At 40.0% G+C, this 224,421-nt stretch overlaps 3 protein-coding genes, 1 long non-coding RNA gene, 1 other non-coding gene and 1 pseudogene across 13 annotated transcripts; 5 read left to right on the top strand and 1 right to left on the bottom strand.

The window, feature by feature from the left end:
• Positions 1 to 36,078: 36,078 nt before the first annotated feature.
• On the top strand, positions 36,079 to 167,153 carry SMURF2 (SMAD specific E3 ubiquitin protein ligase 2). 3 transcript variants are annotated; one of them, XM_053570813.1, is made up of 20 exons: positions 36,079 to 36,585; positions 69,738 to 69,801; positions 102,013 to 102,051; positions 115,954 to 116,062; positions 120,478 to 120,611; positions 123,740 to 123,805; positions 127,465 to 127,549; positions 131,139 to 131,222; positions 133,798 to 134,000; positions 136,697 to 136,781; positions 145,803 to 145,961; positions 150,183 to 150,378; positions 152,248 to 152,351; positions 153,631 to 153,745; positions 155,470 to 155,648; positions 156,488 to 156,625; positions 160,797 to 160,917; positions 163,997 to 164,198; positions 165,436 to 165,511; positions 166,588 to 167,153. In XM_053570813.1, exons 2-20 carry the CDS (start codon positions 69,795 to 69,797, stop codon positions 166,685 to 166,687), a joined length of 2,202 nt encoding a protein of 733 aa, XP_053426788.1. In that variant the 5' UTR covers positions 36,079 to 36,585; positions 69,738 to 69,794; the 3' UTR covers positions 166,688 to 167,153. The 3 variants fall into 3 exon arrangements, with proteins under 3 accessions (XP_053426788.1, XP_053426787.1, XP_053426789.1); XM_053570812.1 differs by lacking the exon at positions 69,738 to 69,801; XM_053570814.1 differs by lacking the exons at positions 69,738 to 69,801; positions 145,803 to 145,961.
• Positions 82,950 to 83,056, top strand: LOC128571342 (U6 spliceosomal RNA). The gene has a single exon (XR_008375772.1). It is a non-coding gene; the product is annotated as a U6 spliceosomal RNA (small nuclear RNA).
• Positions 167,154 to 174,243: 7,090 nt separating the features above from the next.
• On the bottom strand, positions 174,244 to 214,769 carry CEP95 (centrosomal protein 95). Of its 4 annotated transcripts, none has more exons than XM_053570808.1 (20): positions 214,638 to 214,769; positions 212,320 to 212,448; positions 208,405 to 208,512; positions 201,721 to 201,831; positions 197,140 to 197,245; positions 196,344 to 196,456; positions 193,083 to 193,214; positions 191,528 to 191,721; positions 189,489 to 189,607; positions 189,173 to 189,302; positions 187,678 to 187,828; positions 184,131 to 184,270; positions 182,924 to 183,016; positions 181,118 to 181,247; positions 180,048 to 180,217; positions 179,868 to 179,942; positions 178,568 to 178,720; positions 175,424 to 175,570; positions 175,069 to 175,140; positions 174,244 to 174,588 (listed from the first exon to the last, which is right to left on the bottom strand). In XM_053570808.1, the coding sequence occupies exons 1-20, from the start codon at positions 214,654 to 214,656 to the stop codon at positions 174,412 to 174,414; spliced, it is 2,469 nt and encodes an 822-aa protein (XP_053426783.1). In that variant the 5' UTR covers positions 214,657 to 214,769; the 3' UTR covers positions 174,244 to 174,411. The 4 variants fall into 4 exon arrangements, with proteins under 4 accessions (XP_053426783.1, XP_053426784.1, XP_053426785.1 ...); XM_053570809.1 differs by having other exon boundaries at positions 197,140 to 197,221; XM_053570810.1 differs by lacking the exon at positions 201,721 to 201,831 and having other exon boundaries at positions 214,638 to 214,768.
• LOC128571172 (uncharacterized) lies at positions 196,444 to 201,712 on the top strand. Its single transcript, XR_008375689.1, has 3 exons — positions 196,444 to 196,547; positions 199,087 to 199,163; positions 200,648 to 201,712. It is a non-coding gene; the product is annotated as an uncharacterized LOC128571172 (long non-coding RNA).
• Positions 208,622 to 210,258, top strand: LOC128571170 (chromobox protein homolog 3-like; annotated as a pseudogene).
• Positions 214,770 to 214,870: 101 nt separating the features above from the next.
• DDX5 (DEAD-box helicase 5) lies at positions 214,871 to 222,194 on the top strand. Of its 4 annotated transcripts, none has more exons than XM_053570820.1 (14): positions 214,871 to 214,887; positions 215,556 to 215,734; positions 216,947 to 217,112; positions 217,444 to 217,540; positions 217,628 to 217,761; positions 217,867 to 217,932; positions 218,190 to 218,331; positions 218,580 to 218,740; positions 218,831 to 219,003; positions 219,349 to 219,459; positions 219,602 to 219,663; positions 219,745 to 219,804; positions 221,053 to 221,277; positions 221,487 to 222,194. In XM_053570820.1, exons 2-14 carry the CDS (start codon positions 215,691 to 215,693, stop codon positions 221,888 to 221,890), a joined length of 1,845 nt encoding a protein of 614 aa, XP_053426795.1. In that variant the 5' UTR covers positions 214,871 to 214,887; positions 215,556 to 215,690; the 3' UTR covers positions 221,891 to 222,194. The 4 variants fall into 4 exon arrangements, with proteins under 4 accessions (XP_053426795.1, XP_053426796.1, XP_053426794.1 ...); XM_053570821.1 differs by lacking the exon at positions 214,871 to 214,887 and adding an exon at positions 214,921 to 214,937; XM_053570819.1 differs by lacking the exon at positions 214,871 to 214,887 and adding an exon at positions 214,987 to 215,004.
• The last annotated feature ends 2,227 nt before the right edge of the window (positions 222,195 to 224,421 follow it).

The following is a 224,421-nucleotide window of genomic DNA, read 5'->3' as shown; positions in this document are numbered from 1 at the left end:
GCACTTATCCCATGGGGTGTTGAGGCCCAGACTCTGAGTCCCTCTCTAGGCAGTGGGGTGGTGGCAGCAGCAGGCTGTGCTCTTAGGTGCGGCTTCCACCCAGGCGTGAAGGCCCCAGACCCTGCCCCTTCCTGAGAACTCAACCTCTTGTGCAGCCACATAAAGGTAACCAGTGTCTGGTGGCTTGATAGGACAGACTTGTGGGGGACTTCCTGCCTCTTGATGCATGCTGTTCCCATGAGCTGGGCCTCTGAAGCTGAGAGGACCCTTTTGACTTCCTGAGTGTCTCAACACTCAGCCTCTCACGGTTTGTGGTTAGAGACGCTGGTATGAACATTGTGTGCTATAAAGTGTGCCTTCTGGGTCCCGGAAAGTTAACAGGCAAAGCTTTGTGCAACACACCCCTTGAACCAAACTGACTGAGAGGGTCTGAAAGGCCCTTGACCTTGCTGCTTTTGGCAGAGAATGAGTGAAAGTCTGGATAGGCTGGGAGGAGGAGAGGAACTTCCCTGGTGAGGGGTGGTGACAGCAGGACCCATCTACTGAGCTGCCCCTCACTCCACTCCAGCACCTCAGAGCTCCCTGCAAATATGATCAGAGATTTCTCCAGCACTCGCTGCTACTAAGGGCCAGAATATGTCACTGCATTCTTATATATATTCTTCTCATTTATAGATGGGGAAACTGAGGCTCAGTGAGGATGAGTGACTGCCCCGGGAGCACACAGAGGTAGGACTGGAACTCAGAGTTGGTTGACTCTGAATCCAAGATTTTTCTACTTCACTGGACTGCCTCTCTCAGTGTGACAGCAGGAAAAACTCTTTCTCTTTATTTATTTTTGAGACAGAATCTCACTCTGCCGCCCTCAGTAGAGTACTGTAGCATCATAGCTCACAGCAACCTCAAACTCTTGGGCTCAAGAGATCCTTCTGTCTCAGCCTCCCAAGCAGCTGAGACTACAGGTGCCTGCAACGCCCGGCTATTTTTAGCCACTCTTGGTCAGGCTGGTCTCCGACTCCTGAGCTCAGACAATCTACCTGCCTCAGCCTCCCAGAGTGCTAGTATTACAGGAGTGAGCCAGCACGCCCTGCCTGCTCTCTTCTTAAATTACCTGAATGAGGCCATGTTTGTCAGGTGTCTCTGCTATAGAATTACCGTCCTTCCCCCTCTCCACACTGTCTTCTGCAGAGGGAAGTTGCTTGGTGCAACCTATGCTTAAGGAGTGGGGAGTTTTGATCAACCTTCTTGAGGGTGGCTCACCTACAGAAAATATTTGGAATACTACATGGAGAATGGTTTTTTGTCCCCATTTATTTGTTCAATCATTTATTTATTTATTTTGAGACAGAGTCTCACTATGTCACCTTCGGTAGAGTACTGTGACATCACAGCTCACAGCAACCTCAAACTCTTGGGCTTAAGCGATTTTCTTGCCTCAGTAGCTGGGACTACAGGCGCTTGCCACCTGGCTCTTATTAGAGAGGGGTCTTGCTCTGGCTCAGGCTGGTTTCGAACTCATGAGCTCAAGCAATCCACCCACGTATAAGTGCTGGGATTACAAGCGTGAGCCAGTGAGCCCCTATGCCTAGCCAGTTCAATCATTTATTTTTAAGAGTGTATACTACTGATGTTTTTAAATATACTCATTATGTCTTCAAGTGAAGTACCTTTACATTGAAATGAATGGCTTCAATTGTTAAACTAAAAATTTTAAAGTACCATAAAGCACCAAAGAGTGTCTGCAAAGTCCAGAGATACAGAGAAGGTGAGGGATTTCCAGATTAATAATTAGATCCATTGGCATTTTGCCTGAGGAGGAGTTAAGAGGCTGAATTAAAGCAAACGTCAGACGGGAGTCTGTCCTGGTTGCCTGACTTTGCCAGCCCCGAGCAAGTCTCTCACTGCCTGGGAATGGAGTTTGTGGCTCCTGCCCTTTCCGGCCTTCCCGGTAGCCACAGCCCCTCTCTGGGTCACCGTCTTGTTCCCTGATCTGCTCCTCTAAGGATATTGATCCTCAGGTGGGAGTTAAAGCCTCTGGTCTCCTCCCAGGGATCTAAGCAGACCCAGTCAATGAGAATCTCTATAATAAGTGTGCCTTCCAGAAACATCCAACCTGACCCTTGGTGGAACTGTGAAAAGGGGATCTCCAGCAAGTCAGTCAGGCCTGAGCATGTGTCCCAATTCTGGGAATAGGCTGATTTTCCTGGAGGCTGTCCTGTTTAAAGCTCTAAGTCCTGCATCCTGGACAAACCCCTTAGTCCTAGACTAACTAGAATGGCCGGTGACTCTCCCAGAGAGAATGATTGCTTTACCTTCATCTCCAGGTTCTAGAAAGGAAAACGTGAGGTTGGGGCAAGATGAGGAGAAATTGCAAGGATGTGGGGAGCTCAAGATACCCGAGAGGTGGTGCCTCCCCACTTTCCCACCATCCTACAGAAAGGGGGGCTCTAATATAAGAGGCATCAGTTTCTGTTGAGTATGAGGCAGGGCTGAGGTACTGAGCTGGTTCTCATTCATGAGAATGTTCAGCTGAGCCCCAAGGAAGAAGGGCTGTGGCTGGGGCCCCAGAGGGCTCTACAGCTGTGCCCACCTGCAGGCCGTTTCCTAAGACGGCTTCGTTTCTTCCACTAAGGAAAACCCCTTCATTTGTTCTTCCACTAAGGAAGACCCCTTAGTTTGTTGGTTTACAGAAAACGCAAGAAAGGGTAGGTGTGTCCAGATGAAAAGATGCTCACTGTCACCTGCTTAAACACACAAAGTAGGCTGCAGAATGTTTTGCACCATATGAGCTCTTTTCTGTAAATAAATGAGAAGCAGCACATTGGCATGACACCTCCTACCTATTATCAAAGACAAGCTTAGAGATGCTTGCTTTGGTTTTCAGAGAGGAAGGAAAAAAATGCCGCAGCTTTTATTATCATAATTTTAATGCTCATAATAATACTCCAAGCTTTGAGCTGCTCACGACACTTCACCACAAACAGAAGGCCCAGTGCTTATCTGGAGATCGCCGTGGTTACACAGAGTGTCGGGAGAGTTTTCTAGCTTTTTCCCCTGCTTTTCTGGAAACTTGAATTGGTGCCTTTGCGGAATTTCATGCTGAGCACTGTGTTTGTGGGTTTTCGTTGTTTTCCATTCCAAGTTTCCTGGTCTGGGTTTTATGACATTGGTGCCCTTTGGCCAATAAGCAGAGTCCAGATTTTAAAGCCCACCAAGGTAGAGCTACTGGGGAGTGTCTGCAGGAATTGTTTTTCTGTCTTTGGGCTGCAAAAGAAGACTTAGAGCACAGCCTCTGGGGTCTGGTGTTGGACCACCTCAGTAAAGCTAGGAGACTCCCTCGGAGAAGCCTGAGCTCCAAGACCCAGGGCTTGGTCAGACCACCAAGTTTGCTTCTTTTTCCACTTTTGGGGGAGACACAGAAAACCCCCTTTTAGGGGGTTTCCTAAGAGCCCCTAGGCAATGGCCTTCTTGACTATCTGCTTCTATCTCAAACAAAGAAGACAAGATTGGTGGGCGGCGCCTGTGGCTCAGTGGGTAGGGCGCCAGCCCCATATACCAAGGGTGGCGGGTTCAAACCCGGCCTTGGCCAAACTGCAACAACAACAACAACAACAACAACAACAAAAATAGCCGGTTGTTGTGGTGGGCACCTATAGTCCCAGCTACTCGGGAGTCTGAGGCGAGAGAATCACCTAAGCCCAGAAGTTGGAGGTTGCTATGAGCCACGGCACTCTACTGAGGGCAATAAAAACTGAGACTCTGTCTCAAAAAAAACAAAAAAAAGACAAGATTGGTAAAATGACTTGCTATGAGGCTACTTCCTTTGATGGTTTCTGCAGGGCCTCCGACACAGGTCCATGGGTGTCCCTTCCTCTTCTCCCCTTCAGCCTCCAGTCACCCAGTCTGGGAACCCCAGAAGAGGAAGCACCTGTTCACCCTGACTTAAGGACAGGCTGTAGATTCCCCGCCATACATCATGAGTCACCACGGGACCATGAAGCAGATTGTATTCATCTCCCAGGAATGGACCCTTGGAAGGCTCCACAATGACTGGCCTCAAGTATTCTGTCTCAGGCACGGGGCATTTTCCCCTATTCCACGTCTGCAGTCACTTCCTCTCTGGACACATCCTGTTTCTGGGAGCAGGCGGAGTGCCAGGCTGATCGCAGCCTGTGAGCAGACGGGCGGAGACATCCTTCCTCTTATTTCTAGTACCTAATCCCATCTTCCTTCCCAGTTAGAGATATCAATCAGCATCTCCATTTTTCCCAGGTCCCCGCACGCCAGGAAGGGACAGTATAGAAGGAACATGTTTCTATTGGCCACTCCGACTTACTGGAGGTACTTAGAAACCACCACTGATTTGTCAGCATCTCCTCAGGCACAGGTAATCAGGAAAGGATCTAGAGCAAGGATCCATTCATTCGTTCACTCAATAAATATTTACTGAGTGCCTACTATGTGCCAAACCCTGTTCTAGGTGCTGGGCTACCATGGTAAACAAAACATAGAGATCAATGTCCTCAGAGCAATTACGTTGTGCTGGGAGGGACTGCTGATAAACAAGATAAAAGATATAAAACATTATAGTACGTAAGACAGTGATAACTGCTAAGCAGAGAAAACAAAGCTGGGAAAGCAAATATCAAGTGTCGGGTATGAGGGAAGCATGAAATGTTAAACAACGTGGCCAGGGACGTCCTTGATGGGGAAGGGAGTTTTGAGTAAAGACCTGGGGAAGGTGAAGGCATGAGGCGCCAGTTAGCTGGGGCAAGAGCTTTCTAGACAGAGGGAAGAGCAAGGGCGAAAGGCCTGAGGTTGGGAGCTCGCCAGGCTGGAATGGAGAGAGGAGGGGCAAGTGGGAGCCAACGTCAGGGAGGTGAAAAGGAGCAGTGTCTTGCCACAATTTGGGAGTCTTGGTGTGGACTTGGTTTTCAAAGTCCTGTGATACCGAAAGCTGCTGGAGGGGTTTATGAAAAAATTAAAAAATAAAAATTAAAAAAAATAATAGAGAAGTGATTTGTGTTTTAACAGGATCTCTTGAGAAGCTGTCCTGAGAATATACTCAAGAGGGTGAGAGCAAACTGTGGGAGCTGGGAGACCTCTTAGGAGGAGACTGTGATAGCCTCAGGGAGAGAGAATGGTGGCTTGGACGGGTGGTGGCAGGGAGTGGCGAGCAATGATTTCAGAAAAATTTTTTTTTTTTTTTGCTGAGACAGACTCTCTGTCACCCTGGGGAGAGTGCTGTGGCATCATCATAGCTCACAGCAACCTCAAACTCAAGCAACTGGGCTCAAGCAATCCTCTTGACTCAGCCTCCCGAGTAGCTGTTGCCCCAGCTAGTTTTTTCTATTTTTAGTAAAGATGGGGGTCTGGCTCTTGCTCAGGCTGGTCTCGAACTCCTGAGCTCAAGCAATCCACCTGTCTTGGCCTCACAGAGTGCTAGGATTACAGGTGTGAGCTACCCCACCTGGCCAATTTCAGAAAATTCTGATGGTAGAGATCACAGGATCTGCCAATAAACCAGAGGTGGGGTGTGGCAAAATACAAGGAGACAAACGTAACACTAACATTTTCAGCTCAAGTAAATGGAGGAAGGGAGTTCCTGTTAGTAACATCGGGAAGCCTGATAGGAGGAACTGGCCCAAGGCAGACTATCAGAAGCTTTTGGTTACAGAAAGCTTGAGATAAGCCTTTTAGATATCCACGTGGTATTGCCAAGTAGGCTTTGGAGACACAGGTCTGTAGTTCAGGGGAGAGGTCTTGGCTCAATGTACAAACGTATGGATCTGGAGTCATGCCTTTAGTGCTGGTACTGGTCAGCTGGGATTTTATTTAAAACTGGTGAACAGTTTTAAAATGTAATCTTAGAAAAATTTCTAGTACACGTTCCTTTAAAGATGTAAGTCAGATTATCTTATTTCTCTACTTTAATCCTTTAAATTATTTCCCTTTTCACTCAGGTGAAAAAGCACAGTCAGAGGAAAGTTTTGTAGTGTCTATGGAAGCAAAACCTAAACCTAATAATTGTACCCCTGCATGTCTACTCAAATGTACACTCATGGGTTCCAAAAATCACAAACGAGAATGCTCACAGCAGCATTATTTGAAATAGCCCTCAAACTGGAAACAATCCAAATGTTGATCAGTGGTAGAATGGATAAATAAATTGTGGTATATTTACACAGTACCTTACTAGATGGTGATGAAAAAAAAACATGGCTATACACAGTAACGGGGGCAACTCTCGCCTAATACCAAAGGGTAATACTGGAATATTCCATTTGCATAAAGTTCAAAACAGGCAAAATTAATTCAGAGTAATGGAAGTTGAAATGGTGGTTATCCTTGGGCGGGCAGACGATAATAACAGAGGAGCTGGGGAGGTCTCAGGGCAGCTGGTGATGCTCTACCGCAGGGTCTGCATAGTGGTTTAGCTGGGTGGATCCAGGTGGTAAAGATTCACTGGGTTGTACATTCATGATTTGTGTACTTTTCTCTACATGCGTCACATTTCCATGAAAAGCTTACACAGAGTCTTGTCTAAAAGGCTATGCATGTGAATGCCTCTCCCCCTCCCCAAACCTGTGTTTGGCTGCACCCCAGCTGCTCACCCCACTCTTACAACCCTCTTCTCATTGCTGTCCTCCAACATACCAGAGTTAGTAGCTCTTCCTTCTAGGATCTTGGGTTTTCAGCTCCAGCTCCAGCTTCTACACGCAGGTCCACACAACCTGCTTCCCCACCTAATTCAAGTTTCTGCGGGGACTTCTCTTCTCATTCCTTTACCTTTCCTTTTTCTTTTCATTTTCCTTTAAAAAAATTTATTAATAGGCCAGGTGCAATGGCTCACACCTGTAATCCTAGCACTTTGGGAGGGTTAGGCAGGAGGATCACTCAAGGCCAGAATTTCAAGACCGGCCTAAACCAGAGCAAGACCTTGTCTCTACTAAAAATAGAAAAATTTGCTCTCTCCCCTCTCTCCCCTCTCTCTCTGTCTCGCTCGGTCTCCGTCTCTCCCCCACCCCTTTCCTCTCTCTCTCTTTTCTCCCCTCTCTCTCTCTTCTTTTCTCTCCTCCTTGTTGCTGCTCTGCAGCATCCCTCCCTCGCCAATAAAAACCTTTCATGCAAAAAAAAAAATAAATAAAAATAGAAAAATTAGCTGGGTATGATTGGCTCAGCCTGTAGGCCCAACCACTTGGGAGGCTGAGGCAAGAGGACGGCTTGGGCCCGGAGTTTCAGGTCACAGTGAGCAATGATGATGCCACTGCACTCTAGTCCAGGAGACAGTGCAAGAGCTTGTCTCCAAAACAAACAAAAAGCCTCCTAAAATTATAAACAACCAAATTTATTACTTAAGGTTCTAAAGGCTGGGAAGTCCAAGATCAAGGCACTCACTGATTTGGTGTCTGGTGAGGGGTTATTCTCCGCTTGGCAGATAGCGCCTTCTTGCTGAATTCTCACATTGTAGAAAGCCCCTTCTTCATTTTTCCTAAGCATTTATCATCGTTTTGCATATCCCAGGTTTATTTGTTCATTTATTTACTGCCTAGCTCTGTTACTAGAATCTAAGCTTCCAGAGAATAGATACTTTGCTTTTTGTTCACCGTCGTATGCCAGTGACTGACTCAGGCCTGGTACAAGTGATTACTAAATAATTCCTAGATGAATGAATGAAATATAGCAGTAAATAAGAAAGATATGGTTCTTTTTTTTTTTTTTGTAGAGACAGAGTTTCACTTTATTGCCCCTCGGTAGAGTGCCGTGGCGTCACATGGCTCACAGCAACCTCCAACTCCTGGGCTTAGGCGATTCTCCTGCCTCAGCCTCCCGAGCAGCTGGGATTACAGGCACCTGCCACAACACCTGGCTATCTTTTTGTTGTTGTTGTTGCAGTTTGGCCGGAGCTGGGTTTGAACTTGCCACCCTTGGCATATGGGGCTGGCGCCCTACTCACTGAGCCACAGGCGCCGCCCCAGATATGGTTCTTTCTCTCATGAGGAAAAGGATGCTTAGGTCTTTATTTATTTATTTATTTTTTTTTTGTAGAGACAGAGTCTCACTGTACCGCCCTCAGGTAGAGTGCCGTGGCGTCACACGGCTCACAGCAACCTCTAACTCCTGGGCTTCCGCGATTCTCTTGCCTCAGCCTCCCGAGCAGCTGGGACTACAGGCGCCCGCCACAACGCCCAGCTACTTTTTTTTTTTTTTTTTTTTTTTGTTGTTGCAGTTTGACCGGGGCTGGGTTTGAACCCACCACCCTCGGCATGTGGGGCCGGCGCCCTACTCGCTGAGCCACAGGCGCCGCCCGATGCTTAGGTCTTTAAATAGAGTATAAGTACTTGAGATGGCTCTGAGGTTAGAGTTACATTTCCCTGCATTTTCATAGGGTCTAGGACAGGGACTGACTTGTGGCATGCATTTCAATAAAAAAAGATTGTGATTGTCAAAGCTATACGTCTGGGCTTAGAAATTCATTTTCTCAAAGAAATAATGAAAATATTGGTTAAGTCAGTGATTTTCAACCAGTGTGCTGTGACAAACAGATGAAAGGTGCACCACGAACAGTTTCTTTCTTTTTGAGACAGAGCCTCAAGCTGTTGCCCTGGGTAGAGTGCCGTGGCATCACAGCTCACAGCAACCTCCAACTCCTGAGCATAAGCCATTCTCTTGCCTCTGCCTCTCAAGTAGCTGGGACCACAGGTGCCCACCACAACACCCAGCTATTTTTTGGTTATAGTTGTCATTGTTGTTTGGCAGGCCCAGGCTGGATTCGAACCTGCCAGCTCTGGTGTATGTGGCTGGTGCCTTAGCCGCTTGAGCTATAGGCACCAAGCCACACAATGAACATTTTTAAAGAGCATTAATTAAATTATTTTTGAAAGACATTCAAAGCACAGTAAGTATATATATATATTTTGGGACAGAGTCACACTATGTTGCCTTTGGTAGAGTGCATGGTATTATAGCTCACAGCAACCTCAAAATCTTGGGCTTAAGCGATTCTCTTGCCTCAGCCTCCCAAGTAGCTGGGACTACAGGCGCCCACCACAATGCCTGACTATTTTTTGTTGCAGTTGTCATTGTTATTTAGCTGGCCTAGGTCGGGTTTGAACTTGCCAGCCCCAATGTATGTGGCTGGCGCCGTAACCAGCCAAGCCTACACTTGTATTTTTGATCAATGTAATTTCAATGTGCTGCAGAAGTTTAACTATAGGTTCAAGTGTGCAGGGAGATCAAAAAGGTTGAAAATCACTGTATTAAATGAATGAGTATTTTTAGCCACATTTGATTTCCCACCCATAGAAAACAGACTGAATCCAAGCCTACCACCAAGTTATATGAAAAACAGTTCATTAGTGTGTTCCTCCTGAGGAGATCTATCTACTAACACTATCAATTTTTTGGAAATCACTAAAATTTACATTTCTAAACCTTGGCAAGACTGTTGTATTCTGAGCAGCAACTCTGGGCATTGGAGTTCCTGATGTATGGAGGCTGGCCGGGTCTTGATTCGTTGGAGCAAGACAGGGCAGTGAGGAACACTAGGTGAGAGCTTAAGACAGGGCTGCAGGCTCCGTGCCTGTAGCTCAAGCGGCTAGGAGGCCAGCCACATACACCGGAGCTGGTGGGTTCGAATCCAGCCCAGGACTGCCAAACAACAATGACAACTACAACCAAAAAATAGCCGGGTGTTGTGGCGGGCACCTGTAGTCCCAGCTACTTGGAGGCTGAGGCAAGAGAATCGCTTAAGCCCAAGAGTTTGAGGTTGCTGTGAGCTGTAACACTACGTACAGCACTCTACCCAGGGTGACAGCTTGAGATCCTGTCTCCAAAAAAAAAAAAAAAAGACAGGGCTTCAGGAGGAGGGCTTCCTGGGGAGGAACAGGGTTACTAGGTGGGGGACTAAGGAGGACATGTCGGACATGTCACTAACTCCAGGAGGAGTAGCTGCCCAAGAAAGTGCCTGGGCTGGTGTTTTGGCTGGGAGTCTCACACACATTCATGTCTAGACAGTTGGTGACCCCTGCTCTGTTTGACAGGGACGTGAGCATTTGGACACCTGTAGCTCCTGGTAATACACCTGATGCTCGGTTTCTGGATGCCTGATGGGGTCACAGGTTTAAAGGGTTACTTGACCGGTAATAACCCTCCTCCTATCTGTTGAGTCTTTTATCCCCCCAGCTCATATACATTCTCAAAGGTAATTACCTCTCCCTCAGCTCCTCTTGGAAGCTAGAGATGTTGAACACAGTGCCCCTTGTTCCAAAGGGGAAAAAAGAGGCAGAAGCACGTCTCAGTGTCTTGGCCCAAGGGCATACACAGTGAGTCAGCGCTGTCTCCCAGGAGAGGAGTCTGGAGTCCTGTCCACAAGTGACCTGTTTTACTTTAATCACCACCCCACCCAGCCCTTCTGGTTGCTTCCTTCACAGTCCTGTGGTGTCTGTTACCACCCCTCCATCAGCTTGCTCCCTCCTGAAAACATGCTGGGATTTTCCAACCATGACATCTCTCTCTTCCTTTTTCCTTTTTGTCCTTGTTGGTTTTTATTTCTTTACTATCATTTTTGTAAAGTTGCTTGAGATAGAGGAAAAAGCACATATAGATAAAATGCCATTATCAGGGTGGCGCCTGTGGCTCAAGGAGTGGGGCGCCAGTCCCATATGCCGGAGGTGGCAGGTTCAAACCCAGCTCTGGCCAAAAACCACACACACATACACAAAAATAAATAAATAAAAAAAATTAAAAAAAATAAAATGCCATTATCAAAAAGCGAAAGTTTGCAAACTATGCTGATACTATGTACAGAAAATTTATAGAAAATTTAGAGAGAAAGAAGGTGGGGGGGGAATCTCTCATCCCACATCCCAATAATAATCACTATCATCCTTCTGGTATTTTGCTCATGTGACTCTTCTCTGCGCATTTTTTCAGAATGTGGTCATACGCTTGGTTTGCATAAGGTTTATGTCTTTCCTTTTTCAGTCTCTATTTTCATCAGAAGTATTTCCCCCATGCTGTGACATAATCTTTTTAATCATTGCTTTAAACGTTAGATAATATTCCATCCGGGAGATTTATAAGAATAAGCTTTAACTAGACTCCCACTGTCTCTGCTATCAAATTTTTAAAGTGTTACTGGTATGGATTCATAAATGTAGTGTGGAAAGGGAATGGAACAGGGTGCCTATGCCTAGTATGTTTTGTTAGTTTTTAAAAGGAATCCATTATTTACAATTTGCCAGAGAGTGGGATTTAATATATGATAAGGATGGCATAAATTAATGAGAAACTATAGATAATTTTAAAAATAGTCTGAGAACAGGCCAGGTGCAGTGGCTCACACCTGTAATCCTAGCACTCTGGGAGGCTGAGGTGGGTTGATTGCTTGAGCTCAGGAGTTTGAGACCAGCCTGAGCAAGAGCAAGACCCCATCTCTAAAATTAGCCAGGCATAGTGGCAGGCTTCTGAGTCCCAGCTACTTGGGAGGCTGAGGCAAGAGGATCACTTAAGTCTAAGAGTTTGAGGTTCTGGGAGCTATAATACCATGACATTCTACTGAGAGTGACAAAGTGAGACTGTCTCAAACAAACAAACATACTATGAGAACAACTGAGTCTCCATTTGGGGGAAGAAAACTTGGATCCATATCTTTCACTGGGATAAACTCCAAATGTACCAAATATTTAGATGTTAAAAAAAAAACGACAACTGTAAAAATGCTGAAAAATCCATTGGAGAATTTTTTATTATTTCATAAATGGAAAGTTTATCCAAGTATAAAAGCTAAGTCCAGGATCTATAAAGTAAAAAATGGATAAATATGATTTTATAAAAATCTAGTTTCTTCATGGTAGTAACTATTATAAGTGAAGTCTAAAGGCAGATTGGAAATAGTACTTTCTATTTTGAATACAGAAAGGGCCAATTTCTCCATTATATAAAGAGTTCCTGCAAATTGGTAAGAAAACAAGCCAATAACCTAATGGAAAATGGGCAATGACTATATACAGATAATTCACACAAAAGGAAACACAAACCCATTTTTTTTTTTGAGACAGAATCTCACTACATAGCCCTTGGTAGAGTGCTATGGCATCACAGCTCACAACAACCTCAAACTCTTGGGCTCAAGAGATTCTCCTGCCTCTGCCTCTCAAGTAGCTGGAACTGCAGGCACCTGCCACAAGGCCCGATTATTTTTTTGTTATTTGGCTGGCCCAGGCCGGGTTCAAACCCACCAGCCTAGGTGTATGTGGCCAGTGTCATAACCACTGTGCTACAGGTGCTGAGCCCACAAACCTATTCTTAATCATATAAAAGAAGTTCACCTTCTTTCATAGTAAGAGAAATATAGTTTAAAACCACCAGATAATACCCATCTTTAGATTTCAGATCGGCAAAAATTAAATAGGCAGGTTAGCTTGGTGGTTAAGAGCCCAGGGTCTGATTTAGGGGATCTGGGCTGGAATCCCAGCTCCACTCCCTATTAGGTAAGTTATTAATCTCTATGGAGGCCAAATTAATGGGTAATATCTACCCAAATGAAAAGTGTATTATAGGTACTTTTAATTCAATTTATCATATGCAGCGATGTACCTATTAAGGGTATTTGTTACATTGTTGAGTGCATAGCAAAAGATTGGAAACAAACTAAGAAGGGCATGGTTAAGTAAGTTACGATGTGTCTTAACAATATGCAGGAGCTGGCAGAGCACAGACATGGAAGGTGAAGCAAAGAATACTGCCCCTAAGCAGGAGGCTGGGATAGGGTTGGGGAGGATGACTTTTCCCTATATACTTCCTCATACTTTTTTTTTTTTTATTTTGTGAGTGAAATTTATTGCCTATTCATGGGACAGTAAATGATGGGTACAGTTTTACAATTCAAAATAGAAGCTTCCCGCTGTGGAAATGGTCTTTGGAAAGACACCCTCCACTCCTTTTGAATGGCTCTTTGAGGTTAGATAGATGTAAGACAAGTGGTACCCCATGCTCTAGGGGAAGTTGTCAGGCCACCCACCCATACATATGCGTTGGAGGGGGTGCGAAAACTTGGAGGCTTATCAATTTTCTCTTTGGAAGAGCCCACTCGGGAAAAACAAAAGACAAAAAAGTGTCCCCAGAGTCATTTCGGTTATTAAGAAGATGGGTCCTTATTTTTGTACCTTTTTCTGGAAAAGCAGGGAAAAATTAGTGATGCTTCCATAATACCATGTTTAGAAACATCCTACCAGGTGCATTCCCACACTGTATATTATTTACTTGAGTCTGATTCTGAGAGATAGGATTATAGAATTAAAAAGTATGGACACTTTATGTATGATTTTGTCAAAGGGTTGCATCACAGCTATGCATTTCCAGTCATAAAAGACAATGCGTTCCTCTGCATGAAAACCTGTACACAAATGTTCACAGCAGTATTATTCATGGCAGCCAAAAAGTGGAAACATTCCAAATGTCCATCAACTGATGAATGGACAAACACAAATACGGGCTATCCACGGGCAGGAATGTTATTTAACAATAAACAGAGTTGAAGTACTGATGCATGTGACAACAGGAATGACCCTTGAAACATGCTAAGTGAGAGTAGTCAGGCACAGACGTCTACACATTGTATGATTCCATTTTTATGAAATGTCCAGAATAAGCAAATCTATAGAGAAAGAAAGTGGATGAGTGGTTGTTTACAGCTTGGGGTGGAGAGTAACTGCCAAGAGATGTGGATGTGCTTTCTGGGCTGATGAGACTATCCTAAAATTAGATAGTTGTACAACTATGAACATACTAAAAACCACTGACAGAATTATACACTTTACAAGGATGAATTAGCTGGCACAGTGGCTCATGCTGGTAACCCTAGCCCTCTGAGAGGCTGAGGCCAGTGGATTGCTTGAGCTCAGGAGTTTGAGACCAGCCTGAGCAAGATTCAAGACTCTGTCTCTACTAAATATAAAAAAATGAGGCTCGGCGCCTATAGCACAGTGATTATAGTGCCAGCCACATACACCGAGGCTGGTGGGTTTGAGCCTGGCCCAGGCCTGCTAAACAACAATGACAACTGCAACAAAAAATAGCTGGGTGTTGTGGTGGGTGCCTGTTGTCCCAGTTACTTGGGAGGCTGAGGCAAGAGAATCGCTTAAGCCCAAGAGTTTGAGGTTGCTGTGAGCTGTGATACCACAGCACTCTACTGAGGGCAACATAATATAATTTATTATATTATTATAATATAATAAATAGATAGATAGACAAATAAATAAATATAAATAAAAATCTAGCTAAACATTGTGTCTTGGCGTCTGTGGTCCCAGCTACTCTGGAGGCTGAGGCAAGAGGATCATTTGAGCCTAAGAATTTGAGGTTGCTGTGAGTTGTGATGCCATGACACTCTACCCAGGGCAACAGAGTGAAACTCTGAAAGAAAGGAAATAATTTGTATCCTGTGTATTTACAGGATAAAATATGATACAGCTACTAAATTGTGTTCAAATAATATTAATGTTATGGAAAGTCTTGTGTGAAGTGAAAAATATGGATATATAACTGAGTTTACAATATATCCCAACTTGATTTAAATTCATTTTTTTACATTTAAGCGTAAAAAGCACAGCTGGATGAGAATCATAATATTGAAAGTGGTTATATCTGAGTATTTAAAATTTCTTCCTTGTACATTTCTTATTTTCCATTTTTTTTCTTTTGAGACAGAGTCTCAAGCTGCCACCCTGGGTAGAGTGATATGGGATCATAGCTCACAGCAACCTCCAACTCTGGCTCAAGATCCTCTTGCTTCAGTTTTTCTATTTTTTTTTTGGCAGTTTTGGATGGGGTCGGGCTTGAACCTGCCACTCCCGGTATATGGGTCTGGCGCCCTACTCCTTGAGCTACAGGTGCCACCCTGGTTTTTCTACTTTTTAATTTTTATTTATTTATTTATTTTTTTTTTTTTGAGACAGAGCCTCAAGGTGTTGCCCTGGGTGGAGTGTTATGGCGTCACAGCTCACAGCAACCTCCAACTCCTGGGTTTAAGTGATTCTCTTGCCTCCCATGTAGCTGGGACTACAGGTGCCCACCAAAACGCCCGGCTATTTTTTGGTTGTAGTTGTCATTGTTGTTTGGCAGGCCCAGGCTGGATTTGAACCTGCCAGCTCTGGTGTATGTGGCTGGCACCTTAGCTTCTTTTTTTTTTTTTGTAGAGACAGAGTCTCACTTTATGCCCCTTGGTAGAGTGCCGTGGCATCACACAGCTCACAGCAACCTCCAACTCCTGGGCTTAAGCGATTCTCTTGCCTCAGCCTCCCAAGTAGCTGGGACTACAGGTGCCCGCCACAGCACCCGGCTATTTTTTTGTTGCAGTTTGGCCGGGGCTGGGTTTGAACCCGCCACCCTCGGCATATGGGGCCGGCGCCCTACTCACTGAGCCACAGGCGCCTCCCGCACCTTAGCTTCTTGAGCTATAGGCACCGAGCCAGTTTTTCTATTTTTAGTAGAGATGGATGTGTGTGTGTGTGTCTCACTTTTGCTCAGGCTGGTCTAGAACGTGTGAACTCAAGCAATCCACCTACCTCGGCCTCCCAGAGTTCTAGGATTATAGGCATGAGCCACCTCTCCTGGCCCTATTTTCCAAATTGTCTACATTGAACATTTATTATTTCTATAATTAAAAATTGGCTGTAGTTCAGATAATTTTCTTTCTAATTTTCAAATTCAAACTCTGCTTTTTTTCTTAAGATGGAGTCTCACTTTGTCACCCTTGGTAGAGTGCCATGGCATCACAGCTAACAGCAACCGCAAACTCTTGGGCTCAAGTGATTCTCTTGCCTCAGCCTCCCAAGTAGCTGGGACTACAGGTGACCGCCACAGAGCCCAGCTATTTTTAAAGACAGCGTTTTGCTATAGCTCAGGCTGGTCTCAAACTGGTGATCCACCTGCCTTGGTCTCCGAGAGTGCTAGGATTACAGGAGTAAGCCACCGTGCCCGCTGGGGTCTTCCAATTTTTGAGTGCTCAACTCTCCTGAATGAGGGTGGCCCAGCCCTGGATTTCTCTCCAGAACAACAGGGGATTCGTTCCCTCCCAGGCAAGAAGTGCAGGCCACTGCCCTCCATCTCCCACCCAAGCTGAATGTGCATTTGAGTTACCTGAGCATCTTTTTTGTTGTTTTTTAAAAATATTTTTTTTCCTTAGGGCAGTTTTAGGTTCACAGCAAATTCGAGCAGCAGGTACAGGGACTTCCATATCTTTCCTGCCCCACCACCGGCACAGCATCCCCACCATCAACACCCCCCTCTAGTGTGACACGTTTATTCCTATTGATGAACCAACATTGATACCTCATTATCACCCAAAGTTCAGATTTGCATTCAGGTTCACCCTTGGTGTTGTACATTCTGTGGGCTTGGACAGATGTACAATGGCATGTGTCATATATATAGTGTCATTCTATAGTGTCATACAGAGTAGTCTCCTTTGATTCTGTGGGTCTGAGCTGGGGCCTGAGATCTAGCACTTTTCTAATGTGCTTCCCCTGAAGTCTGTGCTGTGATTCTGCCCCATTCTTCCAGGAGCAGGTTCAAGGTTAGCGTATCTTCTAACTCAAGTCCTGTCTCAATGTAATTCCAATCCCAGCCCCACCAGACTGGTTCCGGCTCCTCCCTGCAGAACCTTTTGGAACAAGTTTCATTCAGCTGAACTTGATAGCTTATTGGCTACTAAGGCAGCTGTTAGGTTCTCTGAAATTTTCTTTCTCAAATTCTCCAAACGTTCCTCATGGAATCAGCATTCGGATTCCTCTGCCCCCTGTCCCTTTCACAGTCTAGCACCCTAAACTGAAAGCATTGCTGGTAGTGTGTGCTGTCGGACCATTAGTGGCAGGACACCATCCTTCGTCCTCAGTGGAATTCCACTGTGATTTCAGATATGAGCCCACAAAACTCGAATGACTCATACTGAGCCCATTGTCCAACTAAAGGCCTGAAGTCGTTTGCATAAGGGCCATGGTTGACTCACATCTCCCTTCTTACTTGTGCAGTCAATTCTTTGGATCCAGAAACCCAGGGACCTGGGTTAAGCCCCAGTTTTCCTGATAGTGAGGAAATTGGGCTTGGGGCTGTTCCTGATAGTGAGGGAGGTGCTGTGGCCACGGGAAGGGGGCGGTGTTGAGTTAAGGAACCCCTTCACCATTTGGATCAATATGAAAGTGTAATTGGTACTTGCAAATTACACCTTTATCTCGCTTCATTTAGGAATCCTGCTGCTGACAATCAGACATTTCGTGCTCTCTCTCTTCCTTCCCTCTTCCTTCCTCCTTCCCTCTCTCTCTCTTTCTTTTTGAGACAGAGTCTTGGTCTGTCAACCAGGGTAGAGTGTCCTGGCATCAGCCCAACTCACAGCAACCTCAAACTCTCCGGCTCAAGTGATTTCCTGCCTCGGCCTCCACGCACCACTGCTCCCTCGATAATTTTTTCTATTTTTAGTAGAGACGGGGACTTCGCTTTGCTCAGACTGGTTTCAAACTCGGTGTCAAGCAATCCTCCCACTTCGGCCTCCTAGGGTGCTAGGATTACAGGCGGGAGCCACCATGCCCATCGACAATCAAACATTTCTGAGGAAAGACTCCACAGCAGTTGATGATAATGCAGAAGTTTTTATGTTTAGTTTTTTTTTTTTTTTTGGTAGAGACAGAGTCTCACTTTATGGCCCTCGGTAGAGTGCCGTGGCCTCACACAGCTCACAGCAACCTCCAACTCCTGGGCTTAAGCGATTCTCTTGCCTCAGCCTCCCGAGTAGCTGGGACTACAGGCGCCCGCCACAACGCCCGGCTATTTTTTGGTTGCAGTTCGGCTGGGGCTGGGTTTGAACCCGCCACCCTCGGTATATGGGGCCAGCACCTTACCGACTGAGCCACAGGCGCCGCCCTATGTTTAGTTTTTTTAGGTGAGTCTTCTAAGCAACCATTCTTCTTCCTCTGTCCATTTATCCAACATGGGGTGAAATAGTATGTATTAGCAATATAATTCTAATATGTGTAAGCTCTTTGTGGAAAACTCAGAAAACATTAAAGAGGAAAATGAAAATGCCTTATGATGCCATCATCTAGGGCAACCACTGTTGACATTTGGTATATTTCTTTTATTTTTTATTTGTATATTTTATCTTGCAATAACCCAGCGTTTTTATTTATTTATTTAGAGACAGAGTCTCACTTTGTCGCCCTTGGTAGAGTGCTGTGGTGTCACAGCTCACAGCAACCTCCAGCTCTTGGGCTTAGGTGATTCTCCTGCCTCAGCCTCCCGAGTAGCTGGGACCACAGGCGCAATGCCCGGCTATTTTTTTGTTGCAGTTTGGCTGGGGCCAGGTTTGAACCTGCCACCCTTGGTATATGGGTCCGGCGCCTTAGCTGCTGAGCCACAGGTGTCACCCTAAAACCCAGTGTTTTAACTGTGTTAAATAGATGTTCATTGTAGAAAAAAGTAAAAAATACAAATAGAAATCCCTGTGGTCCCGGTGTCTTGAAAGAACTTCTAGTTACTTTTTGATGTGACTCCTTGAAGGTGCTTACGTCTGCATATATACTATATTTTTCTGATATGAAATGAATATTAAAAAAATAAATGAATGTATATGGTCATACTACATTATAAAGGTTTTTTCACTTGACAGCACTTGGAAGCATTTTTCCTATGTCAAGAAATATAAATATTTAATATTTTTGTATCCTATATGATATATATTTATACATTAATTGAATAAATATATTTTTACAGTATTATTTTAATGGCTACATGTATTCTACAGTATGAATGTACCATTATCTATTTAATCCTCTATGGTTCAATATTAAGATAATTTGTTTCTTGCTGGAATACAAACTTTATACTCAAAACAGAATCTCCCGCTTGGTCACATTTTCTTAACTTCTGTTGCTAATAATTGCTATTTGAGGGTGGCGCCTGTGGCTCAAAGGAGTAGAGTGCCAGCCCCATATACTGGAGGTAGCGGGTTCAAACCTGGCCCTGGCCAAAAACTGCAAATAAATAAATAAATAAATAAATAAAAGGAAAAGAAGAAAAAAAAGAAAAAGAAAATAGTGACTAATTCTCACGTAAATTGGATTTAATTTTGACCAAAGTACATTACCTAAACATTAATTTTTAATTCCACTTGTTAATATGTTGTTTAGGATATTGCATCCTCATTTATAAGTGACATGTTTGTAATTTCCCCTTTATAATAATATATTTTCTCCAATTTTGATATCAGGTGTACCTAGATCAAGTAGAATGATTTTGAAGTATTTCTTCTTTTTCTATTGTCTATAAGATTTGGCACGATCTGTTTTTTGAAATTATCTTTTACTTTTATTTATAAATATTAGTTGTCTATTTTTTGAGACTTCAAAAAAAAGAAGTTAACTGATGACTCCATACTGAATCTCAGAGTCAAAGCATTCTATAATAGATATACTCATATTTGACAATGTGAATGTTACTTTCTTTGCATTATTATTATTGCTTAATATTTCAATGTAGCAATTGTCTGATTCCTTTTCTGAATGTATTTATTTTCGTTCGTTCTTTATGGGTTTTTTGTTTCTAGTCCTTATTTTAAACATTGTTATTGTTATTAAAATTTAAGCCTTTTAAATTTTGTGAAGGCAAATAATGGAAACCTAATAAACACATGTATATGTAAAAATAAAAAAAATTGCTATTTGAGGTGGCGCCTGTAGCTCAAGCGGCTAAGGCACCAGCCACATACACTAGAGCTGGTGGGTTTGAATCCAGCCTAGGCCTGCCAAACAATGACAACTACACCAAAAAATAGCTGGGCATTGTGACAGGCGCCTGTAGTCCCAGCTACTTGGGAGGCTGAGGCAAGAGAATCGCTTAAGCCCAGGAGTTGGAGGTTGCTGTGACCTGTGACACCACGGCACTCTACCTAGGGTGACAGCTTGAGGCTCTGTCTCCAAAAAAAAAGTTGCTATTTGATAATGCCTAACTTAATGCTCTTAACATTTTTAAAATTTAACTTTACTTTAAAATTCAACTTTATATACATTTCAATATATTAATATAGTTTACCCATTTGGTGTTTTTAAAGGTAACATGATATTCTATAAATTGAATATATTATAGATTGCTTAGCTATAATCGTATAGTCTCAAACCGTACATTAGAAATTGTTATTGTTGGCTGGATGCAGCAGCTCATGCCTGTAATCCTAGCACTCTCGGAGGCAGAGGCAGGTAGACTGCTTGAGCTCAGAAGTTCAAGACCAGCCTGAGCAAAAGCAAGAGCAAGACCGCATCTCTACTAAAAATAGAAAACCAGCTGGACACAGTGGCTCATACCTATGCTCCCAGCTACTTGGGAGACTGAGGCAAGAGGACTGCTCGAGCCCAGGAGTTTGAGATTGCTGTAAGTTATGATGCCACAGGATCTTCTCAAGGTTACAGAGTGAGACTGTGTTTCTAAATAAATAAAGAAAGAAATAAAATAAAAAAGAAGTTGCTATTGTCAACAAGAAAATTCACAATGAGCGTTAAATAATGCAGCAGATAGCTCCATTTTATTTTCTATATTTTTACCTCTTATGTATTTTTTACATTCATATTCATGAATGTTTTCTATATCATGCTTCTCCCCTGGAAGAAACTGAGATGATGGAAGCCAACAGTGCACCTCATTCCAGGCTACTCTGCTGGGGGCGCTCACAGCTTGCTCAGCATCCTCTCAGGTCTCCTGAACAGCTCCACAGGAGACCATCCCCTCCGTAGTCTTGACTGGCTGAATTGCTTTTCATGGCTTCAGTTCTATAGAAAACGATTTCAGAGAACGTTTAGTAAACTTGCTTGGTGTATTTTCACATTGTGAGGATTTACTCTGTAAGAATATTATTTCACCTGTATTTAGAGAGAGTTGCTTGTTTTGGCAATCCTTTTTCATGAGAATTCACATGAGCTCAATTCCATTTTCAGAAATGCTAATGGGCCAAGCTTCATGCTGTGTAAGTTCATACCTAAAGACTGTACATTTCTGAATGGGTTCATATGATGAAATACACCTTGGGCTCACTTAGAAATGAACTCCAGAATGTTTTAAATGCCTACATATAATTATAGGTTTATACTGTAAATGATAGCAGTGCATGAGTTCAGATGAATTCAGAAAAAAATGATATACGGTAGAACCTCCACAGGTGACCACCTCCCTACATTGACCATCTCCTTCAGTTGACCTCCATTTCATAGACCAGACATATACCACATGTATGGGTCACTACAGCAGGCCTAGTTCCTTAAGTTGACCACCTTGGTATATGGACCAGTTGGTTGCAGTTCCTTGGGTGGTCAACCTACAGAGGTTCTACTGTATCGATCTTTTCAGATGGATTAGACTACAATGTTTTAAGAATTTTGTATGTTAGTGAGGGGAACCCCCTTTGGTCCCTATAAAGAGATGATAGGTCATTCTGAAGGATATTGTCAAAGGCAGCATCTTGAAAATTAAGAACATTCCATTCATTTCAAGTTTGACAGGTGTGGTGTAATATATATTCATTGAATGAATATATAGCTTGTATCTACTTTACCAGCACAGTAGAAAATATGGCTCTGGTCTTTTGATTACCATGTGGTATATGTGTTGGGAGGGGGACAAAAATAGGCTGCTGGAATTTTGCCTTGGGTTTAAATGTTTGGTTTTCAGATGCGCTGCTCGTGAGGCCTTATCCCAGCCTCAGTCTATTGACTATGGTGTTATTTTCTAACTCTGTACACAATCCACGTCTTACTTCTTGGGCTCATCTGCCAGCTCTGATTAAAAGTATTTATCCTTGAGGCGTCTAAGAGATATTGGCCATGACTTAGACTAACCTATTGAACACACTTTAAGCTGAAAACAAAGGATTCGAACACTTTAATTATGTTACATCAGTCTTTCTGTGGAATGAGAAAAGAAAAATCCTTTTTCAGTTTGGTTTCTATTCAAAAGTAATTTTTCCTAGATCTGAGCTAGGCCTCAAGAGGCTGACATATTTCTGTTCTCCTTCTTGGCACCCTGCCCAGCCTCCATGCGGGTGAGTTCTTTCTAGCCTGCTGGGGGATGTGGAGCAAAGTCAAATAATCCCACCTGCCACCTTTGGCCAGCCAGTGCTCAGTTGACCTGCCAGCTGACCAAAGATGCATGAGCAAGTCCAGCTGAGGCAAGAAGCCTGGCCTAAATTGCTGACCCATGTAATTATGAGCTAAGTAAATTATTGTGGTTTTACTTACTGCATTATGGGCTTGTTTGTTATGAGCAAACTGGTTCAATCTTACTTCTTGATTTTAAGGTAAACTTTGGAGCTATTCTATTCTTCCCTAACATTCTGAGTTTCCCCGCTGTAGTACGTTAGTGAGGGCTTGGGCATGGTAGTCACAGATCTGGGGCTGAATCCAGGCCCTTCCACTTATTAGCTTTGTGATCTTGAGCAAGTCCCTTTCTCCACTCTAAACTTTATTTTTTCACTTGTGAATCATGGAAAATAATACACGGGTCATTACAAAAGTTATGAGATGCACAATAATCAAGAAATGTAAAATGTGTGCAGATGGAAACTAACAAAACCCTCCCAGCAACACCAATAAGCTAAGCAAGTTTAAATACGCGCAGGTGAATCAGAAAGGATGCTGTTGGGCGGCGCCTGTGGCTCAGTGAGTAGGGCGCCGGCCCCATATGCCGAAGGTGGTGGGTTCAAACCCAGCCCCAGCCAAACTGCAACAACAACAACAACAAAAAAAATAGCTGGGCGTTGTGGCAGGCGCCTGTAGTCCCAGCTGCTTGGGAGGCTGAGGCAAGAGAATTGCGTAAGCCTAAGAGTTGGAGGTTGCTGTGAGCTGTGACGCCATAGCACTCTACTGGAGGGCGGTACAGTAAGACTCTATCTCTACCAAAAAAAAAAAAGAAAGGATGCTGTTGACACAGTGTTTTTTGGAAGTGAAATAATGGACCATAACATAGTCTGTTTCAAAACTTTCGTAGTGACCTACATATCACTTGTGGTTGCTTATCCATAACGTTTGTGGCCCCCTCACTTTCTTCCTAACAGAGCCGGATTTCATTTAAGTATCCAAATATCTACACCCACGCCCATGGATCCTCTCCGTCCTCTACACCAGGCGTCCTCAAACTGCGGCCCGCGGGCCACATGAGGCGGTGTGCATTGTATTTGTTCTTGTTTTGTTTTTTACTTCAAAATAAGGTATGGGCAGTGTGCATAGGAATTTGTTCATAGTTTGTTTTTTTTAAACTGTAGTCCGGCCCTCCAATGGTCTGAGGGACAGTGAATTGGCCCCCTGTTTAAAAAGTTTGAGGACACCTGCTCTACACAGCAAACACCAGGAGGTGAGTCCTGATTAGTCCCAATTCATCTTAGAAATTCCATTCTCTGGGCGGTGCCTGTGGCTCAAAGGAGTAGGGCACCAGCCCCATATGTCAGAGGTGGTGGGTTCAAACCCAGCCCTGGCCAAAAACTGCAAAAAAAAAAAAAGAAAAGAAAAGAAATTCCATTCTCTTTTCCAGTAGTTCAAGACTGAGCATGTGGTCAGATTCTGACCATTGGGACATGAAAGGAAACCTGCCGGTGTGGAGGAGCTTCTATGGAAGGTTTTCTTTGCTCCTAAGACAGAGGAAGAGATGGCCTTTTTCTTCTTCTGAAGATTGTTTGGTCTGGATGTGAGGCTTGGAACTGTCACCAGCAGTTTGTGGTCATGACGGGAGTCATTTCAGGACAAAGCCAAAGCCTTGAGAAAGGCAGGGACATGAGGTGGAAAGAAGCTGTGTGCTTGAGCAAATCACTAAACCACCGAAACTCCAACCAGGGAATCATCCCTATTCTTAAAACTAGTTGTTATGTAAGATAATAAGTCTTCTTTATTACTTAAGCCTCTTCAGATCAAGGTTTCTGTTCCTTGCTAAGCAAAACATCCAATATGATATTAATGTATCCCTTGGCATAGCATCTAGCACATAGTAAGCCCTCAATAAACATTAGCTTCTCTTATGATTGATTATACTGGTTTCTTTCCTTCAACTGGTAAATAGTTTCAGATGTCACAGATCTTGGAAAAGTACTTTCCTGGCTCCTCCTGCCCAGGTTAGGTACTTTTCTCTTTACTCACAGCTCTAGTTCTAGAGCAGGGCTTGGCACTACAGCCAGTGAGCCAAATCTATCCCATTGTCTGCTTTTGTAAATAAAGTTTTATTAGAACACAGTCACACTCATTCATCTACGGCTGTGTTTGCATTACAATGCCCTCATTGAGTAGTTGCTGTGAAGCCCTCTTGGTCTACAGGCCTAAAGTTTTTATTATGTGACCCTTTATAGAAAAGGTTTGCCAGCCCCTGTTCTGGAGTGAATTCTTCATCCCCTCAATGAAGATTCACACAGGTGACCTAGTTAACAATGCAGATCGCAGCTTCTACCCCAGTGATTTTGCTTTATCAGATGTATTAGTTAGAACTTTGGGGCAAATGACTGAAAACCTGACCCATACTAGGCGACAGCTTTAGGAATGACTAGATCCACGGCCTCTTATGAGATAATCAAGATCGGATTTCAGTCTCTCCATCTCATGGTCCTTCTTCTGTATTGACTCCAGTCTCAGACAGTGTCTGCCACTGAGGGTCACAGTATGGCCCACCAGTGCCTGCCCTTCTCAGTCCAGGGCCAGGGGGAAAGCATTAAGATCTTTGTCTCACACATTTTCAGTAAAGCTGGAGCAGCACTGTGATTGATGACCTCAGCAATGAAAATGCTCTCTAGAAAGCAATGGATAATTCCCTTGTTGGCTTTTTATACTTTATTTTGGTTATCTGTCTTCTTCTTATATATGCCCTAAGAACAGTGCTCAACACTAGTATAGTCCTAGTAAATATCATTTTTTTTTGTGTGTGTGGTTTTTGGCTGGGGCTAGGTTTCAACCTGCCACCTCCAGCATATGGGACCGGCGCCCCACTCCTTGAGCCACAGGCGCCGCCCAGTAAATATCATTTTGAATGAGTAAATGTGTATTTATTTAACAATTGGGAATGGGAATATTCCTCACATATATTTTTGTTTTCTGCTTTTAACAAATTTGTTTATGTTATGAACATTCTTTTATGTAACTAAATAAATGAAGTATAAAAGCCTGTACGGAAAGAATACATGTCAAATTCATGACGATCGCTCCCTTTAGTGGGGAGAGAGAAAGGGAATAGAATTTTCTTCTTCTTCCTTTTTTTTTTTTTTTGAGAGACTTTTACTATGTCACCCGTGGTAGAGTGCTGTAGCATCACAGCCCACAGCAACCTGAAACTCATGGGCTTAAGCGATTCCCTTGCCTCAGCCTCCCAAGTAGCTGGGACCACAGGCACCTGCCACAATGCCCAGCTGTTTTTTGTTGTTGTTGTTGCAGTTGTCATTGTTGTTCATTTGGCCCAGGCTGTATGTGGCCAGGGCCCCACCCACTGAGCTGCGAGCGCTGCCTCGCCTTCTTCCTTTTTTTTAATATAAAAATATCTGAGGCTGGGCTCTGTGGCTCACGCCTGTAATCCTAGCACTTTGGAGGCCAAGGCAGGTGGATTGCCTGAGCTCACAGGTTTGAGACCAGCCTGAGCCAGAGCAAGATCTCATCTCTAAAAAATAGTCATGGGCAGCACCTGTGGCTCAGTGGGTAGGGCGCCAGCTGCTTATACCGAGGGTGGTGGGTTCAAACCCAGCCCTGGTCAAACTGCAACACAAAAAAATAGCCAGGTGTTGTGGCTGGCGCCTGTAGTCCCAGCTATTAAGGAGGCTGAGGCAAGAGAATCGCCTAAGCCCAGGAGTTGGAGGTTGCTATGAGCTGTGATGCTAAGCTGTGATGCCACAGCACTCTACTGAGGGTGATAAAGTGAGACTCTGTCTGTAAAAAATAAATAAATAAAATAAAATAATAAAAAATAGCCAGGCGTTGTGGCAGGTGCCTGTAGTCCCAGCTACTTGGACTTGGGAGGCTGAGGCAAGAGAATCACTTAAGCCCAAGAGTTTGAGGTTGCTGTGAGCTGTGATACAACAGTACTCTATGGACAACAACACAAGACTCTGTCTTAAAAAAAAAAAAAAAATCTGAAGAAAAGATGAAGTCTTTGGGAACATGATTTTCAGTGACTGTGCAATAATTTACCATAAGAATATACTATATATTTTAAAACCAATCTCCTTTTGTACATTTAATATGCTTTTCTTTGTTCTTGTAAATAGTGTTAGGATGAATATCCTTATATATGTATTTAACTTACCTCTCATTATTTCTTTAGATTCCTAAGAATAGGATTACAAGGTATAACATGTAGGTTTTTTGTTTTTTTTTTTTAAGGCAGGATCCTACAATATTGTCCAGCTTGGCCTGAAACTCCTGGGCTCAAATACTCCTCCTACCTGAGCCTTCTGAGTAGCATTCCATGGATCCAACTGATATTTATTTGTAAATTTTTGATATTTATTTGTAAATGTCTTTCTGGTAAGGTTAAAAGCACTTCAATGGGTAGGTAAAACCTATAATAACAAGTCTTTAGAAAGAAATGGCCACTGAGAGTCTTATATCAAAAACAATTATTTAGAAATTCTAGTCCCATGATGTTTATGCATCTCCGTAGGTAAAGGACTCTTCTTGCTCCATAAATATTTCCAAAGTTATTGTATCAGCTTTCCAAGAAAATGGGGGTAATCATACATTCTTCTCTGTCATCATCTGTAAAATACAAAATGACATTGCTTTATGGTGATCTTCAACCATTGCATCTGCTCTTAATGAATAGCAGGAGGAGTGTGCTTCTTACTTAACTCCTGATGTTTCCTTATATGAGGAAGGATATCAGTTAATGGAATATTCCTGGCCTCTCACCCCCCTTTAATGCACTCAGGCCCTAGAATTTCGATCTGGTGTTTTGGGGGTGCTACCTTAAAGACCATAATAATGAAGAGGATACATTCCAATGCATTCCAATAATTGACTTTATTGGCGGAGTCTGTGATGATCAGTAGTATACACACTACAGGGAGCATATGACTGTTAAGAAGTCAGAAAATAGCCTAATTTTCTTCATCTGGAGCAGTGGTTCTCAACCTTCCTAATGCTGCAACCCTTGAATACAGTCCAAAGGGGTCGTGACCCACAGGTTGAGAACCGCTGATCTAGAGCAAGGGTGTTCAACTTGTGGCCCATGGGCCACATGCTGATTTTGTGAGGACTTTTTTTTGCTTATCTGAGGTGTTGAATGTCATGAAAAGTGTGTACAGACCTCTTTAGTGTGTGTTTAATGTGTGGCCCAAGGCAACTCTTATTCTTCCAATGTGCAGCAGAGGAAAAAAAAAGGTTGGATGCTCCTAATAGGGAGGTGAACGTGGTAGATGACTTTAGGTAGTTCCCCCATTTAATAATCTATAATTAATTAAAATCCCAAATCTCTAAGTAATTTGTTAACACTATGACTCCTAACCCCTGGGCTGTGGACCAGTACTGTCAGGAACTGGGCTGCTCAGCAGGATGGGAGCAGCAGGTGAGTGAGGGAAGCTTCATCTGTATTTACAGCCATTCCCCATTACCAGCAGCATTAGATTTTCATAGGTCTGTGGACCCTACCGTAAACTGCAAATGTGAGGGATCCAGGTTGTGTGCTCCTTATGAGAATATACTGGCTGATGATCTGAGGTAAATGTAAGGTGCTTGAATCATCTGGAAACCATCTGTGGAAAAACTGCCTTCCATGAAACCAGTCCCCGGCCCCCAGAAGGTTGAGGACCACCGTGTTAACAGATACATTCATACTAAAATAGAATTTATTTATTTATTTTTTACATAGAATTTATTTATCAAGTAGTCAATTGTGTGATCTAAAAGACTCATATTAGGATACTTTCGCCTTGTGATAGGGCAGACAGATCAGAAAGCAGGTGCCTGCTTAGTGTCTGAAGGTGAGAGGGGAAACTGACCCGGATAGAATAATGGGAACCTGAAAGATGAGAGCCTTGAATCCTTTGGCACAGGAGGAGCAGAGAAGGAGGAAATGAGGGTGAGGAGGTAGGCAGGGGCCTGACAATGCCAGAAATGCCATGAAAACTCTTTGGACTGGATCCTAAAGGCGATGAGCAGCCACTGAAGGATTTTAAGCAAAGGTTTGACATCGACCCATGGGCTTACGAGTCACGTTGATCTCATTCTGGCCCATATTCTCTGCATTACCCATAAAGACTGCATCGTACAAATATTTCCACATCTCCTCCCATCCCGCCCTCAGAGAATCGTGTTGTTGCTACTACAGATTGCATTTTGAAGGTGGTTGGATGTGACTTTTTCTGAGGCTATTCATGTTGTTCCGTTGTCCAGAGTAGTTGCAGTCGGGTGATGCCCCGCTCCCTCTCCCCCGGGGCCAAGGCTGCTACCTCATCCTGAAAAGATGTGTTGCTTCATGCTATCAGCTTACAGCAAAACATGCACAGATAACTTTTCAAACATTTAATTGTAATACTTCCATGCTTAAATCACCAAATTGGCCTTGGAAAATATGCAATCTCTTCAAATTACATTCTCTTTTAACTCAGAATTCACAATATAACAGTTTAGTTTGTATATTTAAGACATTGGAACACGGGTGCATAAAAATGGCCTACATTTACATGATTTTCTATTTTTTTTTTAAAAAAGTACAGTATTGTAAATGCAACAAATAATGAAAATCAGCCATGCAATGTGCCTCATTACCTGTATTATATGTGATAAGGTTTGAAAGGGACTTACAGGTTGTTTCCCAGGACTCCCAGGACAAAGTATCACAAATTGGGTGGCTTAAAACAACAGAGATGTATTCTCTCATAGTTCTTAAGGCTAGAAAACCAAAATCAAGATGTTGGCAGGGGCCATGCTCCCTCCAAGCCTTTTCGTGGCTTCTGGTGGTAGCTGGTGTGCGTTGGTTAGTCTCTGGCTTGCAGCTGAACCATGCCAACCTCTGCCTCTTGTCATCAGGGGACATTCTTCCTGTGCCTCTTTGTCTTCACATGGATATTTTCTCCTCTTAAAAGGATACCAGTCATAGTGAATTAGCACCTGCTCTCAAGGCCTCACCTTAACTTGATCACATCTGCAAAGACCCTATTTCCAAATAAGGTTACATTCGAACTACCCGGGGTTAGGACTTCAACATATCTTTTTGAGGGATACAATTCAATCCGTCACAGCAGTCAAAGCCCACCTGTCTTCTGGGCACACGAATGTGCTGTACCAGATCTGTCTAGTTTTAAGACTTAGGCACAGGGCACGACGATCAATTTAAAGATTTAAGGCAAAACCAGGTGGCTGTGGTGGGGGCTGAAAGAGGATCTTGACTCAGATCTTTCTGCTCTCACCAGGGTGAACTGACCTAACCAGAGTAGTTGGCTAGAGTGTTGGGCATGTAAGGTAAAGCCCAAAGAGTGGTGCAGGCAAAGTGTGATGCTGGGCAGAGCACAGAGCCCACTGTGGGTGGAGGGGATGCAGCAGGTGGCAAATATTCTGGGGGTACATGGGTGGATGGCCATTACCTCTAGGTCACCACTGTCCAACAGACATAAAGTACAAGTCACATTTGTAGTTTCAAATTTTCTAGTAGCCATACTGAAAAAAGCAGAAAGAAATGGGTGACATTCACTTTAATACTGTATTTTAATCCAATACAAGTATATCCAAAGTATTATCATTTCAACATGTCACCAATATGAAAATAATAATAGGATATTTTGCTTTTTGCCCCATCCCAAGCCTTTGGAATCCAATGTGTATTTTACACGTGGAGCATATCACTAGCCATATTTCAAGGGCACAATAGCCATATGTATTAGATTGTTCTTCAGGGGTCCTCAAACTTTTTAAACAGGGGGCCAGTTCACTGTCCCTCAGATCGTTGGAGGGCTGGACTATAGTTTTAAAAAAATATGAACAAATTCCTATGCACACTGCACATATCTTACTTTGAAGTAAAAAAACAAAACGGGAACAAATACAATCACACTGCCGCATGTGGCCTGCGGGCCGTAGTTTGAAGATCCCTGCATCTAGATTCTCCAAGTGTGGCCCCTGGTGGTAGGATCCAAGCTACAGGCTGGATTGCAGGTGAGACTCTCATTCTGGGGAAGACAAACATGGGTAGGAGCAAGACAGACAGTTAAGTGTTTGGAGAAGAGCTCAGCACGGGCCTGAAGAGGAAAAGGTGGCTACAGATGGAGACAAAGCGATTGTAAGGAATAGCCCACTAAACTTGCTTAAGTCAGGGGCAGGGCAGTTATGCCACAGTGAGAGCCCTCGGAAGTGAAGTTTGAGTACACGTGGGCCAGGGGAATTGCCAGGGAAACTGTCAACCACTCTCTTTGTCTCCCTCCTTAGAGTTAGGAAGCAAAGGTTTGACATTGACCTCAGTTTCCCTCTGTCTGCTTTGTCAGTCTCTTTCTATAGACTCATTTCCTCTTTTATGCATCTACTTGGAAGGACCTCACTCACTGTGGCCCTTAAGCTGGCTTCTGCAGCTACTAACTCTGTGACCTCTTGACTTAGCTCCCCGTGTCTAGCTCAGTGTCCCTATCACATGTTCCAAGGAGAGAAAATCTGATTGACATTTTGGTCAGCCATCCTCCTTCGGCTCAATCAGGTAAGGCCAAGTTCACCTGGTACAAACATGGCTACCCCGGCTCATCCCTGATGGAAGGCAGTGGTTCTCCAAGAGAGTTCTCTGCACCAGCAGCATTAGAAGCGCACATTCATGGGCCCCATCCCAACCTGCTGAATTGGTATGTCTGGGGATGGAGCCCAGGACACTGTATCAGAGCTATAGGTGCAGGGAGATATCTCCAGAAGGGGATGGGGTGTTGTAGAGGCTACTATTTACTACACCAAGACAGAGTACAAAAGGCAAGCGGCATGGAGGAGCCTGGCTCTGTGGAGACACAGGTACACAGGTAGGGGATGTGACCCCAGCTTCCATCACTGGGAACCAGAGCTGCTGAAATGAGCCAGAGAAGGGGTCGTAGAGAACTGTTCGGAATGTGACTTAATCCTAAACTCTGAGAGGCAAGGTGGGTAGATCACCTGAGCTTAGGGGTTTGAGACTAGCCTGAGCAAGAGTGAGACTGAGTCTTTACTAAAAATAGAAAAACTAGACAGGTGTGATGGCAGGCACCTGTAGTCCCAGCTACTCAGGAGGCTGAGGCAGGAGGACAGCTTCAGCCTAAGAGTTTGAGATTGTTGTGAGCTATGATGACACCATAGCACTCTACCTGGGATGATAAAAAAAAAAAAAAAAAAAAAATCCTAAACCCTGTCAGGACAGGGCTACCCATGAGGGGTTTTAGTGAATCTAACTTGAGGAGCTAAAACAGGCAGATGCAGAGGAGGGAAAGAGTGGAGATGGGGATGGTCTGGTTGACAACAGCCAGAATGTGGGGGTGGGGGTGCTGCTCATGGCTGCTTTATCAGTTAAATGAAGTTAAATTCATGATATCTTAAAAAGAAAAGGAAGGTGACTTTTAAGCAGTAAGCATCCAGGTTTGCTTTTTCCATGCCACATAAACTATATTAGATTTGAAATTTACACTACAAAAATAGCTTTGTGGGAATACCATTATTAGCATAACCTTACCTCAGACAGATTTTTCTATGCACAAAATATATTAATGGCTGGAGCAGAAGAAAAATACCAACCACAGATGGTAAGCATTTTCTTGCAAAGTCACATCAAATTTAACATTAGCCCTGGAAAACAGAAAAATGTTTTAAACAAAAGGTCTGAAATATTCTTATAACCATGCGTAAATTTTCACAGATGGTCCAGGATACCATCATAAAAAGTATAACTACTTTAAGTGATTAGTAAAATATATTAATGGAAAAGTTTAAAACTTTTCGCTCAAAAAAATTCTGTTTTACTCATTGCACTGCCATTACAGCATTTTCATGGGAAGATGCTATTAAACGGCGTTTATGGAAAAAGACTGATTTTATTGGTATGAAATAGGTGGTGTTACCTATACTTGAGACAGATGATTTGATAAAATGCATACAATTCTCCTGAGAGCAAATTAGAAGTCATGAGGGAATAAAAAGGCTTTGAAAAGAGTTTCTGCAATTCCCATACCCAGCAAAGACATCTACACTACAGGCACAATTTACATTACAAGTAGATTTCTATTTTAGGAGGAAAGCAAAGGGTCAATTCCTTAAGAATTGTTATTGCTCTTTTTTTCCCCTCAAAAATATATCTAAAAGTGTTGCTATGATGAAGCAGTTTGATGCCTCTGATGCTGACATTTAATGTAATGAAAGTTTAGCTTTCCTTAATGCTGTAATTTAAGATAGCACAGTCAAGTGTGATTCCCTAATGAACAGCATCACCTGGGAACTAGATAGAAATACAAATACTAGAGTCCCACCCTAGACTGACTCCATCTGAAACTCTTGGGGTGGGACACAGCAATCTGTGTTTAACTAGATTTCTGGGCAATTCTGATAGAGACTGACTGATGCTTGAGAAGCACTTGGTTAGCAATTCCTAAATTTGGCTGTGGGTCCGAGTCTCCTGTGGAGCTTTTAGAAATACCACTCAGCCTGAACACAGCAAATTCTGATACAGTAGGTCTGGGATGGGACTAGGAATCAGTGTTTTCAACTGCAGGTGACCTAGGTTTGGGAGCTATTGATGAAGGAAGCCATTGGTTAAAAAGCATGATTAATTAAATTCAACCTAAATTAATGAGTCTTTCTCCCTCCCTCTGTCCCTTCTTTCTTTCCAAAAATTCTCTTTTACTAGACTGACCGTTATTTCTTTTTTCCATCTTAGTATCTTCAAGGCTTAGTATAGTGCCCGATATACATATAAATCAAGAAATGTTGGCTGAATGAACAATAAATATTGGCTGAATGGTCAAATCTCATTGTAGTATTTCGATGTGTATGTAGAGAATGGCCAATGCTATTTTCCTTTCCTCAAGGAGTTTTATACATGGACATATAATTGATATTATATAAGACTGCCAACCTTCAGTTAATTTTCTTCTTTGTCCTTCCCAAGTTCTGACTATCAATTTGCTAGTTTGCTGCATCTTTTCACTATAATGTACAGTTTAAAAAAATCCCCAGGGCGGGGTGGGGTGGGGCAGTGGGGAGGAACATACAAACTTTTTTTTTTTTTTTTAAGGATTCTGGCTCAATGAACTCTGTAGTCTAGGACTGGACTAGTTGAAGCCACTCAGCTGAGATATGCATTCAGAATAACTTGCCTATGACTTCTCTTCTTTTTTAATTTGTTGCTTATTTTATTTATTTATTTTGAGACAGAATCCCACTTTGTTGCCCTTGGTAGAGTGCCATGGTGTTATAGCTGACAGCAACCTCAAAACCTTGAGCTCAAGTGATTCTCTTGCCTCAGCCTCCCATGTAGCTGGGACTACAGGTGCCTGCCACAGTGCCCACCTATTTTTAGAGATGAGGTCTCGTTCTGGCTCAGGCTGGTCTCCAACTTGTGAACTCAGGTGATCCACCCACTTTGGCCTCCCAGCGCCTAGCCTTATTTTACTTCATTTTAAACCTAGAGTTAATTTTATTTTTACTAGATGTTTACACTCAATGTTAAATAACATTTAACATGGTAAAGAAAATATGCATCAATATATTCAGCTTTAAAAAAGGTCTTGCTAGTATAGTGAATGGTTTTAAAGTATCTTTCGTTTTTTTTTTTTTTTATTGTTGGGGATTCATTGAGGGTACAAAGAGCGAGGTTACACTGATTGCATTTGTTAGGTAAAGTCCCCATTATAATTGTGTCCCAGCCCCAAAAGCTGTGTCACATACTGTAACACCCCCACCCCTGTTTTATTTTTCCTTTTTTTTCCTGTGCTCCTGTGCAGAACGGATGAATCTTTGTTTTAAACAGTAGAGTTTAAACTCATACACAGGCAAGTCTAAACAGAGTCCTTCTCTGCATATTATGCCTGTATACATTTTTCTGTGCTGTCACTTACATTTTGACTTCACAACAGGCAGTCTCTCCCAGGCTCATTATGTTCTGAAATCCTAATTTCTATTACCTAATACAAGCCTACCAATTATGTTAGTTGGTACTTAGGAACAAAGTGTGTACCATAAGAATAAGGCGGGCGATGCCTGTAGCTCAAAGGAGTAGGGTGCTGGCCCAATATACTGGAGGTGGTGGGTTCAAATCCAGCCCCAGCCAAAAACTGCAAAAAAAAAAAAAAAAGAATAATGCAAAAGTGTACATATAGTTTGCTAAGTTTTTTTTGTCACTGTCCAGTCCTTTAAATTGTGATCAACCTTATTATTCAAATTTGATTCATGTATCTTCAGATTTTCTGTAGATACAAAGAAGCATTTCTTTTTATCGTTTGTTTGTTGAGACAGAGTCTCACTTTGTCTCCCTCGGTAGAGTGCTGTCTCGTCATAGCTCACAGCAACCTCCAACTTTCAGGCTTAAGTGATTCTCTTGCCTCGGCCTCCCAAGTAGCTGGGAATACAGGTGTCCACCACAATGCTGGCTATTTTTGTTGTTGTTTAGCAGGCCAAGTCCGAGATCAAACCCACCAGGCTCAGTGTATGTGGCCCGTGCCCTAACCACTGAGCTAGGGGCGCAGAGCCTGCCTGCTTATTTTTAGAGACGGGGGTCTCGCTCTTGTTCAGGCTGGTCTCCAACCTGAGAGCTCAGGGCAATCCCTGCACCTCAGCCTCCCAGAGTGCTAGGATTACAGGCGTGAACCACTGTGCCCCGCCCAAAGAAGCATTTCTACAAGACGTCATCTATTGCTTTGCACATAATAGGCCCTCAATATTTTTAAATGAATTTCTAGCACTGTCCCTGGTATTTTAAGTCTGACTTTTAGAACTTCTTTATATAATTGCAGAGCTATATCACACTGATGAAATGCTCTTGAAAGTAACTTTTTCTGGAGAATGAAGTGACTTCACTGATGTTTTAAAAGCAACTATTGATACTGAATTAGGATTAAAATACATTAGGCTTCGTTAAACATTTAAAATTGCACGGTATAACAGCCTTAAGCAAAATTAATAAAGCACACAAAAATCCATCATTCTGTTAGTTTACAATGTGCTACTTTTGCATATACACACACACTTTTATTCTGCTTTTCAACTTTGCATTATACATAAGCTTCCATCTTCATGACTGCCACTTAAATAGCTTGCACAAAAAACCCTGAGGTTGATGTATTATAATTCACTATTAGGCTGTTCTCTAATCCCCTTTTGTTATTAACCAAACTTTGCAAAGAACATCTTTTGCACTTATTTGTCAAGAATAAATTCCTATCAGCGCAATCACGGGGTCAAGGGGTGGGTTACACTTATACATTTTTTCATTTTCTATTTCTCCTCCCGAAATCATGAAATTACAGTACTGTATGAAAAGCTTTTCATACATTGCTCTCCAAGGCTTATCTTGGTAATCCTTTAAAATGTTAGTTATCATCTCCCTGTCCTTGAGCTATGGCTGAAAAGAGAGACCGAGCAGGTAGGTAACCTGATCTCCTTCACCAGGTGAGTCCTGGATGGAGGTAGCAACTACAATACCAGCAGCAAAGCACTCCAGGGGATTTGCTGGAACCATCTGTGTGGGAATACGGTCTGTTCCCTCGCCCCAAAGACGCTGAACTCCCAGAGGGCAGCGGGCTCGGTTCTAACCTTGCTCGCCACTGCCTCTCAGAGCGCCCCGCACGCACTGGGTGTCTAATAAATGCAGTCTGTCCTGCATGGGCAAAAGCTTTCCCTTGAATGGGCAGAACACTAAGCCTTCCAGGTGCCGCGCCGCCCCCGCCCCAAGTTCCGGGTGGGACCCCAGGTGCCTCGCACACCTTGCCGGACCGCGGCCGCCCAAGCCGAGCCCGGCCTCAGTCCCCGCGCCCCGGGCACCCAGCGCGCGCCCGTAGGCCCCGCCCCGGGCCGCCGGCCCCGCCTCCCGCCTCCTCCCCGCCCCCCGGAGCAGACGAGTGGCAGCAGCGGCCCCAGGACCCGGGTCCCTCAGACAAGAGGGCGGGTGGAGGAGGAAGCGGCTGATCCCGAGTCCCGCTCCGGCGCCGCCGAGCACCGCCCGCCTCAGCCGACCAGCCCCGTCGGCTCCCGGGCCTCACCGAGCCGAGAGGAGGGAAAGGCCGCGGCGGCTGCGAGGAAGCGTCGGGGGCGCGGGAGGAGGCGGCGCGACCGGCCGCGGCTGCTGCTTTGTTGTGCGGCCCGGGCCGAGGAAAGAGAAGTGGGAGGAGGGGGGAGCTCGGCGTCCCGCTCCCTCCGCGGCTCATGGCGACGACGCTCGGCACATCCGGGACCCTCCGGCCGTGGCGGCCGAGGCGCCGGCTGCTCGGGCCCCAGCCCCGGCCGCTGTGGTGACTCTGCCGCGCCTCGCGGTCGCCCCCGCCCCGCCCGCCGGCCCGCCGCCCCGCCGCCGCCGCCGCCGCCGCCCCCGCCGCCCCCGCTGCCGGGGACATGTCTAACCCCGGAGGCCGGAGGAACGGGCCCGTCAAGCTGCGTCTGACAGGTGAGGGGGGCCGGGCGGGGCCGGGCCGGGCAGCCGCGGGTGGGCGAGTGGGCGGGGGGTGCCTGTGGCCTTGGGAAGGGCCGGGGTCGCGACCAATAGTGAGGTGGGGTCGGGCGCGTGGGAAGGCCTAGTTCAGGGACAGCAATCGGAAAACCACTCTCTGTGATTTGGAAATTCTTTTAAATAAAGCCAAAGGTAACTCGGGGGTCTGTTGTGGAGGGGAGGAGTATACCGGTTCGAATCGCAGGAGGATTTAAGGTCTGAAAGTCTTGGCGGAGGAGCCCGACTCTCTCTCCGGGCCTCGGAGAGCAGCCTTTGGGCTGCTGCCCAGGTGGGATAGTGGAGGGGATAGGAGCTCGCGTGGCGAGGATTATTGAATCCGGTTGCTGACTGCGCGCAGTAAACACTCCTTAAAGATGGAGCGCTTAACGGGAGGGTGTGTATGTGTGTGTTCCCGGGTTGTTAACTTGTACACCCACTTATGCCCGCGTGCAAAAACCCTTACTCTGCTGCCGGCCACAGCAGCCAGTGCCACACACTTTAAAAGCACGTCTTTGGGAGGAAAGGAGACTGAGGTTGACTTTTTCCGGTGTGTCTGCCTGATCCGACGACTCAGGCTCATTGTACGCTGTGTTTTGGAAGTGTTTGATTGTAGGGTAGCATGTTTTGGGTTGTTCCTTGTAGGCCGCGGAACTTATGTCCTTGCTTCTAAACTCCTGACCTGCTTTAAACACACATTTTTTTTTTTTTTTTGGTACATTTCTAAGTATGTGCTCATACAAACTTTCAAGCGAACTTTCTCTCACTCTCCCCACCCTCCTCCTTCCCTTTTCTAAATGGAAAAGAATGTCCGGAGGGGTTGCCAGATAGAAGACTACTTACTAAGTGTTTATGATTCCAGGTGCACGAAATCTTTAACGTTACAGGTACGTTTTGCTTACAGTGCCATTTTTGGTATTCTTATATAGATATGTCGCTCCAATTTTAGGAAAACTTAGATTTGGTTTGAGAAGCGTTTTTGAAATCGGTGTCATCAGGCTAGTTTCACCATTTACCATTAATAAATTGTCCACGTTTATATTAGGATGAGTGGTGAGAAAGTTGATTTTCCTTACAGGGTTTGTGTGTATGTGTGCACGTGTCCTAACCAACTGTAGTGATGTTGGACTTTGAGATTTATATGGACTAATTTTGTAGTTGAGTGTTTGTGTGTCATACCCCAGTCCCTTGGTTGAACTGAGTAGAAACTTACAGTGAATTTGGTATGTGAGAATTTAGCTGAATATATATTGGCTGCAAGTTTAAAAATGTATTACTTTCACGGCAGTTTTGCTTTCCCTGGGAAAAATCGCAAAGAATCATTAACTGAGTGGTTCTTAATGGAAAACCTGTATTGGGGGATGCTCGTCTTTCCTCTTCCCCCAATTCGGTATCTTATTTTGGGGGGAGTCAGTGGAAAATTTTATAAGGGATCCCTTATTTGTTGCTGGTCCTGTCTGGAGTCTGCTCCCTATCAGTGATCTCGGGAAGAACCTGTGATCCCAGGTGTGTAAAATGCACCAGAAATGGGCTGTTTACTTCCCTAGGCTACATACATACAGAGAAAATGAGGGAGAAAACAGGGATTCTGATTTTCTATAGATAAGATGAGTTTTGAGGTTTTTAGTATGACTCAATAGATTTTAAAGTGTTTGTCTGTGGTTTCCTTACTGCATATGATACTTTATAAGAGTTTGTAAGTAAAATTTGATAGACAAGATTACATTTGTATTTTTAGGGGGAGAGGGAACATTGAACTAAATTTATAGTTATTTTGTTTTTGATTTTTTTCTGAGGAATTTTAAGTACTCTGTATCCCTGAATTGTAAAAAGTTTGAGATATTCTCAATTTTTAAAAACCATTGGGAATTTGTCTCTGAATAGTTTTCTCTTAAAATTTGACAAATATTAAAAACGCTATCCTCTCTCCTTTTGTTACATATGGTAGAATCTCTTCTGTTTTGCCAGGAAAGTTAACATATATTTTTTTCATTTTTGTTCATCATTTACAAATTAGATGGTATAGGTTTTAACAAATAGATCTCAAGAGCTGGATTCAATTAGCAGCTTTTTAGGACATAAACATTAAAGGGTTAGATGGAAAAGATTGTTTTGACTGACTGGATAAATGACAGGACTCTGTTTGATGTGCGTCCAGGAATTGGTCTGGAGCTGGTGCCCAACTTCTCAGTCCATCTTGAAAAGCCAAATAAAATATTTAACCTAGGCCTCATTTTGTTTTAAAAAAAAGTTGATTCTTTGTTAAGACCTTAAGAAATGTTTGGCATACCTTTAGACTAAGTGTTTAACAGTTCATTTAGATCCGGATTCCCTAATAGAGGAAAAATCACTGGGGAAAAAAAGAAGGACCTATCCCACAGTGATGTTTTATTTGGTTTACAATACGCTTGGGCTGTAAGATTGTTTTAAAATTGTTGTTCTTTTCTTTGTTTAAGTTAATACCATATTAGTATTTTAAATTTATGGGAGTACCTTTGATTCTAAGGTCCTTTATGAACTATAGTTATTCAGTTATATCCTTAATGTAGAATTGCCCCTTTACTGAAAAGTGTAAACAGTTCTTGCATGGTGACACACACACACACATTCACTGAAGGAGAGGAAATATTTGAGCCATGAAATCTCTGCCCATAACAGATATTTGACTTTTCCACCTATTATTCCTAAAACCACAATTCAGTGAACTCTGGTACTTGCTAATGCTAAGAAGGCAGGGCTAATTTTATTCCAAAATTGAGATTCCTCCTGCCATTGATGGTTAAACTCTGAATTGGTCCATTAAGTTACTTCTGTTGTTCTTTATGACACATTAACACTTGATCATTAAAATGGGTTGTATGGGCTCGGCACCTGTGGCTCAAGCTGCTAAGGTGCCAGCCACATACACCTGAGTTGGTGGGTTCGAATCCAGCCTGGGCCACCAAACAACAATGATGGCTGCAACCAAAAAATAGCCGGGCGTTGTGGCAGGCGCCTGTAGTCCCAGCTACTTGGGAAGCAGAGGCAGGAGGATTGCTTGAGCCCAGGAGTTGGAGGTTGCTGTGAGCTGTGATGCTACAGGCACTCTACCCAGGGCGACAGCTTGAGGCTCTGTCTCAAAAAAAAAAAAAAAAAAAAAAAAAGGGTTGTATGGTAATGCTATTAACTTCAATGAATATTTCCAGAGCAAATTAATTATAAAGTATATAATTTGCACAGCATTATACTTACATTACTATGTGGTGTAGGCATTTTTCACAGTGGCTTGGATGAAAAATATATTTGGTTATAGTTAAAACTTTGGAGTAATTGTTTATACTAGTATTGTTTTTTCCAAAGACTGGAAAAAGCAGTTTAGTGTAATTTTTTTTTTTTTTTTTGTAGAGACAGTGTCTCACTGTACCGCCCTTGGTAGAGTGCCGTGGCGTCACACGGCTCACAGCAACCTCTAACTCTTGTGCTCACGCGATTCTCTTGCCTCAGCCTCCCGAGTAGCTGGGACTACAGGCGCCCGCCACAACGCCCGGCTATTTTTTTGTTGCAGTTTTGGCCGGGGCTGGGCTTGAACCCGCCACCCTCGGCATATGGGGCCGGTGCCCTACCCGCTGAGCCACAGGCGCCACCCAGTTTAGTGTAATTTTTAATATTAAAAAATTTTAGGTATGGAGAAATAAGACTACTTGTCTAGAACATTTATTTCAGACTTTTTTGTAAATTTAATGTTTTTGTATTTAACATACTCCATGTTATTAATTTACAAAACACTTAGGTGGTTAACTTTGTCTATAATGTAAGGAAATTTAACTTAAAAAATCTCACATTGGGCTGGCAAGGTGGCTCTTGGCTGTAACATTGCTTCAGGAGGTTGAGGTGGGAGGATTGCTTGAGGCCAAGAGTTGTAGACCAGCCTGTAAAACATATCTGGATCATGTTTTAACAAAAAAAAAAAGAAAGAAAAAAGCAAAAGAAAAATTAGCACATGCCTGTAGTCTCAAGTACTCAGGAGGCTGAGGTGGGAGGATTGCTTGAGGCCAAGAGTTGGAGGTTATAGTTTGCAGCACTTCAGCTGGGGCAACAGCTTTAAAACTGTTTAGCAGAAAACTAAATTCATTTTAGAAATGTTAGTATCTTGATAATGTTTCACTGCATATTTTATTGGTTCAAGGCTTAAAAAGTTGCAACCTGATTATATCCTACAGATTTCTAAGTATGAATGTGACTGTACACTGCAATGACTTTTTCTAGGGCTGTTGGAGATTTGAATGTCTCTAATTCGTTTTATTTTCTTGGTTTCTGAGGAGGGAGCCAATGTGGTTTAGCTCCTTCCTTTTGCCTTAAATTTTCTCTTCTAGTCTAGGACAGGCTGTAGAATATACCCAGGAGCTTGATGTAGTGTGGTTTTCATGGTGAGTAAAATGTGTGTGTGTTTTTTTTTTTTTTTTTTTTGTAGAGACAGAGTCTCACTTTATGGCCCTCTGTAGAGTGCCGTGGCCTCACACAGCTCACAGCAACCTCCAACTCCTGGGCTTAAGCAATTCTCTTGCCTCAGCCTCCCGAGCAGCTGGGACTACAGGCGCCCGCCACAACGCCCGGCTATTTTTTGGTTGCAGTTTGGCCGGGGCCGGGTTTGAACCCACCACCCTCGGTATATGGGGCCGGCGCCATACCGACTGAGCCACAGGCGCTGCCCAATGTGTGTGTGTTTTAATCATAGTTTCTACTTTTTTCTTACTGGTTGAGCTATTACTATCACAACATACTAGCATCTCATTTATCTAGCATATAATTTAGCATATTTCGCATATAACTAAATTTTCAAGGTAAATGAAGGGGCACACTTAAGCACATAAGATTTTTATTTTAGTTGGTTTTAGATAAGTCTTTTTTTTTTTTTTTTTGTGGTTTTTTTTTGGCTGGGGCTGTGTTTGAACCCACCACCTCCAGCATATGGGACCAGTGCCCTACTCCTTGAGCCACAGGCGCTGCCCGGTTTTAGATAAGTCTTAAAGATGTAGTATGTTCTTCTCTTTTCAAATAAATTGTTGCGGTGGTGTACTATGCAGTGCGAAGATATTTTTATGGCCTGTAGAGAGAAACTTTTTGAGTCTGGCTAAGTGGTAATAGGTTGCTTAACTTTGTTCTTACTGGTTTTTCTCTTTGTCCTCACTTTTGTTTACTATTACTTTCTCTAAGAATGCTGGACTTTTGAAATATACTGTTGTAATCAATGCTGTGTCTATAAGACTGACATGTATTGAATGCTCATTGAGCGCCAAACACTGTGTCGAGTTTACATCTGTTATCACTTTTAGTTCTCACAGTAGCTCTGTGAGGTGGGACAAACTGAAGCTTGGAAGGATTAAGTACATACCCAAGTTGTCTGTATAGAAAGCCTGTTACAAACTTATTTTTTATTTATTTATTTTTTTATTTACTTTTTTTTTTTATTGTTGGGGATTCATTGAGGGTACAATAAGCCAGGTTACACTGATTGCAATTGTTAGATAAAGTCCCTCTTGCAATCATGTCTTGCCTGTTACAAACTTATTAGAATTTTTTTTTTTTTTTTTTTTGTTTTTGGCCAGGGCTGGGTTTGAACCCGCCACCTCTGGCATATGGGACCGGCGCCCTACTCCTTGAGCCACAGGCACCACCCAGAATTTTTATGATGAAATAAAATAAATATATTCCATTCATTTGGAATTACCCTTGTGCCTAGCAAACCTTGCTCATCTTTTTGAGACTCACCTCAAGGATTACCCTTACCCCTAGAACTTTCCCTGACCCATTTAGCCTCTCCTTTGTGAATGTTTTTTTTTTTTTTTTTTTGTAGCGTCAGAGTCTCACTTTATCACCCTTGGTGGAGTGCTGTGGCATCACACAGCTCACAGCAACCTCCAACTCCTGGGCTTAGGCGATTCTCTTGCCTCAGCCTCCCGAGTAGCTGGGACTATAGGCGTCCTTTGTGAATGTTAAAAGGCTCTTCTAGTATCAGACCTAACTTAATGATAAGCATTTATTATTTATATGTTTTAAGCTCCATGAAGGCAGGTTCTTTGTGTCACCATGGATTGAGACCTTTTTGGCATTTTATTGAATGTTGGAAAGATATAAGTAGTTCTGTGTTCTTTTTAAAAATGTTCTTCAGGAACTAGGGCTGTAGTATATATGTTTTCTTTATGGTTAATGCACTGGGTTTGAGTGGCAGAAGGTGAGGCTATACACAGGACCAACCTAGTTAGGACGTTGTTATAGTTTGCCAGGATTTTTTTTTTTAAGATGGTAGAAATCATTGAAAGATTTTAAGTTTTGATATACTTATTTGCTCTTCAGAAACAATCTGGGAACAATATGGAGGATAAACTGGAATGGAGCTGTAAAGACTGGTTTAGGATAACCGGTTAAGAGGATTCATAACCATTGCTCAGATTTTTTTCTTGCTTTACATTTATTTCCAAACCTTGGGGTAAATAACTTTTTTAAAGAGACAGGGTCTTACTCTATCACCTAGGCTGGAGTTCAGTGGCTCAGTTGTAGCTCACTGTAACCTCAAATTCCTGGGCTCAGGATCCTCCTGCCTCAGCTTCCTGAGTAGCAGGGTACTATGAGCATGTGCCACTATGGCTGGCTGAGTTTTTATTTTTCATTTTTTGTAGAGATGGGGTGTCTTGCTAGGTTGCACAGTCTTGATTTAAAAAAGCAAAAGGAATATTTTCTTTTTTGTGTCTTTTGAGACAAAGTCTCACTATGTCACCCTTAGTAGAGTGCCATGGCGTTACAGCTAACAGCAACCTCAATCTCTTGGGCTTAAGCGATTCTCTTGCCTCAGCGTCCCAAGTAGCAGAGACTACAGGCACCCAGCACAATGCCTGGCTATTTTTTTGTTGTAGTTGTCATTGTTGTTTAGCAGGCCTGGGCAGGGTTTGAACCCGCCAGCCCTGGTGTATGTGACCAGCACCCTAGCCACTGAGCTATGGGTGCTGTGCCTTAAAGGAATATTTTCTTTTCTTTTTTTGGCTGGGGCCGGGTTTGAATCCACCACCTCCAGTATATGGGGCCTGCGTCCTACTGCTTTGAGCCACAGACGCTGCCCGGAATATTTTCTTAAGATGTTCCCATAGAAGTGTTACTGAGTTCAAATCTGTGGATCTTTTTAAGTTTTTTTTTTTTTTTTTGAGGCAGAGTCTCAAGCTGTTGCCCTGTTGTGGCGACATAGCTCACGCAGCCTCCAACTCTTGGGCTCAAGTGAGCATCTTGTCTCAGTTTTTCTAATTTTAGTAGAGACAGGGTCTAGATTTTGCTCAGGCTGGTCTGGAACTCCTGAGCCAGGCAATCCACCTGACTCAGCCTCCTAGAATGCTAGGATTACAGGCGTGAGCCACCGCGACTGGCCTCTTTTTAAGGTTTTTGATGGATTTTTTCCCCTTAAATGTGCCTAGTTACAGCAGCAGAAGATGAATTTCTCTTCATCTACTGATGGTGGGAAGAATAGTATCCCTTCTTATTCTATTACATGCATTGGCTCTTGTTTTTTCAGTTCTTTTCTAATTTCATGGAATATACTGGTACTATTTAAACATTCACTTGTGAAGTTGAATATTTTCTTGTCTGTTGACTAATTACATTTCCTTTTGTTGACTTGTTTGGCCTTGTCCTAGTTATCTTTTAGGACTTTAGTTTTTTTTTTTTATTAATTTGTTTGTTTTGAGACAGAGTCTTGCTCTGTTGCCAGGGACAGTGTACCATGGCTTCAGCCTACAGCAATCTCAGACTCCTGGACTCAAGCTGTCCTCTCGCCTAAGCCCCCAGTAGCTGGGAGTAAGGGTGTAGCAAGGAGTAGCCTTGACACCTGGCTAATTTTTCTAATTTTAGTAGTGATAGGGTCTTACTTTGCTCCGGCTTGTCTTGAACTGCCTAGCTCAAGTGATCCTCCCACCCAGAGTGCTAGGATTTCAGGCATAGCCATGTTGGCCAGCTCAGTGTTTTTCTTGTTGATCTGCCTGATAACTTAAAAATATATTAATCTGTTGTTATATTTGCTACAAACATTTCCATCGTCTATTATTTGTCTTTTAATTTGGATCATTTGGGACATGCAGAAATACGTTATTTTGGGAATCAAATCTGTCCAACTTTTCATTGGTTATTCCTATTACTTGTATACTTAGGCCTTTTTCTTCAAGAAGCTTGGCAAATAAGTACCTTTTATTTTAGTGTTTTCTAAAAAAATGGTTTAACAAACTACTTCCTCCAAATTGCTATTTAGTTCTCTCATTATTATTTATTGACCAATTCTTCTTTTCCAGAGTGATGTGATAATCTTTTCGGTTATGTTAAATTAGGTACAAAGATCAGATCCCTCTCTTTGTTCATTGTCATACTGTTTTTCATAATTGTTGCTTTATAATTTAGTTTAATATTTTCATTGGACCCACAACTTTTTTGCTATTTATTTTTTCTTCCACATAAACATTAAACTTGTTAATCTTTGAAAGTAATTTCATTGGTATACTATTAAAATTGGATTTTTTAGGAAAAGGAGATATTTAAGTATAGTTTTCTTACCTAGGACTATGCTATCTATATTTTTACATTTATTTAAGGTTTGGCCCATATTTCTCAGTATAGTTTTATAATTTTCTTCTTGAGTTTTAATTAGTTGCAGCTAGTTTATATTTGTGGCATTTACATTGTGTTTTCTCATTTTAGTTATTGTATTTTGGAATGCAGTTATGTATTTTTTTTGCTTAATTAGAACACTAACCCTGTTAATATTTTGTTTGATGCTGGTTTTCTCGGTTTCAGTCAGTATCTGGTGATTTTTACAGTTGATTATCAAGATTTACAATTTTTCTTAACTTTTAGATTTTCCCACTAATGTACAAATAGTTGAACAAAGTAAGGATTATTATTGTAGAATGGCTTCTGAAGGCACTGATTCTTTTGTAACAAAACACATTTGATACTGTATTAAGAAACATCAAAACATATCAAGAGTTTGGTGGTTTTGTTTTGTTTTACATTAAAAATTGGCATAAAGCTTAAATTTAAAAATAAGTCTTTTTTTTTTTTTTTTTTGTAGAGACAGAGTCTCACTATACTGCCCTCGGGTAGAGTGCCGTGGCGTCACACGGCTCACAGCAACCTCTAACTCTTGGGCTTATGGGATTCTCTTGCCTCAGCCTCCCGAGCAGCTGGGACTACAGGCGCCCGCCACAACGCCTGGCTATTTTTTGTTGTAGTTTGGCCAGGGCTGGGTTTGAACCCGCCACCCTCGGCATATGGAGCCGGTGCCCTACTCACTGAGCCACAGGCGCCGCCCCAGGTGTGGTGGCTCATGCCTGTAATCCCAGCATTTGGGAGTCTGAGGTGGGTGGATTGCTTGAGTTCACAGGTTCAAGACCAGAGTGAGTAAGAGCAAAACCTTGTTTCTAAAAAATAGCTGGGCATTGTGGCGGGCACATGTAGTCCCAGCTACTTGGGAAGCTGAGGCAAGAGAATTGCTGGAGCCCAAGAGTTTGAGGTTGCTGTGAGCTAAGACAGGCGCCCCCGACACTCTGTGGAGGGCAACAAAGTGAAACTCTGTCTTAAAAAAAAAAAAAAAAAAAAAGTCTTGATGTTTCATTTTTAGGTAGGAATTGCTGTATATATTCACCAGGGCATTTCTTTCCTAAAGGTTTCCTCATGGCTCCTCATAGCCAGTTGTCTTCTCCCATTCCCAGAACTTGTCAACCAGTGATCTGCTTTCTGTGGCTATAATTTTGTCTTTTGTAGAATTTTGTGTAAATGAAATCATATAATCAGTAGTCTTCTGTGTCAGGCTTCTTTTGTTTAGCATGATGCTTTTGAGTTCTATCCATGTTAGGTATCCTGTACTTTTTATTCTTGAGGAATATTGCAGTGCATACCAATTTGTTCACAAATACCCACATTTGTTTTTAGTTTCTGGCTATTATGAATAAAGCTACTATGAACATTTGAGTACATGGCTCTTTGTAAACATGTTTTTCTTTTCTTTGAGTAAATGAGTGGAATTGTTGGGTTATATTGCAAGTGTGTGTTTTAACTTTTGAAATGTCTGCTAAACTTTTAAAAAGTTGTAGTTTTATACTTCCACTAGTAATGTAGAGTTCCATTTGCTCCCTGTCCTAGCCAGCACTTGATAGTCTTTCATTTTAGCCACTCTAATTGGTATGTACAGATATTTAATTGTACTTTAATTTCCACTTCCTTCACGGGCTTATTTGTTGTTGTTCACGTAGTCTTTGAGTGTCTGTTCAAATCTTTTACTCATAGTTTTAAAATTGGATTGTTTTCTTGAGTTTTGAGAATTCTTAATGTATTCTGGATACAATTTCTTTATCAGATATATGTCTTACAAATACTTTCTCCTATCCTGTAGCTTTTTCCTTCCTAATGATGTCTCCAAGAAGAAATTCTGAGGGTTGATTAGGCCAGTTTATCAGTTTTTTCTTTTGGCTCTTATTTAAGAAATCTTTTTCTGACTACGTGGTTCTAAAGATTTTTCTCCTGTGTTTCATCTGCCTACTTATAATTCTAACTCTTATATTTAAGTCTGTGATCCTTTTCAAGCTAATCCTTTAGTATTATGTGAGAAGTAAGAGTAGAGGCCTCCTGCCCCCACAGTAGGTATTAAAATTTCCCAGCACTATCTGTTGAAAATACTTCATCTTTTGCCAGTAGATGGCGATATTTCTGCACTGGTAAATGTCAAGAATGAGCAAAGGCCTGCAAAACTGAAGCCCGGAAGACTAGAACTGAAGAATTAGAAACTGTGAAAGGTCCAGATGTGAAAGCTACAAATGAAAATTCATGCTTTAGGGCAGCGCCTGTGGTTCTGAGTGAGTAGGGCGCTGGCCCCATATACCAAGGGTGGCGGGTTTGAACCTGGACCTGGTCAAACTGCAAAAAAAAAAAAAAAAAAAAGAAAATAGCCAGGCGCGTGGTGGGCGCCTGTAGTCCCAGCTACTCGGGTGGCTGAGAAAAGAGAATCGCCTAAGCCCAAGAGCTGGAGGTTGCTGTGAGCTGTGATGCAATGGCACTCTACCGAGGCGACAAAATGAGACTCTGTCTCCCAAAAAGGATTTTTTTTTTTTTTTTTTTTTGAGACAGAGCCTTAAGCCGTTGCCCTGGGTAGGGTACCGTAGCATCACAGCTCATAACAACCTCCAGCTCTGGGCTTAAGAGATTCTCTTGCCTCAGCCTCCCATGTAGCTGGGACTACAGGCGCCCAGCACAACACCTGGCCATTTAAAAAAAGGATTTCTTATACTACACAATCAACCAGCCAATCAGCAGCTAATTTTTAAATAGCCTTCTATGTGCAAAGATTTGGGTGACCTAGGAGTTGTGAGAAATTAAAAAAAAAAAAAAAGAAAATCCATGCTTTAGTACAAGGTACAAGATTTCTTTCTTTCTTTGTTTTTTTTTTTTTTTTTTTTGTAGAGACAGAGTCATACTTTTTCTCCCTCGGTAGAGTGCTTTGGTGTCACTCAGCTCACAGCAACCTCTAACACCTGTTCTTAGGCAATTCTCTTGCCTTAGCCTCCCAAGTAGCTGGGACTACAGGTGTCTGCCACAACGCCCGGCTATTTTTTTTTTTTTTTTTGTAGAGACAGGGTCTCACTTTATGGCCCTCAGTAGAGTGCTGTGGCCTCACACAGCTCACAGCAACCTCCAACTCCTGGGCTTAAGTGATTCTCTTGCCTCAGCCTCCCGAGTAGCTGGGACTACAGGCGCCCGCCACAACGCCCGGCTATTTCGGCTATTTTTTTGTTGTTGCAGTTTGGCTGGGGCTGGGTTTGAACCCGCCACCCTCGGTATATGGTGCCGGTGCCCTACCCACTGAGCCACAGGTGCCGCCCTAGTACAAGATTTCTTATGTAAATGCTTTAAATGCTGCATGTGGTAGGAGCAGATACAAAAGTTCTTTTTACTTGTTAGTGTTGCCTATATTAATTAGTTCTGTTGTTACTTTTGTATAATTGTGTCATCAGGCTTTAAATTTATTGATTGGCTAGATTATTCAAAATCATATTAATCCAACAATATAAATAAGATTAATAGAGCTTTTTTCTTTTCTTTTTCTTTTTTTTTTTTTTTTTTGTAGAGACAGAGTCTCACTTTATGGCCCTCGGTAGAGTGCCGTGGCCTCACACAGCTCACAGCAACCTCCAACTCCTGGGCTTAAGCGATTCTCTTGCCTCAGCCTCCCAAGTAGCTGGGACTACAGGCGCCTGCCACAATGCCCAGCTATTTAATAGAGCTTTTCTACAATTGGACTTTGGGAATTTTGTAAAGAGGAATGGAAAAAGTCTTTTAAATTTAAGAAGAGTGAAGTGGCATTTGATACATTCAAAATAGCACCTCAAACAATTGGATACATAGTATATCTTTAGTAAATATTTGTGAATTAAAGAATAATGAAATTAGGTGGGGCTCAGTGGCTCCTGTCTGTAATCCTAGCTTTTTGGGAGGCCAAAGTGGTTGGATGGCCTGAGCTCAGGAGTAGAGACCAGCCTGAGCAAGAGTGAGACCCTGTCTGTAAATTGAATATTGGTGGGCTCGCATAGTGGTGGTGGCTGTGTAGTGGCAGCGTGGCCATGACGTCAGCGTTCACAAAGGTCAGAGACATCTTCTCTGTGGCAGGCCTGCCTTCACCAAGCTCTGGGAGCTGACCATGCAGCTGTATCCTGTGGCCGACTCTTCCAATGCTGGATACATGAGCCTGGATGGGCACATGGACACAGAGGTTGAACGCATGGACTCAGTCACAGACATGGACCCTCTCCAGGACAGGGACAGATAGATGTTAGTTTCTCTTTGTGCCTAGCTCAGCATGGAGTAGGTGTTAACAAATGATTGTTGAATGAAAACAAAAATTGAGTAATGGTTCTCATGCCTAATTCTGTATTCTTAAAGTGGAGCCCCCAAACTGTGTAAACTCCAAGCTTCAAAAAATCTGAATGTGCCCCAGGATATATAATAGCATCAGATTAAAGTTGTTCAAGAACTGTGTCGTCTTTTAAGCATGGGGAACTGAACAAACATGTTTGTTTCTGCTGTGTTCCAAAACCCCTTTCAAGGAAAGTAAAGGGATAAAAACAGCATACATCTACAAGAGCAGAAAGGAGACGACAACTAAGCGATTTCAGAAAATTTCAGGAAGATGGAAGGGGGTTGGAGTAGTTTATCAGAGAAAATAGAATATAAATAATCTGCATTGTATATGTACATATAAAGGGGGATACCATGTCCTTGCAGGATTCCAGCCTGTTCTATTACAGATCTTTAGAAAGACTCAGGGATTGAAGGGACCAGTTATCTCTGTGGCACAGGTGAGATATGAGGTTTAATATTTGTTCTGTATACACTTCACTCTGGTCTGGCAGCTGACTGTTCTTCTCTCACTCTCACAAAAAGGTAAAGATTTATCTTGTGGAGAAGGTTAACCAAACTGGCTCCAGGCCCAGGGATACATGCTACTGTAGAAGGTGATGGTGAAATGCCCATCTGAAAATGGGGGAACTGGCTACATCTTAAATGGTGAAACTTGAAGCCCCCTTGCACTGTTAAGACCCAAGAACACTAGCAACCAGTTATGTTTTTTCCTCTTTATAAAGAAATCTTTTCTGTAAAAAAAATTGGATGGTTCCAAAGAAAACATTTATAAATACTGATACATGGAGTCTCCCAATGAAACAGCCAGGTCACCCTGCTAGACGTTCTACAGTGAAAGCAATCAGTTACCCCCCAGTGGGAGAGAGGAGGGACTTGCCACTTACTTGTTATACTTTTCATTATTTTCATATTAAAAATTAGAAATGGCACTGACTTCTTAACAGAATACCAGAAGGGAGAATATAGTGGAGCATGCTCTCAAGTTCTGAGGAAAGATGTGAAGGCAAAATAAAGGCATTTGGGAGCATGCCAGATATCCAAAAATTATATTCAGTCATCTTTTCTTAGGAAGCTACTGAAGGAATATGCTCATCAAAATGAGGGGGCATACTGTGAAAGAGGAATACTAAGGTGATTGTTTTCTTATATAGAAAGGGAAAGGCAGAGAATAGCAAAGGGAAATCCTGGGATAAACAACCTAATGGGAAACCAGTCCAGAGGAGACTCTGAAATCCTGTGCAGTCTGTGTATCTTTGCTTGGGGGAGTCTCTTGTTTACAAATGACCCAAACCGAAACTTGTGAAAATGCAGTACCAGCAATTAACATTGTAAGATTTTTAGTGTTTTTGACAATTTTTGTAAGTGAGAAAAACCACATGCTTTTTTTTTTTTTTTTTGAGACAGTCTAAGTATGTCACCTTGGTAGAGTGCCTTGCTGCCTTTGGCATAACAGTTCACAGCAACCTCCAACTTTTGGGTTGAAGAGATCCTCTTGCCTCAGCCTCTCAAGTAGCTGGGGCTACAAGTGCTCACTACAATGCCTGGATATTATTTGTTGCAGTTGTCATTGTGTGTGTGTGTTTTTTTTTTTTTTTTTTTAAGCTGGCCCGGGCTGGATTTGAACCCGCCAGTCTTGGTATATGTGGCTGGTGCTGTAACCACTGTGCTGTGAGCATCGAGCCAAAACCTTATGCTTTTAAATTTTTGAATTTAAAAGTCTTTTATTAGGCTGGGCGTAGTGGCTTATGCCTTTAATCCAGCACTTTGGAAGGCCAAGGTGGGTGGATCACCTGAGCTTACGAGACCAGCCTAAGCTAGAGCAAGACCTCATCTCTAAAAATAGCCAGGCGTAGTGGTGGGTACCTGTAGTCCCAGCTCCTTGGGAGGCTAAGAGAAGAGAATTGCTTGAGCCCGAGAGTTAGACGTTTCTGTCAGCTATGACGCCCCAACACTCTACTGGGGACCACAAAGTGAGACTCTGTCTCAAGAAAAAAAAAAGTGGCTTGGCATCTATAGCTCAGCTGCTAGGGCACTGGTCACATACACTGGGGCTGTCAGGGGCCTGCCAAACCACAATGACAGCTACAACAAAAAAAATAGCCAGAGTTGTGGTGGGCACCTGTAGCCCCAGCTACTTCGGAGCATGAGGCAAGAGAATCGCTTAAGCCCAAGAGTTAGAGGTTGCTGTAAGCTGTGATGCCATGGCACTCTACCGAGGGTGACATAGACACTGTTTCAAAAAAAGTCTTTTATTAGTGAAGTTTATTACTTGTACTGTTAGGCACTTTTTTCATTTTCTCTGCTTTGTCAATTACCTTATAACTTTATTGTTAAATTTTTTGCTTATAGAAACACTGATGTTTTAGTGCTGGCTGAGATCCAGCTAACCTTAACCTGAGAGATGTAGACCTTTAAGAAGTCTGTCAATTGGCAATTATGAGGAATCCTGTGGGTTGTATATAAAATTGGATATGTAAACACTTTTTCCCCCGATCATAGGGTCATAGGGTCCAACTTTTTTCTTTCTTTTTTTTTTTTTTTTTGAGACAGACTTTCACTTTGTCTCCCTCAGTAGAGTGCTATGACATCACAGCTCACAGCAACTGCAAACTCTTAGACTTAAGTGATTCTCTTGCCTCAGCCTCTCAAGTAGCTGGGACTATAGGCGCCTGCCACAACACCTGGCTATTTTTTGTTGTTGTTGTTGCAGTTGTCCTTGTTGTTTAGCAGGCCCAGGAGGGTTTGAATCTGGCTGCCTTGGTGTATGTGGCCTGCACCCTAACCACTGCTCTATGGGTGCCAAGCCAAGTCCAACTTTTTCATAGCACAGAGAAGTTAAGTGACTTATTCATCAGTGGTTTCCTGACATTTTTGATGTGCATTCTACAGTTACCCTGTTTTCAGGGTCCTGAATTAGTGTAGTTTTGGTTAGGTGATCACTTAAAAATTTTTTTAACTGGCCAGGCATGGTTTCTCACACCTGTAATTCTAGCACTCTGGGAGGCCAAGGTGGGTGAATTGCCTGAGCTCACCAGTTCGAGACCAGCCTCAGCCAGAGGGAGACCTTATCTCTAAAAATAGCCTGGTGTGTGGCAGGTGCCTGTGGTTCTACCTACTTGAGAGGCTGAGGTAAGAGAATCGCTTAAGCCCAAGAGTTTGAGGTTGCTGTGAGCTGTGACAGCATAGTACTCTCTACCGAGGGGGACAAAGTGAGACTGTGTCTCAAAACAAAAATTTTTTAACAGTATATATAATAATTAAGATGAATCTAATAACTGATAGGAGTTTCTCTTTAGTGTGATATGCTGTGACATCTTTTAAAAAAATTCAGATTAATATGAGGGGACAAATGATTAGGTTACAGTGTTTGCATTTGTTAGGTGACGTTCCGGTTGTAGTTGTGTCCTGCATCCAGAAGATGTTCGATATACTTTACATTGTGCCCATTAGGTGGGAACCACACCCATGCCCCTTCTACCTCCTCCTTACTCTCCTCCCCTCCTCCCCCAGCTTGAATTGAGTTGTTCTCTTGTGTGGGCCTGTATTAGTTTGTCTACTGGCTTCATATTAGTATTGAGTACATTGGTCTATAACATCTTCTTTTTAAAAAGTTCTTTTAGTAGGGCAGCACCTGTGGCTCAAAGGAGTAGGGCGCCGGCCCCATATACTGGAGGTGGCGTGTTCAAACCCAGCCCCAGCCAAAAACTGCAAAAAAAAAAAGTTCTTTCAGTAAAGATGGGGTCTTTGTTATTCAGGCTGAAGAGCAGTGGTGCAAATCATAGATCACTGTAGCCTTGAACTCTTGGGCTCAAGTGATCCTCCTATCTCAGTCTCCTGAGTATCTGGGAGTATAGGAATGCACCACTACACCTGGCTAATTTATTTATTTGCTAATTTATTTTTTTTAAGAGATGAGGTCTTGCTCTGTTGCCCAAGATGGTCTCAAACTCCTGGCTGAACCACTGCACCCAGCAAAGCATCTTAAAATGTAAAAAATAAGTGACTAACCTAAAATAGACATTTTTTTCCTTTTTTTTTTTTTAAATAGACATTTCATGTAGTCCTTAGCATTCTGGAAAATAGGATTTTTACTCTTTTCTGTCTGTGAAGAAAAAAGTTCTAGGAAAATTCTCTTTTTTTTTTTTTTTTTTTTGAGACAGAGTCTCATTATGTCGCCCTCTGTAGACTGCTGTGGTGTCACAGCTCACAGCAACCTCTAACTCTTGGGCTTAAGCGATTCTCTTGCGTCAGCCTCCCAAGTAGCTGGGTCTACAGGTGCCTGCCACCACGCCTGGCTATTTTTTTGTTGTAGTTGTCATTGTTGTAGGCAGGCCCCAGGTTAGGTTCAAACCCGCCAACCCTGATGTATGTGGCCATTGCCATAACCACTGAGCAACAGGTGCTGAGCCTCTAGACAAATTCTTTTTTTTTTTATTGTTGGGGATTCATTGAGGGTACAATAAGCCAGTTAGACAAATTCTTAAAGTATTAAAGTCTTCATCTGTCTCTCACATTTTTGTATTGTTTTTAGAGGAAGGAGTGTTTAGGGACAACTTTGAGGTTTTGTATTGAAATTTTTTTCTAAAATGTAAATCCCCTTTTCTGTTAGTAATAACCTTATTGACCATTTCAGGATCTTCCAATCTTTGTAGTTTGAATATCAGTTTGAATGCATTTTAGTATTGAACCCTTAGCAATGTAGGTAATTTGATTGAATACCCATTATGTGCTCTCAAGCTTTTAGTTAATTTTGGAGATAAAGCTTACGGACTATACCTTTCTTTAAGGGCTTAATATGTCCCTTGAGCTTAATGATTTATCTTTCCCTGTTTTACTAGATTGGAACCTACTCAAGAGCAGAGATTTATCTGATATAATGTCTATCAAGCATATAAGAGAATTCAAAGCATTATTTAATAAGGAAACCTGAGTTTGAATCTATCAGGATAGATTCCAAAAGTTGAAATGATTGTCAGTTTTGCTTTGAAGAAAGTTTCTCAAAGATGCGCTCTTCTTCATAATGTTGTGTTTGTTTTTAAGTTAGAGGGTAGTCCCTCTTGCATTCGAACCTCCTTCAAAACTCCTTACCCCATGTGATGTTTTTCACTTGTATTGTCATTAGATGTCCAGAAAAAAGATGTCAAAAATTTTTTAAAAAAAAAAGAAAGCAAAGAAAAATTGAAACCAAACAAGTCAACAACAACAACAAACAGAGCAAGTACTGTGTGAACATGTGGAAGTCCATGCCCTAATAGAGTTGCAATTTTTTATTCTTCTATAGAAAAAAAAAAAGATTGTCAGTTTTGTAACTTAGAAAACAAAACAAAACACCTGATTATAGGTGCCTTATGCCTATAATCTTAGCACTTTGCAAGGCCAAGGCAGGCGACTTAAGGCCAGGAGTTGAAGACCAGCCTGAACAAGAGTGAGATCCCTATCTCTACAAAAAAACAGAAAAATTAGCTGGGTATGGTGGTAGTGTGCCTGTAGTCCCAGCTACTAGAGAGGCTCAGGCAAGAAAATTGCTTGAGCCCAAGAGTTTGAGGTTGCAGTGAACTATGATGATGCCATAGCACTCTAGCCTGGGCAACAGAGTGAGAATCTGTCTCAAAAAAAAAAAACAAACAACTGATTACAAAACAGTATTATATACATTTTAGACATTTTGAAAATTACCATAAAGTGCTAGAAAAATAAACTATTACCTGGTGATTACCTTGTATTTTGGAATATATTATAACATTTTCTTTGTTTTTAAGTCTGTGGCCTAGGAATGTGCTTTAATAGGAAAATTACTTTCTTTTAAGTTTAAAAATATGTTTATATTGTTACACAGTCAAGGAATTTTTTTGAAGTTTTAAATTCTACACAATGAGGGGGAAAGATCAGAGATGCCTTGGAGTAGTGTTATTCAGCCCCCTCTGTGTAATCAGTTATCAGTTTTCCTACTTTGTAAGTTGCCATCTGCTTCAGTAGAGGATACTTGTGATTTTTGCCTGCCTATCCATTCCTTTTTCTTTTAACTTTATCTTACTTTTTCTTTTGGGAACTTCTGCCCCACTCCCAGTCTAGGTAATTCCAGTGGTCTATGCTCAATCCCTTAGATTCAAACTGTTCTAATCTTCAAGTGGAGAGAGAGAACAAAATCAAAAGATACAAAATTCTAAGTGTGGGGAGGGGAAGAAAAGGAACTCTTGAGGTCAAATTGTGACTTGAATGATAGGGTAAGGAATCTGTACTTTACTTTTTGGTTTTTTATTGGTGGGGAGGAGACAGAGTCTCACTCTGTTTTCCAGGTAGAGTCCTGTGGTGTCAGCGTAGCTCACAGGAACCTCAAACTCCTGGGCTCAAGTGATCCTCCTGCTTCAGCCTCTCAAGTAGCTGGGACTGTAGGCTCCCACCACAACACCCAGCTAATTTTTCTATTTTTAGTAGAGACAGGTTCTGGATCTTGCTCAGGCTGCTCTTAGATTCCTGCGCTCAAGTGATCCTCCCACCTCAGCCTCCCAGAGTGCTAGGATTACAGGTGTGAGCCACCACACATAGCCAGGAATCTATATTTTATACGGTAGGAAGTCAGGAGTTAGTATCTAACATTTCCAAGCATGGGAGGAACCTGAATTATAGTTGATTGACCATTCTTCCCAGTCCAATTAATTGTCAACCCCTACCATTTCTCCTTTGAAATCTGTTAGCCCATCTCTTCTTTTTCCATTTTTACTCATTCTTCTACCATAATTCAGTCTTTTTGACATCAGACTGAGATTGTTGCCATAGTTAACAAACATATGGTTTCTTTGTTTGGAGGCTTTTCTTCTGTACTCCACTATGGGCATCACTATCAGATTATTTTGCTTTATTTATTTATTTTTTGAGACAGAGTCTCACTTTGTTGCCCTCAGTAGAGTGTGGTGGGGTCACAGCTCACAGCATCCTCCAACTCCTGGACTCCAGTGATCCTCTTGCCTCAGTTTTTTTCTATTTTTGTAGTAGAGATGGGGTCTCACTCTGGCTCAGGCTGGTCTTGAAACTGTGAGCTCAGGCAATCCACCTGCCTTGGCCTCGTAGGATTATAGGCGTGAGCCACCGCACCTGCCCTGATCAGATTATTTTGCTTGGATCATCACTGCTTGGAAACCTTTAATAGCAGCTCCCTATTGTTTTAGGGTTTCTATTTGCCATTGTAGTTTTAGCTGGCCCAGGCCGGGTTTGAACCCTCCAGCCTAGGCCGTGCCCTACCCACTGAGCTACGGGTGGCACCTGTTGGCAGGATCTGATCCAGGTGCCTTAGACTGTCTTTCAAGCTATTCCAATCATTAACCCCAATCTATCTTTTTCATTTTTTATGAGACAGTATTACTATGTTGCCCTCGGTAGAGTACTGTGGTGTCATAGCTCACAGCAACCTCAAACTCTTGGGCTTAAACGATTCTCTTATCTCAGCCTCTCAAGTAGCTGGGACAACAGGCGCCCACCACAACGCCCAGCAGTTTTTTTGTCGCAGTTGTCGTTTCACAGGCCACGGCCAGGTTTGAATCCGCCTGCTGCCTTGCTGTGTGTGGCCGGCGCCCTAACCACTGAGCTATGGGCGTCAAGCCTCCAATCTACCTTTTAAGCCCTATCTTTTTTCTTTAATTTAACCTAGTTTCTAGCAAACTTGGAATATTTCTATTCATCCTCTCATATATCTATCTTTTTGCATCTTTTAAATTAATTTTGTTTTTTTGTTTTTATGACAGTCCTTTAAGGAAGATGTATGTTTCTTTCTTACTCCTGAGTTATCCTTTTTCTAGTCTCTACCTAATAGTTAAAAGTCATACCCATCCTCAGGGTTCCATTAAAATTATATCTTCCTGGGCGGCGCCTGTGGCTCAGTCGGTAAGGCGCCGGCCCCATATACCGAGGGTGGCGGTTTCAAACCCAGCCCCGGCTGAACTGCAACCAAAAAATAGCCGGGCGTTGTGGCGGGTGCCTGTAGTCCCAGCTACTTGGGAGGCTGAGGCAAGAGAATCGCTTAAGCCCAGGAGTTGGAGGTTGCTGTGAGCTGTGTGAGGCCACGGCACTCTACCCGAGGGCCATAAAGTGAGACTGTGTCTCTACAAAAAAAAAAAAAAAAAAATTATATCTTCCTGTACAGCTTCTTAAAATAATTTAGAAGCTAATTTGAGCTCTTCCCGCTGAAATCTTAGAACTCTTTGCTTTTACTTATGGCACTTGTCATGTAAGTTAAAATGTCTATCATTTTAACTGCCTTCCTGGATGAGAATAGCTTAGTTATACATGTGGTGTTTATTTTACACACACACAGTGCCTTCATATCCTTGTGTGCTTGAAGATATTTGTTCTGTGAATTGAGTTTTCTTATTTTGAACTACTTTTTGTGTTGATAAAGCATATTTTGATAATTAAGTTTAACTCTGTTTAGCAACGATATGTAACTGCTTTGTTTTATCATGACTTCCTAACTAGACTCTAAAATACCGAAGAGCAGGAAATATGTAATGTGTATAGTTTCACAATTCCTCTACAATGTATACATAATATTTTTAGTTTTTTATAATAATACTGACATGTTCCTATCTAGCATTAAATATTTGGACTTACAACTTTCCCAATACCCTCTATAATTTTAGAATCTGTTTCTCAGAATCCTAAAAACATCCATATTTGTACAAAAAAGAAATAAGCAGAGATATGTAATTTCTATAGCTTTCAATTAGGTTATAAGAAAACAGGTTCAAGTAGTCTTTTTTTGGTACAAGCACAGTATGATTTCTTCTTTCTTTCTTTTTTTCTTTTTTAGACAGACTCACTTTTTCACCCTCAGTAGAGTGCTGTGGTGTCATAGCTCACAGCAACCTCAAACTCTTGGGCTCAAGAGATCCTCCTGCTTTAGCCTCACTAGTAACTGGGACTACAGGCACCTGCCTCAGCGCCTGGCTGTTTTTAGAGATGGGGTCTCACTCTTGCTCAGGCTGATCTTGAACTCCTGAGCTCAAGCCATCCATCCACCTCAGCCTCCCAAAGTGCTAGGATTATAGGTGTGAGCCACTATACCCAGCCCTGATGCCCTTTTCTATTAATGTGATTTTAATTCTTCTCTGTTTAAATAGGCAAAGCTAATCTACTTGAAATAGTTGTTTTAAGAAAGTATTCTATGATATATCTTTTTCTTTTCGTTTTTGAAATCTGAATTTGATAGGATAGTTGTAGTTTTATCACATGTCTTGTCATAATGTGTCCTTTGTAATTGTCACTTAGTATAGTTAATATGTAGTACATCATCCTTCATTTTTTTGGTGCAGTATGTTGTTTTAGAATTACATTTTTATACAAACAGCAGTTGAGTTTTATCGAGTATTCTTGTATGTAGTGTCTTTGTTTTTGCTTAGTAATTATTTTTCTGAAAGTGAAGGAAAAATCAGTACTTTCTGTATGGTAGTATCTTGCTAATCATCTTGGATTTTTTTTTTTTTGGACACAGACTGTCAAGCTATTGCCCTGGGTAGAGTGCTATGGTATCACAGCTCACAGCAACCTCAAACTCTTGGTCTTAAGTGATTCTCTTGGTGCCTCAGCCTTCCAAGTAGCTGGGACTATAGATGCCTGCCACAATGCCTGGCTATTTTTTGGTTGGAGTTGTCATTGTTTAGCTGGCGTGGGTTGGGCTTGAACCTGCCAGTCTCTGTGTATGTGGCTAGCACCCTATTCACTGAGCTACGGGCGCTGAGCCCATCTTGGATTATTTGAATATATAAATAAAAACATAAGGACCTGTGACAAAAATATGCTTGTCTGGTTTTATAACAGATTATAATATGGAATACAGTGGCAAATATAATGTGCTTTTGAAGTGAAATTGGACAATTTGTGTTCAATTCAGAGTCTTTAACACTAGGAGGCAAACAACAAAAGAAACAATGTGATTAAAAATAAATAATATTGGCTCTTAATCATTACTTAAAAATTTTTCATATTAATATGAAGGGACAAATAATTAGGTTACATTGTTTGCATCTGTTAGTTAAGGTCCCTGTTGTAGTTGTGTCTTGCACCTGGGAGGTGTGCTGTATACCCTCACGTTGTGTCCATTAGGTAGAAGCACACAAATTCCTCTCCCTCCTCCCCCAACTTGAATTGAGTTGTACTTCTATGTGGGGGCCTGTGTTAGTTTGTCTGTTGGCTTCATATTAATTAGTATTGAGTACATTGGATGCTTGCTTTTTCATTCTTGTGATACTTTACTAAGAAGAATGTGTTTCAACTCCATCCAGGTTAATACAAAAGATATAAAGTCTCCAATCTTTTTTTATGGCTGAAATTATTTCATGTTATACATATATAATAGCTTATTAATCCATTTATGGGTTGATGGGGGCTTCTTTATTTTTTAAAACTGCAAATATATTTTTCTATTGTGTGATACAAATTTTTGAAATCTAAATTATTAAAAAAATGAGAAAATAATTGTTCTAATTTTTATTGCTTTTTAATGACACAAGTATTATGAATCTATGCTCTCTGTAAAAATTTCAAACAGTATGGGTATATATATAGAGAGAGAAAGAGAGAGAGAGCGCGCAAAATGTATAGACAGGTTCCTCTTACTACGTCATTTTATTTTCTTCCCTAGAAGTGGTCAGTGTTGATTGTTGAGTGTGTAAATTTTCTAGATTTGTTCTATGCTTTTGACTGATAGACACTCGTATAGTGTTTTGTTCTTAATAAAACAAGGGAGTAGAATAATACTGTACTAAGTGTTCTGTGATTTGTCTTGAAATTATTCTTTTTTAACCATAATATAGAGAGTATGAAATATTGTGTAGCAATTAAAAATAGATGACTCTTATCTTCTGTTGGTGAATATTTAGATTGTCTCTATTGCTGTTAAAAATAGTGACCCAGTAAACACTCATGTGTGAGTATCCTTTGGTTAATGTTTAAGTAGTTCTGTAAAATGCATTCCTAGGATTGAAATTGCTGAGTCACAGAGTAATTCTATTTTGAATATTGTAAGATACTGCGAAGTTGCCCTTCCCAAAGATTGTATAGTGCAGTCAGTCCTCACATAATGCCATCAATAGGTTCCTGGAAACTGGGACTTTATGCAAAAGGATATATAATGAAACCAGTTTATCACAGGCTAATTGATATAAATAAGAGTTAAGTTGATATAACAAGAGTTAAGTTCCTATGACATATTTTTGGTAACAAAAACATCATCAAACTTATAAATAAAGACCCAGAACTCTTATTAAACATTGAAACAGGTGTAAGCTATACATACATTAAGAAAGATAAATAAAAACAAGGTAATGATTAACCCAGCTTTTGGTGAACCAGTGAGTGATGGGTGGTCCTGGTGGTAGTAGGCTAAGTCAAGAAATAGATGTTTGCAAAGCAAAAAGTACCTCCTACAACCATGTATAAACGAATGAATAAATATGTTGTGCTTGCTGAGTGCTTTCATACTGCATCATTCATTATTGTGTATTTGTACGATTATCACAAAGTTTATGAATTTTTATTTGACAATCATTGGTATTCTCTCATTCATTCATCTTCTAACTCACTTACTTCAGGGTCTCAGGTGGCAGGAGCCTTTTCTAGTAGCTCAGGGCATAAGGGAACCAGCCCTGGCCAGGATGCCATCTTATCCCAGGGCACGCTCACTACACCTACATCACTCAGACTGGGACCACTTAGACACATCAGTTCTCCTAACGTGTACATTTTTGAGATGTGTGAGGAAACCTGAGCACCCAGAGAATACCCATGCAGATGTGGGGGGAACACGCAAACTCCACCCAGAAAGTGGGACCAGCTGGGAATAGATTTTTTTCTCTCATAGATGTTATAACAAAACATTTTTTCATGGACCTGGTGTGTTAATTTACATTCATGGCCATGCATACAAAAAATGCCTGTTTCTTTGTAACCTGGAAAATTCTGAGTTTTAACAGATCTTTTTGCTTTTTGCCAATTTGGTGAGTTAACAATGTTACCATGATGTTTGATTTCTTTTATTAACATGGCGATCATAGTTTTAATTTTTTAAAAAATTAAAAAAAAATCATAGCTGTGTACATTAATGTACTGGTTTTACATATAATTTGAAATACTTTCATCAATCTGGTTAACATAGCCTTCACTGCATTTTCTTAGTTATTGTGTTAAGATATTTATATTATACCCTTAGTAGATTTAACATGTTCCCTTGTAAAACGCACTGTAGGTGTGGTCCCACCAATTACTCCTCCTTCCACCTAACCTCCTCCCTCCCCTCTCCTCCCTCCCCTCTTTCTTCTTCATCTTGGGCTTATAGCTTTCATATGGAAGTGTGGGTGTTTATAAATTAGTTTCATAATAGGGATGAGTATATTGGATACTTTTCCTTTCATTCTTGAGATACTTTGCTAAGAAGAATATGTTCCAGCTCCATCCATGTAAACATGAAAGAGGTAAAGTTTCCATCTTTTTTAAGGCTGCATAATATTCTATGATGTACATATACCACTTATTAATCCATTCATGGGTCGATGGGCACTTGGGCTTCTTCCATGACTTAGCATTTATGAATTGGGCTACAATAAACATTCTGGTGCAGATATCTTTGTTATAAAGTGATTTTTGGTCCTCTGGATATATACCTAATAGAGGAATTGAAGGATCAAATGGCAGGTCTATTTTTAGATCCCTGAGTGATCTCCAGACATCTTTCCAAAAGGAATGTATTAGTTTGCATTCCCACCAGCAGTGCAGAAGTGTTCCCTTTTCTCCACATCCACGTTAACATCTATGGTTTTGGGATTTTGTGATGTGGGCTAATCTTACTGGAGTTAGATGATATCTCAAAGTGGTTTTGATTTGCATTTCTCTGATGATAAGGATGATGAGCATTTTTTCATGTGTCTGTAGGCCGTGCGCCTGTCTTCTTCAGAGAAGTTTCTCTTCAAGTCCCTTCCCCACACTGAGATGGGAACACTTGTTCTATTCTTGCTAAGACGTTTGAGTTCTCTGTGGATTCTGATTATTAAACCTTTGTCAGAGACATAATCTGCAGATAACTTCTCCCATTCTGAGGGCTTGCTTTACTTACTGTGTTCTTGGCTGTGCCAGAAGCTTTTTAGTTTGACAAGTAATGCATTTTTGGTGTTGCTTCAGTTGCCCAGGGGGTCCTACTCATAAAATATTCTCCCAGGCTGATTTCTTCAAGTGTTTTCCCTGCACTTTCCTCTAGTATTTTTATAATATTATGTTATAAGTTTAAATCTTTAATCCAGTGAAGAATCTATCTTATTTAACGGTGAAAGGTGTGGGTCCAGTTTCACTCTTCTACAGGTCACCAGTCAGTTCACCCAGCACCATTTGTTAAACAGGGATTCTTTCCGCCTCTGAATGTTTTTAATTGGCTTATCAAAGATCAAATGACAGTAAGTAGCTGGGTTCATCTCTTGGTTCTCTATTCTGTTCCATACATCTTCTACCTCTCTGTTTTTGTGCCAGTACAATGCTGTTTTGATCACTATCGATTTATAGTATAATCTGAGGTCTGGCAGTGAGATTCCTCCTGCTTTGTTTTTTTTTTTTTTTTTTTTTGTAGAGACAGAGTCTCACTGTACCGCCCTCGGGTAGAGTGCCGTGGCGTCACACCGCTCACAGCAACCTCTAACTCTTGGGCTTACGCGATTCTCTTGCCTCAGCCTCCCGAGCAGCTGGGACTACAGGCACCCGCCACAACGCCCGGCTATTTTTTTGTTGCAGTTTGGCCGGGGCTGGGTTTGAACCCGCCACCCTCGGCATATGGGGCCGGCGCCCTACTCACTGAGCCACAGGCGCCGCCCCTGCTTTGTTTTTATTTCTGAGTAATGTCTTGGCTATTTGAGGTTTTTTTCTGATTCCATATAAAATAAAGTATTTTTTTTTTTGAGGTCTTTAAAGTATGACAGTGGTATTTTAATAGGGACTTCATTAAAATTGTATATTGCTCTGGGTATTATGGACATTTTAACAGTGTTGATTCTTCCTAGCTATAAGCATGTTATGTTTTTCCATTTGTTAACATCTTCAGCTATTTCTTTTCTTAAAGTTTAATAGTTCTCTTTATAGAGATCTTTCACATCCTTTGTTAGGTAAACTCCCAAATATTTCATCTTTGGCACTACTGTGAACGGAATAGAGTCCTTGACTGTTTTTTCAGCTTGACTATTGTTGGTATATATAAAGGCTACAGATTTGTGAATATTGATTTTGTAACCTGAGACGTTGTTGTATTCCTTGATCCCTTTTAAGAATTTTGTAGTTGAATTCCTGGGGTTTTCCAGATATATAATCATATCATCTGGGAAGAGTGAAAGTTTGATCTCTTCTGACCCTATATGGATACACATGATTGCCTTTTCTTGCCTGATTGTGATGGCTAAAACTTTCATTACAATGTTAAAGAGTAGTGGAACCTTGCCTGTTCCTGATCTGAGTGGAAATGATTTCAGTTTAGCTCCATTCAATACAATATTGGCTGTGGGTTTGCTGTAGATGGCCTATATCAGTTTAAGAAATGTCCCTTCTATACTTGTTTTCTTAATTGTTCTGATCATGAAAGGATGCTGGATATTATCAAAAGCTTTTTCTGCATAAATTGAGAGAATCATATGGTCTTTGTTTTTTATTTTGTTTATGTGATGAATTATATTTATAGATTTATGTATATTGAACCAGCCTTGAAACCCTAGGATAAAACCCACTTGGTCATGGTGAATAATTTGTTTGATGTGTTGCTGGATTCTGTTTGCTAGGATCTTACTGAATATTTTTGCATCAATATTCACTAGAGATATTGGTCTAATTTTCTTGTTGGGTCTTTGGGGATCAAGGTGATGTTTCATAGAATGTTTTGGGTAGTATTCCTTCTTTTTTTGTATAATTTGGAAAAGGTTAAGTAATATAGGTACTAGTTCCTCTTTAAAGTTTTGGTAGAATTCTGATATGAAGCCATCTAGTCTCAGACTTTTCTTTTTGGGGAGACTTTGGATAGTTGATGCTATTTCAGAGCTTGATATAGGCCTGTTCAACATTTCTACTTCATTTAGGCTAAGTCTAGGAAGATGGCATGCTTCCAAGTATTGGTCTGTTTCCTTCAGATTTTCATATTTCTGAGAATAAAGTTTCTTATAATATTAAGGGGTTTTTTGAATTTCTGAGAAGTCTGTTGTTATTTCATCTTTGTCATTTCTGATTGATGAAATTAGAGATTTTACTCTTTCATTCCTGGTTAGGTTAGCCAAAGGTTTACTATTTTATTGACCTTTTCAAAAAACCAACTTTTTGATTTATTGATCTGTTGTATAATGCTTTTGTTTTCAATTTCATTTAATTCCGCTCTTATTTTGGTTATTTCTTTTCTTCTGCCGTGTTTGGGATTGGAATGTTCTTCCTTTTCCAGTTGCTTGAGATGTCCCATTAAGTTGTTAACTTCCTCTCTTCCTATTTTCTTGAGGAAGGCTTGCATTGCTATAAATTTCCCTCCCAGAGGTTCTGGTAATTTGCGTGTTCACTATCATTTTGTTCCAAAAATTTGGTAGTTTTCTTCTTAATCTTATCTATGACCCAGCTATCGTTCAGCATAAAGTTATTTAGTTTCTATGTTTTTGTATGAGTATGCAGATTCCTGTTGTTACTGAGTTCAACTTTTATTCCATGATGGTCTGAGAAGATACAAGGAATAATTTCTGTTCTTTTAATTTGCTGAGGTTAGACTAGTGACCTAAGGATGTGATCAATTTTGTAGGATGTTCCATGGGCTAATAAGAAGAATGTGTATTCAGTTTTGTTAGGATGGAATGTTCCGTAGATGTCTGTTAAATCCAATTGTTGATGGTTAAGTTTAAGTCTAAAATTCCTTTCCTTAGTTTCTTATTGGAGGATCTATCCAAGACTGCCAAAGGGTGTTAAACTCTTCGACTGTTACGGTGCTGGAGGAAATCAAGTTGCTTATGTCAGTTAGAGTCTCTCTTACAAATTGAGGCGCATTCTGGTTGTGTGCATAAATGTTAATGATTGAAATATCATCATGTTGAGTGTTACCCTTAACAAATATGAAGTGACCATCCTTATCTTTCCTTACTTTTGTTGGTTTAAAGCAGGGGTCCTCAAACTATGGCCGCGGGCCACATCAGGCGGTGTGATGGTATTTGTTCCGGTTTTGCTTTTTAACTTCAAAATAAGATAAGTGCAGTGTGCATAGGAATTTGTTCATAGTTTTTTTTTTTAAACTATAGTCCGGCCCTCCAACAGTCTGAGGGACAGTGAACTGGCCCCCTGTTTAAAAAGTTTGAGGACCCCTGGTTTAGAGCCTATCGTATCTGTGAATAAAATTGCAACACCTGCTTTTTTCTGATTGCCATTATTGTCTGAATTATAGATGACCATCCCTTCACCCTGAGTCTATATTTATCTTTTAAGGTAAGATGAGATTCTTGTATACAGCATATATCAGCCTGAGTGTTCATCAGCCAACCTGTGCCTCTTTAGAGAACAATTTAAGCCATTCACATTAATTGAGAATATTGATAAGCCTGGTAGTATTTTGAGTTCGACTTTTTTGAAAGTCCAGTGACACTTTTAATCCTTTTGCCACTGTAGAAATTGGAATTTGATTAAAAGTTTCTGAGTGAGTTTACTTTGGTGGTAGATGATTGTGCTTGTCATGGAGGATAGGACTGAGAATATCCTGGAGAGCTGGTTTATTTATGGCAAATTTCTTCAACATGTGAATGTCACTAACGTAATTTCTCCATCGTAAATGAAACTCAGTTTAGCTGGATACAGGATCCTGGGTTGAAAGTTATTTTGTTTTAGGAGGTTAAAGGTTGATGACCACCCTCTTCTAGCTTGAAAAGTTTCAGTAGAGAGATCTGTAGTCATTCTAATATTCTTTCCCTTGTAGGTTATGGTTTTCTTACATCTGGCTGCTTTCAGAATTTTCTCCTTCATATTAACTTTGGCAAAGTTAATTATAATGTGTCTGGGAGATGCTTTATTTGGGTTGAGTCGTGCTGGGGTTCTGAAACTGTCTGCTCTCTGAATTTCAGAATCTCTTGCCTTGTTTGGGAAGTTCTCCATAATTAGCTCTTGGAGTAGAGCATCTGGGCCTTTCAAAGCAACTTCATCACTTTTAGGAATTCCTATAAGGCAAATATTAGTTTTCTTTCAATTGTCCCAGAGGTCTCTGAGAGAATGATCTGTTTTTGCTCTCCACTTCTCTTCCTCTTTGAGTGTTCGAGAGTGTTCAGAAGCTTTGTCTTCAATGTCAGAAATCCTTTCTTCTGCCTATTCCATTCTGTTACTGAGGGCTTTGAGGGAGATCTTTGAGGGCTGTAAGTTCTTGCCTCAATGTGTCAAAATATTTGGTGATTTTGACACTGAATTAATTGAATTCTTGAGATAACTTTTGAACTGCTCCTTGAATTTCTGATTCCACCTTTACCTCCATTCTTATTAATCTTATTTGCAATCCAAATTGTGAATTCGATTTCTGACATCTCAGCCATTTATTTATGAATGGGATCTTCTGGTGTGTCCACCTTGTCGTTCCTTGGGGGAGCTGATCTACTCTGATTATTCATGTTGCCAGAGTTTTTCCACTGATTCTGCCCCATGATGATTTTTCACCATTTGGCTAGATGAGCAGATAAGGTGAAATTGGATTGGGGTCTCCTGGAGTAGTGATTGACCAAGCCCTTTGCCCAAGAGCTGGGACTGGTGACCGTAGGTTTTCCCCTACAGTTTTGCAAAGAATCCATACAGTACTACAGCCTGAGACACCGGGGACCTGCTTGGTGTGTTGGGGTTAACTGCCTCTGTCTTGTTTTCAGCTGGTCTCTGTTCAATTCTAGTGAATCAGTAACTCTGGGTTGAAGCCTCAGCTATTGTTTGTTTCCTTGGGATCACAGCTTGCCTCAGCAGGGGCGATGTGTACTCTTCAATCTTCTCTCTTGGCTCAGCTCCAAACCATCAGCTTATTTGCTAAACTTCTGTCCTTTAACTCTCCTTCTGGATGGGAGCCTCTGTGTAAAGCTGGCTCCAGTCAGCCATCTTGCCTACTCCCCCGTATTTTTAATTTTAATTGCCATCTGTACTGTGAATTCCATGTTTGTATTGTTTTAACCATTTTTATAGTCCATTTGATTCCCCCCACCCAAATTGTAGAAGCTCTTTATATATTCTGGATATTTATCCTTTGCTATACTCTATATTTATTTTGTCTTTGTCATTTTTCTTTTAACTTTTTTTATGGTATCTTTAGCCATATGGAATTTTTTAAGTAATTAATTATGATGGAATTCAAATTTAATATTGGATAAAGATCATATATGACTTTGTAGAGTTAGCATTATAATTATTCTAGATTTTAACTTCCAAGTAAAGCTTGATAAATTGATTATAGTTTCGTTTACTTGCCATTACTTTGACACTGATTTTAAAAAAAGTCATTCTTCTAAGTGAAACAGGCTTCCTTTTTTTCCTAATTCTATTTTTTTGAGGCTGAGTCTCACTCTGTTGCCCAGGCTAGAGTGCCATGGCATTGGCTTAGCTCACAGTAACCTCAGACTCCTGGACTTAAGTGATCCTCCTGCCTCAGCCTCTCAAGTAGCTGGGACTACAGACCCCCGCCACAATGCCTGGAATATTTTTCTATTTTTAGTAGAGACTGTGTCTTGCTCAGGCTGGTCTTGAACTCCTGAGCTCAGGCAATTCTCCTGCTTCAGAATGCTGAGATTACAGGCATGAACTACTATGCCTAGCCTGTTCCCAATTTTAAATTATAAAGACAGTTATTACATAGTGGGATTATATGAGGGAATATTGAAATAATGGCAGTTTTTAAAGGGCAGTAGCTTCTATCTGTATAGATTTTTTATTTACTTAATTTTTTGAGACAGAGTCTTACTTTGTCACCCTTGGTAGAGTGCTGTGGCGTCATAGCTCACAACAACCTTAAACTCTTGGGCTGAAGTGATCCTGTTGCTTCAGCCTCCCCAGTAGCTGGGACTACAGATGCCCACCACAATACCCAGCTATTTTTAGAGACAGGGTCTTACTCTTGCTCAGGCTAGTCTCAAACTCCTGATCTTAGGCAATCCACCCGCCTTGTTTTCCTAGGATTCTTGGATTAGACGTGTCAGCCACTGCACTGGGCTATGTGTAGTTTTTTTAAAGTAAATTTTCCAACCGTGTTGATTTCATATAGAACTGATACTTTTTTTTTGAGACAGAGTCTCTTACTATGTTGCCCTGAGTAGAGTGCAGTGCATCACAGCTCACAGCAACCTCCAACTCTTGAGCTTAAGTGACTCTCTTGCCTCAGCCTCCCAAGTAGCTGGGACTACAGTTGCCTGCCACAATGCCTGGCTATTTCTTTGTGGTGGCTGTTTCGCTGGCTTGGGCTGGGTTCGAAATCACCACCCTTGGTGTATGTGGCTGGCACCTTAAGCACTGTGCTATGGCTGCTGAGCCAGAACTGGTACTTGAAAGCTTAGAAAACCTTGTATCACCTTGAGCTGAAGGCTCTTTTCTGATATTTGAATGAGCACATAGTTAGGCTACTTAAACAAGAGATTCTGAGCATATACAAATAGAATTTAGATAGAGTATCTCTTTAATAATTTTGGGCATATTTTCTTTGACGTCACTCTGGAAAGAATTATGTCCTAAATAAGTGATTAATAATAAACAATAATAAGTTTAATTAATAAACTTTCCTGTAATGTTTAATCCCTCTTGAAATGATTAAAACTAAAAATGAGGATAGGCACCTGCAGTGGTTAGGGCGCCGGCTTCATGCTGTAGGGCTGGTGGGTTTGAACCCGGCCTGGGCCTGCTAAACTAGCCAGGCATTGTGGCAGATGCCTGTAGTTCCAGCTACTAGGGAGGCTGAGGCAAGAGAATCGCTTGAGCCCAAGAGTTTGAGGTTGCTATGATCTATGACACCACGGCACTCTACCAAGGGTGATAAACTGAGATTCTGTCTCAATTAAAAAAAAAAAAAAACTAAACTAAAATGAAAATATGTTAAGTACAGTTGACCCTTGAACAATGTATTTGAATTGCACTAGTCCACTTAGAAGTGGATTTTCATTCACCCCGCCACCCTGAGACAGCAAGACCAATTTCTCCTCTCCTCTCCTCCTCAGCCACCTATTCAGCATGAAGATGAGGATGAAGACATTTATGATGATCCACTCCACTTAATGAATAGTAAATATATTTTCTCTTATGATTTTCTTAATATTTTCTCTAGCTTACTTCATTTTAAGAATATTGTATACAATACGTATAACATACAAAATGGTGTTACTCAACTCTTTATCTTATCGGTAACGCTTCCAGTCAACAGTAAGCTATCGGTAGTTAAGTTTTTGGGGAGTCAGAAGTTACATGCAGATTTTCTACACTAGAGGGGTCAGTGCCTGTCACCCCCATATTGTTCAAGGTCAACTGTAATTACCACATTAACAGAATAAAATAGAGAAAGCGTAAGTTTGTCATGGTTGAAGCAGGAACAAATTTTAACACCTAAGTTTAAAGAATGCTTAGCAAATTAAGCTTAGAAGAAACCTCCCTTCTTAACTTGAAAATGTATTATCAATTAAAATCTTACAAGCAGAATCCCATTTAATGATCAGTTAGTATAGAAGCATTTGCTTTAAGAGCAGAAAGTTCAGTGTTTCTGCTTGTATTCATCATTGTACTGGAAGTCTTAGGCAGTACTTAAATAAGGCAAGAAAATACATATGTAAGGATTAAAAGGGAAGAAATAAAATTCAAAATGACATAACCTAGGGTTAAGGACAATATACTAGTGTGATGACCACATTTGAAAAAGACCAAAAGAGGCTGGGCGCGGTGGATTATACCTATAATCCTAGCACTCTGGGAGGCTGAGGCGGGTAGATTGCTTGAGTTCACACATTTGAGAGCAGCCTAAGTGAAAGCAAGACACCCATCTCTACTAAAAATAGAAAAACTGAGGGAAAGAGGCTCACTTGAGACCAAGAATTGGAGGTTGCTGTGAGCTATGATGTCATGACATTCTACCCAAGGCGACAGCTTGAGACTCTGTCCAAAAAAAAAAAAAAAAAAGACCATGGCTACATGTCCGACGCTCAGTGGTTAGGGTGCCAGCCATGTACACCAGGGCTGGTAGGTTCGAACCCACCTCGGCCTGCTAAACAAACAACAACAAAAATATAGCCAGCCATCGTGATGGGCGCCTGTAGTCCCAGCTACTAGGGAGACTGAGGCAAGAGAATTGCTTGAGCCCAAGAGTTGGAGGTTGCCGTGAGCTATGACGTTATAGTACTCTACAGAGGGTGACAAAGTGAAGCTCTGTCTCAAAAAAAAGACCATAAGAAACCAACAAGGTAGTTATCTTGATCTAATTTTTTTTGAGACAAGGTTTGCCTATGTTGCCCAGACTGGAGTGCAGTGGCTATTCACAGGCCTGATTATAATGCACTGTTACTCTTGGCTCCCAGCCTCAAGCATCCTCCTGCCTTAGCCTCCTTAAGTAGCTGGGACTATAGTCATGTGCCACCACTCTTGGTTTTGATCTAGTTTTTAATTTAAATGTGATAAATATATTTCTGCTACTGTATTTGGCATTTTGAAATTTTTATTTTAATAAGCCGTCAAAGTAGTTGGCCTGATTTTGGGAATAAAGCGCCTGTGAGAGTCTGTGTCTAGGAGGGTGGTCATTTTTAGTGTCAGACAAAGTTGCAATAATTTGTAGTTACCTTATTTATTTATTTAGAGACACAGTCTCAAGCTGTCACCTTGAGTAGAGTGCCATGGCATCACAGCTCACAGCAACCTCAAATTCTTGGGCTTAAGTGATTCTCTTGCCTCAGCCTCCCGAGTAGTTGGGACTACAGGCACCCGCCACAATGCCTGGCTATTTTTTTGTTATTGTTGCCGTTGTCATTGTTGTTTTACCTGGCCCGAGTCATGTTTGAACCCACCAGCCTCAGTGTATGTGACCAGTGCCCTACCCACTAAGTTACGAGCATCACCCAATTTCTGGTTACTTCAGAATGTCATTGCATTTCCTCGTCAAGAAAACCTTTACATTCTAGTATTTAGCAGTAATTGGTTGACTGACAGTTATTTCTCAGTTTATTCAGAGAGAAATTATCCAAATTGCCTGTAGATATTCATTCATTCATTCTGCTGCCTGCTTTGTTAAAATTAGGCCCTGCATGTGGTATTGGGGCCATAAGGATGGCTTTATAGGTAAATGAATTAGATATTTTCTGCCCTTCTGGAGATCAGTTGATAGCCGTTGTGATAAAAATTGTGTAAACGCTGTTTCAGTGGTATAATAGATAATGCTTCATTGGTATATTATGTTGTGTGCTATAAAAGGAATGTTTATCAAATATATTATGGGGGAATAGTGAAGTAATTGGGCCTATTTGGGGACTTTTTTGTTCCATCAGTCAGTCTATTAATGCACCAATGTTTGCTCATATGTGAGTATTAATTATAGAGGCTTTGTAGTTTGTTTCAGTTCTGTTAGGCTAGGTTCCCACTCCCTCCCCCAGCTTTTCCTTTTCTGGGTTTTCCTAGCTGCCATTTTCTGATACTTTTATATGAATTTAGGCATCTCTGTTTTCTTAGCTTCAGAAAAAAACTTCTGATATTTTTATTGGGATTTTGTTAAATTCATGAATTACCGTAGGGATAATGTTTGCATGATGCAAAGTGAGACATTTTAATCAAAATCTGAGGGATTGGCCAGGCGTGGTGGCTCACGCCTGTAATCCTAGCACTCTGGGAGGCCGAGGCGTGTGGATTGCTTAAGATCACAAGTTCCAGACCAGCCTGAGCAAAAGCGAGACCCCGTCTCTACTAAAAATAGAAAAAACTGAGGCAAAAGGATCATGTGAGCCTAAGTTGGAGGTTGTTGTGAGCTGTGATGCCCCGGCACTCTACCCAGGGTGAAAGCTTGAGACTCTGAGGGATTTAATTTGTTGCTCACATTTCATTGTGATTTGAGTGTTTGTAATATTTCTATTTTATATAACTTTCTGATTTTGGGGGGTAGGGCCTGATATACATATAAATCATAGAAATTGATTATATAGGTGCTTAATATTCCATTGTCAGGACATATGTATATAAAATATGTCAGAACACATGCCATTTAAAAAATGACATTTGTATACTCTTTTACCTATGTCCACACCTTTGTTTTATTTGTAATTCTAGAATTAAATATAATAAATGTTCAGTTATTGTGCTGAATTTGTCTCAGTTATTTCTTACTTGGATGAAACTCAAGGAAGTGCACTCCTCAAGAAGAGTTCTTGCACATGCACAACTGTTTTTCAGTAGTCTGGATACTTGAAGGATTGCTTTGCCAGATGTAAAACCTTTGGCTTGCACTTACTTTCTTTGACTTTCTTGAAAACACTTCTTAATGGTTGCCTTGTTTTTTGTGGTATTCTTGAAGTTTGATACCAACCTCTTTTCTTATGAGTAGTTTGATCTTCTTGCCTGGAGGTACTCGTGGTGCTGATTGTCTTTAAAGTTTAGTTTTGCGAGGGCGGTGCCTGTGGCTCAGTTGGTAAGGCGCCGACCCCATATACCGAGGGTGGCGGGTTCAAACCCGGCCCCGGCTGAACTGCAACCAAAAAATAGTTGGGCGTTGTGGCGGGCGCCTGTAGTCCCAGCTACTCAGGAGGCTGAGGCAAGAGAATTGCTTAAGCCCAGGAGTTGGAGGTTGCTGTGAGCTGTATGATGCCATGGCACTCTACCAAGGGCCATAAAATGAAACTGTCTCTACAAAAAAAAAAAAGTTTAGTTTTGCTAGCATATGTCTCTGTTTATTGTTTTGAGTCTCTTTTCCCAGGTACACAAAGAACCTCTTTTTTTTTCCCCAGAAAGTTTTCTTGGATTGTAGTTATAAATATTAGTTCTTTATTTTTCTTTTTCAGAGATTCCCCATTATATGTATATTGGCCTTCTATGCCTTTCTTTGATTTTAACCGCTTTTTCCTTTAATGCTTTCTACTTTTTCTTATTTTCATTCTCTTCGTTGTCTTCCTGTTTTTCTTCAGTGACTCTTACTAGATTTCATTTGATTCTCTTCTCCATGGATATGTTGTAATATATTTTTCATTTGTAGAGTGGTTTTCAGTGTCTTTTCTGAGTTTGATTAATTATTGTTGCCCCTTTCCTCCTCTTCCTAATTTTCTGAGTTTGATCAATTATTGTTGCCCCTTTCCTCTTCTTCCTAATTTTTTTTTTTCCTTTGAGACAGTCTCACTCTTGTCACCCTGGATAGAGTACAGTGGCATCAAAGCTCATAGCAACCTCAAACTCTTAGGCTTAAGCGACCCTCTTGCTTCCGCTTCCCATGTAGCTGGGACTATAGGTGCCAGCCACAACATCTGGCTATTTTGAGAGACAGGGTCTCACTCTTCTTAAGGCTGGTTTCTAACTCTTAAGCTGAGATGATCCACCTGCCATGTCCTCCCGAAGTGCTAGGATTACAGGTTTGAACCACTGCGCCCAGGCCTCTTTATAATTTTTTTTCTCCTATCTTCCTCTCCCTTTTCCCTTGTCTTTCTGTTCTTAGCTTTTTTGCATCTCCAAACAGATTTTTCCCCAATTGTGCTTGTGTTTTGGGAGCACAGTTTTTTGTTAGCCTCAGTGTTTATTTGCATTTTATGTTTTTACGGTAGCCTTGTATGGAGAGTATAAAACTCTTCACAGTCTTCTTTTGGCAAATTTCTTGGGTAGTTGCTTGTGTTTCTTAAGTTACCTCAAAATAAAGTTTAGTGTCGATAGTTGTTTGGTGTTGTAAGCATATTATTGAAGCCAGAATTTTACTAATATTCTTGCCTCTAATTAATTAATTGGAGTTCTTTACTGAAGTTATTCATATCATGTGAACAACAAACCAATGGAGGTCATTGAATCCTAGAATTTAAACTAGCAACATAGTGAATAGATATGTTGCATGGTAAATAAATGGTAAGGAGGTATCCCTATTTGCCAAGTTTTAAGAAATTTATTTAAATAATTTCACTTAAAGTAATGCTATGAAGTAGGTGAGTACAAAGACCTGCATTATTATAATATCATCAGAAAACACTGATCTCAGAGACAAAAGTAATTTGTCCAAGAACTCAAAGTTAAGTAAGTGTGAATCTGAACCCCAGATGTGTTTTACTTCTATCTCTGGGCTCTGTATTACACTGTCATCTTAGATTGTTTAGGGAACAGTTTTTGTTTCTTTTTCTTTTTTCCCCCCTCAGTGGTTACTTTTTATGTCATTTTTCCTGGGCTTAAAAAAAGGGTATATGGCTGAGTGCCTGTAGCTCAAGTGGTTAAGGTGCTAGTCACATACACCAGAGCTGGCGGGTTCAGATCCAGGCCGGGCCTGCCAAACAACAATGACAACTACAACAACAACAACAACAAAAAAAAATGGCTGGGCATTGTAGCGGGCGCCTATAGTCCCAGCTACTTGGGAGGCTGAGGCAAGAGAATAGCTTAAGCCCAAGAGTTGGAGGTAGCTGTGATGCCATGGCACTCTACCCAGTGGGACAGCTTGAGGCTCTATCTCAAAAAAAAAAAAAGTGTATGAAGCATTTCTAACTTCCTATAGGACCAGGTTTTAGGTCAGACAAGCTGAGTGTGTCTTTTGAATTAAGAATGTGCTCTCGGGCGGTGCCTGTGGCTCAGTGGGTAGGGAGCTGTCCCCATATACCAAGGGTGGGTTCAAACCCAGCCCCTGCCAAAACTGCAACAAAAAAATAGCTGGGCTTTGTGGCAGGCATCTGTAGTCCCAGCTACTTGGGAGGCTGAGGCAAGAGAATCGCCTGAGCCCAGGACTTGGAGGTTGCTGTGAGCTATGTGACGCCACAGCACTCTACCAAGAGCAATGAAGTGAGATTCTGTCTCTACAAAAAAAAAAAAAAAAAAAAAAAAAGAATGTGCTCTCCTCTGCCAATGTCTCTTTCGCACAGCTGTTGGAGATGCACTTGGTTTAATCAGTGTACAGTCCCTAGGAGGGTTGATGTTAGGAGTATGTTGGGGTATGATCAGTTATAATTTTTTTGTTGTTGTTGAGACAGTTTCACTTTATTGCCCTTGGTAGAGTGCCGTGGTGTCACACAGCTCACAACAACCTCCAACTCCTGGGCTCAGAAGATTCTCTTGCCTCAGCCTCCCGAGTAGCTGGGACTACAGGCACCCACCGCAACACCCGGCTATTTTTTTGTTGCAATTTGGCCGGGGCTGGGTTTGAAACCGCCACCCTCGGTATATGGGGCTGACGCCTACCTACCGAGCTACAGACACTGCCCAATTAGTTATAATATTAACCATGTGGTGTGGATTATAAAGGACACTTTAGCCAGTATAGCTTCAGACATCTCAGCTAATGGAGAAATCTGTAATTAATGTATCAATAGTGGTTGAAAATCACTGGTCTAATCTGTAATTTCCTTATGTAGAGTGGCAATAATATTATTAATCCAGAGTAAATTCTCATTAAATTATGAGCTAATCCATATAAAGTGTTTAGCCCAGTGCCTGGAAAGCAGTATGACTGTTGGTTAGTTATTCTGCAAATACTATTTACATCCAATAAAGAGAGTGTGAAAGTGAAGGACAGAAGTAGAATTTAGGGTCTTGTCAAGTTTTTTTGGTTTTTGTTTGAGAGGGGATGATTAAGTGTATTTTGTGTTTGAAAATAGTATATTTTAGGAGCTGGGCTGGTTTTCAAAGACCAGTCAAGATGTGTTCTTCAACTGTCAAAAGTTAGTTAATTCCCCTCTCTGGGCACTGAACTTTGTCTTATCAAGTACTCTTTTTGTCTTTTTTTTTTTTTTGGAGACAGAGTCTCACTTTGTTGCCCTCCGAGTGCTATGGTGTCAGAGCTCACAGCAACCTCAAACTCTTGGGCTTAAGTGATTCTCTTGCCTCAGCCTTCCAAGTAGCTGGGATTACAGGTGCCTGCTACAATGCCTGGCTTTTTTTTTGTAGTTGTTATTGTTGTTTGGCAGGCCCAGGTTGGGTTTGAACCCACCAACCCTGGTGCATGTGGCCGGCACTCTAACTGCTGAACTATAGGCGCCAAGCCTTTTTGTCTTCTTTCAGAATTTAAATATCCACAAGTATCTCTCATCTTAAAAAGTCCTTTCTTAGCCCATTTCCTTTAACTTCTCCATTTCTTTTCAGGTCTGACTTTTACAAAAGAATAGTCTACTTTCATTTCTATCTGTGTTGTCATCTTTCATTTATGCACAAATTCAGTCTTTGCCCAGTACTCTTACAAAGCTAGTATTGGTGAGGATACTGGTGCGCTAATTGATAAAACTAACAGAGCCTTTTTTTCTGTCTTACCTTTTTTGACCTCACTACTTTATTTGACTAACAGTTGCTTTTTCAGGGACACTCTGACTCTTAATAGTTCAGTGCTGGTGAAAGTGGGGCCTCCAGGGATGTGTTTTAAGTTCTCCCCAATCACACAAAGGAAAGCCCTTAGCTGGAACTTTCAAAGAACTTGAAAAGCAACTTGTTCTTATCCTTATCAGTTCAGCTAATGAGAGGCAAACTCTGGGTAGTTCTTTTAATTTTCTAAGGACAGCTTGAAAAACTTATTTGTACTAAATTTGTTTCAACTCTGGGTGACTATCATTTATTTTCTTTCCACCCATAGTTGTTCTAGAGCCTTCAAATATAAATTTTTAGGTTTGACGGTATTAACAGTTCTTCTGCCTTACTGCTTACGCCTGATCTGTTGCACCAGTTTGGGTATGGTGGCACAAACTAATTTCTTGTGTTTGGCAGATTAGTTTTCTGCACACTTGCAGAGTAACGGGGTCCTTTTCTTTTGTGGCATTTAATTTGAGTAGGATTGTATCTTTTTAGTAATTTCCAATCGGCTGTAGGCATGAAGACTTAGGAAGCCTTTTATAAAAAACAAACCCAAACCTAGGATTTTTCTAATCATTTAATCTGTATTAACATTATATAGTTCACCAGCTAGGGACATAGGTAGATGTTTTTTTCTCTCTGGTCACATGAAGTGACCAGTCTATCATTCATTGTGCTCTGGTAAAACTACACTGTTCACTGAGGGCAGGTTTACTGTTTGTTAATCTTAATGTTGTGAGAGAATTTCTGAGCTCAAACTACATATAACTGAAATACAAGTAATTTCATGTCTCTTAGCTTGATACTTGTTTAAAATATTAAATATCTTCTTCCAGGTACTTGTTATTTCCTTTTCTGATTCCCAGGTCAGTCTTCTAAACCTAACATTTAGGGTTATTGTCTTTTTTTCCTTTTATTGAGACAGAGCTGACCCTGTCACTAGGACTAGAATATCATGGCGTCATAGCTCACAGCAACCTCAAATTCTTGGGCTCAGGTGATCCTCTTGACTCAGTCTCTCAAGAAGCTGGGACTATAGGCACCTGCCACAATGCCCAGCTAACTTTTATGTTTTTAGTAGAGATGGGGTCTCACTTTTACTCAAACTCTTGAGCTGAAGCAGTCCACCTGCCTCAGCCCCACAAAGTGCAAGGGTTACAGGTGTGATCCACCACACCCTGCTAGGGTTATTGTCTTTACGAGTTTTTCCTACATCTTCTCTTAGGCCTAAGCCTTTTCTTTCTCTATCAGCAAGCAAGATCTCAGAGTAAGAAGTATTTTTCTGTCTACAAAAAAAAAAAAAAAAAAAAGAAGTATTTTTCTTGCAGTCAGGTTACTAAATTTGTTTTTTACAGACTCCAGGTCAAAATTCTTCTCTCAAGGTAGTCTTCCTTGGTGACTATTTTAGGCTCTTAGCATAGGTCGTTTCTGAATAGGTTTTCTTTGGTTCTGGAACACTAGTTTACATGTTTATTAATGTGATTGATTCTCCTGGCCTGAGTTGCTGAACAACCACGTAGTTGCCCATTTTCTGGTGTGGGGGTAAGGTTGCAAGATTTAAGTTTTGAGCAGAGTTAAAGAGCGATATACAAAGTGGACAATAAATGGGTTTCATAAGAAGAAAGATAGCTGACAGATATTGAAGGTTGCTTAGAAAAAAGTAACAAGAATTACATAGCATGTGGGACACATCCAGTGAGGGGACAGGTAAGCATTATGTTGGTGAAGGTGCCACACATGCAAACAGGAAGGGTCTGTCCTAGCAAGTTAAGCAATGGGCTTCTGGCATGAACAGTGCTGTTAGATTCTTAGTTATGGAATGGAGGATAGCCTGGTGTTAGCTTAAGAGGTGCTGGGAGTCTAAGGATTACTTCTATTGATTGCCCTGAGAGCTTGAACAAATTAGTAGCCTTTTCCATTAAGTTTCTGAAGGAATAATACAGGAATATTACCAAGGACTAATAAGTCTTTGTTCTAATAAAGCCCCAACAGAGGGCATGGTGGTACCTACCTGTAGTCCAGCTACTCAGGAGGATGGCTTGAGGCCAGGAGTTCAAGGCTATAGTGATCACAGCCCTCCAGCCTGGGTGATAGAGCCAGTCTCTTTCTCAACTCCCCCACCCCCCGCCACACAAAACTCAATAGAGAGGTTTATCCTTCATAATCTTTTTTGATTTAAGTGGATGTTCGTGTAACTGAGGTGGGGTTTTATAAGGATCAATGTGAACTTCTAGAGTTGGATCAGCACCATGTATTGTGCTTGTCAGTTGAATCTTTAGCTGAAGAATCTGGCAGACCCTGCTAAGAGTACAGGTATCTGATCTAACCGTGGGTTAGGAGAGGCCAGTATACGGAGGAAAGCAATGGTGCTTAGGGCTGCTGTAATTTGGTTTTGTGCATACTTTTTTCTCTGGGATCTCTAAATGTATGCCATTTATAGAGCATTTAATTTGACAATGGTATTTACAGAACAAGCCTGAATTTAGTAATTTTTTTTTTTTTTTTTTTTTTTTTTTGAGACAGAGTCTCACTTTGTCACCCTTGGTACAGTGCCGTGGTGTCATAGCTCACAGCAACCTCAAACTCCTGGGTTTAAGTGATTCTCTTGCCTCAGACTCCAGAGTAGCTGGGACTACAGGTGTCTGCCACAACACCTAGCTATTTTTAGAGACGAGGTCTCACGCTGGCTCAGGTTGGTCTCAAATCACCTCAGCCTCCTATGTGCTGGGATTACAGGCATGAGCCACCACACCGGGCAACTTAGTAAATTATTAATAGCTAGAGCAGAATCACACTGTAGGAAGATGTCTTCCTTTTCTGATGGTCTGATTGAAATTGGTGAAAATTGTGAGACTGGGAAGATTATAAGTATTTGGCTGTTGTTCTGTTGATACTGTGAGGAAGAGTGGGAAGGAATTTGAAGTGGAAATAGGAGGCCCTGTATCCATTAGGAATTTGTATGCCTGTCCTTCAATAGAAAATTAACTTCATTTTGTCTAATAAGAGAAAATATAGTAAGGTGCTATTGATGTTCAGCAAGTATGTCATTACTGTGTCTCTAACTTGGCTTCTTGGACTCCTTTTCAGTTTTAAAGGGATCGTCACTTTTCTGGTGCCTGAACTATATGAATTCAGCATTCCCCTAGGACATTTTTTTCCCCTATCAGCTGTGGGAGGGAATGTTAGACTTTGAGTAAGGTGAGGGGATGTGTTTTTAAAAATTTGTTTAGAGTTACTTGAAAATATTCTGTTGTAATTCATCTAAATAATCTATTTGCCAATCCACTGACATTCTTCTCACTAATCTGGCTATTTGTGTTTTTAATTCATTAAAGAGGCCTTAAAGGCCAGGTCTGCCATTAGGTCTATACAGAAATATTGCCCCAAAGTTTCTAAGATCTTCTGATAATGAATGATTTTTCTTGCAATTTTGGTCCACCTCATTTGGTAAGAAAGCCTTCTGGGGTGGCCTGAAACACACAATAAACTTTATTCTGATTAGTAAGTTTGAGATGTTCTGGCGGGCCTAGGAGTATAGATAGGTGTTTAAAAGATTCTAAACTTCTCAGAAAACCTTTGCTTCTCAGTGGGCTTGGGGATTCTTCCTGGGAACAGAGTTTAAAAACAACAAAGTGACTTTCTTGTAAGTGTCAGGGCAAATCCTTAATGGGGAAACTTGTGGGATTGTATGCCCAAGACTGCGCAGGTGCTTAGCAAAAAGAGAGGGGATATCTAAGGCAGGAAGATATTACGGAACCCCAGGATGATAAAGAAATTATGAGAGCATTGTGAGGTCTTCATTTGAAGGGTCAGAAGATCAGGATTCTATGGAAGGTATGGGATAAAGACTGAGCTTCAAGGTGGGAAGTCAGGGACAGAGAAAGATCTTCCTTTTTAGCTTTTGCCAGGGAAGTTAATTCTGAGTTATTGAGGCATTAGGTGTCTTAGTGTACCAGTTTAAGAAGGTAGACAATTGCTTTGGGGATTTTACCTCCTATGATTCTAGGGCAGTGTGAGGGTATAAACTCTTGTTGAAATTGCATGTTCCCCAAAGTGGCTACTGCAATTATAAACTATCCTTGGTATAATTATGCTGTAGTATTGGACAAGTATATGAATTTGGGCTATAATGAAGAACATATAAGACTCACGGATCCTGGCAGGACTTGATTCTTTGACTTGTCAGATCTATAACAAGTATTAAAAAGGAGATTTCCTTTACGATTTGTTAGACAAATGTACACGTTGAGTACCTAGGCAGTTGGAGATTTCCTTTACGATTTGTTAGACAAATGTACACGTTGAGTACCTAGGCAGTTGGAGATTTCCTTTACGATTTGTTAGACAAATGTACACGTTGAGTACCTAGGCAGTTGAGATAGATTCTGCAGGCCTTGAACGTGATCCAAACTTTTAGTTTTCTGAATTATCTCTTAGACAAGACATAGGTGGACTAACAGACGTACATAGAATAGATCTGCTCTTTTTGCGTCCCTCAAGGAAGAGACCACATTTCCTCTCCATGTCTACCCATAAGAAATCAAATGGCTGTGAGCCAGAATAAACAGAAACTTGTGAAGCAAAACAAACTCAGAGATGAAGTCAGCTGAATTGCCATCAGAAGGTACCCCAAAGTTGTCCAAATCCGGGTTCAATACATTCTCAAGTTTTGGTGATCTGTTGCTTTACTTGGCAACTCAATCATATGATCTTTGTGGGATCTCTAAAATTGTTAAAGTATGAAGACTGAGAAAGAGCAAAGTTTGTGTACCTAAGTGAAAAAACTTTATTGCCATGCAGGGAACCTGATCTAGCACAAAATCTAAGCAAGCTGTCAAGGCTCGAGAAATAGGGTAGGTCTTTTAAAGCCAAAAAATCATGAATTTTCCTTGTTTCGTATTAGAAAAGCCACATCTTTGGGTGTTCCTGATTGACTGGTGTTATCTGGGTTTGTTGGTTGGTAAGCACCAGATAATAGTGTTCTAATTATCTGTTGATGTTCAACAAACTATCTCCTAACTTAGGTGTAGAGCTTGGCAGATCAGTTTGTCTCTTCTCTGCTCATTGTCAGTTGGGGTAGTTCAAAGGCTGGAGTCTATTATTACCTGAAGATTTATTCACTAATATTTCTGGCAGTTGAGCTGGATGGAACCTTAATTGGGATTCTGAGCTGAAATACCTACAAGTGGCTTCTCTATGTGGCCTGGGTCAGTTCCCAGTGTGAGTACCCAGAGAGAGCAAGCCAGGCATAAATTGTTTGTTTCTGTTTTGTTTTTTAATGTTCTAATCTTGGAAATCATGCAGCATCATTTCTACCACGTTCAGTTTATCAGACCAGTTATAAAGATTTGCATGGTTTCAAGGAGAGGGGAAATATACTTCCCCTTTTCATGGGGGAGTGACAGGGCTTGGAAACATGGAAGAATGGTGGAAGTATGGAGGAATTGAAATATTGCTGTGGCCATTTTTAGAAAATACAATCTGAAAAAAAATCTGTTACTAATTTCTTAAAGGGAAAACTATTTTAAATCATTCTTAATAGAAAATAATAAGGAATGATGTTGCTGTCTACCCTCAGAATTTTATGAAATAAAATGTATACTTTTATACTAAGACGAAAACGTTGAATGACTTTTTTTTTTTTTTTTTTTTTTTTGAGACAGAGTTTCACTCTGTCACCCTTGGTAGAGTGCTGTGCTGTCACAGCTCACAGCCACCTCCAACTCTTGGGCTTAAGTGGTCTTTTGCCTAAGTGTCCCAAGTAGCTGGGACTACAGGCGCCCACCACAACGTCCAGCAATTATTTTGTTGCAGTTGTCATTGTTGCTTAGCTGGCTCAGGCTGGGTTCGCCAGCCTCAGTGTATGTGGCCAGTGCCCTACTCACTGAGTTACAGGTGCTGAGCTTTAACTCTGTTTTTTAATTATATCAATGTTACGTAACTTAAAATAACTTGTGCTCACCTTGGCAGCACATATACTAAAATTGGAACAGTACAGCGAAGATTAGTATGGCCCCTGCACAAGGATGACATGCAAATTCGTGAAGCGTTCTGTATTTTTCTTTTATATTACCCTGGATGGAGTTGAAACACATTTTCTTCATGAAGTATCACAAGAATGGAAAACCAAGTATCCAGTGTACTCAATACTGATATGAAGCCAGTAGATGATCTCCACATGCTCACATAAGAGAAAAACTCAGTTCAAGTTGGGGGAAGGAGAAAGAGGGAAGGGAATTGGTGTGCACCCACTTAGTGGGAACAATGTAGGGGTGTATGGCATACCTTTTGGGTGTGGGACACAACGAAAGAGGGTCTCTACCTAACAAATGCAAGCATTGTAACAACAGTTGTTTGTACCCTCACATTAATCTGAAATAATAAAACTTGTTTTCATAAAAGAATACTTTATTAAAAATAAAACATCAAGTGAGACTGTCTCAAAAAAAAAAAAAAAAAAGAAACATTTCTTGGGATTTTTCCAAATATATAGAAAGGTTTATGAACTAAAAACATTGAAACAGTAAGGCTTTTCATCATTTTTTACAGATTTTATTATAGTGTCTATCATATTTCAGTCACTATGATAGATGCTTTTTAGGATACAGAGACCTAATAACCTTTTGAAATAAAAATCCTCAATAATCTGCCCTGTAGGATAAATGATCTGAGTGTTACAACTTATATAAAAGTGCTTGTGTTTCTGTATTTTTTCAGTGGTTCAGGGAGCTTTCAGAGAATGAGTTTCTCAACCTTTGTCCAGAAATAGTGGACTTCACGTGTAGGTTTGAGTGGAGAGTGTTTCTTTTCTTTCTTTTTTTTTTTTTGAAATGACTCTTCATAGAAACTAATTTGATGTCAGCTTTAATCTAGATTTTTTTTTTTTTTTTTTGAGGGGAATACATGTGTGTTGTTCATGTAGTAGTCAATGTTATTCCTTAGTGTGTTTTTTTCTTTTCTCTCTTTTTTAAAGAGACAGAGTCTCACTTCCTTGTCCTCGGTAGAGTGCTGTGTCGTCATAGCTCATAGCAACCTCCAGCTCTTGGGTTTAGGCGATTCTCTTGTCTCAGCTTCCCAAGTAGCTTGGGACTACGGGCACCCACCACAACGCCCAGCTATTTTTTGTTGCTGTTTGGCTGGGGCTGGGTTGAACCCACTACCCTCCGTATATGGGGCTGGTGCCCTACACACTGAGCCACAGGCGCCATCCGTCTTTTTCTGGTTAATTAAATCTAGAGGTAGATTTTGTCTATTTTGTAGATTTAAATTTATCTGTTTTATTTTCAGATCATTTTCAGGTAAGTTTTTAAAAGTCTTTATGTAAAAACATCAAGATGAATATGTGAAATAACCTTTAAGTAAAAGTTCTACAGTATATTTGAAAAACAGGGATATGTTATATCTTTAATGATGTTCTTAACCTAGAATGATTTGAAAGTGTGGATGAGCTTTTGAGTTTCTGTAAACGCTGTAAATTGTGTGTATATAAGTACATAGTTTTCATCAAATTTTCAAAGGGGCTCTTTACTATCATCTCATTACTCCCCCACCACTAACTTAAGAACTGTTACTTTAAAATCCTGATTCCCAAAGTATTTTGTGCAGACCATCAGCCTCCCCATCACCTGTGAACTTGGTCCTCAGGGCCCACTGTAGACCTACCCAATTAGGGACTCTGGATGTAGGGTCCAACAGTGTGTTTTAACAAGCCCCGTAAAAGGAGATGAATACTAAAGTTTGAGAACCATGACTTTAAGGGGATGGATATAATCTAGTAAATAGTAATTCTGCATATGGAGGCCTATAATCTACACTAATGTTAATTTGCTGGTGGTGTTATAGAATAGAGATCTCTGTTGAATACAATAGTATGTGTTATGAATGTGTTCATATTTTCTTACCTGTATAGCAGTTTTTCTTTTTTTTATTTTTGTTGATATTTAGGATTAGGCCTAACATTTGAAAACATTTTAACTTGTATTTGTTAATGATTTTTGGGTTTAACATATTTGTACTTCTGGTTATGTGTGCTTTTTTGGCCTGTGACAGTGCTTTGGAAAGGATTGTGGATTGAGGCTCTGTGCCTATAGCTCAGCGGCTGGGACGCCAGCCACATACACCGGAGCTGGTGGGTTGGAATCCAGCCCGGGTCTGCCAAACAACGACAGCTATAACCAAAAAATAGCTGGGCGTTGTGTGTGGCAGGCGCCTGTAGTCCCAGCTATTTGGGAGGCTGAGGGAAGTGAATCGCTTAGGCCCAAAAGTTGGGAGGTTGCTGTGAGCTATGATGCTACAGCACTCTACCAAGGGCGACACAGTGAGACTGTTTAAAAAAAAAAAAGTGTAGATTGATTACCTTTGTCTTAATGCAGGTATTTTCAGTTGTAACAGGAAAACAAGTCACTTAAGCAAAAGGAGATTATTGAGGACAAATAGGCTTTAGGAAGGACAGGATCCAGGAACTAGAAAGCCTCAGGAACTGAGACTGCTGTTCCAAAAACCTCTCTTGAGCCATCTAGAACCATCCTGTTTCTAAGTGTTTGTGCTTCTTTCTCTGTAGGCTTCTAATTCTCTGTTCTAGTTTCCTAAGGCAGAAAATCTGACTATTTCATACTGGAGTTGGTAGCTGCTCATTATCTAATCAGCTGTGATCAGTGGAGTCAGGATCACGTACTATAAATACGGACACAATCACTTATCTTCTATGGCTTATCGCTCATGCTCTAGCTATCGATTGATTATATTTTATTGAGATAGTACAATTTATAGCATTTTGATATCCTTTCAAGGTTAAAGTAGGACTCTGTAGGATTATCTGATTTGCCTCTTAGTTAATAGTGAGTTTTGATTGTATCTTTTCTTTTCCTTCCAATAACTTTCTCTGAAAAAAGCCATTGCAAATTAGTTAGTTTATATTGTAATTGTATCATTGATACAGTGTTGTTTAGTAGAACCAGATGATTATAGAATTTTGGTTATTTTTGTATATAGTTAGATGGGCTATGGAAACGTGTCTTCAAATTATCAATTGCACACGCTGAGATAGTCTCTGTTTACCTTGAGCTTTTTTCTATCTACACGTTATAGATTTATAAAAGGATATTGGTAGGTTTCAGATGCTTTATTTTACAAACATACTGAGTGTTTTGGGGATATTATGTGCAAATTGGTATGGATAGATTTTTTGGCACTTTCATTGTCAGTAATGTTTCTTCTGCTACTGCTGATAAGGGTTTGGCATTATGCCTTTCATTTAAACTTTACATAGCAAGTTGAAATGGGCATTTGAATAGAACTTGGAAAAGGATGATGTAAATGGCAATATGCCATTATAGAAAGAATCTAGGAAATGTGCTGTGTATTCCTTTGCAATGGAAATTTTGCTAGGGAGTACTTAACTTCTGGTTTATAATAAGAGGAAGGAGCGGTGGAAAAAGGAAGCCTTTTGTTTACTGTAAAACAATGCATTGAATTAGACATAGGGATGTTAAAACAGAAGTCTAAACATGATAAATCTAGGCAGGTTCCATTGGAATGGTAAGTTATGTTGTGAGTCTATCTTGAGTCTACTTCTGAAGCCTCAGAATTTCTAGTATTTTCAGTGTTTATAATTATTGAATATGTACACTGTGCACTGTTTTCTAGACTCTGAGGATACAGTGGAGATGAAAAATAAGTTGTTGACTTCATGGAGCTTGATGTCCTAGTGGCAGAAGACCTTAGGAGCTAAGCTAAAGAGTTCATTGGCTTGACTGTTTATATTTTGAAAAATAAAGGTCTTTATGGATGTTAAAATTTGGCAATTCCTAGTGCTCCTTGAAGAAATGACTGATTTTAAGGCCGGGGCGGGGAACATATGACATTCTCTAGTGTTAGACCGTATGAAAGTATTCTTCCTCTCTCTTGACAATGGAGATACGAAGAACATAAGAATCAACTGGGTTCTGCCCACGGACCTCAAAGCCCTGGGTGACCAGTATGTGAAGGATGAATTTAGGAGACATAAGGCCGTTGGTTCTGACGAGGCCCAGCATTTCTTGCAGGAATGGGAGATGTATGCAGCAGTGTTATGGCAACAAACTAATGAAAACAGACAAAATCCAACCGAGAAAGCATGTTTTGGCGTCTCCCTCCCAGAAGAAAAACTTAATGACTTTCGTGATGAACAGATTGGACAATTGCAGGAGCTGATGCGGGAAGCTACTAAACCCAATAGGCAATTTAGTATTCCTGAGTCTACAAAACCAAAGTGTTAGTCTCTATCAGAAGAAAGATTAACAAAATGTATAAAATTCAGAACCTCCCCTTTTAAACTGTCTTTGGTTTTTAAAATTTATTATTTGAGCTTTGAGAATACCTGATGTTAATGAAACATCAGGTATTATATTTTTGGATGTTCTGAATGCAGTATATGGTTCAGGGTCACTAGTGACAAGTGAAAAACTCTGACATTATTAGAGTAACAGTACTTGTTGGATGGAGTTTGATTTTGGGACTAAACATGAAAGAAGAACAGCTCTATAATGGACAGACTTCTGGAATTTTACTGAAATTTATTTATATATAAATTTTTAAAGTGCTATTCTTGTTAAAAAAAAAAAAAAGAATCAACTGAAGAGGTTCCTATGGCCAAAGCTGGAACAAATTGAGCAACAAAGAAAAGAGTATGGGATTATAACCCAAAGTAGAACATAAGTATGAGTCCATACCTTACATAAAGGATTAGATAAATGAAAGAGGATAGACAAATTCCCATGCAGAAGAATTCCAAGGAATTTATGTAGATATTCCACCATTAAGGAGGTGGAACACAGCTCTCTAGTTTGTTTTGTTTTTTTTTTTAAGAGGCAGAGTCTCACTTTGTTGCCCTTGGTAGAGTGCTGTGGCATCACAGCTCACAGCAACCTCCAGCTGCTGAGCTTAGGCAATTCTCCTGCCTCAACCTCCTGAGCAGCTGGGACCATAGGCCCCTGCCCACAACACCCAGCCATCTTTTGTTGCAGTTTGGCTGGGGCCAGGCTCGAACCCGCCACCCTTGGTATATGGAGTTGGCACCTACCACTGAGACACAGGCGCCGCTCACAACTCTAGTTTTGAAGTGTGGGCTGTGCAGGGTGACTTCCTTCCAAAGAGTACAGTATGGAAAGGGGGTGGAAAAAGTAACTTTACAGTGGTGAAAACTGAGAAATACTAGTTTAGCCAGGTCACGGTTAGTATCAACAGTGATATGTTGATAGTTTTACCCTTGATATGCTGTTCTGAGAATGGTCTTTGTGGTCTTCCTCCCCAAATCCTATATACACAATCTAATAATGAGAAAGTAGTCAGATCTCATTTGAGGGGCATTTGACAAAATACCTAACCAACAGTATTCCTGAGAACTGTCAAGGTCATGAATAACAAGTCTGAGAAGCAGTAACAAAGTCTGAGAAACTATCACAGCCAAGGGGAGACTTAAGAAACATGACTAAATGTAGTATCCGTATCCTGCATTTGGTAAAAATGAAAGAAATATGAATAAAACATGAACTTTTGTTAAAAATGTGTCAGTATTGGTTTATTAATTGTGATGAGTGTACTGTATTAATATATTAATAGGATAAATGAGTGTGGGGTATATAGGAACACTGTACTATCTTTGCAACTTCTCTGTAAATCTAAAACTATTCTAAAAGTTTTTAATTTATGATTTTCTGTTAACCCAGAAAATATTTCACAAATATGTAGTTATATAGAAATATTTTCTTATTCTAGATTACAATGCTTTTTATCATTGCAGTCTTCTTTCCTGTTTGTGCTAGCGGTCTTAGAATCACCTAAGCCCAGGAGTTGGAGGTTGCTGTGAGCTGTGTGATGCCACAGCACTCTACCGAGGGCGACAAAGTGAGACTCTGTCTCTAAAGAAAAAAAAAAAAAAAAAAAATTACAATCACTCACACTTTCATATGAAGAATAGATCACAACTATGGCCCAAGATGGAGGAGGGAGGAGGGGGAGGTCAGATTGAGGGAGGGTGAATGGTGGGATCACATCTATGGTACATAATGCAAGGCTACATGCAGATCTATTCGTATAGAGTATAAATGTCTTAACACAATAAGTAAACGAGATGAGGTATATATTAACCAGGGTGATGTAAGTGTTCCTAATTCTATATGAAATCAACACAATGTACCCCATAAATGCATTAATGTACACATGATCTGTGTGTTTATGATTTAATAAAAAATAAATAAAATTAAGTAATCAAAAGGAAAAAAGGGAAGCAAGGAGTGAGTTTCATTTATTATTTATCTTTTAGTTTGTTTATCCTTATCTCTTACCGGTCATTTTACTAGGATTTTCATTGATTTGGCATGTATTTGAGTGCATACTATGTTTGAGATACTATATAATAAATTTTTTAGGAGATAAAAAAAATCACAACCTTTGTCTTCAAGAACTTTACAGCTTAATGATACAGAGGGACGGGTAAGACATCACATGAATAACTTTAATACAAGCAAAATGGGAAGGGACTATAAGTAGAATCAAAGTATTGTTGGAGGATCACAGGAAGGGAGAGATCAAAATCAGACTGAAAAAAGGAAAGCCAAAAAAGGCTTCACATGGAGTTGAAGTTTGGGTAAGATTTTGAGGATCAGTGAGTGGAATACTAGAATTTGAGATAGGAGGAATATCATGAATAAAGACAAAGGCAGAAACATCGTGGGTTTATTTGAGGGGACAAGGAGGATGAGCTCGTTTAGGAGTTAATGAGAGAGAAGGCTAGAATCATTGACACTTTTTGAATGAGGGAAGGAGCCTGAATTCAACATCCTTAAACTCATTTACTAGGTGCCAGCTAGGGACGAGCTACAACTTTGACTTGTGGTTTCCTTTTTCATGGATATTAGAAGACAACTCACAAGCTTGTAGGGATTAAGTAAGATACTCTGGCTGAAAGTTTTTTTGTACATTAGATAATACTCTAGATATGTTATTTAAATGTGAACATTGGAAATGGAAATAGGCGATAATGTAACACCTGATATAACCTGGTAACTGCTTTAGATGTGAGGTGATCAGGGAAAGGGAGAGAGAGAGATAAGAAGGACATTTGCTTTCTGGCTGATTAGAAACATGCGGTGCAGTTCATAGACCTAGGGAAGTCAAAAGGAGGAAGAGCACGTTCACTAGGAAAGCTGATGAATTAAATTTTGGGTAAGTATAATTTGAAGTGCTGGCGAGATATCTAAATGGATATGTATGATAGGCAATTGAACTGTGGGCTTGGAGCTTGGGAGAGGAGTAAGGCCAGACGTCCAGATTGGGACTCACTCATTAGCATTTGCTGAAAGCTTGCCAGGTACTGAATGTGGGGGTACTGAATGTGTCCATGAGTTGGGCCTCAGCTACAACTGCCAAGTCCTCCCCCCTCTCCCCCCCCCACGAATGTGCTGCTTGGTTTTAGCTGAAGCTTATTTATTAAAAAAAAAAAACAAAAAACAAAAAAAACTAACTAAAAATTTTCTGAGCCACATACACCAGAGCTGGCAGGTTCAAATCTGGCCTGGGCCTGCCAAACAACAATGACAACTACAACCAAAAATTAGCTGGGCATTGTGGTAGGTGCCTGTAGTCCCATCTACTTGGAAGGCTGAGGCAGGAGAATTGCTTAGCTCAGGAGTTGGAGGTTTCTGTGAGTTGTGATGCCACGCACTCTACCCAGGGTGAAAGCTTGAGGCTCTGTCTCAAAAACAAAAACAAAAAAACCTAAAAATTTTCTTTTCATAGAGGTGGTTGTCTTATGATGTTGTCCAGGATAATTCATTTAAAAAGTACATTGGGGAAAAAAAGTACATTGGTTTGGGGCTAAATGTGGTAACTCATGCCTGTAATCCCAGCATTTTGGGAGACCAAAGCTGGAGGATTGCTTAGGAGTTTGAGACCAGCCTAGGCAATATAGCAAGATCCCATCTCTACAAAGAAATAAAAATAATTAGCTGGGTGTGCTTATAGTTTCAGCTACTTGGGAGGGGATGGTTGTGCTATGGTACTATAGCCTGGGCAGCAGAGTGAGACCCTGTCTCAAAAAACATTTTTTCCACTTGTTTGGGAAATATTTTACCAAAATCTTCATGTTTGTTGAAAAAAAATTTTTTAAAGTAGTTACTTAAAGCTGTTTGTTTATTTTTGTTTATTTTATTTTTTTTGAGACAGAGTTTCACTTTGTCACCCTCTGTAGTCACAGATTACATAAACCTCAGACCCTTGGGCTCAAGCAATTCTCTTGCCTCTGCCTCCTGAGTAGTTGAGACTGCAGGTGCCTGCTACAACGCCCAGCTATTTTTAGAGATGAGGTCTCACTGTGGCTCAGGCTGATCTCAAACTCATGAGCTCAGGCAATCCACCTGCCTCAGCCTCCCAGTCGTAGGATTCTAGGCATGAGCCACTGTGCCCGGACTTTAAAGTTGTTTAATATGAGAGGACTAGGCTTGGTCCCTGTAGCTCAGCGCCTACGGCGCCAGCCACATACACCAGAGCTGGGTGGGTTAAATCCAGTCTGGGCCAGATAAAACAACAATGACAACTACAACCAAAAAAAATAGCTGGGCGTTGTAGCAGGCACCTGCAGTCCCAGTTACTTGGGAGACTGAGGCAAGAGAATTGCTTAAGCCCAAGACTTTGAGGTTGCTGTGAGCTGTGACGCCATGGCATTATATCCAGGGTGACAGCTTGAGACTCTGTCTCAAAAAAAAAATAATAATAAAAATAAAAAAATAAGAGAGGATTAGATAGGTCATTTTTAATCTGTTAACTAAACCAATTTTGGCTTTAGTGAAATGTTTATATGTTGACATTGTTATTTTTTTCTTACTAAGAATATTTACCTTATTGTGTTAGAACCTATATCTTTTAATACATCAACTAACATATTAAGTTAAAAGACCTGCCAGGTACTAAATACATTAAGTTAAACCAAAGTTTAATTAATTAATATGTTAAGTTTGGTAAATTTTTATGTCTGAATCTCAAGTTTCCTCATTTCAAATACGTAAATAATACTACTAGTTACTTCACAGGATAGTTGATATACACTTGCATATAATACATATTTAATAAATGTTATCTGTGATGTCATATTCCTTATTAAGTGAACTGTGGACAATATACTAAGAAAATATTTTTCTGATAATATATTACATAATTTTTTATTGGCTGTAATATTTCACCACTCTATTTGGCAGCGTTTACTTAAATGTTCAATTATTGTTATGCACATAGGATTGTATCCGATATTTTTGTTCATTGCAACATTTTGTGATTGCGCTCTTAAATATGAATCCTTGTGTAGTGCTCTGGTTTTTTTTTTTGAGACAGAGTCTCACTTTGTCACCCTTGGTATAGTGCCGTGGCGTCATAGCTCACAGCAATCTCAAACTTCTGGACTTAAGCGATTCTCTTGCCTCAGCCTCCCAAGTGCTGGGATTATAGGCCTGAGCCACTGCGCCCAGCCCTAGTGCTCCTGTTTTAAGCAGCAATAACTAAAGCACATACATTTAAAAATTATATTGTGTACAAGTTTCTGTAAAACTTAAACTTCTAAACATAAAATGAAAATGAAGTTTAGGTAGAGGCTGTTTTTCAGAGCAGAAAAATCTAAGTTGTCATGAGCCAATGGTTAGAAATAGTGCATATTAGTTGACATTTTTAAAGTGCTGGGCCATCTTGGTGGAATTTATGTAGGAATATTGTTCTGAACTTCAGTTTTATTTTACAGTGATAACATAAGTTCAGAGAAGATGCAGAGAAATCTCTTCTGCTCAAAAATAGTTTATACAACTTTTGAGCCACATAAACAGTATTATAATTTTTTTTTTTTTGAGACAGAGTCTCACTATGTTGCCCTCAGTAGAGGGCCATGGCATCACAGCTCACAGCAACCTCAAACACTTGGGCTTAAGCGATTCTCTTGCCTCAGCAGGCGCCCACCACAACATCCAGCTATTTTTTGTTGTAGTTGTCATTTTTTTTTTTTTTTTTTTTCCAGCTGGCCCTGGCTAGGTTCGAACCTGTCAGCCTTGGTGTGTGTGGCTCGTGCCCTACCCACTGAGTTACGAGTGTCATCAAGACAGAGTCTTACTGTGTCCCCCTTGGTAGAGTGCCAGGGTATCACAGCTCGCAGGAGCCTCAAACTCTTGGGCTCAATGATCCTCTTGCCTAAGCCTCCCAAGTAGCTGGGACGACCAGAGCCTGCCACAACACTTGGCTATTTTTAGAGACGAGGTCTTGCTCTGAACTCAGGCTGTCTCAAACCTGTGAGCTCAGGCAATCCATGCACCTCGGCCTGCCAGAGTGCTAGGATTATTATAATTTTTTAAGTGGGGTGAAAGAAGATGGAGTGTCGGAGTATTTTTTTCTTCCTTTCTCTCAAGCCGTCTCATTCCAGTCCACAGTGTAATTAGAATGCAATGCCAGTCTGAAGGAGGAAGGGAAATTTTTGGCAAGGACATACTAAGCAGTTGGGAGCTTTGTTCAGAGTAAGCATAGACAGCCATTTATTGTGCCTTCAACTCAGTAAGAACAGTGTAGTGTTCTGTTTCTACAGCTGGGATTTACGCTCATATTATTACATGGTGTGTTGCATATGGACAACTTCTCTCAGCCGGAAAAAGAAATTATTGACTTAAATGAAAATGGTAAAATTTACTGCCTTCTACACCTCTGAAAATGATTTTGTCCAGTTGTGGCTTCAAATGAAATATACTAAAAGAATTTTTTTGTGAAATTTAAAAATACATCTTGAGTAAAGGGCATTTATTACATGGAATTTTAATTGTACCTGACCTCTGAGGGCAAAAGATTGTGTCTTTTTTTTTTTTTCTTAGAGACAGAGTCTCATTTTGTTGCCCTTGGTAGAGTGCTCTGGCATCACAGCTCACAGCAACCTCCAACTCTTGGGCTTAGGCAATTTTTCTTCCCTTAGCCTCCCCAGTAGCTGGGACTACAATTGCTCATCACAACACCCGGCTATTTTTTTGTTGCAGTTTAGCCGGGTTTGAACCCACCACCCTTGGTATATCAGACCGGCGCCCTACTCACAGAGCCACAGGCACCGCCCTTATTGTGTCTTATTTATCTTTGTATTTGCAGAATCTGTCATAGTACTTGGCACAAAATGAGTGCTCAGGAAATGTTGAATGAAAGAGTGAATGCTGCTTTGGCACCCATAGCACAGTGGTTACTGCGCCACCTACATATACTGAGAGTGGTGGGATCGAACCTGGCCCGGGCCAGCTAAACAACAACAACTGCAACAAGAAATAGCTGGGCGTTGTGGCGAGTGCCTGTAGTCTCAGCTACTAGGAAAGCTGAGGCAGGAGAATCACTTAAGCCCAAGAGTTTGAGGTTGCTGTGAGCCGTTGACACCACTGCACTCTACTGAGGGCGACATAGTGAGACTCTGTCTCAAAAAAAAAAAAAAAGGAGTGGGGGAAAAGAAAAAAAAAGTGTGGGAAGTGTTCCCTTCTCCTTAAGCATCCTAAGATGGTATACCTGTATCCATGTGAAATACAGAGACATTGTAAGTATACTAACTTGGCTCCTAGCTGACCTTAGCTTATTATGATCATCTTCTTTAATCATTTCAAATTATCCATAGAAGGGGTGAGTAGAATAGCTAGAACTAGCTGGATTTTGAGAATATAGACTCAAGAATGAGAAATATTTTGAAGAAATTTGTGAAGGGTAGAAACATGATCAAAGTAGTACAGTAAAATTAATCTAGAGTAAATCTGCAGGGTATTTGAGACATTGTCCCTAATGGATTCTGTAGCAGTGGTACTGTGGTGATTGAATGTTTAATGTTTCATTTGGAGTTGACATTAATCAGAATTGACACATGACTGCTAAAATCTGTAGTATAGTATAATGTTTTAATACAAAAATTAGTGAAAATTTATTGAATTATATAGTTCAAATATTTGTGCCTTTCTGTATATATTGTTTCAATAGAAAATTTACTAAATACTAAAGATATTGAAATACTCACAGGTGTCTAGAAGAAAAGCTTTCTGTACTCCTTAGCCTTTGTTCTGGCTCTGCGTACCTTATGAGATTTCTGTCCTGCTATTTCCTTCCTCTAATGTAGCCTAGAGTTTCTCAATATTATTTCTACTTATCTCCTCTAGAAACATTTAGAAAACAAAAATGAAACTTCCCCCCCACTGCTACCCCTCCCTAATCCCACGATTCCCAATTTTAGTTCTACTGCAGTTTCTATTACAAAGATAGATTTATTTTTTAATATTAAATTCCCTTACAATACAATATATTATTTCCAGAAGACTTTGATGCACAACTCCTTAGTTGAGAATTTATTATGGTGACCCAATTAGGAGTTTGTCATATTGAGATACATGAATTCTTTGTTTACTGAACTCCTGTAATTGGTACTAAGGACAGAAAGAGCAATGGGTTGTGATTTTGGTACCCAAGGTATATTCCCAAGAAATAAGAACAGTAAAGGTTCCAAGGTGTGAAAATAATTTATTTATGCAGTTCATTTATTTATACACATTCTCAGATCATATTTGACAATTTTCCTTTTAAAAACTACAAGTAAGAGTTTTTGCTTCCAGGTCACATAATAATTTAAACAAAAACTGGTTGGAGCTGCTGAGAGCCAGCATTAAGGATAGCAATCTGACCAATCCTGATGTTTGTTTTAAATCAGTCTTCTAGGACTCTGATGTGTCCTAGTCTCTTGATTACTAAAATTTAATTTCTCTTTATACACTTTGAACCTGATTTTAAAGTTCTTTGCTCTTTTAATTTTTTAGTTGCCCTTTAAAACTTAATGTCATAGTCTGGCACAGTGGGTCATGTCTTAATTCTAGCATCCTATAAGAGAGGCTAAAATGAAAGAATCATTTGAGGTCAGGAGTTCAAGACCAGCCTGAGCAAGAGGGAGACCCCATCTCTACCAAAAGTAGAAAAAATTAGCTGGGTATGGTAGCATGCACCTGTCCTACCTACTCAGGAGACAGGCCAGAGGATCGTGTGAGCCCAGGAGTTTGAGATTACTATGAGCTATACCACTCTACTCTGGGGCAATGGGATGAGACTTTGTTACTAAAAATAAAAATAATAAATAAAACTTAATGTCATACATTACCAACATTTTTTTTTTTTTTTAACTACATGCTACAATGCCTGGCTATTTTTACAGATGGGGTTTCACTCTAGTTCAGGCTGGTTTGGAACTCCCTGAGCTCAGGCGATATGCCCACTTCGGCCTCCCAGAGTGCTGGGATTATGGACATGAGCCACTGAGTCCGGCTGTTGTTACTTTTAAAAGAGAGTTTGCTGACTTGGTGCCCTTAGCTCAGTGGTTAGGGCGCCGGCCACATGCACTGGGGCTGGTGGGTTCGAACCTGGCGGGTTCGAACCTGGCCAGGGCCTGCTAAACAATAATGACGACAACAACAACAACAACAAAAATAGCCAGGCATTGTGGTGGCGCCTGTAGTCCCAGCTACTTGGGAGGCTGAGGCAAGAGAATCGCTTAAGCCCAAGAGTTTGCTGTGAGCTGTGATGCTACAGCACTCTACTGAGGGTGACATAGTGACACTCTGTCTCAAAAAAAAAAGAGTTTTTTTGAATGTGACCTGATTGGCATTTTTTTTCTTTTTCTTGAGACAGAGTCTCAACTATATGGCCCTTGGTGGAGTGCTGTGGCTTCACAGCAACCTCAAATTCTTGGGCTTAAGTGATTCTCTTGCCTCAGCCTCCCAAGTAGCTGGGACTACAAGCGCCTGCCACAATGCCTGGCTATTTTTTTGTTGCAGTTGTTTAGCTGACCTGGGCTGGGTTCGAACCTGCCACCCTTAGTGTATGTGGCATCACAGCTCACAGTAAAACTCTTGGGCTTAAGCAATAAAAAACAGGTATTTATTCTCTTGCCTCAGCCTCCCAAGTAGCTGGGACAACAGCTACTGGCACTGTAACCACTGTGCTATAGGTGCTGAGCCCTGATTGTCACAATTTAAGCCAAGAAAAATAATAAAAATAAGATTTGGTAAGTCAGCGTGATTATATGAGAATCGATAATTTGTTATGTAGTATATAAGAAAAGAGATCTTTTTTTTTTTTTTTTTTTTTTTGGTAGAGACAGAGTTTCACTTTATGGCCCTTGGTAGAGTGCCATGGCATCATACAGCTCACAGCAACCTCCAACTCCTGGGCTTAAGCGATTCTCCTGCCTCAGCCTCCCGAGTAGCTGGGACTACAGGCGCCCGCCACAACGCCCAGCTATTTTTTGGTTGCAGTTCAGCTGGGGCCGGGTTTGAACCCGCCACCCTCGGTATATGGGGCCGGCGCCTTACCGACTGAGCCATAGGCGCCGCCCGAAAAGAGATCCCTTTTTAGTGAAATTATTTTAGATTATTTGGAGTCTATTTCATTTGTTCAACAGGTATTTATTGAGTGCTAACCAAATGCTTTGTATGCTTTGTTTTGGGGATGCAAAGAAATGAGGGAGATATGATTTGTGCTGTATGGAGTATGCCACCTTTGTAGTTAGAAGCAACATTCTGAACTTAATCATAATGAAGTATGGTAAGTGCCTGTGGGCTTCTGTGAAAGTACAAGTAGAGGGAGAGTTGAGAGAAACATGTTCTATTTTGGGACCTAACGGGTTAAGTAAGTGAAGAAGCCTGGAAAGAATCTTTTATGCATGGAGAAAGGTACATGGAGATTGTGGGTGAGAGATGTATATTTGAGAAAATGAAAGTTCAGTATAGCTGGATCTTAGACTTGGGTTTGGAGGGAAGCTGTGGCAACGGGAGGTGAGGTCGGAAAGTAAGCAGGATCCAGGGCTTGAAGAGCATCGAAGCTAAGGTAAGTTTGAGCCTGAAAATCTTTAGAATATTTTAAGGGTGAGAGGAGGGAAAATGAATAGAAGGACTTAGAGTTGTAGAATATCACTTTGGGTCCAGTGTGGAGAACTGAAGGAGAGTGAGGCTTGAGGCAGAGGACCAATGAGGAGGCTTTTGTGATTACTTAGACAGTAGTTGATGATGGCTTGGACTAAGGTGGTGGCACTGGTAATAGAAGTAGACAAATGAGGGCTATTTCAAGGTAAAATTGATTAGAATTGGTAATTTTGCCAGGAGGTAAGGAGAGGGAGGGGTAGTGAAGGTTGCTGACTTAGACAATGGAATAGAAAGCAAGGCTTTTTATAGAAAGAAGATAAACCTGGAATAGGAGCAGATTCGGGGTGATAGGGACAATGGTGATTTTGTTTTGAGGAGTATATTTAATTCAGGAAAGAGCTAAGGGCTGGGTTTTATAGACTTAGCTCTTGTGTCCCCTTGTGGAAAAATGGCTGTTCTTTATTTTTTGAGAGTGCAAGGAAGGGTTTTGTCAACCTGTTAAACTGTGAACTCTCCCAGGAAAAATGTGGGTTATGTCCCCGGAAAAATACACATGCATATAGTAGTTTTTATACAATTCCAAGGTTTATAAAAAAATACGTATCTGTGATCTTTAGGTTGTAGAGTGAAAGAAGAGGACCTTGACAAAAATCCTGAAGAACCTCAATTTTTACGGAATAGCAGGAGGTCTGGCAAAGACTTAGAATTGAGTTTTATGCCCTGTGTAAAACCAGATGAATGTGGTGATACAGAACCAAAAGAAGAGAAGGGTTCTAGAAGAGGGAGTAGTCAATATGACAAATGTCCCTGAGGGCATCAGGTGCTATAAGGAATCTGTTACAGTACAGTGTCCATTGTAAGGAGTCTATTGGATGGATTCAGTAATTAAATCTCTAGCAGTTTAGAGGCAGTGGATTGAGGCATTAATGGAAAGTAGAGAAGTAGAATCAGAAAGTGTAGGCAGTTCTTTGAAGAAGTTTCATTATGAGAGAAAGGAGGTAGATGGTGGTTGGAGGGAAGCTTGGGTAAGACTTGATTTAAAAAAAATCAATTACTACCTCATTAAAATTGAAGATTACAGCTCAGTGCCCATACACAGTGGTTACGGCACCAGCCACATACACCAAGGCTGGTGGGTTCGAGCCCAGCCCAGGCCAGCTAAATAACAATGACAACTGCAACAGGCGGCACCTGTGGCTCAATGGGTAGGGTGTCCGCCCCATGTACTGAGGGTGGCAGATTCAAACCCGGTCCCGGCCGAACTGCAACAAAAAAACAGCCGGGCTTTGTGGCGGGCGCCTGTAGTCCCAGCTACTCGGGAGGCTGAGGCAAGAGAATCGCTTAAGCCCAGGAGCTGGAGGTTGCTGTGAGCTGTAACACATGGCACTGTACCAAGGGAGACATAGTGAGACTCTGTCTCAAAAAAAAAAAAAAAAAATGAAGATTACACTAGTCCAGCAAGTTGGCCCACACCTGTAATCTGGGAGGCCAAGGCAGGAGGAGGATTGCTTGAACTCAGAAGTTCAAGACCAGCCTGTAGTCCCAGCTACTCGGGAGGCTGAGGCAAGAGAATCACTTAAGCCCAGGAGTTGGATGTTGCTGTGAGCTGTGTGATGCCATGGCACTCTACCGAGGGCCATAAAAGTGAGACTCTGTCTCTACAAAAAAAAAAAAAAAAAAAAAAAAAGAAGTTCAAGACCAGCCTGAGACAAGAGCAAGAGCAAGGCCGTGTCTCTACTAGAAATTGAAAAACTGGGCGGCGCCTGTGGCTCAGTGAGTAGGGCGCTGGCCCCATATGCTGAGGGTGGCGGGTTCAAACCCAGCCCCGGCCAAACTGCAACAAAAAGCCGGGTGCTATGGCGGGCACCTGTAGTCCCAGCTACTCGGGAGGCTGAGGCAAGAGAATCGCTTAAGCCCAGGAGCTGGAAGTTGCTGTGAGCTGTGTGATGCCACAGCACTCTACCAAGGGCCATCAAGTGAGACTCTGTCTCTAAAAAAAAAAAAGAAATTGAAAAACTAGCTGGGCATTGTAGTGGGCACCTGTTTCAGCTCCTCGGGAGGCTAAGCAGGAAGATGGCTTAAACCCACGTGGGAGGCTAAGGCAGGAAGATGGCTCAAACCCAGTTGGTATAAGCTAGGCTGGTTCCACGATGCTCTTAACTGGGTAATAGGTCAAGACTCTGCCTAAAAAAAAATTAAAGATTATAATTTGGATTCATGTGTTGCCTATGTATTGATCTTGAGTATTCAATTTATATGACGATAAAAGTTTGAGGAGCGCTTATTCTTTATCATTTGTTCTCAACCTGTGGGTTGGAACCCCTTTGTAACAATGAAAATACATCTTGCATATCAGATCTTTACATTGCGATTCATAACAGTAGCAAAATTACAGTTAGGAAGTAGCAATGAAAATAATTTTATGGTTGTGGGTCACCACAACACGAGGGACTGTATTAAAGGGTCGCGGCATTAGGAGGCATTAGGAAGGTTGAGAACCACTGTTTTAGATTCAGCTTGTGATTTAGTATTAATTATGGTTCTGATTTTATGTTTTTTTTTTTTTTTTGAGGCAGAGTCTCAAGCTGTCAACCTGGGTAGAGTGCCATGACGTCTCTGCTCACAGCAACCTCAAACGCTTGAGCTCAAGTGCTTTTTTTGCCTCAGCCTCCCAAGTAGCTGGGACTACAGGTGCCCGCCACAATGCCTGGCTGTTTTGTTGTTGTAGTTGTTTAGTGGGCTGGGCTGGATTTGAACCCGCCTGCTCTGGTGTATGTGGCTGGTGCCTTAGCCTCTTGAGCTACAGGCGCTGAGCCTGGTTTTATGTTTTTAAAAATAAAACTCCAATATAAGGCCTAAGAGACTCTGACTAAGTCAGTATCTTATGCTTCCTTAATAATTTTATGTATTTACTGATAGTATCTGTCTTCAAAAGGATTTTTATTTGAACTTTTAAGGTGATTAGTTTTTTTTTTTTTTTTTTGAGACAGAGCCTCAAGCTATCGCCCTGGGTAGAGTGCTATAGCATCACAGCTCACAGCAACCTCCAACTCCTGGGCTCAAGAGATTGTCCTGCCTCCGCCACCCAAGTAGCTGGAACTATAGGCGCCTGCCACAACGTCTGGCTATTTTTTGGTTGCAGCTGTCATTGTCGTTTGGCGGGCCCAGGCTGGATTTGAACCCGCCAGCTCAGGTGTATGTGGCTGCACCTTAGCTGCTTGAGCCATAGGTGCCGAGCCGGTGTTGTGTTTTTTTAGACTTATTCCCAGATTTGTTATGTCAGATGAGTTTTTATACACTAAACTTCCAATAATTACAACTTATTGAACAGACTATTTAAACTGTGAGTAGAAGTGGGTAGAAAATAACCAAATATTACATTCATAGATATTTTATAAATAAATGAAGTTTAATTTTAGGACTTTCGTAGCAGTAAAACCCTTTCAAAGTGTGCAATTCATGTTTTTTAGAATACTCATGAGGTTGGGCATTCATCTATATAAGTAATTTAATGAAGGGTAATTCAGAAAATGTCAATTTGTATTTGGGATATCTAGCTTTAATATATTAACTTCTAATTTTTTAAAGATATAGTAGACCTATCTTATCCTTGAGCTGATATAAGGGAAGGTAATTGATCTCCTTTAAAGTTTCTGTGGCATTTAGGTAGGGAACAGAACATTATTTTTAAAAATCTCATCTATATCAGGAAAGCTTTAATTTCTCTTATTTATGATCCTTGTCAATATAAAATTATTTCATCCTTAAAATAGATAAGACACTGGACTTTACATAATCTCCTTAGAACTTATTTCCATTGCCATGGAGTTTCTCTGAGAATAGATCTTGATTTATTAGGAAATCAGATTTATAAACTTTCTTGCCCACAGCTGTTACTGGTGATCATTGCTAAAGTTAACAACCACTGGTTCAGCTGTCTTTTGTTTGCTAGTCTTTAGTGAAAGAATGTGATCATATTTCAGACATTGCTGCAGTTAGCATTTAATTATCTACTGCTGTTTTCTGTGTTTTAAAATGTAACAATGCACTCTTACCATTTTATTTTAATTTTTCCATGTATTTTTTGTTTCCTTTACAGTACTCTGTGCAAAAAACTTGGTGAAAAAGGATTTTTTCCGTAAGTAAATGAACTTTAAATGTAAATTTTACGTGCTCTGTATAGGTCTTTTTTTTTTCTTCCATAGCATTTTGAGGATTGTCTGGGTTAGGGATTTTTGTTCAGAAACATACTCAGTGTTATTTTATGAATGTTTTGATTCACGGCCATTTGGCATTACATTTCTTTGAGGATTTTGTGGTTTTTAGCTTTAAACCCTTTTTCTTTATTTTCTCTCACATGTTTATGCGCCTGTGTGTGTATGCAGGTGTAAATGCAGATGTGGGTAATGTATATGTAGGGTATACATACTACTAAAATTCTAGAGAAGGTTTAAGAGATTATTCAGTACATGCTTTATTATTCTCTAATGTTTTATAGGAAATTTTACCCATGCACTTGAGGATTCACTGGAGGGTAAAAGAGTCATTGAACTTGCTTATAATTTTGAGAGCATAGAAAAGAAAGCTCTACCACATTTGATAAGTATATATATGGGTCATCACGAAAATTTTGATACAAACTGTGTTATAGTCCATTATTTCACATCCAGGAAATATAGTTGACAACATTCTTTCTGATTCATCTGTGCAAGTTTCAACGGGGAGGGCTTCATTTATTTCTATCTGGGCGGATTTTATGTTTCTTGATTTTTGTGTATCTTAAAACTTTTGTAATGACCCACATACTGTTATGTCTCAGACTGCAAAGCACATGTTTGATTCTCATATGTATGGTCTTTTTGCTATTCTGTTATGAAATTTTTTATGCTTTATTTAGGATTAGGTTTTGTGAGAGTATTGGGAAGCACCCATCATGTGTGTTAACAGTCTTTACTGACAGTAGCTTTAAATTATTGGTTAAAAATGATACAATTTTTTTTTTTTTTTTTTTGTAGAGACTCACTTTATCCCCCTCCGTAGAGTGTGTGGCATCACAGTTCACAGCAGCCTCCAACTCCTGGGCTTAGGCAATTCTCTTGCCTCAGCCTCCCGAGTAGCTGGGACTAGAGGTGCCCGCCACAACTCCCGGCTATTTTTTTGTTGTTGCAGTTCTGCTGGGGCTGGGTTTGAACCTGCCACCCTCAGTATGTGGGGCAGGCGCCCTCCTCACTGAGTCACAGGCGCTGCCCGAAAAATGATTTAATTTTTAGTAAAACTTTTTTAGTGAATATAGTTTTATTACAGGGTGGACATAAAGTCCGTGTGCAATTCAAAATAGTTTAACATAGTAAATTGAACATGAACTTTACCCTGAATGTAGAATATTTGGCATTAGAAATAGGGAAGATTTGGCCGGGTGTGGTGGCTCATGCTTGTAGTCCTAGCACTGTGGGAAGGCCGAGGTGGGTGGATTGCCTGAGCTCAGAGGTTTGAGACCATCCTGAGACCCCATCTCTACCAAAAAAAAAAAAAAAAAAAAGCCGGGCGTTGTGGCGGGCACCTGTAGTCCCAGCTACTTGGGAGGGTAAGGACAAGAGGATCACTAAAGGAAGAAAAGAAAATTAAAAAAAAAAACAAAACTTCGAACTAAGATGAATGAAAGCCGATTGAAAGCCAAAATTCAAAAAAAAAAAAAAATAGGGAAGATTCATTATATTTTTAAATTTAGATCCTACAAGCCAGTAAGAACAGGTGATGTGTGCTGTTAAATCTCATATGACATTAGATAATTTTCAAGAGTTTGATTAAAAAAATCTTTTTTTTTCTTTTTTTTTGAGACAGAATCTTACTATGTCCGCCTCAGTGGAGTGCTGGGACGTCACAGCTCACAGCAACCTCCAACTCTTGGGCTTAAGCAATTCTCTTGCCTCAGTTCCCAAGTAGCTGGGACTACAGGTGCCCACTACAACATCCAGCTTTTTTTTTGTTGTAGTAGTCATTGTTGTTTAGCTGACCCAGCTAGGTTTGAACCTGCTAGCCCCTATGTATGTGGCTGGCGCCCTAGCCACTGAGCTACAGGTGCCAAGCCAAAAAAAAAAACAAAAAACTTTTTTTTTTATATATCTTTAAATCATACTTAGTTCATTCTATTTAAAATTTTATTACTTCTGGTTTTTCTAGAGTAGACCCTGAATTAAAGTTTGTAAGGTAACATCTTATGAAACTATATAGGTATACATTTTTATGGTATCTCTGTGCTTATATGGGAAAGCAGTTAAATAGGATAATTTGAAACATGGAAGAAAATTATAAGCAATCTTCAATTTATGTACCATCTGCCCTTGCTGTTTTTTTTTAATCCTCCTTAAGTTGATCTGAGGTAGGGTTTATCCTAATGGAACTACAAAATGGCAAATAGGGTTAGATAGGGTGGTGACAAGGAGAAAAGGGAGAGGGAGGGAAGTGTGGGGAACATCCCTGCTTTTAGACCCTCCAAGACATCTGCTCTGGTTTTGAAGATAAAATCTTCAGTTTTGTCTCCTAGCTTTCCTTTTCAAATTCTTTTCCAGTTTCTCTGATAACATATCCAAATATTCTTTTATCAGTTTTCTTAGAAAATCTAGAGGAGTCTTACTTTAATTTTTTGTAAACCTCTGAGAACTGATTGTTATCCTTTACATGATTTTTATCTGTTCTTGAATTGTGGGTGAAAGAACTCTTCTGCTTTTTTCATTGGTGCAGGTAGTAAAAAATTGATAAAAGTTTTAAGAATGTGAGCTTGCTTTAGGGATAACAAAATTAGGGGAAACTGTAATTATCTTTCAACTGCCGCAAACCAGTGGGGTGGAGGGTCAGGGAATGCTAAAGCAAACTCCCCTATCTCCCCTCACCCCCTCCTTGGCATGTGACTTTAAAGCTCAGAATGGGAGACATGGGATGGCCTCGATAGGGGAAAAGGAAAGCTGATTTTTAGGCCTTCAGAGGGGAGTTAGCCAGGGATGGAATTATCTCCCAGGTTCACACTGGCCAAGGTCCCCAATCCCTGCTCCGGTAGATTTACATGCACGTGCATATGTAAGAGTATTTTTGGCCTGTTTATGAGTTGAGAATTGCCCACATTAGTTTCAGAGAAAAATAATAGTTCCTAAATTCTTTAATTAAATTTAAATGAGTATGTGTTTTTGGATCAGAGCACAGTTAGTAGTAGTAGTAAAATATAGTTAGGTTTTTCTTGTCATTCAGTTTAAAGTACATTGAATGAGAAAAGTAAATTTGAATATGAAGCATGACTTTAGAGTGATGACATAGATATTTTTTCCCACTTCAGGAAAAAATCCACTGCCATGTGTTATCTTTTATGGAATAATTTATATGTGAGATAATACTATTTATTCCAAGGCACTACCATTGGTGTGAAGAATTTTGTTAATTAATAATTTAGAACTTTTTGAAGCTTGTTGGCTTTTAAAAATAAGTAACTTCCCCCCAAATTTTAGCAGAAAATTTTCAAACATAAAGCAACAGGTAAAAGAATTTTATTGTGAACACTCATCTAGATTCTGCCATTAACTTTATCACATATCTTTTCCAATATAATTAAATGTTTTTTTTTCTTTGGTTGCAGCCGTCGTTGTTTGGCGGGCCCGGGCTGGATTCGAACCCGCCAGCTCAGGTGTATGTGGCTGGCGCCTTAGCCACTTGAGCCACAGGCCCCGAGCCTAAATGTGTTTTTTTTTTTTTTTTTTTTTTTTATTGTTGGGGATTCATTGAGGTACAATAAGCCAGGTTACACTGATTGCAATTGTTAGGTAAAGTCCCTCTTGCAATCATGTCTTGCCCCCATAAAGTGTGACACACACCAAGGCCCCACCCACCTCCCTCCTTCCCTCTTCTGTTTCCCCCCCCCATAACCATAATTGTCATTAATTGTCCTCATATCAAAATTGAGTACATAGGATTCATGCTTCTCCATTCTTGTGATGCTTTACTAAGAATAATGTCTTCCACGTCCATCCAGGTTAATACGAAGGATGTAAAGTCTCCATTTTTTTTAATGGTTGAATAGTATTCCATGGTATACATATACCACAGCTTGTTAATCCATTCCTGGGTTGGTGGGCATTTAGGCTGTTTCCACATTTTGGCGATTGTAAATTGAGCTGCAATAAACAGTCTAGTACAAGTGCCCTTATGATAAAAGAATTTCTTTCCTTCTGGGTAGATGCCCAGTAATGGGATTGCAGGATCAAATGGGAGGTCTAGCTTGAGTGCTTTGAGGTTTCTCCATACTTCCTTCCAGAAAGGTTGTACTAGTTTGCAGTCCCACCAGCAGTGTAAAAGCGTTCCCTTCTCTCCACATCCACGCCAGCATCTGCAGTTTTGAGATTTTGTGATGTGGGCCATTCTCACTGGGGTTAGATGATATCTCAGGGTTGTTTTGATTTGCATTTCTCTAATATATAGAGATGAGGAACATTTTTTCATGTGTTTGTTAGCCATTCGTCTGTCGTCTTTAGAGAAAGTTCTATTCATGTCTCTTGCCCATTGATATATGGGATTGTTGGCTTTTTTCATGTGGATTAATTTGAGTTCTCTATAGATCCTAGTTATCAAGCTTTTGTCTGATTGAAAATATGCAAATATCCTTTCCCATTGTGTAGGTTGTCTCTTTGCTTTGGTTATTGTGTCCTTAGCTGTACAGAAGCTTTTCAGTTTAATGAAGTCCCATTTGTTTATTTTTGTTGTTGCAATTGCCATGGCAGTCTTCTTCATGAAGTTTTTCCCCAGGCCAATATCTTCCAGTGTTTTTCCTATGCTTTCTTGGAGGATTTTTATTGTTTCATGCCTTAAGTTTAAGTCCTTTATCCATCTTGAATCGATTTTTGTGAGTGGGGAAAGGTGTGGGTCCAGTTTCAGTCTTTTACATGTAGACATCCAGTTCTCCCAACACCATTTATTGAATAGGGAGTCTTTCCCCCAAGGTATGTTCTTGTTTGGTTTATCAAAGATTAGGTGGTTGTAAAATGTTAGTTTCATTTCTTGGTTTTCAATTTGATTCCAAGTGTCTATGTCTCTGTTTTTGTGCCAGTACCATGCTGTCTTGAGCACTATGGCTTTGTAGTACAGACTAAAATCTGGTATGCTGATGCCCCCAGCTTTATTTTTGTTACAGAGAACTGCCTTAGCTATACGGGGTTTTTTCCGGTTCCATACAAAACGCAGAATCATTTTTTCCAAATCTTGAAAGTACGATGTTGGTATTTTGATAGGAATGGCATTGAATAGGTAGATTGCTTTGGGAAGTATAGACATTTTAACAATGTTGATTCTTCCCATCCATGAGCATGGTATGTTCTTCCATTTGTTAATATCCTCTGCTATTTCCTTTCTGAGGATTTCATAGTTTTCTTTATAGAGGTCCTTCACCTCCTTCGTTAGGTGTATTCCTAGGTATTTCATTTTCTTTGAGACTATGGTGAAGGGAGTTGTGTCCTTAATTAGCTTCTCATCTTGACTGTTATTGGTGTATACAAAGGCTACTGACTTGTGGACATTGATTTTATATCCTGAAACATTACTGTATTTTTTGATGACTTCTGGGAGTCTCGAGGTTGAGTCTTTGGGGTTCTCTAAGTATAAGATCATGTCGTCAGCAAAGAGGGAGAGTTTGACCTCCTCTGCTCCCATTTGGATTCCCTTGATTTCCTTGTCTTGCCTAATTGTATTGGCTAGAACTTCCAGCACTACGTTGAATAGTAAAGGTGACAGAGGACAACCTTGTCTGGTTCCAGTTCTAAGAGGAAAAGCTTTCAGTTTTACTCCATTCAGTAAAATATTGGCTGTGGGTTTGTCATAGATAGCTTCAATCAGTTTTAGAAATGTGCCACCTATGCCTATACTCTTCAGTGTTCTAATTAGAAAAGGATGCTGGATTTTATCAAATGCTTTTTCTGCATCTATTGAGAGGATCATGTGATCTTTATTTTTGCCTCTGTTAATATGGTGGATAACGTTTATGGACTTGCGTATGTTAAACCAGCCTTGCATCCCTGGGATGAAGCCTACTTGATCATGATGAATGACTTTTTTGATGATAAGCTGTAATCTATTGGCTAGGATTTTGTTGAGAATTTTTGCGTCTATGTTCATGAGTGAGATTGGTCTGAAATTCTCCTTTTTGTTTGGGTCTTTTCCTGGTTTTGGTATCAGGGTGATGTTTGCTTCATAGAATGTGTTGGGGAAGAGTCCTTCTTCCTCAATTTTTTGGAATAATTTCTGCAGTACAGGAATAAGCTCTTCCTTGAAGGTTTGATAGAATTCTGGAATGAAGCCATCTGGACCAGGGCATTTTTTGGTTGGAAGATTTTTTATTGTTTCTTTGATCTCAGTGCTTGAAATTGGTCTGTTCAGGAGCTCTATTTCTTCCTGGCTGAGTCTAGGGAGAGGGTGTGATTCCAAATATTGATCCATTTCTTTCACATTGTCAAATTTCTGGGCGTAGAGTTTCTGGTAGTATTCAGAGATGATCTCTTGTATCTCTGTGGGATCAGTTGTTACTTCCCCTTTATCATTTCTGATTGAGGTTACTAGAGATTTTACTTTTCTATTCCTCGTTAGTCTGGCCAATGGTTTATCTATTTTATTTATTTTTTCAAAAAACCAACTCCTTGTTTCATTAATTTTCTGAATGATTCTTTTGTTTTCAATTACATTGATCTCTGATTTGATTTTGGATATTTCTTTTCTTCTACTGAGTTTAGGCTTAGATTGTTCTTCTTTTTCCAATTCCATAAGATCTCTTGTGAGATTGTTGATGTGCTCTCTTTCTGTTTTTTGAATGTAGGCATCTAAAGTGATGAATTTTCCTCTCAAAACTGCTTTTGCAGTATCCCAGAGGTTTTGGTAGCTTGTGTCTTCATTGTTGTTATGCTCAAGGAAGTTAATGATTTCCTGTTTTATTTCTTCCTTCACCCATCTGTTATTCAACAGAAGATTGTTTAGTTTCCATGCCTTTGGGTGGGGTCGAGCATTTTTGTTAGAGTTGAGTTCCACCTTTAGTGCCTTATGGACTGAGAAGATACAAGGTAAAATTTCAATTCTTTTGATTCTGTTGATATTTGTTTTGTGTCCCAGGATATGATCAATTTTGGAGAATGTTCCATGGGGTGATGAGAAGAATGTATATTCTTTATCTTTGGGATGGAGTGTTCTATATGCGTCTATCAAGCACAGTTGTTCTAGGGTCTCATTTAAGTCTCTTATATCCTTGTTTCATTTCTGTTTAGAGGATCTGTCCAGCTCTGTAAGAAGAGTGTTAAGGTCCCCTGTTATTATGGTATTATCAGATATCATATTGCTCAGACTGAGTAAGGTCTGTTTCAAGAATCTGGGAGCATTTAAATTGGGTGCATAGATATTTAGAATTGAAATGTTTTCTTGTTGTATTTTTCCCTTGACCAATATAAAGTGACCATCTTTGTCTTTTTTGACTTTAGTTGCTTTAAATCCACATGTATCTGAAAATAAGGTTGCAACTCCTCTTTTCTTCTGAATTCCATTTGCCTGAAAAATTGTCTTCCAACCCTTGACTCGGAGCTTTAATTTGTCTTTTGAAGCCAGGTGTGTTTCTTGCAGACAGCAAATAGATGGCTTGTGTTTTTTAATCCAGTCAACCAATCTATGTCTCTTCAGTGGGGAATTCAAGCCATTAACATTTATTGAGATAATTGATAAGTGTGGTAGTATTCTATTCGTCTTATTTTGTGAGAGTCCATTGCTTAGTTTTATCTTTTGCATCAGTGTGGAGGTTTGGTTCTGTCCTTTAATTTCTGAGTTCTTACTTTGCTGCTGATCCATTGTGGTGGTCAGTGTGCAGAACAGGTTGAAGTATTTCCTGTAGAGCTGGTCTTGTTGTGGCGAATTTCCTCAATGTTTGTATATCCGTAAATGATTTGATTTCTCCGTCAATTTTGAAGCTTAGCTTAGCAGGGTACAGAATTCTGGGCTGGAAATTGTTCTGTTTAAGTAGATTAAAGGTAGATGACCATTGTCTTCTTGCTTGGAAAGTTTCATTAGAGAAGTCTGCGGTCACTGTGATGGATTTGCCCCTGTAGGTCAACTGGCGCTTACTCCTGGCAGCTTGCAAGAATCTTTTCTTTTGTCTTGACTTTGGACAGGTTCATCACAATGTGTCTTGGAGAAGCTCGTTTAGAGTTGAGGCGACCCGGGGTCCGATATCCCTCTGAAAGCAGTGTGTCAGAATCTTTGGTGATATTTGGGAAATTTTCTTTTATAATATTCTCTAGTATGGCTTCCATTCCTCTGGGGCATTCTTCTTCCCCTTCTGGAATTCCTATAACTCGTATGTTGGAACGCTTCATAAAGTCCCATAATTCTGACAGTGAACGTTCTGCTTTCTCTCTCTTCTTTTCTGCCTCTTTTACTATCTGAGTTATCTCAAAAACTTTATCTTCTACCTCTGAAATTCTTTCTTCTGCATGGTCTAACCTGTTGCTGATACTTTCCATTGCATCTTTAAGTTCCCTGATTGACTGTTTCATTTCCTTCAGCTCTGCTATATCCCTTTTATATTCTTCATATCATTCATCTCTGATTTGATTCTGTTTTTGGATTTCCTTTTGGTTATTTTCCACTTTATTAGCAGTTTCCTTCATTGTTTCCATCATTTCTTTCATTGTTTTCAACATGTGTATTCTAAATTCCCTTTTTGTCATTCCTAACATTTCTGTATAGGTGGAATCCTCTGCAGTAGCTACCTCATGGTCCCTTGGCGGGGTTGTTCTGGACTGGTTCTTCATGTTGCCTGGAGTTTTCTGCTGATTCTTCCTCATGGGTGATTTCTTTTATCTGTTTCCTTGTCCTAATTTTCCTTTCACTTCCTCTTGCTCTTTAAGTTCTCGTGCCTGTGGAAGTTGCGGGCGGGTTTAGACGGATTGAACACACGCGACCACTTGCCCGTTTTCCACTGTTTTAGTCCTCCTCTTGGGGTCCAGAAGTCTCTCGCTGACTCCCTGTATCCTCTCAGGGGTGATGATAGGCAGATCCCACCAGCCAGAGATGCCTGGAGTCCTATATCCCCAGACTCCCGGTGCCCAGATGCAAGGAAGCTGTTACTCGGCTGCCATCTTGCTCTGCCTCCTTCGGTCACAAGAGGCTGACTTCCTGTCCACGATGTTCACGCGCCTGGTTTCCGTGCGAAGTTTTTCATCTGTGTTCTCCACTAGGTTGGCAAGGTCATCAATTATCTCATTTTGTTCATCTAGTTCATTACCAATTTCCTGCCCCATTTGTTTTTGGCGACTTATGATAGAGGAAAGGGCATCGAGGCCTGCGTCCTGTTCTTGGATAATTCTCTGCTGCTGTTGCCGGATTTCATCAAAACCCAAACCTCTGGTTTCCTCTGGCTCCTCAAAGAGCCAAGGGTTGGGTGCTCCTCGCTTAGCTTCTTCCTTCATCAGGCTGGACTACTCTTCTGGAGGATACAGAAAGATTCCACCATTCCCAGCCTGCCCCGTAGTGGGGTCCTAAATGTGTTTTTTAAGTAATGTTTCACTAATGTCAAATTTGTTTTCTCTTTTATGTAATATTTAAAAAAAGTTTTGTGTGAGTGACAGATAATGTATTAAAGTGTTTTATAGGGGTCAAATTGAAGTCATTTAGAGCCAAGATGGGTTGGTTGAATGTTTTTTACCTTGCCTATTCAAAAATTATTTTGGGGAGAAAGTAACTTTTAAGTTTAAATCGTCATTTCATTATTATTTATAGCTCAACAAGCGTATTTGTATAGTAAGTTGTTGCAAGATGTGGTGGCTCAATCCTGTAATCCCATGATTGGAAAGCCAAAGTAGGAGCATAGGTTGAGGCTAGGAGCTTAAGACTAGCCTGAGCAACATGAAAAGACTCCATATCTTAAGGAAAAAGAAAAAAAAAAAGTTAGCTAGGTGTGGTGGTACATCCATCTATAGTTTCAGCTACCCAGGAGACAGAGGCAAGAGGATCGCTTTAGCCCAGGAGTTCGAGGGTGAGCTATGATTGTGTCACTGCACTGTAGTCTAGGCCACAGAGTGAAATACTGTCTCTTCAAAAAAAAAAAAAAAGAGGGCGGTGCCTGTGGCTCAGTGAGTAGGGCGCTGGCCCCATATGCCAAGGGTGGCAGGTTCAAACCCAGCTCCGGCCAAACTGCAACAAAAAAAGTAGCCGGGTATTGTGGCGGGCGCCTGTAGTCCCAGCTGCTTGGGAGGCTGAGGCAAGAGAATCGCATAAGCCCAAGAGTTAGAGGTTGCTGTGAGCCATGTGAAGTCATGGCACTCTACCGGAGGACGGTACAGTGAGACTCTATCTCTACAAAAAAAAAAAAAGAGAGAGGTTCTTGCGCTTTAGCTTTTGTATATAACTCAGAAATGATATGGAAAATTGAGAAAATTTTTAAACATATAGAAAAATACTTCAGTCACTTTCTATTTTAACACTAGAGGTCTCACTATCTTTGAAAAGTTGATAGCTTTTGGGTGGCGCCTGTGGCTCAGTCAGTAAGGCATCAGCCCCATATACCGAGGGTGGCAGGTTCAAACCCGGCCCTGGCCAAATTGAAACCAAAAAATAGCCGGGCGTTGTGGCGGGTGCCTGTAGTCCCAGCTACTCGGGAGGCTGAGGCAAGAGAATCGCTTAAGCCCAGGAGTTGGAGGTTGCTGTGAGCTGTGTGAGGCCACAGCACTCTACCGAGGGCCATAAAGTGAGACTCTGTCTCTACAAAAAAAAAAAAAAAAAAAAAGAAAAGTTGATAGCTTTTGACCACATTAGAGGTGGTCTAATTTGACTCTAGTCATTAATTTGACTCTCAAGTTAATTTTTTTTTTTCTTTTTGCAGTTTTTGGCCAGGGCTGCGTTTGAACCTGCCACCCCCGGCATGTGGGGCCCATTTGGGGCCGGCGCCCTGCTCCTTTGAGCCACCAGCACCGCCCCTCAAGTTAAATTTTTTTGTAGAATAATGAAATTAGGTTAAGTTGAACTTAGGTATTTTCTGTTAAGGTATTGAGTTTCTATTCTGGTTTGTTGTATTGTTTAGTAGAAGACAAGCATATAGGCAACTGAGTCTTAGACTTTCCTACTTAGTTAAGGATCTAGAAGCTAGACTTAGGGGTTTTTTGTGGAAAAAGTTGTTTTTCTTAGTCCTTAGTTCATTTTTTATATTTTAGAGATAGGGTCTCACTCTTTTGCCGAGCCTAGAAGACTGGAATGCAGTGGCACATCATAGCTCACTGCAGCCTCAAACTCTAGGGCTCAAGTGGTTCTCCTGCCTCATCGTCCCAAGTAGCTGAGACTACAGGTGATTGCCATCACACCTGGCAGTTTTTTGTGGGGGGGGGGTGGCAAAGTCTCACTGTGTTGCCCAGGCTGGTTGCTAATTCTTAGGCTTAAGCAATCCTCCCTGTTTGGCCTCCCAAAGTGCTGGGATTATAGGTGTGAGCCATCACACTTGCCCCATTCTTTAGCTAGTTAAATGATGCCCAAAGAGGCTGGAAATGTCATATTTGTTTTTGTTTTTTGCTTACAAACATACATTTATGTTTATTTAGATAGTAGAATCAAAAGAATAAGATAGGATGCATTCTTCCAAGGAGAAAATATTTACTGTTATTGAGGTAGAAATGTAAAATATTCTTCTATTAAACACATTTACAAATGGTTAGCTGTTGTTGAAATGATATGAGTAGCACTAAACTTCAAGAACAATATAGTTAAATAGATTTGATACCCTAAGTTACCAAGTTTCTTTAAAATTTAACACTTAAATTTTGGTCTTCCCTTATTTAAAGGTGATAGATTACAGAATTATAGAATTGGTGAAGTGGTAGGTGATTTCTGTCTTTCCTTGAATCATGGCAAATTAGTATCTTGACTTAAAAAATTAGCATAGATATAGAGATGAATATTCTCTCTAGACATCAGTATGTACCAGCAGTTTGTTCTAGTATTTTCAGTTGTTCTCAGGAAATCTACTCAATCCCACTATGTCTAACATGTTAATTTCCATTTTTGTCTCTTTAATATTTTTAGTTCTACTTTCTCTTAACCTTTAAATTTTTGTCAAAAAAGACAGCTGTTTTTGTTATTGCTTTGGATAGAAAACTTTACTGCCATATTTGACGTGAGTGCCTTAGTAATTCCATATTAGATCTTTCAGAGTAGCATTCTTAACTGTCATTTCCTTTCATTTATTGTATTTTATTTTTAAAAGTATAGACAGGGTCTTGTTCTGTCACTCTGGCTGGAATACTGGGGCACTATCACAGCTCACTGTAAGCTAAAACGCCTGGGGTCAAGTGATCTTACTGTTGCCTGCGTACTGGGGCTACAGGCACACACCATCATGCCAGGCTAATTTTTCTTATTTTTTGTAGAGACAGCGTCTCACTCATGTTGCCCAGGCTGGTCTTGAATGCCTGAGTTTAAGAAGTCTTCTGCCTTATCTTCCCAAAGTGCTGGGGTTATAGACATGAGTCACTGTCCTCAGCTGCCATTCCTCTTTTCATGTGACTTCTCTAGTTCAGGGTCTTCTCATCCTCCTTTTGGGTTATTACAGCAGCTTCACAGGCAGTGTGTGTCTCTAGTCTGTCCTTCCCCTCCTCTGTCCTGAATACCACTAATAGAAAAATATGACAGTTTTTGTAGCCAAGCTCAAGAACTTAAAATGGCTCCCTCCAATGTATTGCAATCAGTCTAAGCCCTATTTTCTTACTTTGCAGCCTCTCTTTCTGGATCAGTCATACCTCTTCGACAGTGTTTATATTTATGCCTTAGCTTCAAATGCTTTATTTTCATATCTTCTTTGGTACTCTTCTTGCTGTTCAGCTGGGAAAGTCCTCCTTTTCCTATTTGTCCTGTAGAGTCCAGAAGAGTCCTTCCTGAACTCCTGACTATCCTGTCTTGTCTATCCAAATTCAAACTGTTATCCTGTTTTTCTGAGCTCTTCTTATTTGAACTCACTGTTGAACCACATAGTAAGTGAGAGGTATAATACATTTTAGTGGTTAAGAGCATAAAGTTGATAGACAGCATGTGCATAGTTTTAGAATCTAAACTTTAGACCCTGGCTCTGCTACTTACATCCATGTGACCTTGGACTAGTGCCTCAGTTTCTTCATCAGTAAAATGGGGACAATAATAGTCTCTTGGAATTATTCATAAGGATTAAAGATATGAAATAATTAGAATAGTACTTGATGTAGTGTTAGTATTTGCCTTATAACCAGTACTGCCAAACATTTGCTTATTCTCAGTTTTTTCCCCCCATGTATAGTATTTTTATCTCCAATTAGATAGTAAGCTTTTTAAAGGCAAAATATTACATCTTTTGTTTCAGTCACTCATGGTAGTTATTTAGTAAAACTTGTTGGCTAATGTAATTTCTCTGTAGCCCATGTTCCTGTGTGAAAATCTTAAAGAAACTCTTTCTTTAAACAGTCAACAATGGGTAGGGGTCAGGGACTGACCCTACTTGAGGATGTAGATGTATATCTATCTACATGTACATCTTTTTTTTTGTACATCTGTTTGAGCTGCCCATCAGACCATGCAAAAAAAAAAAAAAAAACCCAACTGTCACTGGGGTCAGTCCCTGACCCCCCCCTTCCCCACCTCTTTGGTCTGTGACTGTTCAAGTGAATCACTAAGGGAGACATTTTGAAAGAGAGATCCATGAATGTTTTAAGCATTCATGGTCCTGCTTCCTAGAGTCAAAGGGCTGGTAACAATGTATAAAAATGTCCACATTATGAAGTAACTTTGGTAGTTTAAAATGAGAATATTAAGAATAAGAAAAAATATAGTTTTGGTATTTAATGTAGAGATAACTATAATCTTTGTTTTAAAGTGGACTGCTTTTCATTTGTAAGTTAAATGTTAAACTTTAAAAAAAGAATTAAAGAATGCAGTGATCTTTTGCTTTGTAGCAAATGGTAATCTTTATCTTACATGTCAAAATATTCTTTAATTTAAAAAATCTTCCCCTTTTTCACAGGACTTCCTGATCCATTTGCTAAGGTGGTAGTTGATGGATCTGGGCAATGCCATTCTACAGATACTGTGAAGAATACACTCGACCCAAAGTGGAATCAGCACTATGACCTGTAGGTTTAAATAAATAATTTGAAATTAAACATAAAATTAATATTATTTGATATATTCTGAGAAGAATCATGGGTGATGATCTGACTTTGATTTGTGGTATAATTTGGTCTTACAGAAGGGGTGTGAAACCCAGAAGGAAGGTGCTTTGGTTTATTGATAGCTTTGATAGGTTTTGAAAGATGAGGTACCCCTGTTAAGCCTATGAAGAACAAAATGAAACTGGCTTATGGTATAGGAGAGTTCCTTCCTGTTTTCAGTTAAATAAAGGTATTCATTCACCTTAGGCCAATTATAAATAGGAAACCAAAAATCAGAATTGGGGTTGTACTCAGAGGCCTACTTTTTTGATTGTATGTGGGTAGTTTCTTTTAAATTTTATTTTAGCCATAGGAGTATATATGCACATATATTTTTTTAAAAAGGCAAATGATTTTCTAAGGATTTTAATGGAAAACAGCAGTTCCTTTCTTAGTTCCCATTTCTCATTTCTCATTCTCAAGGCTAGTGCTTTAATAACTTTGGCTTTTTATTCTGGTGTTTTTTTAATTTGTAGATAAGTTGCTTATTTTATGGCACCTCAATTTTGGTTTTGACTTTTTTTTAGTTTTAGGTATTTTTAAATTTCCTACCTTAGAAGGTGATTCAGCTTTTGAAACTTGATATCCTTAATCCTCACTCCTATAACACTTACATGGCCCTTCCTTTCTCCAGCTCTCCAATATAATTATGAATCTTTTTGGTTCAATCATTGTTCTATGTTTGTATTATTATGATTATGAAAATATTCATAACTGAGTCACATGGATGCAAGGATTACATTTTCTTTTTTGACAACTTTTCGTTTTTCTGAAGTTAATAACGTTTTTGCCATTTGTTTAGTTTCTTTTTCTTTTCTTTCTTTTTTTTTTTTTTTGAGACAGAGCCTCAAGCTGTCACCCTGGGTAGAGTGCTGTGGTGTCACAGCTCACAGCAACCTCCAACTCGTGGGCTTAAGCAATTCTCTTGCCTCAGCCTCCCAAGTAGCTGGGACTACAGGCACCCGCCACAATGTCCGGCTATATTTTGGTTGTAGTTGTTGTTGTTTGGCAGGCCCGGGCTGGATTTGAACCCGCCAGCTCTGGTATATGTGGCTGGTGCCTTAGCCACTTAAACTACAGGCACTGAGCCTGTTTAGTTGTCTTATCTACCTCATTAATTCCCAAACTCACCCATAGAACTTAACATCTCTTCATATGTTCAGTTCCACGAGGTATTCGATTTGCTTTGTTTTTTTCTTAAAGATATCCCTCCTGTAGCCTCTGTCCCCCTGCTCCAGTCTGTCTGGTGGTTCTCTAAGACCTTGTTGCACAGTGTCCTGGGACTTGCCTTTGTCTCTTTAAGGTTGAATGACTTCCTATTTTTTTTGTTTATTCCCTATATTGGTGAAACGTACCCTCCATTGCCATTTTTTTTTTTTTTTATTAAATCATAGCTGTGTACATTAATGTAATCATGGGGCACCATACACTGGTTTTATAGACCGTTTGACACATTTTCATCACACTGGTTAACATGGCCTTCCTGGCATTTTCTTAGTTATTGTGTTAAGACATTTACATTCTACATTTACTAAGTTTCATCTATACCCTTGTAAGATGCACGACAGGTGTAATCCCACCAATCGCCTTCCCTCCGCCCACCCCACCCCCTCCCCATTGCCATTTTCTCTTCTTCACCATATAGGTGAAGAGAAGCTTTTTCACATCTTATCTGAAAGTATATTTTGCCGTCTTTCTTGATTAATAGTTTGAGTATGTAGAAAGTGAGACAACACTTTCCCTCCAAATGTTGAATACATTGTTTCATTATCTTTTAGGTCTAGATCAACACAGTTGAATAGAAATATAATGGGAATAGTGAATGGGGGCTTACCTATAATTTTAAATTTTCTGGTAGCTACATTAAGAGAAGTAAAAACAGATGAATTTAAGCATAATAATATATTTTACTTAATTCAGTGTATATAAAATATTCTCATTTCAGCATAAAAATATTGAACTAAGTCTTTGAAATGAAGTGTTTATTTTATAGCTCACTTGAATTTTTTAACTAGCCACATTTGAAATACTCAATAGTTCTCTGTGGTTGGTGGTTACCATTTTGGACAGTGTAGATTTAGAGTATTCCTTGTGGCATCCTAATTTCATGATTGTTATTTTCCGCTGAAATATTTCAGGGTATTTTCTTTATCCCTTTGTTGCTAATAATTGCTATTTTTCAGTAAAAAATTATAGCCATTCTAGTGGGTAGGAATGGTCCCTCATTGTGGTTTTGATTTGTATTTCCCTCATGACTAATGATATTGAGCATCTTTCCACATGCTTACTAGGTTTTATGTTACAGTTAATCTTAACTGGCTACCCAGGGACTTGATTTTTGCATCTTTCCAAGATACTATGTTGGAGGGGAAAAGATGAGGGAAACCCGTGGGATTATTTGCAAACTCCTTACTTCTAATTAACTAAGTCAACAGATAAAAGACTAATAATACAATTTTGGCTAAAAATCTTAATTGTATATGTCATATTTTGGTCTATTTAGTAATATTGTATTCACCTGTAGCAGTGTCCTCTGGATAGACTATCCTAAAACTTGTTTATGAGTCATTCATAGATTTGTTAGTAAAGTTTTAATAGAACCTAACAGAGCCCTCTATTTAACGTAAAATTTTAAAAGGATTCACTATTTTCTGTGGCCATGTCTATTACATGAGGTTTCCTTAAAGTAAGAGCTTTACATATTAAAAAAATGATATTTCTGGTTAATTTGTGGCCCAGGAATATTTGGCTTTTAGTAGATCAGTAGACTGTAGACAGTAGACTGTCTACCAGAGTCCCATAATTAACACATTTATTATAATTGATACAGAGCTTCCCAACATTTTCATATCACGGTACATATAAAAACAGTTAGAACACACTGTACTTAACAAAGTTGCTTAAGCTAGTGGTGGGCTCCCCTGAGGTTTGAGGGAATCAATAATTAAGTATACCTTTAAGCAAGGCTTACCAGATGGGGAAGTGACTTAATATGTTTTTTTACAAATGTATGGTTTAGGTGATTTAACTGCTTAATACTTGATTCTGGCTCTGGAAAAAAATATTAACATGACATGTAATAGATGCATGCCAAGATAGATCTGGTAGATGTGTTTGAAAGTTGGTGCACCCATAATGAATCACATTTTAGTTCAGATCTTTTCATTTTTAGGTAACAGAGCCCAAATTCAAATTGGCTTAATTTTTAAAAAGAGAATGTAGTAACTAAAGTAATAAAAAACCCAGGGGTGGGCATGCTTTCAGCACAGCTGGATCCAGGGGCTCTAATGTGCCACCTATATTCCTTACTTAGAAGCTTTAGTCCACCAGCTGGGCATTGTGGCAGGCACCTTTAGTCCCAGCTACTTGGGAGGCTGAGGCAAGAGTTTGAGGTTGCTTTGAGCTGAGACATCACAGTTGTCTAGCCTGGGGCAACAGAGTGAAACTGTCTCAATAAATAAATAAAAGCTTTAGTTCACATTTACGTGATTAAGCTTTTCTATATACTAAGTGAAATTTTCTAATATTACTGCTTTATTGAATGATACTTTCAAGATCAAGGTTGCTGGACCAAAAATTTGACCTATTAGAGTCATTGAAATAGTTAGGGTTGTACTTGATATTAATTGTGTTATGTTATTATCTTTTTGCATGGGTTGACACCATGTTAACAATTGGCTGTGGTAGAGCTTTTACATACTTGCAGGTATATACGCAAACACGTACAGTAACGCTTTTCCCTGCTCTGCTTGTCTGCAGGCAGTGAAGTGAAATCTGCAAGAGTCCTGCTCGCTCAAGGCCTGCATACAAGAAAGAAGCAGGGGAAAAGCGTTACAAACAACTTTTGTTCTACAGCATTTTAAAATATAACAGGTAGGTCAGATTTTTGGTCTGTCAGCCTTGACAATTTCCCTTAAAAGTGAACTAAGTAGTCTTTGAGGTAATAGGTCATGTCACTGAAATGTATTTAAAATGTGACTGGGATAAAAGTTCTTTTAGAATTTTTGTTCTTGGAAAGAAGCAATCATTGTAAGCTCCCTTAATGTTATTAGACACTGCCTACTAAAATAGCTTTTTTTCTAACAAGAATGGTTGCCCAGCTTAGGAGTGGCAGACATGATAAAGATGTAATAAAATTTTTTAGATTTTACTTTTAAAGATTTTTAAAATTTAAATTCAATTCTTTGGATTGATTGAACCTCAAAATGTATTTTGTATGCCCTAGCCATATTCTGAAACATAATTGTGACTTTAGAATATAAAAAGAACAAAAGGAAAATTTTAGGCTAACTGCCTGTAACTACCAGGTTACTCATGCACCCATTTTGTTTTTGTAGGTATATTGGAAAGTCTGATTCAGTTACAATCAGTGTATGGAATCACAAGAAGATCCATAAAAAACAAGGTGCTGGATTTCTTGGTTGTGTTCGTCTTCTTTCCAATGCCATCAACCGCCTCAAAGACACTGGTTGTGAGTAGATACTAGTGCTTTGTAAATTAAAAAAAAAAAAAAAAATTTATGTTGTCAGGGTTTCAAAAACTTTTGTAATTTCCTATGTATGTCTGAAACATTGGTAAAAATTCCTGGTCTAAATTTATTTTGTAAATTAAAAATAGAACATTTTAAGTATGTGAAAATTAGAACTGAATCAGAGCTGATGCTTCCAGTGAATTTGTAAGTATTAAAAAAATGATTGATATTCAGAAGGTTGAAAAGAAAGATGTCAAGTTTTATGTGCCCTTTTAAATTTCTTAGTACCCTTCACTGGTTTTGGTGGATTTGTGCGATGAACTAAGTATTTATTTAGGTGATTGGAGTGTTTAAGGTGATAAAAGGGAATTATTAGTGGGTAAGAATGGCATAATATGTAAAACTGCTGTGACAGGGCGGCGCCTGTGGCTCAAGGAGTAGGGCACCGGTCCCATATGCCAGAGGTGGCAGGTTCAAACCCAGCCCCGGCCAAAAACCACAAAAAAAAAAAAAAAAAAGAAAAGAAAAAGCCCACATTTCGGGCGGCACCTGTGGCTCAGTGAGTAGGGCGCCGGCCCCATATGCCGAGGGTGGTGGGTTCAAACCCAGCCCCGGCCAAACTGCAACAAAAAAATAGCCGGGTGCTGTGGCGAGCACCTGTAGTCCCAGCTACTCCGGAGGCAAGAGAATCACTTAAGCCCAGGAGCTGGAGGTTGCTGTGAGCTGTGTGATGCCACGGCACTCTACCAAGGGGCATAAAGTGAGACTCTGTCTCTACAAAAAAAAAAAAAACAAACAAAAAAAAACTGCTGTGACAAAAGAAAGCTAAGACATTATTTTGAGTGTAAGACAGCTGTATTAACTCCTTGACCATAGCTCAGTTTATCACCAACCTGGGTATTTAGAAGATTTAGACCAAGATCGAGATATTAGAAGTGATTTCATAATAGATTTGACAAGTTGACTTAGCATGTATGTAATTCATGTAACCAGGTGACAAAAGAGTCTTGGGGGAGGATCTTTCCATAGTTATATAGATGGAAATATCTTTTTCAACAGATCTTGTTTCTACAGAGTTCTTTTTTACATAATATGTAAAAGATTGTTAGTTATTGTCATGGGATTTTAGTCCAGATGCCTGTGCTAAACAAACTCACATAAAATCTAACTAAGGAGGCTCGGTGTCCATAGCACAGTGGTTACCACGCCAGCTACATACACCGAGGGTGGCAGGTTTGAACCCAGCCTAGGCCAGCTAAGCAACAATGACCACTGCAACAGAAAAATAGCCGGGCATTGTGGCGGCTACTTAGGAGGCTGAGGCAAGAGAATCATTTAAGCCCAAGAGTTTGAGTTTGCTGTGAGCTGTGATGCCACGGGACTCTACTGAGGGTAACATAGTGAGATTATGTCTCAAAAAAAAAAAAAAATCCAGCTAAGGAAACTAATAAAAAAGAAGAGCTAATTTAGCATTGAATGTTAGATATATTAAGAAATGATTTCTTTTATTGTAGTATGATGCCACAGCCCAGAAATATAAATATTGACCCAATGTAAATATTAATAAAAATATAAAGGTAGAAAATTGAGCTAGAAGTTCTAAGGAATTTAAAAGCATCTGAGAAATTCTTGTATTTCTGGGTTAACATGGTGACCAACAGGAGGGAGGTGATGTTGGGATCGAAAAAAATGAACTGTATATATAAAATTGTTTTATTACCTGATCTAGCAGGTAAACTGCAAACTTAAAATCACATGTCTGACATTATCCCTGGTTCCTTTCACCAAACATTTATTGAACTCTTAATGTGTCAGGTACTTTTCCAAACTCTGATGATATAAAGGTGAAAAAGGCATGGATCCTCTCCTCTGAGAAGCAAGGGCAAAGGCCTGGTGGCAAAGGGGAGCACCCCACATTGGAAGAACTTGAATAGGAGAAGACAAGTTGCTCTGTGGAAGCCCACTGTATAGCCAGCTTAGTAATGTCCATCTATTTTACAATGGGAAAAATGTATTTTGGGCTGGACAGCTGGGGACTATAGGTTGGGGGCATGGATTTTTCTTTCTGCGGATTGTGAATGTTTCATTGCATTAATGTATTTGACCTTTTTGATGTGCATTAGTATTACATTTATAAAATATTTATTAACCATTAGGTATAGTATTCTAAACCAAGTTGGAGTGAGGAACACAAAGACTGAGATACAGTGTCCACGTCTTATCAATTCAGAATTATTTAAGTAGACTGGTGGAACAGTCTGTAAGAATTCAGCTGTAATCAAAGTAAAGTCTGCATGCCATGGATGACCTTGTTCCTCATAAATTTGAGGGTGGGGCCAGTGTTTATTTTAACATGTGAGGCATCTGAGAAAATAAATGAATTAATGGCAGAACTGACTTGAACGCAGATCTTACAGTTTGTTCTTTGTGTGTATGTCATTTGAAATGGATAAAATAAAAAGTAACAATAATAATGACAACTCACATTTATTGAACACTTAGGTACCAGGTACTATGCTGAGAGTTTTACATAATTACCTGATTTAATCCTTAAAAAATATGAGGTAGTTATTGTTGTGATATGTGAGAAAAGCAAGGCTCGGGGGTAAATTGCTTAAAACCAGTAGCTAGTAAATAGCAAGCCAAGACTCAGACTGGAGAGGTTTGAAAGTTTTAGAGAGGAATAACCTTGATATAAAGGTGAAAAAGGCATGGATCCTCTCCTCTGAGAAGCAAGGGCAAAGGCCTGGTGGCAAAGGGGAGCACCCCACATTGGAAGAACTTGAATAGGAGAAGACAAGTTGCTCTGTGGAAGCCCACTGTATAGCCAGCTTTACAACCTTTACATATCAACCTTTACATCTGTTGGCAATGTAATAACACCAGTGTTTCATGGTCTTTGAAATTTTAATTTATCAAAACTTGTTGAGACATTTATAGTACTTTTCTTGCAATTAGAGCATTTTAAACATTTGCTTTATAATTAAAATGTTAATTCTTTATAATTAAAATGTTAATTCTTTAAATAGTAGGTCTGATTTCTAGTGAATTGTGGAAATTTACTGTCATACTGTCATTATATGTTGTAATCTCTGATACCAGCTAATTTTTTGGTTGATTTCAAATAGATCAGAGGTTGGATCTGTGCAAACTTGGGCCAAATGACAATGATACAGTTAGAGGACAGATAGTAGGTAAGTGTGGAATTTAAAGTTACATGAATTTTGGCCTCATTCAAACTGACCTAAAGTCTAAATACCTCAAGATCAAAATATAATAACTGTAGCTTCATTGTTTTAGCATGCATTAAATGTGAGTCATGTAAAATATTACAAACAGTGAATTTGGAATTAGCTTATTTTAAAAACTTGAAATAATATAAAAAAAGTAGCAACTCGTAGTGTTGTGAAGAACTAGTGATCTTTTAGGAAGGAATTCTTTAAAAGCATTCAGATATGGCATAGTGCTGAGATATTAAACTTTTTAGGCAGTATTATAGTTTTCTGAAAATGATTTTCAAACTAGTGTTTGAATAAGAAGAGAATATTTGGGCGGCGCCTGTGGCTCAAGGAGTAGGACGCCAGTCCTATATGCCGGAGGTGGTGGGTTCAAACCTAGCCCTGGCCAAAAACCACAAAAAAAAAAAAAAAAACAGAAGAGAATACTCTGTTGAACTCTGTGTTTAATGCTTTTCAGTTTTAAAATCTGGGCGAATAGAAAAAAATAGAATGAACAATGATAGTGTAACACTGATTGGAAAAAGGGAGAAATTGTTAGCTTACTCATCATAAGGCACTAACTGGACTGGTAGGCTATCTTGAATTAACCTAGAGGGAAGGGCTTGATATAAAATTTGTTTATGGGCGGCGCCTGTGGCTCAAGGAGTAGGGCACCGGTCCTATATGCCAGAGGGGGCGGGTTCAAACCCAGCCCTGGCCAAAAACCACACACACACACACACACACACAAAAAATTTGTTTATAATCTTTGTAATTAATGATTTTTAAAGCTGTATCATTACTTAATCCTTGAACTTTTCAGTTATTTTTCACTGTTATAACATTTAAACTTGCCAACAATGTATTGTATACTTTGCTTTATCCTTTCTTATAATTGCTACCTTAGGGGAAAAAGTACTCCCAAATTGAGATAATTCAAGGAGTACAAATGTCTTTAAAGCTGTTACTCAAGGCTTTCTACTTGTGAAGTTTTTTTGTTTTATTTATAAAATAAAATCTAAATATTGACAGAGACCCTAAAGAACATATATAATAGGTCATCATTTTTATTACCTTAATGTATACCTTTTTTATGTGTTTTCTTAAAATGAGATTATACCATGCAATTTTTTTTTTTTTTTTTTTTTTTTCGAGAAGGTCATTTTATCGCTCTGGCCGGAGTGCAGTGGCCTTATCATAACTTACTGTAGCCTCAAACTCTTGGGCTAAAGCAGTCCTCTGCTTCAGCCTCCTGAGCATCTTGGACTACCAGCATGTGCCACCATGCCCAGCTAATTTTTCTATTTTTATTTTTTATTTTTTTTTTTGAGATAGAGTCTCACTATGTCACCCTTGGTAGAGTGCCATGGCATCCCAGCTCACATCAACCTCTAACTCTTGGCGTTAAGCAGTCTCTTGCCTTAGTCTCCCAAGTAGCTGGGACTACAGGTGCCCGCCACAACACCCAGCTATTTTTTTTTTTTTTATTACTGTTGCAGTTGTCATTGTTGTTTAGTAGGCACCCAGCTACTTTTTTTTTTATTATTATTACTGTTGCAGTTGTCATTGTTGTTTAGTAGGCGTGGACTGAGTTTGAACCTGCCTGCCTGGGTGTATGTGGCCAGTGCCTTAATCACTGAGCTATGGGTGCTGAGACAATTTTTCTACTTTTTGTAGAGATTGTGTGTGTGTGTGGGGGGTGTCTTGTCTTGTTTTTGCTCATGCTGGTCTTGAACTCCTGTCATGGGTTTTTTTGGTAACTTATTTTGATCTATTATAAACATTTTTGGTTCCAAGGTTACACTTCTAATAGCATTTTTAATGTTGTACAGTAGTAGTCTTGGTGGTATATAATTCTTAACTGGTCCTTTGTTGTTGGATATTCAGGTTGTTTCTTAAGTTTTAATATTACGAACAGTGCTTTGATAAACATAGCATTTCTGAGATTCATTTAATATATTGCAAGAATTAGGCCATTTAAAAATTTGCTAAAATTTGCTTATGTGTTCTGTAATATAGCATTATGGACATGTGAGTTAAAGACCATGAAATGTGTTAGTTACCCTTGATACTTATTTAAACAAAAGTAATGAAAATATACATTGTTTCTACCGTGATTGCATTTTGGTAGGTATTTCACTTTATTTGTGCAAAAATTGATCAATATAGTTTTCTTGTACAGTTTTCATACTACATTCTCTGAGGAGGTACATTACAGTGTTCTGTCTTATAAATGAAACAATATAAAGGAGCTCTGATGAGCTTCCTTATTTTTCAAAACTTTTACAGAGATGGAGGATTGCAGAATTTTGACCTTTCCTTGAATGAAGGGTTCTTAGATGTCTTACTTTATGTGGTAACCTATTCTTTAAGAAGTTGCAGTATAGTCAAGTTTGGCTGTACCTCTTGTATCTTTTGGGAGAGTTGCCAAAAATAGAATTAAAGATTGCTAGAGCAAACAAGGAAGGGCTTCAGGGATATCATTTAACCCACTTTCTCATTATTCAGATTGGGATTATCTAAATCTTAAGTATATTAAGTGTTTTGTTCAAGGTTACATTACTAACCTAGTTGCTAGAGTCTGCTCCAGAGTTTACATATCTTGTTTCTAAGTTATTATTCCAAATTTATAGGGATGATTTTTTATTACCCTGGATGATGATGTACTGTTAAAACTCATTGAATCCAAAGATTACCTACCCTCTTCCCAGAATCCAGTGTATTTTTTTTTTTTTTTTTAGACAGAGTCTCAAGCTGTCACCCTGGGTAGGGTGCCATGGCATCATAGCTGACAATAACCTCCAACTCTTGGGCTTAAGCAATCCTCTTGTCTCAGTTTTTCTATTTTTAGTAGACACGGGATCTCACTTTTTGCTCAGGCTGGTCTCGAACTTGTGAGCTCAAGCAATCCACCCTCGTTGGCCTCCCAGAGTGCTTAGGATTACAGGTGTGAGCCACCGCACCTGGTCTCCAGTGTATTTTTTTAAGATGGTCAGATATCAGGCTAGGCGTGGTGGCTCATGCCTGTAATCCTAGCACTCTGGGAGATTGAGACCGGTAGATTGAGCTCAGGAGTTCCAGACCTGAGCAAGAGTGAGACCTTGTCTCTAAAACTAGCTGGGTGTTTTGGTGGGAGCCTGTAGTCCCAGATACTTGGGAGGCTGAGGCAAGAGAATTGTGTAAGCCCAGGAGTCGGAGGTTGCTGTGAGCTATGATGCACAAGGGCACAAGGCTCTACGAAGGGTGACTGTCTCAAAAAAAAAAGATGGTCAGATATCAAGAGTTAAAGCCAAATTAATATGAATTTCACCAACTTTTGTACATGAATATACTCTTAATATGTTATGCTTCTTCTTAAGTACCTTGTAGTACCATTTGTGTTGTACCATTACAATGGTAAAAGAGGAATTAGACTTCCTCTGTGAACATGATAAAGTGTGGAAAACCGTAAAATTGTAATATCATTCCTAAAGGAAAAAAACTATGAGAAAACAAATTGTAAATACTAGTAGAAACCAACAGTTTCATTCTAAAGTATTGAAATAAACCAAATGTCTTCTAAAGATAGAAGTTTTAAATTAAAAGTAGTTCTTTCTAGTTCTATGAATCTTAGTAATATTTCTGTTATTCAATAGTAAGTCTTCAGTCCAGAGACCGAATAGGCACAGGAGGACAAGTCGTGGACTGCAGTCGTTTGTTTGATAATGATTTACCAGATGGGTAAGCTGACATCACTAAAATCATTAGAGAAATATATAGATAATATGCTTAAAAGAATGAAAAATAAGGTATGTTTATTGTGTACTTTAGAAATTTGCTATGATCAATTCCAAAATGTAAGTTTTCCTTCTACTGGTAAAATTTGTGAAGGAACTTGTCACAGCAAATTCATAAATAAATATAACATACTTACAAATTTATAATTGGTTTTACAATATATTTATAAAAACCAAATTTAGGATGGTGTCTGTGGCTCAGTGAGTAGGGTGCTGGACCTATATACCGAGGGTGGCGGGTTCGAACCCAGCCCCGGCCAAACTGCAACAAAACAAATAGCTGGGTGTTGTGGTGGGTGCCTGTAGTCCCAGCTACTCGGGGGACTGAGGCAGGAGAATCACTTAAGCCCAAGAGCTGGAGGTTGCTGTGAGCTGTGACACTACAGCACTCTATCGAGGGCAACAAAGTGTGACTCTGTCTCTAAAAAAAAAATTCTATTGCCATGAATTAGATGTGTTAAATTTGTTTTTTAAGATTTTCACCTAGGAGACAAATGAAATTTCTTGACAAATACAACTGTCCTGTAAATATTGTCAATTTAAGAGAAAAACTTTGTTTGATTAAATTATTCAAAGTAGACCATACAAATACTATCTTATTTAGAGGGATAGAATAGAGAATTTGAGTAAAAGTAATTATGACAGGGCATCATTTATTGAGCATGTATGTGTCAGATACTGTTATAAGTAGTTTATATACACGACATGACTTTAAATCGCGTAGCATCTTGGAAAGCAGCACTTGTGGTTCTAGAACTAGACCATCTGGGTTCCGGTCCTTACTCTTCTGCTTAGTGGCTTTATAATCTTAATTTATCTAACTTCTATAAGCTTCAGTTTGTATTTTTTTGTAAGATAAGATAATTAATAATAGTATATACCTCACAAACTGTTGAGAGGGTTAAATGAAATTATTCCTATAAAGTATTTTTTAATATAGTGTCTTGCACATAAGTGCTTAATAATTAGCTTCTGTTGTTTCTATTGCTGCTACTATTGTTACCCTCTATCATTTTATAGATAAAAAAACTGAGACCTCCAAATTTAAATAACGTACCTTAGGCCACATGCTAAGTGATAGAGTTGGAAACCACAGCTCTAAGTCTTTTTTTTTTTTTTTTGAGACAGTGTCATTATGTCACCCTTGGGAGAGTGCTGTAGCATCACAGCTCACAGCAACCTCCAACTCCTGGGCTTAGGCGATTCTCTTACCTCAGCCTCCCAAGTAGCTGGGACTAGAGGCTCCTGCCACAACACCTGGCTATTTTTTTGTTGTAGTTGTTGTTGTTTGGCAGGCCTGGGCCGGATTCAAACTCACCAGCCCCGGTATATGTGACTAGCTGCTGAGCTACAGGAGCCGAGCCACACAAATCTAAGTCTTAACAAAGTCAGATCTTTATCGCTGCTCTCTGTCTTTGTTTAATACTAGTTCTGACACTTTTCTGATTTTATTTTTAACTTTCAAAGTATTTTCAACTAACTTCAATGAGGCATAATTTACATATAATAAATTTCATCTACTTATAGTATAAATGTTTGAGTTTTGACTGAAATTATTTTTGATAAAAAATTTTACATCCACGCTATGGTATTTGCTCATTTGGTTTAAGTTGTTAAAAATTGCTGTAATTAACTATTCACACATTACTTTAGCTTCCAAATCCATTCAATCTTTTAGGAATGTGAAGTAAATTATAATATTTTTGGAAGGGAAGTTTGGAATGAAATAACTAATATTTAGAAAGTATAGCAGGGGGCAGCGCCTGTGGCTCAGTTGGTAAGGCGCCGGCCCCATATACCGAGGGTGGTGGGTTCAAACCCGGCCCAGGCTGAACTGCAACCAAAAAATAGCTGGGCGTTGTGGCGGGTGCCCGTAGTCCCAGCTACTCGGGAGGCTGAGGCAAGAGAGTTACTTAAGCCCAGGAGTTGGAGGTTGCTGTGAGCTGTGTGATGCCATGGCACTCTACCGAGGGCCATAAAGTGAAACTCTGTCTCTACCAAAAAAAATAGAAAGTATAGCAGGGTAAGGCTTATTGTTGAAATTTGCCATACATTATTGTATTATAGTTGTGATCAGGGTGGAAAAACCTTAGCATCGCTCTACTTTCTGTTTTTTAGTGAGTTCTAGTCTATGCCAATATTTCTCCGGTAGAAATATTAAGATTACTACACTTCTATAGTCATTTGACCATTTTTAATTATATAATTAGGATAAAGAGTTGAGAGAGAAGTGGCATTTTTGATTTGTAAAAAATTAATTTGGGGCAGCACTTGTGGCTCAAGGAGTAGGGTGCCGGTCCCATATGCCGGAGGTGGCAGGTTCAAACCTAGCCCCGGCCAAAAACCAAAAAAAAAAAAAAAAAAAAAAAAAATCTAAAAAAAAAAAAAAAAAATTAATTTGGGTAGGCTGAATGCTTTACAAAGTTGTTTGTTTTTTTTTTTTTTTTTGCATTTGTCATTGTTGCTTAGCTGACTTGGGCTCGGTTTGAACCTGTCAGCCTGGGTGTATGTGGCTGGTGCCCTATTTTTTTTTTTGTTTGAGACAGAGTCTGAAGCTATCACCCTGGATAGAGTGCCATGGTGTCATAGCTCATAGCAAACTCCAGGTACTCTTGGGGTCAAGTGATCCTCTTGTCTCAGTTTTTTTTTTTTTTTTTTGGTAGAGATGGGGTCTCACTTTTGCTCAGGCTGGTCTCAAACTTGTGAGCTCAAGCTATCCCACCTGCCTTGGCCTCCCAGAGTGCTAGGATTCTAGGCATGAGCCACCATGCCCAGCTGCTTTACAAAGCTTTTGTGTTTTCTAGTGAAATTTAATTTTTTAAGAAAATTATGTATGGCTCAGCACCCATAGCACAGCAGTTAGTGTTGGCCACATGCACCAAGGCTGGCAGGTTCAAACCTAAATAATGACAATTATTTAGCTAAATAATGACAATTATAACAAAAAAACAGGTGGGCATTGTGGTGGGCACCTGTAGTTCCAGCTACTTGGGAGGCTGAGGCAAGAGAATCACTTAAGCCCAAGAGTTGGACGTTGCTGTGAGCTGTGATGACATGGCACTCTAGCGAGGGTGACATAGTGAGACTATGTCTCAAAAAAAAAAAAAAAAAAATTATGTGTAATTTTTAATTTTAGAACCCCTGGGTTGCAATCTTTACTTTTCTACTAGTTTTATGACTTTAATTAATTTTATGCTTAAATGTATTTTTAGTATAGCCATTTTCCACAATATTCTGGAGAAATTAGTATAATTTGAGTGTTGACGTTACTGAAACATTCTCAGAATTTGGTTGATGGTAAATATTTGTCATAACTCAGTGTAAATATTTTAGAAGCTTCAGAATTCGGTGAAATATATGCTGCTAAAATAAGTTGAAAAGTTCTATATTCTATGAATTGATCTTTCAATTTGGCATTCCAGATTTATAACAACAGATGTCTTACTGGCTTGGTTATTATGCTGAAAACATTCCATGTTCTGGCTTCCTATTAATACCTATTAATGCCTTGTCTTTCAATATTTTTGTATAAGTTGGGAAGAAAGGCGAACTGCCTCTGGAAGAATCCAGTATCTAAACCACATTACAAGAACCACACAGTGGGAACGCCCAACACGGTGAGAACATGCAAATATTTTCCCATGGTCTATTCTAGTCACCCCTTTCTGTTTTATCTGTCAGTTTTCCTAGATTTTTTTTTTCCCCTTGGGGAATACTGCTATAGATCAGTAGATGTTATAGCACATGCCATTATTATTTTAAAAAATGAATCTTCAAAAAGCTTGCTTGACAGGGTCATCCTGTTATTGTAGCTCTAGGGCCTGCAGTGATACTCAGAAAATATCTATTGGATAAGTTAAATGAATAAGTTGAGCAGTCATCTTATTTCTGGGGATATATATGTGTGTGTGTGTGTGTGTGTATGTGTTTTATTTGACTTTACATCTGACTCTATTATTGAATGGCTATAACAAAATACACACATAGGGTCCTCGTTCTTTCAGTCATGGAGGGGAATGATTATTTTATGTTGTATCCAGATAAGATCTGTGATCAAGACCAGGTACTCTGGGACCATATGGAAGGGCATCTAATTTAGAGTGGGAGTAAGGAGGTGGTTAGAACTGGCAAAAAAAACTCTTGGAGGAGGGGTATCTGTGAACTAAATTGTGAAGAATGGCAGATATAGTCATAGTCCCTTCCTTTATGGAGTTTAATATATAAAGATGTCAGGATGCAAGATAATTTTTGGAAATTGCAAAGAGGTGCTTTTTAAGAACTGAAAACAAATAGATTAAGTGGCTGAATCTTGTGCTTCTTCCCCTTTTAAAATAAGAGCAAAGTTTGCCATCTCTGCTCAGTGTTCTGCCTTGCCTTGTTTTTTCCTTCCTGAGCAGAACTGGCACCAGCCATGGAATAGGAAATGTTTCTCATTAGCTATATCTGCTGTTATTTATCGAGTATTAATAGTTTAATTCTTTGAATCACAGATTTGTCTTTATTCCCTTAAGATTCTCAGGTAAAAGCTTACTTCATGTTGTCATTTTTTAAAATGCTGATTTTAGAGTTGCTTTTGAAATATACTGCCAAGGGTTTTATTGAAGTTGCAAGACACTTTTTTTTTTGAGACAGAGCCCCAAGCTGTTGCCCTGGGTAGAATGCCGTGGTATCATAGCTCACAGCAACCTCAAACTCCTGGGCTTAAGCTAGTCTCCTGTCTCCAACTCCCAAGTAGCTGGGACTACAGGCACCCGCCACAACGCCTGGCTAATTTTTGGTTGCAGCTGTCATTGTTGTTTGGCAGGCCCAGGCTGGATTCGAACCCATCAGATCAGGTGTATGTGGCTGGTGCCTTTAGCCACTTGAGCCATAGGCGCCGAGCCGTAAGACCCATTTTTGTTATATCTGAGTATAAATAAATTTGTACTGTGTCAGTACACTGTTTAAGTGAAACTCGTTTTCTTTTAATTCATTTAATTGCCAAAATTAATTTCTGGGGCGGCGCCTGTGTATCAGTGGGTAGGGTGCCAACCCCGTATACCGAGGGTGGTGGGTTAGAACCCAGCCCTGGCCAAAACTGCAACAAAAAATAGCCAGGCGTTGTGGCGGGCGCCTATAGTTCCAGCTACTCGGAAGACTGAGGCAAGGGAATTGCTTAAGCCCAGCAGCTGGAGGTTGCTATGAGCTGTGACGCTGCAGCACTTTACCAAGAGTGACAAAGTGAGACTATGTCTCTAAAAAAAAAAAAAAATTAATTTCTGTAGCATAAAAAATTGACTGTTGTAAATAATAAAAATGAACTCTTGATTTTCCTTTTATTTTCAAACACCTACAATAGACTCCTTTAACATACTTCTTTATGCATTCAATAAACATTTATTGAGCTACTCCTATATATGTCAAGTGCAACGTGCTGGAAATATTTATAGTAGGGAATAAACTAGCCAGACTCCTTTCTCGTTAAATATTCTAGTGGGAGAGGACAGACAAAAACAAGCATGCAGATAAACAGGAAAAATATCAGAGATATTGCTGTGCTGAGGAATTAAGGTAATGCACACAATCAAATGACGAGGTGACTTGTAGCAATAGTAAACTAATTTGAATAACAAAACCAGGCCCAAGGCAAATAGGAAAAAAGTGTTCCAGACAGAAGGAAGAGCTCCTGCTCTCAGTAGAATGAATGATCTTGGTAAGTTCAAGAAACTACAGAAAGGATATCACTGTGGCAAAAGCTGAGTGGGTAGAAGAGTGGTGGGAGAAAAGGTCTGAGAGGGGTCTATAGCTGGCCGGACGAAGTGTAAGCCAGTTCGCATATCCACAAATATGTGGATTTTATATAAAACAATTAGAATCAGTACAAAACGGGCAGCGCCTGTGGCTCAAGGAGTAGGGCGCCGGTCCCATATGCCAGAGGTGGTGGGTTCAAACCTAGCCCTGGCCAAAAAAAAAAAAAAAAGAATCAGTACAAAACAATTTTAATACATAACTGATGACATGCTTATTGCTCGGGTTTCTTTGATGGTTAGACTTCAGGCTTGCTTTTTCTCAGAGTTCATAAAATCATATTTATATTGGTCATTCCATTTTCTTGTATGATAATTGATTGTTACTGCAGTATATACATTGTTTGGAGAACTCAACTTTTGATGTCTAAATTGGTAACTCCTTTTCCTTCTCAATTTCCAATAGACCAGCATCTGAATATTCTAGTCCTGGCAGACCTCTTAGCTGCTTTGTTGATGAGAACACTCCAATTAGCGGAACAAACGGTGCAACATGTGGACAGTCTTTGGATCCCAGACTGGCAGAGAGGAGAGTCAGGTCACAACGGCACAGAAATTACATGAGCAGGACACATTTACATACTCCTCCAGACCTACCAGAAGGCTATGGTATGGCAACTAGTAAAGGAAAAGTAAAGTGTGGTTTAGTATTTCAGCTTGCTGAAAGTCAGAAAATGAACCTAAAAAAATAAAAAGTTTTCTAAGCAGGATTCTGCATGAAAATTAAAGTAAACAAAAAACCCACCAACTTTAAAAAGACTTTGAAGTGGCAGAAGATTACCTAACCAACAGTTTGAGCCTGGGCTAGTCATCTAACCTCAGTTTGTGCTCTTTTATAATGAAATGAAATCAGTACCTTATTATAGAGATATTATGAGGTACCTATAAGATGATGTTGAGATTTCTTTGTAAACAGGCAAATATAAAGGGTAAGATGGTGGGGCAGTACCTGTGGCTCAAGGAGTAGGGTGCTGGCCCCATATACTGGGGGTGGCAGGTTCAAGCCATGCCCTGGCCAAAACTGCAAAGAAAAAAAAAAAAAGGTAAGGTGGTATTTTTGTTGATAGTGGTGATCTGAAGTATGACCTGTGATATAATTTCTAGGCATACATATTTAGAAATAATTTCAAAGGCGTATTTCTAATGGAATTTATATATTTTATTGTCTATAATTTTGGATTATCTGAGTGATTGGATTTTTGTAAATGATTTAGTTGTTACATCTCTTTTTTTTTTTTTTTTTTTGGCCGGGGCTGGGTTTGAACCCACCACCTCCGGCATATGGGACCGGCACCCTACTCCTTGAGCCACAGGCGCCGCCCACATCTCTTTATGTAACTTTATAATTGTATATAAGTTCCTAGAATTATAGAATTTCATGTGGATGATAGCATGAATCTTCTAGTTCGATACAGAACTTTTAAAATTAGTCACATTTTGCAAACTCTTGCATGTGGTATGCACTCCACTGTCCTCTCCTTGCTTGCCAAAAGCTAACCAAGGTATTATACAGGATGGCTATAAGGTTTGGGTGCAATTGCCCTGTATAAGTCCTTGCCCTCTTAAGGCTCACTGTAGATAAACTATTTTGGACTGATGGTGACACCTAATGACCAAAATTGGGAATTGCCTGACTCGATCTAAGTTTTGTTTTTGCTCAGGAATATATTTTTTTTAATGTTTTGCACATGCATGATTCTAATTTTATTCTTAAACATGTTTTAGCTCTTTAATTAGAAAAAAATTATGCATTAACTGTGCTGTGCCTCACAGGTCAATTTATAGCACATTGATTATTATTATTGACTTGACAGACTGAGGTTCATATCCTGACTTTGCATCTTATACTGAGCACATCATTTAATTTCTTTAAACGTCAGTTTTTTTGGGGTTTTTTTTGTTTGTTTTTTAGAGACAGAGTCTCACTTTATCACCCTTGGTAGAGTACCGTGGCATCACAGCTCACAGCAACCTCCAACTCAGCCTCCCTTAGCTATTTTTTGCAGTATGGCCAGGGCCGGGTTCAAATCCTTGGTATAAGGGGCCACCACCCTACCCACTGAGCCACAGATGCTGCCCTAAATGTCAGTTTTTATCCTCTATAAATAATAGTACCAACTTGTACAGTTTTAGGAAATAAATCATAAAATCTCATGTGAAGTGCCTGACATAGGGTCAGGCATAGAATACACTTAGCCAATTTTAGCTGTTATTATCAATATTCAGACCTTAAAGTATCTCCTACCATTTCTGTTTGAGATTATAAGGCAAGCTGTGGGGAGTAGGGGTGGTTATACTTTATAATATTTGTGTGATTGGTATTAAAAAATATCTTATACAACCAAAACATAAAGTGGGTATCAAAGCTGAAGTTATTGCTACTGTTATCTGTACCTGATTTTAAACATTTTTATAATTTCTAATAGTTTAAAATTGACATTTATTGACTTTATAGGTTAATAAATTAAGTTTATACTAATATTAGCCATAGCTTTATTTTAAATATTAAAATTCTCATTAGGTTTTCTTTAAAGAAAGGTGGTTCTGTTCCTTGAAACAAAGAAAAGTGGTTCTGTTGCTTGAAACAAAAAGACTGTAAAAGACTGAAGAAACCCTCTTATAGATTTTTTTCACTCTGGCCTCGCTGCTCCCTTCCCAAGAGCTTTGAGTTCATTTCACTTTTTTTCTCCCAGTGGGCACACTTACTCTTTAGTTTTCTTTCTAACTTGGTTATTTTTCCATCTTTTCCTACTTATGACAGTGTCTCCTTTGTGTGCTGTTTTGGGTGTTAAACCAGAGTGTAGTCTTAAGAATATGCCTCTGTCCAGAAAAGAGTTTTAGTATAAAATTAAGCATAACAAAAAAGCATTATCAGCCTCCAGACCCTTCAAAAGTTTCTGAAGTTCTCCCTCAGCTTTCCCAAAGTTGGCTAGCCTCTTTCCCTGAGCCCTTTGTTCTTCTCATTTTCCACATTTAAGACATAAAAGATTAGTTCTTCATCTTTTTGTTGTTTTTTAATTATTGGTGTTGTGATAATCTTGTTTTCTGTTTTCTATTGTAACATGTTTAATATTTTAGTCACATTGTAAGTTCAGTTAGCTTTTATGTATCTGGCCTGTGACCCTTTTCACCATTTACAAGATTGTTTCCAAGGGACAGAACAAATGGTTTGTAAAGCCATTTTTGTAATGAAATAGATTTGTAATTTGGAGATTTTTCTATTAGTATATCATCTTAATATATGGCTGTCTTTAATCTGGACATTCTGAATATATTTTTATTAGTAGTATTTATTAATTTTACAGAACAGAGGACAACGCAGCAAGGTCAGGTGTATTTCTTACATACTCAGACTGGTGTGAGCACCTGGCATGATCCACGAGTGCCTAGGTAAGAGCGTATTGTAAGTACTCTGTGTACCATTGACTCTCCATTTTATGTAGGATTTCTTTGTGGAGGGCTTTGTGGGTTGGTTTTTTTGTTTCTTTTATCTTCTGAAAATAATTCATGTAAGAGTTTGGGTCTTTGTAATAATCGTTTCATTTTGACCTTTAGTAGAAAGTCCTACCTACTTCTCTGCAATCACACACTAGTTTCTGCCCCAGCCTTTTCACACCTGCTCCCCCTTTAAAAAAAAAGTGGAATAAAATATGGGTCTTTTAGGAGTTTGAAAATTGACCTTGGGAAAAACATAAAACATACCCTTTTAAAAATGGAAAGGGGAGTGATATTCTTATTTCTGATTATGCTTTTTTAAAAAATGTTAAATTTTGGCCGATGCAGTGGCTCACGCCTATAATCCTGGCACTCTGGGAGGTGGAGGCAGGTGGATTTCTTGAGCTCATGGGTTTGGACCAACCTGAGCCAGAGCCAGACCCTGACCCTGACTCTACTAAAAAAAAAAAAAAAAAGAAAGAAAATACAAAAAACTGAGGCAAGAGGACCACTTGAGCTCAAGAGTTGGAGATTGCTGTGAGGTATGATTTTGCCATGGCACTCTACCCAGGGTGACAGTTTGAGAGTCTGTCTCAAAAAAAAGTTAACTTTTTTAATAATGTTAATGTTTTTACATGTTCCTTAATACAATTTCATGTTAATATAGAAAATAGCCTAATTCAATTCAGTTGCTTTTATTTTAAATACCTAAATTTATGTATTTGAACTGTAGGCATTACATTTACTGATTAAAATGGTATCTTTTGGGCTCGGCACGTGTAGCTCAGTGGTTAGGGCACTGGCCATATACACTGGAGCTGGTGGGTTCGAATCCAGCCTGCCAAACAGCAGTGACAACTACAACCAAAAAATAGCTGGGCGTTGTGGTGGGCGCCTGTAGTCCCAGCTACCTGGGAGGCTGATGCAAGAGAATGGCTTAAGCCCAGGAGTTGGAGGTTGCTGTGAGCTGTGACGCGGTGGCATTCTACCCAGGGCAACATGGTGAGACTCTGTCTCAAAAAAAAAAAAAAAAGTATGTTTAGGCTGGATACATTGGCTCATGCCTGTAATTATAGCACTCTGGGAGACTCAGGCAGAAAGATCCCTTGAGTTCAGGAGTTTGAGATCAGCCTGAGCAAGAGGGAGATCCATCTCTACTAAAAATAGAAAAAAAAAAAAAAACAATTGCTATCTTTTAATTCAAGAGATGGAATGTTACATAGTTTAGCGATTTAACATGTGTGTGATACATTTTTGTATCAAATAATGAATTTTTCAAAAGTTTCTTAGCTGTTTTGAGTTATTTTCTAAAGAGTAGATGCAAAATACCATGTAGTCCAATTGAAGCTACAGAAAAGCTTGAATTCTAAATTAAATTTTAAGTCAGTTTTGTATGTGGACATGACCTTTGTAGGATAAGGATATCTTATATAGTGTATATTGAACTTAATACCCTTCTCCTCCTCCACCTATAAAAGTCCCTGACCAAACAAAAAACACTACAGCCCTTCCAAACCCAAAACAGTTCTCACAGAAGGTCAGGAGTTCTTTTTTTTTTTTTTTTTTGAGACAGAGTCTCAAGCTGTCACCCTGGGTAGGGTGCTGTGCGGTTTCAGCTCACAGCAACCTCAAACTCTTCAGCTTAAGTGATTCTCTTGCCTCAGCCTCCCAAGTAGCTGGGACTACCAGCGTCCAACAAGGCCTGGCTAATTTTTTTTTGTTGCAGTTGTCATCGTTGTTTTAGCTGGCCCAGGCTGATTTTGAACCCACCAGCCTTGGTGTATGTAGCTGGCACCCTTACCCACTGAGCTATGGGTACCGCCCAGGAGATCTTTTTCCTGCCTAAAGCTTATTCTCAATGTATTTGAATCAAAAATAGATGTGACTAGCTAATCTTGAGTTGCTTTGATACTCTCTATGTTATTTATAAATAAAATTATCATAATGAAAATATTTTACTTTAAGGCCAGGTGCGGTGGCTCACACCTGTAATCCTAGCACTTTGGAGACTGATGTGGGTGAATTGCCTGAGCTTATTGGGTTTGAGACCAGCCTGAGCAAGAGTGAGACCTTGTCTCTAAAAATAGCTGGGTATTGTGGTGGGCGCCTGTAGTCCCAGCTTCTTCAGAGGCTGAGGCATGACAATCACTTGAGCCCAAGAGTTTGAGGTTGCTGTGAGTTATGATGCCACAGCACTCTACTAAGGGTGAAAGAATGAGACTCTGTCTCAAAAAAAAAGAAAAAGAAAGAAAATATTTTACTTTGTTGTAGAGCTTAATTAGAATGCTTTGAGGATGGCAAACAAGGTAACGTACTGTCATTACTGTATCAGGGTTGCCAGTTCTTATCTTGACAGTACATAGTATAAGCTATTAGTTTTTAAAAAGTAGTGGAGAGGATGTTTTACATTTGTTTTCTAAGCTTACTAAAAATATCCAAGGGCTTGACTTTTATTTTATTTTGTTCTTGGTTTTCTTTGGCCTAACTTTCAGATATCAGAATTTTGTTCTATAAATTATGTTAAAAAATGTTGGATTCTGTCTGTCAAATTGAAAGTCAACAATAAGCTTTTCTTTAAAATTATTAAAAATCAAGGGTAGGCTCACACCCATAATCCCAGCACTTTGGGAGATCACTTAAGGCCAAGAGTTCAAGACTAGCATGGGCAACATAGAGAAACCCTATCTCTACAAAAATTAAAAAACTAGCCAGCATGGTGGCATATACTTGTCATTCTAGCTACTTGGGAAGCTGAAGTAGGAGGATTGCTCGAGCTCAGTATTTCAGGGCCACAGTGAGCTGTGATCATGCCACTGTACTCCATCCTGAGCAACAGACTGAGACCCTGTCTCAAAACTAAGTAAATTAGGCCCAGTCTATATAAATAAATTAAAATTATTAAAAATAATTCATAGGAAACTTACAGAAAAAATACTTCCTAACAAATGATTTACAATAGAAAGCTGACCTTGAGTTCACTTTTTCTACTGAAAGAAGAATTAAGCTGGTAACAGAAGTTGAAATTGAGATAAATTTCAGTACTGTTGTTGGTAATAGGCTCTTATTCTTGCGGAAATGTGTCGGCTTTTCATTATGATAAGGGATTTCTATAAAGGTTTAAGAATATCTTATGTGAGTATTGACACCTATTTTGAATAATGACTTTATGAAATAATGCTCTGAATTATTTTTCATTTTCTTGTTCTCTGTGCCCAAAATTGTCTTAAAATTTTATGTCTTTAAAGGATCCTTTAGGAAATAATGCTTGTGTAAGGAGGATCTTTTATCAAAGCAGACTATATTTAAAGTCTATTAAAGTATCACTATTCAGAGGCACTTATAAAATTGCACAAATCAGATTCTTTTTTTTTTTTTTTTTTGTTTGTTTTTGGCCGGGGCTGGGTTTGAACCCGCCACCTCCGGCATATGGGACCAGCGCCCTACCCCTTTGAGCCACAGGTGCTGCCCAACAAATCAGATTCTTTAAAATAAACTTTATTTAAAGATACCCACTATGGGCTTGGCGCCCATAGCATAGTGATTATGGTGCCGGCCACATACACCAACGCTGGTGGGTTCGAACCCAGCCCAGGCCAGCTAAACAACAATGACAACTGCAACAAAAAAAATAGCTGGGTATTGTGGTGGGTGCCTGTAGTCTTAGCTATTTGGGAGGCTGAGGCAAGAGAATCGCTTAAGCCCAAGAGTTTGAGGTTGCTGTGAGCTGTGATGCCACAGTGCTCTACTGAGGGCAACATAGTGAGACTCTGTCTCAAAAACAAAAGATACCCAAGTATGCTTAGATTTATCTGAGAAATCCCATTTCATCGTGTTTTGCATTTCTCTTTAAAATAACAATGCCATGTTATTCATAATATTGCATGCTGACTGTAGTCTTGAAATACAGATCTGTATTACTTTTTGTGGCTCATAACACTCTATTTCTCTTTAATCAGTTCTCAGACGTAAGATTATGTTTTCTGCTCTTTTAAATAGTGCTCTAGTACTCTCCCTGTATGACTTTAGATTTATGAAATTCTAAATAAAATGATAACAAAATCAAATTCTGGGCTCAGCCACATACATGGAGCTGGTGGGTTCGAATTCAGCCCGGGCGTGCCAAACTACGACAGCTAGAACCAAAAAATAGCTGGGCGTTGTGGTGGGTGCCTGTAGTCCCAGCTACTCGGGAGGAGGCAAAAGAATACCTTAAGCTCAGGAGTTTGAGGTTGCTGTGAGCTGTGACCTCATGGCACTGTACTGAGGATGACAAAGTGAGACTCTATCTCAAAAAAAAAAAAAAAAATCTGCATTGTATCAATAGAATTACTTGTTTTTTGATTTCAGTAATTATTTTTCATTTCTAAAAGTTGCATGAAAAAAATTGTTCATTCTTAGGCTGGGTGCCCATAGCACAGTGGTTAGGGCACTGGCCACATGCTCCAGACCTGGTGAGTTCGAACCCGTCCTGGGCCTGCTAAACAAAAACAAAACAAAACAAAACAAAATAGCCAGGCATTATGGCTGGTGCCTGTAGCCCCAGCTAAGGCATGAGAATTGCTTGACCCCAGAAGTTTGAGGTTGCTGTGCGCTATGACAGCATGGCACTATATAGAGGTAACAAAATGAGACCCTGTCTCGATTAAAAAAAAAAATTGATCATTCTTTTTTTTTTTTTTTAAATTGATCATTCTTTTTTTTTTTTGTTTGGTTTTATTTTGTTTTTTTATCAATTCTATATTTATTAAAAATGTGAGTTTTGACAGAAGGAATGTTTTCAAGTTGTGAAAATGAGGAAATATGGTTGATGTACTTTTCGACTTGATTACATTCATGAGTTTTTGTCTCAGCTTGAAATAGCTGCACTTCGGGCAGATATAACTGAATGTTTAATCCACTTCCATTGTTAGTAGGCTTGTTTTCTGCATTGCTTTCCAATGTACAGCTTCTCCCTGGATGGAGGTGGAGCACATTATTCTTAGTGAAGCATCACAGGAGTGGAGAAGTATGAATCCTATGTACTCAACTTTGATTTGAAGACAATTAATGACATGGTGGGGCATGGGGGAAGGGGAGAGCAGACAGAGAAGAAGGGAAGGGCTGAGTGCACACCTTTGATCCATTCACCCCTGTTTGAATGTCTTCTTGTTTTCACTTCACTCTCCAAAGTCCAGAGCTCTTTCCCTTCCCAGGGAGACCAGGTTCCTGTAGTTCTCCAACATCACAGCCCTGTACAAAGCCCTCTGAGCAGGGTCCAGGCACTGCCACTCCTCCTGAGAGAATTCTATGGCCACATCCCTGAATGCCAAGTGTCCCTGAGTAAGAGCCATTTCTGATGTTTTCTTCTCTTTTCTTCCTCTTCTGGGCTTCTTCTTCATATATCGTGAATCGTTAGAAGTTAATCCCGCCACCGCAGCATCGCCTTCTCTACTAGCAGTCAACTTCCGGGTCTCTAAATTGATCATTCTTAACAATCTGTCATTGATAGTTCATCTTTTCAATTATAGTTTTCTATTTTTTTTAAATACCTATCATAGCTATTCTGTCTTTTTGGCCTCTGACAGTACTTGGGGATCTGGTTCTGTGGTTTACTGTTTCAACTCATTCTGTCATAGTGGCTTTCCTTTCTGAAGTGTTGGTGTTCTTTGTGACTTTATTGTTTGATCTTAATTAGTTGGAGTTCTGTGGACCTAAAGTGGGAATTTAAGAGGTTTTCCTAGACTCACTTTGTCCCTCCTTTGAATTCTTAGCTTAGTGAGGAAGTTCCAGGTTTCCTTTCCTAACCTTGCCCCTCCGCCCACCTGCCACTCATACCAGCTACACTCAGTCATGTTTTGGAACTTTCCCTGACCTGTTTGGAGACAGTTTCGCTGTCAAAAGTGTCCTTCTACCCTCAAGCCTTAGTTCTGTTCAGGAGAGTGACTTGGCGCACCTATAACAGAAATCAAAATCATTGCTTCAATAAATGTGAGTGCACATATGTGCCTGCCATTGTGTTTCACTATGACCAAGAGAGATTATTTCAGGCAAAATCTTAACTAGTTTAACCTTTAAAACATGATTTTGGTAAAATTTGTCATTATTTATATTCATCTGTTACAGTTTAAATTTGTATTAGGACTGGGTGTGGTGACTCACATGTATAATCCAAGCACCCTGGGAGGCTGAAGCAGCGGGATTGTTTGAGGCCAGGAGTTTGAGACCAACTTAAGCTACAGTGAGACCCCATCTCTACTAAAAATAGAAAAATAATCTGAGTGTTGTGGAGGGTGTCTGTAGCTGGGCCTGTAGCCCCTGCTACTCAGGAGGCTGAGGCAGAAGAAAATCACTTGAACCTGGGAGTTTGAGGTTGCAGTGACCTGTGATGAAATCATGGCACTCTAGCTGGGGTGACAGAGAAAGACTATCTCCAAAAAAAAAAAAAATAATAATAATAATTAAAAGATTACAGTTAGACATGCTGCATTTTATTTTTATTTATTTATTTTTAACTACAAAGAGGGCCACAAACCAGTTTTACTGTCTTAGATGTTTGAGTTTGTTCGGTCACTTTTAGAGTGTGTCATATCTTTGGGTATTTACCGACGGATTTGGTAGTGTAAGTGTTCATGTAGGGCTGGAAGTGACCTGAGGATATCATATATTTTTATATGTAGCCTTAATGGGGTTACCGATGGCAGTGACTTTACTGTCCCAGTGGATGGATGACCACAGCAACTTCAACACTTTGGAAGTTTCATTCTGGAAGATTTTTTTCTAACAATGTAGAGGATAAAAATTTGCAATCCTGTTGCCTGTTAAAGAATACAACTCAGAAACAGCTAAATTGGGCTTGGCACCTGTAGGTCAATGGCTAGGGCACCAGCCACATACACTGGAGCTGGCAGATTCGAATCCAGCCCTGACCTGCCAAACAACAATGACAACTACAACCAAAAAATAGCTGGGCGTTGTGGTGGGCGCCTGTAGTCCCAGCTACTTGGGAGGCTGAGGCAAGAGAATCATTTAAGCCTAAGAGTTGGAGGTTGCTGTGAGCTGTGATGCTATGGCACTCTATTGAGGGCAACATAGACTCTTTCTCAAAAAAGAAAAAGAATGGGGGCAAGACATGATTGCAAGAGGGACTTTACTTAACAAATGCAATCAGTGTAACCTGGCTTATTGTACCCTCAATGAATCCCCAGCAATAAAAAAAAAAAGAAAAAGAAAAAGAAGAAGAGAAACAGGGGCGGCACCTGTGGCTCAGTGAGTAGGGCGCCGGACCCATATGCTGAGGGTGGCAGGTTCAAACCCAGCCCCGGCCAAACTGCAATAAAAAATAGCCGGGCGTCGGGTGGTGCCTGTGGCTCAAGGAGTAGGGTGCCAGCCCCACATGCTGGAGGTGGTGGGTTCCAACCCAGCCTCAGCCAAAAAAAAAAAAAATAGCCGGGCGTTGTGGCGGGCGCCTGTAGTCCCAGCTGCTTGGGAGGCTGAGGCAAGAGAATCGCATAAGCCCAAGAGTTAGAGGTTGCTTTGAGCCGTGTGACGCCACAGCACTCTACCCGAGGGTGGTACAGTGAGACTCTGTCTCTACAAAAAAAAAAAAAGAAAAAGAGAAACAGCTAAATGGAAGCAATGCTTAGGGTCAGGTCTGGGGGGAGGGACAAGGAGCCGCTGATGCCCTCTCTGGGTGCACTCCCCCACTAGCACCTCACTGTGTTCACCAACCTAGAAGCTTATTTCATTCTTTGAGAGTCTAGAATCCTTGTCTATGTGTGATATATATCTACGTTCTATTATACAGGAATATTCATAAGAATAAGAATGTGTGCTGTAATAACAATGGTTTTTGGTTCATCAAAAGTCTGTTCTTTTTATTGCAACAGTAACCCTCAGGGGTGTCCAACCTGTGGCCCATGGCGATAACGCTGATTTTCTGAAGACTTTATTGCCTATATGTGGTGTCCGATATCATGAAACGTATGCATTTTTTTTGGAGACAGTCTCACTATGTCTCCCTCGTTAGAGTGCTGTAGCATCGGAGCTCACAGCAACCTTAAACTCTTGGGCTTAAGCGATTCTCTTGCCTCAGACTCCCAAGTAGCTGGGACTACAGGTGCCCACCACAACACCCAACTATTTTTTTGCTGCAGTTGTCATTGTTGTTTAGCTGGCCCGGGCCGGGCTCAAACCTGCCACTCTCCGTGCATGTGTCTGGTGCCGTATAACCACTGTGCTATGGAAGCCGAGCCCAGACTTGTTTTTTTTTTTTTTTTTTTCTTTTTCTTTTTTTCTTTTGTTCATCAGCTTTCTTTAGCATTTGTTCATTTACTGTGTGGCCCAAGATAACTCTCATTCTTTCTTCCTGCAGCAGAAAAGAAAAAAGGTTGGACACCCCTGTTCCTCAGGTGTCTTAAATAGCTTCTTAATTTACTAGTGGTATATATTTCAGGATTCAAAATGGAACAGTTATCCTTTAAAAAATATACCATGATTATTTTCAGGATTGTAGTTTTAGTAACATTTCTATTTTTGCTTTGTTGGAGAGCTTAAAATCAATCATGGAATGGACTTTTTTAAACACAAATTTTATAGTGTAATAAAGAAATGATGGAAGGGAAATTTTAGAAAACATTCAATTTCTTATATCACTGACACTTATAAAACAGTATTTTCTGCCAAACAAGTATTAAAATACAGTTTATGTTGGCAGATGTTATGATTGCTTTTATATTAATTTAAAAATCTGTATTACATGAAAGCCTAGGAACGTACTAAAAATTTGGGTATGTGATAAGTTTTTCTAAGCTATTTATAGATTGAGTTTTGAATATGTGAGTTTAAACCACTGGGAATTGAAGATTCCAGCTGAACATCTTAAGTTTCTGAAACAATATATTTTGTTAGCCTTCATGGAATTGTTCTGTGTCATTTACACTTGCTTGGCGCAGCAGGCCCAGCAATGAGGTATTTTTTATTTTATATTTGTTTTTGCAGGGATCTTAGCAACATCAATTGTGAAGAGCTTGGTCCATTGCCTCCTGGATGGGAGATCCGTAATACAGCAACAGGCAGAGTTTATTTCGTTGACCATAACAACAGAACAACACAATTTACAGATCCTCGGCTCTCTGCTAACTTGCATTTAGTTTTAAAGTAAGTTTTTGAAACAATACGTGTTAAAATGTGAGTCTGAACAAGAGGAAACTGATAGATGCTTTTTATATGATAAATGTGAAAGAACATCTGCTCTCCAATTATAAGTTACTTTTGTTGAGTAAAATTTTATGTAAGTGTGGCAAATTTTACTCTGATATAAGTAATGTAATTTAAACCTTTTATGTTCCTGTGTGTAGGAACCTATCCTCAAATGTTAGGAAAAGGGTATATATCAAAGGTACATCAGCTGACAGGGTCTTTTACAGAGTCTGGGAGAGTAGAGTCTGAACAGGCTAATTTTGTGTCGCTATTATAACAATTACGGAGATTGATAGCTAACACTTTTTTTTTTTTTTGTAGAGACAGAGTCTCACTTTATTGCCCTTGGGAGAGTGCTGTGCCATCACAGCTCACAGCAACCTCCAGCTCCTGGGCTTAGGTGATTCTCTTGCCTCAGCCTTCCCAGTAGCTGGAACCAGAGGCGTCTGCCACAACGCCTGGCTATTTTTTTGTTGCAGTTTGGCCGGGGCTGGGTTTGAACCCACCACCCTCGGTATATGGGGTTGGCGCCCTTCTCAGCCACAGGTGCTACTCTGATAGCAAACACTTTAATAGCACTTACTGTGTGACAAGTGTTCTTTGTACTTTACATATATCAGCAATTTCATCCTTAGAAAAATTTTGTGTGTAGTTAATGCCATTTTATAGATGAGAAAACTGAAGCATAGAGGTTGAGTGACTTTCCATAGGTCACCCCAGGTAGGAAGTGGTCAAGTTTGGATTCAAACCCAGGCACTGTGACTTCAGTCTGCTGTTAACAACTCTACTTAGCGTTGTTGTGTATTATTTGCTTTCTTTGTGTTCTTTTCTCTCTAGCTGCCCAATTTTTTCTAACTCCTTTACTTATTGGCATTGCCTTCTGAGGAAAAGACAGAAAAGAAAGAAAAGGAAACTTTATCACCAAAGTAGTAAAGTATCTTTTTCAACAATTGCAAAAACACTTTTACAGTGGCATAGCAACAAGGGTTTTAGGCTAAGAATCTGGAGAACAAGGTTCACTGTGACCCCCAGTAATTCACTTTAGCTTCTCTAAATGAATGATGGTATTACCTGCTCTGCCTTCCTCATTCGTTTTAAAGTTCTTATGTATTTTAAAAACAAAACAATAGTATAATTTAAGATGACTTAAAAATATCCTTGTTTCATTAATCTTTTTGGAGCTGTGTTAAAGCAAAAAAAATGAAACTGTCTACCAATTGTTCAAAATAATAGGAGAAGAAATTTGAAGTACTGTATTTCTATTTCTTTGGTTCCTTTGTTGAAATGTGTATAGTTATCCTGGCATGCTCATTATGTCAGTAGATCTCAGTTTATTGTGTGTGGAAGATTCTAAAATGTTGGCTAAAAGTGAAGATCACAAATCTTTAAAAGCCTTACAATTAGTAAGCAATTGAAGAAATAGAATTATGAATTGTCACTGTATATTAGGATTACAGGCTACATAGCAAAGTGTGGTGGTCTGCAGGAGTGACACTGCTCTAGGGCACTTGCCTAGTAGTGGCATTGCTGCATCATAGAATGTTTTTGTCTTCAACTTTAATATGTAAGGGTAGCTTTTCTATAGTAGCTATCCCAATTTAGTGTTTTACCATCAGTTTATGAATTCCTGTTGCTTCAGAATCTTGCCAGTACTTGGTGTTGTTGGACTTAAATGTTTTTTGCTAGTCTGAGGATGATTAATGGTATCTCATTGTAACTTTAATTTGAATTTCCCTAATTACTAGTGAGGTTGAGCCCCTTTTCAAAGATTTATTGACCATTTGGATTTTCTGTTTTTGTGAAGATGTGATACTGAATAGCTTTTTATTAGCCTACTTGACCAATTGTATGAACTCTTAGGAGAATTGCTTGTATCCTTTGCCCTTTTTTCTAATCTTTTTTTTTTTTTTTTTGAGACAGTCTCACTTTGTCACTCTTAGTAGAGTGCTATGGCATCATAGCTCACAGCAACCTCAAACTCTTGGGCTCAGTGATTCTCTTGCCTCAACCTCCCGAGTCACTGGGACTACAGGTACTCACCACACTAGCCGGCTATTTTTAGAGATGGCATCTTGCCCTAGCTCAGGCTGGTCTCAAACTCATGAGCTCAGGTGATTCATCCGCCTCAGGCTCCCAGAGTGTTAGGATTACAGGTGTGAGCCACCACCCTTAGCCTTCTAATTTTCTTCTCTCTCTCTCTCTCACTCTCTCTCTCTCTCTCTCTATATATATATATATACTGATTTACTTTCTGTCATTATATATTAGTTTGCATTTTCCAGAGTTTTAGATAAATAGAATTATATAGTATGTGCTATATGTTCTTTTTGTTTGGTTTTTCTTTCTTTTTTTTTCTCCTATGGTATTTTTGTTATGGCGTGTTTGGTTTCTTCTGCCCACATAATTTTGAGATTTCTCCCTGTTGCATGTATAATTCATTGGTGGTATTCCATTGTATAAATACACCACAGTTTTTGGTGGTATTTTATTGGTGGTATTCCATTGTATAAATACACCACAGTTTTTTAGCCATCTATTGATGGACATTTAGCTTGTTTCCAGTGTTTGGCTATGACAGATAAAACTTTGGTAAACACTTACATACACGTCTTCGTATGGATACAAGTTTCAGTTCCCTTTGGTAAATAAATGCCTAGGAGTAGAATGGCTGAATCATATGATTGCTTTATGGTTAACTTCTACAAAAACTGTCAGAGTGGTTTTCAAAGTAGTTATGCCATTTTACATTCCCACCAGCAGCGTATGAGAATTCCATTTGCTCCACATCCTTGCTAATACCTGGTAGGGTCAATCTTATTAATTTTAGGTATTTTAATAGGTGTATAGTGGTATCTCATTCTGGTTTTAATTTCCTCTTCTCTGATGACCAATGATGTGTTGGGTATCTTTCATGTGCATTTGCCATCCATGTGTCATCTTTGGTGAAATTGCCCCCACCCCTTTTAAATTGAGCTGTTTTGTTTTTATTGTTGAGTTCTGAGAGTTCTTTAGATGTAAGAGTTCTGCTTTCCAAAGAATTTCTCCTAGTCTGTGTCTTGTCTTTTCATTTTCTTAACAGTATCTTTTGAAAACAGAAATTTTAAAAAAATTTTGACAAAGGTCAGTTTACCCATTCTTTTATGTTGTATCTAAGAAGTAATTCAGTGCCTAACACAGGTCATAAAAAAATTTTATGTGGGGATTGAATTTTATGGCTTTAGGTTTTACATGGAGGTCCAGGAACCATTTTTGGTTAGTTTTTACATCTAATGTAAGACATACTCAGTTCTTTTTTGCGACAGTCTTCATCTGTTTCTCTGGGTACAGTTCAATGGCATTGTCATAGCTCACTGCACCCTTAAACTCCAGATTTCAAGTGGTCATTCTGCCTTGGCCTTCTGGGTACCTGGGACTCACAGGTGCCCACCACAACACCTACCTAATTTTTATATTGTAGTAGAGATGGGGTCTTGCTCTTACTTGGGCTGGTCTCAAACTCCTGAGCTCAAGCAGTCCTCCTACCTTGGCCTCCCTGAGTGCTAGAATTGCAGGATTGAGCCACTGTGTCCTGCCTCATTTTTTAAAAATAGAACTAAACAATTATTTATGGAATGCTTTTTTATTTATATTATACTTTGTTTTGATTTTGTGTGTATTAAAAAAAACTATCTGTTATAATGTTTGCAAGAGTAATTGACTTTGGTGTTTTCAATAAAGCAGTATTTTCTGTATATGGTAACGTTTTAGGTATTAAATTTGGCCTGTGCATAAAAAGAAGGGGGTCCCTACCAGGCTGCCAGTTCATACTCTGGTTTGGCTCTTCCAGAAAGACAGACTCTAGATAAGAAGCAGTATTTGACATATGCCTGAATTTTTTAAAGGGTGATGGTAAACCATGTAGAGGAACATGGAAACAGTATTGGAAAAATGTGTTCTCAGCAGCTGTCTAAAGCTTTATGGATAAAACTTCTCTAATTCTATCAATCTATATGAACTGTAAGAAATAAACTTTGCAGCTGATTTAGTATTGCCAAAAATGTTAAGTCAAACATATGTCCTTATTAGGCTTAGAAATGATATGTGTATAGCTTAAACTCATTTTATAGTTTTATGCTGTTTTAAATGTATAATTGCAATTTTTTGTTTAAAATACCTTAATAATATTTTGTTTACTTCTAGTCGACAGAACCAATTGAAAGACCAACAGCAACAGCAAGTGGTGTCATTATGCCCTGATGACGCAGAGTGTCTGACAGTTCCAAGGTACAAGCGAGACCTGGTTCAGAAACTAAAAATTTTGCGGCAAGAACTTTCCCAACAACAGCCTCAGGCTGGCCATTGCCGCATTGAGGTTTCCAGGGAGGAGATTTTTGAGGTAAACTTTACAGGTCTTATTTTAAATTAGAGAAAAATTTAGAGTTTTACTCTGTCTTTTCTAAGAATACTTTTTTGGGACTCATATCTCTTTGGAATAGGAGAGTTCTGGCTGGGTGGGGTGGCTCATGCCTGTAATCCTAGCACTCTGGGAGGCGGAGGTGGGTGGATTGCCTGAGCTCAGGAGTTCGAGACCAGTTTAAGCAAGAGCAAGACCCTATCTATAAAATTCGCCAGGTGTTGTGGTGGGTGCCTATAGTCCCAGCTACTTGGGAGGCTGAACCAAGAGGATCATTTCAGCCTAAGAGTTTGGGTTTGCTATGAGCTAGGATACCATGACACTCTACTAGGGGTGACAAAGTGAGACTCTGTCTCAAAAAAAAAAAAAAAAGAGACAGTTCTTGTTAAATTATTATTTTTTTTTTTGTAGAGACAGAGTCTCACTTTATGGCCCTCGGTAGAGTGCCATGGCATCACACAGCTCACAGCAACCTCCAACTCCTGGGCTTAAGCGATTCTCTTGCCTCAGCCTCCCGAGTAGCTGGGACTACAGGCACCTGCCACAACGCCCAGCTATTTTTTTTTTTTTTTGGTTGCAGTTCAGCCGGGGCCGGGTTTGAACCCGCCACCCTCGGTATATGGGGCCGGTGCCTCACTGACTGAGCCACAGACGTGGACAATGAAAGGTATAATATTGGAGAGATTTAATAGGTAGAATAAGCATTTAAACAGACTGAAGATTGTCAAATGTTCCACTTGGTTCAGTTTGGTCTCTGCATTGCAAATTCTTATTTGTTGATGAATTTTAAAAGCCCATAAACATTATCCATCCCTTACTTCCTAATACTTCTGAAAGGTAAGGGATTCTTAAATAAAAAAAATTATTTTGTCTAATTACTATTGAACTACTTCCTCCATTTATTGAAAATTTTCCTTTCTGGTATATTCATTTGTCTTTGGATTACAGCCCTAATATCAGCTCCAAAGTTTTTACGCAATAGGTGGCAGAGGGCAAAGGTGGGATATTCCTGCTTACTAGAGGATTCCTGGGCAAGAGATAATCCTTTTTCCAGAGGATGTTTTTTTCTCAGAATAGTCTAACCTTGTTTGTAGTCAGTTATTTGGATTTTAAAATGATTAAAAGTTGTCTATGAAATGAAGGTCACATTACTATTATGTGTTTTCAAAACTTTGTTTTTTTTTCTAGAACTAGGTCAGCGAACTTTTTTTTTTTTTTTTAAACACAGTGTTACTCTTGCTACCCAGGCTAGAATGCCATAGCGTCAGCCTAGCTCACAGCAATCTCAGCCTCCTGGGTTCAAGTGATCCTCTTGTCCTAGCATCCCAAGTAAACTGGGACTATAAGTGCGTGCCACAATGCCTGGCTAATTTTTCTATTTATTCAGTAGCGACGGGGTCTTGCTCTTGCTTAGGCTAGTTTTGAACTCCTGAGCTGAAGGGATTTGCCCTGCTCAGCCTCACAGAGTTCTGGGATTATAGGTGTGAGCCACTGTACCCAGCCCCAACTTTTTTAAACTTGCTATAATACATCTACCAAATTCTGGTTTTAATATGAGTACAACAATTGCTATAAAACTTTAGGCTCATGGAACTAAAATATGTAGTTTTGTACCTAATAGGCTTTTAATATACATATCGAATGAATTGGTTTTAGTATGATTAAGCTATATCTATTTTGTTTTTGAAAGTTGATGAAGTTTAAAACATTTGGAATTTATCTATTGATTTGATTGTTGAACGAATTGTACCTGATTTAAATAAACTTATGTTTTGTGGGTAGAATGGGAAGGAGAGTTTACATAGTAGGTTAAAAGTACCTAAAAATAGCATGTTAAAAATCTTTTTGCAGGAGTCATATCGACAGGTTATGAAAATGAGACCAAAAGATCTCTGGAAGCGATTAATGATAAAATTTCGTGGAGAAGAAGGCCTTGACTATGGAGGGGTTGCCAGGTAAGGACTAGTTTGCCAGTTAACGACATATGGATCTCTATACTTACAAATTTAAGATACTTCTTGTGATGTAAATTTCTCATTGACTTTTATGTTCTGGCATATTATTCCCTAATGTTTGCAATGGAGCGGCTGTTTTAATAGACGTATTCATAATGAAGTTAGAATAGTACTGCTATCGGAAGAGTATTTTGGAACTCTTCAAGGGATCATACAGGCCAATGAGACTTTCTCAGAAAACTAGCTGCAAACCTCCATGCCTCGGTTGTTTGCGGGCCATATATATGCTCCATCTCTTTTCTTCAGCACCTTATTCTCTGTGCTTTACAGTTTTTCCTGACAATTCAGGAATAGTTTTGAAACTTTAGTGGTATGTAATGCAAACTCAATACTGTTTCCTTTGCTTCCATTGCTATGCTTTTTTGCCTTGTTAAATGTATATGTGAGCATGTGCGTGTGTATATACACTGTGTAAACACGTGTGTATCATGTGGTCCTTAGAATGTGTCAATTCAGGAGGTATAATATTTCTGCTACATTCATAATTCACATATCAAGACAAATTGATTTATTTCTGAGAGTACAGTCATCCCTCAGAACACCACACAGTTGGCCCTGCAGAAACCTATGTATGCAAAGTCCGCCTTCCATGTATATACGGGTTTTACATCCCACAAATGAAATCTCTGGCCACTTATATTTTTATCATAATATGTTTTAGGGTTTACACAGTAAAAGATAATATCCCTATTCAAACAATACTAACAACAAAACACACTCTTGTCCAAAAGTAAGAGTAAATTAATGCTATATTTTGTATCTATACGTGTTAGTATAATCTGCCATGACAGGAGTGGACCAGGATAGTGTAGATCACATGGAGATTTTGAAATAAAATCATAGTCTTCCCTTTGTTTTATATTTATCTTGGATTACAAATTTATTTAGTAATTGAAAGTAACAGATGACTGTGTTGTAGCATCTCATGAATGGATGCTGCAACGCTGGATGATACTGCTGGATGAACTGGATAATACCTTCATACTCTCTGATGCTAAAATGTAATAAAATTGCCCAAAGTTAGAGTGAGAAGTGACTTCAATATAATAAGGATTTTATTTGCTATTTGCTCATGGTGAATTTTTCCAGTGTGATCTTATATAACTAGTTTTTTATTTCCTTCTGTTAGTTTAAAAAAATTATAGCTAAAGTGATAATGGCAGATCTTAATACAAATGTACTCATTAACAAAAAGTTTTTGTCATGTCTTGTTTTCTAGGGAATGGTTATATCTGTTGTCACATGAAATGTTGAATCCATACTATGGCCTCTTCCAGTATTCAAGAGACGATATATATACATTGCAGATAAATCCTGATTCTGCAGTTAATCCGGTATGATTTGTAGTTATGATGACGTGAATTAAATTGGGACCTGTAATGCTTTTCATCTTTAAATATCAATGTTGTTTAGTACATAGGAGTTGTTTGTCCTTGTCCTAGTTGTAGCCTTTGATTTTAGAATTCATCTTACAGAAAATTTCTCAAGTAAATGATCATGTATATGTGCACAGCAAAGTTTATTGTTTATCATAGCTCCCAATTGGAAACAACACAGTTGGCCACAAATGGGGGATTGATTAAATTATGACATAAAGCAGAATAATGTAAATGGTTAAGAGCATAGATTCCAGAATTAGAAAGATACGGACTCATATCCCTGGTCTCCTACTTACTAGCTTTGTGATCTTTAGCAAGTTCTGTGACTTATCATTGTTAATAAAAATAGATATAGTTTGTATCTCAGAGAAGAGTTGTAAGAATTAAGACCCTGTACGTTAAGCATTTAGCACAGTGCTGTATGTTATTTAATCCTATTATATGTTATTAAGCACTCAACAAAAGTTAACAGTTACAGTTTATTGTCTTTATATTCTGTTATCTTTCCTTTTGAGGGCAAGCTCTGTAGCGACTAAAATGATATTATGGGATAATAGCTACTGACATGTAAAGATATTGTTCATGATGTTACGTGAAAAGATTACCAAGTAGTGTGATACAACTTTGGTAAATGTGTATATATGTCAACATTGAAAGGCTCTATACTATAATATGGACAGGTTATCTCAGGGTATGAAGTAATGGTTGATTTTTATTTTTTTGCTTGTCTACATTTAACGTAAATATTTTGTAGTGAACTTATGTGTTACTTTATTTTTAATTTTTTTATTATGTGTTACTTTAAAGAAAACTATTTAAAGGTAAAAGTGAAGTTTAAAGATGATGCTAAAGATTACTTAGTAAATAGAGAAGTAATTTTAAAATACAAATATCTAACAAAACAATCTGTAATGAAAGACCAAATGTATTTAACTATGGTAGAAATGTTAAGATTCATTATAAGGAATTCTTTATTAAGGGAAGATTTTTAGGTGACAGTTCTTCTTGGGGCAACCCACTATGTCACTGTCATAAGAACACTCACATTTGTTGAGTTGCTTACCATAGTCCAGGCCCCATGCCGTCGGTTTCATCACCTCATTCGACTCCTCACAGGGACCCTTTTCAGATGCTATTATTACCATATTTCCAGGGGTTAATTTACCTGTATGTGTAGCCAGTAGCTGGCAGAATAATGCCTCTAATCCAAGTCTGACTCAAAATTTGTACTCTGAAATCTATGCTGTTTTGATATTTAATTTCTGGTTAGGTCAAAGAAGCTTGGAAGTTTAGGTTGAAAGATTTTTTTCATGACAAAGGGCTTGGCAAGAGATGAGAGGAGGCAGAAGAGAAAAAGATGTTTAATGAAGGTTTAATGAAGCTGCAGTGGGGCTTTAGTTTATACTTAATTTCTAAAAGATAAATTTCATGAAGCGACTAGACACCCCTTGAGAGAGGCACTGACTCTGTGTAATATGGTGTTTTATAGTGACGTAGACAGTCTGGAGCAGGCCCTGTAGAAATCTTCTGGTTACTGAGCTTTGATGTGATAACCTATCCATTTAAATAGTTGTAGAGTACAGATTTGATACTTATTTAAAATTAATGTTTAATATTTAACTTTTATTAAAAATTCTTTGGATAGTTTCTAACTTAAGTATTTATATAAACTTTTCCAGGAACACTTATCGTATTTCCACTTTGTTGGACGAATAATGGGAATGGCTGTGTTTCATGGACATTATATTGATGGTGGTTTCACATTGCCTTTTTATAAACAATTGCTTGGGAAGTCAATTACTTTGGATGACATGGAGTTAGTTGATCCAGACCTTCATAACAGTTTAGTGTGGATACTGTACGTATTGAGTTGACTTCTTCTATCTTTTCATTATACTTAAACTCTGATCTTTAAAAAAAAGGTTTAAAAACTGATGCACTTTTTTATAGAATTTAAATATTGAGTGGTTATCCGAGTGATAGGACCATGTAAGACTTTTTTTCTATCTACTGCTTCCCTATACATTTCAAATTCCTTAAAGTTAGTGTTATTACTTTAAAAAGGAAAAAAAAATCTGTGTATTCTACTTTAAAAGTACTGGATATAATAATTTCTTCAGTGTGATGCAAGTTCTTCTGTTCCAATCTTGCATGTATTAAAATAGCAAATTTCCTCTGCCTTTGCTTTTTTTTTTTTTTAATGAAGGGATTTTTTTTTTAAGAATCATACTTTAAAAGTAGGAATTCTGTTTAAATTACTTTAAGGTAAGAACTAATTCTGTTTTGTAAATGGTCATTAGTTTATGAAGGTACAGTGGCAATTTTATTTTTACAAAATACACAAGCAGTACTTTCTCACAGGGACACTTAGGCATTTGGTCACTTGGTGGTAGCCAGATTCAGTAGGACTCTGAATGCCAGACATTAACTGAAATTTTCCTATTTTGGTGGTTCTGGCAAAGTCCAACTTTGAACAGGCTCTTACTAACAGGATGTGAAGCGTTTCCTTTGTTTATGTAGGTTAAAGCTCTTTGACTTTTCTGAAAGAAGTAGGTGGTATGGTAGCATAAGGACTCATAAGCATGAACTGACTTTATGTTTGTCAGTTATGAAACTTTCTTAGTTTTATCTGTCTCACCAAATATTACACCTAGAAGATTTGTATTTTAGGCTATCTTTCCCTTTTTTCCTGTCTAGTGAGAATGATATTACAGGTGTTTTGGACCATACCTTCTGTGTTGAACATAATGCATATGGTGAAATTATCCAGCATGAACTTAAACCAAATGGCAAAAGTATCCCTGTTACTGAAGAAAATAAAAAAGAATATGTCAGGTAAATAATTCTATGTTCTCAAGGCTGAGGTTTTTTTTTTAATGTTCTAAAATGGCAATATGAAAAAAACACTTCAGTGTTTAAGGTAGAATTAACAATTACTACAAATAGGCTTCTGCAGAATGTAGTGGTTTATGAACAATAGCCATTTTATTGTTTCTCACAGTTTCAGCAGTCAGTAATTTGGGCAAAGAACAATAGGGATGGCACACTTCTGTTCCACAAAATGTCAGCTAGGACTAAAACACCAAGATAGTGTCTTTACTCACATATGTGATATCTTAGCATAGCTCAAATGGTAGAGGGCTGACTGGGGTCACTGGGGCCTACTTCTCACTGTTGCCTGGGTTCCTTGGTTTTCCTATGTGATATCAAAGACCTTGCCCTCTTCCCATAGCATCCCCTCTCCCAGCAAGATAGCTAGACTTATGGGATGGGTGGCTTCTAGGCCCCAAAACAGAAGCTGTCAGATCTTTTCAAGGCCTAAGCCTGGTACTGGCCAACATGACTTGTGCTGTATACTTTTGGTGAAGATGAGCCAGTTTGTTTAGTGTGGGGGAGGGGCTGTGCAAAGGTGTGAATACCAGGAGACATGGAGCACTGGGGCCATGTGTAGTACCGTTATCATAGTATAGTGGTAATTAAGAAGTGCTTCTGTGCTGAATGTTACAAGCACTTAGCCTGTTTATAAATGAGCATATTGTGAGTTTAAAGGGTAAATATTTATAAACTTCTTCAGGTTTTATAAAATAAAAATTGAATGAGGAGGCTGAGTGTGGTGGCTCACTCTTATAATCCCAGCACTTTGCGAGGTTGAGGCAAGAAGATTGTTCCTGCCCAGGAATTTAAGACCAGTCTGGGCAACATAGCAAGACCTCCATCTGTAAAAAAAAAATTTGAGAAAAATTAGCCAGGCATAATGGTGCATTTGTATAGTCTCAACTACGTAGGAGGATACCTTGATCTCAGGAGTTTGAGCTTACACTGAGCTATGATTTCTCCCTGTATTCCAATCTGGGCAACAAAGCAAGACCCTGTCTCAAAAATAAAATAAAATTGAATTTTAGCTGGGTGCAATGGCTCACACCTGTAATCCTAGCACTCTGGGAGGCCAAGCGGGTGGATTGCTTGAGCTCAGGAGTTTGAGACCAGCCTGAGCCAGAGTGAGACCCTGTCTCTAAAATAAAAAAAAAAAATAGCTGGGTGTGGTGGTGGGCACCAGCTCAGATCAGCCTGAGCTGGAACAAAACTCCCATCTCTACCCCATCTCTAGCTATGCAATGGTGTTGGTGTGAATGCTGTAGCTACATAGAGACAGCCTTGTAGCCTTCAGGAATAAGCTCACTCCTGCAATGTTAAGAAAAGGGGGCAAGAAACAGACTACATAGCATGGGATGGCACGTAGCAAAGTTCTTTATTCGGGGGTCTGATTTTATACACTTTTAGTCATGCACACACTTAATCTATCATCTGTTAGTTTCACCATTACCTCATTTTACCTATCTGAAATTAACTTGTAAGGAAATATCTTGTTACCACATCAACACAATCACTTCTGCAGTAAACATTCTTTTCTAAACACTGACTAATCTCTTGGGCAGGTATCTAAATAAAGATCACAAAGAAGAAAACAGCCACAGGGGAACAGTGTTAATGGAAGAGTGCCTTCAAGCGTTCACTCAGTTTACCCAGCATGAAGTAACGACTGTGTTTTTCCACAGGGCAGAACACCTATAGACCTCTGACAATATGTTTTTAACGTACGTCAACCTTCTGGCCCGTATCTCTGAGGAGGGGCGGCATGCCCTTTGACCTCAGGCTTGACAGGGTGCACAACTTCAGAGAAACGGCTTGTGGAATTTTAACTCTAGGCAAGCCAGCTCTGTGCGTGCCTCATGGGGGCCCAGGTCCCTTAAGCTTCTGTAAGAATAGCAAGCTGTTTTAAACTCACACTGAGTTCACTTTGTGTGCTTGATGTAGGATATGTTTATTTCTAAATATTATCTTACACATGGCACTCTCCCGAGGGCGATAAAATGAGACTCTGTCTCAAAAAAAAAAAAAAGAATTTTGAAGTATTGTGCTAATTTGAAATATGATAACTAAAGTCTTCTAAAGATAACACTGTGGCAATCAAATTTAGGGGTGTGAACTTCACTGTATGTACACAAAATATCCATGCTCTATTTTTGGTATAGATTATATTCCCAAATCCTGTTGGCTAAAATTTTCCTGGTTTAAAAATGAAGCCTGAGGCTTGGCACCCGTAGCTCAGTGGTTAGGGCACTAGTCACAGACACCATATACCTGGCCTGGGCCTGCTAAACAACGACAACTGCAACCAAAAAATAGCCAGGCATTTTGGTGGGTGCCTGTAGTCCCAGCTACTTGGGAAGCTGAGGCAAGAGAATCGCTTAAGCCCAAGAGTTTGAGGTTGCTGTGAGCTGTGACGCCACGGTACTCTCCCCAGGGTGACAAAGTGAGACTCTGTCTCAAGGAAAAAAAAAAAAAGATGAAGCCTGTGAGTCTTGTACACTGTTGCACTGTTGATGTTGGAGTTTACACTGGCATAGCTTTCTGGGAAAGCAGTTTGATACCAGCCACCAAAATAACCATGTGCGTGCCATTTAACTAGCAGCTATATGTTTAGGGCTCTTCTGCAGACACATACATGCAATTGAAGAAATATGAGAAAAGATAGTCAAATATTTAAAAAGAAAAAAAAAGCCTAAAATGTTTTTAGAGAAGGCTCATTAAATATTTATATTCAACAGAATGTTATGTGAATATTTAAAAGAAAGACTCCATAAGCATCAAATTAAAAATCAAGTCTTAGAAGAATTATGTAGGAATAAAATCTGTGGTATTGTGTGAAAGATGTTCAGTACTGCTACATGCCAAATAGAGTGCCTAGGATGAGGAAGCCAAGGTGGTGGGCCTGGAAATAGGAAGAGGGTGAAAGGACGAATTTTTAGATTTTAATCTGTCTTCCCAGTTAATGTCAGATTTTTCTTTATGTATGTAATAGTTATGTATTATATGTGACTCGGTAGGGCACCAGCCCCATATACCGAGGGTGGTGGGTTTGAACCTGGCCCAGGCCAAACAGCAACAAAAAATAGCTAGGCGTTGTGGCGGGCGCCTGTCGTCCCAGCTACTTGGGAGGCTGAAGCAGGAGAATTGCCTAAGCCCAAGAGCTGGAGGTTGCTGTGAGCTGTGACACTACAGCACTCTACCCAGGGCGACAGCTTGAGATTCTGTCTCAAAAAAAAGTTCATATAATGGATATGGCTTAGTGTACTTTTTGTTGGTAAAATTATGTCTTCCAGTATTTTTACAGCCTCTGGGGAACAATATGCAGCTAATCAAAAAGTTTACTATTGGCGTTTACTGTTTCTTCTCATTTCGAATATGAGGATTCTTCACTTTCTTCTATAGTTCTCCCTCAAATATAAACAAAACACCCAACACTATCATATTTTATTTTCAAGTAAAACCAGAAATACCATTATTTTTGAGTGAATGGGCTTTTCTATTTATTGGTTATCTTACAAGTTTAGAAAGAAATTTCAAGTTTTAACTTCAGACCCATCTAAGCTGTAGACTTTAGTTCACTAGGAGTCTCTTTGATTTGAAGAGTTGCTTTATTGTGCTCTTTCTGTTACTGTTACTAGAAGGTTACTACTTTTTATCAGTAGTAAACTGCCTCACAGCTCACGATTCACTTCTCTCCATTAGTCTGAGATTTTTTTTTAGACTTTAGATTAAATATTATTATTATTATTATTATTTTGAGACAGAGTCTGTCATCTGGGCTAGAGTACAGTGGCATCATCAAAGCTCACTACAACCTCAAACTCTCAGGTTCAAGGGATCCTCCTGCCTCAGCCTCCTGGGTAGCTGGGACTATAGGCACATGCCACCATGCTTGGCTAATTTTTCCATTTTTAAGACATAAGGTCTCATTCTTATTCAGGCTGGTCTCAAACTCAAGTGATCCTCTTGCCTCAGCCTCCCAGAGTGCTGGGATTATAGGTGTGACCCATTGTGCCTGACCTGGACTAAATTCTTAATGCCAGATGCTTGTAAAGTGCAGGGTTATTAAAGTAGAGATAATTACCAGATCTGAATATACGTATGATCATATGAAACCCCTGCTGAATGTTTACAGGCTCTATGTGAACTGGAGATTTTTACGAGGCATTGAAGCTCAATTCCTGGCTCTGCAAAAAGGATTTAACGAAGTAATTCCACAGCATCTGCTGAAGACATTTGATGAGAAGGAGTTAGAGGTTAGTGCATTAATGTCATGACATCATCTAGTGTGACAAGGAAAGACTGCGAATTAATCTGTTAGAGGAAAATAGTATTTCTGGTGCTTTTGAAGTTTCATGGTTTAGTGCGGTGAGAATTCTTATTCACAGGAAATCTTTCATGCTTTTGAATGCCTTTCATGCTTTGGAATTCCTATGAATGAGCAATCTCTCTCATATTGTGAACATTCTTTTTTTTCTTTTTTTTGTAGAGACAGAGTTTCACTTTATTGCCCTCAGTAGAGTGCTGTGGCGTCACACAGCTCACAGCAACCTCCAACTCCTGGGCTTAGGCGATTCTCCTGCCTCAGCCTCCCGAGTAGCTGGGACTACAGGCGCCCACCACAACGCCCAGCTATTTTTTTGTTGCAGTTTGGCCGGGGCTGGGTTTGAACCTGCCATCCTCAGTATATGGGGCCAGCACCCTGCTCACTGAGCCCCAGGTGCCACCCTGTGAACATTCTTAATTTGTTTTTATATATTGTCCTTTATTATTTTAAACATATTTCATGTCTGACATGTACTTTCTTTCAATTTTTTTTTCTATTCTGATGATTACTGATTTGGCTAATAAAAACCTCATTAGTTGATCTCTGTCATACTGTAACTTATTTAGATAATGGTCTCTTAATTAGGTTTACACTGAGCTTTGCAAGAAAGTATTTGGTAGACAAGATCATGGAAGAAATAATTAAAACACTAAGGATAAACTGTATCTAAATGCGTTTAGACTAACAGTGTCTGCACTAAACAGTTTTTTTGTTTCCTTTTAAAGATTGCCCATATAGCTCTTCATGTCTGGTTTTATAATTAAGACTTTTAACAAATATGTCTGACTCTTGTACTGAACTACTTTGAAAAAATAATGAGCTTTTACCAAAGGTCTCACATTTATTTGGTAGGGTAGGGATAGCACAAATATTTGAAGCCTATAATTGTTTAAAACATTATTTTATTAACTTCAGGGTCCTTGCTAGCTAAATCTGTTATAGTCCTGTTAGCAAACACTTCTAAAATGATTGGTTTTCATTTCTTTTGTGATTGAATTTTTCATAGTGAATTAGCCAGAAGAAATAGTCAAGAGGAGAAAGAAAACATAGCAGGAATGGCAATAAAGTTGAAATACAATGCATTTTCATTTCCTATAAATGAGAAATTTGGCCTTATATCTGCCACTCCTCTGAAGAAAAGAATTGAGAAGGTGTCTTTTTTTGTTATTAAATACATCCATAATCCTTTTCAGATAACTTCTTTCCTGTTGAGTATGGCATTGAGTCATAAACTCTTTAGAAAAAAATTATTTACTTTTGTGTTATACTGGATTAATAGGATTAATGTTATAAAGTCTAGGATTTACAAGTTTTATGCTGTACATTATCATAATTCACTGTTACAAACAATTAAATTAGACTTGGATCTAGGGAGATATGAGCATTAATATAGTCTAGTCTAAGATGATTTTGATGTAATTCATCTGTACTGACCCTGCATCATAATGTCAAGCAGAGATCTACATCAATGTGTTCATGTATTTTGTGTTTTAATATAATTTTATTAAGCAAATTAAGCACTTTTGCTGTCGTGTTAGCAGATAAATCTAAGAAGCAACTGTTGGTTGCTTTCACAGGATGTAGTGTGAATATGCCATATTACAGCAGAGGACACTGCTAGCCAGGGGAGTTGACCTGAATTGTTCAAATCACAAAGCTAATAAGTGTTGAAGCCAGGATGATATGATGCATGTTTAAGGAAGACACATATAAACTGTATTTACTCTTTGGGTCTCAATTTTTGTACATGTAAAAAAAATTAGAATTCTTTTATGAAATTAGAGAACTTTCACAATTTTTTCATTTTGGACTTTTATTTCAAAAGTCCATCACAGTGGTGGTTCTCTGAGGAAATCTTCTGTGTGTAGAGATCGCTTCAGCTTTTTAAGATACAGAACCTAACTGCCATCCCAGGTATACACAGTTGAATCTGACCATAGGCCCTGATGTGTGTATTTTGAAAAAATTTCCAGATGATTTTGTTGTGTACCTTTGATTAAGAACTGCTAAATGAGGCTGGGCCTTGTACATTTTTTGTTGTATTAGGCTGTGGCTAATACCTGTAATCCTAGCACTCTTGGGAGGCTGAGGCAGGGGGATCACTTGAGGTCAAGAGTTCTAGGTCAACTTGTGCAAAGGAAGATCCTGTCTTTACTAAAAATAGAAAAACAAGCGGGAGCTTTGGGGGGCACCCATAGCTCAGTGGTTAGGGCGCTGGCTACATGTTCTGGGGCTGGTGGGTTCAAGCCCAGCCCAGTCCTGCTAAACAAACAAACAACAAATAGCCAGGCATGGTGATGGGCGCCTATAGTCCTAACTACTAGGGAGGCTGAGGCAAGAGAATTGCTTGAGCCCAAGAATTTGAGGTTGCTGTAAGCTATGATGCCATGGTACTCTACTAAGGGTGACAAAGCCAGACTCTGTCTCAATAAAAAAAAAAAAAAAAGAAAAACAGGGCAGCGCCTGTGGGTCAGTGGGTAGAGTGCCAGCCCCATATACCGAGGGTGGCGGGTTCAAAACTGACCCCGGCCAAACTGCAACAAAAAATAGCTGGGCGTTGTGGTGGGCGCCTGTAGTCCCAGCTACTCGGGAGGCTGAAGCAGGAGAATTGCCTAAGTTCAAGAGCTGGAGGTTGCTGTGAGCTGTGATGCTACGGCACTCTACCGAGGGCAATAAAGTGAGGCTCTGTCTCTGAAAGAAAAAAAAAAAAAGAAAAGAAAAACAAGCTGGGCTTGGTTCCAGGTGCCTGTAGTCCCAGTTACTCAGTTACTTGGGAGATTGAGGCAGGAGGATTGCTTGAGGCCAGGAGTTGGGGGTTTCTGTCGGTTAGGCTGAGGCCATGGCACTCTAGCTGGGGTGACAGTACAAGACAGTGTCCCAAAAAACAAAACAAAACACCCCAAAAGCCCTGAATGGGAACCAACAATCTAAATCTAAAGTTGTCTTTTGAGGAATTTTTGGCATGGCTTTGGTTTCCACTGGTTCATTACTCTTCAATATTTTAACAGCTCATTATTTGTGGACTCGGAAAGATAGATGTTAATGATTGGAAGGTAAACACCCGGTTAAAACACTGTACGCCAGATAGCAATGTGGTCAAGTGGTTCTGGAAAGCTGTGGAGTTTTTTGATGAAGAGCGACGAGCACGATTGCTGCAGTTTGTGACAGGATCCTCTCGAGTGCCTCTACAGGGCTTCAAAGCGCTGCAAGGTAACGGGCCTGAGGGCCAGATGAGCAGCAAGCTCAGAGCAGGTGGGGAGTGCGTGGGTGTCAGTGTTTGGTTTAGATAGATATTTTATAAACCATGTGCTTATAAACAGATTCTCTTTTCACTCTGTTTCTTACCTGTGATACCTTCTTCTCCTTCCTTTCTGTTGTTTCCCTCCCAAGAGCCTTTTCTGCGGGGTTCTCTGTGATTGTAGTGAGTGCCGCCTGCCAGAGACCGTACGTGCCGACGCTCTGCCTTTTTTTCTGGTCACTTGCTTTTATTCTGCTGCACATTTCTGTAGGGGAAGTCCACTTCCATGTTCATCTCAACCTGCCAACACCTTTACCCACCTGGATGCCTCTCCTGTCCACTTTTTGATTCTTTCTTTTTATTTGAAAGAGGCAGCATGAGTCATGGAAGCCATTCGTTTGGTCAGAGCACTTTATTGCATGGCATCGGACCATTTATTTACTACCATAGCCCATTTTGAAGAATTGTTTTCTGTGGAATAAGCTGGTTAATTTTTGGATGAGTTGGTAATATTGCTGATGACTTTTGTGCTTCACCAGGTGCCACTTGTTCCCTTTACCTCTTAAACCCCTTCATTTTCAAAGCTGCTGCCACTGATAAGTGAGGATGTACAAAGCAAGACTGGTACATAACTCATCAGTGCTGCCCACAGTGCCTTCGCTGACGGTCCCCAGGGAAGGCCTGTTTGACTTATGCTCACCTTCCTTGTTTGGAGAGCTCATTACCAGACTGCCCAGATTCATAGAGTGAAATCATATTTCCCCTACATACATTCGTATGCAGTGTCTGCAGGAACTAAAACTTACTCGAGGAGCTGTCCATCTTTTGCTCTCAGCCTAGTTGGAGTCATGCAATGTAAATTTGCATTAGGTTGTCATTTTTTGAATGTGTACATATATATTTTATCTTGGATTTTCCTGATTCTCATGCTTTTCAGGTACTGATTTTTCTACAAACAATAGAAGTTTCTAAAGGAATTTCAATCCTCAACTTTTTCTCAAATTGCATATTAAGGAGTCCAGCCTTATCCAAGGTCAATTCCTGCTTTCAACCCAGATTATTTTCCTGCTGCCTTTTGGTAGCATGTGTGAATTTACTGGCATTCCCTTATCTCTAGACCCTGTGGTTTATGTACCAGTTTTATTCTAAGATTTTGGAGACTCATACATGCACATGTAGTGATGTGACCCACATTTCCTTCATCTGCAGGTGCCGCGGGCCCTCGACTCTTTACCATACACCAGATTGATGCCTGCACTAACAACCTGCCTAAAGCCCATACTTGGTAAGTTATTGTTGTAGCTTTCCCCCCCATTCCCTGTACACAGATGTAAGTTCCAAACAGATTTGCCCTTTCCTTTTTTCTTTTTTTTTTTTTGAGACACAGTCTCACTATGTCACCCTTAGTAGAGTGCTGTGGATCACAGCTCACAGCAACCTCAAACTCTTGGGCTTCAATGATTCTCTTGCCTCAGCCTCACAAGTAGGTGGGATTATAGGCACCTGCCACAATACCCAGCTATTTTTTTGTTGTTGTAGTTGTCATTGTCATTTAACAGGCCCTGCACTGGGTTCGAACCTGCCAGCTCTAGTGTATGTGGCTGGCACCATAGCCAATGAGCTACAAGTGCAGAGCCAGATTTGCCTTTTCATTGATTGTACATGCTAGTAAACGGAGCTTTAAAAGGAATAAATAACTTTTTTTTTTTTTGGCTTACATTTGTCTTTCAGTCTTCTTACTTTGAAGTTTTTTTTCTTTCCTCCTTTCCTTTCCTTCCTTTCCCTTTCCCTTTCCTCCTTTCCTTTCCTTTCCTCCTTTCCTTCTTTCCTTTCCTTTCCTCCTTTCCTTTCCTCCTTTCCTTTCCTCTTTTCTTTTCTTTTCTTTTCTTTTCTTTTCTTTCTTTTTCTTTCTTTCTTTCTTTCTTATTGAGACAGAGTCTCACTTTATGGCCTTCAGTAGAGTGCTGTGGAGTCATAGCTCACAGCAACCTCTACCTCCTAGACTTAAGTGATTCTCTTGCCTCAGCCTCCCAAGTAGCTGGGACTACAGGTGCCCGCCAGAACGCCCGGCTTTTTTTTTTTGGTAGAGATGGGGTCTCAACTGTGGCTCATGCTGGTCTTGAACCTCTGAGCTCAGGGTAATCCACCCGCCTCACCCTCCCAGGGGAATAAATAACTTTTAAGTGATTGAAAAGTTAAGAATATTCAGAAGTTGGTAGGAAAGCCTCAAAGTGATTATCTCTACTTTAAAGAAATACAATCTTTTAATTTTCTGTGTGACACAAAGAGCAACGTGGCTGTTTGGTATATACTTGCTAGGCCATTTTTGAATGAGCTAAAATTGGATTTGCTTATTCACAGCTTCAATCGAATAGACATTCCGCCCTATGAAAGCTATGAAAAACTCTATGAAAAGCTGCTAACAGCCATTGAAGAAACATGTGGATTTGCTGTGGAATGATGAACTTCAAGGATTTACCCAGGACTCTATTTATACCCCTGACTGACAGCCTACTTCAGCAGAGTTTCAAAGAATGCTGAAATACAGGAACTGCTCCCCCCCCCCTTTTAATTTTAGGACACTGTGAGGGGAAAGGACAATTTCGAAATTCCTTTTCAAGAAAATTGGTCTTTATGCTTTGCCATGAGGCCACATTCAGCTGCTATTTAAAATTAATATCTTGAACCTAAAGAATGCTGACTTTTCCTACATTTCCAGAGTTAGGCAGTATTCTACACTTAAAGACTACTACTATTTTTATAAAAGGTAATCTATTCAAATCGCTTCACCAATTTCAAGTCTCTCAAACATCAAGACAACTTCAGCAGTCGGTACAAGTCACATTTTATTTTGATTGAATACATGATTTTGAACAGCTCCTTGCTCTTTGTAAAAAAATAAAATTATTATGAATTATTCTACCTTTATAAACAATTGGCTAAAATAATCATTATCTGAGAAATTAAGCCATTTACATGTTTAATTATGTTTTTCTATAGCAGAGCATTATATTTTGCCTTATATGTTCCAACCTAGCCTAAGTGGGTCTTTTTTATATTTTTCAAGCATGAATTTCCTGGAATACAGCTACATAGTTTGTCAAATTTCTGATGCAACCCCTTAGTCTAAATGTAGTAGTTTATTTGCTACAATGAGATGTATTCAGGGGCTCCCTGTTTTTAAGAGACTTTTTTAAAAAACCTAATGTTTTTATCTTGAATCAATATACAATTAGGTATTTTGAATTTACTTTCATCATAAAAATACTGCATTTTTATAGCTTTGCAGAGCATGTGGATGGGATGGGATTTTCATTCTTTTGCTGGGTCAGCTTATGTTACTATTCCTATAAACCAAAGTCTCTGACAAGTGCACCTAATTTATATATATTTAATTCAGTGTAAGTTTCTATCAAATAAACCATCCTAATGCTTTGTTTAGCTGCTCATAATTTTATTTGGCTAAAATTATGAAAAAGGAAAAATTTAGCTGTAAAGATTATGAAGTATCTTAGAAACCTGCTTTTACCTTACCAGAATTTATGGGGGAGGTCTAAGTAGGGGATGTGATTACTAAAGAAATAGTGATTCTAACTCTGGTATAAATTACTTTAAAACTGAGGAGTTAACTTTTGGAAGTAAGGGAATCCCAGTTCTTTCAGTGTTGAAGATCTTTGTCTGATTTTGAAATGTCCAGATTGGCTTTCTAGGTGTACGGCATGTTGCGTGATCCAGGAGGCTACCAAAACTCTAGGGTGAGGGATTAGAAGAATCTGAAATCACAGGTGGATTTTTAAATTCGGCCATCAAAAATGTGAGCTATTCCTTTTGAATAAAATTGATGTAAAATAATCAAAAGTAGCAAATTTTGATGAGATAACTTTAAATTTTGCAGCTTATCAAATTAAATTATCAAGTGAATAGGTCCTTTGTGTTCTGTTTCATGTGATGGCTGTGGGTTTCAGTCTGTTTGGAGCTGAAGGGTTCCTCAGGGATGCCTCAGGAATAATAAAGTTTGAGTGTCAAAGATGGAGGGAGAAGCTCTAGTTGGTGTTGGGCAGGGGCCTCTAATTCCCCCCTCTCCCTCCATCTTTACCTAGAGCAGCCCCAGTTTTTCTCTGTTATATATTGGAATTCCAAGTAAGCTTTCATGGGGGATAGGGGAGGAATGAATAGGATAAAAGAAGTAGAGATTATGCTGCTTTAAAAAAAAAGTTGAGAACTATTTGTATAGTTTCTAAGTATTTTAATGTATTTCATTTGGCCAAATTTGCTGCAAGTAAGCTAGTCATAGTTATAACTGTGCAGTGGTAATATACTTATGCCAACTGTTTTCTCCTCAAACACTTTGTGTTTTTCTACTGTGTTCTTAAGTAGTACTAAAGAACCTCTTGAAATGTACAGAAATGGTTTCTATGTTATTTGATTATCAGTGATTTTCAGCTGTCATGATAGTCCCTTATTGGTTGCAGGTCCACCCCTCTTTTATATTAAAGCACTTAGTGCAGTTTATAATTGTGCCTACTCTTAAAATCTTTTGGTAAAAAGTAAGTACATGATGAACACTTTATAGAAATCATAACTGACAGGGATAATATAATGAAATGCTACTATCAGTTGTTCTAATATAAAATATAAAGCAGGCAAATACCATCACTTTCTGAGTGCCTTTTAAACTTTATACTAATAACTTAATAGAGCTTTAAAAGAAATTACCCTCCATAATAGTCTATAGTATCATCAATGTGCTTTATCAAAACATGATTTAGATTTCAAAGTTACATTACCTGATTCTTTCCCAATAGGTGCTAAGCAGAACCCCACAATGTGTCATTGAACCTAGGACTTGCACCTCATGTTTAATGTGAATATTTATTTCCACATGTCCTTGTTAGCCGGGTTTTATTCTTCCTCTAGTTGTGTTATTTCAGATACATGATGTCACCTTTCCGTACTATTGCCTTTGCATCACAAATGCTCAGTTATGCAGTACAGAGGTGAGTTTTGTTTCGGAGGGCCTTATTTCTTGATGTAAAGAATTTTAAAATAGCGCTGTGTATAGTGTACATTTTGTTTTGCACACAGTTTGTTGCCCTGGATGGGTTTATTTTTACCAATTCTTTTTCTTTCTTGTATTTACAGTCCAGAGCTTTAAAAGAAGTTTTTCTTCTTTTAAATACAGTGTAATTTGCTTTATTTTACAACACTAAACCTGCTTTGAACTTTGGTGCATTGGACTGATTGATGGCATTGGTGGGAGTTAGAAGTTGTTCCAGCCATCGGTATAGTTTGGTAGAGCAGCTCCTTCTGCTTCTAAGTTGCAGCACACAGTCAACGGGTGCCATTCATGGTATTTAACATTCTTATTCTTATGTTAGGTTGATGATTGTACCAAATGCTGAGTTGTTTTATTTCTAGATGTAATTAGTTCACTTTATGTAATATTACTCCTTCTCTAAAACTGACTTTAAAAACAAAATTTATCATTTTCATTGTATTTATTACAGTGTTTTAGCTTTGTATTTTCACTTGGTTGTTACATGAGCTTTATCAATAACATCTGTATAAATGGTTTTTAAAAATTAACTATGTATGTGCCCGTGCTGAAGTCGAGCAATAAAATGAATGCTGTTTGCACTGTCACAGCATCAAAGTTTTTAAAGAACATTGGGTTTGTAATGAATTGTTTTGAAAAGTTTATCAGATATATGAAGGGTGTGAGAACATGAAGAATCATAAAATTAGCAGCTCAAGGGGAGTGCATGCTTGTGATGGCTTTGTCACATTGCAGAGCTTTAGAGGGCTCAGGACCCCATCATGGCTCGAGCTCCTGCCATGCAGCTGGTCAGCTGGCAGTAGTTGTGGAGGGCTGTATGGGTTTCTGGGGGGTGGTCAGGGCTGAATGGGGAAGAGTGATCTGGTCCTGTAACCATCCCTGTCAGGGGCCTAGAGAGCATAAACTATGGTAGGGGGCCTCATGTTGGTCAGCCCTACGTTGGTGTTGAGCTGTGAAATCCTCAAAATGAAAGGGAGAAATCAATTTTTATCTTTCTTAGAAGCCACAGACTTTAAGGTTTATGGTTCACAACAGTATAAATACCGGTTGATGAAAGTCCAACTCAATATGTGGATGGAAAAAGGAATGAATATGTGTAAGTCTCTACACAGCAGAGGCTACAACACCATGAAACGAGTGTAAGTAGTAGCTGTGGACTGAAGTTCAAAGGTGTGGGCATGTTGTCCTTTTTTATATTCTTTTGAATGCATTTTTTTTTTTTTTTTTGCTTTATTTTACACTGTCACGTGTAAAGTTTTAGTGCATTAAAATTTTTTAGTGTTGGGCAGCGCCTGTGGCTCAGTCGGTGAGGCACCGGCCCCATATGCCAAGGGTGGCGGGTTTGAACCCGGCCCTGGCCAAACTGCAACCAAAAAATAGCCGGGCGTTGTGGCGGGCGCCTGTAGTCCCAGCTGCTCGGGAGGCTGAGGCAAGAGAATCGCTTAAGCCCAGGAGTTGGAGGTTGCTGTGAGCTGTGTGAAGCCACGGCACTCTACCGAGGGCCATAAAGTGAGACTCTGTCTCTACAAAAAAAAAAAAAAAAAAAATTTTTTTAGTGTTACAATGCTCTTTATGAATTACCCCAAAGTTAGATTGGACTAAGGTGTAATTGAAAGTTTCTCTGTTGGTGCTAACTTGGAAAGTTTGTCCCTTCATTATAATGAAGATTAACCATGTTACCCACTGCATCGATTTGTACTTTGTATTCTGGGGGTGGTCAACATATGCAGTATACAATAGAGAGCCTAATAGAAGGGTACAGAAGGTGTTGTAATTACACAGAAAAAGTTACACTTCTGTGTTAACACTTAACAAACCAGACAAACCAGATTTTAAAGTTAAATTTTATGTTATTTAAAAGGTATTTGTTCAGTTAATAGACGTTTGCCATGCCAGGCTCTGTACTAGCTGCAGGGCATAAGGCTTTGAAGATGGCTGTTACAAACTAAACTTCCGAATTCATGCTTCCAGTTTGTGTCTCAGCAAGGGATGCTCAAAACCAGTTTCTGTACAGGAAAAGTTAGTCATGAGGGGAGTACATGACCAAATATTCCAACTCAAAAAGGCCCAGAATCCCAGATTTTTTTTTTTTTTTTAAGACCCTGTGTTGCCTAGGCTGCAAGTGCAGTGGCCATTCACAGGTGCCATTATGGCTCACTGCAGCCTGGAACTCCTGGACTCAAGGGATCCTTCACCTCAGTCTGGGACTACATGTGCACACTTGCCAGACTTGGTTTTGTCACAAGAGCGAAGGAGGCTCTGACCCCTGTGATACCTCAGATCCAAGCACTCTTTCTAGGACAGGTACTATCCTAGTATGTTTGTGTTCATTTTATAGTTTGTTACCCTCTTCCTATCTTGTTACTTAAGGGAGAGGACGCTGCACTTCCAAGGTGGTACATATGCCCAGCTGTTGCTGATTAGCATTAATTTTTGTGCATACTTAAGCTGGGATTTACCTAGTCTCTAATACAAGTTGTAAATCCCACTTATGTCTTGGTATACTACTGTGTAGTATGTAAGTGGCAGAAGTAGATGGGCACCCATGGCAGCCTGTGGGGTGAGTGAGGCACTCTTCTTGGAAGTTAAAGTGTTTATAATGTCTTCTGACTTTTCAGCCCAGCAACTGAGAGGGAGGATGGAAGGGCATAGCAGAACTTTTCAGGCTGCTCACTCCTTGCAAAGATGCTGGCATACTAAAGAAGGCGAACCATTCCAAGAACAGTTAGATATAAATTCCAGTAACTCAAGGACCAGAAGAGCAAAGTTACTCAGGCGGTTCAAATTTAATGTTCACTAAGGCAAGAAGTAACTGTTCACATTTTTCAACCGAATCAGCTGGATGATGGCTTAATGGCTTGAAATGCTGGATAAAACATGTTTGGGGCCAGGTGCGGTGGCTCACACCTGTAATCCCAGCACTCTGGAAGGCCAAAGCTGGAGGATCACTTGAGCCCAGGAGTTCAAGACCAGCCGGAGCAAAATGCAAGATCCTGTCTCCACAAAAAATTTATAAATTAGCCAGGTCTGGTGGCACACACCTATAGTTCGGGCTACTCGGGAGGCTGAGCACAGGAGTTCAAGGCTGCAGCAAGCTATGATGCCACCACTGCACTCTACCTGGGGATAGAGGAAGACCCTGTCTCAAAAAAACCAAACACATGTTTTCAGCATGTCTAAATGTGGACTCCTAACAGATCTCTCTTACAAACTGAGACTTCAGCCCTTATTTTGGATTCCTCCTTTGGCATACACCAAAGGATGCTCACTCAATGCTGCCCATTTTGCTCTGGGGTGCCATCCTGTGCCCTTCCCTTCTCCTTTCTCCACTGCAGACCTCCCCAGCTTCTAGTGCACAAAAATTTCCCATACTCTGGAGCCTCTTGAGCAGAGGCTTTATTCTGCTGCCTTACTTTTTCACATTGGTTCTTCTGTTACCGTCTTACCCTTTTGAGAGGAAGCAGCTAATTCTCCATTGCCCCACATGATACAGTATTCTACATACCCAGTGAAAGATGCAGTTCAAAGAAATCATATACATGTAAGAAGCTTAAAAAAAAAATTCATCACAGCCAAGCACTGTGGCTCACGCCTATGATCCTAGCACTCTGGGAGGCTAAAGTAAGTGGATTGCTTGAGCACAGGCGTTTAAGACCCACCTGAGCAAGAACAAGAGCAAGATCCCGTCTCTACTAAAAACAGAAAAACCAGCTGGGTGTTGTGGCAGGTGCCTATAGTCCTAGCTGCTCAGGAGGGTGAGGCAGGAGGATCACTTGAGCCTGAGAGGTTGCTGCGAGCTACAATGCACCATGGCACTCTACCCACGGCGACTGAGACTCTGTCTCAAAGAAAAATAAAAGACACATCACACTTTTCCTAATCTTCCTTTTGAGAGGCCACTACTTTTACGTCTTCTGTCAGTTCTTCTGGTATTTACCCTCACATTCCTAAGTAATATGCTATTACACTTCATTAATTAACATTAGAGTCTGGTTAGTCCCTATTTATCACAGATGAGGACTGAGTTTTCCCGTCAAGCCCTTTCTGTAACAGCCTCCGTCACCATGCAGTAATGTCATGGTTCTAAGAAACGTTCAAGCATATGCATCCTAAAGAGCACCAAACTTGCCTGACTCGCATTGGATTTACTCTCCACAGCACCTGAATCTGCACACCCACTGCTTGCTGAGGTAGTCACCACTTCATTTGCTTTCGATTTTCCAAAAATATGCTGTCATCTTTTATGTTGTTTATCTTCTCACCTCTGCTGAGCAATCCTATCCCCTGTCTGGTAAGTCTCTCTAAATTCTTTTTGTTATTCCTAGTTATTCCTTGCCTTGGTAAAGAGCACTAGCTCTCACCCAGTTCACCAGAGCTAGCAACTTAAGAGACTTGCTAACATGGCATGGATGTGGAGAGACAGGAACACTGCCACACTGCTGGTGGGAATGCAAGCTAATACAACCTTCTGAGACTTCCTTCCAGCTCTTGACTTTCACGGAAGCCTTCCTCTCCATGGAAAACACCACCCCAAGTGTGGCTTCTCTTTTTTTCTCATGTCCTCCCACACCAGAGATGGAGCTTGTACACTCTTGCTGCTCTGAAGTAAGGGTCGGGCTTCATCTACTTTGCCTCTCATTGCTGTCTTCTACCCACTGACAGACACCTCAATGAACAGATCCTCCTATCTCCCAGCCATTTTGTGTAAAACTCCTATATATGGTGTAGGTTCACCCATAAGGCCCACCTGTTATGACCAGCAACATTTCTTCTGTAATGGGTTACAGATTTTCTTTTGGTCCTCATATCCTTTTTTAAAAATTTACTATTTTTGTTGACCTAAAACAATAGGCATTAGGAGCTGGCTGCTCAAAGAAGGCTTGTTAATTGCTTTAGCACACACAGGACTAATGAAGAGTCCCGTTTTTTCAGGGTTTAGGTCATAAAATCAAAAGCAGCAGTAAGCTTTCAGAAAAATTTTTATTTAAAAAATTACTTCATAAAAGGTATTGGCATGAACATAAATCAGGTATTTAAAAATGATTTTTTTTCTGTTTAGATTGTTTACTGGCTCAGTTCTAGCTCTATCCTGGTAAAGACCTCTAACACTTTACCTTTGAAGTCTGGCCTCATAGGAAGGGATTTTTACTGTACTGAAAGGAAGCCAGCTGAAGCCGAGATTTGAAGCGTTCAGCTTCCAGTTCCCGGAAGAAAGCATCATCGTCATTCTGTGTTATCATGTCCTGTAGTTGCTGGATTTCCTTCTCCATCTTGGATCTCAGCTCCCTCTTCACCTTATGTAATGACTAAAAGAGAATACACATCAAACACCTGTTGGCATTTGCCCAGGCCGTCATCTGCATTTGTTTCCCCTCCACATTCCAGTTAATCAGGCTCCCCCAATAATTTTAATAATTTAGCAGAAGTAGCAGCTCTTACAGAGACCCACACTAGGTAAAATGAAAATCATAAGATAAATATCCTGGATCATACATGGACTTTCTTATTAGTATTTACTTCCCTAAAAGGTATACTACATTTGTTTTCTATTTCCTAAAAATGTAAAGAAATTAGTCATTCCTTGCCTAATGACAAAGATACATTCTGAGAAATGCATCATTAAGTGATTTCTGTCATTGTGCAAATATCAGAGTATTTACTAGATGGTACCACCTGCCACACACCAAGACTACATAGTGTAGCCACTGCTCCTACCAAAGTCATGTGGTCCATCACTGACCCAGACACTGGCACAAAGCGCAGAACTATTTCTATCCTGTTGTTACCTGGGCCTGAGATTTCTCTCTGGCTTTGAGTTCTTGACGTTCTTGTGATATGGCTTCTGCTAACAGTGAAAACTGTTCATAGAGAAGAAAAAAATCAAATTGTTAATGTTTGTAGTCCAAATATAAAAATTCTTATGCTTAATGTTCACAGGCTTAAAAATCTTTATTTCAATGTAATAGGGCAATATATATTCTGTATTAGGGTCAAGCATTATTTTATCTTTATTTCAATCATGAAATTGGGGTCAGTCTAGCCTGTTACTTAGTTTTGCGTTCAACACGTGAAGTTTATTGTTAGACTAAGCTTTTGACACAGATGGTCTACTAAGCACTTTATAAGCAATTGACAGCCCACCTGGCCCTTATAATAGTTCTCCATTGAGTCCAGTTCATTCTGGTGCTGTCGCTTTTGTTCATCTCGCTTTTCTTTGGCGTAATGTCTTAGATCTCGTAATCTTTGCTTCTGAATTTGTAAACCTTCTTCAAACAGTTTCTTAAATATCTGTTAGTTATTTAATGATAAAAACAAAGTTACACTATGCTCAACTAAAGGTATTTACTGACATTATTTCTCAAAGATTTTAAACCAGCTTTGTTCAGTTATTCACATGCCATAAAAACTACTCTTCTAAAACATATAATTCAGTTCTATTTTAGTTATTCTGAGTTATTCAACCATCATCAGTTTCAGAACATTTTCATGAATGTTCTGAGAAATCCCACTCCCATGAGCAGTCACTCTGCATTCTTCCCTTTTCTCATCCCCTGACAACCATTAATCTACTTTCCATGGATCTGTCCATTCTGGACATTTCATATAAACGGAATCATATAACTGGTGGCCTTCTGTATCTGATTTCTTTCACATAGTGTTCTCAAGGTTCACCTATATTGTAGCGCATATTAGTACTCTATTCCTTTTAGGAATACTGTATCAATATACATTGTTTATCCGTTCATCAGCTGATGGGTATGTGGGTTGTATACCCTTTTTGATTACTGTAAGTGATGCTAACTATGAACTTCTGTATAGAAGTTTTGTTTGTTTTTTTTTATTTGTAGAGACAGAGTCTCTCTTTATCACCCTTGGTAGAGTGCCGTGGCATCACACAGCTCACAGCAACCTCCAACTCCTGGGCTTAGGCAATTCTCTTGCCTCAGCCTCCCGAGCAGCTGGGACTACAGGCGCCCGCCACAAGGCCCGGCTATGTATACAAGTTTTTTGTGTAAAGGTAAAATTGCTGGCTCATATGGTAACTCTAGTTGACCTTGTGGTAACCTTTTGAGGAACTGCCAAGTTGTTTTGCAAGGTACTTGTACCATTTTACAAACCTACCAACCCTGCATGAGGGTACCATGCCAACACTTGTATACTTTTAGACATCCATGGGGAGTGTTATCACCCTTATGGCTTAGATTCGTATTTCCCTAATGACTAACGGTATTCAGCATCTTTGCATGTATCATAGATTCTTTATGTTTCAGAAAAGAATTCTCAAGCAACCATGTGCATAGGGAAAAGCCCTAAGAGCAGACATATGCCACATTGACATGTGTGTCCACCTCCTTGTCCAGCTTTTGTTAGTAAAAATTATTTTTTGGGCTCGGTGCCTGTAGCTCAAGCGGCTAGGGCGCCAGCGACATACACCAGAGCTGGTGGGTTTGAAACCAGCCGGGCCCACCAAACAACGATGACAACTACAACCAAAAAAAAAAAATAGCCAGACATTGTGGCGGTTTTCTATAGTCCCAGCTACTTGGGAGGCTGAGGCAAGAGAATCACTTAAGCCCAAGAGTTGGAGGTTGCTGTGAGCTGTGACACCACAGCACTCTACCCAGGGTGATAGCTTGAGACTCTGTCTCAAAAAAAAAGAAAGAATTCTTTTTTGTTTTGTTTTTTTGTGAGACAGAGTCTCACTCTGTCCCCCTGGGTAAAGTGCTGTGATGTCATAGCTCATAGCAACCTCCAACTCTTGGGCTCAAATGATCCTCTTGCCTTAGCCTCCCAAGTACCTGGGACTACAGGTGCCCGCCACTACTCCTGTCTAGGTTTATCTTTTGAGACAGGGTCTCACTATGTCACCCTTGGTAAAGAACCGTGGCATTATAGCTCACAGAAACCTCAAACTCTTGGGCTCAAAGGATCCTCTTGCCTCAGCCTCCTGAGTAGCTGGACTACAGGCACCCGCCACAATGCCCGCTGTGGCTCAGACTAGTCTTGATCTCCTGAGCTCAAGCAATACACCTGCGTTACCCGCCCCCCCCCCCCCCCCCGCATGGGCATGGCCATCACACCCGGCTTCTTTAGTTAAGTTTTCTTTTTTTTTTTTTTTGATGATTATTAGTCTGAATTATGATGGTGGCTGGTAAACCACCTCAGCTGTCTACTTGGGTAGCTCTCTACTGCTTCTTTAGTAAGTTTTTTTTTTTTTTTTTTTTTGAGACAGTCTCACTATGTTGCCTTTGAGTGCTGTGGCATCACAGCTCACAGCAACCTCAAACTCCTGGGCTTAAGCAATTCTCTTGCCTCAGCCTCCTTTAGTAAGAATTCTTGCTAGAAAAAATGGTTCTGACAGCCATCCATTCATTACCTGTAATACCTTAGGCAAGTTACTTAGCCTCTGAAAGCTTTAGTAATAGCTTCTTTTAGAAGTATATCAGAGCCCTCAATGAATCCCCAACAATAAAAAAAAATAAAAATAAAAAAAAAAAAGAAGTATATCAGAGCATTTAATCCAGTTAATTATAATTACTATAATGTTTTACTCCACAGATGAAACTTGCTGCTAAGTTTGGGATCCCAAAATACCTTGTGGAAACCCTTCACAGCACAGCTGTGCTATACTATTCGTGATTTTATGTGGAATCCTAAATTATGCCTTAAATTCCTTCTTTTTTATTTATTTATTTATTTTTTTTTTTTTGTTCTATTTCAAGAGACAAGGTCTTGCTGTGTTGCCCAGGCTGGCATGCAGTATGTGATCACAGCTCACTGTAGCCTCAAGCAATCATCCTGCCTCAGCCTCACAAGTAGCAGCGACTACAGGTATGTGCCACCACATCTAGCTAACTTTTTAAACTTTTTGTAAAGACAGGGTCTTGCTATATTCCCCAGGATGGTCTTGAACTCCTGACCTCAACCAATCCTCCCACATTAGCCTCCTAAACCTAAAGTGCTAAGATTACAGGCATGAGCCACGTCTAAATTCCTGTCTTTTACAAACCCTTAAAGTAGTTGTACTAGAGAAGCAACTATATTATGTGCAGGAGGCAGAGGGGAATAAAATAAGACTTCATATTAAGATGAGGGCCACAGACACAGACAGGAATGTACAATGGATAATAAAATGAAGCATGAACAAGGAAGAATTTTCACAGCCAAGTTTCTAGGACTTGCATTTGGATTTTGGATTCAAAATGGACCAGGAATTACAAACAAATAAAGTGGTTCTGAAAGGTAACAAACTTTACCAGGGATGGACAGAAAAGCCATATTTACCATTTCTTCCCGGGTCCTCATTCTCATCATTTTGGCACGCAGCTGAACTCTGTAATCATCATAGTATTTTCGAGCACGAACAATTTGCTGATGATTTTCTTTTATCTTTGATCGGGTCAACCTTTGTTTATGAATACGGTCCTTGAAATCTTGCTGAGAAAGGGGAAGGGAGAAAGGGTTAAGAAAAAAGAGAAAGGCAGACTCAAGCGTTCTCAGCAGTGGCCTACTTGCTTTCATGGAGTGTGAAAGACTGCTGACCCCAGAAGCCCTTTGGCAGCTTGTCAGTCCACCAGGAGGTCGCTAAGCCACACTCAGATGCCAGCTCAAAAGGAGTAGGAAAATGGCACTCCTAGACTTTCAAGCAAAGACTGAGTTGCCAAGAGTATTTGATAAGGCAAAAAACTCAAGAAATCTGATAACATCTGACAAAGCAATGAGGATGAAACGATGTCATGTACATAAAACCTCCAACAGGAGTTTTGGATAATTTGTGTTTTTTTTTTCCACAAACCACATACAGTTCTTGAGAGAACTTCTGGATCTATTTAGGATTCTAGCTCTCATTGCTTATCCCTACTCCACACCCCTTCCTCTGGCAGACTGTTGCTGACTTCTGATCTCAGTTCTCTCACTCCGTTATACTCAACAGGAAATAATGTTCTAAGGATGATTATTGGTGGCTGGTAAGCCACCTCATCTCTCTACTTGGGTCCTGGGAGAGATGGGAGAGGACAAAAAGCACCAAGTTACAACCACCTGACACTTTTAGGAGGAGCTGTGGAGAACTAGATTAAAATATTAACTCTGCTTATAATGCTGAGACCCAGGGTAAGTCACCAAACATCTCAAAGCCTTGGGGTTTTCATTTCATGGGAAAGTATCTTCTCTAATACATGCCATGACTACATGAAAGTGTGTATGTGAAAGAGAAATACCCAGCACTCCCCCGCCCCCCCCCCCCCCAGTCAATTTTGGTTAAAGCTTGAGATGCTTCCACACGTGAGTGTTACAGGTAAGGAACTGTTGCCCAGCTGGATGAAATAAAGGCAAGAAATAGCCGGGCGTTGTGGCAGGCACCTGTAGTCCCAGCTGCTTGGGAGGCTGAGGCAAGAGAATCGCGTAAGCCCAAGAGTTAGAGGTTGCTGTGAGCCGTGTGACGCCACGGCCACGGCACTCTACCCGAGGGCGGTACAGTGAGACTCTGTCTCTACAAAAAAAAAAAAAAAAAAAAAAAAAGAAACAAAGGCAAGACTATAACTTGTGAATTGTGAATCTAACACCCAACTTGCTCTTCACATACCAGTCTCTTGTTATGTTCATATTCTTTCTTCACAAGGGCAGTAAGGAGGTCATGCCTTCGTAGGGCCTCTTCTATCTTTAAGTGGGAAATGAGTGAGTTGGTTAATAATGCTGTTCACTAAATTCTTAAAGTTCTTCCTCTTTCTGGTTTAAATTCTTTCTGGTTTAAGACGTGACTTACTTCATCCTGGAGTTTCTTCTTTGATCGGTTTTCTCTGCCTGCATCTTTTCTGAGCTGTTCAATCTGTGCAATTTGCTGTTTCCACATCTTGCTTAGAGTTGGGCCAGAGACATAGAGAAATGGAAACTGCTCTAGCATAAGGGACAGAAGACTGTGTTCATCTACTTTCACTGCAAGTAAAATGAGATACTCTTAATCAAAGAGATTACATATAAGATCTATTTCCCTGATAGACCATAGCTTATCTAAGTGGTGATTTTGATCTTGAAAAGAACAATTCTAAATATACTTAACACTTTTGCACCCCTTCTTTGATTGGAGTAAGCTAACTACTGGTAAGAATAACAATAAGCTCAATAGTTCTTGACTGGTGATATGCTGGTCCTGAAAAGCCCATCCAACCTACTCAGCTGCCACACCTCAGTGACTACGGACAAATGCCGAGTACATTAGAACAAAAGACTCTTCAGCCCTCCTGATACACATGTGCTTCTTCTAAAATCTGTCTCATGAGATGAAAGGCCAGTAGTCTCTGGGGTATAGTTACAAGCCTGGTATTTCACGTGTCCTTGTTTACTTATAACAGCGGTTCTCTATCTGTGGGTAGCGACCCACAGGAAGTGTATTAAAGGGTCGTGGCATTAGGAAGGTTGAGAACCACTGACTTATAACAAGAGCCTAATGAATACTCACTGGCACCATCAATAGACAGAAGCTAGACAGGCCATCTACTTGCTTTGGAGCATTCCTTTTTCTCTACCAACTTCCCGGGGGTTGGGGGAAGACACTCTCATTCCGTGTGTAACAGAGTGACTAGAATGAGGTAAAGTTGGAGCAGCAGACAGTAGCCTTGGCTTTCCTTTGGTGCCAATACATAGGCCTCCCTGAGGTACTTCCTTATTTAAGAGTTTTAGTTCTCTTTACATAAAATCAGCAATATGGCAGAATAAAAGAACGACTTTTCTCCAGTTAACTGGTAGATGTGAGTTTCCGATGCTGTGTCCCTGGAATGTAGCGTATGCTTTCAAAGGCTGCCAGTTTTCCATAAAGTACAATTCTGTGGTTCTTACTTGGAAGTGCTTTATTTGTCTTTGGGAAGCCACCTCTTGGACTTTGAGTTGTGGTTTTTCTAGAGTAAACCTTCCAAGGCTGACTATGTTCTGGAGTTCTTTTATGAACAGCTTCTCTGTATATTTTTTCCTTAGAAACAGATATAAAACAGAATAAAAACAAAAGCGGTATCTAACAACTTTTCCATACATCATCTTAAATATTACATGTTGACAAAAATAACTAACTACTTTCCAGCTAAACCATGTTACTTCACATTCTAAAATCGGGTTAGTATTCACCCACACTAAGTTAAAGGCACCTTTTGGCCTCTGGGATCCCTTGGAATTTGGAAAAGCATTGAATCCTTCTCAAGTTTCAGCTACCGTAGTCCCACACCGTAAATACAACCACTATTAATGTGTTTTTTTCCACTATTATTGTTTTGACGATAATATTGTTTCTTTGACAACTTCTATGAAGATTAAAAAAATTCCCAAGCACTGGGAGGCCAAGGTGGGTGGATTTCCTGAATTCAGGAATTCCAGACCAGCCTAAGCAAGAGCGAGACTTCCTCTCTAAAAATAGCCAGCACAGTGGCAGGCACCCTGTAGTCCCAGCTACTTGGGAGGCTGAGGCAAGAGAACCACTTAGACCCAAGAGTTTGAGGTGGCTGTGAGCTGTGATACCATGGCATTCTACCCAGGGCAACAAACTGAAACTGTCTCAAAAAAAAAAAAAAAAAAAAAAAATATATATATATATATATCCCAAGCAACTATGTAGCATGTTTAATTGTAACCATACAGTATATCTAGTTTTGCTCATTAACTTTTTAGCATAAACATTTTTCTCATGCTTTTATTTAATTTCATAACCATCCTATTTTTTTTTTTTTTTGTAGAGACAGAGTCTCACTTTATGGCCCTTGGTAGAGCGCCGTGGCCTCACACAGCTCACAGCAACCTCCAACTCCTGGGCTTAAGCGATTCTCTTGCCTCAGCCTCCCGAGTAGCTGGGACTACAGGCACCCGCCACAACACCCGGCTATTTTTTGGTTGCAGTTTGGCCGGGGCCGGGCTTGAACCCGCCACCCTCGGCATATGGGGCCGGCGCCCCACCGACTGAGCCACAGGCGCCGCCCCATCCTATTTTTTTTTGAGACAAAGTCTCATTTTGTCTAGAGTAGAGTGCCATGGTGTCACAGCTCATAGCAACCTCAAACTCTTGGGTTTAAGTGATTCTCTTGCCTCAGCCTCCCAAGTAGCTGGCACTACAGGCACCTACCACAATGCCCACCTACTCACTCTGGCTCAGGCTGGTCTTCAACTCCTAAACTCAAGGGAATCCACCCACCTCGGCCTCCTAGAGTACTAGGATTACAGGCATGAGCCACCACGCCTGGCCCTATGTAACCATACTTAAGCAAGTATGTTATGAAAACAAAAACTTATGCTTTCAGTTTCTTACAACCAGGTCCAGAGCAACCAGGATTTTCTGTCTTTTCTTATTCCTCTTTATCAGCTTAGACTACTTTTTAGACCCCTCCCCAACCCCTTACTCTGCCGAGCAACAGAATCCCTTCAGAACTGATGGAAGTTTTAGGTAGGAAAGAAAAAGTGGTAGTTTTCTTTGGTACTGGGTCTTGCCATATTTTAGTAACTTAAATGTCCTAAGAAAAAGTGAAAATCTTACATTATGAAATCCTGCCTTTTCCTAAAGATCTAATGATTAAGATCTTGTTGGTTCTTTTTTCTTTTAAAAAGATCTGTACTTCTCACTATTCTGATCAAATGGCATTTATTATAGTGGAGACTTTTACCCACTGTTTCCTCCTCCTTGTCATTTATCCCTAGAGGTCCAATAGTCTCTTGAACTTTATTTCTTCTTAGTTCCCTTTCAAAAGCTTCAGTGAAAACCTAGAGGTAGAAGTCATAAAATATTGGTTATTACAAATGCAAATAAATAAAAAAAATTAACCTAGGATCCTGCCACCCCTGTAAGTATCAAGCTCACTTTTTTTTAACTTCCTTTCAAGCTCTGTATCATAAATCTATTTTAACAGGTGTATAATTGGAACGTAGAATGAAATTTTAAATGCTGTTTCTTTGTTGTTATTGTATTGATAATTGTTTTGATACTCCCTGAATGGAAGTTACATGCTGAGTTACTGATTGTAACTATTATAAGAGATCTGAATTAGTTTCAATTTTTTTTTACCAGTATAAATCCTACCACATTATAAAACCATTATAAAACCTATTATACAGCACATACCTTAAGCATTTTAAATTCAAGCTACATTTTAAAATCCATGTTATACAGAACTCTCCTTGTTGAATCCCAACCACCTTCTTATTCCAGTCTTGGGTACATTCTCATCCTTTCTGTAACTAAAGCAGCTTGCATATTTAATCCACTTCAAATCCCCTTCATTTCTGAAACTCTCTCTGAAAATACCAACCTGCACTGATAATCTTTTTTTTTTTTTCTGAGACAGAGTCTCACTACGTCGCCCTGGGTAGAGTGCCGTGGTATCACAGCTCACAGCAACCTCCAACTTTTGGGCTTAAGCGATTCTCTTGCCTCAGCCTCCCAAGTAGCTGGGACTACAGGTGCCCACCCCAATACCTGGCTATTTTTTGGTTGTTGTCATTAGTAGTTAGCAGGCCCAGGCTGGGATTGAACCCACCAACCCCAGTGCATGTGGCCAATGCCCTAACCACTGAGCTATGGGCGCTGAGCCTGATAATCCTTTCTTACTCCCCTGGAATACTGAGCTATGCCCAACAAGGTTATTTTCTTAAGAGTTTCACAAGGGGAATGTAAGCTGTCACACAGTTCTCCATCATCTACTCGGCTCAGGAATATGACATACATTTTATAAGAGGGAGGAAGGCAGGGAAGGAACAACAACAAAAATGAATATTAAGTGCATTTTATCTCTAGTCAATAGCATGTTCATGGTAGCATATGGCTGAGGGAAAATGGTATCGTGTGCTGCTCAATTGTAGCTGAGAGATGGGGACGTACCTTAGCTCGGAATTGGCGGCTATCTTTTTCTTTTAGCTTGTGCTGCCTTCTCTTCTCCGTGTGGAACTGTTTATGTTTGTTAACTGGCGATGGAGAGAGCGAATGGGATCTATTGGGTGACTTTCTATGCATGTCAAGTCCTGCAACACAGAAAAGATATGTACCATTAGATACTGATAGCCAGAAATATTAGGTTGGAAACTAAATAATTGTTGTTACTAAATCTAAAGAGACAAATACTCTCTTTAGATTGTACTCTCTCCTACAGCTAATCTGAATTTGCATGTTAGCCACACCAAGTAAATGGACAAATGCATATAAATGTGTACTGTCTCAAGTGCATATGTTCAACTTTGGATTGAAATCAAAATGTGGGATGGCTCCTGTGCACAAAGGCCTCTGGAGAGTACTCTAGGTGATGGGGGCATAATGGACAAGAGAAAAGGCAAATTACCTGAGCAGTACATCTGCTATCCTTTTACCTGTTTGGATGTTAAGGAGCTGGAATATAATTGTGTGTGTGTGTGTGTATGTATGTATATATATATATTTATTTATTTATTATTATTTTTTTTTTTAGAGTCTCATTTTGTGGCCCTGGGTTGAGTGCCGTGGCGTCACAGCTCATAGCAACTTCAAACTCTTGAGCTTAAGTGATTCTCTTGCCTCAGCCTCCTGGGTAGCTGAGACTACAGGTGCTCGCCACAATGCCTGGCTATTCGCTCTGGCTCTGGCTCAGGCTGGTCTCAAATCTGTGAGCTCAGGCAATCCACCCCACCCTCGCCTCTGAGAGTGGTAGGATTACAGGTGTGAGCAACTGCGCCTGGCCTACATATAGATATGTATCTTATAAATGCTTATAAAGCAGCATGCTCACAAGCAAAAGTTAACATAATTAAGCACTAAGTGGTCCTAATTCCTCCCTTCTTAACAACCTAGCCCTCCTAATTCTACGCTGCCTACAACATCTAACACACCAAACCACTTGCTCTCCACAAACCTTTTTATGGACCATACTTATAGATGTGCTGGGCATCTGCTAGCTGTGAAGAGGATTTTAAAATGCAATTAATTCAATATAGCTCTAAGACTTGAAGAAATTAGATTGATACCTTTATAAATTTTTAGACTCTCCAGCAAATGCAGAAATGGACGATTTTAAATGATAGAGGTCCATAATGCATTTTTGTTTTGAAACTGAAGACCCAATTAAAATAATATTTTGACTTAAAATGTATTTTCGGGGAGGGGGGGAAGCAGAGCGAGAGGGGTAGGGCCTTGGTGTGTGCCACACTTTATGGGGGCAAGACATGATTGCAAGAGGGACTTTACCTAACAATTGCAATCAGTGTAACCTGGCTTATTGTACCCTCAATGAATCCCCAACAATAAAAAAATATATATATATAAAAAAAAAATATTTCACATTCAATAGATATATAGTGAGTTTTTATATAGGTCTTGATTTTGTAGTGCAGATCCCAGAGCTGTGAATAAGTAGTTCTTAATTATTTTATGTAACTAAAATAATTCCAGGCCATCTATCTTTCATCACATGTCTACATCAAGATGATAAGTTTTATAAATTCTTACTGCAGTATTAATCTGAGAGATGGTAAAAGATGTTATAGCATATATATGTTATTGTCATACATTTATACCTATCACGTGTAAAGAAATACACAAAGGGACAATGGTTTTTGCATTTGAAATAAAGTAAAAATTTAAATAAAAAAAAATGTATTTTCATGAGATACCATGTGTATGAGTATAGTAATGGGAACATGCGGGTCATTTGGTTAGGCTACCTAGAGATTAGCTGAATCAAGTTTTAAGGGAAGAGATAGATGAAAAAAATCACAAGAAGGAAAGAATATTCTTTTTTTTTGGGGGGGGGGGGACAGAATTTCACTTTGATGCCTTGGATAGAGTGCTGTAGTGTTATAGCTCACAGCAACCTCAAACTCTTGAGCTCAAGCAATCCTTTTGCTTCAGCCTCTCAAGTAGCTAGGACTACAGGTGCCTGCCACAGTGCCTGGCAAATTTTTTTAGAGACGGTATCTCACTCTTTTTTTTTTTTTTTTTTTTAATTTGGCCGGGGCTGGGTTTGAACCCACCACCTCCGGCATATGGGACCGGCGCCCTACCCGCTGAGCCACAGGCGCCGCCCTAATATATAATTTCTTTTTTTTTTTTTTTTGGCCAGGGCTGGGTTTGAACTCGCCACCTCCGGCATATGGGACTGGCGCCCTACTCCTTGAGCCACAGGTGCCACCCACGGTATCTCACTCTTGCTCAGGCTGGTCTCAAACTCCTGAGCTCAAGCAATCCACCTGCCTTGGTGTTAGGATTATAGGCATGAGTTATCTTGCCCAGTCTAGGAAAGAGTATTCTTTTGTTGTTGTTGTTGTTGTTGCAGTTGTCATTGTTTTGATTTTTTTTTTTTTTTTTTTTTTAGCTGGTCTGGACTGGATTAGAACCCACTAGCCTTGGTGTATGTGGCCGGTGCCCTACCCACTGAATTACAGACACGGCCGGAGAGTATTCTTGAAGGATTAAAAGAATAACTGAAAAGGTTAAGGCAGTTTTTAGATGAGAGAAGACTGTTTCCAAAGAAACAATAGATGACCAAAGTAGATAAAACTAAATATAAAATATGCAAAATTTTAGTGGAATACAGGATAATTGTATAGATTTGATTAATAGAAGATCAAATAGTAGGAAGTATTTGCAAGGAAGAGGCAGACCAAAAACTGCTGATACATGTATAGACTGGTCAGTCACTCTGGTGGGCAAGCTGGCAATGGTGAAGAAATGATCCAAAAATTCTACTAGGTATAGTTCCCAGAGAAACTTCTGCATGTATTTAAGGCTGTTCACTGCAGAATTTTTTGTAGAAATGAGAACTGGAAACAATCTACATGTCCAGCAATAGGGAAAATGGAGTGTTATATATAGTCATACAAATGGGTATACTGTGAAAACTTATTTACACTGCAGTTAAAATGCATAGACTGGATTTGTAAGTATGAACACAAATAGACTTCCAAGACAATGTTAAAAGAAAAAAAGAAAGCTGCAGAACAATATATAGTAACTACTTAAATTTTTAAAACATAAAACAATAGCATGTCCAGACAAATAATGTATAAAATGTTAAAATTTAACAAGATAGAAATCAGGGTTTGGGAAAAAGAGCAGCTCTGTGAGGAGACTAGAGGGGATTTCTGTTTTCTTTTTCTTTTCTTTTTTTTTTTTTTGCAGTTTCTGGCCGGGGCTAAGCTTGAACCCGCCACCTCCGGCATATGGAGCCTGTGCCCTACTCCTTTGAGCCACAGGCGCCGCCCAATTTTTGTTTTCTTAAATACAAAAGGGCCAAAGCAAACGAAATTATTAACATCTGTTACTTCTAGATGGTGAAAATCTAGGTTTCTGATAATATTTTTCTGAAATATTTAAGATGAGAAAGAAAATAATTAAGAATGAATGGAGCGGCCTAAGTAGTTCACATGGGAGTCCCTATTCTCCGCCTTTCTGGGATAAGTACCTGGCCTGGGCTTCTTTGGCCCATACTCCACGATGCTGTCACTGTGTTGAGATAGTGTCTCCTCATTTCCATTCTCTATCTCTTCATTTCCAAAATCTTCTTTATGGTCAGTCTTTTCTTTAATTCGATCACCCAGGGCACTTTTTAACATCTATTGAAAAAACTCTTTTCAATATCTTTCACTGGTTTCAACAGAACATAAATGGATAGGAGTAGACAGATATAACCTTTAAAAAGCTTCCTTTAATGGTTGTTAATAACATGTTTTCAGACATTGCTTACGCTTTAAGTTTTTTGGTTACTATTTTTTTTTTAGAGATAGGGTCTTGCTTTGTTGCCCAGGCTGGAGTACAGTGGCACAATCATAGCTCACTGCAGCCTTGAACTCCTCTGGGGCTCAACCCATTTTCCTCCCTCTGGCCTCCTGAGTAGCTAGAACTATAGGCGTGTGCTACCATGCCAAACTAAGTAAAAAGAAAATTTTTATGTATGGGGATGAGTCTTGCTTTGTTGCCCAAGCTGGTCTTGAATTCCTGGGCTCAAGCAATCCTCCTACCTCAGGCTCCCCAAAGTGCTCGGATTATAGGCATGAACCATTGTATCCAGCCTAATACTTGAGAAATCAGTCATCTATCCAATTTTATAAGAGATTTGTCTTTATTGACAAAGGGAACCCATATACGTATATCTAGAGATAAACAGTTTAAGCCTGGCATTGTGGCTCACACCTGTAATCCTAACATTTTGGGAGGACAAGGTGAGAAGACTGCTCGAGCTCAGGAGTTCAAGACCTGTCTCTACTAAAAGTAGAAAATTTAGCCAGGCATTGTGGTGGGCACCTATTGTCCCAACTACTAGGGAGGCTGAGGCAGGAGGATCGCTTGAACCCAGTAGTTTGAAGTTGCTGTGAGCTATGATGCCATGGCACTCAAACCAGGGCAACAAAGTGAGACTCTGTCTCAAAAAAATAAATAAATAAATAAATAAAATAAATGGTTTAACATCATCATTCATGTTAAATGATTTATTTTCATCAGAATCATTAAAATTTGGATAAATCAGTGCCAAATTCGGTTAGATAATGAAAGGAGAAGAGATGCTTGTTCATGTCCTACCTGCTTGACGTATGAAACATTTTCTTTTCTTTCTTTCTTTTTTTTTTTTGAGACAGAGTCTCACTATGTCGCCTTTGGTAGAGTACCGTGGTGTCACAGCTCACAGCAACCTTAAACTCTCGGGCTTAAATGATTCTCTTGCCTCAGCCTCCCAAGTAGCTGGGACTATAGGCGCCCACCACAATGCATGGCTATTTTTTGGTTGTAGTTATCATGTAGGCTGACACCCTAGCTGCTGAGCTACAGGCTCTGAGCAAGAACATTTTCATAGTAAGAAAGACACAATTCATTTTCCAATATCTTACCTTCAGTAGGGAGATCACTTCTATGCACTCTAATCCCCAGCATTCTCAATATAGATTAAAAAAAGTAAGACTTGCCCAATCTAGTTCAGAGAGCCGTTGATAAAGTTTCTCTGATACTGCTCGTAATTCTTGTTCTGTTAACCTCTTTCTTGGCCTCCGGGGGAAAGATGAATCCCAGGATGAGGCTGCAGCTCTGTTTTCTTTTCTATAATAAATGACCATAAGACACTTAAGTAGCTAGTTATTTCTTACTTAGTTTAAAATAACTATACTACATGCCTTAACAAATATTTCATACTTGTCTTCACAGCTAAATTTGGAGAATATACCCCTTACTTTTCAAATCCCTTTGCAAACAGGTAATAAACATTGAAGCCTGTAGTAATGTTACCTCTTTCCTTTGGGAAGCTTCCTAGTCCTAGGGCCTTGGACCTGAGCTGGATATGTTTCTTGTTCACTCCATGTATCTTTGGGCAACTTGGAAGTTAAGAAAACTCTGTTATCTGGTTCCTATTAAAAACAGAAAAACGTTGATTTGAAAAAGCTACAACGAAGACACATAAAAACATTTTGGGAGTGGGGAAGGGAGGACCTGTGGCACAAAGTCAGGTCCCTTCAATCTCCATGTTTGCTTTTAAATGCATTTGTGAAAATACTCCACTGACACCCAATGCCACATGATTGGAGCAATGTCTATAAACTTGTGCTCAAAGAAAAAAGTGTGGATCAGGATGCCATTGAAATAGACAACTGAGGTGTTCTGAAACACACAATTTTAAGGGTTACAGAAATACCTGGACAAGAAAAAAACCATGAAACCACCAGTTGTTATCTTTGTATCAAGGAAGTCAATAAGGGCTGTCCAAAATGGAGACAGTTCAAACAAAGATGAAACTTCTTCAAATATGAATAGAAACTCCTTAACATTTTTAATAATTTGTTAACTTTAGAGAAAATCTTTTAGAAAATACTTCTTTTGGTAAAGAAACACTTGATATTTAATGGTAGCTTCAATTTTACTCTAGTATCTTTTTCGTCTATTAATGTAGAATTAAATTTAATACTTTTTAGAAAATAGCAATGATACTGTAACATTTTTAAAAAATTTTAATGAAGTATAAGTGTCCAGCTTAATGAATTATTTCAAAATGAACACTCCCACTTAACTGCCACCCAGGTCAAAAGATAGGACAGCTATCACCTAGGCTGGGATGCAGTGACATAGTTAAAGTCAGGTCCCTTCAATCGAGTGACATAGTTAAAATAAACTATGATAAATCATAGTTTATCGCAGCCTCCCAAGTTGCTGGGACTACATGAGCATGGTATCATGCCTGGCTAATGTTTTTTTTACTTTTTGTAAAGACTGTGTCTTGCCACATTGCTCAGGCTGGCCCTGAACTCCTGGCCCTCAAGTGATCCTTTGACCTTGGCCTCCAGAAGTGCTGGGATTACAACAGGCATAAGCCACCATGCCTGGCCTAAATTATTTAAGGACACACAATATGGATTCTGAAGCCAGAATGCCTGAGTGCAAATCCTGACTCTATGATTGCTGTGTAACCTCAAATAACAAACTTAACCTCTCTCTATCAGCTTTCCACATGGAAAACAAATATAGTAGCTACACCAGAGTTGTTCTGAGAAGTAAATTATTGGGTTTTTGGGTTTTTTTTTTTTTTTTTTTTGAGACAGAGTCGTCTCATTTTCTTGCCCTGGGTACAGTGCCATGGCATCATAGCTCACAGCAACCTCTAACTCCTGGGCTCAAGTGATCCTCTTGTGTCAGCCTCCCAAGTAGGTGGGACTACAAGTGCCCACCATAACACCCAGCTAGTTTTTGTAGAGATGGGGTCTTACTCTTGCTCAGGCTGGTCTCGAACTCCTGAGCTCAAGCAGTCCACCTGCATCTGCTTCCCAGAGTGTTCGGATTACAAGCGTGAGCCACTGCCCCCGCCCAGTTTGTGTTATTTCCCTTTTAATACAATTATCTTGTCCCTATCTTCCTGGAACAAGAACATGCAGGTGTAGACAGAGGTAAATTTTAATACGTACAATGCTCTGACTTGTGTAGTATGTTTGATTACTATGCTAGCAGAAACCTTTTTTTTTTTTTTTTTTTTTGTAGAAACAGAGTCTCACTTTACCACCCTCAGTAGAGTGCCATGCCGTCACAGAACTCACAGCAACCTCCAACTCTTGGGCTTTCGCGATTCTCCTGCCTCAGCCTCCCGAGCAGCTGGGACTACAGGCGCCCGCCACAACGCCCGGCTATTTTTTGGTTGCAGTTCAGCTGGGGCTGGGTTTGAACTCACCACCCTCGGTATATGGGGCCGGCGCCCTACTCACTGAGCCACAGGCGCCACCCTAGCAGAAACCTCTTTAAACATACGAGCTTCTAACCAATTAAAAGCAAGCTTTTCTGCTTACCACAGAAGATTCTGTACGCTCTCCAGTAGAATTCATGGCCAGGGAGCAGCGGCTTGAACGTAAGTATTCTCTTCCTATGGGACAGGGTGCCCGAGGCTCTGAAGGGTGGTAGGGTGGATGTAAAGGAATAGCTGCTCGGATAGGCTCCCCTAGCTTCCTAGCACTTGGAATCATACTCACAGAAGGGGTTTCCACTAATAAGACAAATTAAAGTGGGTATTATGATGAAATTCTAAGAAATTATATACGTGCACACAGATACTTACATAAACACGTTCACACAAATTAGAAATATTTTTTCAACTTATTTGAAACAAAGCACAAACACATAAAATAATTAAACCAAGAGTGCATCCTTATCAAACAAGTAGGGACCTAATTTAAACCAGGATTTAATTTTAATGTTATCATTACAATGTTTCAATGTTCCCTGAAAGTTATTTAAAAATAATCAAAAATTGAAAGCAATCTAAATGGGTTGAAGAATGGCTATGTAAATAATGGCTCATCAACATGTTAGAAAACTAGTTAGCGATTAATGATTCCATGTGATACCACTGTATAAAAAAATCCCAGTAATAACAATAAGGACTGAGAATATTTTTCAAGATATGTGTACTATATTTTGCTATTCACTAATAATCTGAACACCAACAAATGATGTACTAATGTATCACAGACTCTTATTGTCCTTTAAAAACAAAAAAGTCTTTCATAGGAGAGTACAGAGATAATAAAATCATGGGTGCAAAAATATGCGAACAAAGACCATCTTAAGCAGAAATAACTCATAATTTAAAGTTGTATAAAGATGTATAAAGTATACATCATCTTTATAAAAAAGCATATATATTTTTATATATATATTTATAAAGATGGGGCGGCGCGTGTGGCTCAGTGAGCAGGGCGCTGGCCCCATATGCCGAGGGTGGCGGGTTCAAACCCGGCCCCGGCCAAACTGCAACAAAAAAATAGCCAGGCGTTGTGGCGGGCGCCTGTAGTCCCAGCTACTTGGGAGGCTGAGGCAAGAGAATCGCCTAAGCCCAGGAGTTGGAGGTTGCTGTGAGCTGTGTGACGCCATGGCACTCTACCCGAGGGCAATAAAGTGAAACTCTGTCTCTACAAAAAAAAAAAAAAAAAGATGATGTAGGCTCGGCGCCTGTAGGTCAGTGGCTAGGGCACCAGCCACATATACAGGAGCTGGCAGGTTTGAATCCAGCCCGGGGCCTGCCAAATTACAATGACAAATACAACCAAAAAAATAGCCGGGTGTTGTGGCAGGCACCTGTAGTCCCAGCTACTTGGGAAGCTAAGGCAAGAGAATGGCTTAAGCCCAAGAGTTTGAGGTTGCTGTGAGCTGTGACGCCATGGCACTCTACTGAGGGGGGACAAAAGTGAGACTGTCTCAAAAAAAAAAAAAAAAAAATATGTAAAACCAAAATGAATCTCATATAAAGCAACAAAAGTAAAAAGGCTAATAATAGTATTAACTGACCTAAGATTTATCGTCCCCAACTCAGTAATAGTCTAAAGAACTAATACCCATTATACTTACTGTCCTCAACAAAGGATGACCTATTCTTGGACAAAAAACTGGATGAGGGAGGGTATAGCACATCTTCATGTGATTTAGAACTTGGTGAGTTTGAAGCTTTTTTAGAGTGTGTTTCATTAGAACTTTGGGCACCTGGGAAAGAAAATATTGAAGGTAAAAATTTTAACTACCAAAATAGTTGGCTAAATGGTACAGTACAAGAGTTTTATATTCAAGGAATAAAACTCAGGCATAACATAATGTTGAAAAAACTATGTTGGTCCAACTGCATGAAATTTCAATTAATTTCAATTATTTTTAATAACTATCAGGTATTATTAAGATATAGTTCTGTATCCCAAAATAATTTATATAATTTAAAAGTAAAGTTTTAGGCTCAGTGCCTGTAGCTCAGCAGCTAGGGCACCAGCCACATAAACCAGAGGAGGCAGGTTCGAACCCAGCCTGGGCCTGCCAAACAACAATGACAACTACAACAAAAAAATAGCCAGGCATTGTGGCAGGTGCCTGTAGTCCCAGTTATCTGGGAGGCTGCAGCAAAAGAATCGCTTAAGCCCAAGAGTTTGAAGCTGCTGTGAGTTGTGACGCCACCGTACTCTACCAAGGCTGACTCTACTGAAGGTGACATAGTGAGACTCTGTCTTAAAAAAAAAAAAGTTTTATACATTGTTTCATTATTTTGTCTCAGAACACCATGTGCTAAAGTTATAGAAATTATGTTGTGTGGGCATGTCTCTGGGTATGAAGAGATAGCGGATTCTTGGCTAGTACCACATAGATTTATAGTCCAGAAACTGAAGCTCATATCAGATGCCTATGAATGTGTATGACAGTTACCAGACATCTCAAATGGAAGTATAAAAAGAAGCTTCTATACACACTTTTATCACATCAAACCATGTCTCTATCTCAACCTTTTCTCCTTTGTCTTAATTCCACTACCCTTAAACACAATTCCTCTCTATGTAGAAAGGTGTGACTGTTTTTAAACAGCATTTAGTATCACAGAACCCACTTCTAATATCACTATCCCTTCCATCTCCCATCAATCTATCTGATTCTCTTCCTTCCAGAAACATTTTTGCATTACCGACAAGTGATTCTGATCATGCCATCACTTTGCCTATGCCAATGGCAAGCATGTCTTTGGTCTACTACCTGACCTTCCAGACTTAAGTTCTTTGAACATAATTCCTTGAAACACAATGTTTATTCCTTGGAATCAGTGCTGATGCTAAAAGGGACATTAGAGATGGGTTAGTCCAATTCTAATTTCACACTTGAAAATACTAGAGCTCAGAAAAGGTAAGAGTCTTGTCCATAGTCACAGCCAGTAGCAGAGCCTGGATGAGAAGGACGGCCATTTGAGTCCTAAGTTAATATACCTAATTCCACTCTACCATTATCATCAGTTCATCCAAAAAATATTGTAGCCTGTGTTTTGCCAACTTTTGGAATACTAAAATGAATACAAATAATTTCATTATATATTTATCAGCTGCCCCACAAGTAGAAAGTAAACTCCACAATGGCAGGGATTTGTTTTCAGGTGAAGATAGAATGTTTACCATTCATAACCTAACTATTGTACTGCAGGAATCAAAGCCTCTGCATAGGAAAAAATAATTGAAGGCTTCAAATGAAGATAGAATGAAGATAGATAGTATCACCATTGCCTAGAATAGGGAAGGCCCTGAATATGTATTTGCTGAATAAGTATAATGTGTCCACTGTCCCTCAGAGCTCAATATACTTAAAAGACAAACTATAGGGCCGCGCCTGTGGCTCAGTCCGTAAGGCGCCGGCCCCATATACCGAGGGTGACGGGTTCAAACCCAGCCCCGGCCAAACTGCAAGCAAAAAATAGCCAGGCGTTGTGGCGGGCGCCTGTAGTCCCAGCTACTCGGGAGGCTGAGGCAAGAGAATCGCTTAAGCCCAGGAGTTGGAGGTTGCTGTGAGCTGTGTGAGGCCATGGCACTCTACCGAGGGCCATAAAGTGAGACTATGTCTCTACAAAAAAAAAAAAAGACAAACTATAATCACCATGTAATGTGTAAACAGTGTTACAGAAAGATCACCCTGCAGGAACAAAGAGCCTCAGAGCCCATGGCAGATGGCAGAGGCTGTGCACTTTAGGGTGAGTTGCCAGGAATAGAAAAGAAGGAAAAGCATCCCAGGGAGAGCACAGCACCTGAGGTTGGCGGCTAGAGTCGGATGATGGGAGGAAGGAAAGGAGGGAGGCTCAAAACTGGGGCCTGAGAGAAATGCAGGTCCACTGTGTACAAGCAGTAGGCTGCTGGAAAAGTGGCCTGAAGCCTGGGAGAAAACTTACCACTGGGTATTCAAAGGTGTTGAAATGATGGAAAAAAGTGAGTCAAACCAGTTCATTCTTCCCAAGTACCTACCATAAATTACATGACAACCTTTATCCACTTATTTGCCTTGGAGTCATCTGCCCGTATGTCTATGACTCCACTTTGACTGTGACTTCAGGTAACTGTTCATATTTCTTTTCTTTTCTTTTGGTTGAGACAAAAGATCACTATGTCACCCTTGGTAGAGTGCTGTACTGTCCACAGCTCACAGCAACCTCAAACTCTTGGGCTTAAGCGATTCTCTTACCTCAGCCTCCCAAGTAGCTGGGACTACAGATGCCCAGCTATTTTTTGGTTGCAGTTGTCATTGTTGGTTAGCTGGCCCAGGCTGGGCTCAAGCCCGCCAGCCTTGCTGCATGTGGCTGGAGCTGTAACCACTGTGCTATGGGCACCGAGCCTAGTTAGGACTATTTTTCACAATTTTTTTTTTTTTTCTGAGACAGAGTCTTACTCACTTTGTTGCCCTCATCATAGCTCACAGCAACCTCAAACTCTTGGGCACAAGCAATCCTCTTGCCTCAGCCTCCCAAGTAGCTGAGACTACAGGTGTCTGCCACAATGCCTGGCTGTTTTTAGAGATGGGGTTTCACTCGTGCTCAGGTTGGTCAAGGGATGCATCCACTTGGGCCTCCCAGAGTGCTAGGATTGCAGGTGTGAGCCACCGTGCCCAGCCCTATTTTTCACAATTTTAAATATTCCTATGTATTAACTATTTACATTTTTTGTTTTGTTTTTAGGTTTTGGCCAGGGCTGGACTTGAACCCATCACCTCCGGCATATGGTGCTAGCGCCTCACTCCTTTGAGCCACAGGCGCGGCCCTAATTATTTACATTTTTTATAGTTGTATATCGAATAATAATTAATATTTAAAGATCAACTACTTACCATTACTTCTTAGAGAAAAGGTATGTGCTGTGTCTCCGAGTCTAATACTTTCACCAGTGGATTCTGCTTCATCTCCATCCCAAGTCGGGCCTAAAGCTTCAGACGAGGAGCACCTGAAAGAGTTCCCCCATTCACTCAGCGCCCAGCCCAACCACAGAGGGCCTTTCCTCTGAGGACCTGTGAGCTGCTTCAAGCAGCTAGCCTGTAAGTGTTCAAACTACTCATTGCTAGGGAAGAAATAGGAAAAGACTATCCCTTTTGATGCTTATCATGTCTTGACTGATATATAATTCAAATTGTGTGAACGACATGTTATATAGTGATTAAAAATTATTACAAAGAGCTTAACAACTTCAGAAGACTTAATGTTAAATTAAAAATGCAAGAAACAAAATTATACAGACAATATGACTAAATTTAATAAAAAGAAAAACAGTAAAAAGGACTAAAAATATAAGGAAATGTTAATAGCAATTATTTAGTTCTGAATGGTGTATCTTTTTTCTGCTTTAAAAATTTTTCCCTACTTTGCTACATTTTCTGCAAGAAGATGAACTACTTTGATAATCAAAGGAAAAACATAAAAATGAGTAAGAGTAAGGTAGTTACTAGTGAGAATTAGGTATTACATATAACTAAAGGTTCTTAAAACTCCCCCAGGAAGGTTTAAAATATGAGAAGTTAGTGAAATTTTCACATTAACTTTGGTGCTATCCTGGTATATTACGTGCAATTTTAATCCTTCATTAAAAAGGCATAATTTGTTTTGGTTAAATTCATGGAGATTGAGTAATACCTCCCAAAAGAAACTCTTTTCCATGATGATTTAGATTCTTTTGTACTTTCTGGCTCTTCCAAAGTTTGTCCTCGATGAGAGTCTGTAAAATACTTGTCAGTTTCACCTGTTCAGAACAAATAAAAACAATAATACCCCAAACTCCCAAGTTACTACTACTACTTCTATACAACAGGCAGAAGAGAAGTAAACATAGTGAGCACTCCTAACCTGTTCTGGTAAACTGGGCTCTCATGAAAGTGAAATTACAAAGAACTAAATCATTACCTATGATGAGCATGTATTACTTGAATAACAAAAAAATAATGTTAATTTAAAAGCAAGGTTGGGCTGGACGCGGTGGCTCACACCTATAATCGTAGCACTTTGGGAAGCAGAGGTGAGAAGAATGCCTGAGACCCCATCTCTACGAAATACAGAAAAATTAGCCAGGTGCAGTGGTGCCCATCTGTAGTCCCAGTTACTCAGGAAGCTGAGGTATGAGGATTGTTTGCGGCCAGGAATTTGAGGTTGCAGGGGTCTATGCTCAGGCCACTACATTCTAGCCTGGGTGAATAAGGTTCTATCTCAAAAATAAAAAGAATTATTAAAACACAGGGTCTGGGTGGTGCCTGTGGCTCAGTGGGTAGGTCGCCAGCCCCATATTCCGAGGGTGGCAGGTTTGAACCCGGCCCTAGCCAAACTGCAACAAAAAAATAGCCAGGCCTTGTGGCGGGCACCTGTAGTCCCAGCTACTGGGGAGGCTGAGGCAGAGAATCACCTAAGCCCAGGAGTTGGAGGTTGCTGTGAACTGTGACCACCACGGCACTCTATCAAGGGCGATAAAAAGTGAGACTGTCTCTAAAAAGAAAACACAACACAGGGCCTACAGTTTTATCCATAATGTTTCATTTTTTAAAGTAAGGTAGCAGATTCATTTTTTATTCTTTACATCTCTCCATCTGTATGGGATCTCTAAGCCAATCAATTGAGATGACCAAAAAAATATGACTGTGTCAGCCTACTTCATGCTCTGAGACAATCTGCCTTAGGCTAACAGTCAGACAGTCATGGTTTGAAAAATTTCTTTTAAGACTATCAACCTCTTTTTCACCACAATATACTTGAGGAACACACACTTTCACCAGCAGCAGTAATTCACCAGGGCAGTGATTTCAGAAGATACATGGGTAAAACTTCCTAAGATTTAGATTTATCCCTCAGGATATTCCCATGTATGGGCACTTCTTTAGAGATTCACAATTCAAGCATGTACTTTCATTTTTTTTCTATTTATATTCACCAAGCAACATTTTAATAACATTAATTGATACTTACTATGCATTTACTCTGAGGTAGGCTGTGTGCTAAACTATTTACATGTATCTACTTAACCTTCACAACCATGAACGAATTTTAGATAAAGAAAAAAAGAAAACAGAGACCTTCAGTCATACAATTAGAGGCAGGAATTAGCATGGTCTGTCTTTGAATCCCTCTTTCTTCAGTGGTAAGTAATAATGCTAGCGCAGTGCCCTGCACAGCTGACATGACCACTGATAGTAAAGATTTATTTTCCATTATTGTTAATTGGCATTGTGAAGAATCTGGTCAGCTTTAAATAATATTGCCAAATAAGTATATTCTGGAACTGCAAAGGTGAGAGTTAGACCTTAGAAAACACTGTCCAACAATGGGACTGCCATACAAGAAGCCGACCTGACTAACTCCCTCTTGCCACCACCATAGTCATTACATACTACTGATGCTCCCTGGGAATATCCCTTAGCCTTCCCCTGCCACCAGACTCAAGGAAAAGCCTCTCTCAGTTCTGTCCTCTTCTCTCCATCCCCACAGCCCTATCATCAACCAGGCATGACCACCCCTCCCTGCAACAAGCACTAAATTATAAAAACTGCTGCTATCTTTGTAACAGTTCCAATTAATCTCAATCTCCTTAACTTAGAGGTAGTTTTCTACCTCTCAACCCTGCTGCTAAAAAAACTGAAAAGAGCATCAAATACCTACTGGTAGCCTTGAATTAGGTGAGTCCCACATGTCAATACTTTCCCCTAAATCTTACCCTTTTATGTTTTTATTGCATGCATTTATGCCTGTCTTGAGTACAGGTTTCTTGGAGACCAACAAACATGACCTGCAGCTTTGAGTCCTTCCAGAGTACCCAGACAAGCATTTAACACATATTAAACACTCAAACATTTTTGAAATTAAAAAATAAATTTCCAGTGTGTATACCTTTTAATTTTCCCTTTCAGTTTTTTTGTTTTCTTTTTGTAAAGACAGAGTCTCATTTTATCACCCTCAGTAGAGTGCCGTGGGGTCACACAGCTCACAGCAACATCCAACTCCTGGGCTCAGGCAATTCTCTTGCCTCAGCCTCCCAAGTAGCTGGGACCACAGGCACCCACCACAATGCCTGGCTTTTTTTGTTGCAGTTTGGCTGGGGCCAGGTTCTAACCCTCGGTATATGGAGCCAGCGCCCTAACCACTGAGCCACAGGCGCCACCCTCCCTGTCAGCTTTTCTTTTTTTCAGCAATGATCAAAGATAGGAAACTCTAACTAAAGATCTTAAAATTAATTTCAAATGCTATAATCACTGCACAGGTCTCACCATTGACAATTTAAGAATTAAGAAGGGTGGGCCTCTCTTAAATTTTTGTCGTTATTTATATAAGAATTTATGTTAGGTTCACTGCCTGTAGCAAGCGGTTACGGCACTGGCCACATGCACCGAGGGTGGCACATTCGAACCCAGCTCAGGCCAGCTAAACAATGACAACTGCTGGGTGGTGCCTGTGGCTCAAAGGGGTAGGGCGCTGGCCCCATATGCTGGAGGTGGTGGGTTTAAACCCAGCCCCGGCCAAAAATTGCAAAAAAGAAAAAAAGAAAAAAAAAAAAATGACAACTGCAACAACAGCTGTGTGTTGTGGTGGGCGCCTGTAGTCCCAGCTACTTGTGAGGCTGAGGAAGAGAATCGCTTAAGCCAAAGAGTTTGAGGTTGCTGTGAGCTGTGATGCCACAGCACTCTACCAAGGGTGACATAGTGAGACTCTGTCTCAAAAAAAAAAAAAAAAGAAAAAGAAAGAATTTATGTTAATTGCTGCTGCTGAAAACTTTGGGTAGCTTTCCAATATAAGAACAGGTGCTGGGCGGCGCCTGTGGCTCAGTCGGTAAGGCGCCGGCCCCATATACCGAGGGTGGCGGGTTCAAGCCCAGCTCCAGCTGAACTGCAACAAAAAAATAGCCGGGCGTTGTGGCGGGCGCCTGTAGTCCCAGCTACTCGGGAGGCTGAGGCAAGAGAATCGCTTAAGCCCAGGAGTTGGAGGTTGCTGTGAGCTGTGTGAGGCCACGGCACTGTACCGAGGGCCATAAAGTGAGACACTGTCTCTACAAAAAAAAAAAAAAAAAAAAAAGAACAGGTGCTATGTAATCCCATCCATGACTAATTAACATTATTTACTTAATCTCAAATTTCTTTTTCTTTTCTTTTTTTTTTTTTTTTAATAGACACAGGGATCTTGCTCTTGTTCGGGCTGGTCTCCAACTCCTGAGCTCAAGTGATACTCCCACTTCACCCTCCCAGACTGTGAGTATCATAGGCAAGGGACACCACACCTGGCCCTGCCCTTTTTTTTTTTTTGGCAATCATAAATAACAATGCAATGAAGACCTTTCTTTTATATTATTTCCTTAAGTTCCTAGAAAGTGAGATTTATTGAGCCAAAGATTATAAAAAGGTCTTAGCCACAGCTATTTGAGTTTAAATAACCTCTTTTGGATAATAATTTGGAAATAGTGATCTTTATGATTTTCATTAAAAACATAAAATCACAATTTCACACAGTAAGCTGTCACAATTTGAGGAACTGAGTTACTCAAAGAACAAAATAAAAAATATTCAAGTTGTCATAACATGAAAGAGTAGGTTGAAGACAGAAATATAGTAGTTCTTGGCTGGGCACAGTGGCTCATGCCTGTGATCCTAGCTCTTCGGGAGTTCAAGGAGGGAGATCGCTTGAGCTCAGGAGTTCAAGACCAGCCTGAGCAATGGAAGACTATCTCTACTAAAAATAAGCCAGGTGTTGTGGCAGGTGCCTATAGTCCCTATTTGAAAGGCAGCAGAAGGATTGCTTGCGCTCAGGAGTTTGAGGTCCTGAGGTCCTCAATAAGGCTGAGGCCATGTCACTCTAGCCTGGGGTCTTTGTCTCCAAAACAAAGGGCACCAATTCTTCCTGTTGATACTTCAGTAACATTCAAATTTGTAATATAAATAACAGTTTTGACAGAAATTTTGGAGTAAGGAATTTTATGCAAGCATAGGACTATAAACAATTTCACCAGAAATTCACCTTTTAATTATAGATTAGTTTGAAAGTAATTTATAAGCAACATTCAAGTTATTAAAGAACATGATGACAGTCCAGCCAAGAGTTTCTAACCACTTGGAACATAAAGAATTGGAAATTTACAATTAAAATTTTCAGGTATACTGTATTAGTGATTCTGCTTCCTATAAACAAAACAGGCAACAGGGACATTACATAATGTAGATCAAACCAAATTTCCATTCTTGTACTCACTTTTCTCATGAGATGTTTCACTAATGTGTTCTGTAAGATACTCCAGCAACCCATCAAATATTTCTAGGAGATTCTTAATAGATTCTTTATCTCCTTTCACGATATTTTCTCCTGAACACAGAATATAGAGCTATTAAAGACCAAGAAATCTGAAAGCCATATATCTTGAAATGGATATAACACTGTGGAAATGCTATTCAAGAACACAAGAAAAACAATGATGTTACAAATATTAAAAACACCAATTTCTTGTTGCCTGATTATACCTGAAGAAATAAAGAAGGTAGCCTTAAATGTGGTGCTTAATAATTTCTGGAATATTCCTTTCTTTCTTCACGAAACAAAATAACTGGACTTGAGAAAACAACCTCTAGTAAGATTTATACAAAAACACAAAGCAGCTTAAGCAGAATTTTACCACACTCGTGAAAAACTGGCAAAACACAACTCTTTCAGACTGTGGGATCCCACTTTAGATAGTAGTTTGTTCACAAGGTGACAGAAGTTAACAAAACAAAAAACTTGTTGGGATACCTTCATCAAGAATTCCATGATATCCCCCCACCATGAGTATTTGTTAACTTCTATTCACTTTGTGTAGATCATACCATTTTTCTGATTAAAACCCCATCCATTGCTCCCTTTCTAAAATTTAAGCCTTGCATATATAAACTCCATCTCCAGCCTCATCTCCCACTTTATACTCATAAATTAATCATTAATTTATGATAATTGCATACTCATAAATGTTATGCTCATAAATTAATCATGAATAATCCCTAGCACAGTACCTGGCCCATAATCACTTTCTAATATAAATGTTAAGTTGAAATGTTGAACAGAAACAGGCTGAGCAAAGCATGAAGACTTGATGTCTTTAATGTCACCTAAAGTGGACTCCAATCAACATCAGGTATGGATGGAACTTAACTCTTATGACAACTTTGGTTGTCACTGGGGAGATTATGCATGGTACTCTCATGAGTTCAAACCGGTATGGGACAAGCAGAGTAGAAATTTGTTATTTAGAAGAATCCAGACATTCGGCTTGGCGCCTGTGGCTCAAGCGGCTAAGACGCCAGCCACATACACCTGAGCTGGTGGGTTTGAATCCAGCCCGGGCCCGCCAAGCAACAATGACGGCTGCAACCAAAAAGCAGGCGCCTGTAGTCCCAGTTACTTGGGAGGTGGAGACAGGAGACTCGCTTGAGCCCAGGAGTTTGAGGTTGCTGTGAGCTATGATGCCACTGCACTCTACTCAGGGCAACAGCTTGAGGCTCTGTCTCAAAAAAAACAAAAAGGAAGAATCCAGACATTCATAACTTTAGCCATGATGCAAAACAAACCTAAACCAGAAATTTGACATTTTACCCTACTACTGGCAAAGACAGACAATGCTAGACAGTGTTTTTCTGTTTAACCAGAAATCTTATTTTTGAGCCTGTGTTTTTCTGACTTAAAATATGTAAGTATACCGCAAGGGACTCAGGACTTCTGAGTTTCTAGGATGGAGAATATACTTTGACAACCTAGCAACTAAGACTGTTGGCCAGAATGCAGTGCTTCATGGTATAAGAGAAACTACTTTAAACAGAACATAAGGGATAAAAAAGCTGTTTTGCAGTCCACTAAAGGAGATAAGCAGTTTTAGTTTTTCATGCTGTGGGTGTAATTTGTCAGAGGCAGCTTTCATTAAAAAGTTCTATTCCTGATACCAAAACCAGGAAAAGACCCAACCAAAAAGGAGAATTTCACACCAATCTCACTCATAAATATAGATGCAAAAATTCTCAACAAAATCCTAGCCAATAGATTACAGCTTATCATCAAAAAAGTCATATATCATGATCAAGTAGGTTTCATCCCAGGGATGCAAGGCTGGTTTAACATACGCAAGTCCATAAACATTATCCACCATACTAACAGAGGCAAAAATAAAGATCATATGATCCTCTCAATAGATGCAGAAAAAGCATTTGATAAAATCCAGCACCCTTTTCTAATTAGAACACTGAAGAGTATAGGCATATACAAACCCACAGCTAATATTTTACTAAATGGAGTAAAACTGAAAGCTTTTCCTCTTAGAACTGGAACCAGACAAGGTTGTCCTCTGTCACCTTTACTTTTCAACATAGTGCTGGAAGTTGTAGCCAATACAATTAGGCAAGACAAGGCAATAAAGGGAATTCAAAAGGGAGCAGAGGAGGTCAAACTCTCTTTCTTTGCTGATGACATGATCTTTTTTTTTTTTTTTTCTAGAGACAGAGTCTCACTGTACCGCCCTCAGGTACAGTGCCGTGGCGTCACACGGCTCACAGCAACCTCTAACTCTTGGGCTTACGCGATTCTCTTGCCTCAGCCTCCGGAGCAGCTGGGACTACAGGCGCCCGCCACAACGCCCGGCTATTTTTTTGTTGCAGTTTGGCCGGGGCTGGGTTTGAACCCGCCACCCTCGGCATATGGGGCCGGCGCCCTACTCACTGAGCCACAGGCGCCGCCCCGATGACATGATCTTATACTTAGAGAATCCCAAAGACTCAACCACAAGACTCCTAGAAGTCGCCAAAAAATACAGTAATGTTTCAGGATATAAAATCAATGTCTATAAAGCTGGGGGCATCAGCATACCAGATTTTAGTCTGTACTACAAAGCTATAGTGGTCAAGACAGCATGGTACTGGCACAAAATAGAGACACAGACACTTAGAATTGAATACAAAACCAAGAAATGAAACTAACATCTTACAACCACCTAATCTTCGATAAACCAAACAAGAACATACCTTGGGGGAAAAGACTCCCTATTCAATAAATGGTGTTGGATATCCACATGTAAAAGACTGAAACTGGACCCACACCTTTCCCCACTCACAAAAACTGATTCAAGATGGATAAAGGACTGAAATTTAAGGCATGAAACAATAAAAATCCTCAAAGAAAGCATAGGAAAAACACTGGAAGATATTGGCCTGGGGAAAGACTTCATGAAGAAGACTGTCATGGCAATTGCAACAACAAAAAAAATAAACAAATGGGACTTCATTAAACTGAAAAGCTTCTGTACAGCCAAGAAGACAACCAAAGCAAAGAGACAACCTACGCAATGGGAAAGGATATTTGCATATTTTGAATTAGACAAAAGCTTGATAACTAGAATCTATAGAGAACTCAAATTAATCCACATGAAAAAAGCCAACAATCCCATATATCAATGGGCAAGAGACATGAATAGAACTTTCTCTAAAGAAGACAGACGAATGGCTAACATATGAAAAAATGTTCATCATCCCTATCTATTAGAGAAATGCAAATCAAAACCACCATGAGATACCATCTAACCCCAGTGAGAATGGCCCACATCACAAAATCTCAAAACTGCAGATGCTGGCATGGATGTGGAGAGAAGGGAACACTTTTACACTGCTGGTGGGACTGCAAGCTAGTACAACCTTTCTGGAAGGAAGTATGGAGAAACCTCAAAGCACTCAAGCTAGACCTCCCATTTGATCCTGCAATCCCATTACTGGGCATCTACCCAGAAGGAAAAAAATCCTTTTATCATAAGGACACTTGTACTAGACTTTTATTGCAGATCAATTTGCAATCGCCAAAATGTGGAAACAGCCTAAATGCTCAGCAACCCAGGAATGGATTAACAAGCTGTGGTATATGTACACCATGGAATACTACTCAGCTATTAAAAAAAATGGAGACTTTACATCCTTTGTATTAACCTGGATAGAAGTGGAAGACATTATTCTTAGTAAAGCATCACAAGAATGGAGAAGCATGAATCCTATGTACTCAATTTGATATGAGGACAATTAATGACAATTAAGGTCATGGGGGGGGAAGGAAAAGCAGAGAGAGGGAAGGAGGGAGGGGGGTGGAGCCTTGGTGTGTGCCACACCTTCTGGGGGCAAGACATGATTGCAAGAGGGACTTTACCTAACAAATGCAATCAGTGTAACCTGGCTTATTGTACCCTCAATGAATCCCCAACAATAAAAAAAAAAGTTCTATTAACTAGGTGGCGCCTATGGTTCAAGAAGTAGGGTGCTGGCCCCATAAACTGGAGATGGTGGGTTCCAACCTGGCCCCAGCCAAAAAAAAAAAAGTTCTATCAATCTATTTATGTTTAAAACCTTGCTACAGTATTTTATGTTATTTTTGAAACTGAGTCTCACGGTCTTGCCCCAGTAGGGTACCCTGGCCTCACAGCAACCTCAAATTCTTGGACTCAAGTGATCCTCCTGCCTCAGCCTCCCAAGTAGCTGGGACTACAGGTGTCTGCCACAACGCCAGGCTTTTTTTTTTTTTTTTTTTAAGCAGAGTCTCGCTCTTGTGCATGCTGGTCTTGAACTCACGAGCTCAAGCAATCCACCCACCTCGCCCTCCCAGAGTACGGGGATTACAGGTATGAGCCACCATCCCGGTGCTATAATATGTTTAAAAAGCACAAATAGGGCAGCGCCTGTGGCTTAGTGAGTAGGGCACTGGCTAATATATCAAGAGTGGTGGATTTGAACCCGGCCACGGCCAAACTGCAACAAAAAAATAGCCAGGCGTTGTGGTGGGTGCCTATAGTCCCAGGTACTTGGGAGGCTAAGGCAAGAGAATCGCCTAAACCCAGGAGTTGGAGGTTGCTGTGAGCTGTGATGCCAAGGGCGATAAAGTGAGACTCTGTCTCTTAAAAAAAAAAAAAAAAAAAGATAAATAAAAAGCACAAATACCAGAAATTGCCCTACTCAAATGATAAAGCAATTCAAAATTGTGGCGGCGCCTGTGGCTCAGTGAGTAGGGCACCGGCCCCATATGCCGAGGGTGGCGGGTTCAAACCCAGCCCCGGCAAAACTGCAACAAAAAAATAGCCGGGCGTTGTGGCGGGCGCCTGTAATCCCAGCTGCTCGGAAGGCTGAGGCAAGAGAATCGCGTAAGCCCAAGGGTTAGAGGTTGCTGTGAGCCGTGTGAGGCCACGGCACTCTACCCAAGGGCAGTACAGTGAGACTCTGTCTCTACAAAAAAAAAAAAAAAATACAAAATTGAAAACAACAGGGAACTTTTGGGATTATCCCTCAAAATGAATTCTTTCCAACCAGATTTACCCATTTATTTACCTAGAACTGAATCCAAAATCTTAAGAATTTTCTCCTTGCAAAAATTTGTTCTTGTTAATACAAAATTAAGAGATATAAATCATGACCTATCCTGGTTGACATTTATCTTCTTCTTCAACTACTGTCTAAGAATAAATCAATAGTATAAATCCTTCTTTTTGTGACTAAAGTACAATTTTAAGTCCCCAAGATTCCCTCTGTTCGTTACCTTGATATAATTCACTGGAATCTTCATTTTCACTATCTACAAATATAAACACTTATAAATAACATATATTTGGTATGTTTGGCCTTAGAATATAGTACAGTTTAGTTTATTTTGGAAATTCAATTAAATAATTTTTTAAAAATAGAGAATATGGTTCAAAATTATTTTATTTTAATTAAAAACAGAGTCTCACTTTATTGCCCTCGGTAGAGTGCCCTGGCATCACAGCTCACAGCAACCTCCAACTTCTGGCTTAAGCGATTCTCTTGCCTCAGCCTCCCGAGTAGCTGGGACTACAGGCGCCTGCCACAATGCCAGGCTATTTTTTGTTGCAGTTTGGCCAGAGCTGGGTTCAAACCCATTGCCCTCGGTATATGGGGCCAGCACCTTACCCACTGAGCACAGGCACTGCCTGGTTCAAAATGTTAAAAGTACAAAAGGTTTACAGTAAAAATTCTTGTCCCCTTGTCCTATAGCCTTGAGGTTCTCCTTGTTGAAGACAATCTTTCCAAGTTTCTCATATAGGTAGTCTAGTCCCCAGGTTATGAATGAGACAGGTTTCTATAGGTTTGTTCCTAAGTTGAATTTGGATGTAAGTCGGAACAGGCACATTTACCTATTACCTATAAGTAGCCTTTCTTTGTAAGTTGGATTTTTGCAACTAGGGACTGCCTGTATATGCTTCCAAAGTCCTTCCAATTGCAATCTATTGCATACATTCTTGCCACTTTTATTTTTACATTCATTACAGTCGCACCACATTTTTCTCACACAATGTACATTAGAAACTGTTCCTCTAATGTGGAACATTATATATAAAGAGCATCCTCAATCATCTTTTACAGCTGCAGAACAGTTCAATGTGTGGGGCTATCAAAATTTATTCAACCAGTCTTGATTAATAGATAGTCAGATATTTCAAGTTTTTAGCTTATACGAACAAGCAGCATTAGGGTGTTTGAAAATAACAAAACAGGCCGGCGCCTATGGCTCAAAGGAGTAGGGTGCCGGCCCCATATGCCAGAGGTGGCGGGTTTGAACCCAGACTCAGCCAAAAACTGCAAAAAAGAAAGTAACAAAACAACAACAAAAAATATACCTCTAATTACCAGCTAGGATACTTAACATTTCAGTCCCAGATCCATCACAAACTCAACATTCAACTGTCCTGGAAAAGATCTCATATATGGTCCTTAATTCTATCAGTTGATTGCCATAGCCTCAGTCATACAGTTTGGTCTAATTACATAAGTGCATTCATTTGGTTAATTAAATAATGTCTAAGGTTCTAAGGTTCTGTCTAATAAATTATTTTACTAAAATGCACAATTACTTGATGATTAAGTATATACTAACCTGTTATGTGAGACAAGCTGACCTGCAGGTAATCCAAGGCCAGAGAATCAATTATTGCTTGAACATTGTGTGCATCATCCTCTTGATTCTTAGGAATAGCTATGAGGTCTGTAGGGAAAAAGCCAAAATTTTGCTTCTATGAGAGTCCAAGTTTTCACATATCTATCTCTGATCAGGCTTCTTAGTAAGATCTACTGCTATAGGGAGACACCGCAGACTCGCGACCCGGAGCAGCTCGGAGCCGGTGAATAATAGCTCTTCAAGTCTGCAATAAAAAATGGCCTCCAATAAAACTACATTGCAAAAAATGGGAAAGCAGCAGAATGGAAAGAGTAAAAAGGTTGAAGAGGCAGAGCCTGAAGAAGAATTTGTGGTGGAAAAAGTTCTGGATCGAGGAGTAGTAAATGGGAAGGTGGAGTATTTCCTGAAGTGGAAGGGATTTACAGATGCTGATAATACTTGGGAACCTGAAGAAAATTTAGATTGTCCAGAGTTAATTGAAGCATTTCTTAATTCTTAAAAAGCTGGTAAAGAAAAGGATGGTACAAAAAGAAAATCTTTATCTGACAGTGAATCAGATGATAGCGAATCAAAGAAGAAAAGAGATGCTGCTGACAAACCAAGAGGCTTTGCCAGAGGTCTTGATCCTGAAAGAATAATTGGTGCCACAGACAGCAGTGGAGAATTAATGTTTCTTATGAAGTGGAAAGATTCAGATGAGGCAGATTTGGTGCTGGCAAAAGCAGCAAACATGAAGTGTCCTCAAATTGTTATTGCTTTTTATGAAGAGAGACTAACTTGGCATTCTTGTCCAGAAGATGAAGCTCAATAATTGTTTGCATTGCTTTTCATATATATTTATATATATAAAAAAATCTGGGTCTTGAGAGTGTGAAGAAATAACTACATTCTAACAAATCAAGTTTGATGTTCATTTTGAAAGTAGTAGTGGGAGAGTCATTGGGGGGGCTTGCATCAATAGCACTGGTTACTTTCAACAAATAAAAGCTTTCTCTAGTTGCTTCCTTTATCAGAAAAAAAAAAACACTTGACACCATGGTATATTATTTCTTCTGCATTAGAAAACAGCTTTTCTAAATACTAAGGGAAATTTCCATAGCCATTATTCAGTAAGAACTTGTGTTTAACTCTTTGCCTAAGAACCATTCTGGGTTTTTTTTTTTTTTTTTAATTTGTTTCTGTATGTGTATACGCGACATTCATATGTAAATGATTTTCTTTGTTTTTAAACATTCACCAAAACAAAAATCACAGGTAAGCCCAGGTGTCTGCAATACCATCATTCTGAGCGATGTAATAATAGAAAATTTTCCTGAAGCCATAATGTTTCAAATTAAATAGTTGATTCTTAATTCGACAGTTTAAATGGATAATTTAAAAACAGCCATGTCAGAATCTGTATGTATAGTCATATAAATGCAAAACTGTGTTTACAAAATTTCTAAAAAGAAAAGCTTATCATAACCAATAACCTACATGAGGAAACTAGACAAATCCTGGTGTGTTCTAATGAGGTAAATGAATAAGACTTAGTTAAATGGTCATTAAAGATTCTTGTGATAATCCATTCCTACACTTGGCTTACAGAAACCTAATCAGATGGTTGAACCATGTTGGCAGCTTCATACCTTTTTACATAAATGTGTGAACAAACTCTATAATCTAAAACTACTGACGTGCATGTTTTTTCCTTACCGCAACCCATTCCTTACATGTAGACTCAAACTTTTCAGTATTTGGGTTACTGGTTGAGCAGAAGCCATAAAAAAAGTCATAATCAGAATGTTATCTAATTGTATATTGTTTACTTTTATTGTAAATAATAGTGAACAGTGGTCAATAAATAGTTTTATATTCCTTTAAAAAAAAAAAGATCTACTGCTATAAAAGTAAGCTCTGCCCAAACACAACAGGCTATCAAGTACAGATAAAGTTAATAAAGCCTGAATTCTACACAGTAGAATCTTTATTGGTTGAATATTTATTAAACCTGTTTTTCATTAACGAATACTGATTGAATATGGTTGGATATTTATTACACCCAACATATTTGTAAACATGTTCTATAAGAAACAGAAGATAAAGTGGTTTCTAAATTTAAGGAGATGCTAATAATCTAGTAAGTAAAGTAAGACATGAGACTTCTAACCCATAACTAAGGACTGAGAGAGAAAAAAAACACAGCAGGTGTTCAAAAAGGGTTCTTCTATATCCCATTAAAACAGCCTATTGGGAATTATTGGCATAAAGGTTTTTAAGTCAGTATAGGCTGTGCGCAGCAGCTCACAGCTATAATCCTAGCACTCTGGGAGGCTGAGACAGGTGGACAGCTTGAGCTCACGAGTTCGAGACAAGCCTGAGCTAGAGCAAGACTTTGTCTGTAGTAAAAACATAGAAAAACTGAGGCAAGAGGACCACCTGAGCCCAAGAGTTGGAGGTTGCTGTGAGCTATGACACCACGGCACTCTACCCATGGCAACAGCTTGAGACTCTGTCTCAAAAAAAATAATAATAATAATAATAATAAGTAAATAAAAAAGTAAAAAGTCAGTATAGACCAGTGGTTCTCAACCTTCCTAATGCCGTGATGTATTTTCATTGTTACAAGGGGGTCACAACCCATGGGTTGAGAACTGCTGGTATAGACCAAAATGCAGAAAGATGGCTGGGCATAGTAGCACACCCCTGTAATCCCAGCACAATGGGAGGCCAAGGAAGGAGAATCGTCTGAGCTTAGGGATGGGAGATCAGCCTGAGCAAAAGTGAGACCCCATCTCTACTAAAAATAGAAAAATTAGCAGGGTGATGTAGTACCAGCTACAAGAGAATAGCTGAGGCAAGAGAATAGCTTGATCCCATGAGTTTGAGGTTGCTGTGAGCTGTGACATCATGGCACAGTAGCCTGGAGCAACAGAGTGAGACTCTTGTCTCAAACAAAAAAATACACAGCAAAGTGCAGAAAGATTTAATATCAAGTCAACTTTGGCTTTTTTCCTCTTGTTTTGAGGAAGATGAGCCTTACAGAGGGTTGCAACTAGCATCAAAGATATAAGCTTGAGCACATCCTGTTATTCCAGAAGTGATAAGGCTAACAACTGGACTCATGCTACAAAGAGACAGGAAGAGAAACTACACAGACTTACAGTACTCAATGATTATAAACTACAAAGCAGTAGCGGAATCTATGGATAAGGATGCTGAGAAATGTAGCCATGGATACAGCAAAATGATGTGGCACTTCTGAAAGAAATTAGCAAGTCACAACTTACAAAATGACAGGATATGCCACTTATTAACTTTTTTCTTGGTAAACTAGGTTCATAAAGTAAAAATATCAATTCTTATCCCTAATATTGTTTAAGTAACAGGATCCAACAAATTTCCAACTTCCACTCAATTTTACAACCTGTGATAGGATATGGGACTTATTAACTGTTTTCTTAGTAAATTAGGTTCATAAAGTAAAAACATCAATTCTTATCCCATCCCTACTACTGGTTAAGTAACAGGATCCAACAAATTTCCAAGTTCCACTCAATTTTAGAACATTTGAAGGTCTATTTACAGAAAAGGTATGACTTTGACAAGGCACTAGGCATAGTTAAATTAAACCATCAGCGCCTGTAGTCCCAGCTACTTGGGAGGCTGAGGCAAGAGAATTGCTTAAACCCAAGAGTTTGAGGTTGCTGTGAGCTGTGATGAGAGGGCAACACAGTGAGAGAAAAACAAAAAAATTAAACCATCAAATTGATTCACTCAAGGTTGTTATTAATGAATAGGTTCCATAAAGTATTCATTAAGGTAATAAACACAACATTAACTTTATTAATTAATAAGTGCACTAGAAACTTCTGGCCTGAGATACAGACACAATTATTCTTTTAGTACCCTTACCTGGTACCTTTTCTCCCAAAATGGATTGATAAAGAGCAATAAAAACATTAGCATCACAGTCTTCAAGTTCATGTATCCTCAGGTGTATATGACATTTAAAAAGAAGGTTATTAGCAACGGTTATCCACTCTGTTGGGAAAGAAAGGGGAAAGCTCAGTCTTAAATAGGACTAGAAAAAGTCATATACATATTTAGAAAAACTACAACCCTCACAACAGACACTGAACTTTTAAGAACAAAGGAATTTTTAATGGAATTTCAAAAACCCTCCTAGGCATGATTTTTAAAAAGATGTATCTAATTTCCTTGGATGATTTCCTGTAATCAATTCAATGCAGTAAAAATGAAAATACAAATCCAATGTCTACAGTTGCCTAAAGTCTTAAGTCATTTGTAAGTTTTTATTTTATAAGCCTTTTATAGGTGTTTTTACTTAAAACATAGTTGCAAGCAGATGGAAATATGTCATAAACAAGAGACTTTGTTAATGATAATCAAAGGTTACTAGAAACTAATTAATGGATGTTGCTTCAAATTCCCAATAGCATTAGTTATGTTTCAACACCAATTATTTTGTCCAAGTCAGGATTCCTCTGGAGCCCAAGAAAGTGTTGATTAACTTAAGCTGTTAAGAACTGGAATAATGTGTGTCACACTTTATGGGGGCAAGACATGATTGCAAGAGGGACTTTACCTAACAATTGCAATCAGTGTAACCTGGCTTATTGTACCCTCAATGAATCCCCAACAATAAAATAAAAAAAAAAAAAAAAGAAGGGTACATGTGAAATTTACTAGGTGTAGAATATAAATGTCTTAACACAATAACTAAGAAAATGCCATGAAGGCTATGTTACCCAGTTTGATGAAAACAGTTCAAGTTGTATATACAACCAGCACATTGTACCTCATGATTGCCTTCATGTACACAGCTATGATTTAATAAAAAATTATTTCTTAAAAAAAAAAAAAGAACTAGAATAATGACATCAACACAGATGCATTTTTTAGTTTTCGTCTTTTATTGTACTTGATGTATATGCAATAAAATATAGGAATACGCAAAAATATCCCTAAGCTCAGATTTAGCACATCGCCAAGTTTCCTGGGTAACCAGTCTCCCCACCCACAGACGTTGCTGAGATTAACGAAGTTTAAGGGTTTCTCGACCAAATGTAATTTTTTTTTTTTTTTGAGACAGTCTCATTCTGTCGCCCTGGGTACAGTGCAGTGGTGTCATAGCTCACAGCAACCTCAAACTGTTGGGTGCAAGCAATCCTCTTGCCTCAGCCTCCCAAGTAGCTGGGACTACATGCCCAGCTATTTTTTCTATTTTTAGTGGAGACAGAGCCTCAACTCTGTCCCCCTGGGTAGAGTGCCGGGTTGTTATAGCTCACAGCAACCCCAACCTTTAGGGTTCAACAGATCCTTTTGCCTCAGCCTTCTGAATAGCTGGGACTATGAGCACCCGCCACAACGCCCAGCTAGTTTTCTTTTTTTATCTTTAGTGAAGACGCGGGTCTCTTTCTTGCTCAGACTGGTCTTAAACTCCTGAGCTCAGGTGAGCCACCGCGACCGGCCGACCAAATGTAATTTAGAAAGCTTGAAACATGAGTTCCTTGAAATGACTGGTGATTAAGAGGAAAAGCACTATTCAGTATTATAAGTTATCTCCAGTATGTTCTGTGTGTGTTTTCGATCCACATTATCCCCCTTCTCCCCTGCTCATCTCTCACAGCTGACCAAACCATGACAAGTGGTTTGTAAGAGATCCTGGAGAAAAGGATAAAAGCGTCCTAGACAACCAAATCAGTTCGCTTTTCCAAAGCGGTGCTAGACAAAGCCGGTAACTCTAGAGGGCAGTGAAGTGGAAAAAAAGCACTACTAGTACACTAGGGCAGGAGCATCAACAGATCTTAAGTATCCCTCCAAACACCAATCAATACAAATGGAGTTGCGACCTCAGACCTCTTAATCCAAGAGCGGAGAGCACATGCACAGACAGGCCAATATCCCAGAGAAATGTAAGTACGGGGAAGACCTTCTGACAACTCTTTCTGCAGCCAAAACACGGTATCCTACCGGTCTCGACACAGGATATCTCTCTCTCTCTCTCAACGCGTATCGCTGCTCTACGGCCTCGAAGCGAAGAGGGAGAGAGACTGAGAAACCCTATCCAGAGCCCCCGCGACTGCCACTGGCTGCTCGACTGTCCCGAGCCCTGCCAGCAGCCCAGACCCAGTTCAGGCGGGGCCGAGGCCTTTTGGGAGTTGGACGGCTTCAGTCCACACACACCAGGACTCCAGGCTGAGACTCACCCGCTTCTGAGCAGGCCATATTGCGGAGGCAGGTCGCCGGCAGACTCCCGGGCAGACGCGCGGGCGACGGCGGCCGAGAAGGGCCGCTCGGCGAACACCCAGCGCCGGGAGGAGGGTGTACAAACTAAAGCGTGGAGACCGAAGGGCGAGAGAGGGCGGGGCGTTAAAACGGCTTCTCGTCGCTGATTGGTCATGAGAGGGGCACTTCCTTTTTACCGCTCGCGCTAAGGCGGCGGTTTGCGGACTCCAGGTACCACTGTCTGCGGAAAACCCGCTAACAACCCACTAAAGAATTCTAAGGTCGGTGGGTCCGCTGGGCCAGGCCTGGCCGGTCTCCCTCCCAGGGGGCATTAGAACTGCACTTCCGGTGAGCTATTTTGTTATGTATTCCTCCGCCGACGCCAACCGGAGAAGTAGTGCGGCCTGCTTCCCCCAGGGGGCGGGGGTCAGTCACGTGACAACGCCAGACTCCGCCTTCCCGTCTTACTTGGTTTTGGGCGTGATCGCTGTTTGGAGACGTAAACATCCCCAAGTGGCGAGAGTGGGTTGGCCTGTACTGGTTTAGCGTCTGGTTGGACCTGGAGAAGGGAGGGGTGGCTTCCTTGAGGTGTGGAAAGAAGACAAAAAGGTGAAGTTTAGGCATTGCGGGAGGCGGCATTACAGTAGTGTGTGGGTGCAGACTTGAAAGGGGAGAAAAACGGGCGACCCTGAGGGAGCGGCCGAGCGGGGGAGGGGCGAGAACTCGGCGGATTCCGGAACTCTGGCCCGCGCTGCGGCCTCCGCGCGGGGGGCGGGGTGATTAGGTCATAGAGTGGCTCCCAGCATTCTTTGCGGCGGAGGAGGCGGTCCAGACTATAAAGCCGGCTGCCGAAACGCGGCCGGCACCTCATTCATTTCCACCGGTCTGTGGTCGTGCAGCTACGGCTCTTGTCATCGCCTTCCCTCCTCCGCTGCCGCCCCCGCAAGGCTTCGCCCTCGCCGAGGCCACTTCCAGCGACTCGTCGCACTCGACTCTCTCCACTTCGTTCCCCACCAACCGCAATCATTGACGCCATGTCGGGTTATTCGAGCGACCGAGACCGCGGCCGGGATCGAGGGTGAGTGTGGGAACCGATCTGTCAGGCCCGACGGGTGGGGGATGGGAGCCCGGTGAGGGAGCGGGCGGCGGGGCGTTGTGCGCTTTGCCGTTCCAGCTCGCCTTTGGGCCTTCCCGGACGGAGGCTTGCGCCATTTTGATGCTGTGGTACAAGTGGTGGGGAGAGATTTGCCAGTTAACTGCCCTCAAGTTTGTTTTTTGTTGGGAGGTCGGGGGCTGTGGGAGCCTCCGTGGGTCAGTAGCTGTTGGGGGAATTCAGAAGGACGTTTTGGGAGGAGAGGAAATCGCAACGCTTCCGAGGCAGACGAAGGAACTGCCGTTAGGAGCAACCATTTTCGCAAGTTGTTTTCGGGGTTTCCAGGAATTCTCTGGAATCGGGGGGACGGTTTTCAAAACCATTGATGCCGTGGGGGGGGTGGGGGGTTGGCGGGCGGCCGGCGCCGCCGATATCGGCCATGTGGCTGAGCCGTGGGTACAAAATGCCGGCTTCGGACATGGCGGCGCCTTTGTTACCCCGCCCGACGTAGGAGCTCAAAATGGCAGCGTCGAGAAAATGTGGCGCAGAGAGAAATGCGAGACAAAGGGGGAAGCGCCGCCCCAGCGGGAACGCCGCCCGGGCCGGGACTCCTCCCCCGGTAGTTGCCGGCTCCTCCTTCCCCTTTTCCTCACATTATATAATTTTGGTGTGTCGATAGGGAGCTCGACTGCGGGATCCCCCGAGCTCGGCTCTCTTGTACGAGTGTACCCGATAGATGACACCCTTGTTTTGCTCTCGGTTTCTGTGCTGTCCCGTTATCCATTCCTAAGCTTAAAAGAATGGAAACAGACAGAAAATAACATCGTTCTGAAGGTTTTGCATTGTTGTTATCCCAGATACTTAATTCCTGAACTCTTGGGAGAGACTGTGATGGCTACGCGCAGTTGTCTTTCCTTGTAATCCAAACTTCTGGTGTTTGGGCTGCAGGTTTACGACCTGGTAAATCCTACGCTGTTTACTCAGCTTCGATAATCGTGTTCAGGGGACTATAGAAAATGAGATAGACAATGTTAATTGTGACGGTTGAGAGAATGACTTACTGAGGACGGTGCTAGAAGTTTGTTTTCAGTGGTTTTTTTTAATGTGTGCCAAGGGATGGTAAGTAAATCTGTGTCTAGACCCGTATTCAGGCATTTGGAAATGTGGGTGATTTTTATTTTTTCTCCTTAATTTTAGGTTTGGTGCGCCTCGATTTGGAGGAAGTAGGGCAGGACCCCTGTCTGGAAAGAAGTTTGGAAACCCTGGGGAGAAACTAGTTAAAAAGAAATGGAATCTTGATGAGCTGCCCAAATTTGAGAAGAATTTTTATCAAGAGCACCCAGATTTGGCTAGGCGCACAGCAGTGAGTAATTTATTGTGGTTTCATCAGGTTATAACTCAATAATGACTTTTGCCAAATCAACATTTGACAGGTGTATGGCAAATGGCTTTCATTTTGACGGTTAGACTTTCTGAGTTGATATTTGGGGAAGAGGTATGACTCGTTTTTTGGAAACCAAAGGCTTTGAATTTTTCTACTGAAAGTGGTTGGTGTTACGTTGTAAAGGGTTTTCATTTGATTCCAGATAAAAATAAAGGATACGTTAAATAGTCAACTTCATGGTTAGCAGTAGCATGTTTAGTTATAATGGTTGTTTTGAGACTTTAGATGATTATTATTATTTGTTTTGCAGCAAGAGGTGGAGACATACAGAAGAAGCAAGGAAATTACAGTTAGAGGTCACAACTGTCCAAAGCCAGTTCTGAATTTTTACGAAGCCAATTTCCCCGGTAATTGCTAGTTTTGAATCTGCCCAGGCCTTTTTGTTCCTCTTTGTGTTAGCATTATGAATTCTTATTACATTGCTGTCACTATAGCAAATGTCATGGATGTGATTGCAAGACAGAACTTCACTGAACCCACTGCTATTCAAGCTCAGGGGTGGCCAGTTGCTCTAAGTGGATTGGATATGGTTGGAGTAGCACAAACTGGATCTGGGAAGACATTGTCTGTAAGTTTGGGAGAACTCTTGATTTAATCTATGTTACAGAAAATGGAATGAAAATGAAACCGAAGTATTAATATAGTGTCTGTTATCTGTTCCTACCCCAAATAGTATTTGCTGCCTGCCATTGTCCATATCAATCATCAGCCATTCCTAGAGAGAGGCGATGGGCCCATTGTAAGTGTGTATATATGTATATATATTCTTGTAATTTTTGGCTAGAAGTCAGAATCAGAGATTTGTAGACTACATGACAGAAGATGTAATAATTTGTGAGTGTTGTATGGAGAGATTAGTAATCTCGTAATTTTAGCTGGATCTGTTTTGGGTGTCAGACAACACAAAGGGTCTGTCAGTATAACTAATAAATTGGTAATTTAAAAGTAGTATCCAGATTTGTGCTAAAAGATGTTTTTGTTTTTGTTTTTTTTTAGTGCTTGGTGCTGGCACCAACTCGGGAACTGGCCCAACAGGTGCAGCAGGTAGCTGCTGAATATTGTAGAGCATGTCGTTTGAAATCTACTTGTATCTATGGTGGTGCTCCCAAGGGACCACAAATCCGTGATTTGGAAAGAGGTATAGAAAGTTTTTTATACTGTGATACCTCTTTTTTCTTGTTGCTTTTGTTTTTTGTTTTGTTTTGCGGTTTTTGGCCAGGTCTAGGCTTGAACCCGCCACCTCCAGCATATGAGGTTGGTGCCCTACTCCTTTGAGCTATAGGCACCGCCCAATACCTCTTTTTATACCATGATAAAAAAAGTTTTTTGTTACTGATGTTGCTAAAAATTTAAGATGTCAAGTTATGCTCTTACCTTTAATTAAAGGTGTGGAAATCTGTATTGCAACACCTGGGAGGCTCATTGACTTTTTAGAGTGTGGGAAAACCAATCTGAGAAGAACTACCTACCTTGTCCTTGATGAAGCAGATAGAATGCTGGATATGGGCTTTGAACCCCAAATAAGGAAAATTGTGGATCAGATAAGGGTAAGTCTCCTTAAATGTGTTGTCTTTCAAACTAAATTTAAAATTCACTCTTAAGAGTATAGTGTTTATTTTTTTCTCCAAATCTGTTAGCCTGATAGGCAAACCCTAATGTGGAGTGCGACTTGGCCCAAAGAAGTAAGACAGCTTGCTGAGGATTTCCTGAAAGACTATATTCATATAAACATTGGAGCACTAGAACTAAGTGCAAACCACAACATTCTTCAGATTGTGGATGTATGTCATGATGTAGAAAAAGATGAAAAGTAAGTTTTATTAACTCTTTAAAACAACTTTGCTATATATGAATTGTGTGCATTACCTTATGTGATTTCATTTCTGTTTTTAAAATCAGTCTGTGGTCTTTTTGAAAAATCTCTTAACATCCTCCAGATGATTGGCTGTTTTCATTGATCGCATTCCCATAGAAAAAGGAATTCATATGTCCCCTGGTTTATTCAAGGACCAGGAATAGAATTGCTTCATAAGTGGTTTTGTGGGTATATTTTGACTTTTAGCCTTATAAATTGAATTTAATGTTTTACTGACAATAAATTTGTGGCCATAACCATTTGTTACTTTTAAAATTCACCAATTTTTCCTTTTTGTAGACTTATTCGTCTGATGGAAGAGATCATGAGTGAGAAGGAAAATAAAACCATTGTTTTTGTTGAAACCAAGAGAAGATGCGATGAGCTTACCAGAAAAATGAGGAGAGATGGGTATGTAGGCTTTCTCTATAGAAGATGTATAAATATTGAGTTCAGGAAAGGGCAAGCTTAGATCAGGAGCAATGGATTTTAAGTTTCATGGATGGGAATCATCTGATTTAAGTATAAGTAATGTAGCTTCTCTTTAATTTAGGTGGCCTGCCATGGGTATCCATGGTGACAAGAGTCAACAGGAACGTGATTGGGTTCTAAATGGTAAATATTCCACATGATGTTTTTTCCCTTAACCTAGAGTTCTGCTCAGATAATTGATCAGACACATGCCTTCCTTTGCAGAATTCAAACATGGAAAAGCTCCTATTCTGATTGCTACAGATGTGGCCTCCAGAGGGCTAGGTTAGTACAAACTCGCATTCATGGCTTGTTTTCACGGAAGATTTCCATATAATTTTTTAAAGAAAGTTTATTGCTTTCTTTAACCTCTGCATTTTTTTCTAAGTTTTTTTCATATAAAGGTGCAGTCTTTGTGGCAAGGCCTAGGCATGACAATCGGAGGACTCGAGGGGGATGGAGGACTAGTGATCGGCTGGCTGCATCCAGTCGATTAGAGAGGTGAAAAGCTGAAAGTGTGCCAGTAATCTTCAAAAGGCAGAACATTCCACCTCTGCCCCGTAAACTGTTCTCTCCGGGGGAAAAAAATGGAAGTTACACTCACAGTTCACTGCCGTGGTATTTCTTCTGTCCCATGCTTTGCATGACTGCCATGGTACAGTATTGTTTCAAACTGTTGACTGTGATCTGTGGGTCTTTGAGTTTCAGTGAGTTTGCTGAAATGTCGAAGAAATATTTCCAAACTTCAATGTTCAATGAAATTTTTGTTCAAGTTTGAAATGGAGAGAGCAGCTTTAAAAGGTGCTAAGCCTTTTACAAATTGGTGAGTACTGGCACATGAGATCTAGAGCAGGAGCAACTTCTCACACTTAGTGGGGAAAAAAAAGCAGTGCTTTGAAAGTTCCTCCCTCACCTACACAGTAGTCGTCATGTCGAGACCTGCCAGAGAGAGACACATTCTCAAGTGAATCCTGGCTTCTTGGAAGCGCTTGCCTAGACGAGACACAGTGCATAAAAACAACTTTTGGGGGACAGGTATGTTTTTCTTGCAGCTGCGGTTGTAAGGTCTTGGCAAGACAAGCAGTGTGGCCAGAATTTTGAACTTCTGATGAATGTGTAATGCAAAGGACCTTGTGCATTTTTGTTTGAGGGTCCTCAAAATGAGCACATGAAGAGGTTGCTGTGAAACTTTTAAGTGGCCCTACTGCACAGAAGCATTCAGATGTCACTTGACGATCTATAAGGGGACTTGCTGATACTGGAAATGTGCTAGGGAATACACATTCCTTTTGACAGGTTCTCACTGGGTGGGTGAAGACTTACACAGATGACATGTGCTTTTTTTTTTTTTTTTTTCTCCTCTTTTCAACCTCAATGGTATTCCTTCAAGGAATGGATAACCATTTTAACTATATTTTTTGCAGCCCGTACCTTCTTGGGAATACAATTGTCTAACTTTTTATTTTTGGTCTGGCTGTTGTGGTGTGCAAAACTCCGTACATTGCTATTTTGCCACACTGCAACACCTTACAGATGTGGAAGATGTGAAATTTGTCATCAATTATGACTACCCTAACTCCTCAGAGGATTATATTCATCGAATTGGAAGAACTGCCCGCAGTACCAAAACAGGCACAGCATACACTTTCTTTACACCTAATAATATAAAGCAAGTGAGCGACCTTATCTCTGTGCTTCGTGAAGCTAATCAAGCAATTAACCCAAAGTTGCTTCAGTTAGTCGAAGACAGAGGTTCAGGTAAGACTAACTTTGTATAAGAAATTTGGTCGTTATGAGTCACGTCATTGTCTGCATATCCATTTAAGTGGGATCGGAGGGTGAGTAAAATCTTCAATGCAAAAGATGAAAAATTGTATTAACATTTCATACAAAAAATAGAACTGATTCTGTTAGTGGTGATTTGTATTGGCATACTTGATTAATTTTTTTCAATTACTTTTTGACAGGTCGTTCCAGGGGTAGAGGAGGCATGAAGGATGACCGTCGGGACAGATACTCTGCGGGCAAAAGGGGTGGATTTAATACCTTTAGAGACAGGGAGAATTATGACAGAGGTTATTCTAGCCTGCTTAAGAGAGATTTTGGGGCAAAAACTCAGAATGGTGTTTACAGTACTGCAAATTACACCAATGGGAGCTTTGGGAGTAATTTTGTGTCTGCTGGTATACAGACCAGTTTTAGGACTGGTAATCCAACAGGGACTTACCAGAATGGTTATGATAGCACTCAGCAGTATGGAAGTAATGTTCCCAATATGCACAATGGTATGAACCAACAGGCATATGCATATCCTGCTACTGCAGCTGCACCTATGATTGGTTATCCAATGCCAACAGGATATTCTCAATAAGACTTTAGAAGTATATGTAAATGTCTGTTTTTCATAATTGCTCTTTATATTGTGTGTTACCAGACAAGATAGTTATTTAAGAAACATGGAAAATGCAGAAATGACTGCAGTGCAGCAGTAATTATGGTGCACTTTTTCGCTATTTAAGTTGGATATTTCTCTACATTCCTGAAACAATTTTTAGGTTTTTTTTGTACTAGAAAATGCAGGCAGTGTTTTCACAAAAGTAAAATGTACAGTGATTTGAAATACAATAAATGAAGGCAATGCATGGCCTTCCAATAAAAAATATTTGAAGACTGAATTAAGTGGAAATTGTACTTTATTTTACATACATAATGTCATGTAAAACTTTGCTAGACGGTCTGGTTTGGTTTTTTTGTCTTTGATTATTAAAAACTAAATGCTCCTTTCCATTCTTTAATTTGGGAGGGGGGAACCAGCAAGCCCTTTACAATAATAATCTACTTAACTGCTAGAATTGAATTAAGCTTTGTCAGCTCCTAAAATCAGGAGAGTCACTTAATATTTAGTTTCCTTATTTTAGTAGTATGGTTAAATGAGAAATAGTAAAACAGATTTAGAAAACCAACTGTGTAGTGTGAGAACATGGATGACTGTTAATTTTGTAAAATTTATAATTTGAAAAGCTCCAAATTGTTCAAGAGATTTATTTGATGCTCTTGACAATATTGTGAATTACTGAAATAAATGAACAAAGCGAAAACATTAATTTAGCTCCTCAAGATGTCTGATAGCCAAGTTTTAATTTGCACAATGTTGTTAGTACAGGTTACTTTACTTCACAGGCTTCCTGGGGCTTTTTAGTCACACTGGAAGTCATGAATGTCTTTCCAATAATTTCAGGGAATTTTAGAGGTCTTCAAACTAAGGTCTACTCATACTAACACAAGGGGAAAAACCTCATTAAAACTACTGGTTAATCAGGAGGCAACATAACCAAAAGCACAGTGAATACAATATAAGTCTTCATGGTAGGAGGTCAACTTTGTTTTAATGCTAGCTTAGATCCAGGGAGATAGCTTTAGATTTAACTTTGGCTCACTAATCTAACTTTAATCTTTCATTGCAGTAATAGTTCTGAGCGTCTTCCCAGAGAGCCTCATATATATGCTTTTTGCCAGAAAATAGGTTTGGGGGGACTTATATTCTAATAAACTGAGGCGTTAGTATTAATGCCTTACATCTAAAGTATAAAAATTGTTAGGGATGGGAGCTGGTATGGGGAGTGGTATTCTAGGAGTGATACAATACATTGGAAACTAATTCAGCCTCTAATAATTGAATGGCTTCCAATGGCATGGTTATTCAAATTCATGGTTTTTAACTTACAGGACAGTTTGGGGGGTAGGCTGGAGCATTTATTACATATTTTATTGTTAATGTCTTAATGTGGGCCTTTTAATTTGTAAACAAATGATTGTGGGGCTGTGGAAAAGATTAACCTTTAAAGTTTTAAAAGACAGTCCACTTTTTAGCATGTCTGTTGTGTGGAGCCTGTGGTTGTCTTAATAAATGTGAATTTTCTCCCCGTTTTCTCTCTTATTTCTTTGCGTAGAGATTTCTTCCCCTGGTGTAAGTGTGAAAAATGCCTGGTGATAGTACCTGGTTTTGTAATTAATTATCAGCAACACTTGTCACTTTTAGCTTGACTTTTTAAATTTTTGCACATACTTAAGGTTATTTTCTTCTATGGTCCTACAGCGCCTTACCCAAAACCAAAAACTATTCCAGTAACTCAGTTGAGAAGCTTTTGTCAGACTGCCCCTTCTTGGTGATCTAGTGTAACATTCCTCTCTTAGGCTATTATTTTCTTTTTGGAGACAGGGTAGAGTGCTATAGCGTCACAGCTCACAGCAACCTCAAACTCCTGAGTTCAAGCCATCGTCTTGCCTCAGGCCTCTCCAGTAGCTGGGACTACAGGCACCTGCCACAATGCTTGGCTTGCTTTTTTATTTTTAGTAAAGGCAGTGTCTTACTTTTGCTCTTTCTCTGGCTGCTCTTGAATTTCTGAACTAAAGCAATTCACTTGCCATGGCCTCCCAGACTGCTAGGATTACGGGCGTGCTGCTGGCTTGTTGGATCTTTAGAGGTCTCCCTATCCACTTTAAGAAGCTGGTGTATGGCTCGGCGCCCCTGGCTCAGTGAGCCAGCCACATAGGCCGAGGCTGGCGGGGTCTAGCTCGGTCAGGGCCTGCTAAACAACAGTGACAACTGCAACCAAAAAATAGCTGGGCGTTGTGGCGGGTGCCTGTAGTCCCAGCTACTTAGGAGGCTAAGGCAAGAGAATCGCTTAAGCCCAAGAGTTCCAGGTTGCAGTGAGCTGTGATGCCACGGCACTACCCCGAGGGCGACATAGACTTCTCCCTTCCCCCGCCCCCCAAAAAAGCTAGTGCAAGGAATCATGATGGAATCAACCGTTTTTCTAAAGTCTAGCAGTACCATTTTTCCACTATCTGAATAATTAAGGTTTCTTACTGTTTAGATGGAGATTGTAAAAGTTGGCAAGC

The sequence above is a fragment of the Nycticebus coucang genome, chromosome 18 (assembly GCF_027406575.1).
Source record: "Nycticebus coucang isolate mNycCou1 chromosome 18, mNycCou1.pri, whole genome shotgun sequence".
Taxonomy (NCBI): Eukaryota; Metazoa; Chordata; class Mammalia; order Primates; family Lorisidae; genus Nycticebus; species Nycticebus coucang.
The sequence above is the reverse complement of the archived record's forward strand: the minus strand, read 5'-3'. Positions and strand labels throughout refer to the sequence as shown.

What these genes read in the sequence shown, in the direction of transcription:
- CEP95 (XM_053570808.1), bottom strand. An exon ending in TTTGGGAGAAAAGGTACCAG is followed by an intron (nt 208,513 to 212,319) that starts GTAAGGGTACTA and finishes TTTTCCCTACAG; the next exon opens with ACCTCATAGCTATTCCTAAG. An exon ending in CTTTTCTCTAAGAAGTAATG is followed by an intron (nt 193,215 to 196,343) that starts GTAAGTAGTTGA and finishes TTTCTTTCCCAG; the next exon opens with GTGCCCAAAGTTCTAATGAA.
- DDX5 (XM_053570820.1), top strand. Translation starts at nt 215,691, where the DNA reads ATGTCGGGTTATTCGAGCGACCGAGACCGCGGCCGGGATCGAGG. An exon ending in AAATTGTGGATCAGATAAGG is followed by an intron (nt 218,741 to 218,830) that starts GTAAGTCTCCTT and finishes CAAATCTGTTAG; the next exon opens with CCTGATAGGCAAACCCTAAT. An exon ending in AGTCGAAGACAGAGGTTCAG is followed by an intron (nt 221,278 to 221,486) that starts GTAAGACTAACT and finishes ACTTTTTGACAG; the next exon opens with GTCGTTCCAGGGGTAGAGGA.
- SMURF2 (XM_053570812.1), top strand. Translation starts at nt 36,534, where the DNA reads ATGTCTAACCCCGGAGGCCGGAGGAACGGGCCCGTCAAGCTGCGTCTG. An exon ending in CATGATCCACGAGTGCCTAG is followed by an intron (nt 136,782 to 145,802) that starts GTAAGAGCGTAT and finishes TTGTTTTTGCAG; the next exon opens with GGATCTTAGCAACATCAATT. An exon ending in AATAAAAAAGAATATGTCAG is followed by an intron (nt 156,626 to 160,796) that starts GTAAATAATTCT and finishes GAATGTTTACAG; the next exon opens with GCTCTATGTGAACTGGAGAT.